Raw genomic sequence first — 288,358 nt, forward strand, 5'->3', positions numbered from 1 at the left:
CTTCACAGCCCAGGGTTGGCCTTCAGGTAGGATAGTTAGGGTTGGCTGCTGGGGAGCAGCAATCATCCATTCCAGCAGCAGCCACTACACTACCAGTCCGACTGACTTGTGAAGAGAACACAACTCCTCATGTATTCCACAAATACTAGTGCTCATACACCAAGCCACTGAATGAGACTTGTACCCATTGCAGGGAGTTATGTTACTCTTGCATCCACTCTGAATAATGTATCTCTCCATTAGCTCATTTTCTCAGGATAGAAACCCATGTTGATGAATCTCCGAGACAAGGTAGAGCCTATCACCATCAAAGATTCTTCCATTCACAGTGTATGAGCTCACATTGCCTGAGGGAATTCTATCAATTCTCCACACATCTGCTCCTGATGGTCCAAGAACAACCATAAGGTGACAGTTGAGGTCCCATCTGCATGACTACTGAAGCCTCATGACTGACCTCCCCTCCTCCCAGGAGGGCTTTGCACTGCTGTCTCTGATTCAGACACGGTGGGGGCTGGGGAAGTTGAACAAGTGCAACTGGGACCTGTGTGAAACACAAACGGAGGTAATGAGATTTAACTCTTTATATTATGAGAGCCCACTCAGATGCATGCCACTGCCTTTAACCATGATTGTGGTGCCTTTATCATGCAACCCAATCTTTTCAGTCTCTCTCATATCAACAACTTTTTCTGCTCAGTATTCTAACAAGATCACCTCCATTATTACAACCATGCTTCAAAGTGCCTCTACCACTATCTTTAGCACTACAGGCAAACATCCAATCAGCCTACAAGCCAGGACGCCCTTGCAAGCTCCTTTACTGCCCCTCAATGTTGGTCTCACCAACACTTGCCCCAATCTGAACAATCTCCCTAGCCTTGTGGGCCCTCTTGTCCTGCAGTTACAACAAACAGAGTGATGTGACCCTGTTATGTATTGCCACCAAGGACAAATCTCCTGAATCTGGCAGTGCATTGCAATGGACATTCACATTTCCACCCATTACTGGGTGCGCCTACCGCAGCAGCTTGGACAGGTTGCACTGCTACTTATAGCTGCTGGCCTAAACAGTCCTCTTCAACCAGGAACTGGAGACTGAGATCACTGAACAGGAGTGCCACTTCTCCTGATGCTTTACGACTTTCCTTTCTTTGTAACATCCTGGTATGAGAATTTAAAAATATGGGCACTGGAGGCTTTCAGCTTCAATTAGTGTCACGCAGAACGTATATTTTCTTACATAGAAAAACCGTGCTCTCTAGCTCAGGAATACCTGATGTTGGGCGATGGTGAATGGCGCTGCATGGATGCATGCTGGCCTGGCATCTGCTCCTATCACTCACAGATAGTATGTAGTGCTCCCAAATACAAACTACCCTGCTGACTGGCTTCCTCTCAGTCACATTGTTCTTACACAACAGTGTGCAGCTATGAGAGTCCTGGTCAAGGCTCAATAGCATAGCCAGACCCTGAGAGATGAATGGAGAGAGCGTAGCTGGAAGGTCAAAGGTTCCTGACATATGTTGTGTGTATCAGTCATTCCCTGAGGCATTATATTAACCTGAGTCAATGCAGAACACCATAAGCAGCTAATGCTGCCAAGATGCTGCCTTCTCCATGACTGTGTCTTGTGAAGCTTTTGCAGCATTAACTTTGTAGACTGTTCTCCTTAATTACAAGGTGAATGGTTAGCAGTAATCTCTATACTTTCCAATGTAAGGTCACTAATGGACCATTTCTTCCAGTGTCAGCAACCAGTTGGACAACTGTTACACTTACTGCTCTTCTGACTCCACTGATTGATGTGTCCTCCTATAGCCAACAACACTCTCATTAACTTTGTGCATCATAGCAGGAACTCCTTACAGCTTCTTCTTCTATACTGTGCTTATGAAGTGTTTCAATGCTGGGCTCAGCTCCAGACTGCTTCTGTTTCTGGGTTCAGTGAGCCTTCCCTCCGCAGAACGAACACCTGGCCATTTGGGGTAGTGTTTCCCCCAGTGCATTTAGCAAGCCAGAAAATTTTTCCAACTCAAAGCACCTGCCTGGGGAGTGAAAATCTGGACCTGAATCTCCCAAACTCCTAAAAATGGATTCTAGGTATCAGCTTATAAATAATAGTGTTGTAAACTGTCCATTTACATTTGAGATGAAAGATAGTTGAGGTCAAGATCAACATTTCTACCTAACACAAAGTTTTAGTTTCTCATTGCTGTGGGGAAGGAAGCCATGAGATCAGGTTACAGAGTTCCTTACAAATCAATGAATATCACGGAGAGACAGCAGTGTTTCAGTATGGTCAGTAGAGTGAAGAGGCTGTTTACCTTGTAAGCCATTAGCCGTCCCTTGTGAGCCATCCCTTGTTAGCCGTACGCAAGAAGGAGAGAGTCTTCAGTCAAAGGGACACATCCTGCAGTCATCTAATGATTCTGGCAAATTTGTCTTTGAATGGCCAGGGAGGAAGAAGAATAATTGAAACTGGCTCTACTGCTGGCTGTGGATTTAAGAATTCTTCAAAAACTGAAGAAAGCAACAGGAAACGATCACTTAAAGCTATCATCAGACAAAACGAGGATATGGAAACTCATTGGAAGTTGGGAGCAACAATAGACTGTTTGCTAGAAGGACTGTTATTCCATGGAGAGGGCAGTGTGTGGTGAATATTATAGGGAATATTCCTCTCTGTAGTTTAAAGGCTAAGTTGCCAAGGAAAAGAATATGTTTATTTAATAAAACTTTATGACATTTGTTACAATGAAGGTTATAAAACATGAAATCTTGCTGTGACATTCTTTCAGCTAGTAATAGGAAGTATGAACCTCTTTTTAGAAGTTATCAATCTCTATGTTACACTTTTTCAGGAGACCTGGTGCATTCATCCCTTTTAGCATCAAAATGAGGCAGCAGTAGGATAGAGTCATTCAGTTTCACAGGGTCATTGGTTTTTTTCAAGTTCCATGGTGCAATAGATAAGAAGTTGCTTTGAGTTCCTATAGTCAAGCTTGAGCAGCAGAAAGGATTTCCACTCCCTGAATTATACAAATGAGCCTGAGTGATTTTGGAAGTAAATGGAGAAGATTGACTATCATTCAGAAGGCATCAGAGCACAACTGATAATTAATATCTGCTCTTTCGTTTAACATAATTTCTTTCCTCCCACCTTCAAGTAATGGACTAATTCTCCAATACAGTGCCAACTGCAAACCATCAACCCTCACTGCCCCTGTGGGCGGAATGTAATGTCTTCCCCTCTGGCTAATTTGATGGGGGCAGGACATTTAATCAGGTGGGAGGGTAGCAGGAGGGGACCCGAACGCTGTCCTGCCTGTAAGAAACTATACCGGATACTTTTCAGAATAAATACAGAATTGTTATGGAGCTGGGAGGCCTGGCATAAGGTTAACTTGGCAGAGAAGCTGTTTCCTTTCTCGATCGTAAACACCGAAGCGGTCTACAGAAATGTTGAGGTCTCCTGACTCAGGCTTCCAGATTGTTACAGACAAGGGAAAGATGGTAGGATGGATTCCCCTCTTTTTCCACCTCTCTGCTGCCCACAGATAGATGTGTTTTAAAGGAGAAGTGTTTTAACCCCTTGAATGCTGTATGTCAAAAACAGGTTTTCCGGTAAGCTTTTGAAAAAAGGATAAATGTTTATTTCTCAACCAGCATGTCTTTGCAACAGCATCCAGTCATAAACGAGAAAAAGTGAATACGGAAAGAGGGAGCCTATCCCCCCTCACACACGCAGCTATCACCGGTAACACCCAGCCCCGCCAAATGCTATCACTGAAAACCCTCTCCCAAACGGCCATCACCGTATCCCCATCTTCTTCCCTGCTGCCATCAGACTTAATGGACCTGCCTTATATTTCTCTACAGCCTATCTATGACTGTAACACTACATTCGGCACCCTCTCCTTTTTTTCTCCATGTACCGTAAGCTTTGTCTGTATAGCGCGTAAGTAACAATATCTTTCACTGTATATTAGTACATGTGACAATAATAATTCAAATCAAATCAAACCGAAATCATTTATTGGCGAAACTAACAGTGTAATAGCAGGTGATTCTAAACAGTGTTTTTTGTTCTAAACCTAACTAGTGCATTCTTCACCAGTGTCCTCCTGATGACCCTACAACCTCATAACTTATGAGGCCTACCGCTATGCCTCTCCAGGATGTACATCGGAGATGGAGGCAGTCAGTTCCACACCTTATGGCCTGTGATACCCTTGGCGGGTGTCCCCTGGAGGGCCGAGACCTGGAGTACCCCAGCTAACATTCTGGTGTCACAAATGTATCCTTGCCACCCTGTTCAGCCCACTGCCCATGAGATATACCAATGTCAGGAAAGTGGGTATTGAAAGGCCTTATGACATCTGGGCAACCTTTGGTCCCTGGGTCACTCCATGGCTTGGCAGAGCAGTTGGGCTGAGCTCCCGATGTGCTCCCCAGCATCACCTGGCTCTGCCAGCCCTGGAGGCCCAACTGAATTTGTCCCATGATGTGTGAGGCCTCAGCGATGGGCCACTGAGTCTAGGCCAATCTCTCAATGCCTGCAGCAAATACACTCTGGGACCGGTCCAAGCTCTGGCACCCCTCAGAGATGACCTGCTGAGACTAGTCCATGCCTTTGAAGCCTGCAGCTATGACCCGCTGTGACTCAGCCCTGCCTTGGACCCTGCCACCATGGCAACCATTTCCAACCCAAGCTTTCCGCTGTGGACGCCACACTAGCAGTATTGGCTTCTGTACTATATGATGCTGGTAAAATTTCCTGCACCTGCAGTTCGTGGGACTTCTCCCAATAACTTCACAGTTCCTGCAGTGTTACTGACAGGCCCTCCTGCATTCCCCGGTTCTGTTGCTGCATCTCCAGCAGCTGAGGGTGAACTAATCCCAGCAGCCTGGCAGCCGGCTTGGACTAGTTCTTCGAGGTGCCATCTTCCTAACATGGCTGCTTGTTTGTCCATTGTTAGATCATTTATGCAGATCTCTGTTGTTAACACTGTACAGCTGCCGTCACTTTGGAAAAATCATGCACCCGGAGGGTCTATGGTGGTGATAATTGTATCAAGGCTCCTTTATCACAATAAGTGTTGTAAGCTTGCGACTCACAGCTCGCGGAAAAAAACAATGCTTTTCACTCCGGTTTTCTCGCCCTTTCTGCACTTAGAATTTTTTTCCTTATGACGGTGCCTACGGATGTTTTCTTGTGCATTCAGCTGTGCAGGGTTAGGCACTGAATCAGCTCTAAGTGACGCACAGTCCATCACTCTGTATGTTGCCGGTGCATGTACAACACACCTTCACAAGCATCTTTCCGAGGCTGGAACGCTGCCTGCACCATGCTGGAAGTAGCCGGAAGCAGATGAAGCAACAATTCTTGGACTCCTGGCTCTCATTATGCTGATAGCAGCAACACCACTGAGTCCAATTTTCCAGCTTTAATGTCCAATATGCAATTTTGCATAATTCCACTTCTTTGTGTTCTGGGGAAAGCTAAGATCGCTGAAAGAATATCAGTACAATCTGAACGCCTGCCCTTTTTCCCCGACAAACAAGCTGTGATTAACCACAGGTAAACTGGTTAATGCAGGTTCTTTCACCCCAGTGACCCATTGAATGGCTGATCACTCAATACTCCATAAACCATAAGGCTTGTCTATTGATGAGGTGTAGCTCTCTTTCACCCTTTCCAACTTATTGTTTGTATTGTGGTTCTTCACTGAAACCCCTCCATCATGGGCTAGTGTGGCTGTGACAGCTCTGGCAGTCACAGGTGCTGCTCACAGACTGGCATCAAGAGCAGGAAGCGTAGAGAGGGAAATGGTAATCAAACTGATGAATCCAACATCATTTAAGTACATTGATTGCTTAATTGAGCTACATTTCCAAATTACCACTTAAATTACTGTCATATAGTTTTAATTTGAGCAGGCCATCTGTTTTTTTTTATTTCTAATGGTGCTGTCAGTTTGGGGGAGCAGCAGTGTTTGGAATTGTTCTGCTATCTCTTTATTCAGCTGCAGTTCAGCAGGATACTGTGTGTAAATCCTCCTTACATCCACATGTTGATCTCCTGATTGGGGCGGCATGTGGCACAGTGGTTAGCGCTGCTGCCTCAAAGCACCAGGGACCTGGGTTCAATTCCCAGCTTGGGTCACTAGCTGTGTGGCGTTTACACATTGTCCCTGTGGGTTTCCTCCGGGTGCTCCAGTTTCCTCCCACAGTCCAAAGATGTGTGGGTTAGGTGGATTGGCCATGCTAAATTGCCCCTTAGTGTCAGGGGAACTAGCTAGAGTAAATGCAAGGGGTTATGGGGATAGGACTTGGGTGGGATTGTGGTCAGTGCAGCCTCGATGGGCTGAATGGCCTCCTGCACTCTAGGATTCTGTGATTCTCTGCATTGACACTAGGTGCTTCGATTTGCTTTGACACACTTGTTGGTCTGTTAATATTTATTACTGGTACAGTCGAGTACTTTTATTCCTGAGCCTTGTGCAACATCATTGATTTTCCGACTTCTGCTTTTTTGTCAGTGTTTGTTGTTTCCCTCAACCAAGAGTTTGGTCTATAACGCTCCTTACCCCTCATCCCAAATCACACATCACCAAATTTGCCCCATAACCAGAGGCTGTGATCAAATGTCATCTGATAAACCACGATCAAACCTCCTGGCAGCCATTTAAACAAAGTTGCCAAACCAGCCATGTGTGGCACAGTGACACAGTGGTTAGCACTGTTGTCTCACAGTGCCAGGAACCCGGGTTCAATTCTTGACTTCGATCACTATCTGTGTGGTGTCCTCATGTTCTCTTTGCGTCTGCGTGGATTTCTTCCGGATCTCGAAAGATGCACTGGTTAGGTGCATTGGCCATACTAAATTTTCCATCAGGTACCAGAGTGCGACGACTAGGGTATTTTCCCAGTAACTTCATTGCAGTGTTAATGTAAGGCTACTTGTGACACTAATGAGAACAACTAATCTAATGAACTTTGATACCGTAATTATCACATTCTCTTCCGCTCATACTCAAGCACCAAGTAAAGCGAAGTTTTATACAGGCGAAGAGGGGAAACAATGTAAATGTTACCAAGATTATCATCTAGTCATACTTGGATGCCCAGAGGCTATTGATGACAATTGAAAGCCCACAGGCTAGAAATAATGGTAGAAGATTTTCTCTGTGCGCTATATGATGAACCTGTTCTTAATACATGAGTTTTATTACATATAGTACATGGGGGAAATCTTTCCCACAAGCGTGCTTGGCTGGAAACCACATCTTTTTTAAAATTACTTTTCCTGTGAGCACAATAGGTTTCTTTCATGAACCACTCTCCTAGGCATCATATATCAAACATATTAACATCATATCTCTAAATACTTCCTCTGAACTCAAGTTCCGAAATTAATATTTTGTAGTTCCCAAGTTAAAAATGTATTTAAAATGTAGAATTTTTTGCACTTTTAAATAGACAATATTTCGTATTTTATTTTTCCAGAAGTAAGCAACTGTCAATCAAAATTATAGATAGGACAATATTTCTCTAGCTGTGCTGATTAAAAAAACAGATTGTGAGAAATATTAGATAAACAGTCAGTGCACTTACTTAAGTCACGGGTAGATAGATTTTTGATAGACAGGGGAATTAAGGGTTATGGGGAGAAAGCGGGATAGTGGAACTGATCCACTTCAGATCAGCCATGATCTTATTAAATGGCGGGGCAGGCTCGAAGGGCTAGATGGCCGACTCCTGCTCCTATTTCTTATGTTCTTATGTACTGGTGATTTCCCTTTGATTAAATGTGGAAAATCTGCATTTTGCTCTTCAACGTGAAACATGGCAATAATGCATTGCCGACTTTGCATCTCACTTTGCTAAACCACCACAAACTCCAGCAATGCCTTTGGTATTATCCTTATTTCAATACTTGCAGCAAGCTTCAACAAGGATTCCAACCTACGCTTACCACTTTGGGGGGATGGCAAGGTGAGTGGGTGATAAGAGGACCCAGGGGCAGCTAACGATGAAATTACTTTTCCCTTGGCAACAAGGAATTTGTAAAATCTACTGAAGTAGATTTGCCAATCCACTGATGTAGATTTGCCCATCCATCGTGGATTTACTTGTAGCACAGGTAAAGGAGAACCGGTGGATGTGGTATATTTGAATTTTCAGATGGCATGGGATTGGGAAGATCCATGCTGGTATGGATTAAAACATTGAATGTATTCAAGAGATAACTGGATATCGCACTTGAGTGAATGGGAACAAAGGTTATGGGGAAAAAGCAGGATTAGGCTATGAGTTGGATGATCAGCCATGATTGTAATGAATGGTGGAGCAGGCTCGAAGGGTCAGCTAGCCTTTGCCTATCTTCTATGTTTTTATGAAAATTGGTTAACAGACAGAAAACAAAGACTAAGAATAAATGGATCATTCTTAAAATGGCATTGTTATTAATGAGGTATCTCTAGGATCAGTGTTTGGCCCACAAACGTTCACAATCTATATAAATGATTTGGATATAGGGACGAGTTGTAATATTTCCAGATTTTCTAATTACCCAAAATTGGTTGGGGATGTAAGGAAGTTTCAAGGGGTCTTGGATAGGATAATTAATTTGAACATGGGTGCAAGTTGAATATAACGTGAACACATGTAAAGTTATTCACTTTAGTAGAAGAAAACAAGAAGGTAGAATATTTCTAAATGGTGTGAGGTTGGGAAGTGTATGTGTCCAAAGGTACCTGGATTTCCTTGTTCATGAGTCACTAAAAGCTAGCATGCAGATGCAATAAACAATTGGGAAGGTAAATTATATGTTGGCCTTCATCTCAGGGGGATTTGAGTACAGGAGGAAAGATGTCTTTCTGCAGTTACATAGAGCTTTGGTGAGGTTCACCTGGAATGTTATGCACAGTTTTGGTCCTGTTATCTAAGTAAAGGAGGATATACTGCCATAGAAGGAGTGCTGACAAAGGGGCAGCCAGCGCTCCGTAAGCTAGTGGCGTTTGCTACCAAATAAACCTGTTAGACTTTAACCTGGTGTTGTGAGACTTCTTACTGTGTTTACCCCAGCCTAATGCTGGCACCTCCACATGGTGAGTCTCGAAGCAGGGGACGTAATCTCAGAATAAGGGGCAGAGCATTTAAGAGTCAGATATGGAGGTATTTCTTCACTCAGAGGGTGGTGAATCTTTGAAATGTTCTACCCTAGAAGGCTGTGGAAATTGATAGATTTCTGGAGACTAATGGCATAGAGGGATACGAGGATAGTGCAAGAAAGTGGCTTTGTGACAGATGATCAGCCGTGATATAATTGAATGGCAGAGCAGGCTCAATGGACTGAATGGCCTACTCTTGTTCCTACATTCCATCATGTTCCTCTGCCTTAAAATCAAGTTGCAACTTGATTTTACCAACATTGGGTTAATCATAAATATAACCAGATTTAGCATTCAATGTTACAGAGGCAATAATGACAGAATATGTGATGTATGATGCCACTCTGCCATTATGTGACCATGATAAACTATCTCTCTTCATCCTTCTCAACCTGTCTTTCATGTGGTTGGCCACATCTTCTTTTCTCAAAATCTTCCAACATCGTCCAGTTGGGTGGGACTACACCAGCCTGGTCCCATTGTTACGTATCTAGTCATAGACCGGAGTCAGGGAGCCCAGACAGCTCAGTCGGTAGAGTATCAGACTTTTAATTTGAGGGTCCAGTGTTTAAGTCCCTGTTCAGGCAATGCATTTATGGGTGGCCCAGTGGCACAGTGGTTAGCACTGCTGCCTCACAGCGCCAGGGCATGGGTTCGATTTCCTGCTTGTGTCACTGTCTATGCGGAGTCTGCACGTTCTCTCTTTGTCTACGTGGGTTTCCTCCAGCTGCTCCGGTTTCTTCCTACAGTTTGAAAGACGTGCTGTTTAGGTGCATTGGCCATGCTAAATTCTCCCTTACTGTACCCGAACAGGTACAGGAGTGTGGTGACTAGGGGATCTTCACAATAACTTCATTGCAGTGTTAACATAAGCCTACTTGTGACACTAATAAATAAACTTGAAAACAGAGACAGAGTCTCGTCCGCCTGAGGCTTGTAAAATCCCACCCGAGGCCAGGAGAGAATGCCATTCTGCAAGTCTTGCCTGCCTGGATTCTGGGGCAGGCAAGGCAGTAAAATTCCAGTAAGAGTGTCACCTGCAAAGACTTGTCATCCTGTTCCTGCACTATTACCTGTGGATACCCAAGGATCGATCCTTGGCCCTCTTCTGTTCTTTTATCTACAAGTTGACAGTGTTGGAAAACTCATCAGGTTCCATATATACATTGACAACACCTTAGCACCATCTCTCTTTTTCTTAGACTGTCTCTTGCTTGTCATACTGCTTGTCTAAAATCCAGTACCATGTGAACTGAAATTTTGCCCAACTAAATATTGGGAAGATGAAACCATTCCACTCATGAATTTTGCTCCCAGCTGTTCCCTGGTAATTGTCTGAAGCTGAAACAGACTTTTGGCAAGCTAGTTCTCATATCTGAGCCCAACGTGGGCTTTCAAGCACATATCCATTCAATTACCAAAGAAACCTTTATTTGCCTTCACAATGTTATCCAGTGTGACCCTTTAGTACCGTCAAAAGCCGGAGCTTTGAGGTTCTTAACATGGATTTTGGTTAGTTAAAAAACAGTCTGCAAAAATTCCTGCCCACTGCCAATCATTGCCTTGTGAGAGGCGGCAAGAAAAGCTGACATGAGTATATAGGACCAGGAATGGAGCATTCAGCCCTTTGAACCTGTTCTGCAATTCTGCTAGATGGTGAGCGCTGTGTGCCTCAACTCCATGTACCTGCCTTTGAACAGTTGCTATTCTTACTTAATAAAAATCTGTTGAGCTCATTCTTGAATATTTCACTTAATGGAGCATCTACAGTCTTTTGGGGAGGTGAATGAGTGTGCCCCCAATTCCTTGCTTTTTCCATCAATCTCCTAGCCACAGGTAAGGCAGGAGGCTCCTGCAACCTTTGGAAGTTTTATGCCTTTGAGGTGAATTCTTCAATATTTTGGGTGAATTTCTGGCACATAATTGTGGCAGAAAAATCAGGAGTGTGACATTTCCAGAGACCTCAAAATTTCCTCGTGGGTATCATAGAACAGAATCATAGAATCCCTACAGTGCAGAAGGAAGCCATTTAGCCCATTGAATCTGCAATGACCATGATCCCACCCACGCTCTATTCCTGTAACCCCACATATTTATCCTGCTAATCCCCCTGACACTAGGGTCAATTTAGCCTGGCCAATCCACATAATCTACACATTTTTGGACTGTGGGAGGATAACAGGTAGAAGTTTTGAAATTTGCCTTTTGCAGTCCAATTTGGCCTGCTGCAAGGGCCCCAAAGCCATGGCAATTGTCTTAAAGTAATTTCCAGTACAAGATCAATGCCAGCTTTATGGTGTGCCCTTTCATCTGGATGCTATATGGCTTCTGCAACAGGAAACAGAGCTGTGGTGGTCAGGGTTTCCCCTTTCTGTCCTTGTTGCATACCTTGGTGTTGCATCCACTGAGGACAAATCGTACATGGCTAATCAATAGCCACAAGTACTATTGATTTAGTAGTATCAATTATATTTGGGAAATAGAGTAATTGACTGCTGAAATAGCTACCCTGTAAAATTGCAAAGAAAAAGTTTTGTTGAAATTTTAAATGTATGGATTAAACATGCAGCTTTAAAATTTGTAATAGCTCCTAAATGAAGCCTAAGTATTCTAGGCCAAAACAAAAACAATGCTGAAGTATAAATGCCACAATTCTAATGTTGGAAACACTTATATTTTGCATTTTAATCAAAAGAAGATTCACAAGAAATTTATGCCGCAATATAATTGAAAAATGAAGATCCCCATTAAAAATGCAAACTTGACTATTGTTAGCTCAGTTCATTATTCTTCACACAATGCATGGGAAATTATAGAGTGCCAAACTGAACTCCATTTTCTATTAGAAACACTTTAATAGTTTACAGTGTCACTTACATTTATTTGCTCCTTTATTGTATGAATTGTTCCCTTAAGGTTATTACAGACCTTTGCACTAAACATGTTAATTTTCCTGCATTTACAAGCTTATGCCTAAAATAATGTGTAATTATAAATAAACAGTTCAAATATATTCTCTGAAAATATATGACATGGAACCCAAAATTTTAAACATACTTCTAAATAAACATACTCTAGGGGGCACCAGAGATCAGCAAAACCATTGCCCATTTGTTAACTGGAGTAGAGATTCGCGCAAAATGCTAGAACGATTAACACAATGGTATAATACTGCAGCCCTTGGTGCCTGGATTATCCATTTACTTTATCATCACCATAAACACTTTCCCCCCGCACTTCCCCTCCCTCAACAACCGGCAAACACCATTAAACAAATACTTGCAATTTATTGCAACCACAAGTGCCAAATACAAATATGGCTTGGTAAAAATTCAATTAACTGCTCATCAAAAGAAGGAGCAAGAATGGATTCAATCGGAAATGGAAACGATGGAACATTGTCATTTACCACTGAAGGAAATTGGAATTGGCTCTTGCAAACCACAATATGCCAGAACATAAAATGGTAGCAAGAAGAGAGAAAAAGAGACTCGCGTTAAAACCGTGCCTTCCAAATTCTCAGTGAGTCCCAGAATGTTTTTGAAACTAGTGAAATATCTTTGAAGTGTAATCACTGTTGTAATATAGGAAACATAACAACTGATTAGCGCAGAGCAAGCTTTCACAAAGAGCAAGGTAAAAATAACCAGATAATCCATTTTAGTTGATTAAGAGATAAATTTTTGCCAGTACGCAGAAGCCAGCATGGATTTGCAAAGATCAGGTCATGTCTGATGAACCTGACTGAAATTTTTGAAGAGGTGATTTAAGTAGTGCACAGGGGGATGTCTATGTGTGTTATTTATATAGTCTTTCAGAAGAGTCTTGAGTCCTCATAAGAAACAGTACACAGTGGTTAGCACTGCTGCCTCACAGCGCCAGGGACCCATGTTCGAGTCCAGCCTTGGGTGACTGTCTCCTTGGAGTTTGCACGTTCTCTCTGTGTCTGTGTGGTTTTGAGAGGTTTTAAGTATAGGAGCAGGGATGTGTTGTTGCAATTATACAGAGCCTTGGTGAGGCCACACCTAGAATATTGTGTTCAGTTTTGGTCTCCTTTTCTGAGGAAGGATATTCTTACTTGCAAGGGAGTGCAGTGAAGGTTTACCAGGCTGATTCCAGCAATGGCGCGATAGATTTATGAGGAGAGATTGACTAGGTTAGGATTGTTTTTGCTGGAGTTCAGACAAATGAACGGAGATCTGATAAAAACACTTAAAAAATTCTAACAGGATTAGATGGGATAGGTGCAGGGAGGATGTTCCCAGTGGTGGGGGAGTCCAGAACCAGGGGTCACAGCCTGAGGATTCAGGTTAGACCATTTAGGACAGAAGTGAGGTGACATTTCTTCACCCAAAGAGTGGTGAAACTGTGGGATTCATTACCATTGGAAGTAGTTGATGTCAAACATTGAATGTATTCAAGAGGCAGCTGGATATAGCACTTGGGGCAAAAAGAAACAAAGGTTGTGGGGAGAAAGGAGGATTAAGCTATTGAGTTGGACGATCAGCTATGATCGTAATGAATGGTAGAGCAGGTTCGAAGGGCCAAATGGCCTCCTCCTGCTTTTATCTTCAATGTTTCTATGTTTCCTCAGGGTGCTCCGGTTTCCCCCCACACTCCTAAGATGTGCGGGTTAGGTTGATTGTCCACGCTAAGTTGCCCCTTAGTTTCGGGGGGGTTAGCAGTGTAAATATGTGGGATTGCAGGAGTGGGGCTTTGGTGGGATTGTTGTCAGTGCAGGCTCAACTGGCCAAATGGCCTTCTGCACTATAGACACTCGATTATTCTATGATTCTATAAAGTTAAAGTTCATGGAAATTAAGGAATATTGTTAAAAAGATTTAACAATTGGCTAAATATCAGTCGACAAATGTGAAGCCATTCACTTTGAATCAAAAAAAAGAACAGGGCATTTCCTAAATGGTAATAAACTAGAGACCATGGAGATTTAGAGAAACTTGGCAGTCCAGGTGTGCAAATCATTAAAATGCTGTGAACTTTCACAGAAAATAATCTAAAAACTCATGAAATGCTGGTCTTTCTAACTAGAAGGCTACAGTTCAAGGAGTAGAACCCTTGCATTGGTTACTGAAACCTCTGCCTGGACCACATTAGGAGTATAGTAAGCAGTTCTGGACTGCTTTAGGAAGGATATATTGAGCTTTGAGGGAGTGCAGAGATTTACCAGAATGATCTTTGGGCTACAAATGTTAAATTAAGAGGAGAGATTAGATAAACTGGGTTTGCTTCCCTAGAATTTAAAGGGTTAAGGGATTAGCCATAGATGCATATTCATAGAGCTTTACAACACAGAAAGAGGCCCTTTGGCCTATTGTGTCTATAGTGGCCATCTAGCACCTATTATTTCTAACCCCATTTTCCAGCATTTGGTCCATAGAATTGTATGCTATGGCATTTCATATGCTCATCTAAATACTTCTCAAATGTTGTGAGGGTTTTCAGAAGTGAAAGTAAGATACTTTTACATACATAACGTGATTGAGGTTTGGAACTGTCTTCCGCAAATTACGATTGATACGAGATTGATTATTAATTTTAAATCTGAGATCACAGTTTTTTTTGTTGACTATAGGTACTAAGAGATAGGGGACAAAGACAGATATATGGAGTTAGATCTCAGATTAACCATGATCATATGTATAGCAGAGATTTGATAGGTTAAATGGTCTGCTCTTGTTCTGAGGCTGTTCTTCTTCAAAATAGTACCATGGGATCTTATGTGTCTAACCAAGAGGGCAGACAGAGCTTTGTTGTAATGTTTCATCTGAACACAGCACTTCCCTACTGCTATGCTAAAGTGTCAGTGAAGTTTTGGTGCTTACACCTCAAGTGGGACTTGAACCCACAGCCTATTGACTCAGATGTAAGGCAGCTCCTAACTGCAGCACAGCTGACCTATCCAACTGGGGGATAAAAGGAATGCAAGGAAACACTTTTTGTTTTATCCAACTCCCTTATTCAGGGCAGAATTCTGCCAAAAACATTCTAAGTGTTGAATTTGTGTGAAAGCTGGAGTAAATCACATTAGTTTTTTCATTGGGAGTTCAGAGAAGAATGTCCCACATTCTGCATTGTTGAGTGCACTAGTGTAAATCACATAAAACTTCAATGGGTGGGGCCTATTCTCACTGGAGAGGCCCGCAGCATAGTGCTGAGTGGGTCACTGTGCATGCGCCAATCTGTCAGCGCCAAGATCGGCGCATACACAGTGGCCCCAACTGCCAGCCTCCCAATCACTGGCCAGCTCGATTGCTGGCTAGCCCCACAATCCCCGCAATGTTGGCCCTCCGCATCCCTCCATGGCCTGATCGTTGGTCCCCCAAGCATGCCTGGGCCTAGCCCCTCCCCTTCTGCAACCCCAGTCTCCCCACCCCCTGCAGTTCCAACACCTCCCCCAGTCCTGACCGCTTCCCCACCCCCCAAGCAGGCTGCCACCTCCCCCCACGCAGATGGCCAGCCCTGATCCCTCCCCCACCAATCCTCTCGAGTCACAATGGAACCCCCCAACCCCACTGACTTCCCTATTAGGCCCATCCACTCAGGCCTCACCCCCAATAGGCCCTGCCCCTGCCCCTTGGCACCACCCTATGCCTGATGGGCAGTGCCAGGGGACACAGGCTGGCACTGCCAACGTGCCACTGACCAGGGGGCACCACCCCCCACCACCCAAACCTCTGGGGGGCCCCTGATTGCTCCTCTTCACTCTAGTGGGGTTGGGCTGCTAGTGCCCCGAGAGTGGGGAGCTATAATAAACCCTGCTGGAGGGAAACACTCTGGCAGGGGATGGAAGACTAGCGGACTTCTGACTGTATTTAAAATATATTTAAGTTATGATTTAAATAAATCATCCTGCCCCATGCCAATTTTCAATGCAATTGGAGCATTTCTTTTCAACGCGGAGCTGATGCTACTGGAAGTCCGCGCGGGGAGAAGCTATCAGGGCAGGAAGCCCAGCGCAGATCCCACGGATTGGGCACCACTGGCATCTCCCAGCCATCTGCACTAAAAAATTAGTGCAATGGGATGGGAGAATCATCCCATTAGACTGTAATTTTCTGTGGTTTCTATTTCCATATACAAAATGCAATATATTGTATCCTCTAGCATATCAAAATTTAATTTTATGTGCATTACGTCTAAAAGAAATGCTCCAATTGCAGTAGTTAAAATGTCAAGCTGTGTGACTTGATGGAAGCATGTGGTAGCAAACAGAATTAAAGGCAGCATTCAAATATCTTTCATTTTGTAGACCAATACATATTGGCAGCAGAATCATATAACTACAGCTATGGATTTCTGGCTTTCTGAATATCCATGGCAAAATGCTACATTTCATGTAATCCAGCATATGATGTTAAAATATAAATTTCACGGCATTTAATTCCATGGACCAACTTTGAACACAACTAAAATATTGCAGGAGAAGAATACAGAAAACAAGTGGAACAGGAACATTTAAGTAGCTGTCATACTAGCAACTTAAGCGCCTGCATATTGCAATGGAATCAAGCAGAGAACAGGTTATTTTAGAGTTGATAATGTATAATGAGAAAGGATTAATTAATGATTTCATAGTAAAAGAACCTTGAGTGAAGTCATCATAACTGTTAAATTTTCACTTCAATGTAAACACATCAATCATACAACACAGATTGGTAAAACAGCAATGTGTGTTCTTTATTTGAGATTAAGATCATATTCTGTCGAGGTGGTTGTGATTGACAGCAGTTTAAGATATGTCTTCTTAAAAGTACATATATACTATGGGCAGGATTTCATCGACTCGCTCGTCCCAAAACCGTAAAATCTCAGCCAAGGTCAACAGATCTTCCCATTGTCTGCCCCTCTCCCACTCCGATTCCCATGATGGACGCAGTAAAATTCCAGCACATATCACAACATTCCCTTTTTTGTAAATTAAAGGTTTATCTTTAAAGTATTAAACACCAAAAGAAAATAGAATTGTGTCTAAATAAAGCATGAAACAAAGCAATAAACAACAATTAAAGTCCATGAAATGTATTTGCAGTTTACTTATTCATCCAGACTTCGTTTTGCTGATCTTTGCTTTGTTGTTTGTTCTTAGATGGCTGGTTAGGGGTGCTCAGTTAGCACTGCAATCTATTCTATTCTCGATATTCTCAGTGCATTTTGTCACACTGTCATGCCATTTCGTGTTCATATATAAGAAATAGGAGCAGGAGTAGGCCATCTAGCCCTTCGAGCCTGCCCCGCCATTCAATAAGATCATGGCTGATCTGTCGTGGCTCAGTTCCACTTTCCCGCCCTCTCCCCATAACCCTTAATCCCCTCTTTTATCAAGAACCCATCAACCCGCTTCTTAAAAATATTTAGCGAGGCAGCCTCCACCACTTCAACGGGCAGAGAATTCCAGAGATTCACCACCCTTTGAGTGAAGAAGTTCCTCCTCAACTCCGTTCTAAACCGCCTCCCCTTTATCTTGAGGCTGTGCCCCCTAGTCCTACTGTCTTTTTTGAGCGGGAAGAGTCTCTCCACCTCTATCCTATCCATCCCATTCATCATCTTATACGTCTCAATGAGATCTCCCCTCATTCTTCTAAACTCTAACGAGTACAAGCCTAGTTTATTCAGCCTCTCCTCATAGCTCAACCCCCTCAACTCCGGTATCATCCTAGTAAACCTCCTCTGCACTCCCTCCAGGGCCAAAATATCCTTGTGCAGGTGCGGCGCCCAAAACTGCACACAGTACTCCAGCTGCGGCCTCACCAATGCCCTATACAGCTGCAGCAAGACCTCCCTACTTTTATATTCAATCCCCCTCGCTATGAAGGCCAGCATCCCATTCGCCTTCCTGACCACCTGCTGCACCTGCAAGCTGGGTTTTTGCGACTCATGCACAAGGACCCCGAGGTCCCTCTGCACCGTCGCCTGCTGCAGTTTTTCGCCACGTAAGTAATAGTCCTTCCTACCATTCTTCCTACCAAAGTGGACCACCTCACACTTGCCAACATTAAATTCCATTTGCCATTTCCTGGCCCATTCGCCCAGCCTATCTAGATCCTTCTGCAGACTCTCCACACCCTCCGCACAATTTGCCTTTCCCCCAATCTTGGTGTCATCAGCAAATTTCGACACCCTGCACTCGGTTCCCTCCTCCAGATCATCTATATAAATGGTAAATAGCTGAGGCCCCAGCACCGACCCCTGGGGCACCCCACTAGTCACCAACCGCCAATCCGAATAGCACCCATTGACCCCCACTCTCTGCCTCCTATTTGACAACCAATCCTCTATCCACGCTAACACCCTACCCCCAACTCCATGTCCCCTGACCTTCTGCAATAACCTCTTGTGAGGTACCTTGTCAAACGCCTTCTGAAAATCCAGAAAGACCACATCCACCGGCTCTCCTCTATCCACTGCCCTAGACACATCCTCATAGAACTCCAGTAAATTTGTCAGACACGACTTCCCTTTAATGAAACCGTGTTGCGTCTGCCCTATCAAGCAATTCCCTTCAAGATGCCTCGCAATTTCCTCCTTAATGACGGATTCCAACATTTTACCTACCACAGACGTTAAACTAACCGGCCTATAATTCCCCGCCTTTTGCCTGGCACCCTTCTTAAACAACGGCGTAACATTAGCCGTTTTCCAATCTTCCGGCACTTCCCCGGAATCCAGCGACGTCTGGAAAATAACCACCAAGGCATCCACTATAACCTCCGCCATTTCTTTGATACAATTCTGGTCATATGGTTTTTGCTGGAATCCACGTGCTGTCAGTTGGGAGTTGTACGTGAACTTGCTGTCCAATTATTCAAGCAATCAGCATCTTCAGTGGATGCTGGTTTGTGATGGAATGGTTGGAAGTAGGGGAGCTTGAACTCAGCAAATCCAATTATTGCTGAAAAAAAAGAGACATGCTATTGAAGATTTTCATCTTGCATTTCTCAGGACAGATTCGCAAGAATGCCGGTTGTAAAGGGTCCAACAATTGATGCTGCATGGGAAGAAAGTGTTAATTGTTTGGTAAGTGGATTCTGTTCTTGTGCACAGCTCCAATTTTGGTTTGCCTTCATCCTACTCAAACAGGACGAGGTATTTGCTGAGTTCAAGCTCCCCCTCTTCTAATCATTCCATCACACACCAGCATCCACTAAAGATGCTGATTGCTTGAAAGCATGCCTAGCTGATCTAGTATTGCGGAACACCAAATGACTTGGCCAATTTTTACTTAATACATGTAATGTATCAACAATATGCACAACATTTTTAATGATGAGTTCAAATTTATTTCCATTGCCCTTACTGTTAAGCACAACTGGACAGCCCTATTGGAAAGCAAGTTAAAAATGCTGTTTGGACTTGTACAAGAGTGACAAGCCGCAGGGAGGTGTATGTGAAAGGAATCATCCTCACTGTGTCCGGATATATGTGGGCTTCACAAAGCACACAAAAGTGATGTCCATATCTATAACTGGTTCTGCACAACATGAATTGGTCAAATGGCTGGGTGAGTTGCTATAACCAGTTCTGAGCAGGTTTTCCACATACAAACTGAAGGATTACTTTGAATTAAAAAGAGCATACAGGACTTGCATATTGAAAGCAATGCCATGTCCATCTGCTCGTTTGATGTTGCTAGCCCATGTACCGATCAAGGAAGCCACAGACATTTACACCATATCACTGTGTCAGGGCAACTTACATGTGCCCTAATGTCTGAATCTGTATTAAGTGAAATTACACACTAGCAACTCTTGTAGTCAAGTTCAGTTTTAACAATACCATGTATATCCAAATATATGATGTTGCCATGGATCCCCTTTAGGCCCAGGTCTCGCAAACATCTGGAGTATTCATGTTAGTTTTCTCAGTGGGAGTTCAGAGAAGAATCTTCCACACTCTGTGCGCTGCAGAGGCCACCAGTGTTAATATCATTAAATTTCAGGGGATGGGGCCTATTCCTGCTGGAGAGGCTGAAATCAGTACGCTGAACGAGCTACTGTGCACACATTGATCTGTCAGTGCCGTGATTGGTGCATATGCAGTGGCCCTACACTGATGGCCTCCTTCCTGATTGCTGGGCAGCTCAATCACTGGCCAGTCCCATGACCCCCGCATCGCAGGCTCTCCGCACCGTCCCCCCCACAGCCCAATTTCTGGCCCCCCGACCATTCCTGGGCCTAGCCTCATCCCCCCCTCTTCGAATGAAACCCCTGATAGTGACCCCCTGCAGTTCTGACCACCCCAAACAGTGCTGATCCCCCCAATAGGCTGACGGCTCTAGTCCACCCTGATTGTTAGATTCCCTGCTTCCCCGCCAGTCCTGTCTGCAGATGGCAGTGGGACCCCCTACTCCCATTGATTGGTCCCTAGGCTGTGCCTCATCACGCCCCACCCCTGGGCCCTGCCCCCATTTGCCCCGCCCTCTTGACATTGCCCAAAGTCTGACAGCCAGTGCCAAGGTGCCCCACCGGCATTGGCACTTTGCCGCTTGGGCAGTACTAGGGGACACAGGGTGGTACTGCCAGGGTGCCAGTGCCCAGGGGGAACTTCCTCCACCCAACCTTCTGGCGGGCTCCTGAATGCCCTCCCTTCACTCCAGTGGGGTCAGGTCACTAACTCCCCACAAGTGGAGCTACTGTATTCCCCGCTGTAGTGAAATACTCGTATTTAAATTGTATTAAAATGATCAGGTAAATGATCTCTGAGCCTCCCCATTGATTTCCAGTGCAGAGCAGACACCGCCAGATATCCAGTGCTGGGTGATGCAGGTGTGGCGCAAAGGTACAAACCCCATGAATCAGCCGACTCGAGAATCTCCTGGCCCGCTGCACTAAAATATTAGTGCAGTGGAATGCGAGTATCATGGCTGATATGTTTACTACATTTGAATCTGCAGCTGTCTCTGAGAATTTCCTTTCACAGTTTAATGGGCTCTATCTTGCGCTCAAATTCACCTTTAAAATAGAGCTGTCAAATGAGCCTCCTTCCCTTGACAGGTTAGTTGAGAAATCTGCATTTGGAGTCTCTACTGCTGTCTACCACAAGCCTACCTTCACTGACCAATATATATGTTGGGATTCCTACAGTTCTACACACTACAAGATTGATCTTTTTGGCAATTTGTACATTGGGCTCAAGTCATTTGCTCACCATGCAAGCTTGACACTGAAAGAGGACTCATCAAAGGCTCCTGCAGGGTGATGGCTACCCTGATCAGATCATTTCTTGCTGCATATTGAACAACTCACTTTCAGTCCTGGAAAGGACCCTGTCTAATCAAATTACCCAAAGTACAAGGCACTAGCATCACAAGTAGTAATCTCCGCTAACAGGATGCTCCTGTCAAGCCAAAAGAACGTTTTGCCTATCATACACATGAGTAATGTGGTCTATAAATTTCAGTGCAGGTGTGATGTCAGGTTTGTAATTTGTGTGTCCCGCTGACTGGTGGATCATATCAAACAGCACATCCCTTCGACTGTTCACAACAAGCAAAATACTGGCCATACCCAACTAGCCCGTATTTGCAAGACTCAAAACATTTTTCATTTGAACAAAAGCTTGGGGGAACAGCCATTCTCTGGTTCATTCCCCATGGCAATGCCTTGACCAATCAGAATCAAAGTGCCTGGCTTGAAGTTAAGCAACAGTCTGGCAATTAATTGTTTACAGGTGCATTCTCCATGGTGACCTCAACCAGAGCCCACTTGCCAACCCATGTAGTATAAGTTGTAGTTCCGTTTACACCTGGTATTCTAGTGAATCTGGCCTGTTGAGTGCGAGAAGAAAGGCATGTCTATTTCTTCAGCAATACTCAAGTTCTATGCTACTGAACCATTATTTCTGTCCAAAGTTCAGGTTTGGTTTTTTGTCTCTTGCATTTTCTTTCATTATTCATTCACTTGACCTACAGTGGCATTTATTGTCCATTACTAATTGCCTTTTGAGACTACTGCAGTCCAGGTGGTGTAAGTATACCAACAATGTTGCAGGGACGGAATTCCAAAATTTCAACCCAATGACACTGAAGCTATAGGGACACTGTTTCAAGTCAGGATGTTGTGTGGCTTGGAGGGGATTATGCAGATTGTAGTGTTCCCATGCATCTACTGACCTTGATGAGTTTGGAAGATATTATTGAAGGAAGCTTGGTGAGTTGCTGCAGTGCACACTGCTGTCATTGTGCGTTGGTGGTGGTGGAACTGAATGTTTAATGTGATAGAAGGGATGCCAATCAAGTGGGTTGCTGTATCCTGGATGGTGTCGGGTTTATTCAGTACTTTTGCATCTGCATTCATCCGGGCATTTAATGAGCCTTCCATCATACTCCTGACTTGTGTCTTGTGGATGGTGTACAGGCCTTGGGAAGTCAGGAAGTGATTTACCTTCTCCAGAATTCCCAGCCCCTGACCTGCTCTTATTGTTACCATCTTTTTATGGCTGATCCAAGTTCAATGTTAACTTCCAAGGTTTGATAGTGGGGGATTCAGTGATGCTAATGCCATTGAACGTCAGGAGGAGATGGTTAGATTATCTCTTTTCAGAGATTGTCATTGCCTGACACTTGCATGACATGAATGTTATTTGCCACTTATCAATTAAGCCTGAATATTGTGCAGGTCTTGCTGCATGTGGACATAGACTACTGCAGTATCTGAGGAATCAGAAATGTTACAAAATATTGTGCAATCAGCAGTGAACATCCCCACTTCTGATCTTATGATGGAGGGAAGGTCATAGCTGAAGAGGCTGTAAATGGTTGGACAGGGAGCGCACCCCTGAGGAACTTCTGCAGTGATGTCTGGGATGGCGATGATTGACCTCTAATGGTCACACCCATCTTCCTTTATGCTAAGTATGATTCCAACCATTGAAGAGTTTTCCCACTGATTCCCATTGACACCAGTTTTTCCATCCTCTTTGATATCTAATTCGATCAAACACTGGCTTGATGTCAAAGAATCTCATATCCACCTCACCTCACCTCAAGTTCAGCTCTTTTGTCCATGTTAAGGTCAGGAGCTGAGTGGTCCTGGCAGAACCCAACCTAATTGGCCTAATGGGCAGTGCGGTAGCACAGTGGTTAGCACTGCTGCTTCACAGCTCCAGGGACCTGGGTTTGATTCCTGGCCTAGGTCACTGTCTGTGTGGAGTTTGTATATTCCCCTCGTGTCTGCATGGGTTTTCTCCGGGTGCTCCGGTTTCCTCCCACAGTCCAAAGCTGTGCAGGTTAGGTTGATTGGCCATGCTAAAATTGCCCCTTAGTGTCTTGAGATGTGTAGGTTAGAGGGATTAGCGGGTAAAAAGGGATATGGGGATAGGACCTGGGTGGGATTGTGGTCGGTGCTGACTCGATGGGCCGAAGGGCCTCTGTCTGCACTGTAGGGTTCTACGATTCTAAGTGTCAGTGAGCCTATTATTGCTGAGTAAGTGCTGCTTGCTAGCACTGTTGACGACAACTTCCATCACTTTAATGAATATCGAGAATGGACTGATGTGGCAGTAATTAGCCAAGTTGGATTTGTCCTGCTTTTTGTGTTCAGGACATACCTCGGCAATTTTCCACATTGTTGGATAGATGCCAGTGTTGTAGCTGTATTGAAACAGATTGGCTAAGTGTGGGGCCATTTCTGGAGGACAAGTCTTCAGTACTGTTGCCGGAATGCTTCTGGGCCCATAATCTTTGCAGTGTCTGATGCCTTCAGCTGTTTCTTGATATCATGTAGAGTGAATCAAATTGGCTCAAGACTGGCATCTATAATACTGGGGACCTCAGGATGAGGCCGAGTAGAATCACCCACTTGGCAGCTCTGGCTGAAGATGGTTTCAGATGCTTCATTTTTGTCTTTTGCACTGATGTGCTGGGCTCCTCCATTATTGAGGATGGGGATATCTGTGGAGCCTCCTCCTCCAGTGAGTTGCTTAATTGTCCACCATCACTGGGACTTTTTCTCTGGAGCTTAGAAGGCTGAGGGGTGATCTTATAGAGGTCTATAAAATAATGAGGGGCATAGATCAGCTATATAGTCAATATCTTCTCTCAAAGGTAGGGGAGCCTAAAACTAGAGAGCATGGTTTAAGGTGAGAGGGGAGAGATACAAAAGTGTCCAGAGGTGCAATATTTTCATGCAGAGGGTGGTGAATGTCTGGAACAAGTTGCCAGAGGTAGTAGTAGAGGTGGGTACAGTTTTGTATTTTAAAAAGCATTTAGTTACATGGGTAAGATGGGTGTAGAGGAATATGGGCCAAATGCGTGCAATTGGGACTAGCTTTGCTGTGTAAAAAAAGGGCAGCATGGACAAGTTGAACTGAAGGGCCTGTTTCCATGCTGTAACCCTCTATGACTCTATGACTGGATGTGAGAGCTTATGTCTGATCCTTTGGTTTTCGGGCCATTTAGTTCAGTCTATTACTTGTTGCTTCCCCTGTTTGGCACAAAAGTAGTTCTGTATTGTGACTTCATCAGGTTGGCAGTTCATTTTGAGGTATGATTGGTGCTACTCCTGGCTTGCCCTCCTGCATACGCCAGTGAACCAGGGGTGATTCCCACCTTGATGGTAATGTTGAGTGGAGTTAATGCAGGCCATGAGGTTACAGATTATGGTTGTACTCAATTTTGCTGCTGCTGGTGGCCCACAGTGCCTTGTGGATGCCCAGTTTTGAGTTAGATCTGTTCAAAATCTACCCCATTTAGCACGATGATGGTGCTACACAACACACTTGAAGATATCCACTGTGAAGAGGGGAAATTAGTCTTAACAAGAATGGATAGTTGCATCTGCACCAGATAGATTGGTGAGGACAGGGCCAAATATGTTTTTGCCCTCTTGTTGGTTCCTTCACCACCTGCAGCAGCCCCAGTCTAGCAGATATGTCCTTTATGACTTGGCTAGCTCTTGAACTTTGTTAAAACAAATCTCATGTCAACCCAGATCTGGTCAGCCAAGTATCTTTTATATTAAAGAAGGGAACTGAGCACCTCCCGTATCTCAGTAGCCACCTTTCTCATAAGACCACCATTGACAAGAAGACCCAACACTGGATTAGTTGTGCTAGCACAGCCTTCTATGAACTACAGCAGCAAGTGTTTAGCAGCAAAGACCTCTGCAAGTCAATGAAAATCCGAGTGTACAGAGCAGCTGTCATCACTAAACCCCTGTTATGCAGTGTGACCTGGCCTGTGTATCAATGATACATAAGAGTGCTAGAGAAATTCAATTAGAAATGCCACATACTCCAGATTTAACAGGAGGACCATTGAACGAACATTAGTGTCTTCTTGGAGCCAGCTTCACTATCTCCTTCTCCAGAGACACCAGCATCACATGTGCCAGTCTTCAGCCAATTCAATTCTTCCCACGTGATATCAAACGGCTGAAGGCACTGGACACTGCAAAGACAATGGGCCCTAACAATATTGTGGCAATAATATTGAAGACTTGTCCTCCAAAACTTGCCATGCTCCTAGCCAAGCTGTTCCAGCACAGCTACAACACTGGTTTCTAGCCAGCAATATGGAAAATTGGCCAGGTGAGGTTCGAGTGACTGCCCTTGACATCAATGCTTAGGCATCAAGGAACCCTAGTCTATGGCTGGAGTTAGACCTAGCACGAAGGAAGATGGTGGTGGTTGTTGGATATCAATCATCTCAGTTCCAGAAATCTCTGCAGGAGTTCCTCAGGGTAGTGTCCAAGGACCAACCATTATCAGCTGCTTCATCAAAGACCTTCCTTCCATCATAAGGTCAGAAATGTGGATTTTTACTAATGATTGTGCAATGTTCAGCACCATTCACAACTTCTCAGATTCTGAAGCAGCCCATGTTCAAATGCAGCAAAGCCTTGCCAATATCTAGGCTGGGCTGACGTGACAGTAACATTTGCATCACACACGAGCCAGGCTATGACCATCTTCAACAAAAGAGAATGCAACTATCATCCCTTGACATTCAGTGGCATTAATATCATTGAATCCCTGACTATCAACTTCCTGGGGGTTACCATTGACCAGAAACCGGACTGGACTAGCCACTTAAATGCTGCAGCTACAAGAGCAGACCAAAGCCAGGAATCATGTGGTGAGTAACTCACCTCCTGACTCCCCAAAATCTGCCCACCATCTCGAAGGCACAACTCAGGAGTGTAATGAAATACTCTCTACTTGCCTGGATGACTCAAGAAGACTCAAGAAGTTCAATACCATCCAGGGCAAAGCAGCCCGCTTGATTGGTATTCCTTTCACTAATATTCACTCCCTCCATCAATGTGTAACAGTGGCAGTTCTGGGTACCATCTGCAAGATGCACTGCAGGAACTCACCAATGTGCCTAAGGGAGCATCTTCCAAACCTACAACTGCTACCATCTCAAAGGACAAGGGTAGCAGGTATATGGGAACACCACCACCTGGAGGTTCCCCTCCATGTCACACACCATCCTGACTTTGGAATATATCACTGTTCTTTCACTGTCACTGGGTCAAAATCATGGAATTCCCTCCCCAACAGCACTATGGGTGGACTTACACCATATGGACATACAGCAGTTGAAGGAAGCAGCTCATCATCACCTTCTCAGGGCCAATTAAGAATGGGAAATAAATGCTGGCCTAGCCAGATCACCCAGATCATTCTCCATGTGTCCGCATGGGTTTCCTTTGGGTGCTCCAATTTCATTCCACACTCCAAAGATGTGCAGATTAGGTGGATCAGCAATGCTAAATTGCTGCCTAGTGTCCAAAGATTTGTGGGTTAGAGTGATAAGTAGGGTAAATATGTGGGGTTAGGGAGATAGGGCCTGGGTAGGATGCTGTCGAAGAGGCAGTGCAGACTCAATGGGCCGAATTGCCTCTTTCTGCACTGTAGGGATTTTCTAAATGAATTTTAAAAAGCTTCAAACCATTCAAGCAAAGCTCCTGCAAGTTTAAGTACAATGGTCAGGCTTGTTTATGGATGGCAAAAAGCATCTCCCCTCCAAAGGCCAAATTCCAAGGGAGGATGAAGGGAATGCTTGAAAGGCACTCTGAAGCTCCCCCTGGAGTGCAGCAGCACTGACATTAATGACTTGGAGGAGCTTGGTACCAATCATTCAAAATGGTGACAACTTGTCCATTAAGCTTGATCATGCTGCATCAGTCCTAATGATGAGGCTGAGTGGCAGCAGATTAAGGAAGAAATGGAAGCAAATCCTGCACTCCAAATCCAACTAAATCATGAAACATCCATGTGCCAAACACCTGCAGGTTGGCAATTGGTCTGTTCAGTTACATGAAGGCCCATGGCAAGTGCTTACAACCCCGAGTAGATGTTATTCTCATTTTGAGGGACAGCTAATGACAACAACATATGGAATCACTTTTTTTAATTAAACCCCTCGTTATAAATTTACGCACAATAAACAACACTCCAGGAAAAATCTTTCTGAGCAGTTACTGCACATGTCTGAGTTACTCTTCCTATATAACATACATCACTCCTTCCATGGTGACATATGTTATGGGAGGAACAAATCATTTTGAAAGAGTTGGCGCTGGCTCCTTACTATGATTATGACTTCTATTCACATAAAGTGGAACATCTGTCATATTTTATGTGCAACTCTTAGATATCCATTTTCTAAAATAAGCAAGTAGTGCTTTTAAATTTTATTCGAATGTACATAAAAACAATCTGTTAGTAAATTCTTCACATTAACTAGTTAATGCAAATTTCAGTCAGTCCCTAGTCAATAAATTAGTGACATATACATCACTCTGAGATGTGAATTCTTACTTTTACCAATTCTCATCCCTACCCAAACTGATTCTACATCTAGGTCTCCAGAACTAAGGTAATGTCTCTCTGTTGTACAAATGTCATTCTTATTTAACAGAGCTAACCCTCCTACTTTTCTTAGCTTCCTGTTCTTTCTAAATGTCAAGTATTCTTGAATATTCAGATCTGAGTCTTTGTCATCTTGCAGCCAAGCTTCCCTAATGGCTATCGTATCAAACATATTTGTTTCCATTTGCTCTGTCAATTCATCTGTTTTATTATGAATGCTATGTGGATTCAGATACAAAGCCTTTTGTTCTTTGTTCTGTTTTTGTAACATCTAGCCTTATCCTGAGATTTGTATAATTTGTCCTTTCTTGCCACACTCATCATTTCCTTTTTGCTACTTAGCTCTCTTGCCTTCTTGTTCTATTTATCACATCTTCTCAAACTTGATCACTTGCCCTGCTATTTAGTTTTAAATCCTTCCCTACTACCCTAATTATACAACTTGTTGGAACACTTGTCTCAACTCGGTTCAGGTGAAGACTGCCCCAATGCTACAACTCCCTCTTTCCTTAGTACTGATGCCAGCGCGCCATGAATTGAAACCCATTTCTTCCGCACCAATCTTTCACCTGCACATTTCACTCTCTAATCTGATTTACTCTATGCCAATCTGCTTGTGGCTCAGGTTCTGCTTTTTAAATTGGCCCCTTGCTGCTTCTATTCCCTCAACAGAACCTGTTTCCAAATTCTACCAATGTCATTGGTACCTATGTGGACCATAACCACTAGACCCTGGCCAGTACACTCCAAGTTGCTCTCTATCCTTGAGTAGATATCCAAGACCCAAACACTGGGCAGCACTAAAGCTCCTCAAGCCTCAGATACTTGGAGCAGATGTGTTTGCCCTGGATCGCACCAGTGAGCAGCAGACCACATGTTCTACAGTCACCTGCCCTGACATCTTTATTAGCTGTTAAATGGTTTCTTATTATTTTCTTAATTTATTTATAATTAGTAAATGCTTCTCCTCCAAATTGGCTTTATTTTTTTTATTCATTCATGGGATGTGGGCGTCACTGGCTAGGCCAGCATTTATTGCATTTCCCTAATTGCCTCTCAGAAGGTGTTGGTAAGCTACTACAAATAAAGTTTACTAATAATAATGAGAACTTACAATTACTAATAAATAACATGAATTTTGAAAGTTAAATGAACAAAATATTCACAAAACAACTACTTTCCTGCTTTTCTGTGATGCCATACTTAGATATTTTTACCAAGTTGTTATCTTCTTTATGCAATCTCTGCTGTTCTCACGTTGTTTTACGCAGTCTCTGCCATTCTCACACTTTTTTACAGTTTCTGCTGTTCTCATGCTATTTTATGCAGTCTCTGCCACTCTCACACTGTTTTACACAGTCTCTGATGTTCTCACGCTGTTTGACACAGTCTCCATCGCCCTCATGCTGTTTAATGCAGTCTCTGCTTTTCTCACATTTTTTTACGCAGTCTCTGCTGTTCTCACGCTATTTTATGCAGTCTCTGCCATGCTCATGCTGTTTTACACAGTCTCTGCTGTTCTCACATTGTTTTACAGTCTCTGCCATTCTCACACTGTTTTATGCAGTCTCTGCTGTTCCCATGCTATTTTGTGCAGTCTCTGGTGTTCTCACACTGTTTTACACAGTCTCTGGTGTTCTCACGCTGTTGTACACAGTCTTTGCTGTTCTCTCATTGTTTTACATATTCTCTGCCACTCTTGTGCTGTTTTACACAGTCTCTGTTGCTCTCACACTATTTTACATACCCTCTGGTGTTCTCATGCCGTTTTACACAGTCTTTGGTGTTCTCATGCTGCTTTACACAGTCTCTGCTGTTCTCACACTGTTTTAAATTCAAATGTAGTGTATCAAAATTCGCAGATGACACTAAGATGGGTGGCAGAGCAAAGTGTGCAGCGGACGCTGAAAGCCTGCAAAGGGATATAGATAGTCTAAATGAGTGGGGGAGGGTCTGGCAGATGGAGTACAGTGTTGGTAAATGCAAGGTCACCCATTTTGGTAGGAATAACAGCAAAATGGACTATTATTTAAATTGCAGTATGCTGCTGTGCAGAGGGACCTGGGTGTCTTTATGCCATTCTTATGCTGTTTTACACAGTCTCTGCCATTCTCATGCTGTTTTACACAGTTTTTGCTGTTCTCACGCTGTTTTATGCAGTCTCTGCTGTTCTCACACTGTTTTACACAATCTCTGCCAATCTCACACTGTTTTACACAGTCTCTGGTGTTCTCACGCTGTTTTACGCCATCTCTGCCATTCTTATGTTGTTTTACCCAGTCTCTGCAATTCTCATGCTGTTTTACACAGTCTCTGCTGTTCTTGCACTGTTTTGCACAGTCTCTGCCATTCTCACAGTGTTTTACACAGTCTCTGCTGTTCTCATGCTGCTTTGCACAGTCTTCTGTGTTTTCACGCTGTTTTACACAGTCTCTGCTGTTCTCACGCTGTTTTACACAGTCTCTGCTGTTCTCACGCTGTTTTACACAGTCGTTGCTGTTTTCATGTTGTTTTACACAGTCCCCACCACCCTCATGCTGTTTTATGCAATCACTACTGTTCTCACACTGTTTTACACATTCTCTGGTGCTCTCATGCTTTTTTACGCTGTCTCTGCTGTTCTCACGCTGTTTTACACAGTCTCTGCTCTTCTCCCACTGTTTCACACAGTCTCTGCCATTCTCATGCTGTTTTATGCAGTCTCTGCTGTTCTCATGCTGTTTTACACAGTCTCTGCCGCTCTGACCCTTTTTCACGCAGTCTCCACCACCCTCACACTGTTTTACCAAGTCTCTGCCATTCTCATGCTGCTTCACAGAGTCTGCTGTTCTCAAACTGTTTTATGCAGTCTCTGCCGCTCTCACACTGTTCCACGCATTCACTGCCACTCTCATGCTGTTTTACACAGTCTCTGCTTCTCTCACACTGTTTACTCAGTGACTAGTGGTGTGCCTCAGGGATCAGTGTTGGGACCACAATTGTTTACAATCTACATAGATGATTTGGAGTTGGGGACCAAATGTAGTGTATCAAAATTCGCAGATGACACTAAGATGGGTGGCAGAGCAAAGTGTGCAGCGGACGCTGAAAATCTGCAAAGGGATATAGATAATCTAAATGAGTGGGGGAGGGTCTGGCAGATGGAGTACAGTGTTGGTAAATGCAAGGTCACCCATTTTGGTAGGAATAACAGCAAAATGGACTATTATTTAAATTGCAGTATGCTGCTGTGCAGAGGGACCTGGGTGTCCTTATGCAGGAATCTCAAGGAGTTGGTTCGCAGATGCAGCAGGTAATTAAGAAGGCAAATAGAATTTTGTCCTTCATTGCTAGGGGAATGGAGTTTAAAAACAGTGAGATTATGTTGCAGCTATATAAGGTGCTGATGAGACCATACCTGGAGTATGTGTACAGTTTTGGTCTCCTTACTTGAGAAAGGGTATACTGGCACTGGAGGGGGTGCAGAGGAGATTACTCCATTAATTCCAGAGTCGAGAGGGTTGGCATATGAGGTCAGACTGAGTAGACTGGGGCTATACTCATTGGAATTCAGAAGAATGAGGGGAGATCTTATAGAAACATTTAAGATAATGAAGGGAATAGATAAGATAGAAGCAGGGAAGTTGTTTCCACTGGTGGGTGAAACCAGAACTAGGGGGCATAGCCTCAAAATAAGGGGAAGCAGATTTAGGACTCAGTTGAGGAGGAACTTCTTCACACAAAGGGTTATGAATCTGTGGAATTCCCTGCCCAGTGAAGCAGTTGAGACTATCCCATTGAATGTTTTTAAGACAAGGATGGATAAATTTTTGAACAGTAAAGGAATTAAGGGTTATGGTAAGCGGGCAGGTAAGTGGAGCTGAATCCATGAAAAGATCAGCCATGATCTTATTGAATAGCGGAGCAGGCTCGAGGGGCCAGATGGCCTTCTCCTGCTTCTAGTCCTTATGTTCTTACACAATCTGCCACTCTCAGGTAGTTTTATGCAGTCTCTGCCACTCTGGGGCAGGTTTACGCAGTCACCGTTGCTCTTTGGCAGTATTATGCAGTTAATGCCACTCTCGGGCAGTTTTATGCAGTCTCGCTTCTCTCGGACAGTTTTGTACTATCTCTATCACTGTGAAGACAGAACATGCGATAAATTTCAAAAAGACTGAATGTTTGGAATGGCTTATCGAAGAAGTAGATCGAGGTTGACAGTGTTGTGAACAAAGCCCAGTTCATCACTCAAACCAGCCTCCCAACAATTGAATCTGTCAACACTTTCCATTGCCTTGGAAAAGCAGTCAGTATAATCAAGGACCACAAATACCTCGGACATACTCTCTTCCATCTTCTTCCTTCGAGAAAAAGGTACAAAAGTCTGAGGTCATGTACCAACCAACTCAAAAACAGCTTCTTCCCTGCTGCCATCAGACTTTTGAATAGACCTACTTCGCATTAAGTTGATCTTTCTCTACACGCTAATTATAACACTACATTCTGCGCTCTCTTCTTTCCTTCTCTATGAATGGTATACTCTGCCTGTATAGTGCGCAAGTAACAATACTTTTCACTATATACTAATGCATGTAACAATAATCAGTGAAATCAAAATCAATGATTTTAAGTGTTATCTAGACAATATTTTAGGGAGAAAATCAATTGAGGGAGTAAAGGAAGGACAGAATTTATATACCGCCTTACAGCCAATGGAGTACTTTTTGAAATGTATTCAGTGTTTCAACATGGGAAATATGGCAGCCAATTTGTATACAGCAAACTTCCAAAAACAGCATTGTGATAATGACCTGATAATCTAATTATCGAGGCACAAATATTAGCCAGGTCACTGGGGATAAGTCTCTTGCTCTTCTTTCAAATAATGAGATGGGGTCCTTAACATCCACCCGAGCAGATAGATGAGGCCTTATTTTAACATCTCATCCAAAAGACAACACTTTCAACTCAGCAATGCTCGCTCAGTACTGCAGCAGAGTGTCAGCCTTGATTTTTTTTGGATTTGAACCACCTCTGGGGCCATCCTGACCTGAGATGTGACATTTCTATGTTGTGAGAATATATCCAAGGAGGTTTACACCTCAAAATATACCAGGACTTTATAATAGAGTGTGGATGTTGTTACCCTCATGACAGACAAAGCTGGGGAGGCAATGGCTTAGTAGTGTTATCACTAGACTATTTAAGACAGAAGCTCAGCCAATGTTCTAGGAACCTGGGTTCAAGTCCTGCCACAGCAGATGGTGGAATTTGAATTCAATAAAAAATCTCTGGTCTGAAGAACATAAGAACATAAGAAATAGGAGCAGGAGTAGGCCATCTAGCCCTTCGAGCCTGCCCCGCCATTCAATAAGATCATGGCTGATCTGTCGTGGCTCAGTTCCACATTCCCGCCCTCTCCCCATAACCCTTAATCCCCTCTCTTATCAAAAACCCATCAACCCGCGTCTTAAAAATATTTAGCGAGGTAGCCTCCACCACTTCAACGGGCAGAGAATTCCACAGATTCACCACCCTTTGAGTGAAGAAGTTCCTCCTCAACTCCGTTCTAAACCGCCCCCCCTTTATCTTGAGGCTGTGCCCCCTAGTCCTATTATCCTTTCTGAGCGGGAAGAGTCTCTCCACCTCTATCCTATCTATCCCATTCATCATCTTATACGTCTCAATGAGATCTCCCCTCATTCTTCTAAACTCTAATGAGTACAAGCCCAGTTTATTCAGCCTCTCCTCATAGCTTAAGAATCTACTAATGACCATGAAACTATTGTTGATTGTTGGAAAAACCCATCTGGCTCTTTAATGCCCTGTAGGGAAGGAAACCTACCTGGCCTGGCCTACATGTGACTCCAGATCCACAGCAATGTGATTGACTCTCAACTGTTCTTAGGCAACTAGGGATGGGCAATAAATTTTGGCCAGCCAGCGATGCCCATGTCCCATGAGTGAATAGAAGAAGAAAAAGCTGACGTTATTTGGAGATGGCGCATGCAATTGCAGAAATGACTGAGCGGATCATCGATCATTCTGTATGAAGCCCACAATATGGTTGCAGGGGCCTCTGCACAACACCATGGATGACAAACCCACACTTTCCAACTAGTGAAGCCACTCAGTGACAGCAAATAGACCAAACTCAAGAACCAGATGGGATCCTTGCAGAGATTTAGCTTTAGGGCTCTCGCTGATGAGATGAACGCTGCATCTGGAGATGTGCCACCACTCGACAAGACCTGAATGATGCAACAATTATACCATCTTCAAGGAGAAAGGAGTGAAGAACAATTGCAGTAACTGAAGTCAAACAATGCTGATTTTGATATGTTGCAAAATACCTGAGGCTGTGGATGGAATTTTCCATTCAGGAGAGGGACAGGAAAGTCGTGATGATTCCTGCTGGGTGCTGGAATGGATTTTCATGCCCGATTTTCAGCTCATAAATTATATATCAGCTTTGAATCTCGTGGCGGGCTGGGCAGTAATTCATCCGGCCCACCCTTAATGCTACGTGGAAGCAGTGTCTACGTCACTTGAAGTTGTTGATGAACTGAAACTCGTCAGTTGCATATCACTTATACGTTTTGGAAAACAGACCTTTCTAATTATCCACTGATGGGGCGTTGACTTTGGTGGGGTAATGTGATTCCAGTGAATTAACCTTTTAATAAGCATTAATGAGATGCATGTGAATGCAAATATGGACCACGATTTTCCCAAAAGCGCTGGATTGGCAGGAAAACTGTTCTAGATCCCGACTGTTTTGTCAGTTCAGCTTCTTGCTTGAATCGCCCCTCTCTGTGCACTGAAGAGGTGCAATGAATCTCATTAAACATTCAGGGAAGGGGGCGGGGCGGGGGGAGCTATTCGCACAGGTGTTTGACAGTTCTGGAACACTGGGCATGCACAGTGGCCCCGATCTCCCCGTTTGCTGGCCAGAGCTACCCCTCCAGCCCTCTCCACAGCCAGATCGCAGCCCCCTCAATAATTCCCGGGCCAGCCCTGACCCACCCGTCCCGGAGAGCCCTGATTTCCAGCAACCCCCGCCCCCCCCACCGACCCCCGCCGTTGAATCCCCCAGGGTCATACCCACTCCGGGAGGCACGTTCCCCCCGCCCCCCCCCCCCGACGAGACTGCCCCAACCGCTGCCCTCCTTCCATCTTTCCCTTTCCCTTGAGAGGCGTCGGCTGAGGGGGGATCTAATAGAGGTTTATAAGATTATGAAGGGGATAGATAGAGTAAATGGTGGTAAGCTTTTTCCGCTATTAGAAATGGATAGAACGAGGGGTCACGGGCTTAGGGTGAGGGGGGCTAGGTATAAGACAAATATTAGAGGGCAGTTTTTCACGCAAAGGGTAGTGGGGGTGTGGAATGCACTGCCGAGTAAGGTGGTGGAAGCAGGCATGCTAGGGTTGTTTAAGAGTCACTTAGACAGCCACATGAGCGGTCTACATATAGGGGGATATAGTAGGCCTTACTAAACATTGTAGGCTTGGGATTCCGTTTTTGCCTCAGGGATGTTACAGTCTTTGCCTGTTTAATAATGAATTTTTTGTCTCCACAGGCATTTAAGTCCACCTTGTTGATCAGCAAGGGGCATGCATGCGGCAGGTTGTAGTGGGCTGCTCTTGGATGTTGCTTCGGGAGTTGCCTATTGCTTCATGTCGTTAGTGTGCTTAAACTGGACCATCTCGAGGGCAACATGACAGCTCAGAGACTATCTCTGTTGCTGTGCGGACACATGGATTTGGGCCTGTGTCTGTGGGAGTTCTCCCCGTGGTTGCGTGGGTTTCCTCCGGGTGCTCCGGTTTCCTCCCACATCCCAAAGATGTGCTTTTAGGCTGATTGATTGGGTAACAAATTGTCCCTATATTGGACCTCCCTGATCCTCGCACATTAGGCGTAGACTAAAATCATGAATAGGTCACTGAGACAATGGGACGGCGGTGCGGGCTCGTTGGGCCGAAGGGCCTGTTTCCCGTGCTGTGTTGTTCTTTGTTCTTTGTTCTTTGTTCATCCCAGACTGATCCTCTCTGCAAAGTGGCAGTGGGACCCCCGAACCCACTGATCATCCAGCCCACAATAGGCCCCACCCTTTTGGCACTACCTGATGCACAGTGGGTAGTGCCAAGGTGCCCCCTGGGCATGGGCACTTTGCCCCTTGGGCAGTGCCAAGATATCCATGTCCAGGAGGCACCATCCCCCACCACCCGACCACTTAGGGGACCCCAATTGCCTCCTCTTCATCCCAGCGGGATTTCCCGCTAGTTCCCCAAATGTGGGGGGGCTAGTCTGAACCCGCCGGAGTGAAGTACTCCTGCCGGGATGGAAGATTGAATTGGAACTGGTAAATTCCTGATAACTACATTGAAACCATATTTAAAAACATTTTAAAATGATTCAAATGACTTACCCGCCTTCCCACTGGCTTCCAGCATGGCCTGACCGGCAACTGTTCGCTGGCTGTGGGAGATGCGGATGCATTCCCGACACAAGTGCAATTCCCGGTTCAAGGCTGGCGATGTGCATCTCCCACCCCAACCTCCAGAAAATTTGCGGGTCGCAATGGGAAAATCGTGGCCACGATTCCCGGAGGTAGCAGGGAACTTGACCCCGTCTTGACCCCATCCGATGGTTAAAAAGGACCGTAGGAGGAGAGGTAATAAGCCGTGGATAACGAAGGAGGTGAAGGAAAGTGTTAAATTAAAAGCGGAGGCGTTTAGAGTAGCTAAGAGTAGTGGGCGAGAAGAGGATTGGGAGAGGTTTAAATGTCAACAAAGATTGACAAAGAAGTTGATGAAGAAGGGTAGGAGAAACTATGAAGCTGGGCTAGCGCTTAATATAAAAAAGGATAGCAAGAGTTTTTATAAATACATAAAAAGGAAGAGGCTGGCTAGGGTGAACGTTGGACCCTTAGAGGATGAGAGGGGGGACTTAGTCGTAGGAGATGGGGAAATGGCTGAGGCCTTGAATAACTTTTTTGTTTCGGTCTTCATGGAGGAGGACGTGAATGATTTGCCGGGTGTTAGTGACGGAAAGGTGGTAGGACTGGAGGGTCTCAATGACATTATTGTTACTAGAGAGGCGGTGCTCGACAGACTGGAGGGACTGATTGTGGACAAGTTCCCAGGACCGGATGGAATGCATCCGAGGGTTCTGAAAGAAATGGCGGAGGTGATAGTGGATGCCTTGGTGGTTATTTTCCAAACGTCGCTGGATTCCGGGGAAGTGCCGGAAGATTGGAAAACGGCTAATGTTACGCCGTTGTTTAAGAAGGGTGCCAGGCAAAAGGCAGGGAATTATAGGCCGGTTAGTTTAACGTCTGTTGTAGGTAAAATGTTAGAATCCGTCATCAAGGAGGAAATAGCGAGGCATCTTGAGGGGAATTGCTTGATAGAGCAGACGCAGCACGGTTTTGTTAAGGGGAAGTCGTGTCTGACAAATTTATTGGAGTTCTATGAGGATGTGTCTAGGGCGGTGGATAGAGGAGAGCCGGTGGATGTGGTCTTTCTTGATTTTCAGAAGGCGTTTGACAAGGTACCTCACAAGAAGTTATTGCAGAAGGTAAGGGGGCATGGAGTTGGGGGTAGGGTGTTAGCGTGGATAGAGGATTGGTTGTCAAATAGGAGGCAGAGAGTGGGGGTTAATGGGTGCTATTCGGATTGGCGGTTGGTGACTAGTGGACTGCCCCAGGGGTCGGTGCTGGGGCCTCAGCTATTTACCATTTATATAGATGATCTGGAGGAGGGAACCGAGTGTATGGTGTCGAAATTTGCTGATGACACCAAGATTGGTGGAATGACAAATTGTGCGGAGGGTGTGGAAAGTCTGCAGAAGGATCTAGATAGGCTGGGCGAATGGGCCAGGAACTGGCAAATGGAATTTAATGTTGGCAAGTGCGAGGTGGTCCACTTTGGTAGGAATAATGGTAGGAAGGACTATTACTTACGTGGTGAAAAACTGCAGCAGGCGACGGTGCAGAGGGACCTCGGGGTCCTTGTGCATGAGTCGCAAAAACCCAGCCTGCAGGTGCAGCAGGTGGTCAGGAAGGCTAATGGGATGCTGGCCTTCATAGCGAGGGGGATTGAATATAAAAGTAGGGAGGTCTTGCTGCAGCTGTATAGGGCATTGGTGAGGCCGCAGCTGGAGTACTGTGTGCAGTTTTGGTCGCCGCACTTACGCAAGGATATTTTGGCCTTGGAGGGAGTGCAGAGGAGGTTTACTAGGCTGATACCGGAGTTGAGGGGGTTGAGCTATGAGGAGAGGCTGAATAAACTGGGCTTGTACTCGTTAGCGTTTAGAAGAATGAGGGGAGATCTCATTGAGACGTATAAGATGACGAATGGGATGGATAGGATAGAGGTGGAGAGACTCTTCCCGCTCAAAAAAGACAGTAGGACTAGGGGGCACAGCCTCAAGATAAAAGGGGGGCGGTTTAGAACGGAGTTGAGGAGGAACTTCTTCACTCAAAGGGTGGTGAATCTCTGGAATTCTCTGCCCGTTGAAGTGGTGGAGGCTGCCTCGCTAAATATTTTTAAGACGCGGGTTGATGGGTTTTTGATAAGAGAGGGGATTAAGGGTTATGGGGAGAAAGCGGGAAAGTGGAACTGAGCCACGACAGATCAGCCATGATCTTACTGAATGGCGGGGCAGGCTCGAAGGGCTAGATGGCCTACTCCTGCTCCTATTTCTTATGTTCTTATGTTCTTTAACCTGCCATCAAAGTCAGGGGGCCTGTACTCCGAGCTAATTTCCTGCTGCGGGAAATGGCTTTGCGATCACACCAAATTGAATGCCCCCGCCTTGTCACGATTCCCACTATTGGCTGGAGTGAAACATTCCCCCAGTTTCTCAATGATCTCTAGTGTTCCACCCACCTGGCTCCTTCTCCATCAATTAAAACGTCTTCAACGTCTAGTTTGTCAACTTCCCTTTTGTCATTTGCTATTTTGTTATATTTGAGGGTGGAACAGTGACATGATGATTAGCGTTGCTGCCTCACAATGCCAGGGGCCTGGGTTTGATTCCCAGCTTGGATCACTGTCTCCGGTTTCCTCCCACAATCCAGAGATGTGCGGGTTAGCTAATTGGCCATGCTAAATTGCCCTTAGTGTCCAGGGTTGCATAGGTTAAAGGGATTAGCAGGGTAAATATGTGGGTTGCAGGTTTAAGGCCTGGGTGAGATTGTTGCAGTAGACAGAGGGGAACCGGTGGATGTGGTGTTTCTCGATGTTCAGAAGGTGTTTGATAAGGTGCCGCACAAAAGGTTGCTTCAGAAGGTTAGGGGGCATGGAGTCGGGGGGTAAGATGTTAGCGTGGATAGAGGATTGGTTGTCTAATAGGAGGCAGAGAGTTGGTATCAATGGGTGCTATTCTGATTGGCGGTTGGTGACTAGTGGAGTGCCGCAGGGATTGGTGCTGGGGCCTCAACTATTTACCATTTATATAGATGATCTGGAGGAGGGGGCTGAGTGTAGGGTGTCGAAATTTGCTGACGACACGAAGATAAGTGGAAAAGCAAATTGTGCGGAGGGTGTGGAAAGTCTGCAGAGGGATCTAGATAGGCTGAGCGAGTGGGTGAGGACCTGGCAGATGGAGTACGATGTTAGCAAGTGTGAGGTTATCCACTTTGGCAGAAATAATAGTAGGAGGGATTACTATTTAAAGGGCGAAAAGCTGCAGCATGCTATGGTGCAGAGGGACCTGGGAGTCCTCGTGCATGAGTTGCAAAAACCCAGTCTGCAGGTGCAGCAGGTTGTCAGGAAGGCAAATGGGATGCTGGCCTTTATAGCGAGAGGGATAGAATATAAAAGTAGGGAGGTCTTGCTGCAGCTGTATAGGGCACTGGTGAGGCCACAGCTGGAGTACTGTGTGCAGTTTTGGTCACCGCACTTGCGCAAGGATATTTTGGCCTTGGAAGGAGTGCAGAGGAGGTTCACTAGGCTGATACTGGAGATGAGGGGGTTGGACTATGAAGAGAGGCTGAATAGACTGGGTCTGTACTCGTTGGAGTTTAGAAGGATGAGGGGGGATCTTATGGAGACGTATAAGATAATGAAAGGGATGGATAGGGTAGAGGTAGAGAGATTCTTCCCACTCAGAAATGACTAGAGGGCACAGCCTCAAGATAAGGGGGGGGGGCAGTTTAGATCAGAGTTGAGGAGGAACTTCTTCACTCAAAGGGTGGTGAATCTCTGGAATTCTCTGCCCGTTGATGTGGTGGAGGCTACCTCGCTAAATATATTTAAGACATGGGTAGATAGGTTTTTGGTAGGCAAGGGAATTAAGGGTTATGGGGAGAAAGCGGGAAAGTGGAACTGAGCCACTACAGATCAGCCATGATCTTATTGAATGGCGGGGCAGGCTCGAAGGGCTAGATGGCCTACTCCTGCTCCTATTTCTTATGTTCTTATGTTGTCAGTGCAGACTCGATGGGCTAAATGGTCTCCTTCTGCACTGTAGGGATTCTATGATTTCTGCTATTTTTTCCACTTTTGCTTAATGTCTTATTCTCTTCAGTGAAACCTTGGAATGGTCTCAGTTAAAGCTGTTTACATAAATGTACATGAATTAATGATACACTTTAATGTTATAAAACAATGCATTCCTCAACTTAGCTTGATTATTGTTATGCAAGATGTGTTCTGAAGTTCTTTTATGAAATATAACGCAGTGAGTAATCATCTTTTTCAAGAATCAAAATACACTCCTGCAACTCATAACTCTGAAACATTGGTTTAAATAAAACATGCAACATAAAGAGTTCACTGGTAGATCAATGCTATTTTCATGCACGCCACTTCTTTCTGCAAAGATGTTTCATCACAGCCTACGCAGACCCAAGGTTTACCTGAGAAGCCCTTTGTGAATAGAGTATTGAATACAATCGTTGTTGTGACATATCTTTAAGGGATAACAACATACTATCACTCAGAGAGATGTGTATCATGTAATCCCTAGTTTTTGTTTCACTTTGGCCTCAGAGCAGGACACAGCTAATGTTACTAATGTCTGCAAGTTTTCGACCTTTGTGTAAAAGTATATATGTGCCTAGTCTTAATAAATGCGCCCACATGATGTTTACACAGTTCAATATAAGTGATCAGTACATTTAAACTTCATTAAAACTCAATACTTGTTGGAATGAAAGCAATTCTTGATGATTGCACCACTGGCCATTAGTGTGAATCTGAGAGGTACACACACTTCTCTACATATCACTGACTCAAACTGTAGAAAATAGTGCTTTTGTTTATGTTTGTAGTGTTGTCATTTCTCTTTCAGAAGCCCTATAACCTCATGATTACACAGGCTGTTACCACTGTAACAGACAGTCATAGGACCTGATTTTACCATTTTCATTCTGAGTGCTGGATCTGGGCGCAATTCAGATCCGACTTGGAAATCTGCTTGCCGACGCCCCATATGCGCTCAGACTGAAAAAAACATTGCGGGTCCCATTCACGTTGTGGACGGGGCTTACTGCGCCCGAAATGATTGGAGCTCTGAACTGCGCAGTTAGAAAAAAATTTGAAAAAGCGCGTCCATGTCAGGTCGCTCTCGAGCTGCGGAAAGCGGATAAAGCGGCTTGGGAGCAAAAAGCAGGAGCCATGACCCCCACAGGCATCACTGTCCCCCTTATCCACCCACCCTCCCCAATACCCAGACCGATCACGAACCCCCCCACCCCCCCCCACCACTATTCGCCCGCAGAGTGGCAGCGGACCACCGTCCCCTCCACCAGTGAGTGACCAGGCCTCCCTCCCTCCACCAGAGATACATCTTACCCGGTCCCCCCTCCCAAACCAGAGAACGATCTGGCCTCACCCCCCCCATCTCCCAAGAGGACAATCTGACCTCACTCAACATACCCCGCACGCAGAGAATGATCTGATCTCACTATCCCCTCTGCCAGAGAAAGATCTGATCTCACTTCTCTCCCCGCCTCCCTACTCCATCCTCCCTCCTCATGAGAGAAGATCTGCCCTTCTCCCCCCCACAACCAGTCTTTGGCAAAAGATGTTGACTATCCAGATGGTCTATGCCTCTCATTATCTTATTGGCCTCTATAAGATCACCATTAAGCCTCCTACAATCCAGGGAAAAAGGTCCTTGTCTATCCAGTCTCTCCTTATAACTCAAACCATCAAGTCCCGATAGCATCCTAGTAAATCTTTTTATCACTCTCTCTAAATTAATAATGTACTTTCTCTAATAGGGTGACCAGAACTGTATACAGTATTCCAAGTTTGGCTTTACCAATGTCTTGTACAATTTCAACAAGACATTCCAACTCTTGTATTCAATGTTCTGACCAATGAAACCAACCATACGGAATGCCTTCTTCACCACTCTGTCCACCTGTGACTCCACTTTGAAGAAGCTATGAATTTGTGCCCCTAGGTCTCTTTTTTCTATAACTCTTCCTAATGCCCTACCATAAACTGAGCAAGTCCTGCCCTGGTTTGATCTACCAAAGTGCATCACCTCTCCTTTATCTAAATTAAATTCCATCTGTCATTTGCCAGCCCCCTGGCCCAATTGATCAAGATCCTCTGGCTATCCTAGATAATCTTCTCTGTCCACTATGCCATCAGTCTTGGTGTCATGTGCAAACTTACTAAACATGCCTTCTAAATTCTCATCAAATTATTAATACAAATAACAAATAACAAATAACAGTGGACCTAGCACCGATCCCTGAGGTACACCATTGGTCACAGGTCTCCAGTTGGAAAAACCCTCTACAACCACCATTTGTCCTCTGTCGGCAAACCAATTTTGTATCCAATTGGCTACCTCTGCTGGATTCCGTGAGATTTAACCTTATCCAACAACATACCATATGATATCTTGTCAAAGGCCTTGCTAAAGTCCACATAGACAACATCTACCTTTTTGGCTACCCCTTCAAAAAACTCCATCAAATTCATGAGACATGGTATTCCACTCACAGAACCATGCTGATTGTCCCCTAATCAGTCTTTGCCTCTCTAAACGCCTATAGATCCTGTCTCTCAGAATACATTCTAACAACTTACTCACTACAGATGTTAGGCTCACCGGCCTGCAGTTTACCCTGCAGCCCTTCTTACTGCTCTCAATTTCTATGAGTAGTGAAAGGTTTTCCCAGATGGTGATATTCATATTACATTACCTGAGCTTTTGCTTGAGTACGTCATATCTCTTTTGCTTCACACCTTTCTTCTGTTTGCACTGTTACAGCTCATTGGACACAATTCTCTTTGATATTTTTGATTCCTCCATGTGGCCATGTCCAGAGGAGTGTAGCAATTCTCATATGGTAACTGAGCCTTAATGCTGTTCATCTTGACACAGTTGAGGAGCATGCAGTTGGTAATTTCTTTTTGTTACTTGATGTGCATCATAAGCTGTTGGAGGTGGAATTTGTCAAGCTGTTGAATGTAATGACAGAAATACATTGAACACTCATATCCACCCACATAGGAGGGTGGCAATGACTACATCCTTGTATACTTTCAAAGTTGTTGTGAGCTTGATCCCCTGCTGCTTGCAGGCATGCTTTTTCAATCTTTTGAAAGTAGAGCTGCCGTTCTTGATATGACAGGGGAATTCACTCTTTATTAGTACATCATTGACAACTTGCTATCCAAGTAAGTTAACCAGTTGGTAACGTTCAGTTTAATATCTATAATAATGTTATGTTTTCTTGAGAAGTGATGATACATGACTTCTATTTTCTTCAAGTTTGATAATGGTGTAGATCCTTGCTGCTCTGCCAAGCCTGTCAGTAATGAACTGCAGTTCCTCCTGAGTGCAAACCTCTAGGGTACAGTTATCTGCAAACTAAGAGTTACTGATAAATTTCTCTGCAAACATTTTAAGGTTGAAAAGCTTTCCAAATGTATGGATGTATGTGTGAACGGTCTAAACTAAGAGGACCAAGTACAAACACACATCTTTGCTTAATTCCAACAGTAATGAAAAATAACTCATGCCATAAAAGATGGCGTCAAAAAGCTCATGTGCAATCTGGACTACACTTTCTTTACAAACCTGAGCTGCAGCCGCTATGGGTCTGGCTATGAACAAACAAGGACTATATTGTTGCTACAATTATTTCCCCTAAACCTGCCAACCATGGGAAACCATCAGTCAGACTGAGATCTCTGAAAGTCCTACCACTGATGATAAAGATTTTAGGTAAGGGGTTGCATAGCAGCCCAGAATGGGAGATTGAAGGACATAAAGTAGGACGCAACACTGGAGGCCTTTGAAAAAGTGGGTTTGGGTGAAGGTAAGAAGGAATTTGCAAGCGTGCATGATAAATTTGAATGAATGCATTTGGGTTGGTGCAGGAAATGGGGTCAGGGAATCTGAAGTGATTGGCAAAAGTGGGCAGTGTGAGTTATAGCAACTTGCAGAATATAGAGACAGAGACTCAGGATAATAAGAACATAAGAACATAAGAAATAGGAGCAGGAGTAGGCCATCTAGCCCCTCAAGCCTGCCCCGCCATTCAATAAGATCATGGCTGATCTGAAGTGGCTCAGTTCCACTTTCCTGCTTTCTCCCCATAACCCTTAATCCCCTTGCCTACCAAAAACCTATCTACCCGTGTCTTAAATATATTTAGCGAGGTAGCCTCCACCACTTCAATGGGCAGAGAATTCCAGAGATTCACCACCCTTTGAGTGAAGAAGTTCCTCCTCAACTCCGTTCTAAACTGCTCCCCCCTTATCTTGAGGCTGTGCGCTCTAATCCTGCTGTCCTTTCTGAGCAGGAAGAACCTCTCCACCTCTACCCTATCCATCCCCTTCATCATCTTATATGTCTCAATAAGATCCCCCCTCATCCTTCTAAACTCCGACGAGTACAAGCCCAGTCTATTCAGCCTCTCTTCATAGTTCAACCCCTCAACTCCGGTATCAGCCTAGTGAACCTCCTCTGCACTCCCTCCAAGGCCAAAATATCCTTGCGCAAGTGCGGTGACCAAAACTGCACACAGTACTCCAGCTGCGGCCTCACCAGTGCCCTGTACAGTTGCAGCAAGACCTCCCTACTTTTATATTCTATCCCCCTCGCTATGAAGGCCAGCATCCCATTTGCCTTCCTGATCACCTGCTGCACCTGTAGGCTGGATTTTTACGACTCACGCACAAGGACCCCCAGGTCCCTCTGCACCGTAGCATGCTGCAGCTTTTCGCCCTTTAAATAGTAGTCCCTCCTACTATTATTCCTGCCAAAATGGATAACCTCACACTTGCCAACATTGTATTCCATCTGCCAGGTCCTCGCCCACTCGCTCAGCCTATCTAGATCCCTCTGCAGACTTTCCACACCTTCTGCACAATTTGCTTTTCCACTCATCTTTGTGTCATCAGCAAAATGGCTGAAATGGAGCTGAAGTTGGCAAGTCTACAATTACAAAAAGTGTGAATATAAGTTTGGTGATGGTGGGAGTGAGGTCAAAGTGGAATGGGAGATACTGCAGAGGCAGAAGTCTTCATAATAAATAGCATGTGGGGTTTCCAATTCAGCCTGGGTTGAACAGAATACCATCTGCTTTAACCTGAATGAGCAATCAGGGACAGACCGATTTCAAAATATTCTGTGACATTTGGCGTACAACAATAATTGAGTAGCAAAGTAATATTTTGCTCCCTGGTGAGTACTTCAAAAAATAACTATTAATGAATCCAAATATTTTCCTGCCATCTCCAATTACTCTTGCACAATTATCTTTTAAAGTTGTATGGGAGAATACAAGGGCCCATCAGGCATAGTTTTAGAAAATCATGCAAAATGGGTCATATTATCGGAGCCCAATTACAATTTCAAGGTCTAAATGCGTGGATGGGCTGAAAGAGCAAAATGCTGCAGGGAACATTTAATTCATTTTGATGGGGCAAAGAAGAGCAGGCGTATTGGGGAATCATGAGTCTGCAGCCCATGATTTACTCTCTATAAGTGAGAGGATTTACCTACACTACTACCTGACAGAAGATCCCACTAGGTTTCATGCATTCAGGAATGTCAGCATACTGATTTTTCCATAGTGTTTCCTCAAAATGCCAACCAAGATTTTCAAAGGCAGATGGGGGTAGGACAGGGGGTGGGGTGGGCATGCTGGTTTGCTGGCATCTTCCCACCTGCTGGCCATTTTCAAAGAGGCTGCTTGGGAGGCACGATGGCTACTTGTCTTCAAGTGGCAGGCATCCCAATTAAGGCCATTAATGGCCCTATTAAAGTGTCTGCTGCATTCACTGGAATGCTCCTGTCTGCTTGCCGACAATGACTGAAACATATTAATGAAAAAAAGGCACCTCCTAGTTACAGAGCATAGGAGCCAGCACCCCCATTTCACTTTTTTAACACCCCAACAACCCTCCCCATGCCATAGCTGACTGACAAATGGATACAACTCTGTCTTCTTTTAACTTCATTTGAACTTCTATCTAAATCTGATTGCACTAAGCTGCCTGACAATTTAGATTAAAAGTGAAGGATATTAGTGTTTTTAACTTCCTAGTTTGGTGTGAGCAGATATTTCAACATGTTTGGCTGCTTACTCTGATTGCTGATGACACTGTTGATGTATGCCAATACATTCCTTTGGTTGCTCCAGATTTAAACTGCCATTAGAAATGGATAAGGAAACCCACGCCACAGAGATCACCATGAACAGAAAATGTCTAAGGGCCATAATGCCAAGAAAACAGAAGCAATCTGCGCTGGACTGAACAACAATCATCCCACACTTAGTCATTTTTTTGGGAGATGGTGAGCTGCATGATATTTCTGGGAGGGGCCACGGTGAATCTGGCTGCAAAGTACTTGGATGCCATTTTGAAAAGGTACCCCGATCTCACAGTGGAATGGGAGATCCAATCTCTTCCTCCACAGACATCAGGACAACCCCCTTCCCAACTACCATTGGTGGCATGTTTCCCCATTCCGCCCAGACATGGATCACGGGCATTCAGGCATTGGGGCCTTCCCCCTTCATGACTCTCGACACACCCCTCCCCCCTTCATGCCTCGCTCTTCACAACACTGCCCCCCCCTTCTGAATCCCCTTCAGAACCCCCCAGTCATATTCCCCTGCATCATAGTCTCCCCTCATCACCCCCCTTTCAGATCCCACCCCCCACCCAGGCCCTACCCATTTTGGCTCCACCACCTTGGCGCTACTACTGGGACATTGGCAGTTCTTAATTGGCAGTGACAGAGTGCAAGGTTGGCATTGCTAAATGGGCACTGCCCAGCCACATCCCCAGTTTCCAGGGACTTCAATGGCCTCCAAGTCCCCTGTCATGATCAGCACATCTGGTCTCCGATAGTAAGAACATAAGAAATAGGCGCAGGAGTAGGCCATCTAGCCCTTCGAGCCTGCCCCGCCATTCAATGAGATCATGGCTGATCTGAAGTGGATCAGCTCCACTTTCCTGCTTTCTCCCCAAAACCCTTAATTCCCCTGTCTATCAGAAACCTATCTACCTGTGACTTGAATATATTAAGCGAGGTAGCCTCCACCACTTCAACAGGCAGCGAATTCCAGAGATTCACCACCCTTTGAGTGAAGAAGTTCCTCCTCAACTCCGATCTAAACTGCCCCCCCCCTTATCTTGAGGCTGTGCTCTCTAGTCCTGCTGTCCTTTCTAAGCAGTAAGAATCTCTCTACCTCTACCCTATCCATCCCTTTCATTATCTTATACGTCTCTATAAGATCCCCCCTCAGCCTTCTAAACTCTAACGAGTACAGACCCAGTCTATTCAGTCTGTCTTCATAGTCTAGCCCCCTCATCTCTGGTATCAGCCTAGTGAACCTTGTCTGCACCCCCTCCAAGGCCAATATATCCTTCCGCAAGTGCTGCGACCAAAACTGCACACAGTACTCCAGATGCAGCCAAATCAGTATGCCGCACAGTTGCAGCAAGACCTCCCTGCTTTTATATTCTATCCCCCTCGCTATAAAGGCCAAACAACACCAGGTTAAAGTCCAACAGGTTTATTTGATCGCAAAAGCCATTAGCTTTCGCAGCACTGCCCCTTCGTCAGGTGAGTGAGAGTTCTATTCACAAACAGGGCATATAAAGACAAAACTCATTTCTTACTGTGTTTACCCAACGCTGGCATCTCCACATCATGACTGCCATCGACAGCACAAACTGCCGGCTCGAAGTGGAGAGGATCTCCAAGGAGATCACGCATACCGACACAGACATCAAGTTTCTACAAAGAATCAAGAAAGCAGACTCATGTTCCAATCACTATTTTGTAAATTAAGAACATGAGAAATAGGAGCAGGAGTAGGCCATCTAGCCCTTCGAGCCTGCCCCGCCATTCAATAAGATCATGGCTGATCTGACATGGCTCAGTTCCACTTTCCTGCCTTCTCCCCATAACCCTTAATCCCCTTGCCTATCAAAAACCTATCTACCCGCGTCTTAAATATATTTAGTGAGGCAGCCTCCACCACTTCAATGGGCAGAGAATTCCAGAGATTCACCACCCTTTGAGTGAAGAAGTTCCTCCTCAACTCCGTTATAAACCACGCCCCCCCCCCCCTTTATCTTGAGGCTGTGCCCTCTAGTCCCACCGTCCTTTCTGAGCGGGAAGAGCCTCTCCACCTCTATCCTATCCATCCCATTCATCATCTTATACATCTCAATGAGATCTCCCCTCATTCTTCTAAACTCTAACGAGTACAAGCCTAGTTTATTCAGCCTCTCCTCATAGCTCAGCCCCCTCAACTCCGGTATCAGCCTAGTGAACCTCCTCTGCACTCCCTCCAAGGCCAAAATATCCTTGCATAAGTACGGCGACCAAAACTGCACACAGTACTCCAGCTGCGGCCTCACCAGTGCCCTGTACAGTTGCAGCAAGACCTCCCTACTTTTATATTCAATCCCCTCGCTATGAAGGCCAGCATCCCATTCGCCTTCCTGACCACCTGCTGCACCTGCAGGCTGGGTCTTTGCGACTCATGCACAAGGACCCCGAGGTCCCTCTGCACCGTAGCATGCTGCAGTTTTTCACCATGTAAGTAGTAGTCCTTCCTACCATTATTCCTACCAAAGTGGACAACTTCACACTTGCCAACATTAAATTCCATTTGCCAGTTGCTGGCCCATTCGCCCAGCCTATCTAGATCCCTCTGCAGACTTTCCACACCCTCCACACAATTTGCCATTCCTCCAATCTTGGTGTCATCAGCAAATTTCGACACCATACACTCGGTTCCCTCCTCCAGATCATCTATATAAATGGTAAATAGCTGAGGCCCCAGCACTAATTCCTGGGGCACTCCACTAGTCACCAACCGCCAATCCGAATAGCACCCATTGACATCCACTCTCTGCCTCCTATTTGACAGCCAATCCCTTATCCACGCTAACACCCTACCCCCAACTCCATGCCCCCTAACCTTCTGTAACAACCTCTTGTGCGGCACCTTATCAAATGCCTTCTGAAAATCAAGAAACACCACATCCACCGGTTCTCCTCTATCCACCGCACTAGACACATCCTCATAGAATTCCAATAAATTCGTCAGACACGACTTCCCCTTAACGAAACCGTGCTGCGTCTGCTCTATCAAACAATTCTCCTCAAGATGCCTCGCTATTTTCTCCTTGATTACTGATTCAAGCATTTTACCTACAACAGACGTTAAACTAACCGGCCTATAATTCCCTGCCTTTTGCCTGCTACCCTTCTTAAACAACGGCGTAACATTAGCCGTTTTCCAATCTTCCGGCACTTCCCTGGAATCCAGCAAGGTTTGGAAAATAATCATCAAGGCATCCACTATCACCTCCGCCATTTCTTTCAGAACCCTTGGATGCATTCCATCCGGTCCTGGGGACTTGTCCACAGTCAGTCCCTCCAGTCTGTTGAGCACCGCCTCTCTAGTAACAATAATGTCATTCAGGCCCTCCACTCCTACCATCTTTCCATCGCTAACACCCGGCAAACTATTCACGTCCTCCTCCGTGAAGACCGAAGCAAAAATGTTATTCAAGGCCTCAGCCATTTCCTCATCCCCCACCACTAAGTCCCCCCTCTCATCCTCTAAGGGTCCAACGTTCACCCTAGCCAGCCTCTTCCTTTTTATATATTTATAAAAACTCTTACTATCCTTTTTTATATTTAGCGCTAGCCCAGCTTCATAGTTTATCCATCTTTTCTTTGTCAACTTCTTCGTTATTCTTTGTTGATATTTAAACCACTCCCAATCCTCTTCTCGCCCACTACTCTTAGCCACTCTAAACGCATCCGCTTTTAATTTAATGCTCTCCTTTACCTCCTTCGTTATCCACTGCTGATTATCTCTCCTCCTACGGTCCTTTTTAACCATCGGAATAAATTTCTGCTGAGCACCAAGAAAGATCTCCTTAAAGATCCCCCACTGTTCCTCAGCAGACCTACCTTCCAATGTGCTCCCCCAATCAACATTTGCCAATTCCTCTCTCATCCTATTGTACTCCCCTCTGTTTAAACAAAGGACACAGGTCCGGGAACCCACTTTCTCCTCCTCCATCTGCATCAGAAACTCCACCGTACAATGATCACACTTCCCAAGAGGATCCTTCACCACAAGGTCCCTAATTCTACCTGCCTCGTTACATAACACCAGATCCAAGATAGCTCGCTCCCTCGTCGGCTCCAACACACACTGTTCAAGGAAACTATCCTGGCAGCATTCCAAGAACTCTTGCTCAAGCCCACCAAGTCCAACATGGGTCGACCAATCAATATGTGGATTGAAATCCCCCATAATTATCGCCGTTCCATTCCTGCACGCTATATTTATTTGCGCGTTAATAGCCCGCCCCACCTCCAGATCGTTATTTGGGGGCCTATAGACGACACCCACCAGCGTCTTCCTCCCTTTGCTGTTCCTAATCTCCACCCACAACGATTCCACCTTCTGCTCAATGGCTCCTATATCTTCCCTTACTACCACCCTGATGCTATCCTTAATCAGCAGAGCTACGCTCCCCCCTTTTCCCTCCCGCCTATCCTTCCTAAACACTTGATACCCCTGGACATTCAGCTCCCAGTCCCTGTCACCTTGCAGCCACGTCTCTGTAATGGCCACCAGATCATATCCATTTGTGCTGATCTGCGCCACCAGCTCATTCACTTTATTCCGAATGCTTCGTGCATTCAGGTAAAGTGCCTTCATACCAGCCTTCACCTGTACCCTATTTGCAGGAACGCCACCAACCTTACTCACACACCCTACTCCTTTTATTATTGGGACCTCCTTGGCCTCTTCCCATACCTGTACCCTCTCCTTTGCTTTAGACCCTGTAATTTCACCTACCCTCGCACCCTCACCCCCCAAATTGAGTTTGTGTCTTTAAATCCCTGTTTGTGAACGGAACTCCCACTCACCTGATGAAGGGGCAGTGCTCTGAAAGCTTTTGCTACCAAATAAACCCTGTTGGACTTTAACCTGGTGTTGTGAGACTTCTTATTGTGTTTACCCCAGTCCAATGTTGGCATCTCCACATCATGACTCTGATAGTGGACCAGAGGATCCTGGAAGCTGGGAGAATCCGGTGTCAAACTTTATATATGTTAATCAGCCTCACGCCCTTTCTGGCCGCGATCTGGTTTGCGCCATTAGAAAGGGACTGGAACGTCATTTGGCGCCAAGCACACACACAATTGTCCAGGAGTGGCGTGGTGTACACTGGGTGTGGCGAGGCTGGGAAATCACCTCCCTTGTCTTTGTGGGAAAGCTTTTTTTGAGGTTAACAGTGAGAGATGATGCTTTGTTGCTGAACACAAAATTCAGGACAAACTAAATGCATTCAGGTAAGAGCAATGGCTGGGTTATTGACACAGCGGTGAAATGCACATAACATTGAGATGTGGATTGTGCTGAAAGAAATGTTGCAATGTCAATATACTGACTGAACTGTTCTGTTTGTGAAGATTACGCTGTAATGTGTGAGCTGAACTCAGCCTTTTAAAAATGCATTTAACATTTCCTGCAAAATATAGATGCAAAGTCAGAGCTTTGCAGGGGTTTCATCGGAAGCCAGTAATGCTTAATGTGATTATAACCTTAAAATGAGAGGTATGTTAGAAAATATGGGTTGCACAGGAAACAGCTGTAAAAAGATGAACATGGGATCCATAATGGTTGAAAACATGAAGCTCTGGGACACCATTAAATCAGTAGCAATGTTCTAAATGGATTTGTCAAGATGCTGTATCCGAATCAATATAAGGACCATTGCTCTCAATGTTCTTGTTAAACAGTGAAGCATTTTTATGCTGAGGATGAAATGGACTCGGCAATAAGTCAATAAAAATTATGCCTCAGATGGTTTTCATTTATTTTCATTCCACATGGATGTTGCTGGTTCACCTGACTCATTTTGCATCATTCTGTATTAAAATTAAACTTCTTTAGGGATTTGCCTTACTCTTGGAACAATTTCGAGCCACTTTTGCCAGCAACGTTTTTTTCCATGTGGGTTCAATTTAGTTTCTCTCATCAAGGAGAAGGATGTCAATAACGAGAACATACACGAGGGATGTCAACACTGGAACATTTTTCCATTTCTGGCACTCGTTGTGTACTCCCAGGTTAGATTAAATTGCAAGCTGGATTCTCAACAAACTTTCCTGCATTTGCATCAAAAATGCTTTTGTTTTTGCCTCAGCTTTTTCAGATGTGTGTCCTATTATTTCAAACTTGTTTGTTTCCTATACCAATCATTATTGTGTTCTTTTTAATGCCATGGGAGTCTCTGGGCTTATGGGGGCATGCAGAGGCACAGGCAGTACTCAGAGATCTTCTCTATGCTGACAACGACATCCAGACTATAGCAAACAAATCTGATTGCTGCCAAAATCTTTTGAGTCCAAGTCAGTGTCTTCAATACTGCGACTATGTTCCAGCCAGCACCAGGCATACGCAATGAACCACCAGACATAATCATTAATGGCACCAGTCTCAAGGCTGTAGAAATATTCTCACACCTTGGCGCCAAGCTCTCAAAAGATGGTATTGTCAATGATAATACCCATTTGGGCATCCGGAAAGCAAGCTTACAGCTGACTCCATTATCGTTTTTCTGGAGGCTGAACTGAAAACTAAAATCAGACCCTACCAGACCATTGTCCTTGTCGCCAGCCTGCATGGTGCAGAGTTCTGCGTTTAATACAGGGCCACAACAAAGCTTTAGAATGCATCCAGCAAAGTCACACGAGGCCCAGCATGAGAATTCAATAGCAGAATAAATAACACAAAAAACAAGATCGTTCTGATCGTCTCTGCCACCTGCCAGTGATTTAACAGGAATCTTGACGTTCAACATTGGGATCTGGGTTCAGCAGCATGGAGAGCACCCTGCAGAAATTCAGCCTTGGATGGCCAAGAGTCCCACATGAATTACAACAGAATCCCTAAGTAAATCTTCCACAGGAACTGTCGCAGGGCAATCAACATCAATGTGTTCAGTATAAATGATAGGAGGGCACCCTAAAAAAAAACCTAAAATCCTTCTGTGCTGTAGAGCACCAATCTAAGGTAAATACTGCAGCTGACTGGCCCATTAGTATGCTTAACTAAGTTGCTTGAATTTTTTGATGAGGTAAGAGAGAGGGTTGATGAAGGCAGTGTTGTTGATGTGATGCATATGGACCAACAAAAGGCATTTGTGAAGGTGCCTCACAACAGACTTGTGAGCAAGATTCGAGTCCATGGAATAACAGGGACACAAGCAGCACACATAATTGGCTGATTGACTGAAAACAAGGAAATGGTGAATGGTTGTTTTTGGATTGGAGGAAGGTTTAAATTGGAGTTCCTCAGGGGCTGGTATTAGAACCTCTGCATTTCCTGATACATATTAATGGTCAGGAGGGATTTTGCCCTCCTGTAATTGGGAGAGGATATTGGCAGTAGGAATGGGAAGTCACATCATAGTCCCAAAGCACCGTTTATTGCAGTGGGATTTTCTGTTCTTCAGTTCCGATTGTCTCTGCCATCTGCCAGTGACTTAACAGGAATCTTGACGTTCAACATTGGGATCCCTCTTTAAGTACATCTCAATGTAATCATCAGGCCTTTACACCTGATAGTGCCCCCCTATCACCCTGATATGACTGCTCATTCATTCCAGTGTACCTTAATCATGATAAGTCCCCCATGAAGTGCACCTGGCCTGCAGAACTTGGAGACACTGAGGTGAGTACATCCCCCGGGGGAAGAGGGTCATGCCCAGGTAGTACCCTGGCACTGCCCTTTGGTTTTGGTCCTGACACTGTCCCCTGGCATCAGTGGTCTGGTAGTGTCTGGGGGCGGTGGCCAGACTGTGCCAGGAGAAGTGTCCGAGGGCACTGCCAGGGGTTATGCCATGTGGGAGGAGGTTCCATGGAAGCTTGTTTTGTGGTAAGGAGGATCCTGTGAGGGGCCAGGGGACGTTCCATATGGTGGGGGTGGTATTCCATTGAGGTGGGGGGGGGAACGGTTTCTGTGGGCGGTGCATGTTCAGGCAAGGAACGGTTCTATTTTTTAATTTTTTGTATCAGGCTGCCCTTTAAACTCAGAGCTGTCCCTGCTAGCGTGACACTGTGGGACCAACTCTTCATTTTATTCGGTTATGTGCTGAACAATATGACAGGGAAAGTCGCCTCTGGGGTTGGTAGCATTCCTGACATTTTTCCCACCCGTTGTGTTATTCTGCCTATTTTTGAGGAAATTCTGTCCCAAGGCTTTGATGTACAGCGCACAATTTCAACATCTGATGGTGACAAAAAACTTGGAAATATTGTGAGGAGGATTGTGTTAAACTTCAAAGGACCACAGGCATGTTGGTGGAATTGTCAGATCTTCCCTCAGCCTCCATTTTTCCAGTGAAAACAATCCTAGTTTATTCAACCTGTCCTCATAGTCAACACACTCGAGACCAGACAACATCCTGGTGAACATTCTTTGCACCCTCTCCAAATTTTCCACATCCTTCTGATAGTGTGGTGACCAGAACTGCATGAAATACTCTAAACGCAGTCTAACCAAGGTTTTATATAGCTGCAGCATGATTGTCCAACTATCGCACTCAATAAAGCATAGGTTCAATCTCATGATATGACAGTTCAGGACAAAATTAGTAGTCATTTGGGCAAATGCAGATTAAATTAGGAAAGCAACAAGGATTTGTTATAGGTAAATCATGTTCAACTAACTTGCTTAACTTTTTTGATGAGTAACAGAGAAGATTGATGAGGTTTGTTGATGTGCTGTACATGGACTTCCAAAAGCCATTTGATAAAGTGTCCCACTACTGGCTTGTGAGCAAAGTTATAGCTTATAGAATAAAAGGGACAATAGAAATACGGTACAAAATTGGCTGAGTGACAAGAAACAGCAGGAGTGGTTAATGGATGTTTTTAGGGGTGGACTAATGTTTGTAATGGAGTTCCCCAGGCGTCTGTGTTAGGATCCTTGCTGTTCTTGATAATTACTAATGACCTAGGCCTTGATGTAGAGGACACAATGTAAATGTTGGTGGATAGGAAACTTGGAAGTATTATGAATTGTGAGGGGGATCCTGTAGAACTTCAAAAGAACATAGACAAGTTGGGAGAATTTTTGGAAAAATGCAAATGGAATTAAATGCAAATAAGTGTGATATAATGCATTTTGGTAGAGAGAATGCTAATAGATAACATAAACTAAAGGGTACATTTCTAAAGGATGTTCAGGAGCGAAGGAACCTAGGTCTATATGTACATAAGTCATGGAGGCAGCAGGACAGAAAATTGTTAATTAAACCTATAGTATCCTAGGCTTTATTAATAGAAACATAAGTACAAGAGCAAAAAGGTATTGTTGAATGTGTATAAGATACTAGTTCAGCCTCAGTTGGAATATTGCACACAGTTCTGTGCACCGCACTTCAGGAAAGATGTGAAGGTTTATGAGAGAGTGCTCTCTACAGACCCATAACAGATGTAGCTTCCAGCTAAAAACACATTTCCCTCCACTACCTTTTGGTAATCTGTCCTATTACACATGGCATCTATTCATTCTTCAGTTGTGCTCAATTCCATTACCAGGTCTGCAATGTTTCAAAGCAATTTGTGTCAGCACAAGCTTTCAAATCAACTAAGAAGTTCTTCAGCACAATCCAGGCCTGTTGACTATTCACACTTTGGGTAAAGAAAGGAAAGCTTCAAAAATATACATGAGCTCCTGGGAAAAAAAAATAACCCAGCAACTAACATGTAAGTAGATCATGATCCCTTTAGCCAGCACTTAATAATACTTAATATGTTCAGTTGTGTGAGGTTAAAACAAAGTATTGGCTGGCGCATGGTACTCAAAAATGGCTGATTAGCATCAAACTGGCATTGCAAACTGATTGACATCAATACCTGCCTGTTGTGCAGCTGCCTGTGTTCACTAGGTTCTTGCACCTCGAGGTAATAGGCACTCTGGAGTTAAATTTCTCCCCCATTATTTACCGACCCTATTCTGATTCCTGTAGTTGAGGATCTTCTTGAGTTAGTAATACATCTCCTGTCATGCCAAGCGGCAACCTTTCCAGGCAGTGCTGTTAAAGAGACAGAGGGAGTGATTTTATCATTGTGTTGTGCTGTTTTAGGGTGCGACGCGATCGTAAAGTGGGGCGTAAAGCAGTTAGCACGATTGGCACTGGTTTTCATGACCGACGCCATTTTACAAGCACCAGATTTCCGCTGTGGTCAGCTTCTTGCTGGAAATGGGTGAAAGGCACGTTAGTGCATTGAAATGTATTTAAAGAAGCATTTACATGTTATTAGTGAGCCCAGCGCTCAATCATCTGGGCTCACCTGCCTTTATGAACTCACCAGGAAAGGTTCTTGCTAGCGTGGAATAGACATGGTCCCCATGAATGGGGAGCAGTCGACTTGGCCTCGCCGGTGGAACCAGAGGCCATTGAGGTCCCCTGGGTAAGCTGTGGGCAAGTGGGGTATCTCTTGGACAGTGTCACCCTGGCACCTGAACAATGCCCACCAGGCACCTGGGCAATGCCCACTGGGTAGTGCCAGGGGTGGGGCTAATGGGGACGGTCCTTCTTTGTAAAACTAAACCAGCCTTTCTTCAAGAAAAACAACCCAAGCCTATCCAATCTTTTCTCATAGTTGCCATTTCACGCCCTGGCAATATCCTTGTGAATCTTTTGGGTACTCTCTTCAAAGCAATTATGTCCTTCTTATAATGCAGGCCAGAACTGTATACCAAATTTCAGCTGTGGCCTAACTAGCATTTTATACAGTTCCATCTTTACATCTTCTGGCTAGGCACTTTGCAGCCTTCCGGTCTCAACATCGAATTCAACAATTTCAGATAATTAGCTCTACCCCTTTGTTTTCATTTCATTCCATTTTTAACTGTTCTCTACCTTTTTCTTCTTTATTATCTTTCTTTAATTTTCTTGCCCCCCCACTCTTCCCCCTATTTTATCCCCCCTTTCCTTACTTTTTCTCTTCCTTTGCTTCCCCCTTTTTCTCCATTTCATCTCTCTCCCACTTATCTCCCCCCTCCCCCCACATCTTCATCTGTCACAGTTTACCCTCTGATTTCAGCTTCTCTGCCGTTTGGCCATTCACACCTTTTATTCTCTCTGTGACTGCCATTAGCAGTCTTTTCCCTCGCTTTTGTGGCAATGACTCATCTTTCATTCCTTCCTCTTGCAGTGTAAATATCTTCCACTTTCTATACCTTTTAGCTTTGACAAAGGGTCATCTGGACTCAAAACATCAGCTCTTTTCCCTCCTTACAGATGCTGCCAGACCTGCTGAGATTTTCCAGCATTTTCTCTTTCGGTTTCAGATTCCAACATCCACAATAATTTGCTTTTATCCATCATTAAATCCCTGGGTTTGTATGCTGTATGTAGTCCAGTAAAAGAAAACATTCCATATAGAAACTTGGTGGGATAGATCTGAAACTGGGTTAATGATGGGAATCAAGGAGTGATGGTAGAAAACTGTCTGAGTGACTAGAGGACGGTAGCCAGTGGCATAAGACAAGGTTCGGTACTTGGTCCCTTATTGCTTGTTAAATATATAAATGATACCGATGAGAACGTGGAGGAAATGATTAGTGAGTTTGCAGATGATACCAAGATTGATAGTGTGGTTAATAGTGAAGAAGAAGGTTGTAGGTTACAGGAAGATATAGATAATTTGGTCAGGTGGGCAGAACAGTGGCAGAGGGTCTATAACGCTGAGGTGCGAGATGATAATTTGGAAGAATTAACAGGTCAACTGAATACTCTCACCAACTTTTACAGATGCACCATTGAAAGCATTTTTTCTGGATGTATCACGACTTGGTATGGATCCTGCTCTGCCCAAGACCACAACGAACTACAAAAAGTTGTGAATGTAGCCCAAACCATCATGCAAACCAGCCTTCCATCCATTGACTCTGTCTGCCTTGAAAAAGTAGCCAGCATAATTAAGGACTCCCACACGCATCCTGGATATACTCTCTTCCACCTTCTTCCATCAGGAAAAAGATGCAAAAGTCTGAGGTCACTTACCAACTACTCAAGAACAGCTTCTTCCCTGCTGCTGTCAGACTTTTGAATGGACCTACCTCATATTAATTTGATCTTTCTCTTCACTCATTATAGGAAGGATGTGATTGAGGTAGATGGTTACAGAATAGATTCACCCGGAAGTTGCCTGGATGGAGCAGTTTAGCTATAAGGAGAGACTCGTAGGCTTGGATTGTTTTCCCTAGAGCAGAGAAGACTGAGAGAGACATGACTGAAGTGTATAACGTTGCGAGAGATATGGACAGGGTGAATAGGAAGCTCCTTGGTTGAGGGGTCGATCATGAGGGGGCATAGTATTAGGGTGAGGGGCAGGAGATTCAGAGAGGATTTGAGAAAAACCACTCAAAAGTGAGAATCTAGAATGCACTGCCTGGGAAACTAGTGGAGACTGGAAACCTTACAATCTGTAAAAAATATTTGGATGAGCATTTGAAATATCATACCATCCAAGGAAATGGGACAAGTGCTGGAAAATGGGATCCACGAGACTTGAATGGCTGTTATTGCCACTGGAGACTCGATAGGCCAAAAGCCCTTTTCTGCCCTGCATGGCTCTAGAGTTTTGAGCTTATCCACCTGTCCAGCCGCCGTCAAGGGCCTGTGGAGATACACGCCAAGCTCTCTCATTTCCTCTATCCCTCCTAATATCCTCCTATTTATTGTGTATTCCCTAGGTTTGTTTTCCTCCCCAAATGTATTACCTGACAATTCTCTGGGTCGTATTCCATTTGCCACATTTTCACCCACTCAACAAAACCATTGATATTCTGGAGACAACAGCTATCCACTTCACTATCAACTACACAGACAATTTTTGTGTCATCTGCAATCATGCCACCTACGCTTAAGTCCAGATCAGTAACATATACAATAAAAACAAAGGCCCCAGCACTGAGCCCCATGGTGGAGGCTGCCTCGCTAAATATTTTTAAGACGCGGGTTGATGGGTTTTTGATAAGAGAGGGGATTAAGGGTTATGGGGAGAGGGCAGGAAAGTGGAACTGAGCCACGACAGATCAGCCATGATCTTATTGAATGGCGGGGCAGGCTCGAAGGGCTAGATGGCCTACTCCTGCTCCTATTTCTTATGTTCTTATGTTCTTAAAACCGAAGGAAGCTGCTTTCCATTCGCAAAAACATCCATCAACTAGTACCCTTTGTTTTCTGGCACTGAGCCAATTTTGAGTTCAGCTCTCCATATTCTCCTGTATCCCATGAGCTTTTACTTTTCTGACCAGTCTGTCATGTGGGACCTTGTCAAATGCTTTACTAAAATCCATGTAGCTCATGCATTGCCCTCATCTATCCTCCTTGTTACTTCCTCCGAAGAATTGATTAAGTTCATAAGACACGATCTTCCCCTAACAAAACAATGCTGAATAATCTGGATTAATCTGTTTCTTTCTAAGTAACAGGTTATCCTGTCTCAGAATTGATTCCAATAACTTGTCCACCATTAAAGTCAGACTTACCAACCTATTTTGTTTTTATCATTGACCTATTATTTTTGCACTGAGAAATTTGCCCTTCTATCTCCCTCCCTATTTGGGGGTCTATAGTATACTCCCTGTACTGTGGCAGTCCTTTTTTTATTCCTTTCTCAGAGTTACGAAGCCCATGCACAGAGTGGCTGGGACAAGCACCTAACCCATCTCGGTTTAAAGCCAAATAGAATCCAATTCATGGTGCCTGAAAAAGAGACATACTAGATCCAAGCTGCCAAGACCAGACATTATACCTGATCTTATAGTTGATCCTATGCTTAATCTTAACCAAAAGGTTCTTACCTCAACTCATATAGCCTCATTTGCTGATTCATTTACTATATCAGTCCTCTTTACAGATGCAATTGACTCTTTGACCAATAATGCTACGCTTCCACTTGTTTTTAACGCCCTCTCTATCCTCCCTGAAAACTCTGTATCCAGGGATGTTGAGCTGCCATTTTTGCCCCTCATTAAGTCAACTTTCCATTATAGCAATTATATCATGCTGCCATGTGTTTCATCTGTGCCCTTAACTCAGTGGCTTCATTTGCTATATTCCTTGCATTTAAAAAAATACTTTTTTCACATTGCTAAAATTCTGAGCTGTAAACATCTTAAATTTTGCTTTTAGAGTCTTTCAGGGTCACTTGCTAATTTTCAATCTCCTGCTTCCTACTCTGAATTTGTCCAATATGAATCTGCCCTCAGGTTCCCATTCCCCTGCCAATCTAGTTTAAACCCTCCCAACAACTTTGGGCAGCATGGTGGCACAATGGTTAGCACTGCTGCCTCACAGTGCTAGGGACTCTGGTTCAATTCCAGCCTTGGGTGAAGATTTATTTGGAGTTTGCACATTCTCCCTGTGTCTGCATGGGTTTCCTCCAAACACTCTGGTCTCCTCCCACACTCCAAAGATGTGTGGGTTAGGTTGGTTGACTATAATAAATTGCCCCTTAGTGTCAGGGGGATTAGCAGGGTAAATACATGGGGTTATGGGGAGAGGGCCTGGGTGGAATAGTTGTCCATGCAAGCTTGATGGGCAGAATGCCATCCTCCTGCACTGTAGTGATTTTATTAGCAAGTCTCCCTGTAAAGACAATCTTCAATTATGGCACTGGGATATGTCTTGTCACCCAGTAGTCATTCATTTGTTTGTTTATTTTCCCTTGAAAAAATGTGAGAATGTTGGCCACCAGATTGTAGAGTGTCTATTGTGCTGTTGGCTAAAAAATACTGGCCTTCTCTGGGGGTTCATTGGGCAGAATGTGGGAGAGGAAATGTAGATTGAAGAATCTCACAGGAAGCAGATAGGGAGTGCATAAACAGCAGAAACAACTACCGCCCATGTTCCCCTTGCTTGAAAGTCATTCTTTGCCATTCCAGCGCTATAAGTAATTAAGAAAGGAGGAGGAAATGTATCCCCTTGCTTTTGTTTGGTTACTAGTTCTGGGGTTGGTTTAGCTCAGTTGGGTGGACAGCTGGCTAGTGATGCAGAACAACACCATCCCATACTGGCTGAGGTTACTCATGAAGGCACCATCTTCTTAACCTTGCCCTCAACTAAGGTGCGATCGTCAGGTTAAATCACCACCAATCCGTTCTCCCCTCAAACAGGAGAGAAGCTTATGGTCATCTGGGACTATGGCCACTCTATACATTTGTTTAGCCCTTCATAGGGAGAGATGGGAAACTGAACACTTTTTTACTCTTTTATAAACCTAATATTGGTACCAGACCAAGGATCGCATTCCACTTTTCAGCACTGATATCCTTAAGCTTAATAGCAAAAAACAAATCACAAGAAAAAACTATGCTACTCTCAGAACTGCTGGAAAGTGTTGTAAAAATGATATAAATCTCCCAAGAACGTTAAATTTAATACAATATCCAGTCATCATTCTCAGCACTGCAGCCAGCCGTTACAAATTAATCCAGTTCCGAGAATTTCAAAGCTGCTTGTGGATGCTTGACTTTTAGATAATTTGTAAACATAAAGTAAAATAGGAAGTGTGTGAGAGCAGCTTAAACAGCGCTCCTATCATTAAATAACACACAATGGAGATCTGCGAGCGATTACAAAACAGCAATCTTGGCGACATTATAAATTATAGGTGATGCTACAGTGGCTCATTCTCTTTTCCTCAGCCCTAAGGTAAGGGTAAAATCGTGAAATCACTTAGGTAATATAGATTGTAAGATGTGCTGTTAATGCATGATGGCATCCAACAGGAATGAGCAACGGTAGTGAGGTAATCACTTCAAAAAAGCGATGTCTTTCTAATCTCCTTCTGTCACAAACTTTTTCATTTTTTAATACTGTTATAGTCAGCATTCCTCTGAACTTTTCAATCTTATTCCTTCTCAGCTCCAAATGCATCATCATGAATTCCCTCCCTATATTCCTGTGAACATTGAAATCAAGAATAACTTCCTTCTCTAACTTCTTGTTTCCCCAGAGCTCAAGACTGCGGAGTTTCTTTGCATCTCTCAATGTTTTTATTTCATCCCACAATTCTATGCTTTTAGATGTTGGTTTTTGTCATTGCAAGGCTTTTTCCTGATTTGCCTTTTATTGTTGATATTGTCCTGCAATATGGATTATAGCACACACTGTTGTTTCCCAATAACAAAAGAAATCTTGAGTGGCAAATAACAGTCGGAAAGAATATGTTACGAAATGACAATTCATACACTTTGTACACAAGCGCTCAGGCCAGTATTATAGAGCAATCACTGAGAAATCTGTGGAGTTGACAAGTGCAAGATTGCTATAGATAAACTGAAAAAAGTTCGGAACCACTAAGTTGAATAACCAAATATAAACTTAACCTTCAGACAGAGAAGGTCGTTTCTCACATGGAGTTTTACGTATGAATCAGCAGGGGGTGTAAAATGAAATTATAGGTTTTGGTTTCAAGAATAGTCACATGTTCTTTGCTGCTGTTTAGACAGTAGATTATCCAAAGTGCTTGATAATTTAGGCATGGCAGCTTAATTATTAGGAAAATCAGATAGATAAAAAGACTTGCCATATGCAACCTCCCCATTATTAAGTAGTATTTATAACACAGCTGCAAAATGTGCTGTTTTTGTTGTAACTGCTTCTGACTCATTTAGTTGGTAATCATGAAATTTTAATCTGCTTAATGGGAAGGAAAAGCTTTATACAAGTCGAGGCCCTTTCGCTGACGTAATTAATTCTCCGCGATTGTGCAGATATCTGATGGTAAAGGGGGTCTTGCAATTCAAGTGAGCTGAAGAGAATTCTAATGTTGCAGCAGCCCATATCTTCGCAAATGAGGGATGTTTTGAATAAGACATCAAAATAACTCTTCTTTGTGCCTGAAAATGGAACACCATTCCATTAAAATGAGACATAATTGAGTTTAAGTTGCAGATCTGTTTTGTAGCTCTATACAAACAGTATACAGGCATCATTGTTATTGTGTGGGAGTGGGGAGGAAATATAGAGGAGCATTGATGATTGGTTCGCACATGCGTGCCAATTTAGAAAATTTGATTAAACTGGCCAACAGATTAATAAAAAAGCTGACATATCACAAAGAAATGTTTGGTGACTTGGATGGCTGACAGATTTAGAAATTCATCACTATGTTTAAGTGTCTCCATGGAAACAACTAATCCCCACAACATTACCCACCCTCCCCTGCCCCCGCACACTCCTAACGCCACATGGGTGCAAGCACACAAACATATATTCACACCCACTGCTTGTTTACTTCAGGCTACCCTATCTTTCATGCATTAGCTTGCAGCATTATCTGGAGAAAGGTGGGAAGAATCCACCCCAACAGGACAAGCCCATCCAAGTTCTTTTAGCAAATCAGGATGACTGGTTGATTATGAATGGTGTCTTGAAGTAGTATGCATCTGCCTGGTGTGAGTGCTAAATTTTAGAGTTTGCCACAGAGATTAGGCTTGGCTAGTTCATATTGAAAAAAGAACAACAAATGCTGGAAAATCTCAACAAATCAGGCAGGATCTGAGAGAAAAAAACAGAATTAATTTTTTGGGGCAATGATATTTTATCAGAACTGGAAAATGTCCGATATGTAGGTGGTTTTCAAGTAAATACAGTAACATGGAAAAGGAAAACTGAGGAATGAAGGAAAGGGAAGGTCTGTGACAGATAGGAGAGATTCAATGACAACAAGGATGATGATGTGAGACGAAGTGGGATGGCAATGCAACCCGGAACAAAAGATTGTATCGAGAGGAGATGTAAACAGCCACATCAGAATCTTCAACAAATGCTGTCAGTACGGGAGCTGTGGTTGTGATCTGAAACTGTTGAATTCAGTGTTGAGTTGGGAGGCTGTTGAGATTCTGTTTTTCAAGCTCACGTTAAGCTTCATTTAATAATGTAGGAGGCTGAGGACAAAGTTTGGAGAGAGAGTATGATGGAAAATTAAAATGACAAAGAACTATAAGCTCAGAGGTCATGCTTGTTGTCTGCATGGAGGTGTTCTGCAAAGCAATCACCCAAACCAGCATTTGGTGGCTGCCCCATTATATAGGAGACCTCATCATGTGCAGCAAATACTGCACTAAAGAGGTACATGTGGGAGTGGAGAGGTTGGGGGTGGGGAGGAACAATACTACTTCCCATATCAAGGCTTCCAACATATTTTCCATTTCCCTCAACCAAGAGCACCCATCAGCCATGGTACATACGAATATGTAAATATACAAATTAATAGCAGGAGTAGGCCATTTGGCTGCTTGAGCCTGCTCCGCCACTTGATAAGATTGTGACTGATTTGATTATGGTCGCAACTGCTTTCTTAACTTCTCTCTTTGACTCCCAAGATCATATTCTGAGGATCTTCACTTTAAAACCTTAAAACTCAATGCTCAAAATGATTGTTATCACTGCAAATTAACCTTCTTAGCACATAGGCACAGCATTCTTTTATCACCTATCTTATGAGAGAAAATGTCCTGCTAGCTGCTCATTTAAATGAATATAGTATGTAGCTAATGCTGCTGAGTGGCTGTATACCTGAACAATAGGTACAAAATCATGACAGGTTAGCACATATTTAACTCCAGCCAGCATTATTCACGGCCAGAATCCTGCCAGTGCAGATGGTGGAATTTAAATTCAGTAAACATCTGGAATTAAGAATCTACTCATGACCATGAAACCATTGTTGATTGTTGGAAAAACCCATCTGTTTCACTGATGTCCTTTAGGGAAGGAAATTTGCCATCCTTACCTGGTCTGGCCTACATGTGACTCCAGTCTGCAGCAATGTGATTGACTCTCAACTGACCTCTAAAATAGTCTAGTAATCCATTCAGTTCAATGGCAACTAGGGATGGGCATTAAGTTCTGGCCAGCCAGCAGCGCCCATATCCTACAAATTAATATTTAAAAAATCATAGACAGCACAGCCAGAAAGTAGCTGTATTGGTTGCCTTGTCCCTTCCTCCTCCTTTTATTCTCCCTCCTCCCTCTCAGCTGCCCTCCATATAACTGGTGACAAGGGCTGATTCTCATGATGGTGAGGTTGTGCAGCAGACAGCATATAGCAGACAATGACAAATAAATGATCTGTTGAGTGCTGTAGGGCTCATCCAGAGCAGCCCAAGCAACAGAAGGATTGTTTAAACTTCCCAATGCTATGCTTAGTCACAATGTTATATGCATGGTTCATGATTGTTTGCTAGTGTCATTTTTTTCTTTATTCTTTCAGGGGATGTAGGCATTATTGACAAGGCCAGCATTTGTTGCCTATACCTCATTGCCTTTGAATTGAGAGGCTTACTCAGCCATTGCAGAGGGCATTTAAGGGCTAATCACATTGCTGTGGTTCTGGAGTTGCATGTAGGCCAGACTAGATAGGGACTGCAGATTTCCTTCCCAAGAGGATATTTGTGAATCAGAGGGTTTTTACAATTATTTCATGGTCAACATTCCTGAGAATAGTTTTCAATTCCAGATTTATTAATTGAATTCAAATTCTATCTACTGGCATGGTGGGATCCAAACACATATCCCTGAAACATTAGCCTAGACGTCTGGATTTCTAGTCCAGTGACATTACCACTATTTCCCCATTCAGCAGATGGCCCTTGTCATCCAATAGTCAGCCTTTGCATTGTCATGATGGCAAAATGCGGATGGTATAGTGGACTAATAGCATTGTGATCATTGCCTGACTACCATGCATTGACCTGTAAAATGTGTTGCACCTCATCACACACACTGGGGGAGTGGAATCCATTCTGCTGGTGAGAGGTGACTTACAGTGCCTACAAAGCAACATGTGTGCAGTTAGTGGTCTCTTGCATCACAGGAAGGCCTGCAATCTGCATGAAGCCATGTACTTGCCCTGCTTGTTTCTTATTGGAAAGAAAGCAAATTGCGAGAGGCTGCAACAATTGCCTGCTCCCATCTGGAAGGAGCAAGATGCATGAAAATCCATGACCATGGCCATGGTGACCTTTACAGCCACTGGCAAAAGTATCCTTGTCCTTTTCTGATGCCACACTTTTGTCTGCCGGGGGTGATATGGAATGCATCCGAGGGTTCTGAAAGAAATGGCGGAGGTGATAATGGATGCCTTGGTGGTTATTTTCCAGACGTCGCTGGATTCCGGGGAAGTGCCGGATGGTTGGAAAATGGCTAATGTTATGCCGTTGTTTAAGAAGGGTGCCAGGCAAAAGGCGGGGAATTATAGGCCGGTTAGTTTAACGTCTGTGGTAGGTAAAATGTTAGAATCCATCATTAAGGGGGAAATTGCGAGGCATCTTGAAGGGAATTGCTTGATAGAGCAGACGCAGCACGGTTTCATTAAAGGGAAGTCGTGTCTGACAAATTTACTGGAGTTCTATGAGGATGTGTCTAGGGCGGTGGATAGAGGAGAGCCGGTGGATGTGGTCTTTCTAGATTTTCAGAAGGCGTTTGACAAAGTACCTCACAAGAGGTTATTGCAGAAGGTCGAGGGACATGGAGTTGGGGGTAGGGTGTTAGCGTGGATAGAGGATTGGTTGTCAAATAGGAGGCAGAGAGTAGGGGTCAACAGGTGCTATTCGGATTGGCGGATGGTGACTAGTGGAGTGCCCCAGGGGTCGGTGCTGGGACCTCAGCTTTTTACCATTTATGTAGATGATCTGGAGGAGGGAACCGAGTGTAGGGTGTTGAAATTTGCTGATGACACCAAGATTGGGGGAACGGCAAATTGTGCGGAGGGTGTGGAGAGTCTGCAGAAGGATCTAGATAGGCTGGGCGAATGGGCCAGGAACTGGCAAATGGAATTTAATGTTGGCAAGTGTGAGGTGGTCCACTTTGGTAGGAAGAATGGTAGGAAGGACTATTACTTACGGGGTGAAAAACTGCAGCAGACGACAGTGCAGAGGGACCTCGGGGTCCTTGTGCATGAGTCGCAAAAACCCAGCTTGCAGGTGCAGCAGGTGGTCAGGAAGGCGAATGGGATGCTGGCCTTCATCGCGAGGGGGATTGAATATAAAAGTAGGGAGGTCTTGCTGCAGCTGTATAGGGCATTGGTGAGGCCGCAGCTGGAGTGCTGTGTGCAGTTTTGGGCGCCGCACCTGCGCAAAGATATTTTGGCCTTGGAGGGAGTGCAGAGGAGGTTTACTAGGCTGATACCGGAGTTGAGGGGGTTGAGCTATGAGGAGAGGCTGAATAAACTGGACTTGTACTCGTTAGAGTTTAGAAGAATGAGGGGAGATCTCATTGAGACGTATAAGATGATGAATGGGATGGATAGGATAGAAGTGGAGAGACTCTTCCCGCTCAGAAAGGACAGTAGGACTAGGGGGCACAGCCTCAAGATAAAGGGGGGGGCGGTTTAGAACAGGGTTGAGGAGGAACTTCTTCACTCAAAGGGTGGTGAATCTCTGGAATTCTCTGCCCGTTGAAGTGGTGGAGGCTGCCTCGCTAAATATTTTTAAGACGCGGGTTGATGGGTTTTTGATAAGAGAGGGGATTAAGGGTTATGGGGAGAGGGCGGGAAAGTGGAACTGAGCAGCGACAGATCAGCCACGATCTTATTGAATGGCGGGGCAGGCTCGAAGGGCTAGATGGCCTACTCCTGCTCCTATTTCTTATGTTCTTATGTTCTTATGATACATTTCAGTGAGGAATTCCTTAGTAAAGAAAAGACATATGACATACAGTTCGTCACTGTGATTCAGGAAGGACAATTGCTCCCCGACCACCTTGGCAGGATAGCTCCTGTTGCTAAGAGTCCATCTCCTCTTTATCTTCTATCTTCAAGTATCTCGTTCTGCTCTGTGTCAACTGTTCTCATTCGCCCTGTCATGCTGCAGTCCAAAGTAAATACAAACTACTGCAGCCATGTCTGGAAGCAACGCCTTTCACAGAATCCTTGAAATCAGCACAAAGTCCTACATACATACCACCACACTCCTTTTAGATTTCAGCAACTTTAAACAACTCTGGAAACCACCAAATATTTTACAATTGCAGTAAAAATCAGTCAACAGTCAACCTGCAAGTAACTGATGGTTCCATTAAATCACTCCAGTGGGGTCTCCTTTCTGCTGAACACATGCTGTGCATGGTTTCTTAATGGAGGGTTAAGCTCCAAAATGGCAATATCAGCCTGTTAAAAAGTCTGTTTTAACAAAAAAGTGGGTGGCACAATGGGACAGTGGTTAGCACTGTTGCCTCACAGTGCCAGAGACATGAGTTCAATTCTGGCCTCGGGTCACTGCCTGTGTGGAATTTGCACATTCTCCCCATGTCTGCATCGGTTTTCTGTGTATTCCAGTTTCCTCCCACAGTCTAAAGATGTGAGGGTTAGGTTGATTAGCCATGCTAAATTAATCCTAGTGTCAGGGAGATTAGCAGGGTAAATATGAGGGGTTACAGGAATCAGGCCTGGATGGGATTCTGATCGGTGTAGACTCAATGGGCCGAATGGCCCCCTGCTGCACTGTAGGGATTCTATTCTATGACTCAGTGTCAAGCCTGAATGTAGCCATAGTCTGTCTATTCTGCATATTTCCAGTAAATGCTCTTTGTATGCACATTAATACTCTCACCAAAATGGCATCTGGCACATCGAGCTTTGCACATTAGTGCCACCAGCACCATCTTGGTGACCAAAACAGCACCCACTGCTTCAGCCAGATTTATGAAGCCAAATTCTATTGTCGTTCACTCTTTTAAAGTAAGTGTGAACTTCTGTTGTTGTCAGCATTAATTTCCAGCCGGCATTATTCCTTTGGCCCCGTTAAAAATAATTCCTCACTGCAATCATTAATGTGGTTTGCAGGATAATGTGTGTCTGGGGTTTTGAGTGATTCCCCGCAGTCTGTGGCTTTTAACCTATTATATCTTTAATGAGTATTAATGTCACCTCTCACATTACCCCACAGATAGTATCCAATTTAAAATGGTGGAGGCTCTGTCCCTTTTTAATGTCTTGTTATAAAGGGATCTCCAATAACAGCAGATGAAGAAACAGAAACAGCTTTTACAATTACAGAACATTCTGGGTAGCAAAATTCAGGCTCAAAAGGCCAACAGATTTGTTGTATCAAACACTATGGGAGTAAAATCTAGATGTATGAATATCAATGTAATTTTTCAATGACCTAGAATACCATCAATCCAATCTGATCCATACAACTGTCATTTTCTCTTGCACTCCACCCGATTCTACAAATGCAGTGACAGTAACAAAGCCTGATTATGCATTACACAGGATTGAATGAACTCGCATTCATTCAGTACCTTTCATGGCCACCATTTGACTCTCCAATGAGATAAATGACCAACTAATCTGTTTTAGCGATGTTGGTTGAAGGATAAGTATTGACTAGAGTGTTAGGCAAATTCCCTTGTTGTTCTTCAAGTAGTGCTACAGGAGCATTTATACACACCTGACAGTGGATAGTTCAACAACTCATCTCAACCACTCAAACAATGGTACACTCCCTCAATAGTCTGACAGCCTAGATTATGTACTCAAGCTGAATAGGGCTTGAATCCATATCATTCTGACAGAGCTAAGTACTGACCTAAAGTACACAAAAAAACATTCTCTTTAGCTCAGACATTTGGTGTAACCAATCTGGTAGAAAATAACCCTTCACAAAGGATAACAGCCTAAACCTGCCCAAGGAAGTGCCTTATTGGAAAATAAAGAAGTTTTACAAATGAATTACCATTTATAATTTGTTAAGTATAATTTATTGAAAGATAAACACAAAATAATACTCCTGATTTTAAAACTGTTTCTGAATCTTATGTGTAATCCATACAAAGTGAAGTCCTATTGATTGATTGGTTTGATAGACTCCAGGGGCAATTTTGAGCCTGCAGTCTCCACCTGCAGGAATGGTGGCACACGCTCAAAATCTGCAATGCATGATTCGCAACGATGTGTTTCTGAGTTCCGATCTTCCTGAGTCCTTGCCAGAACAGTGACATGAAACAGGCCACATGACCCCGGAAAGCTTATTTTAACACATTCGCATGTAATGAACAAATACTCTCTTTGGGACGACAACCACCGCCCCACCCCCCCCCCACCCAACGGATATTCAGCAGACGTTATGTCACTCTGGTGCCATTTACAACAGGTTCATCCAGATGTGAACCAGTCACATCTTCTGGGGCAATAAAGGTAATATAACCCCAGGGGAAGGGACGTGGCTGGGCAAGTGCTGCCTCCGATCAGGGATCAGGAGGGGTGGGGAGGGGAACCTCCGAGAACTCTGTGGTGGGCTATAGGGGGAGCTTTATACATGTTCTGATTGGAGTGTTCCTTAAAGATAGCATCCCGATCTCAGGGCAGTTGGATTTTGCTGGCATGTTGAGGACCCACCTCATACATGATGGTGTGAAACACGCCTCCTTGAGTATTTTAGACAGAATGTCATAAGATCTGGAGAGAAAACAGAGAAACTTGCCAGTTTTCTCATGAGAAACAACACCGCTATTTTCTGGTGAGTTACCCCCACTAATCTTATTTGTAAGCCTATCCAACTTGCTTTGTGGGACAAAGTCCCTCCTTAAAACCTGATTGATTGGTTCTGATAAAGATGCTGACAAGCCCTCTAACTTGATTGGTTCGTATAGTTAACCTCCAATCCCAGTCATATAAAACATTTTTACCTTGAGTAATGCTAACAACTTGACGGATGGATAAAACACTCACCGAAATCTTGCTGCCATTCACTCTGGTGGATCTTATAGCCCCACCAATAGCATACCCCACTGTGGGTGCATTCAATGGGAAACCTCATCGACAAAGGCAGACCATAAGATCTTGCCACCAGCAAGTGCACACCACCTCCTGCCACCGCGAAACATGCCATGGTGAGGTGGGGGATGGGGGGGGGGGGGGGTGGAGTCCTGCCCACTGGCAATTTAGGAATCTAACAGTTGGCAAGTATATTGACAACTGCAAGTGAATGACTAATAGGAAAATCAATATCTCCACCAAACATTTCAAACAGAAGAAAAAAATCACTCATTAAAAGAATTGTGCCTTTGCCCAAGAGATTTAATTTTCCATCAAAGGATATGAGAAATGGAATTGTGAGCAGGTTGTTCCATTGGTTCCGTTGTGTCTAACAGCTTGAAGTAGTCAACTCCTACATTCTTGATGGGTAACTTGTGAAATTTCTCCTTTCTCCATGTTCAGTTAATGTGCTACCAGTAACATATTTATACGCTGGATATGCCACTAGTACCAATGTGGGAAAATGTTAGGAAAGTATAGGAAAGGATAGTAATTATTTGGGAATTCTAATTACCAGATTTGATTAAGTTGAAAATATAAATGGAGTTCAAAATGGAAGAAACACATTAATACGCTATCCAGAGGCTAACATTTGTAGTAGGGAATAGACCTGTGAAGTGTTCTAATTTTACTGCATAATTGAATATGCCTTCCAATTCTAAATACAGACTGGCATTTCTGATTAAGCTGATCTGTTTTGATGCCATGTTGTAAAAATAAAATATTTTCAACATTGATTGCATGTGGGTCTATCTGAAAGTTGATGTTTAATGTCAGACCAGCCAGCATGAAGCTTGAGAATTCCTTCGTTTAAGTCCAAAACTCACAGGTACAAGACAAAATATGAAAGGTCTGAGCAGTACCAAATAAGGGAGGGAGCTGTAATGGTCAACTGCAGGAGGGATTCATAAAAGAATAGTGAAAAGCATTATACCCAATCCATGCACAGTGAGGGGGGCCTGTCTGATCCCTTTGCAAATCAACGAATCTAATGAAGCAGATACTAAACTGGAAGGAATATATTGACGAGATATAACTGCTCTCAGATCAGGTCCTGCAATTTGCTGTGGTCTGACACCACACCACACCAACCTGGCCTCAGCCAGAACAGCAACGCAGCCTCTCAAAGAATCAACATCTCTCACACACCCACACAACTGCAAAGGAGTGAATTTAGGAATGATAAATGGTTCCTTCAAAAAGAATCAATTAGTCAATCTATAGTAAATGATTGTGCCACACCACCTACTGTGCCAGCTATCGACAAGCTATAGCAGTAACTTTATTTGCTTAAGAGTTCCTCATTATTTATTTCGATTATATTCTCATGTAAAAGGTTAGTAATCATTGAGATCAGAAACCAATATATTTTGCAGCTTCAGTTAGTTATTTAGTAGTTTTGCTATTTATTTTAGTATATGAATAATAGCCTCAAAACAGTACAAGCATACTTGTTTTATTCATCTACGTGAAATCATAATTTTTGAACTGATGAATTCTTATTAATGGTTATTAGTGAGAATTTACTTATTCAATATGTTGACAGTACACAGTAACAATTTTTTTTATCAATAGCCAACAAATAGTCATTTTGCTGTAGCTGTGCATTAGCACAATGCATGTTTTGATATATTACCATTATTACTTAGGGTTTGAATTGTCACCATGAGACTATACTGAATGGGCACTTGCTAGATTGGTAGTTATAGTAACCCATTTGAAATAAAATAGCAGGAAGATGAATTTCAGACAAACACATTACAGGCAAACATGGTATCCCATGGTGGTATTTTCAGGATCCGGGGGCGATCTGAAGTTTTATCAATGAATCTACTAAGTCAATTGAAACAGAAATATTCCTACTGAGGCATCACCGGCCTGAGATGAGATGTGACATTACAATGTAGTTATAGATCTGAGTTAAATCAGGGTAAGGACTGTAATCCTGAGACAGAATTTAGACACTAGACATTCAAAAATTAGAAAACCAAAAGAACATTTAAAGAACCAGTGCCAGAGCTTCTCGTTCATGGAGTTGTCAAGGCCAAAGTTACTTTCAGGAACACTAATTTATTGGAAGCTGAAGAAAGACGTGAGCACAATATGTACTCACAGGACACATCATGTTAAAGTAAAATATATTTGCATTTTTCAATGATTTTGGGGCATAAGTACCACTTGTGGCATTTTCTAATGTTCATTTTTGGCGTAGGATCCAAGTTGTTGCCACTGGCAAGTCATTTTATGATATAGAAATAGAACTACCAATACCAGTAACTCATAGTCAATGCACAAAGGGGAGTTTAGGGTTTAGAATGAAAAGAGCCATACCTGTTTTCAGCAGCTTAGGCACTTGCAGATGACTTTGAAGTTTGTAACTTACATAAGCTTTGAAAAATGATTGAATCACACAGAAATTTTGCAACATTTTGTTTGAAAAGAAATTGCTGGACCTCTTTGATTGAAACTTTGCTCCTGGTTTGCTGACTCAAATGGTGCAATCTTTTCTCTGAGAAGGGGAGCAAGGAGCTCTGTGGGTTGGTCTGCTACCTCCGACCACAGATTGAAGAGGGCCCCAGGGTGCCAAGTACCGAGGTGGGCTGTTTAGAACGCCTGCCTTAGTTCTCTGAGGTTTCATCCACTTGTTTTGTCAAATGTTAACTCTTATAGCCCTCTCCCCTCACACTCCCACCCATCCTCCATCCCATACATGTCAGCTCAGGCAACCCATAATTCTTACATGCCACCAGTAGTCCCTCATAACCTACATACCAACCCATGCCTCCACCAACACCAATGGTCCCTTATAGCCTCAATGCCAACTTTGTTCCGACTCATGCCAATTCTTCATTCATTTCCATGACCCCACATAGCCATCTTACTGCTGATCCATGCCAATGCATGCCCCCACCCACCCACTATCTTTTGCACTTTTATCCTCCATGCCAACTTACCCAGTGTCCACCATAGGCAGAACTGAGGAACTTTGCTGAGATTAAATAAAATAAAGTTCTCTCTATTACAAGGTTCCCTGTATTAAAAAGACTCCTTTCCATGCAAGCCCATTTAATACATTTAAATCATTTCAGGCACTTAATCCCTTATAATATTTGTGTTCATAACCTCATATCAAACACAGCTAAACATGTAATAACCAAAATTACTTGTCAGTCTGTGAGCTTACAACTCCCCCATTGTAATAGGTTGTAGAAAGCAGCCATGCATTATTTTCCAATCCTGCTCCTATGACAATCAGTTTAGCCGGAAAATCCTCATTTGGTTTCACGCTTATTTTCCAGATCAGATTCCAAAACATTGCTAGCACTGGCTTGTCTTTTTTTAAGTTTATTTATTAGTGTCACAAGTAGGCATACATTAACAGTGCAATGAGGTTATTTTGAAAACCCTCTAGTTGCCACACTCTGGCGCCTGTTTGGGTACACTGAGGGAGAATTCAGCATGGCCAATGCACCTAACCAGTACATCTTTTGGACTGTGGGTAGAAACTGGAGCATCCGGAGGAAACCCATGCAGTCATGGGGAGAATGCGCGGACTCCGCACAGGCAGTGACTCAAACTGGGAATTGAATCTGGGTCCCTGGAACTGTGGGGCAGCAGTGCTAACTACTGTATCACCTTTCCCCATCGCCACACTATCATCTCCATATCTAACATAGACTGTTATATTCTCCTCAACGCAATTGTGACCTTTTCCTACATAATCTATTGGCATGAGATAATTTTCCACATGCATACAGTTAGCATCCAGTTTTGTGTGGCAGCTGAGACAATTTTTGAGGTTATCTCTCTCAGAGCCTTTCGTTTCTTTCACCCATTTGCTCTATTTCATGCACGAGTGGTTGCAGGTTGACCTCATTAACATTTTGATGGTTTCTTCTCTGCCTCCATCCTAAAAGTGGCACAAAATTTCATATGAGTAATCTGTTTCAATGTATTTACCCCAATAAATTGAGTTTTGCACAAGGCTCACTGGTTACCTGCAGCTGCCTCAGCCTGCCTCAGAAATCTTCAGCCATTCTCAATTGTTGAAAGGATCCACCTTCAATTTCCAACCCCTTCTGTTGCCATGTTTCAGAACTTTTTGATAATTGTGTTCAATCAACAACAATGGGCTGGCAGATAAACTCCTCCTTCAGTCAGTGTTGAACTGAGAGCTTCATCAGGGTAAAATGTTCCACAGAATTTTAGAACCTAATGACAATTCACTTTACAAGTCAAGTAAAAATAGCATTAAAACTTGCACTGAATTCAGTAAAAATACATAAACAGTACAGTAAATGACTGTTTTGTAATTTGAATAGTCATGTTGCAACATGTAATTTTCCTGTTGAAAGGTGTTATGGGAAAGTGATAGCACACATTCTATAGATCATTGTTTGGTAGGACAGAATTTGAATATTGGTGAAAAATGAGCTTTTTATCAAAATTTTTCATCTTGTACTCATCAGGACATCCACAAGAATACAATGCAAGGGAAAGCAACTAATTTATATTGCCTAGGATGAGAGTGCAGATTGGTTGGCAAGTGGACTCTATTGGTAGAGGCATTGTCATGGAGAATGCACCAGTTAGTGGTGACTGACAGTTAACTCCCAAGCATTGATTGGATTTAAACCAAACTCTGGTCAAAGCATTGCCCTGAGGAATGAATCAGCAAATGGCTGTCATTTATTTCATTTAGCTAAAACAGGTGTAACATGTGTACATGTTCTTTCTGACTGTAAAGAATTGGAACCTGTGTATTAATATATTTAGTATCCAGTACACACATAGGCACCACACTGGGAGCCCAACAGACAATCTTAAATTGGTTATCAGTTTAATTTTTAGCATACTGTGAATTATTTACTAAGTGTTGTCTAATCATGAAATCAAATCTAATGTCGGACACTGGGTTTTGAGTTTTGAAAATGCAGATTGGCTGGGTGTGGTCTGTATCTTTCCTATTGCGAACAGTGGAAGGAACAGGCTGTGTGATACATTCCACTAGTCCTTGTAATGTGTGGCCTACATACCTAGCTTTACAATGTCACTGAAATTCATGAACCACATTACTCTTTGGCTGATAGGCTGAACATCTTTTTGACTTCATGGCAGCATCCTGTCAGTGGTGAATACACTCATGTTGTTGCTATATATAACAGCAGTGGGGAACAGTTAGTTCACTTGTTGCTCAAAGTTTGGGCTACCCCTCCCTTCCAGGGTAACCTCAGATAGACTGGTCACTTTTCAGGGCTGAGTAAGTGTAATATACAATGTAAAATGTATTGATTTCCCTTAAAATGTCTTCTTGTGAATGTCCTGATGAGTGCAAGATGAAAATCTTCAACAAAAAAATCTCTTTTTTCAGCAATTATACAGATCGATAAGTACCAGCCTTCAATCTGCTGCAATTCTTTGGATTATTGTAAAATCAAGTAAGTGGATTGCACAATGTCTTGAAATAGGAGGAAGAAGGTAGTTATCAAGAAGCTTCAATTGGGGGAACAGATAGCATTCTGTGACGGTCCAGTCTTAACTCTCTGCTGTTCACCATATTCATAAGATGATCCCAATCTATGTGGGCAGGTGCCAGATGTAAGGGCGATAAACAGCATTCAGAAAGATCTGCACCAATTAAGCAGATGAGCCAATTTGAAAATTGATTTGCAGCTGGCAACACTTGATTTACACTGCCTGTCTAAAATTGCACTTACAGCTGGAAGTGAGCTATAAGCAGTTATATGTTTCGCCATGTCTCTGCTTCTGACTAATAAATTGTGAATGTATGGGAACTCGGGCAGGGAGCATCAACTTTCTCAAAACATTGGAGAGAAAAAAAACTCTGCCTCAGTTTATGAAGTGCCTACGAATTCAATGGCCACCTGACAACGTTTTAAATCCAGCTTCACAACGTAGCCCACACTGTATCAAGCTCAAGCAACGTCAGATGCCTTTGCTATGATGCTCTCACACTTTTCTATTTTAGAGTCAAGATCATTGTAGTGTTACACAAATACACGAATTAGAAGCAGGAATAGACAATTCAGCCCCTCGAGTCTGCACAGCCATGTGATATGAACATGGCTGATGCGTTTGTGTTTTGAATTCCACAGTCCTGACTACTTTCAATAACCTTTGATTTCCTTGCCCAACCAGGGTCTATCTACCTCCAGCTCCACAACCTCCTGAGGCAGAAAGTTACAAAGTCGCATAACCCTTTGAGGAAAGAAAATTCTCCTAATTTCTGTCCTAAAAGAGTAACCTCTAATTTTAAAACACTGCTTCTTAATTCTGGAGCCACCCTCAAGAAGGCACATCCTTTACACATCCACATTGTCAAGGCCATTCAGGATATTATATACTTCAATCAAGTTGGCCCCTGACTCTTCTAAATTCTAATGGAAACAAGCCCAACCTGTCCAGCCTATCTTTATAAGACCACACACTCATTCCAGATATCAATCTAATAAACCTCCTTTGAACCACCTCAATGTAGTTACATTCTTTCTTTAATAAGGAGACCAAAACTGCACGCCGTATTCAAGATGTGATCCCACCAATACCTTACTTTTATGTTCAATTCCTCTCATAAAAAGGATAGTATTCCATTAGCCTTCCATTATGGCACAGGAAATGGCAAGCACCAGGCTAACTAAATCCCAAAGAGAAACTTGGAACAAGCTGCCACAACTGTTTGCAATTTGTTTGTTTTGTGGAATTATCAGAAGTCAAGATAAATAAAATTCAGGCCAATTGTAATGATTTTAAATATTAAAGTTAAACATTTATTAAAAATAAAGAATAAAGAAAATAACAGACGCAAGAACACTTTTGTACAGTTAACAGTGCTTTACAAACATTTCCTAAAGAATATTGGGTTACATAAACTCAGAGCTAAAACCTGCTTTGAGGGTGATGGCAAAACCGGTGTTCATGGCTTCAACACACACTGTCTAGTTCAAGAACATACAGCAGCCTTGAGTCTCACATTAACTATATTTTTGCCCTTGACTGTGTACTCTTGTACCTAGACAACCACCATATAATATGGGTGGTTGCTGGGACATCAAATCTCACTAGGGAAGTGAGTAAGTGGTGAGGTGAGCAGGACCTCGGCATTCTGACTTTGGACTTTGGAGTGGAGCCAGCCCAATGTGAGGCATTTCCTGTGGGGCACTAGGACCCTGCCTGAAAAAAACTGCCAATTCGGGGGACACACACAGAACTTTGGAATGATTCAGTCCTATGGGCGCCCCCTTGGGACAAGAGGTTATAGGTGGACTAAAGAAGGAGGGAGGAGATTGTGGGGAGAAACGAGGGAGAACAGGGCAACAACAAACAGCTGGAGCAGAAATTTGACATTGGTGAGTCACAGTGTTGAGGAGCCAAGGCCACGAATTGGTCAGATTGAGGTCTATGAGGATGGTGAGGGAACCAGTAAGCAGCAGCAGAGCAATCAAACAACTATTGAAGATGCTGGTATGCACTCTTTTTTTTGAGAGGCTATGAGAGGGAGGAGATCCCTTCGTGTCTGGGAGAAAAGTAATCTGGTTCACTTGGTCATGGGAAATTAGCAGTCAAAGCTCCACCAACTGAAGACTGCTGCCTGGTGGGTGAAAGATCAGGAGTTAAGCCCTTGATGGTATCCTGGTGGATCTGGAGCGTCAGCCATTGTAAGTAGTTTGTTGCTCTGAGCTAAGCTTTTCCTTTAATGTGTATAAAGATCTGATGCCAGTGGAATAAAGAACCTATGTCTTATAATCTTGCAGTTCATGTACTTGAATCTCATGTTTGCCAATAAGACATCATACATAGAAAGACAGTCCTTTAAAATTTATGCTATATCAGAGATATCTATTGAAAATATGTTAAAAAACCTGCATAAAGGATTTATGTAAAGTGATGTTGTGCCCTCAGTATTCAATAGCACAAAGTCAAAAAGAGTTGTTAGCCTGATTTGTGCCATTACATCGGTTCTAATCAGGTGCTATGACTATCTCGCATCTGGCATTGAGCGAATAAGGCCTATATGACTAATCTCAGAACATATTTATTATGTGCCTTTATTACAAGAAATGTTCATTGACTGGTAAAGTTAATAAGTCCCAGAGAATAAATGTTCCCTCATTGCAGATGCGATAAACAATTTGGAAACATTTACCTTGAGATAAGCATAACAAACATGACCTGATGGTTTATTTTCAGATAACTATCGTTTCAAGGTTTTAAAAATTCTTTCATGGGAGGCCAACTTTTGTTGCGCATCCTGAATTGCCCATGAACTGAGTGGTTTGTTAGGCCTATTCAGAGGGCAGTTAAGAGTAAAGCACATTGCTGTTGGCCTGGAGTCACATATAGGCCAGATCAGTTAAGGATGGCAGATATCCTTCCCTAAAGGACGTTAATGAACCAGATGGGTTTTTTATAACAATTGGTGATGGTTTCATGGACACAATTACTGAAACTAGCTGTTAATTCCAGATTTTTTATTAATTGAATTTAAATTCCATTAGCTGCTGTATTGGAATTTGAACCTGTGTCCCCAGAGCATTCATTGGGTCTCTGGATTACAAGCCTCATGACATTATCACTACACCGCTGCCTCTCCCAAATTAGACAAGATTACTGGGGAGGTGATGGTGCAGTGGTACTGTCACTGGACTGGTAACGCAGAAGCATGGGGTAATGCTCTGGGGTCAAATTCCAAACGGTGGAAGTTGAATTCTGGAATTTAAAAAGTCTAGGGGGGGAGGGATCCTGAGTAGAGGGGTTGAAAGTGAGGGGGGCATAGATGGGGACTGCAATGCACGGCATCGCAGGGGTGGGGTGGAGCAGGGTTTGAAATGTGTATACTTCAATGCGAGGAGTATTCGCAATAAAGTGGGTGAACTTGCAGCGTGGATCAGTACCTGGGACTTCGATGTTGTGGCCATTTCAGAGACATGGATAGAGCAGGGGCAGGAATGGATGCTGCAGGTCCCGGGGTTTAAATGTTTTAGTCGAAGTAGAGAAGGAGGTAGAAGGGGGGGAGGGGTAGCATTATTGGTCAGGGATTGTATCACAGTGTCAGAGAGGAGGTTTGATGAGGACTTGTCTGTTGAGGTAGTATGGGCGGAGATTAGAAATAGGAGAGGAGAGGTCACCCTGTTGGGAGTCTTTTATAGACCTCCTAAAAGTTCTAGAGAGGTTGAGGAAAGGATTGCGGAGACGATCCTGGTTAGGAGTGAAAGTAATAGGGTAATTGTTATGGGGGACTTTAACTTTACTCATGTTGATTGGAATTGTTATAGCTCTAGCTCGTTAGAGGGGTCAGTTTTTGTGCAAAGTGTGCAGGAAGGTTTTTTGACTCAGTATGTAGATAGGCCAACTAGAGGTGAGGCTATATTGGATTTGGTGCTGGGAAATGAGCCAGATCAGGTGTTGGATTTGGAAGTTGGTGTGCATTTTGGTGATAGTGACCACAATTCGGTTACGTTCACCTTAGTGATGGAAAGGGAAAGGCATGAACCTCGGGCCAGTGGTTTTAGCTGGGGGAAGGGTAATTATGAGGCTATTAGGAGAGAATTAGGAAACATAGGGTGGACTAGGAGATTACAGGGATTGGGAACGTCCGAAATGTGGAGTTTTTTCAAGGAGCAGCTACTGCGAGTCTGTGATAGGTATGTCCCTGTCAGGCAAGGTGGAATTGGTAAGGCTAGGGAACCGTGGTGCACCAAAAAAGTTGATTCGTTGGTTAAAAAGAAAAAGGAGGCTTATGTTCGGATGAGACGTGAGCACTCGGATAGTGCACTAGAGAGCTTTAGATTGGCTAGGAGGGAGTTGAAGAGCGAGCTAAGAAGGGCTAAAAGAGGACATGAGAAGACTTTGGCTGATAGGGTTAAGGAGAATCCTAAGGCGTTCTATAGGTATGTCAAGAACAGAAGGTTGGTTAGGGCAAGGTTAGGGCCAGTTATAGACGGCAGAGGGAAGTTATGTGTGGAACCGGAGGAGATTGGTGAAGCATTGAACCAATATTTCTCTTCGGTGTTCACGCAGGGGGACATGGATATAGCTGAGGAGGACACTGGGTTGCAGGGGAGTAGAATTGACAGTGTTACAGTTGATGAGGAGGATGTGCTGGATATTCTGGAGGGTCTGAAAATAGATAAGTCCCCTGGTCCGGATGGGATTTACCCCAGGATTCTCTGGGAGGCAAGAGAAGTGATTGCAGAGCCTCTGGCTCTGATCTTCATAGAACATAGAACATAGAACATTACAGCGCGGAACAGGCCCTTCGGCCCACAATGTTGCGCCAACCAGTCTTATTTTTAAAAAAAAACATTGACCCACTAATCTAAACCAATCCCTTTTCGTCCATAAACCTATCCACCAATCTCTTAAACGCCCCCAAACTAGGCGCATTTACAACTGCAGCAGGCAGGGCATTCCAGTCCCTCACCACCCTCTGGGTAAAGAACCTGCCCCTGACATCCGTCCTATAACTACCCCCCCTTAATTTAAAGCCATGCCCCCTCGTGCTAGCTTTCTCCATCCGAGGAAACAGGCTATCACCATCCACCCTATCTAAACCTCTAATCATCTTATATGTTTCTATAAGATCCCCTCTTAGCCGCCTTCTTTCCAGTGAAAACAACCCCAAATCCCTCAGTCTCTCCTCATAGGACCTCCCCTGCATACCAGGCAACATCCTGGTAAACCTCCTCTGCACCCTCTCCAAAGCCTCCACATCCTTCCTGTAATGTGGGGACCAGAACTGCACACAGTACTCCAAGTGCGGCCGCACCAGAGTTGTGTACAGTTGCAACATGACGCTGCGACTCCTAAATTCAATCCCCCTACCAATAAACGCCAAGACACCGTACGCCTTCTTAACAACCTTATCTACTTGATTCCCAACTTTCAGGGATCTATGTACACATACACCTAGATCCCTCTGCTCCTCCACTCTATTCAAAGTCCTCCCGTTAGCCCTATACTCAACACATCTGTTATTCCTACCGAAATGGATTACCTCACACTTCTCCGCATTAAACTCCATCCGCCACCTCGCGGCCCAGCTCTGCAACCTGTCCAAGTCACCCTGCAAACTTCGACACCCTTCCTCACAATCTACCACACCTCCGACTTTGGTGTCATCAGCAAACTTACTAATCCACCCAACTATACCCTCATCCAGATCATTAATAAAGATTACAAACAGCAGTGGCCCCAAAACAGATCCCTGAGGCACACCACTTGTAACCGAACTCCATGATGAATAATTATCATCAACCACCACCCTCTGTCTCCTATCTGCTAACCAATTCCTGATCCAAGTACCTAAATTACCGCCAATCCAATACATCTGCATTTTCTGCAGAAGCATACCATGGTGAACCTTATCAAACGCCTTACTAAAATCCATATATACCACGTCTACTGCCTTACCCCTATCCACCTCTTTGGTCACCTTCTCAAAGAACTCAATAAGGTTAGTAAGGCACGACCTTCCCGCTACAAAACCATGCTGACTATCTCTAATCAATTCATTACTCTCCAAATAACTATAAATCCTATCCCTAATAATTCTTTCTAAAACCTTGCCCACTACAGGTCGTCGTTGGCCTCTGGTATAGTACCAGATGATTGGAGGTTAGCGAATGTTGTCCCATTGTTTAAGAAGGGGAACAGAGACTTCCCCGGGAATTATAGACCGGTGAGTCTCACTTCTGTTGTGGGCAAGGTTTTGGAAAAAATTATTAGGGATAGGATTTATAGTTATTTGGAGAGTAATGAGTTGATTGGAGATAGTCAGCATGGTTTTGTGGCGGGTAGGTCGTGCCTTACTAACCTTATTGAGTTTTTTGAGAAAGTGACCAAAGAGGTGGATGGGGGTAAGGCAGTGGACGTGGTGTATATGGATTTTAGTAAGGCGTTTGATAAGGTTCACCATGGTAGGCTTCTGCACAAAATGCAGATGTATGGGATTGGGGGTGATCTAGGGAACTGGATTAGGAATTGGCTAGTGGATAGGAGACAGAGGGTAGTGGTTGACGGTAAATATTCATCATGGAGTTCGGTTACAAGTGGTGTGCCTCAGGGATCTGTGTTGGGGCCACTGCTGTTTGTGATTTTTATTAATGATCTGGATGAGGGTATAGTTGGGTGGATCAGTAAATTTGCTGATGACACCAAAGTCGGAGGTGTGGTAGATAGTGAGGAAGGGTGTCATAGTTTGCAGGAAGACTTAGACAGGTTGCAGAGCTGGGCCGAGAGGTGGCGGATGGAGTTTAATGCAGAGAAATGTGAGGTAATTCACTTTGGTAGGAATAACAGATGTGTTGAGTATAGGGCTAACGGGAAGACTTTGAATAGTGTGGAGGAGCAGAGGGATCTAGGTGTATGTGTACATAGATCCCTGAAAGTTGGGAATCAAGTAGATAAGGTTGTTAAGAAGGCATACAGTGTCTTGGCGTTTATTGGTAGGGGGATTGAATTTAGGAGTCGTAGCGTTATGTTGCAACTGTACACAACTCTGGTGCGGCCGCGCTTTGAGTATTGTGTGCAGTTCTGGTCCCCACATTACAGGAAGGATGTGGAGGCTTTGGAGAGGGTGCAGAGGAGGTTTACCAGGATGTTGCCTGGTATGGAGGGGAGATCCTATGAGGAGAGGCTGAGGGATTTGGGGTTGTTTTCGCTGGAAAGAAGGCGGCTAAGAGGGGATCTTATTGAAACATATAAGATGATTAGAGGTTTAGATAGGGTGGATAGTGATAGCCTTTTTCCTCTGATGGAAAAATCTAGCCTGAGGGGGCATGGCTTTAAACTAAGGGGGGGTAGTTATAGGACAGATGTCAGGGGTAGGTTCTTTACCCAGAGGGTGGTGAGGGATTGGAATGCCCTGCCTGCTGCAGTTGTAAATGCGCCTAGTTTGGGGGCGTTTAAGAGGTCTGTGGATAGGTTTATGGACGAAAAGGGATTGGTTTAGGTTAGTGGGTCATTGTTGTTGTTGTTTTTTTTTAACTGGTCGGCGCAACATCGTGGGCCGAAGGGCCTGTTCTGCGCTGTAATGTTCTATGTTCTATGTTCTAGTGCTGGCCATGAAATCACTGTTGATTGTCAGAAAAACCCATCTGGTTCACTAATGTCCTTTAGGGAAGGAAATCTGCTGTCCTTACCTGGTCTGGCCTATGTAGAACTCTAGAGCCAGAGAAATGTGGTTGACTCTCAACTGCTCTCTGAAATGGCCTGGCAAGCCATTCAGTTGTATGAACATCTCAAGAAGGCAGTTCACCATTATCTTCTCAAGGGCAAGTAGGGATGGGCAATAATTGCTGACCAGCCAGCGAGGCCTGTGTTACACAAATAAAAAAAAGCCTACATGTGACTCTAGTGACTCCAGATCCACAGCAATGTGGTTGACTCTTAAATGTCCTACAAGATGGGCAATAAATGCTGACCCAGCCAGCGAGGCCCACCTCCCATAAATGAATAAAATACGAAACCAATCCATAATGTACAAACAAATCACTAGAAAACTACTTGCAGCAATTATGCCACGAGGAGTTCCCTGTCATAACTGCAATTATCCAGAACAATGGCATTTAAATTTTCAATTCATTTCCCTTCCTCATCTCTAAATGTTTGTAACATTTTCCTGCTAGCGAGGGACGATCAACACCGACCATTAATTGAATCCTCAGCACTCCTAGTTTGGATGACTCAGTTCCATGCAATCATGTGAACCTTTAGGTTTTATTACCATTGTACATTTACTGACTTGCAAATAGGATGTGACATTTTATTTGCCAGAAATAACTTTCACATCCACTATTAAATTAAACAGACTAAAAATTGATCTTTAGTTGGGAAATGTCAGTGGCTGAAATGTCTGCACTCTGTGAACAGGACACAGCGTATGATGAAGAACTCAGCCCCATTGAATTATAAATAAAATGTCTCATACACCTGATGAAGTCATTCTTGCCGGGAAAATAATCCTTTGATAAATTATCATGCTAATGATGACCTTCTATGTTACGGTTGTGGAGAATTGGATCTGAATGTCTCTGAATTTGAATCCCAAGTCTAATTAACATTGAAATTTGTTTATTCACTAATTATCAACTTCACTGGTTCACAGTATAGCCATTAAATCATGGATGAGATTTCCTTCTGCAGTTCTATTTTATTTCCAGCATAATCATGAGGGAAATGGAACCAGAACTGGACAGTCAGGCCCAATGTTGCATTCTGCTTAAAATAAATTTCCCTGTCCTTGCCATCCCACTGACTGTGCCTCCTTCACCCACCTGTCACAGTGAAATACTATAGAAGGGGGTGTTGCCTGAGCTTTCAGCCCATCTCCCTCTGGTCCACCACTCTTGTTGTCACTCTCTGGGATTGCCTGAAGAATGCTGTCAATAGGCTTGGTATAATGGCACTGCTGGACTAACATGGAAGGAAACAGCCTAGAGCTGATATAAAAAAACAGAATGTGCTAAAATATTCAGCAGGTCTGGTAGCATTTGTGGAGGGGCAAACCAACTTAACAGAGTCATCAGTTCTGAGGAAAGGTCACAACCTGAAATGTTAACTCTGTTTCTTTCTTCACAGTGCAGTCAGACCTGTTGATTACTTCCAGCACTTTCTATTTTTATTTCAGATTCCCAATGTCTGCACTATTTTCCTTTCGACCTGGTAAGCGACCTCCCTCCATACCTCACAGTCAGAGCGTTGGTTTTACCTGAAGCTTAAAAAGGAATTTTCCTGTCTTCTATGTGGGGAAACACCCAGCGGAAACCCACATAGACACAGGAAGAATGTACAAACTCCATACAGACAGTGACCTGAGGCTAGAATCGAACTGGGCTCCTGCTGTTGTGAGGCAGTGGTGCTAACCATTGTGCCACTGTGCTGCTCTATGTGGGGCTTTTATGTTCCTCTAAATTCCCAGCTGCCTCCTCTGCTGTTGCAGTCATGCCAGGATTGGCAGCAAAAACTCCTCTGGGAACCTTGTGCATGACAAACGATCCCTCACCCCAGAAAATGTGGGATCTAGACAAAAGTTCCACCCCACTGCAAAAATGAAAGCACAGCAACATGTTTCATGATGATAATAATACACTCTATATAAGGTGTGGGGTGTGGGCAGCACAGTGGCACAATGGTTAGCACCACTGCCTCACAACACAAGGGGCCCAGGTTCGATTCTGACCTCGGGTCACTGTCTGTGTGGAGTTTGCACATTCTCCCCGTGTCTGTGTGGTTTCCTCCAGATGCTCTGGTTTTCTCCCACAGTCCAAAGATGTGCGGATTAGATTGATTGGCCATGCTAAATTAACGTAGGATATTTTGGCCTTGGAGGGAGTGCAGAGGAGGTTTACTAGGCTGATGCTGGAGTTGAAGAGGTTGAGCTATGAGGAGAGGCTGAATAAACTAGGCTTGTACTCGTTAGAGTTTAGAAGAATGAGGGGAGATCTCATTGAGACATATAAGATGATGAATGGGATGGATAGGATAGAGGTGGAGAGACTCTTCCCACTCAGAAAGGACAGTAGGACTAGGGGGCACAGCCTCAAGATAAAGGGGGGGCGGTTTAGAACAGAGTTGAGGAAGAACTTCTTCACTCAAAGGGTGGTGAATCTCTGGAATTCTCTGCCCCTTGAAGTGGTGGAGGCTACCTCGCTAAATATTTTTAAGATGCGGGTTGATGGGTTTTTGATAAGAGAGGGGATTAAGGGTTATGGGGAGAGGGCGGGAATGTGGAACTGAGCCATGACAGATCAGCCATGATCTTATTGAATGGCGGGGCAGGCTCGAAGGGCTAGATGGCCTACTCCTGCTCCTATTTCTTATGTTCTTAAGATTAGTAGGATATATGTATCCAGTTCAGTAAGTGATTGGTAACACAATCAGTTGTTCTGTGGCTTAAATTCACCAGCTCTACACTCCCACTGGGGAATCATACTCAAAGAGAGTGTGGATCAAAGAAAGGATTACAATATTTTAGCCCTGATTCAGCCCATTTCATCGTCTCAAAGTCCCCTCTTTGATGCATTCAAATGGTTCCCTGTTAAGTCCAGCGTCTTCCCTCCACTAGTCTGCAAGAGTCTATTCTGAGTCAATGTGTAGAACTTCCTGACATCAGTTCTAAATTTCCCTTTTGCAAATTTAAGCCTATACCCCTTTGGTTTTCTCTCACAGTCTAGTTTAAAATAAGCTTCCAGGGTTCCTGTTTGCTTGAATATCTATCTTCAAGATCAAATCTTAGATGTCTCTTTAAGGGTTTCGAAACCCTGATTTTGATCTAACTAGTTCAGTGGAAATAGAGTGGGTTTGGGTTGGACACCTGTTTTCCACTCACTTAATTTTACACTCTATTCTAGTTAATGGAGCATTAAATTGAGCAGGCTGTAAAACAGATGTCAGATCCAAATCCATCACTTTTCTGCTGGGCCAATTTGGTTAAAATTGGGGCTCAGGTTTCTCTAGTCTTTCCTCATAATTGAGCTCGTTAAGATCAGGGATCAGCTCATGGCTCTCCTTTGTTGCACTTCCAGTGTTCAAGGAAGAAATAAAGAAATGTTCAGAAATAGCTCAGATCCCAAGGTATGGTCTGACCAAATATGTCTTGAATCTTGACAAATGTTTTATTTTATCATTCAAGCTTGAATATTAATAAAGCCTTAAAACAAGTTCAATATAAGAACTATATTGTGATAACATATGAATCTGCTTTGGATATTCAAGTGCCATATTGATGTAGCACTCCATGCCAGAAAGCCAGGTCTGAGGTCAGACCTAAAAAATGGCACTGTCGGGCCATTGTATTTATTACTGTGCATGACCATTGACCATCAACGTAACTAGGTTTATGGCTGTTATCAGATTTTTAAAGCACTGTGAGACAGTTGGCTGTTTCCCAGCTCCCAGGTTTTAAAAGTCATTTTATAGGCTGTGGAATCATCTGTCCGTTACAGTAACCAGGGCAGTAATGTGTGTCTTGTGAGTCACCAACAGAGTTTGGCCATCTCTGAGGTCGGGATAGTTTTTTGCAGATTCCAATACAGATGCCACAGTTTCCACTGATTCTTGCAACAGGAAAGGAAAAAACACCTATTTGATGTTACTGTGAAAGAGATCTGCAGACGCCAGATTCACAACTATCAGTTCCTGCATAACCTGTCAATCTTGGCTCAGTGGCAGTTCCATCACTTCTGAGTCAGAAGGTCATGGGTTCATGTCCAAGACTTGAATGCACAATCAAAGCTGACAGTTCAGTGCAGGGACGAGCTGTGCTGTTTCTCAGATGAGATGTTAAACCAAACTCCATCTGCTTTCCCACATGAATGGAAAAGATCCTGTGGCACTGTTCAAAGAAGGGCACGGGGAGATCTTTTATTGCTCTGGGTCATATTAATCAATCAATAGCACAAAAAGAACGTTAAGTGATTATTATTACCTCATTAGTAATAAAAACAGAAAATGCTGGAAATACTCAGCAGACCAGGATTGAAAAACAGAGTTTGTGTTTCAAGTCCATAGATAGTCATCAATATGAAATGCTAACCATATCTTCTCCACAATTGCTGCCAGACCTACTGAATGTTTCCAGCAATTTTACTTTCTTCAGTGTCCACAGTACGTTGTTTTTATTATCATTACATCATTGTTTCTGTTTTCTACTCAGACCCTGTTTTACAAATTGACTACTATATTTTCTAATGACAAAGCGGCAATAAAATGTCATGTGTTGACTATGAAGGGCTTTGGGACAGATGAGAATCTGGAAGATGTGATATAAATTAAAATTCTTTTATTTACAGTTGAAGACTGATCTTGCTGCAGGCACATAAATGTGCTGGTGTTCAAATATCTGCTCTTTCAGGTGAGTACTTATGATATGTAGGGTCACATTGAATCAAAAATGATGTGAAGTGTACTGCTTTATCTTTATTGGGAAGGTGGTGCATTGCACCTGTTCCTCACTATTCCCAGCTTCCTTGTGCGCAGTGAATCACCTATTACTGCATCCTCAGTGACACCATCTCATTCTCTCGGGTCAAAGTTTCTGACCTAGTAACTGGGAATGAGAAAGAAAGGTATGGCATCAATGGCTTTAAGGCAGAAGGACACCTTGTTCCAGAGATGGTGGCCAAGTGTGACCCAGTCCTCATTACCCTCCCTTTACTCATGATCCTTTTTGTCACCATTGCAGTCTACAAAAACAAATGTTCCTCTCTCCTGACCCCTGTCTTTCTTATCATTTTCCTCCCATTGAACTTCCTTTGCCTCCCCTTACTTTCTGGCCTCTTTAAAATCGTGCCACTTGCTTTCGATCCAGGCCAATATTTTTTGCTTTACATGGGTGAATATGCTCAAACACCGCCATGGTATGATCTAACTGCAGAAGTGAGGCCAGCACTGGAGCAGATCATTGAGTGGGCGTACCACCTCCTGGAATCGACATTGGACTAAATGGCCCAATCAATCTTTGAAGCCAATGTGTTTTATTCTCGACCATTCAGCAGTCAGGATACACTGCAAAATCAACAATTGCTTTCTAAAATGATCTATCTGCCAGCAAAGCAACCTAACTAAAGTTTTATTAACTCAAACAATCACTGTACTGCTCACCATCAGCACTTCTCAGCAGGAAACCTAGCTTCTCAGCAATTTCCTAAATTGTGGTTATTTTTAAATGTTGAGAAGTGAAGATATAAGTTTCTGCAGAACATTGTTAAATGCATGATAGGAAGAGAACAGGGTAGATGGATTAATTTTGAAAACATCTAGCAAGGAGCCAAAACAATCATGATGGATCAAATGGTCCCCAAATGATATGCTTTAAAATGTTATGAATGTATGGAGAGCCTCATCACCATGCGTTCTTATTCTGTCTGGCAGCTCCAGGAACGTTGGGAATTAAGAAGATCAGTAGAACTTGCCTTTTGGAAAGTACTGCAGGTAAAAATATATAAAATATATGATGTACGTTGGAAGTTTTGCACAAGGAAATGAACAGTGATTGTGAGGGCAATTTCAATTCCCATTTTCAAGCAGGTAGTGAAGGGTTGAAAGTTGTGATTAGCAAAAATGAAGGAAACTGTGAGCCATTAACTGATTGTCATTTGAGAAGAAAGAGATAGAGAGGAGGGATAAAGGAATACACACTAATCGGCTGAATGCGATGAGTGGTGTTCCCAGATCTGTAATGGGACCTCAGGTTTTCATCAATTTCACCAAAAGGAATGGAGAGTTGTATAGTCACATCTGGAAATGACACTAAGATTATGAATGTAGCCCAGTCTATCATGCAAACCAACCTCCTATCCACTGAGTCTGTCTACACTTCTGCTGCCTTTGAAAAACAGCCAGCATAATTAAGGACCCCACACACCTTGGATGTTCTCTCTTCCACCTTCTTCTGTTCGGAAAAAGATGCAAAAGTCTGAGGTCACATACCAACCAGCTCAAAAACAGCTTTTTCTCTGCTGCCGTCAGACTTTTGAATGGATCTACCTCATATTAAGTTGATCTTTCTCTACACCTGACTATAACACTACATTCTACACCCTCTTCTTTCCTTCTCCCTGATGAACTCTATGAATGGTATGCTTTGTCTTCCAGGTATTCCAGTTTCCTCCCACATGCAAGAAACGACACTTGTCACTGTATACTAGTACATGTGACGGTAATAAATCAAATCAAATCAGTAACTTGTCTAAATTGGGAGCAGGAATTTGTAAAGGGGCACAGACTGATTTAGAGTTGGATTTTAATTATTCTATACGCTAGCACTGGGGGAGCCCGGCTGCATATGGAAAGAGCAGACATTTCAGCAGCACAGGATCTTTGGCTTTCTAAACAAGTTATTGCATTAGCACCTGACTTCTAACTTTCCTGACCATTTACTGCCATGGGCATGATGACAACTGATGAGCTGAAGTATTTGAAGGGATCTTATGAGGCTGTAAGTTGGAGGATTGCCAAATGTTTGAACAGAAAAAAAAACATGCAGCAATGTATTCACAAATTGCAAAGCAGCAACTCCTTCACTCATGCCACTGACTCAAGCTGATATTGTGATCTATGAGCCTCTGCAGGCAGGTTCCCTTTCTTGTCAATAGGAGAAAGAGGCCTGCTTTTATAGGAAAGTTGCAGGTAGTTCACAGCAGGATGTAGTGTTATGCTCCTGGATATTGGGCCAGAAGAAGTTTAATGGCCTAATCAGGTTAGGAGGGATGAGTGCAAGTACAACCCCATTCCCTTCGCTCTGCCTTCCTTAGCTTTTCCTTTAACATTGTGCTGATTTAGCTTGCAGGTGTACCTATTCCTCTTTGTCCATGTAACTCTTCACATCCCTTTGGGCAACACAATGGCACAGATGGATGGCATGATGGCACAGTGGTTGGCACTGCTGCCTCACAGCAGTGAGCCAGGTTCGATTCCTGGCTTGGGTCACTGTCTGTGTGGAGTTTGCACATTCTCCCTGTGTTTGCGTGGGTTTCTTCCAGGTATTCCAGTTTCCTCCCACAGTCCAAAGATGTGTGGGTTAGGTTGATTGGCCATGCTAACTTGCCCCTTAGTGTCGGGGGGGATTGGCTAGGGTAAATGCATGGCATTATGGGATAGAGTCTGGGTGGGATTATGGTCAGTGCTGACTTGATGGGCCGAATGGTCTCCTTCTGCTCTATAGGATTCTACGATTTTACCTGAATCACTTGACACTCTCATCTCAATGCATTATCATACCTATCCCTCACAGTCACCCCGAACAAATGATGTCCACCTATTCACTCAGCATATTCTTACTCATGGATCCCTTCTTTCTGCCTTGCAGAGGAAGAGAGCACAGAACACAGTTGAGAGAAGGGCAACTGCAGCTGGCCCTCCAGCCATCTCCATACTGATAGCAGCCAAGGAAGAGGTGCTGGAGATAAGCAAAGTGTTTGTATGCCTGACCATTGAAGATGGAGAAATGGAGGCCGCTAAGCGACCAGGTGCCAGAATTAAAATATCAAATAGAGGCATGGTATATGACACTCACTTACACTGACTTTATTGAAATATGTTTATGCTGCTGTGAAAATGTTTAATTTGCTGATTTGTGTGTTTTGAGAGTATATTGGGGACTGAATTATGGAATGTAAGATGAATGGAAACCCCTGGTGAAAGGCTGATAAACAGATCTGCAGTAATTACCAGTCAAGGGTGGCCTTTGTTTATTAGCTCAGAGTTAGAAGTCGGAAAATATTAAACAATGGATGGTTCTTTTCTGAGTTTTTTGCTCGAGACAAGATAACTGCAGTTGTCTTATTAAGGGGTGTACATTATTTATTTGGTTTCCCAGAACAAAGGGATGGCTTGGGAATTTGGGAGACAATTAATTTGAATCTTTATCTGGGAAATCCCATGTGTGCAAAGTTGCCATGGGGATAGGTTGCAAGGAGGGACCTTTTTTTGTGTTGGGTTTATATGTAGTTTGTCTCAACAAAACTGTTAGTCAGCTCAGTGGCAGCATTGAAAGAAGCCGTTTATATTTGGAGCTGGCAAAGCTTGGAAACAGGCAGGGAGAGAAAGCTGTCAGCAGTTGCAGTTAGAGCCTGGCAATAGCTTTGAAAAGCAGAGAGAGAATTTGCCAGAAGCTGTAAGCAAGAGCCCAGTGAGGCTAATGCTAATCTGCAGTGTCCGCAATCATGAGTTACTTATAGAGACTCGGGGGTGGGAGAGGGGAGGGAGGTGTCGCCTAGCCAGATGTTAGGTGACAGTCCCTAAGAAGTCAAATACCTCAAGGAATGTCAGTGTCAATTTCAAAATGCAGGTCTCTTTTAGAGTAAACCAGGATTAGTTTCACAGTGAATTGAGAGCAGGTGATAGTCATTGAAGCTTGTATTTAAAAATTGGGAATTTGCCAGTGGGTGGGTTGCTTTTGGATGGGAAGAGGATCCAGAAGGGTAGAGTGGAAACCAGTGTGTGTACGCTGAACTATAGCATCACAATAAAATAGTTGTGAATTATCAGGATGTTTTCTGTTGCCTAATCAACTCCATAATTATTACATATTCACCTATGTAACAAGCAGAAAAACCTGGAATAATTAAAATGGTTTTGAGAGCTGTGGCATATTTTGATATGCGGTGGGGGGATGTGTTGGGGAGAGGAGGGATGTGTTGGGGAGGGGGGGGATGTGTTGGGGGTGTGGAAAGTTGGGGGGGGTTGCTGAGGGTGTGGAAAGTGGGGGGGAATGAGGGTGTGGAGAGTGGGGGGGGATGGGAGAGTGGGGGGGGGGATGAGAGTGTGGAGAGGTTGGGGGGGAGGAGGGTGCAGAGAGTGGGGGCTGGAGGTGTGGGGGAGATGGGTGGGTGGATTTGGGGGTGTGCATGTGGTGGGGATAGAGATGCAGATGGGAGGATGTGGTGGGGGATGGGGGCAGGGAGTTTTGGGATGTGGTGGGGGGATGGAGGTGGTGAGGTGGCAAAGGGGCTGGGGTGAAGGAGCCTCAGGGTGAGGGGGTGTGAGCCAGTGAAGGGTGAATTGAGCTAGCAAAGGACCTTGGGGTGATGGAGGATAAACTGGGAAAGGGGGGTGGGGGGGGATGGAGAACATTCTTACTGACAAAGCCTGTGTCATGGGGAGGGGGAAGGAACACTCTCACTGATAAAGCCTGTGTCATGGGGGAAAGGGGAGGGGGTGGAGGTGGGGTTTGCTGGGGAGAACACTCACTGATAAAGCCTGTGTCATGGGGGAAAGGGGAGGGGGTGGAGGTGGGGTTTGCTGGGGAGAACACTCACTGATAAAGCCTGTGTCATGGGGAGAGGGAGAGGGAGGGGGAGAGGGGTGGGGGTGGGTTTGGGGGGAGAACACTCTCACTGATAAAGCCTGTGTCATGGGGAGAGGGGAGAGGGGTGGGGATGGGTTTGGGGGGAGAACACTCACTGATAAAGCCTGTGTCATGGGGAGGGGGAGAGGGGTGGGGGTGGGTTTGGGGGGAGAACACTCACTGATAAAGCCTGTGTCATGGGGAAGGGTGGTTGCCCTTTGTCCTCACATTGCGGGAGGATGATTACAGCTGGCAGTTGGTATAGTGTATTATTCCTTAAACTAGGAACAAGAGTAGGCAAGTCAGCCTCTCAAGCTTGCTCTGCTGTTCAATAGGACTGTGTCTGATCTCATCTCAGTCTCATCTCCATCTTCCTGCCCACTCCCTATGACCTTTCATCCTGCTACTGTGGCACTCCACTTAGTGCCTGCTTGCCAACCAGAAGAAGACCCATTTATTCCCACTATCTGCTGTCTATTAGTTACCCAATCCTTTGTCTAAGCTAATATGTTACCCAATCCTGTGGGATTTTATCTTGTGTATTAACCTTTTGTGGAGGGCTGAGGTCTGGAGGGCGCTAGCCTGCTTTCGGGGTGCTTCTGAATGGCAATGCCCACCTTGGCCTGTACAGCTGGAACTGAAGCAGTCATAGGAAGAGGGGACTGGGTTCGAACCCTGCCATAACAGATAGTGAAATTTGAATTCAATAAAAACCTCAAATTAAAAGGTTGTTGTAAAAAAAACCCTTCTGGTTCACTAATGTCCTTCAGGGAAGGGAAATTTACTGTCTTTACCCAGTATGGCCGATATGTGATTCCAGATCTACAGAAAAGTAGTTGACTTTTTTAAGTGCCCTCTTAAATGGTCTAGCAAGCCACAGTTCAAGGGCAATTGGGGATGGGCAATAAATGCTGCCCCAGCCAGTGATGCCTACATCCAATGAATAAAAAAGCAATCATACTGTAGTACTGCATCAGATCTGTTTAGGCATATGAATCATTGTATTAGGAAGCCCGCTGTGTACTCAAGATTCAAGTGAATGTGCCTTGTTGTATTTCCTATCAGGTGTGTTCTTGAGTCAAAAGGTCATGACCTTTTAAATAATGGTGACAGTGTATTACCCCATTTTGAGTGGTTTCTTCAATCAGGAATGTACCTCGGACACATAGAATGGTCATGAGAGTTGCAGTCTTTGCATATAGGTGTCTTCAGACTTTCTAAATGCAATCATCTGCTTCTAATGAAGCGTTATTCTGAAAACATTTGTTTATCTGATATAGAGTCATAGAGTCCCTATAGTGCTGAAGGAGGCCATTTGGCCCATCGAATCTACACCGACAACAATCCCAACTGGGCCCCATCACTATGACTCCACATATTCACCCTGCTAATCCTTCTAACCTATGCATCCCAGGACACTAAGGGGCAATTTAGCGTGGCCATTCCACCTAACCAGCACATTTTTGGACTGTGGGAGAAAACCAGAGCACCTGACGGAAACCCACACAGACACTGGGAGAATGTGCAAACTCTGCACAGGCAGTCACTCAAGCCGGGAATCAAACCCAGGTCCCCGGAGCTGTGAGGCAGCAGTGCTAACAACTGTGCCACCATGCCACCCAATTAGATTTGGTGATTGACCTGCTGAGTCTTTCCAGTATTTTCTATATTGTACTGTCCATGCAACAGAGCCAATGATGTAAGATTGGTACTCATTTAATGCCTAAGTTGCAAAACTACATATAATACATTCTCCAAAAGGTCATCCTCCATTTTAATTCTCCTCCAAATAGAGCAAGGTGCACTTAGAAATACCCATAGCTCTGATCAAGGTAGAGCACAGAGATAATTCATTGAGGAAACAGTCACAAATGACAGGTATTAAAGGCAATTTTCCAAGTGTGCTTTGTGCTGAGGCACTCACTGTGCATCAAATAATTAGATGGCCTCTAAACTCAGCAGCCTATCATCATTCAGAATATTGACGCTCAATTTACAGCACCAATGTATCACTGTGAAGCTTTATGGAGTAAAATGCCAATCTTTTGTTGAATCTCAGCATAAAATCGGCAGAAATGCAGAGGCATCACCAACAGATGTTTACACTGTTTCTCTGGGGTTTCTGCCAAAGTTACAGAAAAGGGTTGGAACAACTTCTGCTGAAATCCAACCTCGATACAAACAACGTACTCATTCACCAATTGGATTCTCCCAGTGGAGAGCCAAGCTCAAAAGAGCCGCAGGTTAGAGAAGCAAGTATTGCTTCCAACTGGCAGCGTGGGATCAATGAATTTACCTTTCAATGTCAGCAAAGTGTACATAGTAATTGTCACTTGTGATGTCAGGGTCAGCATCAGGTGCAAACCTTATTGTGGTTTAATTTACCGAGTTCTGCATTACTGTAGTGTATTCTTACCATGTACACTTCAAAGAAAAATAAATTTTAAAGAGAATTGTGTAAATCAGCTTAAACAAATATACTAAGTGCAGAGGCTTAAAAGCAGGCTTGTCCTCCGTTATACTAGTTCATTAACCACAGTCTGTGTTCTCAGGAGATATTCTTAGATCAGCCACGCAAAGGCCAAGTCTGCTCTTGCAGTCACCCGAGACAGTTTTCACTTGAAGGACAAATCATTTTTCAAATGCTTTTAATTGCACTGGTTACTATGGTCACTTCCCACGCATCCTCAGCTGAAAGCCTTTGTGCTGGATCAAAGCACGGTGCTATATTTTTGGAACAGTTTGTTCCCATTGATAGAGAACACATTGGCTCAATTTCCCCTTGCGTGTCATGCATGATGAGAGATAAGGGCTCTGTAATTGCAGCTCAGATACTTTTAAGGAAATGAATCCATGCTAGAATCCAACAGTATTAGCATATCAGTGACTTAATGCAAGTGCTGACTAAGTACCGTGGGAGATGAGCTTAAAAAGGCGTTTCAACTCTAAGGTGATCCAAGTTAGTCCAAATCTGATGTACTTTGTGAAATTGCAAATTTGATCACAATGCAGATAAAGTTGCATCTACTTCAAACCAAAGGCAGAAGGTGAGCGAGGTACTGCCCCAGTGACTACTGCATGACTGCTTTCACCAGAGGTGCAGGGGCACCCTGAACACATTGGTCCATATTTAGGATGGCATATTTAAATTAAAGGTTATTGATGGCAAAATAAAACTTGATGGATATCATGTCATAACAAAGAACAAAGAACAACCCAGCACGGGAAATAGGCCCTTCGGCCCAATGAGCCCGCGCCGCCGCATCACCCTACACCTATTCTACCCAGCATATCTACGAATGGAACCCCTAACTTAGCCAGATTCAGGGACTGTTAGCTGGAAAGTCCACGGTTGGCAAGTGGGAGGCTTTTAAGGGCAAACTGAAATGGTTGCAGGGGAGGTATGTTCCGGTTAAGCGGAAGGATGGGAAAGGTAGGATTAGAGAGCCGTGGATTACAGGGGGTTACATTAGCACCTTAATTCCAGACATCAAGAGTATCTTTTGGTTCTAATTGCATCAGCACCAAGGCTGATGGTGGGATTGAAATTTAAAAGTCGCCTTGTGACATTCACTCTGTGGTCGGCTGCACTAAACAAGTTAGGGGATTAAAAATAAACAAATTAAGGATCTGGGAGGGGGTTGGAGAAATGATGGCAAATCAAATACTGCCAGCAGCCAAATATGAAGATCTCCTATGGTCAGTGCTCACCAGGACAGATGGTTCCAAAACCCTTCCCCCTAATGATTTAATCCCCCAATGTCCATAATCATGGATCTCATCCCCAGCAGTTTTTTATGTAGAATGAAGTCCTTTTACATAACCCCTACAATGTTACCTGAAAACCATTATCAGAGAAAGACCTCCTTAAGCACCAACATTACATTTCCCCCAATTCCAAATTCGTTCTGTTTCAGAGAAATTAAAGTGAAATTAGTGAGTTTAAAATGTCACCCTCAATTAAAGCCCACTAAAGATGTCAAACAACCAACTGCCCACATGCATTGTGAAGTAATTAGATTTTTCTTCTGGGATTAGTACTTACCTGAAAATTACACATTTTAATTATATCAATCACCATTTTGTTAGATTGTCCTCCTCTTATCGCTTACTTTTTGGATCAAGGCCGACAGGCAAGGCAGGATTCTCTAACACCGATGCCCATTCTTTTCTCCACTTACCTATGTTTTGGCAGCAGCAGCTTCCACATTTAAATATGGCTGTAATAATATGGTGACACTATCCTAGCCTCCATCATTCCACCACCTCATTTATGCAGATTGTCAGTCAGGCTCTTCTTCAGAAATGTCCAGTGTTGTCTGGCAGCCATTGAGTTAAAGATGTTGTAAAAATCTGTGAAAATCCTTATTTTTATAACAGTTTCCAGTGTTTTTGTTTCATGGAGTGATGACATTTCCCAGCACACAGGCAGACTATTCAACCCATTCATCAATGCTGCCTCCCTAAAAGAGCTATCTATTCAGTCCCATTCTCAAAAACTTTGCCAATGGTTTGTTTTCTAATTATTGACTCAGCTTCAATATTTATTTGTGTGCTGTCTGCTATGTGGCTTCCATTTCTCTTCCTTCCCCATTCGAATAAGTTGCAGTGAGTTTACGATTGGAAATATACTCATATTGTTTATTTTTAGGGAGAATGATTTTTTTTAGGGAGAAAGATGCTAGTCAGTTGAATTTTTGTCTTTGCACTATGTTTTCAGTCCCCTCCACCCCCCACATGTGCAATGCGAGTATTGTAGCCTTATTTAGAAAACTCTAGGCCAAGTTACTTGACTTCTAGCTGAAATGGGCACAAGATTCATGGAATGCCCTCCCTATTACCAATGCCAGGATAAACTCCAAATTAAATTCATGACCTGAATTTTTTGGAGTACCCACTGCCAAAGAGTGTTAAATGGCTGCAACCAACACTTGAGACTCTTCCCGCTCAAAAAAGACAGTAGGACTAGGGGGCACAGCCTCAAGATAAAAGGGGGGCGGTTTAGAACGGAGTTGAGGAGGAACTTCTTCACTCAAAGGGTGGTGAATCTCTGGAATTCTCTGCCCGTTGAAGTGGTGGAGGCTGCCTCGCTAAATATTTTTAAGACGCGGGTTGATGGGTTTTTGATAAAAGAGGGGATTAAGGGTTATGGGGAGAAAGCGGGAAAGTGGAACTGAGCCACGACAGATCAGCCATGATCTTATTGAATGGCGGGGCAGGCTCGAGGGGCTGGATGGCCTACTCCTGCTGCTATTTCTTATGTTCTTATGTTCTCTCTGAAATCCCACCTCAGACAGTTGCCAGTCAATCAGATTGGCTGCCAGCTCTCTAGCCCTTGCAGTGACAGTACCACAGTGAGCAAAAGTAAAAATGCAGGTGGACATTGGAGCTGGTAGGGAAGGCCTGGGGGGGGCGGGGGTTGTCCAAAGGGGGTCATCAGGGTCTTGGAGGAGAGGCTAGGAGGGGAGGAAGCTCCAGAAGACATCAGATATTAAGTGCAGAGGGGTTGTGGGGACACTCAAATTTAGGCTTCTGATGCACCCAGCCCTCTCCCCACCCAAAATGTAATTCTTTTGATTTTTCACCTTTTCCCCATGTAAGTTCAACCCTCCTGTCAGCCTAAAAAATGAGGCAGGCTGGGAAATGACCTTTAAGTAGCCAATAATTGGCCAAAAAAAGAGCCTCCATTGGGGCAAGAGTAAAATCACTGCATGGTCAAAGCAGGGAGGAACCCAGAGGGAATCCCATCCCTGCAACTTCATGCTCCCCACCTAAAATCGATAGGGGAATTTAGTGTTAAATCCTGGTCCACATTTTGGTCTTCTGCAAATGCCACTGAGATTAAAAGGGATTAATTATGAGGGTTGTTGTATCAATTAGGCTTAATTCCCTCGACTATATAGCATTGGGATTGATCTAATGGAGGTGTTTAAGCTAATTGAAGCTATTGATAGTGTCAATGGAGACAAAATGTGATTCTGACATATTAGGAGCATGCCAGAGCCAATTAGTGAGAAATAGACTCAGCAGCAACTCTGAAATATTCTCCCTTAGACACGGGCGTATTATCGTAACATTAGAGTTGAGTCATTCAGGGGTGAAGTCAGAAAGAACTTCTTCACACATAAGCACTGTAAATCAGATACTCCCTCCCCAAAAAGCTGTTGGGTGAATTGAAAATTTCAAAACTAGAATTGATAGATTTTTATTAGGCACCATATTCAGGATATAAAGCCAACGCAGGTGGATGGAATTAAGATATGTTCATTATCTAATTGGATGGGAAAGTAATATTGAGAGGCTGAATTGCTTACCTTGTTCCAATATTATGTTTCCTTAAAGCACTCGTAAGGCCTAATAAAAACTGATGACGAAGTTGCATCTGATCTTAAGACATTGAGAAAGTATGAAATTTCACAACAGAGGATTCTTAAGTGGTCAAACTGTCCGTCGTGACCAGGTGGCCAAATGACTATGCAGTATTGCCAAGTTGCCAACTGGGGATTCTTTGATAGACACCTCAAAATTACACAGCCTCGTGGGAACACTTTCAAACGGCTTCATACCCAAAAATACTGAGCTTTAAAAATTGTATGGAGGCTGTGGGATTTTTGAATATGTTGGTTCAGCATGCATTGGAGACCTTGAGGTGACTCTCTAGCTAGCAAGTTGCATCTCTTGTAAATCAACTGTAGCCATATTTGTTCCTCACTGTACTTTCTGCTATGGCAGTGACAGTGTAGCAGCCTCTCCACATTTCTTGTTAGGTATGTACACCAGCCACTTACCTCACATAAAGGTACACACTCCTTCTAAGAGAACAAAAAATATTCTTGTCTTCAGCAAAGTAAGTTGACCTTGATTGAAGAAATGCTGATGTAGTTGTAACAGATTCAACTAAAGATTGCTTAAGGCTTTTTAAATAAATCGCTTTGCAGATAGTAAACTAACAGCAAGAAAATAGGAATTTAAACAAATCCTTTAAGTTAATTTTGAAAAGTAATAATAGACTGCACTGTCATGTCTATAATAGCAGTTTCTTTAATATAAAAAGAAGCATGTATCAGATGCAGCAGGAGGTTTTATGTTCAGCTAACTGTTCCCTTCCAGTTGTTCTGGTTCATCACAGAAAATTTTATTCAAAGCACTACCACGCCTTCAATGAACAGCCTACCTTATTTAGTTTTCACTTTTTATTGTTTTGTTTGGCAGAACACAGCCATGTAATTTTAGAGAACTGCATTGTTATAAATATTTTAGATGACATAGAACAAAAATTTGACTTTTGCAAAGCTATTTGGACAGAGCTCAGAAACCAATCCTTAAAATGTCAGCATTTTCCCTTGTGTTGTGCTAATGTGTTTCCTCATCCAGATAATGAGTTACACATGTCACCCGGGAGTTCAACATGTTCACTCAAAATCACATTTTTCATCTATTATGCATTGCAAGCCTATACATTGAATGGCACCCAAAATGGGTCTTGTCGTAATAAATTAAGTATCTTAAAACCTGGGGGTCGATTTTAAGTCCCAGCAGGGAATTCAGGCCACCGAGAGATACCACATCCAGTTGTGGCAGTGAGGAGACCCAACTGATTTTTATAACTCAGCCCGGGTTGCTGGAGAATGGGGTTGCTCAGGTATTCCTGGAGGTTTGATCAAGTGATATGTGATCACGAGGCATTTAGTCATATGACATTCTATCACATTATTTGCACATTACCGTACAACACAGTCTATCTGTTACAGTTGGCCTGTCCTGCACACATTGTTTCAGAGTTCTGGGACTGTTAAGTATATTTATTAGTCACAAGTAGGCTTATATTCACACTGTAATGAAGTTACTGTGAAAATTCCCTAGTCACCACACTCCAGTGCCTGTTCAGGTACACTGAGGGAGAATTTAACATGGTCAATGCATCTAAGTCTTTTGGGCTGTTGTCATGATCCAAAACTCTTTCAGAATATGTACAGCCTATAACAAAGGAGATGCACAGGTGACTTCAGCCCAACCACTGACAGCATCTTAGTTTGGGCCGTAAAGGAGAGAAGATACCAAACTGCGTTTCTGACCCATGGAAAGTGCTTTGGAGGAACACTGAGGTCAGCCCTCAACACAAGCGGCTCATGCATCATCACTCCAACTTCAGCATCTTCCAAACTATGGCCTGAATTCTGCCTACACTCTCACTTGTGTGCAGCAACATATGAGCACCTTGGGTCTCTCTTTCTTCATTCATGCATTGTTTTTCTTAACTTTCTACACTTCCACCTGCTGCCAAGGATGTTGTTAGATTGTGATAATTTTAAAACTTTGCCTGAAGCATATTGGTTCCCCCGTATCTGCCCCATTTTGATGTTCCCTGTAAATGTCTCCCTCCATGTTTTTCAGTGCTAAAATTAACATTTTCTTTTCCTACTACTGTAGATCCATCTGAGTTTTCACCATTCAGACTAGATTTATACCACTGTCTATAAGCTTGGCCTGTTTTCTTTGAATCGTGAAAAAAACCAGAAGTACTTTGATCGCAATGCTGTGGCTATCTAGTCAGAGCCTTTACATTCACACAATATATAAACTGAATGAAGTTCCGCCTTTATCAGCACTAGGTTTCATTAGGATTTTTTGCATGAATCTCCTTAACTGGTCAATGTGACAAGGAATTCAAGTGTAAGTTGCAACTTGAATGTGTGCACTACTACAGTATGACATTCATGTTAAGTCTTTGGTTGTGTATAATGATTCAGCAGACTTAGACTAAGGCATTATTGCATGTACCAAAATCCTTATCTGTTATTGAGAAGAGGAGGGTATCCTTGGCTTTTCTCAGATCTGCTTCCTTCTTGATCATTTATTTCCAAGTCCTTTCAGCACTAGAGACAGCATTCACTCTGGTCTTTACTCGTTCCAGACGTTATGGGGCACATTTTCCCATTCTGCTCACTTTGGGAATCATTGCAGGCAAGGGGTGGACCATGGAAAGGTGGGTGGACCTCAGACAGAATTTTCCAGTCTCAGGCAATTATTGTGCTATGGAGTTTTCTAACTTTCCTGTGATCTCAAATTGCGTCCACAGAAAATTTTGCAGAAAGAGCTGTGTTCACACTTAGATGGCTCCTGGAGTCAATTAATATTAGCAGAGTTCATACGTTCTTTCTCCCTGTGTGCAAGTTCCCAGAAGCAGTGCAGTGTGTATATGGCAATTTGCCATTCATATGAGATTATCTTTAGGAGGAGACAGTAAACCAAGGTCTCTGCCCTCTCAGGTAAAAGATTTCTTGGCATTAGTCAAAGACGAGTTCCGGAATTCTCTCCAATATCCAAGTCAATATCAATCTCTCAGACAGCATCACAAAAGAAGATTATCTGATTATTATCACATATTTATTGGAACTTGTGTGCAAAGTGGCTGCTGAATTTCCTACAATAAAACTGGCTGCACTTGGCTGTAAAAAGCACTCAGACAGAGAATTCCTACAATGCAGAAGAAGGCCCATTGAGTCAGCACCAACAACAATCCCACCCAGACCCTACTAATCTCCCTGACATGAAGGGAAAATTGAGCATGGCTAATCAATCTAACCTCCATATCACTGGACTGTGGGAGAAAACTGGAGCATCCAGAGGAAACCATGCAGATACAGGGAGAATGTCTAAACTCCACACATGCAGTCACCCGAGGTGGGAATTGAACCCAAGTCTGTGGTGCCATGAGGCAGCAGTGATAACTACTGCGCTACCGTGCCGGCCCTTTAGTTTGCTGGCCCATCAAGACTGCACCAGCAACAATCCTACCTAGACCCTTTCCAATAACCCCACATTTTTACCTTGCCAATTCCCCTGACACCCCAGGTCAATTTTGCAATCAACCTCAACCACATTTCTTCATGGGAGGAAAGTGGAGCATCTGGAGGAAACCCTTGGAGGCATAGGGAGAACATCTAACCTCCACACAGATGGTCACCTGAGGCCAAAATTGAACTCGAGTCCATGGCGCTGTGAGGCAGCAGTGCTAACTACTGTGCCACCATGCCGCTCATGAAGAATATTATATAAATGCAATTTTTTTTTCTCTTTATGTAACAATTAGGAACTTCAGACAAGTGGTTGTAGATAGGTGCTGGTCCTGCTACCATGGTGGCATGGTGGTGCAATGGTTAGCACTGCTGCCTCACAACACCAGTATTTCTGTGATAGTGAATTCTACAACTTACCACTCACTCTCTGGATAAAGACGTTTCTCCTCATCTCAATCCTAAACAGTTTATCCCGTGTCTGAGGATACTCAGACTATAACCCTTCCTTCTGGATTCCCCCATCATCAGAAACAGCATCCCTGCATGCACCCTGTCTATCCCTGTTAGAATTTCATAGGTTTCTATGAGATCTCCTCTCATACTTCTAAACTCCAGTGAATATAATCCTGACTGATTCAATCACTCTTCATACATCAGTCCTGCCAACCCAGGTATCAGCCTTGCAAACCTTAGTTCCACTCTAGTAGCAAGAACATCCTTCCTCAGATAAGGAGACCAAAACTGCACACAATGGGGGTGATTCTCCGATCACAACCTACAACTTTTCTGGCAGGTCAGGATGGGAGACCGCATCGCTGACCTTGTTCCGGGATTTTTACATGCGCCAGGAACACGTGCATCATCCAGAGCCGGAGAACAATCGCCCATCAGACCATACTGGAAACTGGCAGGAAGAGAGGTAAGTCATTTGAATTTTTTTTTAATGTAGGTTAAATGTGTTTTACATTTCATTGTCAGGAACTTACCAGTCCTGATTGAATCTCCCACCCCGCCAGAAGTGCTTCATTCTGGACAGGTTTAGACTAGCTCCCCATGTTCGGGGAACTAGCAGGAGACCCCCCCAGAGGGGGAGCAATCAGAACCCCACAGGGGGTTGAGTGAGGAGGGGGTTGCCAGCCTGTGCCCCAGGAGGCAAAGTGCCCATGCCCAGGGGGACCTTGGCACTGCCTATTGGGCAGTGTCAAAGGGGCAGGGCCTATTGTGGGCAGGGCCTAGGGATGATCGGTGGGGTTGGGAGTCCTGCTGCCACTCCGCATGGTGATTGGTCTGGGATAGAGGGAGGGCAGTGATTGGGCAGGCTTGGGGGGGGGGAGTGTTGACGGGAGGGGCCTGCCTCCCGGCTGGGGTCTGACCCCAGGGGGGAGGGTGTCAGTAGGGGAGGGGTTCTGCTGGGTAAGGGGAGTGGGGGAATCACCACCGCTTGGAGAGGGTGGCGGGGTGGGGTGGGCTGGACATCCGGGCGCTGCGGGGTGGGAGGGATCAGGGAATTGTTGGGGGGGCCATGGTGGGGGGGGAGGGGTGGTTGGAGGAGCAGCACTGCAGGAGTCTTGGGTGGGCCAGCAATCAACCTGGCCAGCAAACAGGGAGACTAACAAATCAGGACCACTGCACATGTGCAGAGTTCCAGGACTGTCAGACTCTGGCACAAATAGGCACCTGCCTGGCATGGTGAACAAGCGGCTGATGGTGTGACTTCTTTCTTGCCAAGCCCATTCCATTTCTCTCACCATGACTCTCCCTCTGAGTTTCTGCTTTCAGAAACCAAAAGGTGCCCCCTTGCCCAGCCAGATTTTTAATGATTTTCATGATTGTGACCTTTCCAGTGCACAGAGTGGGGAGATTTGAGCGTGAAGTTGAACTGACAAAACAGTTATCTAGAACAGTTTTCCCACCAATTCAGCACTTTAGGGAGAATTGCCCCTAATATTCTAGGTGTGGTCTCACCAAGGCTTTGTATAATTGCAGCAAGACATCCCTGCTCCTGTACTCAAATCCTCACACCATGAAGGCCAGCATACCACTGCCTTCTTTACTGCTGCTGCACCTGCATGCTTACTTCCAGTGACTGATGTACAAGGACACCAAGATCTCATTGCATATTTCCCTCTTTCAATCTATTGCCAGATAACAAACTGCCTGTTTTTGCTACCAAAGTTGATAACATCACATTTATCCACATTATATTGCATCAGGCATGCATTTGCTCACTTACTCAGCCTGTCCAAACCACAGTGAAGCACCTCTGCATTCTCCTCAGAGCTCATCCTGCCAACCAGCTTTGTGTCATCCGCACATTTGGAGATATTACAATTAGTTCCCTCATCTAAATCAGTAATATATATTGTGAATAGTTGAGGTCCTAGCACTAAACCCTGCGATATCCCACTAGTCACTGCCTACCATTTAGAGAAAGAAATGTTTTTGTGAGGTTGAACCGGCCAGGCTCGCTCGAGTGGGTAAAAATCTTGGTCTTGGGCCTTTGCTGAGTTTGGAACTCAGGGTCCTCCATGTGGCAAAAGTTGGTCTCGGGTCTTTGCCAACTCGTCATTGGATCTTTGCTGTATCTCTACTGCCGACATCGAGTTTTCACTGGGGGTGGCCCCCGGATGTTTCTTCTCATCCCTGTCTTCACGCCCTTTTGGAAGGCTCTCTGGCTTCCAGCCAAAGAAGTTACTGGGCAGGAGTCACAGAATTGCTGATTCCATATATGGAAGATGCCAGGGCAACCTAGTGTCTATCCCCAGGTGCATAGGGTGTGTATAGACACTTTCAATTCTACTGCTTCAGTCCTCCTCAGTCATTGCTCACCCTTAGTTTCATAATGTACAGTGATGGTCTCCCTGTTAATGACACTGTTCCTATCACACACCCTCTCTGTTAATATCCTCACTGTTCCTCTCATACTCTCTCAGCCAAGGCTGGCATTGAACTTAGGTCTCTGGCACTGTGAAGCAGCAGTGCTAGCCACTGTGTCACCGTGCCCCATAACTGCAGTTCACGTGTCCGGTGACTCATCACGTGTTGATCTCAGCTCAGTAGTAACCTCCAAGCTGCATGCAGTGCCAGTGACAGTTTAATTGATGATGATGTGCTGCTCTTCCCTTTCCTTCTCCAGTGGTTCCTGTGGCTGGGCAGGTGGCTGAAAGCAGAAACCCAGAGGGAGGGTTGTGGTGAGAGAAATGGGATAGGCTTAGCAAGAAAGAAGTCCATTGTCACACCATCAACTGCTTGTTCACCATGCCAGACAGCAGGATGAGAGTGAACTGGAACTTGAGAAGTGGCATGATACCATCAGCCTCAATTTCCCAGTGTCATCGGATCCTAGGGACTCCATACAGCTGACACCATGGTGTAGAAAAACATCACTTTTGATAGATCTAGGAAATTCAGGCATCGTTCATTCTACCAGATCTATTCTACTTTCATTTATTTTGTACCACCTTGTCCTGCAAGAAAGAAGACAAGAATTTTGGTGCTGTACCTGCCATTGTTGAAGCTATGTCAACAGTGGGAAGTATGCAAGGCTGGCAACAGTGATAGATGGGCAAGGGTGAAGTGGAGAATTTTGATGTTAGACGCGAGACCTGAGTGCCAAGTAGTTCTGCTCAGTGAATAAGGGTTAGTGCATTGTGCAGTGAGAAAAACTGGTATTGTATTGGGCAGGAGATGTCATTTGAAGACGCATTCATCCACATGACTATTTGCATGAAGTCATTAGACCTCTTGTCGTGCTGCTGCCAGGTGCTAAGGTCCAGGGTCTGGGAGTTGACCAGTCAGGCCAGTTGTTGCCTCTCCTTTCTGAGGGTGGTCCTTAAAGGCATTTTTGTCCTCGTGGATCAGGGCTTCATTCCTCAAGTCCACCAGCACCACATCTGTTGGTATTACTCTCGCTGTCTGCCCTGGTGTTCACTTAGCAATAATTTACATCACCACAATATTTCTATGCAACTTCCTTTAAGATGCAGCCTAATTTAACAAGAATGGATTGGCTGTACATGGTGTGCAAACGACCATACACAGCCACAGACGGCATTCAGCAATGGAAAGCAGCCTGGGAGTCTCTTGGGCCAAAACTACAATTATTCAGGTGAAGCAGGTACACCAAGTATCTCGATCCGAACGAGTTTGGCAGTTCATGAACTATGACCCCTGTGTCCAAAATCTGAGCCGAACCAATTTCTAGCCCAATATATCACTGGAAAGGAAAAATGCTGAAAACATATCCAACTTTTATTGACTATGCTAGCAATCCTTCTTACTCTATAGCTCTACATCACAATCTTCCACAGGCAGAGACAGTTAACAGTGTGTGAATATTTTAGCTGTACCTACATTCGCTCCAGGGAGGTACAAGTCAGGGAGATTAAGTTGGAACTACTGCATTTAATGCTAGACATAAAGCAGACAAATCGGTAGGCAGATGTCGAACACGTCTGGAAGGAAATTTTTAATAGCCTAGTCAATTTTCTTAAGGCTTACAAGAAATAATATTTGTTTGTCTACCCAGTCGTGAATGGAATCTAATTATATGCTGCAATGTCCAACGATGGTAATCTGATTTTCGGTGGCATTTGAGTCTAAGTTTGGCTTAAAAGGTGAAAAATATTGGTTTTCATGAAAGCATTTATTTATCAGCATTCCAAGTTGTGTTCCATTGATCATACAAATGAAGCTCGACCATGAAGGCACCTGCTGACATTCTCATTAGACAGCCAGAAATCAATTGATTCAATGCCACCAAGAGACCGGCTTATCATTTTTCACCACATGCTGACAGTATTCAGACCGATGGACAACTACCACAAAGAAACATAACTCCTACCACCAGAACAGTGCCAGAGATTGGTAATAAATAAATCCGACTAGGCTCAGCTATTGCGATTTTATATACTGGCAACTGAGTGATGTCAGTGAAAGATTTCTTCTGTCGTTTACTATATGTCATAAGTTGGATGATATTTGCAGTGGAATGCATAGAATAAACTGAGATAAGATGGGAAGGGAGGGGATTCTCCCACCTCGCCATGCCGTTTTTGGATCATGTTGATCTCAGAGAATAGCGTAAAATATGTATTGTGCCCAGCACAAAACAGTTTGCAATTCTCCCAATCCCTTTTTAATGGTGCGAACCGGTTCAAGCCCATTGTTACCCAGAAAGGGTGGAAGGCTGATTAGCATGAGACTGACTACATTTCAATCTCATTAGGGAGTTCGGCATGTGACCCAACCACTCCCAGAATGCACCCACCTCCCCAGTGTGACGTCACACTGGCACGTATCACCTGTAAAGTGTGCTTCTGATGACACAGTGCGAGGGAGAGCGAGGAGGTGAGGAACGCTTAGCACCAACCTCCAGGGTGCAAAAGGGTGGTTCATTTGCTGCCATGGTGAAGTGTGGGTATCCCCATGGGCACAGGGGCTGTATGGGGAGGGTGGGGTTGAAGGGGGGGCTTGGGCTGGCCTGAGAGTTCTCAGGTCAAGGGCCGCTGTTAGTTTAGGGTCATGTGGTGAGCATTCTCCCTGCCTGCTGAACCCTGGGGGGTTCCAGAGGTCGAGATCAAATCTCAGTAATGTTGCACATTCCACCCTCCACCCAGGGGATTTTCACAGTAACTTCATTGCAGTGTTAATGTAAATCTATTTGCGACACTAATAAATAAATAAACTTTAATATCTAAACCTTTCAATTGAGAAGGCTCTGTGTTTTATTGCGAACGTCCAATCCCAGGCTCCACTAACAGTCACAAGCATCTGACTGCTGTCGCCCCAGTCAAGAGAGCTTGGCAGGTGTGAACACAACTCTGAAAATGCATGAACTCTGCGCTGCTCCCATCAGTGGCCAACCCATCACATCGAAATCAGGAGGGTGCCTCCCTATCATTTGTCTGACCTGGACACCTGGTCTGGAAGCCATACAGTAATTCCAACATCCAGCTGTGTATACATAGGTGTATATTGCAAGGGTTGCTCATTTCCACAACTGCAGTTATGCTTAATGTGAGCATCAGAGTGCTTAGCTCGGTCTGCCTCATGCTGCACCACTGGCCTGTTCCATCAGGGATCCATATTCAGGGGAGAATGGGGACAACCATCAGTGGGGACAGCTCTGCACAAGAAGCCAGCAAGCAGGCAATTGCATTGGCCGTGTGGAAGGCATTGTGTCACATCATGTGTAGGAAGCAGCTGTGTGAGACTCCATTGGTGACCATGAGGGGGCAGTGTTCATGGCCACTGAGGCAATGAGGTGCTAATGATCAGCAGCATGGCATCAGGGATAGTACTGGGGACATATGGGGACATGGAATGGTGGGAGAGATCAAGAAGCCTGGGATGGAGAACTTTATGGAGTCTCTCTCACTCTGTCCTTCTCAACCAGCCCCCCTGGATGGTGACTGATGCCCTGTATGCCTGGGCAAGGCACTACATATATTTGCCAGGCCCAACAAGAAGCCTGGGTTAAAGGCTTCATCGACATTGCCGGGGTGTCGCATGTGCATGGGCTTTAAATGGCATGCACCTCTCCCAGCGGACCCCACGAAATCAGAGTGTGCTTTTTATAAATAGGAAAGGGTTCCACTACTTGAATGTGCAGATCATTTGCAATCACGTCACCAACATTCTAGAAGTGCATGCACGCTTCCCGATAGCTATATCCGGGGCACTCAGACATCTCTGGGGTCTTGTAGGACCTCCTTGGACTGCTGGGATGGCTGGTGCAGGACAAGGGCTGCCTCCCCCCCAGGAGATCTTCGATCCCCCCTCCTGGCCCCTCATCCAAACTTCCCAACATTGTGGATAGCTTTTCCCACCATATTTGTAAACTGATGGACAAAAAAAAATTAAGAGGTGGGTCCCAAGATGTAACACTAGTGGCGTGGCCTCTGATTGAGTGCAGCAGGTGGCTGGCATTCTGATGCCCAGGGAGCAGCCCATAGGGTTATTTTGGGTTTATTGGCAGTAAAGGAGAGGGGAGAGGAAGTGAAGAGAAGAGATACGGATGATGTACAGAAAGTTGATGGAAATCTCTAGTATGGTTCAAACCAGGACACGTGAGCCATTTTGAGCAATTTGTTGAGACACTTAGGTATATAATGAGAAGCCTGACTCTGTCCTAGCAAAAAAAGGTCTGGTCACTTTGGGTTTCAACTTGGTTCTCTTACTGCCTACACTCCAACCCTCTGTAACTGGGACAACCCAGATCACCATCAGAGGAGATCCATTCTTGGTGAGCAGGCCATACCAAACCACTACCTGACCATATATATTTGACTGGGTCGCCTGGATAACCACCTGATTAAATCTCTTCCACAAATTACGGCACCCCTTCTCGGCCACCATTAAATAAGCCCCACAACTCAAAATACACAGACTATCCATGGTAAGCCCCCCCCCCGACTCTGCCAGCCTTCATGATCTCTTTCAATCTCCCAATATACCTTCTGGCTTTTGTAGAGCTAGGCCCTGTGAAACAGGCTCCTTACTCACAGGATCCAGCCTGTTAATCAGACTGTTTGTAGGAATTCCACTTAAAGTAGATCTACAGTTCAATTCTGCAGAACATCTGACAAAACCTTTCTTCTGGATTCCCCAATCTCACAACAGAAACACCACACTATCAACCAATCATTCCTCCCAACTCCTTTCACCATACCCAGCACAAAAGTCACCTTGGTTTAAAACCTAGACCTATATTTATGCATGTGCTGTGAACGAGAACTCATCCATGATTCAAAATTATCCTTTCATTCTCTTATCAGAACTAGAAAATCTTATCAGTTGGTCTTCCTGTCCTTCAATAACTGCTAAATATCATCTTGTAAGACCAGTGATGAGCAACCTAGGCTTGTGACTGGGTCACAGGAGTGGCCCTCCTTCATCTCAGCAGGCTGCAAGATTGAAATTAGACTTGTTCACTAACCATGACCATATAAGATTAAACGCATTTATATGCATATCGAAGGGTGGTTCTCCAAGATCCTGGGGATGTTAGAGTGCCCCAGGATATAGCTATCGGGAAACATGCATGCACTTCCAGATAAAGAACATAAGAACTAGGAGCAGGAGTAGGTCATCTTGCCCCTCCAGCCTGCTCTGCCATTCAATAAGCTCATGGCTGATCTTTTCGTGGACTCAGTTCCACTTACCCGCCCACTCATCATGAAACTAATCCCTTTATTTTTCAAAAATTTATCTATCTTAGCCTTAAAAATATTCAGTGAGGTAGCCTCAACTGCTTCACTGGGGCAGGGAATTCCACAGATTCATAACCCTTTGGGTGAAGGAGTTCCTCCTCAACTCAGTCCTAAATCTACTCCCCCTTGTTTTGAAGTTATGCCTCCTAATTCTAGTTTTACTTACCAGTGGAAACAACTTCCCTGCTTCTATCTTATCTATTTTCTTCATCATCTTATATGTTTCTATAAGATCTCTCCTCATTCTTTTGAATTCCAATGAGTATAGCCCCGGTCTACTCAGTCTGTCCTCATAAGCCAAGCTTCTCAACTCCGGAATCAACTTAGTGAATCTCCTCTGCATCCTCTCCAGTGCCAGTGTATCCTTTCTCAAGTAAGGAGACCAAAACTGTACACAGTACTCCAGGTGTGGCCTCATCAGCACCTTACACAGCTGCAACATATTCTCACTGTTTTTAAACTCCATCTCTCTAGCAATGAAGGACAAAATTCCATTTGCCTTCTTAATTACCCGCTGCATTAAACCGACTTCTTGTGATTCTTGCACAAGGACACCCAGGTGCCTCTGCACAGCAGCATGCTGTAATTTTTTACCATTTAAATAATAGTCCATTTTACTGTTATTCCTACCAAAATGGATGACCTCACATTTACCAACATTATACTCCATCTGCCAGCCCCTTGCCACTTAGACTATCTATATTCCTTTGCAGACTTTCAATGTCCTCTGCACACTTTGGTCTGTCATTCATCTTAGTGTCATCTACAAATTTTGACACACTACACTTGGTCTCCAACTCCAAATCATCTGTGTAAATCATAAACAATTGTGGTCCCAACTCTGATCCCTGAGGCACACCACCAGCCACTGAACGCCAGCCAGAAAAACACCCATTTACCTCCACTCTTTGCTTTCTGTTAGTTAATCCTCTATCCATGCTAATACATTACCTGTAACGCTGTGCATCTTTATCTTATGTAACGGTCTTTGGTGCAGCACTTTGTCAAATGCTTTCTGGAAATCCAGATACACCACATCCATAGGTTCCCCATTGTCCACTGCGCATGTAATGTTCTCAAAGAATTCCACTAAATTAGTCAAGCATGATCTACTCTTCATGAATCCCTGCTGCGTCTTACCAACGGGACAATTTATATCTAGAAATCTTGTTATTTCCTCCTGAATGATAGATTCAAACATTTTCCCTAGTACAGAAGTTAAGCTAACTGGCCTATAGTTACCCATGTTTTGTCTACCTCCTTTTTTAAACAGTGCCATCACATTTGCTGTTTTCCAATCTGTGAGAACCACTCCAGAGTCCAGTGAATTTTGATAAATTACCACTAGTCCATTTGCTATTTCCCCCTCCATCTCTTTTAGTTTCTTGGGATGCATTCCATCAGGGCCAGGAGACTTGTCTACCTTTAGCCCCATTAGTTTGCCCAACTCTATCTCTTTCATGATAATGATAGTTTCTCGCTTCTGCCATAGCCTTCCTATCATCAATTTTTGGCATGTTATTTGTGTCTTCCATTGTGAAGGGCTGACACAAAATACCTGTTCAATGCCTCAGCCATTTTCTCATTTCCAGTTATTACATCTTCCTTCTCATCCTCTAAAGGACCAATGTTTACTTTTAGCCACTCTTATATAGTTGTAGAAACTTTTGCTATCTGTTTTTATATTCTGAGCAAGTTTACTGTCATAATCCATCTTACTTTGTAGCTTTTTTCATGGCTTTCTGTTGGTCTTTAAAGATTTCCAAATCCTCTAGTTTCTCACTAATCTTTGCCACTTTGTATGCATTCTTTTTCAATTTGATATCCTCCTTTATTGCCTTAGATATCCAAGGCTGATTATCTCTTTTTCTACAATCCTTCCTTATCACCAGTTTATACTTTTGCTGAGCACAGTGAAAGATTGCTTTGAAAGTCCTCCACTGTTCCTCAATTGTCCCACTATTAAGTTTTTGCTCCTAGGCTAACTTAGCGAACTCCTCCCTCATCCCCTTGTAGTCTTCTTTGTTTAAGCACAAGACACTGGTATTGGATTTTAGCTTCTCATTCTCCATCTGTATTTTAGATTCAACCATACTGCGGTCGCTTTTTCTGAGAGCATCCCTAAGAATATTGGTGAGGGGGTTGCCAACGATCTGAACATTCAGGTAGTGGAACCCCTTCCTGGTTAGCACTGCTGCCTCACAGCGTCAGGGACCCAGGTTCGATTCCCGCTTGGGTCACTGTCTGTGTGAAGTTTGCACATTCTCTCCATGTCTGCGTGAGTTTCCTCTGAGGTGCTCCGGTTTCCTCCCATAGTCCAAAGATGAGCGTGTTATGCTAAATTGGACTAGCCATGCTAAATTGCCCCTTAGTATCAGGGGGACTAGTTAGGGTAAATGCATGGGGTTATGAGGATAGGGCCTAGATGGGATTGTGGTCTGTGCAGAATCGATGGGCCGAATGGCCTCCTTCTGCACTGTAGGATTCTATGAATATTTCACAACGACTTATAGAAATGTTTACTCATTTCTAAATTAATAGAACTGTCATCAATTTCAAATGGTAAAAAATATAAATATTTACACTTTGGATGCAGAGGGAGTGCATGGCTCTCACAGTCCATGTTGTGTGCAATCAGCATGCACCTGACTTCATGAAGTTGCTTTATGTACATATCATTTCAGTCACACCGATAGGAAAAGAAAACAATGCTGTCAGAATCAGAAATCAGTGGAATGTGACAACCCTGCACATGGGCAACAAGATGTCTTGTGGGCCGCGTTCAGAACCCAGGTGAGTTGTATGTAGCCCCTGGGCAACAGGTTGCCCACCACTGGCATAAAGGCTAAAGCTAATATGTGTATTTGCAAGCAAGATAACACATAGGAGCAATAATATAGAAAAAGTAAAAAATATAAAAGTTGAACCAGTAAAAGTAGAATGAAGCTAAGATATGCTTTTTAAGGGGATATAGAGTTTGATATTTACAAGAACGTTTGCAGGATGAAACAATCATTGAGTTTCATGATGTAATATTGTAATATGTCCTGTGATTTTACATCAAGCACATGGATCGGATGCACTTTTGTCACTCAGGAATAATGAGATGATCAGAGGGTCAAGAATTCCCTATATCTCAATACCATGATAGCTGCTTGTCTATATCGTTCCCTCTCAACATGTCCAGGCAATCCTTCACCAATATAGAGAGGTTAGCAACCTGGTGTTGTTACGTTAGACACTCTTCAGTTCACCAATAAGTAAAACAAGTGAAAGAAGGCTGGTTTACCAGATGAAACAATTTCACCTCTTTTCCATCGAAAGGAGGAGACAACATGAGATAACACAGCACCTTCGCTATTTTAATGAGTGCAGAATTTCTCCATTCATTTCGGCATAGATGATGACTGATTCGAGGAAGAAATATTTTGAGATGGAAAACGTTTGTCTTTGACACATGTTGGATAATATGACCCCCTGCTGCAGTGAGATTGCTGGTCAGCATCAGTAGTGCAGCAGTTTCCCCTTATTCCAAAAAATCCAATAATGAGATACCTTAAAAACAGATGATGTTGGAAAGACAGAGAAGTATTTGATAATATTGATTAACATGAGAGAGTTTAATTTTCACAGATTAATGATTATTCCAAATAATGAGTAGAAGGCATTTTGAAAAAGTTGATCTCCAGCAAAGACGGGCAATTGAAAAGATGCCTCAGTACTTTACCAAGAGCCCTGACATTTCAAATTTGAGAACATATCAAGTTTACCAATCAACTAACTCCTGAGATTGCTCAAACTGCAAACAAAATAAATCTCCCAGACCTTCTCAATAAGAAGCCTTCCCTTTATTAATTGTATTATTTTTCGAGGATCAATTACACTAGGAATGCATTGAATGTAAAAGTAAGTTGATTAATAGGCTCGTAAAAGCTTTCACTGGCAATGGCACAAAAAATATCAACTTGTTCCAGCTACTTTGGGGAAAAGAGCTATATGTTGAAGCAGACCAAAATTCCAAGGCCCCTATTATTATCTCTTCAGTATTTCTGAAAAAAAGAAAAAGAAATATGCTATCAAAACTTTACATCTTGCACTCACCATGACATATGTAAAATTTCAAATTTCGAAGGCAGCAACAATCGTCTTTCTGAAATTCTGAGAGATTGAGGGGGAAAGACAGGAAAAGAACAACCACTATGATTTATTGGATTTTGGTTTGCACTGTCATTATTGCCAGCGATCTGGAACAATATTACCTACATCTAAGGGGTGGGGTAGTCCCTCATCATGACTTTACAGAAACCCTAACTTTAGAAATCATTACGCTGTGTGAGAAGGGGGGAGTATGTCTCTTGGAGGTTGTTGGGTGGGTGCACCTCAGGTTGGTTACTGGAGATGCAACCATTATAGAATAACTATCCACCAGCTTCATGTTAATTAGATGCCCTCCCCCGACCTTACATACTCCAATGACATCAGTGCTGGAAAACATTGGTGGGCATGAGCCTCAAAGGGATTGTGTCTGCAGAACTTCTAATAATATTCCTCCTCACCAGACAATAGCACATTGAGCAATTGTTGGATTCTCTTCTGTCTACTTTACCTTCCACCACCCCATCTCCACAAGCAGGACATCCCTGTTGCTGTCAACAGTTGATCAAAATTTCAGTCAGCAGACTTGGTCCAATCCATATGAAGCCTGGGTTCAGAATAGCATCTTCATTGGAATATTTGTGACCAGCCAGCACGTCCAGTTGCCAAAAGTCAACATCAAAACCAGTGTGATATTTCCTACTTTGTTTATTTTTAAAGAATTCAGATACGTTCTGCATAACTTATTTTTCTGTCTTAAAATATCCTGACATAGGTCATTACTTTCATTATTCATAAGCAATAGGTAATTTGCACTAATTATGGCTTGAGTTATTTGTAGGTTATTGAGCTGAATATTAACATCCAAAATCAGGTGACTGGGGTCATGATGATATTTATAATGAACTCATGGAGTGATTTAACTATTTCAATATTATAATAATGTTACAAATCTTGACTCTACTTTTAAACACAGGCAGCTTGGAAGTAGGACAGTTTGAAGAAAGTGAGGACGCCTGAATCACCAACATCGCCCCCCCCACCTCCCCCCCCCCCCCCACCCCCTAACCCCTTAGCCACCATCAGATCACCCAGTAATCCTTTGGAACAATCATCAGCCTACCTGGTAACTGGTTTGATTAGTAAGTTTTTGGACGATACAGAGGTTGGTGGATTTGCATAGCGATGAGGACCATCAGAGAATACAGCATGATATAGGTTGGTTGGAAACTTGGGCAGAGAGACAGCAAATGGAGTTTAATCTGAACTAATATGAGGTAATGCATTTTGGAAGATCTAGCACAGATAAGAAATATGCAATAAATGGCAGAACCCTTAAGAACATTGATAGGCAAAGGAATCTGGGTGTACATGTACACAGATCACTGAAAGTGACATTGCAGGTGGAGAAGATAGTCATGAAGGCATACGGCATGTTTGCCTTCATCAGCTGGGGTAGTGAGTTTAAAAATTGGCAAGTCATGTTGCAGCTTTATAGAATCTTAGTTAGGCCGCACTTGGAATATAGTGTTCAATTCTGGTCACCGCACTACCAGGAGCATGTGGAAGCTTTGGAAAGGGTACAGAAAAGATTTATCAGGATGTTTCCTGGTATGGAGGGCATTAGCTATGAGGAGAGATTGGAGAAACTTGGTTTGTTCTCACTGGAACGACAGAGGTTGAGGAGGACCTGATAGAAGTCTACAAGATTATGAGAGACATGGAAAGAGTGAATAGTCAGAAGCTTTTTCCCAGGGTGGAAGAGTTAATTACTAGGGGACACAGGTTTAAGGTGTGAGGGGCAAGGTTTAAAGATGATGTACAAGACAGAATTTTTACACAAAGGGTTGTGGGTGCCAGGCTCTCAATGCCAGGGGAGATAGTGAAAGTGGATACGGTTGTGACTTTTAAGGGGCTTCTTGACAAATGCATGAATAGAATGGGAATAGAGCGTATTAACCCCGGAATAGTAGGGGGTTTTAGTTAAATTGGTCAGCATGGTCAGTGCAGGCTTGGCGGGCTGAAGGGCCTGTTCCTGTGCTGTAATTTTTTTTGTTCCTTATACCTGTAGGTGTTAACCCCAATTAAAGAAAACAGAAGTTAAATTTTGTAGGATATTCAGGAAAACCATTCTTCTGAGGTTCCTGGCCTCACAACTTTTCTACTCTTCCCCATCCCCAGCTGCCAGGCACAGCTTGTATCCTGGCTAAAAATCAGGCCATTGCCTCAGTGAGGTCAGCACAATGCTGATGGTAACCCTTATCATCCCCATGAAACATGAAAAAAATCAAAACTGTGCACTTCAATCTTTACTCCTTTTTGCTGTATTTAAAATTGACTTTTGCTGGACCACAAGAGGGCTGTGACAGACCATAAGATTTACCACCATTTTTGGAAAGTTAGAGCAGCAGATACAAATCAAAATAATTCCTCTCTTATCCTGTGGAATCTCCCACCTCATTGAATAAATTTCCTGTAATCAACAAAAGCAGAGGAAGTGCTGATAAATTAGCTCCCAACTGAACAATTACAAAAGAAATAAATTGAAACTCGTTATAACAGAATATATGTTGATATACCCCAGTCTTTGCTCCTAAGGGTGAATAATGGATTCTGGCCAGATGCTCAGAAACTATCTCTGTTGGAAGATTTTCTACTATCGCCTACAGAACACACCCAATCTCTGTGTTAATTTAATCTTGCTGTATCAACACTGACTCTAAACAGAACTCCACAACTACCATCTTCAGCCAGCTGAACTTGAGCTCCCACATGAAATAAATCTTCACTGGACTCCGACTCTGATGACCCTGATGATCACATGAGCTAATAATCATTTCTGTGAGTATTTCTCTGTTACTTTCCATTGTTGTGAGACTTTTTTTCTATATTCCCCCTTACTATCTATGTGTGTGTGCTGGAGTGGGATACTCAGTCCTCCCAGGGTTTGAATGTGTGACTAAATTAACTTAATAATTTAATCATAGCGATGTTTTCTTTGGATTACTTTAAAAATAAATCACATAAGCTGAAGGTTTAGGAAACACACCACAGCCTACATAAAACAATTCAAAAACGCCTTCTGTTTTTGGACAGCTGGCAAGAGGATAAATAAGTTTAATTTGCCTCTTCCTCTTGTCTGTAACACCCTGATCATTTAACAACAAATGTTTCATTTCCTGCCTTGGCTGATAAAAGTAAGATGTAGAATGAGTTTGGGTGGAGAAATAGCAAAGAAAAGAAGTCAATTGTAGGAATAGTTTATAGCCTTCCTAATTGGCGGTACACTGTAGGATGCCATAAAGCCATAAGACATAGGAGCAGAATTAGACCACTCGGCCCATAGGGTCTGCTCCACCATTCAATCATGGCTGATATTTATCTCATCTCCATTCTTCTGCCTTTTCCCCATAACGCCTGACCCCCTTACTAATCAAGAATCTATTTATCTCTCTCTGAAAGACACTCAATGATCTGGCCCCCACAGTCTTCTGAGGTAAAGAGTTCCAAAGATTCACCACTCTCTGGCTGAAGAAATTCCTCCTCATCTCTGTTTTAAAGGATCATCCCTTTAAGAACATAAGAACATGTCCCCGGTTCTATTTTTTCCTACTAGTGGAAACATTCTCTCCACATCCACTCTATCCAGGCCTCACACTATCCTGTAAGTTTCAATCAGATGCCTCCTCTTCTTCTAAACTCCAATGAGTACTGAGTCAGAGTCCTCAGCCATTCCTCATACGACAAGCTCTTCATTCCAGGAATCATTCTTGTGAATCTCCTCTGGACCCTTTCCAAGGCCAGCACATCCTTCCTTAGATATGGGGCCCAAAATTGCTCACAATACTCCAAATGAAGTCTGGCCAGAGACTTAGACAGCCTCAGAAGTACATACCTGCTGTTTATTCTAGCCGTCTCAATATGAATATTAACATTGCATTTGTCTTCCTAACTGCTGACTGAACCTACACGTTAACCTTAAGAGAATCTTGAACAATGACTCCCAAGTCCCTTTGTGTTTCTGATTTCCTAAGCATTTCCCCACTTAGAAAATAGTCTACACCTTCATTTCTCCTTCCAAAATGCATAACCTCACACTTTTCCACATTGTATTCCATCTGCCACTTCTTTGTCCACTCTCCTAACCTGTCCAAGTCCCTCTGCAGTCCCCCTGTTTCCTAATGCTACCTGTCCCTCTGCATATCTTTGTATCATCTGCAAACTTAGCAACAGTGCCTTCAGTGCCTTCTTCCAAATCATAAATGTATAGTGTGAAAAGTGTTCCCAGCACTGACCCCTGAGGCACACCACTGATCACTGGCTGCCATCCTGAAAAAGACCCTTTATCCCCATTCTCTGCCTTCTGCCAGTCAGCCAACCCTCTATCCATGCCAGAATCTTACCCTTAACACCATGGGCACTTAACTTATTTAACAGTCTCCTTTGTGCCACCTTGGCAAAGGCCTTCTGGAAATCTAAATAAATCAGGTCCACTGGTTCTCCTTTATCTAACTTCCTTGTTACCTCCTCAAAGAACTCTAATGGATTTGTCAGAGATGACCTGCCCTTGACAAAGCCGTGCTGACTCAGTCCTACTTTATCATGCACTTCCAAGCGCGATCTCATCTTTAATAATGGACTCTAAAATCCTGCCAATGACTGAAGTCAGGCTAACCAGGCTATAATTTCCTGTCTGCTGCCTCCTTCCCTTCTTAAACAGTGGCATTACATTAACTACTTTGCAGTCCTCTGGTAGCCTCCCTGTCTCCAGTGATTCCTAAAAGATCACCACTAATGCCTCCACAATTTCCTCAGCTATCTCTTTTAGAAACCTGGGGTGCAGTTCATCCGGTCCAGGTGATTAATCCATCTTCAGACCTTTCAGTTTCCCCAGAACCTTCACCTTAGTGATGGCCACTACACTCACCTAACTTTCCTGGAGCTCTGGCATCCCACCGCTCTCTTCCACCGTGAAGACTGATGCAAAGTAACTATTCAGTTCCTCTGCCATTGTTTGGTTTTGTTGCTTTATACAGATGAAGAAACATGCCACCTTGAACTGTAAGATTCCTAGCTTTTGACATTCAATGCCATACCATTACTGAATCTCCCACTAACCTTTGAAATATATCACCATACCTTCACTATCCTCTACTATCACTGGGTCAAAATCCTGGAATTCCTTCCCTAACTGCACTATGGGTGGACCTACACCTTTGGGACTGGAGCAGTTCATGATAGCAGCTCACCACTACCTTCTGAAGGGTAACTAGGGATGGCCAATAAGTGCTGGTCTCGCTAGCAAGCACCCACATCCTGTAAAATGAATTTTAAAAACCGAAAGGAAGAGGCTGGCTAGGGTGAACGTTGGTCCCTTAGAGGATGAGAAGGGGGACTTAGTGGTAGGGGATGGGGATATGGCGGAGGTCTTGAATAACTTTTTTGTTTCGGTCTTCACGGAGGAGGACGTGAATAATTTGCCGGATGTTAGAGATGGAAAGGTGGTAGGACTGGAGGGTCTCGATGACATTACTGTTACTAGAGAGGTGGTGCTTGACAGACTGGAGGGGCTGATTGTGGACAAGTCCCCAGGACCGGATGGAATGCATCCGAGGGTCCTGAAAGAAATGGCGGAGGTGATAGTGGATGCCTTGGTGGTTATTTTCCAGACGTCGCTGGATTCCAGGGAAGTGCCGGAAGATTGGAAAACAGCTAATGTTACGCCGTTGTTTAAGAAGGGTGCCAGGCAAAAGGCGGGGAATTATAGGCCTGTTAGTTTAACGTCTGTTGTAGGTAAAATGTTAGAATCCGTCATCAAGGAGGAAATAGCGAGGCATCTTGAGGGGAACTGCTTGATAGAGCAGACGCAGCACGGTTTCCTTAAAGGGAAGTCGTGTCTGACAAATTTACTGGAGTTCTATGAGGATGTGTCTAGGGCGATGGATAGAGGAGAGCTGGTGGATGTGGTCTTTCTGGATTTTCAGAAGGCATTTGACAAGGTACCTCACAAGAGGTTATTACAGAAGGTCAGGGGGCATGGAGTTGGGGGTGGGGTGTTAGCGTGGATAGAGGACTGGTTGTCAAATAGGAGGCAGAGAGTGGGGGTCAATGGGTGCTATTTGGATTGGCAGATGGTGACTAGTGGAGTGCCCCAGGGGTCGGTGCTGGGGCCTCAGCTTTTTACCATTTATATAGATGATCTGGAGGAGGGAACCGAGTGCAGGGTGTCGAAATTTGCTGATGACACCAAAATTGGTGGAAAGACAAATTGTGCGGAGGGTGGGGAGAGTCTGCAGAAGGATCTAGATAGGCTGGGCGAATGGGCCAGGAAATGGCAAATGGAATTTAATGTTGGCAAGTGCGAGGTGGTCCACTTTGGTAAGAATAATGGTAGGAAGGATTATTACTTACGTGGAGAAAAACTGCAGCAGGCGACAGTGCAGAGGGACCTCGGGGTCCTTGTGCATGAGTCGCAAAAACCCAGCTTGCAGGTGCAGCAGGTGGTCAGGAAGGCGAATGGGATGCTGGCCTTCATCGCGAGGGGGATTGAATATAAAAGTAGGGAGGTCTTGCTGCGGCTGTATAGGGCGTTGGTGAGGCCACAGCTGGAGTACTGTGTGCAGTTTTGGGCGCCGTACTTATGCAAGGATATTTTAGCCTTGGAGGGAGTGCAGAGGAGGTTTACTAGGCTGATGCCGGAGTTGAGGGGGTTGAGCTATGAGGAGAGGCTGAATAGATTAGGCTTGTACTTGTTAGAGTTTAGAAGAATGAGGGGAGATCTCATTGAGACGTATAAGATGATGAATGGGATGGATAGGATAGAGGTGAAGAGACTCTTCCCGCTCAGAAAGGAGAGTAGGACTAGGGGGCACAGCCTCAAGATAAAGGGGGGGCGGTTTAGAACAGAGTTGAGGAGGAACTTCTTCACTCAAAGGGTGGTGAATCTCTGGAATTCTCTGCCCGTTGAAGTGGTGGAGGCTGCCTCGCTAAATATTTTTAAGACGCGGGTTGATGGGTTTTTGATGAGAGAGGGGATTAAGGGTTATGGGGAGAGGGCGGGAATGTGGAACTGAGCCACGACAGATCAGCCATGATCTTATTGAATGGCAGGGCAGGCTCGAGGGCTAGTTGGCCTACTCCTGCTCCTATTTCTTATGTTCTTATGTTCTTATGACTGAAATGATTGTCCCCTAACAATGATAATTATCTTCTATCTGCTGGGTATGACAACAACGAATGAAGAGTTTTCTCCCTGATTCCCAATCACTTCAGTTTTGCTCCTTGATGCCACAGTCAGTCAAACGTTGCCTTGATGTTAAGGACAGTCACTCTTACACCTCACCTCTGGAGTTCAGCTCTCTGCACACATTTGGATTAGGGCTGTAATGACGTCAGGAGCTGGGTGGTTTTGGTGGAACCCAGATGAAGCCTCAGTGAGCAGGTTATTACTGAGTAAGTGTCACTTGATAACACTATCAATAACCCGTTCCATCAATATAATGAAATTCAGAAAGGAATTTCTGTTGCCTTTATTTCATAGAAGCTTTCTAAATGGTGCAGCAATCATGAGCCATAAGGTAAAATATTTGCAAAGACCATCCCCCAACAATTTTGCAAAACTGGGAGATTTCCCAAGAAAATAATCTAATTCTGGACAAATTCCTGGCTGATGCTGATAATACCACGAAGAAACGGTAACTAAGGTTTCATATGGTCACAGTAATCTCCTGGAACTCAGTTCTATTACCTTCAGGAGTTGAGATGAGTTTCTCTGAATTATTTTATCCCTGAACTGGCCGATTTTTTTGAGCATGGTTTTCATTGATGTTGTTTTCTGACTGAAAGATCAATTGCAACTTCTGTGCTGAATAAAAGTTCTATTTTTTGCTCTCTTGTCTATTATTCATCCAAGCCATCAGAGTTTTTGATTTTTTTAATGTTTATTTTTCAATATGTATAAAATGCAGAGTGTCAAATATGCATGTGCCTTATCACAATTGATCCATTGCTTCCTCCTGTTTATGCTGTTGTGTATGGAGTTTTACACACCACAAAGTTTAGCAAATTTGTTTTGGAGGAGGATTACAAGGGTTGGAGGTTATCACTGGCTTAGTACCAGATGTTCTCCAGCTGCCCTCAAGGTAATGAGCATTGATTCCTTTGTGGGCCTTATCCTCATGAGCCGGGGAGATGTACGGTGATTCTGTCAATTGCAGGTAGAGCCTGCCCTACAGGGTGAAATTGTACAATGCATAACACACTTGCACAATCATTGCCATTTCATCAGGATGAACTATAGAGCGCCAGCAATCCTTCCATCAAAAACCCCCTCATCCCCTATCACAGCCCTCATTCCCCAATCTTTTAAGGCACTGGAGCAAGATTTCAGCACCCTGTGGTATCCAAGCTCTCTTCACCTAACACAACCAAGCTCAATATCCAATATCGATTGGGCCTCTGACGTACCAACATCACTTCCTGCATTCAGCTTGTTCTGGCTGACTGCACTGAATCGGCACTATAATTTCAAATTCATACAAACCAGACCAATTGATGGGTTAAAGCTGGGGTGGCACAGTGGCATGGGGGCAGCATGGTGGCACAGTGGTTAGCACTGCTGCCTCACAGTGCCAGGGACCTGGATTCAATTCCGACCTCGGGTCACTGTCTGTGTGGAATTTGCACATTTTCCCCATGTCTGTGTGGGTTTCATCCAGGTGCTCCAGTTTCCTCCCACAGTCCAAAGATGTGTGGGTTAGGTTGACTGGCCATGCTAAATTGACCCTAGTGTCAGAGGATTAACAGGATAATTATATGGGGTTATGGGAATAGGGCCTGGGTGGGATTATGGTTGGTGCGTCCTTCTGCACTGTTGGGATTCTTTGATCCTTTAGTGGATGGTTGGAGAGGGAAAATGGTTCTTTATATTCTAACTGTTAGATGATAGTTAATTTCTGTGTTTTTGGCTGCAGTTCACTTCAACAAACACACAATAAGATTCCTGATCATGAGAAAGCTGATCATAATAATCCCAAAGGAGAATGCAATCTTCTCCCATCTCTGCTGGCTCTCTGTATGCACCAGCGAAAGGAGAAAAGGTGGTTCTTACAAGACAGCACTGCAATGCCGTTAATGAACTCAAGGTCAGTCCATTAAAAGGAAATTGCATGTAAACCAAGAATCACATTCACTGATATATTTTGTTGAGTTCATAGGCATATGTTAAGTAAAACAGAAAATAAAATTTAAAATATTTTATACTTAGAAAAGAAGCTGACAACAAAATAGTAAATCATTAAAATTATTTTTCAGTGAAACTGTTCTTGGTAAATGTTGATTTTTTTGTTTTGCTATATATGCTACTTCTCAGCCCTTTCAACATATTTTACACATAAGCTTGTTTTAGTTTGTTTACATTTCTTTAGGTACCAAATGCACTATTCCTGACCTGTTCCCAGCTGTGACCAATGCCAATCTGTAAGAAGTGGTGTGGAAGTTTATGAATGTCGACCAGTGATTCTCATTGACTTTGCTTTCCCATCCACTGGGGAGTGCTCTGTTCAATGCATCATGTAAACATTGCAAAGCCAGAAATTCATTCAGGAGCAGATTCCCCTCAGTGCCCGAATGCATCCACACTGTGGATCCAGTGCACACTGGTGCACAGGAGCAGCATTCTTAATTCAAAAATCATCCATTTCTCAAATATTGGAGGTGATTCTCCCATCCGCTGCGCTGCTTTTGTAATGCAGTGGGCCGGGAAACACGAGCAGAGGTCGTTTTGCGGACTCTCCGCTGGGCATCACAGCCTCTGTGAGTCTCCAGCACCATCAGCTCTGCGCCAGAATCAGCATAGAGCTGAATAAATTATTCAAATATGAATTTCAATCTATTTAACATATCATTAGCAGGCCTGGAACTGAAATCTCCAGGCCCACTAGTGTCTCCCCTCCCCCCTTGTCAGGAGTGGCTCACACCAGTGGAGTTTAGTATAGCTCCTTACTTTCAGGGAGCTGGTAGCCCAACCCCACTGGAGTGGAGGGGAGGCTACAGAGGCCCCCCCCCCCAGTGGTTTGGGTGCCAGGGGGGTGCCCCTGGACATTGCCACCTTGTCAGTGACAGCTTGTGCCCTGCCGGCACTGCCCATCGGGCAATCAGTGTGGATGGGTGGGTCCCTTTGCCACTCCACACACAGATTGCAAGCAAAGGCAGGGACAGCAACGACCGAGGCTGGCCATTGGTATGAGGGATGGGGTCAGCCTGATGGCTGAGGGCATTGGAGTCACAGGGGTGGGTGGGTTGGAGCTGCTATTGGGAGGGAGGGGGGCATTGGGAGATTGGGGCTGTGGGGGGGGAGGTGTTGGGGACAACACTGAGGTGGGCTGGGGGGGGTTCGTAGCTGGCCCGGGCATGTTCAGGGTACAAGTGGCTGGGCTGTGGAAGGGGTGGACTGTCCAGAGATGTGGAGACGCAGGGCTGACCGCTGTTTGAGCTGGCCAGTGATTGGGAGGCCAGCAGTGGGGGGGGGCACTGCACATGCGTCGATCGGCACTGACAGATCAGTTAATGCGCAGTGGCCATGTCAGCATTATGCTCCGATCTCTCCAGTGGGAATAGGCCCTGCTCACTGATCTGCAGTGTGATTCACGCTGAGGCACTCCATAGTGCACAGAGTGTGGGAGATTTATTTTAAAACACCCGCTGAAAAAAACAACTGGATTTACTTAGGAATAGATTCTAACATTTTCCACTGACAAATGTCAGACTAATTGCCCGATCCTGCATTCTGCCTCCCACCTTTCTAAAATAGGGATGTGACACTTGTGGTTTTCTAATTTATTTGGATGTTATTCAGAATGTACTGGATTTTGGAATATCACAATCAATGCATCCATTATCTCTGCAGTCATTTTTTTTAAGATCCTGGGATGCTGCTATCAGGTCCAAGGGACTTGTCCAATTAGTCCCACGACCACCTCCCCCCCCAATACTTGCTCCTTGATTCTCTACTATCCTTGGGATGCTCTTTATACCTTTGTCTGGAAAGACAGAGGTATTTGTTCAAAATCTCCGCTATTTCCTTGATACATGTTATTATTAATTCCCCAGTTTCACCCTTTAAGGGACTGATCCTCATTTTCGCTGTTCTCTTCCTTTGACAATATTTTACTATCAGATTTTATATTCCTCACCACTTTTCTCTCACTCACCAATTTCTGTTTATTGCTTTTTAATTGCCCATTGTTGTTTTCTAAAGTTATCCCATTCTTCTATCCTTCCACTACTCTTTGCAGATTTGTACATCTCACCATTCTGAACTTTCTTACTTAACCATGGTTGATACATCTTCTTGTCGAGCCTTTCTTTCTCAATGCTTAATGCATGTGCAGTGGCTGCGATTATCTGATCAAGTGATGATTTTTTCTTCATCAGTGTTTGCTTGCTGCTCGCACCCTTCAGGGTGAGGCTGTGTTGATTGGTTAGGTGACAAATCTTGGGCATCTGAAAGCAAAATTACAGAAGGTTAACGTTGGGGTGTCAGAAGTGGGGAGCGATGGAGAACAAGATGTCCACAATCATACCATCTGCAGCTTGCACTTCATGCCAATAGCAGAATGAGTGTGAAGTGGCATTTGAGAGAGTGCATAAGGCAGGAACATATCGTCATCCTGAGTGTTCTTGGCAATGTCAGATGCAATGGCCTATGTGACTACTGATCCTGTAACATGCAGCACTTTCTCCATCAAAGGACTGGGAGATGCAGGCGTGCCTGTTTCCCATCAATAACTGCTTCCTACAATTATGTGCAGACTTATCTTGTGAGAGAGAGAGAGATGACAATCAGTGAAATAATTATCAGTAAATGTGCTGCATTGTGTTGGGTGTTGTACCTGTCTTAGCTGAACAACTGAATACCTGTCCTTCTCAAGGGCAATTAGGGATAGGCAACTTCCCCCTGAATGAATTAAAACAAAAGTGGAGCTTTATGGAAAGTGTCAGTTGTTTGTAAGGCCGGTAGGATTGATGTATGTGTGAAGGTGAGATGGAGCATTGGACTGATTGATGCTGTGGTTCACTGAAGAGGACGGCAAGATGATGGTGAAGTGTACAAGAGATGCCATTCAAAGATGCACTCACCAACTTTGACCCCATGTCTTGTGTTGGCCATTGAACTTCTCTGACACTGCAATAGGGGCAGTGCCCGGGGCAATGCTGGCAGGCATACAGGTGGAATGCATGATGGTGGGTTTTCTGATTAACGTTTGTGCATCTTTAAAATTGCATCCCAATCTTCAAAAAACTAAGTTGCTAACAGAGCGGCCTCAATCAGAGCCTATCCACCAGGTGACCTTGTGGGACTTGCCCCTTGCTCTTTTTACTAAGTCCGGGATGATACAATGGGGAAATTTGCCTCTGGTGCCGAAGGTTTCAATGCTGCTTTTCCTGGTCTCTCTCAGCCTTTGCTGATATTCGGGAAAAGTCTGCCCAAGGTCCTTATATGTTGTTATCTCCCTCTACACTGGCTTTAGCTCTAGGTCATGTGCCTTCTTACATCACCATGTGGCAATACTGTACTCAGTCCTATGTTAACCCTTCAGATACCAGATCCTTCTCATTTATTGGAGTGGATTCTGTGTGCAAGGCATATCAGATGTAGGGACTGGAAGTACAGAGGACATCAGGATGAAGAGAGATGAATCCTGACCAAAGATATCTACAGTGGGGCTCATATATTGGACATTTTATTAATAGAAATGACTAAGGATACAAGAGTACATACACAATGACATGCCAGGACATGTCATTAATCATAGGAATCCTACAGTGCAGAAGGAGGCAATTGGGCCCATTGAGTCTGCACCAAATCATAATACCACACAGGCCCTATCGCCACAACCCCTTGCATTTATCCTAGCTAGCCCCTGACGCTAAGAGGTAATTTAGCATGGCCAATCCACTTAACCCATAGGTGGCCCAGACTGATTACACCAGCAAGGCCAATCCTCCCACAAGCTGCCTGCAAAAACCCTGAAAGGCAATTACCTTCCAATAAAGTGTAAACGATTTTCTTCCTGCTTTATCCTGAACAAAGGACATCCATTACTGGCGTGGACCTGGAGCAATGACCTCGCCCTCTGTTGTGAATAGAAAATGGCTACTTTCAAATGGTCATGAAGGGAGCAGTGAGGTGCTGGAGGTGAATCACCAAATTTCTGAAGCCCAATCGGATACACCGTTTCAGGATTTTACCTTACATACCAAAGGGGGAAGGATCAGAGTCAGAAAAGGGTTTCAAAGTCAGAACTCAAGAAGACATTGGCATTGCAGTCGGGGCTAGGGCCTGGAAAGTCAGTGGAAGACATGTGGAGCCATTGTCCGGTGGGCTAATCACCTGAAGGGAGGATGTAGGATCACCAAGCATCTGGTACTGAGTGAATAAATAAAGGTTTTCAATGTCAACTGCAAATTGCATGCAAGACTGGTTTATATCCAGGGGACAGATTTCGAACCTAATAAGGCAGTGAGACCCTTGATTCAAGTGTCTTACAAGTGATCCAGGTTCAATTCCAGTCTCATGTCATTGTGTGGAGTTTGCACATTCTCCCTGTGTCTGCATGGGTTTCCTCTGGGTTCTCCGGTTTCCTCCTAAAGTTCAAAGATCAGAGAATCTTAGAATCCCTACAGTGCAGAAGGAGGGCATTCAGCCCATCGAGTCTGCACTGAAGCAATCCCACCTCGGCCCTATTCCTATAACCCACATATTTACGCTACTAATTCCCTGATAGTTGGGTCAATTTAGCATGGCCAATCAACCTAACTCACACATCTTTGGACTGTGGGAGGAAACTGGAGCACCCAGAGGAAATCCATGCAGACATGGGGAGAATATGCAAACTACACACAGAGAGTGATCCAAGGCCGGAATTGAACCCTGGCACTGTGAGGCAGCAGTGCTAACCATGGTGCCATCATGCTGCTTCCCAAGGATGGAATGGGGAGATGTGCAGTTTAGGAGGATTGGCCATGCTAAGTTGTTCTTAGTATCCCAAGATGTGTAAGCCAGGGGAATAGTGGTGTAAATGTGCAAGGGATAAGGTGGGGACTTGGATAAGACACTGGGCCTTATTTTACCATTTTGATTTTAAGTGCTGGGCAGACTTGAATCTGGGAGTGTTTCAGATCTGACTTTTAGCCCCGTTCTCCAATGGTCCCATACGCACTCTGCCTGAAAAAAAAATCACAATTCTGAATCGTGCTGCAACAGCCTGTGGGCAGGGCTTATCATGCCCAAAACACTGCTGCTCTGATTAGTGCCTCCAACTGTGCGTGTGCAAAAAAAATAGAATAACACTCCCCTTCCATTTCGCTCCCGGGCTGGATAATGCCTCCCCCGGTCCCCACAACATTTCTAACCGCCAATTCCCCCCATACACCTGCCACCCAGAATGATCCCAGGCCCCTCCCATCCTTCCTCGCACCCTTCCTCCCACCGACCTCAGGCAGAATGGCAGTGGACCCCCCTTCACCCCTAATGATCTCAGGCAGAGAGATTCACCCTCCCCCCTCCACCATATAGATATCAGGCAGGATGATCCGCCTCACCCGCACCCCAGACCTTCCTGCAGATCTTCTCTGGACACTAATGGCAGTGTGACACCTCCCTCTTTCTCCCCTATCCTCAATCATTGAGCCACTCATCCACCACATCCCCCTCTCCATCAGTACACCTGCAAGTACTCGCTTGCCTTCCCCTCAATACTAACAAGTGAATGGCATGGAACTTGCTGGAATGCTCTGCCAAACTGCCTGCAGCTGATCTGCCCTAACAAGGGGCAACTCCGTTAAAAACTCAAGAATGGACAGGCAGGCAGACATTCCTGCACAAAATGTGCACACGACCAGCCTCCCAATTTTGTGAGGGCGAATGGGGAGGCTGCTGGATGCAGTAGAGGCGAAGCGAGGCATCCTCCTCCCCCCAGGAGGATGCAAATCAAGGGGGTGCTGATGGAAATGTGGCCTGGGAGCAAGTCACTACCTCAGTCAGTGCCAGGGCACTGGCCCCAAAACCATGAAGCAGTGCCAGAAAAAAGTCAACGACCTTATCTGTGCAGCAAGGGTGAGTGCTGAACCCCACCTTGCACCTTCCCCCAAATTTCCCCCAGCACTCTGCATGCTTCCAGCTCCTGACCCCAAGCACCTCCTTCCTATTCCCCCAAGAGCCCCACTGTGCTTGCCCTCAAAGTGCCACCACCTGACACTCTGCAGGAGCCACACCAGCATTTCTTTCATGGCTCCTTCTGTCTCCACAGGAGAAGAACAACCATAACACCCGTGAGAGAGCGAAGACAGGATGGTGAGCGAGACCTCCGGTCCTCACCTCTTTGAGGAGCGGGTGCAGGAGCTCTCCAGGGAAAAGGAGATGTGGGTTGTCAGTGACATCATGGTTGGGCTGCCATCAAGATGTGAGCACCTGTCATTCCTCCACTCACTCTGAAGCAACTTCTCAGGAGCATGAATTTCGGCTGCGAGGGGCAAGGTTTAAAGGAGACGTATGAGGCACGTTTATTTGTACAGAGAGGTTAGAGGGTGCCTGGAACTTGCTGCCATGGAGAGTTTGCAGATGCAGATACGATAAAAACCTTTAAGGGGCATCTCTCCAGCTATGTGAATGGGATGAGAATAGTGGCATATGGTCCCTGGAAGGGTAGGGGGTAACAAATCAGATGGGCAGCCTGGTCACTACAGGCTTGGAGGGCTGAAGGGCCTGTTCCTGTGATATAATTTTTTTGGTGCTTTGTTCTATGTTTAGTGGAGAAATGTATATCACGTGTTTGGCATCCCAGATTTCTCTCCCTCCCTTGCTCTTAACCTTGTGTCCTGTGTTGCAGGGGCAGATCCAGATGCCCCAGGGCCTCTGGGCTCCAGGCCCCTACTGCAGCTCCTGTCCGTCCTGGTCCAACAGCTCAGATAAGTCCTCAGAAGATATGGGTGAAGGGACCTCTGAAGGTGTCAGAGTACTGGCATTAGCTTCTACCTCACATCTCACCATCCTAAATACTGACACGTCGGTGGTTCAGTTAGTGACGAGGCTTTTGGGTCACTCTCTGGTGAGCATGACACATCTGATAATGTAGATCAGGTGGAGGAGGGAAAGTCCAAGGCCTCTGGCATGCGGGGGCCTGCTGGAGGTGAGGACTCAGCTGGCCCCAGGCTACATGCTGGGTCTCTGAGATCACTTCTCCCTCAGCTGCAGGAGAAGCAGCAACAAAGCCAACGAATGCAGGAGGGGCTGACGGCCACTTTAAACCAACTGTGAGGCTGTTGGGAAGAGTCCCAAAGCTTTCAGGCAGACCAGCTATTGCCTGTCTTACGTGGTTGCCAGGCCAACACTGCAAGGGTGGCGTCTGCAGTGGAAAGCATAGGGCAGGGAATCCTCACCATGAGTGGCAGACTCCAAGCGATGGCCGAGGCACAGCGGGCCACAACGGAGGAACTGAGCAGACCTTGAGGTTCTGCGGCCTATGGCTGAGAGTCTCGAGAGCTTGCAGGAGACCCAATGGGACAGCACTGAGACACAGCAGACAGCAACCCTCGAGATAGTGGCCCAGTCTCAGAGGGTCAAGGCTGAGGGCTTGCAGAGCACAGCCCAGTCTCAGAGGGTACTTGCTGCAGCCATTGGGAGATGGCCCCTGACTTAAATAGCCGTCGCAGAGGTGTCAACCACCATGGGTAGGATGGATGTGTTCCTCCAGGACTGGCAGTGCCAGGTGACGCCTGAGCTTCTGGAGCTCACTGCAGAAGAACCGCTGACCCATGGAATGACCCAGGGGCCAACAGGAACCCCAAGGAAGGAGGAAGGGTTCGAGCTCACGCTGGGGTCTTCCAGACAGGAGACTGTGGCTGTGGTTTGCTCCTTCTGACTCCCCCCTTCCTGACACCAAGGCAACTCAGGGGCAGTGGACTGAAAAGGGTATCATGGAAACATCCTAGACACCTGGAAGCCTGCCAGGGCCCACCAGCTCCAGCACTCCAGAGGACACCTGCCACGTGCATTACAGGCCACAGGTCATGGTAGGCAACTGCCTCCCTCCACCTCCGATGTATATTCTGGGGAATCACTGAGACATAGCGGTAGGCTACGTAAGGTTAGGCAATTATAGTTGCACCAAGATGGCACAGGTGAAGGGCTGCAGTAGTCAGAAAGATATTTAAGCACCTTAATGTTTTCTGTTCACAAATTTTTGTGTTAGAATGTCTTATTTAAACAGCTATATTGCAATTTAAATCAATGGAAGAGGACTCCTATTTGAGACAAATCTGAGGCAAATTAAGTCACAAGTGGGTGGTGAAAAAACAGTTAACAGCTATATTGCAATTAACTGTTTTTTCACCACCCACTTGTGACTTAATTTGCCTCAGATTTGTCTCAAATAGGAGTCCTCTTCCATTGATGATTGCCGGAGGGGTGTTTCATGTTGAGGTCAGTTTGGGAGGCCCCTGGATGCTGTATCACTGAGAAAAGGAAGGCATTCATTCCCCAGACTGCATAAGTGATTTCTTCCCGTCCCCCGCAGCCTGGGCTCCTCCTCAAATGCCTCCAGGATGTCCGAGCTCCTGATAGTGAAACTACCTGGATGTCTTGTGCAGACATGCATAATGTTCATGTAATGGTCACACAGGAGTTGAACATTCAGGGAGTGGAACCCCTTTTTGTTGATGAATCTCCGCGGATTCTGAGGGGGGCCCTGAGGGCGACGTGCGTGCAGTCAATGGCCCCCTGAACATTAGGCATCCCTGCAATGACTGCAAACTCTGCAGCCCGTGATTCCTGATAGGCCGAGTCCAGGTTAAATTTGACGTACTGCCCAGCCCGAACATAGAGGGCGTCTGTGGCCTGCTGAACACAGGTGTGCACAGGCATCTCTGCGAGGGGTCTGGAAGGAGCCAGTTGCATTAAAGTTCAGAGCGGCCATCAATTTGACAGCTACCAAGAGTGGGTGTTGTTGTCCCTCCCCCTCCACCCCTATGTGCCAGGTCTTGAAATAGGTTGCACAGGTGTTGCTCTGCCTCCTTTCAAAGGTGGAGACATCGACGGCACAAGGTGTCCGACATCTGTTCAAATCACATTCATGCGTGGAACTGCCATGGTCTCAGCTCCCTCCTTCTCTTGTGCAACGCCTCCTCCCCCGACTCTGGGTGAATGGCAGCCACCTCCTGCCTCTAGTGGTTGTCTCCGTTTACTCCTATAAGTGGTAAAACCTGGGCCACCTGTGGCCACAATTCTTCCTTCAGCTCCTCCTCCTCAGCTCCAGCAGCAACCAAAAGAAGAGCAAGCACAATTGGTTGCATTGCAAATGCCGTCTTGTCACTCTGAAAGTGGGCAGAGTAGAGATGGAGAGGAACACATGTAGAGGTTAAGGAATGCTACTTGCCCCTAGCCACAGTCACAATATTCCCCCCTCCCCAATTCCAGTCACATGCTCCCCACAATCACAGTTCCTTGCAAAGTTGAGGCTGCAGCAGTGCTATTTGCAAGGTCTTTGTGCATATCCTTCAGCTGGAAGTGAGCTGAATGCACTAGGACCCAACAGTACTGCCAGACCTGAGGTCAGTTCTGAGACCAGGATCCATGCTGCAAGTCGGACTTCAGAGACCCTGCTAAGCAACAGCCTCCCCCCCCATTCCCCCAAACACTTGCAGAGCCACCACCGTCCTGAGACCGAAAATGGCTGCAACAAAAGGACACCAGTGAGCAGCAGAGGGCCGTCAGACGCTATGCACTTACCTCCTCACTGATGGAGCACCCAAATTGGACTTTTATGGAGCATGTCAGTTTCATGCCGATTCCAGATTGGCGAACACAGTGATAAAAGGGGAAGTGCTGGTAAAGTTGGGCCTGCAGCCCATTAATTCAAGTTAATTGCATTCAAATGCATTTAAATGGCTGTTGCGTCCATTTTGGGCATATTCCTGATTGCAGCCATTTTCAGGCCTCGGTAAAGGGGAACTAGTGCAGAGGCAGGCGCTGTTCGCGCTACTCTCCTCATGTCCGACTTTACCAAGTTTTTGCGCCTGGAAACAGGAGCAACTTGAAGGTAAAATTGGGCTCACTGTGTCAGGAAGTCAGAGCAGACTCAATGGGCTGAATGGCCTTCTTCTGCACAGTAGAGTTTCTATGATTCTATGAAGGCTCACTTTCAGAAATGCAGGCTAGATGTATATTCCATGCAGGCCACTCATATTCTTGGGTTTGAGCTGAGTGTGCAGCCAGTCATGCTGATGAGAAGGCAGAACAAAGTTTGTGCGCTGTCTGCTTCAATTTTCTAGGCACAAGGGTAATGAGCAAAGTAATCCCCAAAAATGGGGTGAATATAATTGTTAGAAATAAATATTTTACAAAATCCATATTCTATCTTCTAAAAAATCCCAAGTATTTTAAATACTGAGGATAGAATTCACACAGGAATTCTAATCTAATTTTCTCATATGAAAGTTTCAAATAAAACATCAAATTTATGTAACAGTCCATCACTCAAAAAGCTGCCTAATGATTGCAAATGTTTCTCATGCAGGGGCTACAATATGGGCAGAAATGGAACTAAACCCCATGCCTTGCAGTCATGGGTTGACTCCTGTTTTTATTTTTGCACTGGATTCTTCCAAAGTATTTTTGAATCCTTTGAGTAAAGTGGGTGTTCGTTTGTGAACAAATTTTGATCCTAACCTTCAATTCATCAATTGCTCCTTGGTGACTTACTGCATTATGGTGAATCCTCGTAAGTCAGAAGATACTTGTGCACTTCTTGACCACCTTATTTTATTTTCTTGAATAAGTTTTGATTTCAATGACTTATCCACTGAGGAACTAACAGGACTTGACCAATGATGGTCCATCAAGTTTGATTTCTTAATTCCCAAGATACATGTAATTAATCACAAATTTTTGCATTAGCAAACTGAACTGTGATTTTTACAAGCATTGATAGCATAAACTCTTCCTATGTTAGGCTAGATTTAAACTGTTGTGTTTCCAGGACCAAAAACTACAGCTATTGTGTGCAGCCTATCAACTTTGCTGCAATCTCTTGACTCTAAGACTTAGCTGGATAATTATCCATTATAAGCGTATGTAAACCCAGTGAGGTTCTTGATCAAATTTGTTGATTTTATTCATCTCTTCTATTTGTATACATTTAATTTTCAATTTATTTCTTAGTGAAATGGGCTGAATGGCCTCTTCCTGCACTGTAGGGATTCTACGAAAGAAGAGTCAATGTATGAGGAAGTTAAAAGGACATGAAGGGACAATGCACAATGAACAAACTTTAATTTTTAACCAAGGCAGTCTGAGCACAGTGATAAAAATTGGATGAAATTATGTAGCTGAGAGGCATCGCCATGTATAAAACTATTGACAAGCAAGGAGAACTGGGAGGTGAGATTAAAACTGAAGGGATTTTTTTGAGGCAAAGGGTGTGATGCAGTGTTGAAAGGCGAATGACACTTCAGCAACGAAATCCATTAATATAGTCAGCTGGCATGGAGGTCAATCAGTAAAGTTGAATTCTGAGAAGATGAGTGGGTTGGACTTCAACCAAGCAAGAGATAGATTTTTTGAAAGAGAAAAGGTTGGAGGAGGAAGAGACACCTGGGATGAAAACTGCAGAATGCCAAAGATGCAAATTAGAAAGGGTGCTAGACTGAGGACTGGAGGGACGAGGTGGATAGGACAGGAAGTAAAAAAGACAGCAGCATAATTGGTCTTAACCTTGGAGCTTTTTGCATGCACTCCAGGATATGGTAAACATTTTTGATTATGAATTTGAGGTCGTGATAGTCCCAATAAACACAAGTTTGTATCCCACTGATCTGAGGAAGACAAGATTTAAATCCAGAGGAGGAAATGAGGAACAGAGGTTAGAAACTCTTGCTGAGGGATAGAATGCTCTTATCATTTTCAATAGGCAAAGTGTCATGATAATTCTGTTATCCCATTTGCTGACAATCGAATCAGAAGGAAGAGAAATTCCACACACAAAGCTTCCCTATCCAACTGCTCCATCCCCATGCAAAAATTGTAAAATAGTTTGGTTTAGGGCGGCATGATGGCACAGTGCTGCCCATAGTACCAGGGCCCCGGGTTAAATCCCAGCCTTGGATGACTGCCCATGTGTAGTTTGTGCTTTCTCCCTGTGTCTGTTTGGGTTTCTTCCAAGTGATCCAGTTTCCTCCCACAGTCCAAAGATGTGTTGTTTTGGTGGATTGGCCATGCTAAATTGCCTCTTAATGTTCAAAAGTATGTGGGTTAGGTGGATTAGTCATGGAAAATATGTGGGGTTTCAGGGGTAGAGTAGGGTGGGAAATGGGGGGCAGGGGTTTTGGGTGGGAGAGGGTGATGGTGGGCCTGGGTAAGATGCTCTTTTGGAGAGTTGGTGCAGACTCAATAGGCCAAATGGCTTCCTTCTGCACTTTAGGGATTCTATGGGTTTCTATAAAAGTAAATTGCTGCAGATGCTGAACTCTGAAACAAAAAGAGAAAAATGCTCGAAAATCTCAACAGATCTGGCAGCATCCGTAAAGAGAGAAAAGAGCTGGTGTTTCAAATCCAGATGACCCTTTGTCAAAGCTTTAACAAAGGACTATTTGGACTTGAAACGTCAGCTCTTTTCTGTCCTTAAAGATTCTGCCAGACCTGCTGAGATTTTCCAGCATTTTGTCTTTTGATTGTGGAATTCTGTGATTACCATGCTATGCAGTAAAATCTAAGGCATAGCATTTCTGTTGGTGTTCCCCTTGCAAGTGTCAACAAGAAGACCATAATAAGGTGAGATCAAGTGCAGATAAAAAGCAATTATATATATTGTGAAGCTATTAATGGTTGAATGCATAAAATGCTGAGTTAATGAAGACTTCCACTGAAGAATTGGGAATAAAAAGGGCATTGTGTGACCACCCATCAATAGAAAGGAATTTAAGCACTTTATCAGGAGAAATGACTGCAAATGCTGGACATGATTGGTGGAATGCGTTATTGGGAAGTATTATTGTATCTTATTTTGACTGACTGGCTGAGATAATTAAAGGAAATTCCAGAACTGTTTCGGGGATTGCCTCTATTGCAGTCACCATGCTGGTTTCCTATTAACATTGCTACTGTGCTATCAATTTCTTTGGGGACTGTGCAACTTCTTATGTCTAATTTGTGATAGGAGACACTTTTACAACATCGGACCAGCAAATTAGTGTGCCTTTAAACTGCTGCAGCACACACAATCTTGTCTATTGTTTATTTTAATTTTATTTGTTAGTCGGATTACAGTAGGATTACATTAACACTGCAATGAAGTTACTGTGAAAATCCCCTACTCTGGCCACTGTTTGGGTACACGGAGGAAGAATTTACATAGCCAACGCACCAAAACAGCAATTTTTTGCACTGTGGGAGGAAACTGGTGCATCAGCAGAAAACCCACACAGACATAGGGAGAACGTGCAGACTCCCCACAGCCACTGACCCAAGCTAAGAATCAAATCTGGGTCCCCGGCAGTAGTGCTAACCACTGTGCTGCCCTGAATGGACAGCTTACAAACAGGGGTATCATTACAACTAGTAGCTACTAAATTAGACAGCCTCACAAACTGTAGCAGGTTGACTTGACTTGGGCAAACATGAATGGTGTGTGCCATTATTTGCCTTGGGGTTTTCAACCAAGCAGAAACTGCAGTCCCTGCTGTCAGATTTGCCAATAAATATATACGATGCTTTGAAATAGATAAATGTGACCTTAAACTGTCAATTTGAATTTAATGCCCACTATATGGTTTTTAACACAACATTCAGACTAAACGGAATGTCAATCAGAAACATCAATGAATGTAGATTTTCAATTTACTTAGCCATTCTTAGAAAGCTAAAGTGCACATATTTTTGCTGATGGATTAAATGTTCAATGAACAATAACTTCACAGGTAAAAGCTGATTTTTTTAATGATAGCAGTGCTATTTTTTCCTTCAGGATTTCAGTAAAATCAGCAAAGTACTGAATACAGATGACATTGTAAGTTAATGTAAGCTCAGAATAAAAAATGTAGACAGTAAGTTTAAAGCAATCAAGGATGTATGTATGTTGCATGTGACAGCGTAAAAGACAGGAGTTTGAATCCACATTCAGTAAAGGAAATGAAACTAGTTTCTGACTGCTGCCTATTAATCAACGTTTCATTTATCTTTGGCTTATCAAAGTAATGGCAGGCATCAGTGAGAGATTATCTGCTACTTTACTTAACTGTAGAAAAAGAAAGCAGATTTTTCTAAATGTGATTTAAGGTGAGCCACCATCAGTTTCCATCTCTGACATCTTGTTGCCACCATTAGTGAGAAAAAGACCAGTTATAAACTTGTTGCTGCCCATCCATTGTATGAGAGATCAGAATCAAAATTTTCCATTTCACAAAAAGAAGCAATACAATCAGACTGAATTGCACTCCTTCTGTATAGCTGGGTACTTGCTAAATATCTCAGATATTTGCAGATGCCAATGAGTAATTTAAGATAATTTTGTACTCGTCTTGATCTAAATGTATCAGGCATCTTCAGAAGTGCCAAGTATACATTTCTCTGTATGCATCCATAAAAGTTAAGCCAGAATCTTGGGCTCCTTTTCTCCACGAATACAGGATGAAGAAAACATGTTAACCTTTGCAGAGCATTCATCTAGGCAGCAGAAGGCACTGGGCACAGGTACAGTGACCAGTTTAACTGAACATGCGCAAGTTTTTCTCCATCGTAGATAAGTGTTTAAGATGTTAATAGTGTTGCAAACATCTTTTTCTTGTCTTGGTAATTCAAAAATACTTCATACCAATCATATTGATGTTTGATCCATTTTGTTAGTTTCAAACCAAGAGATAAGGTTTTGAGACAGAGGCTGGCAGAAGGGCTTTTTGCAATAGTATACTGTGTTAGATATTCAGGTTTTTAATGAATGATCTGCAAGGTCAAATTGGCCACAACCATTGGAGAAACAGTTAAATGATACTTTTTTCAGTTTGATTCATATAAAGCCTCATCTCACCAAATACTTGGTTGGTCTGTCTCCAGAGGGATTGAAGAAGCATTTGTGTAAAAGACTCAAATCATCAGTTCAAATCCCAAAGGATTATTATTATACTCCTGGGTTGCACCATTATGCAACTAAATGCAATCAATTCCCACAGCACCACTAGAAAGCAAGTGATACCAAGGAAGTATCTAACTAGTGTGACACCCTTTGACTCAGAAGTGGTAGCAGTAAGAAAAAAATGGTAATTGCTTTAAACTGTTTGGGGAATCAGTAATTTAAAAAGAAAATTTGAACAGGATTTTAATAGCTTGTACTCTTGTAAAGGGATCAATGTCTGGATAATGTTTGTATGAGAAGAAATACTGATTCATGTGACCTGGCAACCCTTGAGATGGAGGCCAGACCAACAGGAAGGAAGTTAAAACATGGACGTTGCTTGACAGACAGACAAAGAGGGAGAAAGGCAAGAGCTCGGAACAAGATGTGCCCAGGAAACCAAGTCAGAGAGTTGAATTCTGGAGTAGCTGGGAAGCACGTTTAGGATTGCTGTTGCTGTGCCTTTCACTTCTGAGTACCTAAAATTGACCATACCCTGAGAAAATAAAGGAAGTTCTGGTAGATTCATGCTACCAAGACTGACAAGAGTTGAGTTTTGAGAAGGTTCTGGAAAGAAGTGCACAGTTGTGTGGAAGATTACATGGGTAGAACTCTACTTACATGGAACAAGTTGTCTGAAGAGAATTGGCTAAGTCTTTGAAGGAAAGGGACTGGAATTCTTCCCAAAGACGATCTGAGCTTGGAGAAATGGAGTGCAGGAAACTGGTGCAACACAGGCACAGTAAAAGGCCTATAAGATCCTTGAAATCTATCTTTGTTGTATTTGTTATTCCATGGCCAGAATTTTATGCTCTGGGGTCAGGCACACACTTGTCCCCACCGCATATAAAACATTGTCTAATTACATGAATGTGCTTACCGACAGCATTGCACATAGATTAAATTTCGAGGTCAGTGCGTGAATTGGAAGTACACCCACCAGCAGCACAGTGGTAGAATGGTTAGCACTGTATTGCCTCACAGTGCCAGGGACATGGGTTCAATTCCTGGCTTGGATCACTGTCTGTGTGGAGTTTGCACATTCTCCCTATGCCTGTGTGGGTTTCGTCCGAGTGCTCCGGTTTCCTCCCACAGTCCAAAAGACTGGTTAGGTGTATTGACTATGCTAAATTTTCCCTCAGAGTACCTAACAGACACTGGAGATGTCTAGAGGATTTTAATAGTAACATCATTGCAATGTTAATGTAAGCCTACTTAGAACTTTGGCTTAGAATCCCTACAGTACAGAAAGAGGCCATTCGGCCCATCGAGTCCGCACCAACCACAATCCCACCCAGGCCCTACCCCCACATCCCCACGTATTTACCCACTAATTCCTCTCACCTATACATATCAGGACACTAAGGGCAATTTTAGCATGGCCAATCAACCTAACCCGCACGTTTTTGGACTGTGGGAGGAAACCAGAGCACCCGGAGGAAACCCACGCAGACATGAGGAAAATGTGCAAGCTCCACACAGTGGGTGACTCAAGCCGGGAATCGAACCCAGGTCCCTGGAGCTGTGAAGCAGCAGTGCTAACCACTGTGATATTGTGCCGCCCATTTGTGACATTAATAAACTAACTTTAAACAGCAGTTACAGGTAACAACCCAGTAGACAGCAATTTTACACTGCCCATATGATTTTTATCTCATATACCGGCACGGGAAGATGGAAACCACATTTTAATCATTTTCTCATTGAAGAGAAGCACTTCTTCTGTCTTTGTCAGTCCATCGCTATGTGAGCACAGAGTTTCCGAGTCTCTTTGCATCTTGTTTGCCTGCCTTTCAGCATTTCAGGTCCTCATCTTCCCTGGAAGATTCCCCTGAGGATTGCAGCGCTGTGCTCTTTCATTGGCAAAGCACAAGTATGATGATATTGTGCCTTTAATAAATGTATTTTAATCATGTTTCACTGTAGGAGGTTTTGTCAGCACCATGTTTTCTCTGAAGTTTGGCTGTTTTGAGGTTACATGTTTCTCTGAAAATTGCTGGCTTTGATTTCTGTCCATAGGTGTTACAAAGCTGAAAATCCAGCAACACATAGAGTCATGGAGTCATAAAGGTTTACAGCATGGAAACAGGCCCTTTGGCCCAACTTGTCCATGCCACCCTTTGTTTTAAACCACTAAGCTAGCCCCAGTTGCCTGTGTTTGGCCCACATCCCTCTATACTCATCCACGCAACTGTCTAAACGCTTTTTAAAAGACAAAATTGTACCTGCCTCTATTACTATCTCCGGCAGCTTGTTCCAAACACTCATGACCCTCTGTGTGACAAATTGCTTCTTTGGACCCTTTTGTCTCTCTCCCCTCTCATATTAAATCTATGCCCTCTCATTTTAGTCTAGTTTTAGACTTCCCCAGCTTTGGGAAAAGATGTTGACTGCCTAGCTGATCTATGCCCCTCATTATTTCATAGACCTCTATGATATCATGCCTAAGCCTCCTACGCTTCAGGGAAAAGAGTCCCAGTCAATCCAGCCTCTTCTTTTAACTCAAGCCATCAATTCTCAGTAGCATCCTAGCATTCTAAATTTTTTCTACACTCTTTCTAGTTCAATAATATCCTTTCTATAATAAGATGTCCAGAACTGTACACAGAATTCCAAGTGTGGTCTTACTAATGTCTTATACATTTTCAACAGCATGTCCCAACTCCTGTATTCAGTGCTCTAATGAAATCAAGCATGCCGAATGTCTTCACCATTTTGTCCACCTGTGACTCCACTTTCAAGATGCTATGAACATGTACCTCTAGATCTCTTTGTTCTACAACTGTCCCTAACTTCCTACCATTAACTGAGTAAGCCCTCCTGGTTCGATCTATGAAATGCATCACTTCACATTTATCTGAGTTAAACTCCATCTGCTATTCATCAGTCCACTGGCCCAATTGATCAAGATTCTTTCCCAGGGCAGAAGATTATTAGGACGCATAGGTTTAAGGTGCGAGGGGCAAGGTTTAAAGGAGATGTACGAGGCAGATTTTTTACACAGAGAGTAGTGGATGCCTGGAACTCATTGCAGGGGGAGGTAGTGGAAGCGGATACAGTAGTGACATTGAAGGGTCTTGACAAGTACATGAATAGGATAGGAATAGAGGGATATGGTGCCCAGATGGGTAGGGTTTTAGTTAAGTCAGCGTGGTCGGTGCAGGCTTGGAGGGCCGAAGGGCCTGTTCCTGTGCTGTAATTTTCTTTGTTTTTTCTTCTTTGTTATCCTAGATAACCTTCTTCACTGTCCACTATGCCAACAATCTTGGCGTCATCTGCAAACCTACTAACCCTGCCTCCTAAATTCTCAGTCAAATCATTAATATAATTGACAATTAACAGTGGACCCAGCACCAATCCCTGAGGCACACTGCTGGCCACAGGCCTCCTGTTTGAAAAATAACCCTCTGCAACCACCCTCTATCTTCTGTTATCAAGCCAATTTTGTATCCATCTAGCTATCTCACCCTGGATCCTATGAGAGTTAACCTTATGCAATAACCTACCATGCAGTATACCTTGTCAAAGGCCTTGCTAAAGTCCATGTAGACAACATCAACTGCACTGCCTTCTTAGTTACCCCTTCAAAAAACTCAATTAAATTCGTGAGACATGATTTTCCACTCACAAAGCCATGCTGACTGTCCCTAATCAGTCCTTGCCTCTCGAAATGCCTGTGGATCCTATCTCTCAGAATACCTTCCAACAACATATCCACAACAGCCATTCAGCTTGCCAATTTATATTTCCCAGGCTTTTCTCTGCAGCCCTTCTTAAATAAAGGCATAACATTTGCCACCCTCCAATCTTCAGGCACCTCAATGTGGTTGTCAATGATTCAAATATCTCTGCTAAGGAACCCACAATTTCCTCCCTGGCATCCCACAATGTCAGATCTCAGGGATTTACCTACCTTGATGTGCTTTAAGTTTTCTAGCACCTCTTTTTATAGAGACATCACTATTTATTTCCCCAGGTTCCTTAACATCCATGCCTTTCTCAACAGTAAATGCCGATGAAAAATAGTCACTTAGGATCTCACCCATCTCTTGTGTCTCTGCACATGAGCATACTTGTTTTTGTGCTAAGTCTGAACAAGGGTGTATGTCTGTGGTTTGTGCTTTATATTGGAACAACAGAGCTGATAGGAGTTATGCTGTGTCATGTTTCAATTTTGTAATTGGTAAAAGTTATGTTAATTCTTTTTGTTATATTCTAATTGTATTCTTAAATAAAGACAAAGAACAACCCAGCACGGGAAACAGGCCCTTCGGCCCAACGAGCCCGCGCCGCCGCATCGCCCTACACCTATTCTACCCTGCATGTCTACGAATGGGACCCTACTCAGTCAGATTCAGGGAAGAAATAGTGTCAATTTGGTGGAAACCAATTAGCCTAAGAGCACATCTTTGGGGTGTGGGAGGAAACCGGAGCGCCCGGAGGAAACCCACGCAACCACAGGGAGAATGCGCAAACTCCCACAGACACAGGCCCAAATCCATGTATCTGCACAGCTAGCAGTGCTAGTCACTGAGCTGTTGCGGTGCCCGTCTATCGGTCCAGGATCAAGCACACACACCGACATGAAGTACTAGGCCACTCCTGGACTTCCAAGAGCAGCCCACGCACAACCTGCCGTGTGCATGCCCCTCGCTTGACACGAGGTGGACCTCCACCTGTGGAATAAAGACAAAACATATTAGTTATACAGCCTGCCCTTCCGGTGTCTCCCGAGGTTTACCCTATTTAATAGCCCCTACCATATCCCTCCATTCCCGTTTCACTCATATGCCTATCTAACTGCATCTTAAACGAGTCCAACGTGCCTGCCTCCACCACCCTACTCGGTAGCGCATTCCAGACCCCCACAACTCTCTGTGTAAAGAACCTTCCTCTTACCTCCAAATTATACCTCCCCCCCCTCACCCTTAATTGATGACCTCTTGTGTTCGTACCCAGTCTAGGGAGCAGTCTCTCACTATTAACTCTATCTATTCCCTTCAGTATCTTATATACCTCTATCATGTCCCCTCTCAATCTCCTTCTTTCCAAGGAGAATAGCCCCAGTCTCTTCAGTCTCTCCTCGTAACCCAGTCCCCCCATGCCAGGCAACATCCTGGTAAACCTCCTCTGCACCCTTTCCAGAGACTCCACGTCCTTCCGGTAATAAGGTGACCAGAACTGGACGCAGTACTCCAAATGCGGTCTAACCAACGTTCTGTATAACTGAAGCATTAGACGGCAGCTTTTATACTCTAAGCCCCTTCCTATAAAGGCTAACATCCCATAAGCCTTCCTAACAACGTTCTCCACTTGTGACACAACCTTCATAGATTTGTGGACCTGCACTCCCAGGTCTCTCTGTACATCTATACTCCTAATCGGCCTACCTTTTATCACATAACTCCTCTCTGCATTATTCCTTCCAAAATGCATCACCTCGCATTTGTCAGGATTAAATGCCATCTGCCACCTATCTGCCCACTGCACCAACCTATCTATATCCTGTTGTATCACCTGACAATCCAGCTCTGTACCCGCCAACCCTGCCATCTTGGTGTCATCAGCAAACTTGCTGATCACACCACCTACTCCCTCTTCTAAGTCATTTATGTAGACTACAAAGAGGAGAGGTCCCAGTACCGAGCCCTGCGGCACACCACTGGTCACTGGCCTCCAGCCCGACAAGGTACCCTCCACAACTACCCTCTGTCTCCTATTTCCCAACCAGTTCTCAATCCACCTAACTACCTGGCCTCGTATCCCATGCGCCTTAACCTTTTCTACCAGCCTACCGTGAGGGACTTTGTCAAACGCCTTACTGAAATCCATGTAGATGACATCAACGGCTCTCCCATCGTCAACCGTTTTTGTCACCTCCTCAAAGAATTCCACCAGATTCGTAAGGCAAGACCTCCCTCTAACAAAGCCATGTTGCGTATCCCTAATCAGATCGCAACGCTCCAAATGCTCATACATCCTACCCCTAAGTATTTTTTCCATTAACTTCCCTACCACCGACGTCAAACTCACTGGCCTATAATTCCCAGGGTTATCCCTACTACCTTTTTTGAACAACGGGACCACATTTGCTACCCTCCAGTCTTCTGGGACCTCACCTGTGTCCAAAGAATAAAATTCATTTGATAAAAGCTTCCCAGGGGGCTCACCAATGCCAAGATCAAATGTAGAATTTAGGATCTAGGCTAACTTCACAAAATATCTTAGAGTTTCTGGCCTGGGTTTTAACACAGGTCCTCCGCATCCCATTGGGTGGGATTTTCTAGCTGCACTTGCCCCAAGGCCAGAGAATCCCACCCAAGGTCAACAGATCTTTGCATGGTCCATGTCCCGCCCACTATGATTCCCGGGGTGGGTGAGACAGGAAAATTCTACCCTCAGTGTTTCCACTGGTGGGACCTTCTCTGAAGAGGAAAAGGGGGGCAGGAGGGAGAGGAGGCCATTGAGTGTGGGCAATGTCCCAGAGACAGAGCTTTAAGAGAAGGGGCATGGGTTTAGTTGGTGCAGGGCCAGCAGGGAGGCCAAAGCAAGGGGTCCACTGGAGACCCCACTACTCCAGGGGTGGTGGGTGTGACTCCAGCGAGCACCCATGGCTCCCCACCCTCACTCTAGAACAAAAATATTGCCTTTGCAGGCAATCTCTCATGAAGAGTGCACATTGAGCTGGAAAAGTCAGTAACTTCTGCTTCCCTCCTGTTGGATGAAAATCCAGCTTAATGACACAGTGACTGGTCTATAAGCCTCTATAAATAGTTCACTTCTATACGGGTAATACAAGGACAGAACAATATTACACTGACTATGAGTATGCAATTGCAGCTATCACGTTTTATTTTCCTCAGGGAAAATTGAATGCTTTTAGTTACATTTGATTTAGCCTTACATCTCTTCAATGGGCACAATGAGCAATAGCCTATCTGTCATAGGTTTCTGCTCACTAGGATCTCCACCTGTGCTACTGTTCATTCTTCAATTATGTCACCTTAATTGAGAAAAAATGCTGCACCCTTAAAGGTTACATTTAGTTATATTCAAAAATAATGATGGTGACCCACTTCACATTGTGGAAACTTTTATGACTATAGCCTCAGGGTTTTGTATCCGAAATCTTGCATTGATGCAATTTCTGATTGCTACTTGCTTCCTGAGTTTTATTGCAGGTTGACTCCCAGTCAGAAGAAAGAAAGTTCTTTGTCTTGAGTATATTATCCACAAAGACATCCAGATCACAGCTGCTGACCTTAGCTTTCCATAAAGTATGGTTAGACATACGGGCTTACTGAAAGATTTTGTAAGTGATGAGCACAATATGAGGGTGACAGATTGCAGTCGTTGAACATTATTTGCACTCTATATTTGGATTTCAAACACAAATTTTCATGAAAGAGGAAAACAAGGGTTTAAACAACCAATTACATAATTGTCTGCTCTAATAACCATGTCAATTAAGCAAATTGGATTGTGAAATTCAGTAAGCAGGCCTCAGACCTGTTGCTCACCTCATTTACAGGTGCAGAGTCAGCCTTACATTGTAGACAGGAGGGGTACTGTCATTAAACTCTGAAAAAATGTTAATTAGTTGGACATCATTTCCCCATCTTTTTATCAAAAATGCACTAAAGGTTTTGAGAATGTGGTCAAAATGAGTGCTGCAGTAACAGCACTTTAATCTATTTTGAAGTCTTGAAATGGAATGCTATTGTTAGTTTTACAATGCTCTTTGCTACAGAATTTCCGTTCCCTTATATTTTTCTCATCCTATTTGCTGCTTGCTTCATCGGTTCAATACTTATCTTAACCTTGGCATTACTTTGAAATTCTTTGTTAACTGCAACTTAATTTGCCTCAAGCATAATGCTGAAGAGGAGATATTCTTCTGAATATTATCTAATTATTACAGAGTAGGAAAGAATCTGGCTAGGCATGAAAGAAAGATGTTCTTTCACTTGACAGCTTCGTACTTAACCTTTACCCAACTTTGTTTAACAACAAGGTTCTCCCACCTTTGTAGAATTTAAGAAAACCACCCTTAATACATGAGGGAAATATGGGGGAATATTCTGTCTCCATGCAACAGAATTTCAGCTAAATTTCAAAACACAAATCAGGAGTGTGACGGAATCTACTTGTAGCTGCAATAGTATTCAAAAACTCAACACCATCCTGAACAAAGCAGCCTGCTGGATCAGCAGTTTACCACCACAATAACCATTCACTCCCTTCACTATTGATGTAGTGGCAGCAGATGCTACAAGATGCTCCAAGGCCCCTTCATCAGCAACTGATGAAACCCATGACTGTTACCAGTTAGAGGGCAAGGACACCAGGAGCATGGGAACACCATGGCGATGTAGGGGCAGCATGGTGGCACAGTGGTTAGCACAGCTGCCTCACAAAGATCTGGGTTTGATTCCCAGCTTGGGTCACTGTCTGTGCAGATTCTGCGCATTCTCCTAGTGTCTGCATGGGTTTCCTGTGTGTGTTCGGTTTCCTTCTGCAATTTGAAAGATATGCTGGTTAGGTGCATTGGCCATGCTAAATTCTCCCTCAGTGCATCCGAATCGGCACTGGAGTGTGGTGACTAGGGGTTTTCACTGTAACTTCATTGCAGTGTTAATGTAAGCCTACTCGTGGCACAAATAAACTTTAAAATTTTAAACCATCAGCAAGTTCCCCTTCAAATCACACATCATGCAGACTTGTAATCATATTGCCTTACCCTTCCTACCCCATCAATGGGACAAAATCCTGGAACCTCTTTCCCAAACAGCACTGTAGATGTTACTAATACTCACTATACTGCAGAAATTCTAAAGTTTCATCCCCACCATTTTTTCAAGCATAATTAGGGATTAACATCAAATGCTTACCTTGCCAGCAAAGCTCATATTTTATTCACAGAGCGTGTGGAAAAGGTCGTGAATGTAACCCAATCTAACATGCAAACCAGCATCCCACCCATTGACATTGTCTACACTCCCCGCTGCCTCAGAAAAGCAGCCAGCATAATTAAGGACCCCATGCAGCCCGGGCATTCTCTCTTCCACCTTCTTCCATCGAGACAAAGATACAAAAGTCTGAGGTCACGTACCAACCGACTCAAAGAACAAAGAACAAAAACAGCCCAGGAAACAGGCCCTTCGGCCCAACGAGCCCGCGCCACCATCTTAACACCACCAGTTCCCCCCTCCACCCATGACCCTTGTCTAATGTTTTATGGCCATCCACATTGAGGGAAACTGATTTAGGGACAATTTATTCCTGCCAATCAGCCTAACAGCACATCTTTGGGGTGTGGGAGGAAACCGGAGCACCCAGAGAAAACCCACGCAAGCACGGGGAGAATGCGCAAACTCCCACAGACACTGGCCCAAATCCGTGTCTCTGCACAGCAATCAGCGATAGTCACTGAGCTGTCGTCTTGCCCAGTATCTGGTCCAGTTTAGGCACACACTAACAACATGAAGCACTAGGCCAATCTCAAACAACCAAGAGCAGCCCAAGTACGACCCATCGCGCGTATGCCCCTTGTTAGGCACAAGGCGGACCGACTTAAAACCTGTGAATGAAAAGGAAAAAAAAACATTATTGTTGTACCATATCCATTTGCCTTACCAGGGACACCCCAATGCTAATGACCCTTATTTAAAACAATCTCCTATATCCACCCATCTCCAATCCAGTCATGTGCCTGTCTAAATTACTATTAAATGACTCTAGCGTGTTTGCCTCCACCACCTTACTTGGCAGAGCATTCCATACCCCCACTACCCTCTGTGTGAAAAACCTCCCTCTAATATCTGTGTTGTACCTCTCCCCCCTCACCTTAAGCCCATGGCCCCTTGTCCTATGTGTCTCTATCATAGGAAATAGCTTACCTCTGTTTACTCTATCTATACCCTTCATAATCTTATATACCTCTATTAGATCCTCCCTCCGTCGGCGTCTTTCAAGGGAAAAGAGCCCCAATTTATTCAATCTTTCCTCATACCCCAGTCCTTCCATACCAGGCAACATCCTGGTAAACCTCCTCTGCACTCTCTCCAGAGTCTCCACGTCCTTCCGGTAGTAAGGCGACCAGAACTGGACGCAGTACTCTAAATACGGCCTAACCAACGTTCTGTACAACTGCAACATTAGACTCCAGCTCTTATATTCTATACCCCTTCCTATAAAGGCTAACATACCATAGGCTTTCTTCACCACACTCTCCACTTGCACTGCCACCTTCAAAGACTTGTGCACTTGCACCCCCAGGTCTTGCTGCGATTCTATACTCCTTATGGGCTTACCCTTTATCACGTAACTCCCCCTTACATTATTCTGGCCAAAATGCATCACCTCACATTTATCCAGATTAAACTCCATTTGCCATGTATCTGCCCAATACACCAGCCTATCAATATCCCGTTGTATTGCCAGACACTGCGCTTCACTGCCCGCCAATCCAGCCATCTTGGTGTCATCAGCAAATTTGCTGATCACACCACCTACTCCCTCTTCCAAATCATTTATATACACTACAAAGAGAAGAGGTCCCAGCACTGAGCCCTGCGGCACACCACTAGTGGCAGACCTCCAGCTAGAAAAGGACCCCTCCACTACTACTCTCTGACTCCTCTTTGCAAGCCAGTTCTCTACCCACCTAGATACCTGACCACATATCCCATGAGCTTTAATCTTCTTTACCAACCTACCATGAGGGACTTTGTCAAATGCCTTACTGAAATCCATATAGATGACATCAACGGCTTGTCCTTCGTCGACCGTTTTTGTCACCTCCTCAAAGAATTCTACCAGATTCGTAAGGCAAGACTTCCCCTTGACAAAGCCATGCTGCGTATCCTTAATCAGATCACAACGCTCTAAGTGCTCATACATCCTATCCCTAAGAATCCTCTCCATCAACTTGCCTACCACTGACGTTAAACTCACTGGCCTTTAGTTACCCGGGCTATCCCTCCTACCCTTTTTAAACAACGATACCACAAACAGCTTCTTCCCTGCTGCTGTCAGACTTTTGAATGGACTTACCTTACATTAAGCTGATCTTTCTCTACACCCTAGCTATGACTGTAATACCATATTCTGCACCTTCTCATTTCCTTCCCTATGAACGGTATGCTTTGTCTGTATAGCACAAGAAACAACACTTTTCGCTGTATGTTAATAAGTATGACAATAATAAATCAAATTAAATCAAATCAAATAAATAAAGGGATACCACTGTTGAGGTAGCCGTGAGCACTGCCTTGAACATTGATACAGCAGATGCTTTTAAAGCAAGTCAGTTAAGTTCATTTTCTTGGATAGAGCTGCAGTAGAAGCAATCTCAGTAAAATGGCCTTACCCCAATGGGAGAGACCCCTGCTGTCTTCTGTCTGAATATCTACTGATCCTCACCTACTCCACTAATGCCATTGTTAGCACTACACAGCCAACTGGGTTAGACTGCCCTGGCCTATGAGCTGAGATTCTGTAGTCTACAGCTGAGTCCTCAATGATCACAGCCACTTGAGGTCACCCACCACAGCTATTGAAAATATTTCTGATGGAAACTCAGCAACTTTTTTAGCACCCAACTATAGCACTGGGATATGTAAACCTAAACACAAGACAGACACTAACATCTTGCATGAGGGTGATTCAATGTTTCTATTAATTATTCAAGATATTGTGCTGAATTTTCTTTGTTGGGCCACAATCCTGATATCAGCCTCAAGTTCTGGATCAGGAATCTGAAAGTGGCCATGGAGGGTTGTTGATCATGATCTTCCCAGACGTGACTAATTATGAAGCTGCATCCAGCAGTTTTGTCCAATTGAGGCTAACAGGCAGATGGGGAAACAGGGAGGCCCAACAGGAGGGCCAGAGGCAAGCAAGGGACTACAAGGATGCCTCAAGATGGAGGCATTGTCTGCAATGTTGGGGCAAACTAAAGACTCTGTATGCAGGGAAAATTCAGGCCATAATGTTCTTCATAAATGAATTTTTTAGCCTGGATTTAGTGTTGATTTAATTTGTAATGAAGAGTGAGGAAAACCTGTAAAGTAATGTTGGACTTCAGGATGGTTATCAGACGATATTAGTTATGTGGTGGTGGTAAGAATTGTTCCTATTCCTGTTTTACTTATTGTTGCCCAAGTCGTGGTAAAGGTTGGTTCAGCATGATGGTAAGTGTAAGCAATATGCTGTAGACATCCAGAAATCTGGGAAGCTATTCAACAACGTATTGCAGAGCCCCTCACGAATGGTCTATAGTGGAAGTGTTGTGTGTATGCACATGGATTGTATGTTTGTCCAATTCCTTGTGGTAACTTGGTTGTTGTTGGACATTTTCTCATCAACTGTGTCCAGGTTTCCATTAGAAATGTGCCACACCTGGGGAGGATAATCATCTTTGCTCACTAGCCAACTCATATCTTGATAGTCTGACTGGGATAAAGGAGACACAGAGGATTGGCATAAGGTGAATAAGCCATAAATGTTGCCAGGAGCTCAGGCACATACCTGCTGGATACCTCTGGTTACATACCAGTTGTGCATTGAGAGAGTGGAATCTCTTTTCATTGCTAAAGTTTCTAGGCTGGTGATTTGGAGTGCAAAAGGAATTGTGGCCCCAGCCTTTGGCACCCTGCACACTAGGGTAGACTGCAACATGGGTATTCTCATTTTGTTTTGCTGTGTCATGGTGCATGAGATGTAGATGTTCCTCCTGGTGTAGAGACTCTAACCTTTCTAATACTGAGGTGGACATTGTGAGTTGTTGCCATTGTCATCAGATGACATGAAGTTGAAAGGCCACAATGACCTTATAAGCCGTAGAAATATTGCCCATGCGCTGGTGCAAGATTCACGTCACGATTGCAGCAAATGACGTTGCCTCACATAAGAAGCTGTCACTGAGCTAAGGCACTTCATATATTGCTACTCTGAGTAGTTCATGTCGGGGAAGTTCTCCCTGAATAGCCGCTGTGAGTCTGACTCCTGTACAGTGCCTTTCTCCTCTTCCCTCTTGTTGCATCTGCTTCTTTTCTCACCAGCCTGATTTGCTGTTTCCTCTCATCCTCCAGCCTAATCTACAACCCTACTAGACTACATATAACTACAGTCAAACTGCTTAAGGTGCAGCCAAAAATAGCACCAACAATGCCAAAATGTTCTTTTCACCAGCCAAATATTCCAGGGTCAGAAAAGAGACCCCCAAATCAACCAGAAGTTAATCAGCAGCCTAAAACTATAGACTCAGAAACTACCCCTGTAACTCCTGTATGATTTGTTAAAAAAAGTACTAGCGAAGGATCATCCTGCCATGAGTTGATGTGTAAAATTAACATATAACAAATCAAAAGAGGATCCTACACTTGTGTTATTACATAAGTTGTTCATTATATAAAATTATGTTGAAGAGAGAGCACAGAAACAGCCCAATCTGCCAATGCTGGGAGTCCGTTTCACACATTTCGTTTTTCCTCATTTAACTGTCATCAGCCATTCTATTCCCTTTTCCTTTAGAGCTTACCTAGCTTCTCTTTAAATACATCTACATTTCTCTTTAAGTGTATCACCTGGTTTGCTAACATCCATTAGGGAAGGAAATCTGCCAGCTGTACCTGGTCTGGCCTACATGTGACTCCAGGACCACAGCAATGTGATTTTTCAACTTCATTTCAGCTGATGACTCTCAACTGTCCTCCAAGGGCAACTAGGGACGGGCAATAAATGCTGGCCAGCCAGTGAGGACCACATCCCATGAATGAATTAAAAAAATACCTTGACCAGCCCTTGTATGAACAATGGGTACCCACGGAGGAACATGATCCATTATGGCGGGCATGCCATAATGGATGCCCTTCCAGCTCAAAATGAGCACACACCTCCGAGCCATCATATTGGAAGTCTGTATGTCCGTTTAGTAACCAAGATACAGGGAAAGAAAGAATCAACACACTTGTAGCACAGTAATAAGTGCTTATACATGTAAAATAGTTATGGGTAAACTATACAGTGGTACTCAGAGATTTTGCATGTCTCTGTTGTGTTGTTTACATTTAAATCTTGAAAACGTTTGACAATAAATCAGTACAACACCCTCAGGTTATTATGCTGTTTCTTCAGGCAGGTTTATTCTTGTTTGACCCAATACTTTGTGGATTGTTTATCACTATTTATGAGGCTGAGAGCAATTTAAAATTCAAATTTGAGAAATAAATGACACAATTAAATTGCACTTCTGAAATGAATGACAAACACTGCCATAGGAAAACAAGTGGAGATGAAGTGAATGAGAAGCTAATTTACATGCACAAAGCAAAATGCAATGAATATACCAGATCTTTTCAATTCATGAGAATAACACATCTGAGATTTCTCGTCATGGACTATTTAGTTTAGCACAGAATTTCTTTCTTGCTTTATGATTTATTCATCAAGATTAAATTGAACAGTGTCCCTGTATTTTTGGCTGCTATACTTGATGGCATTGCTTGCATTTGAAAAATTGCGATGTTTATGATGATTTCGTAAACATAAATTATTCACCAATAAAAGGCAAGCAGAAATTTAAATGCGCTTTAGGTAAATTGTCATAATGTCCAATGTATGAAAACAAACAAAGCTATTACTTGGTCTAAGCAGCCTAAAGACTTAAATCAAAATAGTGATGAAGTGAAAATCTAATGAATGGTGAATGTGTTTTCTTCTTAAACCGGACAGAAGGGATAAGAACATAATGAGGTCAATCATGTATTAGAACATTCTGTTCATTGGTGGAATCAGATCTTATGTTTGACTTTGCTTTATTGCGCATTCTACTTTTAAATAATTACAATGTGGTCATATATGCCTTGACTTAAATTGAAAAGGTGAGTTTTAATTATACAGAACACTTTTAAGTGAAGTGAGTTATTGAGTGAATTTTCCACCGAGCCGCCTTTTTAAATTAAAAATGCTTAGATCATTTTGCAATTTTAGCAGGAAATGGATAATCGTTGAAAGTTTGGGTTCGGGGTCATACATTCAGCATGCACACATGATTCTTTAAGTTCTGTTCATTTCCTCTGCACTTCGGAGCCAGCACGCATGCTAATTCTACATTAAAGATATTACAATTTTGTGCTTTTGCATTAATTGGACACGTGTTAATATTAACAGTTCTTTTTAAATTGCTCCATTATAGATTTCTTTTGTTTTATTAAGTGTTCGCTATGCAGCAATTAACGTGCACATTTACAATAGGGTTATTTGATTTACATATTGTGTTAAATTTACATTATTAAAATGGGCATGAAAGCGCAAGATTGAGTGACAGGGGTTAAAGGGCGAGATGAGCAGAAGAAAATCTATGGATATTATCAAAGAGGCATCCTTTGGCAAAAACAGTTTGATGGGATTAATGTCAAGTGTCTCTTTGCTAAAGAATTTTGAAGAAGGAGAATAGCAGGAAGAACATGACTCTGAAGTTTCAAGAATATGGGAGATAATTTTTCACATCTCACCAAACCCCAACAGGTTGTGTGGTTAAGGATTTTCTAATTAGACCTCCCTATGATTGCCAATCCGTACTGGGTGGTCCTGACAGGAACTCAGCTGAAAGACATTATGGTGCTATAGCTTGCTGAGAACATGGGAGTTGGGGAGAAAATTCATTTGCATTGTGCCACGTCAAGCAATACAATGCAGGCTACGCAAATCCTGGGAGACACTGTATTGTAGGGTGCTACCAATACAGCATGCATAGTGTTCTTCAATGATATTATGATGAATGCCTACAGAAAATAGATAACACACATGTGGCACTGCATTCCTGCATTATAGGGGTATTTGGCATATTAAGGGTTAATGTGAGACTGGGAAACAGTGCCAAACACAGTGTGATGTAAACAAACACAAGACTTGAGAATACAGTTAGATGTGGACAGTACAAGACCTGTGCAAAAGCAATAGCTTGGATATTTGACTGACTGTGGCATCAAGGAATCCTAGCAAAACTGGAATCAATGGGAATTAGGAGGAAAACTTTCCACTGGTTGCAGTCATACCTGGCACAAGGGGAGATGTGCTTGTTGGACCTCAATCATTTCAATCCCAGGACATCATTGTAAGTGTTCCTCAGGGTTGTACCCTAGGCCCAGCCAGCTTCAGATGCTTCATCAATGACCTTTTCTCCATCATAAGGTCAGAAGTGGGATCGTTGCTGATGATTGCACAATGGTCAGCACAATTCATGACTCCTCAGATACTGCAGCAGCCCCTTTGCAGCAAAAGCTGGACAACATTCAGATAGGGGCTCATAAGTGGCAAGTAAAATGTGCACCACTCAAGTGCCCAGTCAATGACCATCCCTAACAAGACAGAATCCAACCATTTGCCCATACCATCATTGAATCCTCCACTATCAACATTCTGGCGTTTTTCTTTGACCAGAAACTAAACTGGACAATCCATTTTAATAATATGGTTATGAGAATAGGTCAGGGGCTGGGAATTCTGCAGAGAGTAATTCATCTCCTGGCTCCCCAAAGTCTGTACACCATCTACAAGGCACAGGTTAGGAGTGTGATGAACACTCTCCACTTCCCTGGAAGAGTGCAGCTCCAACAGCTCAAGAAACTTTACACCATCTAGGACAAGGCACCCCACCTGATTAGCATGCTATCCATCATTTCCAGCATCCACTGCCTCCACCACAGTTAACTGAGACCCTTGTTCCAGTTAATTGATAGACACAAAACCTTTATCTTTAAATCAATCAGCTCTTTATTAGGAAAACATTAAAAAAATTAAGTATTTATGACTGTTACAAGACTGATTCTCTTGCACTGTATCACAAGTCAGTGTTTCTATTTCCTTATAAATCTGCTATAATCAGTTTATAGACATAGATGTGAACAATTTACACTTATCTAATGGACCTGTAAGGGTTTCTCTATCCACTCATGCTAGGCAGTCATGGAAAGGGATCAGACTTCATTTGGCTTATGGATAGAGGTTCCTTCCTTCTTTTGTAGTTCTCTCTTCTTTTCTACAAGAGATTCTGTTCTTCAAAACTTTAATATCTATTCTTTTGAGACTGGTTAAAACACGTATGCACCTCTGCATGTAAGCATTGACCATTGACACATCATCCACATTGGTTTATTGCAGGCTGCCTGACCTTACGGCAATGTTAGCTGGAGAAACATATTCAGTGGAGCAACTTTGAGCCGTGCAGATGCCACGGAGGGGCTCAAGATCCAGAAATCACAGTTCTTGTCAGCGAGAACACAATTTCAGATCTTCCCCACCCTTCACCGACAATGTCATCAGATTCACACCTATAACAGGTGTGAGCCTGCTTTGAATCGATTTGAATGTTTTTAAATATTAATAACCCGCCTCCTCGCCAGATATTGCCCACCCCCACTATATATTGAATCGTTTTACAACAGGTTCACCCAGATGCCAAAAGTTGGAGAAAAGCCCACCATTTTTTAGTAAGGTTTAGCCCAGTGTTTTGAATTAAGTATGTATTCCCAGAAACAAAGGTGCCATTGATTGTGCTTATAGCTCACAGACACCTATTGGTCTTGCCATGTACTTTATCAAGTGATACAGTTACTGCTGAATGTTACTAACAGCAAAGCATATCAAAGTGAATGATCCTGTTCCAACAGCTGTCATGAAAGCCCTGTGTTGATGAACAGTTTCCCGTCTGTTTGAATGGAAAAACAGAAAGCTAAGATAGATCTTGAGAAACATTAATTGTCTGATCAAAATCTGACATGATATCTGCACAGAACACAAAAGCAGAATTATCATTAAATGTCAAGGTAACTCTGGAAGAAGATCCTCTGACTGTGGTTTTCTTTCGAAATTAATTAAAATGAATGACTGCAATCTTTATCAGATTGACCATTTGCTTCAATGATGTTAGAGTAGATGTTATATGCCATCAGCCTGATTAAATAGTACACTATTGTGCTGTATCCCTGTGCTATTTGAACAAGCCATTAGTGTACTGATGATTATCTAATGGAAGAAAAAGATGCGTAGGTTTCCAGAAAGATCTCCTGAGAACCAGCTATTAATGCTGCTTGCCATGTACGTCTATCTATTGCAGATACAAATATTCTGGTCTGTGACCAGGAATAATCTATTCATTTCTGTCTGTGAGGCTTGCATATGTAAGTGTGTTTCTCCTGACACTTGACTGAGGCAGATGCTGCCAAAGGACTGCAGGGACTTGAGAACCACTGACTTGTTTCTGTGTTTTGAACATTTGTTGTTTTTAGAGGTCAAGCCTAATGGCAACTAATAATCTCTGCAGAGCCTGATGCAATGCTGCAAGGTTCCTACATCCTTCCTTTTTGTTTATCCCAAGCGTACCAAAATTGGTTAACATTACATCACAGAATTGAATTGCAAGCCTCACCATCATTAACGGGAGCATTCCTGAGGGGTGCTCCAGTTGGTCTGTCTGTGTCCTGTTGCAGGTACAATTAATTTGTTTACCACTTATTGGTAATCTGTAGCACAGTCTAACTGGGTAGTAAATTTGATGATGTTAGTCAGGCCAGTTTTCATTTGTTACAAAATAAACAAATTACTAATTCACTAGTTATGGGCAATACCCTGCTTCAGCCATGGCAGAATCAGAATACGATTCAAAGGGTTGGTGGACATTCGAAAACTCTACTTGGAGCACCAACACACCTTCAATGACCAATTCTGGCCTTGCTTACCTGTGATCAGTGATTCAACATTTTTTTCCTTTGCATACTCACTGAAACATCCCAAATTAATGTTATTTGTTTCCACTCTCACCAATATCATCAGCCTTTTAAAATAGGTGAAGCCAACCCCAGTACTACCTTCCTCCTTACTGACTTTCTGCGAGGAAGAGAAACATGATAAGCATCTAGATTTTTTAATGCATGTGGATACTGCACAGGATCTCAAAGACATTGTCAATCAATACATGGCATTTTCATTGACCAAATAGTTAAATATTCATCTCATTTAATTCAGAAAGTAGTCCCAGGACAGTTATAAAATTTAGCATCACATCAGTTGTTGTACAATTTGTGTAAGTGTTGCTTTGATGCATTATGAACTCAGTCAGTGACGGGATAACCAAGAAGGTAGATGAGAGCAGTGCAGTTGATGTTGTCTACATACACTTTAGCAAGGCCTTTGACAAGGTACTGCATGGTAGATTGTTGCATGAGGTTAAATCTCACAGCATCCAGGGTGAAATAGCCAAATAGATTCAAAATTGGCTTGAAGACAGAAGACAGAGGGTGGTTATAAAAGGCTGTTTTTCAAACTGAAGGCCTGTGACTAGCTGTGTGCCTCAGGGATTAGTGCTAGGCTGACTGTTATTTGTCATTTATATTAATGATTTGGATGAGAATTTAGGAGACATGATTAGCAAGTTTTCAGATGATACCAAGATTGGTGGCATAGTGGACAGTGAAGAAGGTTATCTAGGATTGCAACGGGATCTTGATCAATTGGGCTAGTGGGCTGACAAATGGCAGATGGAGTTTAATTTAGATGAATGCGAGGGGATGCATTTTTGTTGAAGAAACCAGGGCAGGACTTACTCAGTTAATGGTAGGCATTGGGGAGAGTTATAGAACAAAGACATGTAGGAGTACAGGTTCATCGCTCCTTGAAAATGCAGTCACACGTGGATAGAGTGGTGAAGAAGGCACTTGGCATGCTTGGTTTCATTAGTCAGAACATTGAATGCAGGAATTGGGACACCTTGTTGAAGTTGTACAAGACATTGGTAAGGCCACACTTGGAATATTGTGTATAGTTCTGGTCACCCTATTTTAGAAAGGATATTATTAAATTAGAAAGTGTGCAGAAAAGATTTACTACAAGGAGAGGCAGGATGGAATGGAACTTTTGTCTCTGGAGTGTAGAAGGCTGAGGGGTGATCTTATAGAGTTCTATAAATAATGAAGGGCCATAGATCAACTAGATAGTCAATATCTTTTCCCAAAACTGGGAGAGTCTAAAATTAGAAGGCATAGGTTTAAGGTGAGGGGGGAGATACAGAAGGGTCCAGAGGGGCAATTTTTTCACACAGAGGGTGGTGAATGTTTGGAACAATCTGCCAGAGGTAGTAGTAGAAGCGAGTATAATTTTGTCTTTTAAAAGGCATTTAGACAGTTACATAGGTATGATGGTTATTGAGGGATATGGGCCAACCATGGGCAATTGGGACTAGCTTAATTGACAAAAAAAAGGTTGGTATGGACAAGTTGGGCCAAATGGCCTGTTTCTGTGCTGTAAACCTCTATGACTATGACTCTAAGTGTTGTTTTGATGGAACTATGTTCTGAGACCATTGCAAAAGTAAGTCCTTGGAGTCCCGGGTCAGAAGGGTAAGGATGCCTGGGGAAGGAAACGATTGTGGCATCAGGGGGTAGACAGGGGTAAATGGTGAGGGGCTTCCGGAGCTATGCCTCTCCCCTCATTTGGAAATTTACAGCCAGTTGGTGTGGCTTGTGAGGTCAGGCACTGATTCCCGTGAATCAGTGAACTAACCTCAAAGTAAGGAGTGAAGTGTAGGTCCCCAGCTGCATGACACCTATATCCTAATTAATTCTAATTTCATGACAATGTGCGCAGATGATTCTAGCATGGAGACCTCATAATAAGCTGCAAAAATATTGAAACAAATGTTCCCAACATGCTGGTGCAGGAAATGTGACCTGCCATTTACTGCTGGAGTACACAATGATGACTTGGTTTTATGATACGGATGCTTTTGGCCTCCTCACGATATTTTACCATCATGTCCGCCATGAACCCCATCACGAATGGATGCAGAAAATCCGAGCCAATATCTCCTTATGCGATTCTGTGTTAAAATTTGCTTTAACATACTCCTGTGTAGTGCCATAGGATGTTACAGTTTTTTAAAGGTGCTGTATAAATATAAATTGTTGATGTTACAGTCAACAGTCTTTCTCAGTTACAACTGCTCATGCTCTCATTATGTGCTTTTTAATAATATTATCAAGGCATCTATAATTCCTATTTTTATGCCCTTTGTATTTACTGCTGGATAAAAATTATTTTAACTATACTACTCTTTGAAATTTGTATTTGCAGTATCATAATAGTTATATTGCCAGCTTAGTAATACTGAGGTAGGGATAAAAGATAGGGTGGCATGATCGTACAGTGGTTAGCACTGTTGCCTCACAGGGACCTGGGTTCGATTCCCGGCTTGGGTTACTGTCTATGCGGAGTCTTCATGTTCTCCCTGTGTCTGCAATTGTTTCCTCCGGGTGCTCCGGCTTCCTCCCTGAAAGACGTGCTTCTGAGGTTCATTGGCCATGCTAAATTCTCCCTCAGTGTACCTGAACAGGTGGCGACTGAGGGTTTTTCACAGTAACTTCATTGCAGTGTTAATGTGAGCCTACTTGTGACAATAAATAAATAAACTTAAAGTAAACAATGGACAAGATTGGACGTGCTGCAGCAGTTTAAAGGTGAGCTGATCCATTGTATGATGTTGTAAAAGTGTTTCATATCACAAGTTAGACACAGAGAAGTGGCATAGTCCCCAAAGAACTTGATAACACAGCAGCAATGTTAATAGGCAACCAGCACGGTGACTGCAACTGAGGCAATCCCTGACACAACTCTGGAATTTCCTTTAATTATCTCAGCCAGTCAATCAAAACAAGATGCACTAATACTTTCCAAGTGTGCATTCCATCAAACATGTCCACCCAACTTGCATGATCTGGGAGTAGATCACTAAAAACTATATGGAAATGCTGAAACTACTAAGATACCAGACTCCCTTTATAGACTTGACCATCTTTTTTTCAATCCCTAGGGGCCCAGATCCAACAAAGGACTAGGTGGGGGAAGGACATAGTCTAATATTCCTGGAATAAAAGCAAAATGCTGTGGATATTTGAAATCTGAAATAAAAACAGAAAATGCTGGAAAAACAGAGCAAATCAGGCAACATCTGTGGAGAAAGAAACTTGGTTAATGTTTCAAGTCTGTATGACTCTTTTTCAGAGCTGCATAGGGGAGAAATGTGATTAATTTTACACTGTCAAGGAGGAGGAACAAAATAGGGATAGGCTGGAGTTCAGGACAGATTTGACAAAAATGCCATGGACACAAGACCAAGGAAATATTAATGATAGTAATCTAAAGGTCAAATGCAGAATGGGTTAATAGCAGAAAAATTGTCAGTATTCTCAAAAAGCAGAACACAAAAATTGGCCTGTGGGGAGCGGGCTTGGGAAAAAAAGGGGCAAAAAAGATCAAAATGGAAGACATGCTTCATTATCTGAAGTTGTTGAACTTAATGTCGGATCCAGAAGGCTGGAACGTGCATAATTGGAAGATGAGGTGCTGTTCCTTTAGATTTTCTAGCCTATGGGCGGTTTTATGGCCTCGTTCATCCCAAGACCATAAAATCCCACCAACGTCAATAGACCATTCCATGGTCTGCTCCTCGCCTGCTCTGATTCCCTCAGCGGGCAGAATGGTAAAATTCCAGCCCTTATGTTTCATTCACCCAGACTTTTGTTCCAGTGATTTTGCAACTCAAGATGATAACCCCATGCCCATTTATAGTGAGACAAGCTCACCACAGGAGGTTGTTGGCAGCCATTCTTAGCATTTATGCCAGGACGCATGGTCCAAGGATTTGCAGCCCCTCCAATTCTTCTCTTCTCCAGGTAGCATCCTCGTTTATTTGAGGGTCGCTGAATCATAGCTTATGCTACAGGCAGAGTCCAGGGGCAGACCCTAAGTCTACCTCAGCCAGAACAGGGATTGAACTCTTCGCTGTTGGCGTTACTCTGAAACGCATGCTAACCATCTAGCCAGCTGAGCTAACTGCCCTCTGCCTCTACTCATTGCAATAAATATTGCAACTTTACATTATCACAAGTCTCCGATGGAAAATGATCATTGATGCATTGTGACTGGTCTTTTTCACAGGAGTCTTAGGGATTTAAAGATTTTGGTAGCGTGCATTTCCTCCATTGTATTACTGGATCTTTAATGCAGACAGTTAACCCATTATTGGAGAAAACATTGAAAAATGTGGATACATGGTCTTTCTGCTCTTGGAAGATGTATTAAATTGAAGATCTAAATTACATACCTATATTAACTACAAGACTTTCACTGGAGCACATAAATGGAATACAATCTCCAGTGATTCTCATACAAGCAAATTGGTTAAGTTATATATTTCATTTTGGGAAGACAATTTTACTGTCTAGTTGGTACATATTAAGCTTTAATATTGCACAAATAAAACATTCTATGAAATTAATTTCCATATTTGCAACATTTAAGTATTTACGGCACACTAGCACTGATGATCCTGATGTATCTGACACGTCACAGAGATGCAAGCAATAGGAAATTAGTCAGAGTGAAACTTTTTCACCCAAAGGGTAATTAAGCTGTGGAGAAAGTTGGCAGAGAAGGTCACTGAGGTGAAGTATTAAAATGCGTTCAGAAAAACATTAGATTTTTTTCCTAAAAGAAAAGGGTTAAAGGCTATTGTGAGAAACTGGGTGGGTGAGGAAGCAATTAACCTTTGAATAAGGAGAGGGAGGATTGCTAGTCACATTAGTGATTTTGTATTCCAAATAATTATTTCCTCTATGTTTTGGGTGATAACCCAGAATTTCCCTGCCCAGCCTAATAATGCTGGAAAAAGGTCTTGCTCCTCTATCCAGATTCAGAAGAAGAATGAACTTGAAACACGTGTAAATCTATTAGTGTCCTATGAGTACAAGATTTGATTTCACAATTAGAAGGACAGACTGTTAGTGGACAGAACTTTATCAAATTTAAAAGTAATCACAGGATCAAGACCATTTCTGTGTCCTCATGTGCACTTGCCAGCAGTGCACTGCTCAGTGCAATTTTTAAAAATTCTTTCATGGGATGTGTGTACCGCTAGCAAAGCCATCATTTATTCCCCACCGCTAATTGCCCTTGAGAAGGTAGTGGTGATCTATCTTCTCGAACTGTTGCAGTCCCTGAGGTGCAGGTACACCCAGAATGTTGTTTGGGAGGAAGTTCTAGGATTTTCACCCAGCGATAGTGAAGGAATGATGATATATTGCCAAGTCAGGATGGCGAGTGACTTGGAGCGGAATTTCCAGGCAGTGGTGTTCCCATACATCTGTTGTCTTTGTCCTTCTGGGTTGTAGAAGTTGTAGAGATACTGTCGGAGGAGCATGAGTGAATTGCTGCAGTGCATCTTATGTATGGGTACACACTACCATCACTGTGCATTGCAGCAGAGGAGGGAATGTTTAAGGTGGTGAATGGTATGGATCAAGAGGACTGATTTGTCATGGGTGACATTGAGCTTCTTGAATGTTGTTGGAGCTGCACCCATCCAGGTAAGTGGAGAGTGTTCTGTCAGACTCCTGACTTGTGTCGTAGATGGTAGACAGGAGGTGGTGGATTGGGGAGTCAGGACGACAATTACTAGCCTCAAAATTTCTAACCTCTGACCTGCTCTTGTATTTATATGGCTGGTCCAGCTCAGTTTCTAATCAATTGCAAAACCCAGGATTTTGAGCTTCTGGGACATGATTCTCTAATTGGTTATTTCCACGTCTGCCATTCAATTAAATGCACTGGGCAATTTCAGAACTTTGGAAAGAGGGCAGCCCCACAAACTGAGGTGAGTACTACCAATGTAGGTTGGGGATTATGAGCCCACCTTTATCTTGTGGCATCCTCTGAACAGGTTTCAATGATTTAAAATACATTCTGGTCACAGATAGCATGCCACCCTGTAGAGGGGTAAGCCTCTCCACAGAATGTCTGCAGCCATAACTCTGGGCTGCTTGCTGATCCTTGCAACTCAGTATGTGGAGTAAGAACAGGAGGCCACACAGGCCTCATTGGGAGCCATTGGTACTTCACCTCCTGGCACCTGACAGACTTTGGCCTCAGCAGGAGGCCTGTCCATTCCCTGTACTGGAAATCTGTCTGCATAGAGGCATTTAATTATTCAGATTGGTTGCCTGCTGCTGCTGGGTTGATGGCCATTGCTAGTTCTGCTGTGCCTCTGGAAAATCAATCAGGTTTATTTGGTAGCAACAACCACTAGCTTTCACCTGATGAAGGAGCAGCGCTCCAAAAGCTAGTGGCTTTTGCTTCCAAATAAACATGTTGGACTTTAACCTGGTGTTGTGAGACTTCTTACTGTGTTTACCCCAGTCCAACGCCAGTATCTCCACATCAAATCAGTCAGGAGCAAGTACACCCTCCTTTCTAACTTTCCTCCCTGTGTCTCCTACAAGCCTTCTTCCATCGTATCAGGGTGATTCTGCCTGGTGTATCTTGATGTTCCACTCAGCATTCTTTCATCACTTAGAACCAGCACACTGATGCGGATTAGTTACTCTTTCAGACACTTGATTGTGGAAACCTGATGTGTCCAAATTACCTGCTATGTTAGCCTAAATTACAGTGACTGCACCACACAATTATCCAATGGTTGTGAAGAGCTTTAGGACATCCTGAAGAAAGGATAAAGCTCTATAGAAAGACAAGATATTTGTCCACTAACTTCCACATTCTATGGAAATGGAAATCTAATAGGATCTTTTATCAAGCAGACACCAATGGGTCTGGAAATAATTAAAAATAAAAGAATATGGCCACTGATGCTGACTCAGGAATCACAAATTCTAATATTGATAAAAGGAAAGAGAAGAATCAGCAACAGTCTGAACAGATGGACAAGTATTGAGATATTGCTCTAGGGTGCAGCTGCTGATTCTACTGAAATGACGGTTGCTCCAAAAATAAATTACATTCTGGGCAAAATTCCATTCTGCCAGGTTTATCAAAGAAGAATCAAGGACATTGAATTCGACAGGAAATAAAAACCTCCTTTTAGAAGCTGGAGTATCCCAAAGCAAAGATTAGAAAGTGAAGACTCAGCCTTTGGATATTTTGACTGACATCATTTACAGCTCAGCAACATGGCTGGAGTGAATCCTGCAAAAATAATTGCTTCAGTTTATAAACATTGGATCCATGACTTCAAAAGACAGTTAAGACACAGACAACCTATGACTCTGATTCTCATAGATAAGAGAATCAGGCAAATTTCATGCCCTTCGATCATGGTCATTTTAATACTCACAGTACTATAGCTTAGTTTACATAGAGAGTTGCACTATTGTGCTCAATGGGCACAACTGCCCAGTAACAGTGTCTTTTTGTTTTGGGTTTATCCTGTTTATAATTGCTGATCAAGAATCTGGAGCATTGAAAAGAGCAGCTTCTGGAACCGCTTCTTTACAATCAGACCCCAGTTTGTTCGAATGGTTCTATAAAGTAAAGGGTGATGACAAAAAAATAAATGCTTGGTTTTAAGTTGGGAAAGGCCTGGCAAAGATAAATAGGATAAATACGGTAGTGTAACGGTTACATTACTGAAGTAATAATCCATTAGAATCTGAGATCAAATCCCATCTTGAGAATTTGGGCATCTGAATCTGAAAGATTGGAAGTAAAAGAGCTGGACTCTGTAAAAGGGGTCCTGATTTTGTTAGGGGAGGCAGTGGTGTAGTAGTATTATCACTAGACTAATAATTCAGAGACCTAGGGTAATACTCTGGGGACCCAGGTTCAAATCATAGAATCCCTACAGTGCAGAAGGAGGCCATTCAGCCCATCGAGTCTGCACCAACCACAGTCCCACCCACACCCTATTCCTGTAACCTCACATATTTACCCTGCTAATCCCCTGACACTAGTTCAATTTAGCATGGCCAGTCACCCTAACCCACACATCTTTGGACTGCGGGGGGAAACCGGAGCATCCAGAGGAATCCCATGCAGACACAGGGAGAATGGGCAAACCCGACACAGACAATGACCTGAGGCTGGAATTGAACTCGGGTTCCTGTCCTGTGAGGCAGCAGTGCGAGCCATTGCGCCACCATGCCACCCCAACAAAAACCAAGCAGCATTACTTAACGACAATCAGCCGTATTTCTGACATGAATCATTATGAAGTGCTTCGGGAGTTTAGTCACGGCACAAAATAATTCTAGCCTTCTGGACGACGTGGATCCATTAAAGTTTGCCTACCGCCACAACAGATCCACAGCAGACACCATTTCCCTGGCCCTGCACTCAACCCTGGAACACCTAGATAACAAGGACACCTATGTCAGACTCCTATTTATTGACCACAGCTCAGCTTTTGACATTATAAGAACATAACATAAGAAATAGGAGTAGGTATAGGCCATCTAGCCCTGCCATTCAATAAGATCATGGCTGATCTGAAGTGAATCAGTTCCACTTTCCTGTTTTCTCCCCATAACCCTTAATTCCCTTGTCTATCAGAAATTTACCTACCCATGACTTAAATATATTCAACGAGGTAGCCTCCACCACTTCAATGGGCAGAGAATTCCAGAGACTCACCACCCTTTGAGTGAAGAAGTTCTTCCTCAACTCCGTTCTAAACTGCCCTCCCCTTATTTTGAGACTTTGCCCTCTAGCTCTGCTATCCTTTCTGAGCGGGAAGAATCTCTCTACCTCTACCCTATCTAGCCCCTTCATTATCTTGAACGTCTCTATAAGATCCCCCCTCAGCCTTCTAAACTCGAACAAGTACAGACCCAATCTATTCAGTCTCTCTTCATAAGCTAATCCCCTCATCTCTGGTATTAGCCAGGTGAACCTTCTCTGTACTCCCTCCAAGGCCAATATATCCTTTCACAAATACGGAGACCAAAACTTCACACAGTACTCCAAAACTCACCTCCAATCTCCATGGCCTAGGCCTCAGCACCTCCTTCTGCGACCGGATCCTGAACTTCCTCACTCACAGACCACAATCAGTAAGGATAGGCAACAACACCTCCTCCATGATCACCCTCAACACCAGTACCCACAAAAGTGTGTTCTCAGTCCCATACTATATTCCTTATACACCAATGACTGTGCGGCCAAATTCCCCTCCAATTTGATTTTCAAGTTTGCTGACAACACCACCATAGTGGGTCAGATCTCAAACAATGACAAGACAGAGTACAGGAATGAGATAGAGAATCTGGTGAACTACTGCGGCAACAATAATCTCTCCCTCAATGTCAACAAAACGAAGGAGATTGTCATCAACTTCAGGAAGTGTAAAGGAGAAAATGCCTTCTCTACCTCAATGAGAACAAAGTAGAAAGGATCAAGAGGTTCAAGGTAGCACAGTGGTTAGCACTGCTGCTTCATAGCTCCAGGGACCTGGGTTCGATTCCCAGTTTAAGTCACTGTCTGTGTGGAGTTTGCACATTCTCCTCGTGTCTGTGTGGGTTTCCTCCGGATGCTCCAGTTTCCTCCCACGGTCCAAAGATGTGCAGGTTAGGTTGATTGGCCATGCTAAAAAAATTGCCCCTTAGTGTCCTGAGATGTGTAGGTTAGAGAGATTAGTGGGTAAATATGTAGGGATATGGGGGTGGGGCCTGGGTGGGATTGTGGTCAGTGCAGACTTGATGGGCCGAATGGCCTCTTCTGTACGCACTGTATGATTTCTATGAGGTTCAAGTTTTTAGGTGTCCAGATCACCAACAACCTGTCCTGGTCCCCCCATGCCGACATTATACTTAAGACAGCCACCAACGTCTCTACTTTCTCAGAAGACTAAGGAAATTTGGCATGTCAGCCAATACTCTCACCAACTTTTACAGATGCACAATAGAAAGCATTCTTTTGGTTGTATCATGCTTGGAATGACTCCTGCTCTGCCCAAGAGCACAAGAAACTACAAAAGGTCGTGAATGTAGCCCAAGCCATCACACAAACCAGCCTCCCATCCAATTGATTCTGTTTACACTTTCTGCTGCCTCGGCAAAGCAGCCAGCAAATTAAAGACCCCACCCCATTCTCTCTTCCATCTTCTTCCTTCAGGAAAAACATACAAAAGTCTGAGGTCATGTACTAGAAGAACAGCTTCTTCCCTGCTGCTGTCAGAATTTTGAATGGACTTACCTTGCATTAGGTTGATCTTTCTCTACACCCTAGCTATGACTGTAACACTACGTTCTGCACTCTCCCATTTCCTTCTCTATGAACCTGTATGTTTTGTCTATATAGCGCGCAAGAAACAATACTTTTCACTGTATGTTAATACATGTGACAATAATAAATCAAATCAAAAAGATGGTGAAATCTGAATTGAATAAAAATCTGGAATTAAAGTTTATTAGTGGCACAAGTGGGCTTACATTAAAATTGCAATGAAGTTACTCTGAAAATTCCCTAGTTGCCACACTCTGAGCCTTTTTGGGTACATTAAGGAAGAATTTAGCATGGCCAATGCACCTAACCAGCACATCTTTTGGAGCGTAGGAGGAAACCGGAGCACTCGGAAGAAACCCATGCAAACATGAGGCGATTGTGTGGATTCCACACAGACAGTGACCCAAGCCGGGAATATGAACCCGGGTGCCTGGCGCTTTGTGACAGCAATGGAAAAAGAACAAAGAACAAAGAAAATTACAGCACAGGAACAGGCCCTCTGCCCTCCAAGTCTGCACCAATTATGCTGCCCGACTTAACTAAAACCCCCTAAACTTCCGGGGACCATATCCCCTCCATTTCCATCCTATTCATGTACTTGTCAAGATGCTCCTTAAAAGCCACTATCATATCTTCTTCCACTACCTCCCTCAGCAATGAGTTCCGGGCACCCACCACCCTCGGTGTAAAAAACTTGCCCCATACATCTCCTTTAAACCTTGCCCTCCAGGCCTTAAACCTATGTCCCCTACTAATTGACCCTTCCATTGTGGGAAAAAGCTTCTGACTATCCACTCTGTCCATGTCCCTCAAAATCAAAAGACATCTATCAGGTCGCTCCTCAACCTTTAAAATTCCAGTGAGAACAAACCAAGTTTCTCCAACCTCTCTTCATAGCTAATGCCCTCCATACCAGGCAACATCCCGGTAAATCTTTTCTCTATTCTCTCCAAAGCCTCCACATCCTTCTGGTAGTGTGGCGACCAGAATTGAACACTATATTCCAAGTGCAGCCTAACTAAGGTTCTATAAAGCTACAACATGACTTGCCAATTTTTAAACTCAATGTCCCGGCCAATGAAGGCATTCATGCCATATGCCTTCTTGACTACCTTCCCTACCTGCGTTGCTACTTTCAGTGACCTGTGTATGTATATACTCAGATCTCTCTGCCTATCAATACTCTTAAAGGTTCTGTCATTTACTGTATATTTCCTATCTTTATTAGACCTTCCAAAATGCATTACCTCACATTTGTCCGGATTAAACTCCATCTGCCATCTCTCCGCCCAAGTCTCCAGCTGATCTATATCCTGCTGTATCCTCTGATGGTCCTCATCGCTGTCTGCAAATCCACCAACCTTTGTGTCGTCCACAAATTTACTCATCAAACCAGTTACATTTTCCTCAAAATCATTTAAATGTATTGCAAACAGCAAAGATCCCAGCACTGATCCCTGAGGAATGACATTTGTCACAGTCCTTCATTTAGAAATGCAACCTTCCACTGCTACCTTCTGACTTCTATGACTGAGCCAGTTCTGCAGCCATCTTGCCAGCTCACCTCTGATCCCATGTGACTTCACCTTCTACACCAGTCTGCCATGAGGGACTTTGTCAGAAGTCCACGTAGACAACATCCACTGCCCTACCCTCATCGATCAACTTCGTCGCTTCCTTGAAAAGTTCGAACAAGTTAGTGAGACACGACCTTCCTTCTGCAAAACCATGCTGCCTCTCACTAACACATCCATTATTTCCAAGTGTGAGTAAATCCCGTTCATAGAGAAGGAAACAAGAGAATGCAGAATGTAGTGTTACAGTCATAGCTAGGGTGTAGAGAAAGGTCAACTTGATGCCAGATAAGTCCATTCAAAAAGTCTGACAGCAGCAGGGAAGAAGCTGTTCTTGAGTTGGTTGGTACGTAACTTTTGTATTTTTTTCCTGACAGAAAAAGGTGGAAGAGAGAATGTCTGGGGTGCGTGTGGTCCTCAATCATGCTGGCTGCTTTGCCGAGGCAGCAGTAAGTATAGTCAGAGTCAATGGATGGGAGGCTGTTCGATTGATGGATTGGGCTACATTCACAACCTTTTGCGAGGGGCAAGGTTTAAAGGAGGTGTACGAGGCAAGTTTTTTACACAGAAGGTGGTGGGTGCCTGGAACCCGCTGCTGGGGGAGGTAGTGGAAACAGATACAATAGTGACTTTTAAGGTGCATCTGGATAAATACATAAATAGGATGGGAATAGAGAAATATGGTCCCCAGATGGGCAGGGGATTTTAGTTCAGGCAGGCAGCATGGCCTTGTGCAGACTTGGAGGGCCGAAGGGCCTCTTCCTGTGCTGTAATTTTCTTTGTTCTTTGTTCTAGGGATGAGCAACAAATGCTGGCCCAACCAATGACACTCATATTCTGTAAATGAATGAATTTAAAAATAAATGTCCTTTATGGAAGTAAACATGCTATCTTATCCTGTTTGGCCTACATTTGACCCCAATTCCAGCCTCTTAGTGCCTTCTGAAGTGGTCCAACCGGCTAATCAGAAACATCAAACCACTGCAGAGAATCAGGCCTGGAAGGGGTACCTCCCTCAGAAGGCTGGAGCACTCCACTCAGAGTATGAGGCCTGACATCCACAGAATATGTGAGTAGCTATGTACCTTTAACAGGATGATCGCACCGTTGACAGAATATTTGCTGGAATGGATGACTGCTGCGCACCAGCTGCCTGCCCCAACAACCCCAGCTGAAGGCCGACCTGCGGCTTGTGAAAGTAGCTGAGGAGGATGAATATACTGAGAGCCTCTCAACACCCTCATTCTCTTCCAGCTGCCTAGCCCCACCACCAGAACCCTTGTCTGATCCACATGTACCAGTGACCAAGGCTACCCACACAGAGATCCAGAGGCCACAGTCCAAAGGAGCTCCTTAATGGGCACCTGCTAGACAGGGCTGGCCACCATGCTCCCCATTACCTTATGGACTAAGAGGTAAGCAGCCTCCCTCAGCTTCTCTGAGGCAACACAGGAGCCTGTCACAGGAGCGTGATGAGCACAGGGTGCTGTCTCACCTATAGCACTAATAGGTTCACCGTGGTTACACATTCCACATTTTATATAGCACATTTGAGTGCTTTTTGAATATATTTACATAAATGCACAGATGACTCAGTGTGTGCTTGTACACTAGGGAACTCCAAAAGAATGGTAACATTATAAAGGGCTTTCTTATCAGTGGGAATGAAGGTGGCATGCTGAGGCCTCTCTGAAGGCAAAGTCATCAAGAGCAACATTGATGCTTGATTCATGAAACATTGGAGGGCTTTTTTTCCTCAGGTTTATCACTTCAGAATCCAATGTTCAAAGGCCCAAGCACTGAGGTGATCCTTGTATCAATCGTTATCTATCCAAACTTGACTTTAAGGAAGTTCAATGATCAGACTACACAAACAGATGCTGGGCAGCAGGTGCATCTCAAGCATGAGAGTTGGGCGCAGATTCACCCACATTGCAGTGTCCTGCATTGTCTTAATAGGGGATATTGCTGATCTGCTGTCTCTACTACTTTGGCAGCATTTGCATTCCAAGTGGCAATAGATTTGCTTTGTGAGAGAGTCAAGGTTTATAGAAGCCTGAACCATTGCACATGGTGCTCACCTCAGAAACTAAACCATTGGCCAGAATGGATAGTATGCAGATTCTTTCAAAGGGTGGTTGTCCACAGCTATGTGTTCATCCTATGCTATATGCCTTATCTGCCCATTTGTTGGCCCATCCAATTCAATCAGCATGTAATATGTAAGAGTTTTTATAAATATATAAAAAGGAAGAGGCTGACTAGGGTGAATGTTGGACCCTTAGAGGATGAGAGGGGGGACTTAGTGGTAGGGAATGGGGAAATGGCTGAGGCCTTGAATAACTTTTTTGTTTCGGTCTTCACGGAGGAGGACGTGAATAGTTTGCCGGGTGTTAGCGATGGAAAGATGGTAGGAGTGGAGGGCCTGAAGGACATTATTGTTACTAGAGAGGCAGTGCTAGACAGACTGGGGGGAACTGATTGTGGACAAGTCCCCAGGACCGGATGGAATGCATCCAAGGGTTCTGAAAGAAATGGCGGAGGTGATAGTGGATGCTTTGATGATTATTTTCCAAACCTCGCTGGATTCCAGGGAAGTGCCGGAAGATTGGAAAACGGCTAATGTTACGCCGTTGTTTAAGAAGGGTGGCAGGCAAAAGGCAGGGAATTATAGGCCGGTTAGTTTAACGTCTGTTGTAGGTAAAATGCTAGAATCCGTGATCAAGGAGAAAATAGTGAGGCATCTTGAGGAGAATTGTTTGATAGAGCAGACGCAGTACGGTTTTGTTAAGGGGAAGTCGTGTCTGACGAATTTATTGGAGTTCTATGAGGATGTGTCTAGAGCGGTGGATAGAGGCGAGCCGGTAGATGTGGTGTTTCTTGATTTTCAGAAGGCGTTTGACAAGGTACCTCACAAGAGGTTATTGCAGAAGGTTAGGGGGCATGGAGTTGGGGGTAGGGTGTTAGCGTGGATAGGGGATTGGCTGTCAAATAGGAGGCAGAGAGTGGGTGTCAAGGGGTGCTATTCGGATTGGCGGTTGGTGACTAGTGGAGTGCCCCAGGGATCGGTGCTGGGGCCTCAGCTATTTACCATTTATATAGATGATCTGGAGGAGGGAACCGAGTGCATGGTGTCGAAGTTTGCTGATGATACCCAGATTGGTGGAACGGCAAATTGTGCGGAGGGTGTGGAAAGTCTGCAGAAGGATCTAGATAGGCTGGGCGAATGGGCCAGCAACTGGCAAATGGAATTTAATGTTGGCAAGTGTGAGGTGGTCCACTTTGGTAGGAATAATGGTAGGAAGGACTATTACTTACATGGCGAAAAACTGCAGCATGCAATGGTGCAGAGGGACCTCGGGGTCCTTGTGCATGAGTCGCAAAAACCCAGCCTGCAGGTGCAACAGGTGGTCAGGAAGGCAAATGGGACGCTGGCCTTCATAGCGAGGGGGATTGAATATAAAAGTAGGGAGGTCTTGCTGTAACTGTACAGGGCACTGGTGAGGCCGCATCTGGAGTACTGTGTGCAGTTTTGGTCGCCGCACTTACGCAAGGATATTTTGGCCTTGGAGGGAGTGCAGAGGAGGTTTACTAGGCTGATACCGGAGTTGAGGGGGTTGAACTATGAGGAGAGGCTGAATAAACTAGGCTTGTATTCGTTAGAGTTTAGAAGAATGAGGGGAGATCTCATTGAGACATATAAGATGTTGAATGGGATGGATAGGATAGAGGTGGAGAAGCTCTTCCCGCTCAGAAAGGACAGTAGGACTAGAGGGCACAGCCTCAAGATAAAGGGGGGGCAGTTTAGAACGGAGTTGAGGAGGAACTTCTTCACTCAAAGGGTGGTGAATCTCTGGAATTCTCTGCCCGTTGAAGTGGTGGAGGCTGCCTTGCTCAATATATTTAAGACGCGGGTTGATGGGTTTTTGATAGGCAAGGGGATTAAGGGTTATGGGGAGAGGGCGGGAAAGTGGAACTGAGCCACGACAGATCAGCCATAATCTTATTGAATGGCAGGGCAGGCTCGAAGGGCTAGATGGCCTACTCCTGCTCCTATTTCTTATGTTCTTATGTTCTTAATATGTGCCAAAGTCTTAAATCATAATGCCGCTCTCAGCATTGTGGCATGGTTAGATTATAGACAAGGTGGCGGCTTTGGCACCTCATTTATAGGCACTGTTGTTTGTGTGAGGGGGCATAGAAACATAGAAGACAGAGGTAGGAGGAGGCCATTCGGCCCTTCGAACTTGTTCTGCCATTCATCACGATCGTGGTTGATCGTCTAATACAATAGCCTAATCCCGCTTTCTCCCCAGGGACCAGGTTGTGAAGGACTTCTCACCATGTGCATTTGCAATATATTGAGATCTATGGTCATGATGGTGAAGGTTCCACCCATTTTTATATAACCAAGGCAGTATCATGAATATGAAACCCAACTGAGCAAACAGAGCTAGTTATAGCTTTGATACAACAGTCTGCTGTTGACTAGGATGTACCAGACAGGTCTCCTGCTGAATCCTGGAAAGAGCCTGATTCAAGAATAGTGTTACCATCAGAGCCATTGGCAGCTCATGGGGTGAATAGAATGTAACTCAAGTTGTTGCTGGACCTGTGACACATATAGCTCATCATCTCACAACTTAACCTCAGTTTGCCTTTGGCACTGGTTCTCTGTCATATTAAAGTCTGATGTCCTAGGTCTCTACATCCTTCCCACCAAGTACTACATGCTTGTTCTGTCTCTTCTCCTCCTTCCTGCCTAGTAGATGTGACATTACCTCTTCCTCCTGACATCTGCCTTCCTCTGGTGTCCAGCTGTTCACACTGACTGGGTTTTATAGAATGCCTACAGTGCAAAAGGAGGCTATTCAGCCCATTGAGACTGCACTGACAACATTCCCACCCAGGCCTAATTCCCCATAACCGCAAGTAATTACCCTGCTAATCCCCTGGCACTAAGGAGCAATTTAGAATGGCCAGTTCACCGAACCCGAACATCTTTGGAGTTTGGGGGAGAGACCGGAGCACCTGGAGGAAACCCACGCAGGGAGAATGTGCAAACTCCACATAGACAGTTATCTGAGACTGGAGTTGAACTTGACGCCGTGAAGCAGCAATGCTAATTACTGTGCCACCGTGCTGGCTTCTGTGGCATCTATGTGCAAGGGTGTAATACCCACCTTGAGCATAAAGAATAATGTGCCCTTCTTCAGCACAATGTCCTTCCTGGCACTCATGCGTGTCATGTCAGTATGAGCAAAAGGAATTGCATTATAAATCCAGCAGACCTATCCTCCTACACCCTTGGTTCAAAGCAAGGCAGTTTGAGTTGAGTTTTTTTGCCAATTCTGGGGTAGTTAAGGCAAGTTTAAAACTAATTTCATAGGGGTATCTACTTCTTTCCAAAGGGGTACCCTGATCATCCAAAGACATGAATGAAGCTCAGACCTGTTTCCCCAGGTGTACACTGCACACCTCATGTTTCAGACACCTATCAGACCAAAATTCAACTTGAGTGGATACTGATTGCTGTGTGCTGTCACCTCCTTGAAAAACGCAGGCAAGAATTAAGAAATGCCCCCTTCCAACTCTTGCAAAGATGGATGGTACCATGTTCGGGGGGATGGGGCTTGTGATTTCCAGGCATATCTGACAGTCTCACAATAACAGAGAGGCTTTCCATCATTGCAAAATTTCAGACCTTACTTTCAGCACCCCCAACTGGCTTCTTCCAAAATTGCCCCAAGATTGGAACATATCCAAAAACAAACAGGCCAGCCAGTGGGAGTTATTGCAGGCTGGCCATCTTCATCATCCCGGCCATTTGAAGATTCAGCACGTTATGTCTGTTTTCTTTGCACAAAAAGAGATTTAAGTTTTCATCTTTACAAAAAGAAAGTAACAAAACAGGTCCAAATAAATCCTTCACAAAAGTCACATCTCAGCATCTGTTCACACTCTTCCCACAAGGTAATTTTTTCAGGGTTTTAACATCTGTAACACATTCGTGAGGGAAAATTATCAATTAATCCAGCTGATTGAATATGACAGAAATTTGTGACTTAATAATAAAAGGTCCAAAACGCAGATGAACACTAAAAAATCCATGTTCTCATTTGTGGCTAGGATTTTCTAGTGCTGCTGAATGTGAATGGAGTTTTGGCTGGAATGCCAAATTCTCACTTGCAGCAGGGCGGGAACAGACGAGCTTGGAGAATCCCAGCCGAACAGTCAAAACATAAGAGCCAAGAGTAGAGTTCTGCTGACTTAGTGATGTTGCTGAATCTTAGTTCTTAGCAGAAAATGTTAAATATTAGTTGAAGTGGTTATCGTTATTACATTACATTCTTCTCTGTGAATTAGCTGCAGGTATTATTTTCTGCCAACCATGGAAGTATGCCGGTGCACAGACCTTTAGAGTGTCCAGCCACAGTTGGAGCCTCCTGTCAGTCCACCTGTTACAAGCCAAGGAGTTCAACTGCCCCACCTCCATCTCAGTAGAAGCTGCCCCCCAATGCCTTTGACTCCTAGTGCCACAGAACCACAGGCTAACTTTCAGTGTCAGACTAAGTCATAATGAATGGCTGAAGATGGGTCCGGAATTTTAATTCTGCTCTGAGCATCTGAACAGCCAGGTAGAAAATCTCCAATTAAACCAATAATTAGAAACGGGACAGACTACAATAATTCCAGTAATGACTTTACATAATATTCTGAATGCTAAATAAGTGTGAAATTAAAACACGTTTGAACCAGGAATTAATTGCTCCCCTCTATAATTTGACCTGTTCAATCACAGATTTGTCAGATATTTACTGTCATGTCTGAACTAGTTATTATTTGTGAATTATTGCAATATGTTAACAGTGATTATTTCTTGATTAAAAAGCACTTTTTATACTTTTTAGCCATATATGATTTTTTAATGTATGTACATACTCGTTTGACTCATTTGATAATATTCTAGCCCTGAATCAACGGATAGGGAGAGAGATTCCTATTTTCGGGCACCTCAGTTCTCATTTGAAAAATGGTGACTGGGAACTGAAATTTGGTCAGCACTTCAACCACCTCATTGCAGGTGTAGTTCCGACATGGGGAGCAGTGATTTCCCATTCTAAAACTGGACACAGCCATTCTAAAAATACAAACTAAATTCTAATGTAATTGGCCAGTGCCCATCCTGAAAGTAGTGCATACAAAAATAATGAATGAAAAAAACTACTGTTCCAGAATTCCTAACATTTATCTCAGAATTACACCTGATTTAAGATAATCATGTCTATTTGTCAATTCAGGTGTAGTTGAGTTCGCAAGCTTTGGCTGTCCACTAATTTACAGTAGAGCCTCAACTGATACGAGTGACTAACACATCCAGTTACTTAATCACATATTAGTTAGGATGCAGGGTAGGCACTTGCCCCTCACTCTTTTTATAAAATTATTGAATCGTAGAATCCATACAGTGCAGAAAGAAGCCTTTTGGCCCATCGGGCCTAAACCAACAGCAATCCCATTCAGCCCTACCCCTTAATCAATATAGTTACCCTACTAGTCCCCCCTGACACTAAGAGGCAATTTAGCATGGCTAATCAACTTAACCTGCTCAATTTGGAGTTTGGAAGGAAACTGGAGCAACCGGAGGAAACCCACGCAGACACAGGGAGAATGTGCAAACTCCACACAGACAGTCAACCCAAGGCCGGAATTAAACCTGGGTCCTTGGCTCTGTGAGGCAGCAGTGCTAACCATTGTGCCAATGTGTCGCCCTTAGTTTTGGGTGGAGGAGGACCTCTCTAGGCAGTGACGATCATGCAAAGCGTAGTGTGCAGGTTGTGGTCAGTCACCTAAGAAACCAGGTTCTGAGGGTTAGAGTCCTGGCACTGTGAGACAGAAGGCACTGTAAGATTTGGGAGGCATCTCTATCCTATAAGTCACTCACTGAAAAATCATGGAGGGGATTGGATAATCTCACCGGGGCATTGCAGGAAATAAGAGTACATGGAACCTCAAGAAGGGGAGGTATTAGGTTACCAAAAGACATCAACATCACAAGATTTGGAGAAGAACAGGAATATCCACATGGATAATGATGGGTGGAAGGGTAACAGGAAAAGGCTGGATAGTGACAGGAGAAAGGCGAATTAGGAGGTGGAAAGGAGTTTGAGTCCATAGTTATTATAAAGGCCACAGGAAGGTAACCAACATAGGGCTGACTGCGGCTCCTCAGAAATGGGTCTTTTGACCCAAATTAAGACCCTTATTCACCTTCATGTGAGTGCGTCTGAGGACAGATACAATGCTGTGCATTCATCCAGAAAATCCATAATAGAACGGGCTACTGACCTCTTAAAGATGTGTTTCAAATGATTAGATCAATCAGGTGGGACTCTGTAATACAGAGAGTGTCCAACATTATCATTGTTCGCTGCACCCTGCACAACCTTACATTGCAAAGGGGAGATGTTTTGCCACAAGGAGACAATGAGGAACTGAATATCTCCTCGGCCAAAGAGAATGTCGAACGGGATGAACCTGAAGAAGGTGGGAATTCAAACGAACAACATACGGATGTTATTGGACAGGCACGATGTGGAAGTACCTATGACAACCTCATTGCTACAAGAGTCCAGGGAGGAAGAAAGTGAGGTCAAGTTGTTACCAGTGCTGTTCCCTTCATACTTCAATGTAAGGAACATAGTAACATCTTCACTGCCACCTTCAACATGTCTCAGAATATCAACGATCTCCCAATTATCACTGAAGAAATATGTCACCTTCAATCCTAGTGATGGGGTCATCCTTGAAAGGCACAGGCCTAGGGAATGTGCTTAACAGTCCACAAGCACACATCCTCAAGTAATGGCACATAGTGCAGCACTTGAACTTTAATGTCAACCAGTCAGTGGCCATGGCAACTTTCACGAGACTGAAACTATTACGTACGTAGATGTATCTGTGCCTGCATGGCAGCAGCATAGCAAGGCAACTCTAAGACAAAAAAAATTGTCAATGGTTCACCCTCAACTGTCTCAGGAAGGCCCTACATCCAGACAGCCCTGTCTCTCTAAACTCCAGTTCTCACGCATGTTCAGTGCAGAGGCTGCATTTTGATACTGAATCACCAGGTGCCTATGGAATCAATCATAGAATCCCTACAGTACAAAAAGAGTCCATTCAGCCCATTGAGTCTGCACTGACCACAATCCCACTCAGGCCCTGCCCCCATATATTTTACCCACTAATCCCTCTAACCTACACATCTCAGGACACTAAGGGGCAATTTTAGCGTGGCCAATCAACCTAACCCCCCACATCTTTGGACTGTGGGAGGAAACCGGAGCAGCCGGAGAAAACCCACGCAGACACGAGGAGAATGTGCAAACTCCACACAGACAGTGACCCAAACCGGGATTGAACCCAGGTCCCTGGAGCTGTGAAGCATCGGTGCTAACTGCTGTGCTACCGTGCCACCCATTGGACATCAGGACACAGTGACCTGTAATGCAATAGCATGCACCCAAAGCTGGGAGTTAACATTGTTCTCTCAGAGGATGGTTCAGCTAGAACATCATGTGACTATTGACAAACACTCAGAACCCTACATTCATCACAAGTTGGCCAAGTTTACATCCTGAATTGTCTTGGCATTTGGGAGAGACATGGTACAGTCAGGTTTGGCACAGAAATCAGTTGCAACTTATTCCATTCATAGATCCTGCTGAGCACTCAGGAAATGTGCTAGAGTATCACTTTCATACCATTACATGCTTCAATATTGTACATTGCACAAAGACCAAACATTTCTAGGAACCCTGAGTCAATGAGTGCATAGTCATATCATGAGCTATAATTCAATTTGTATTCTGTTATTGCAGAGGCATCCATGAAGCACTGCTGGGTGACACTCAGGAACAAACTATGATCCTCACAAGTAAGTATACGGATTCATCAGAATGAGCACACACTCTGGCAGTACAAACGTTACCAAGTGGTACTGATGGGGAGAGTGAGAACTTATTAAGAAATAATGTTCAGCCTTACACACAGAGACAAATTCACACTGCAGAGAAGTATAAAAAGCTATGATATTTGATGATGAATGCAATTTTAACAAAAACCTCACAGGTCACAAGATACAGCCACAAAACGCAGACTTCACTGTGGCAGCATCAGGATAATCACTAACCTTGATGAACAATTCTCATGAGGTCACATAATGTCTGGCGAAGTCATAAGGATTTCATGTGTATTGTCCAGCCATTATTTTCAATTTGGAAGTGCCTTTGCTCATGTCACTGATGTGGAACTAAAGGTGATTCACTGTGATAAGATTAAGTGGGACTTCTTCAAACTGAGGGACAAGATGGTGATAAAAGAATTTGTATATATTTGAATTTGCTGATGACACCAAAATTGGTGGAAAGGCAAATTGTGTGGAGGGTGGGGAGAAGGATCTAGATAGGTTGGGCGAATGGGCCAGGAAATGGCAAATGGAATTTAATGTTGGCAAGTGCGAGGTGGTCCACTTTGGTAAGAATAATGGTAGGATGGATTATTACTTACGTGGAGAAAAACTGCAGCAGGTGACGGTGCAGAGGGACCTCGGAGTCCTTGTGCATGAGTCGCAAAAACCCAGCTTGCAGGTGCAGCAGGTGGTCAGGAAGGCGAATGGGATGCTGGCCTTCATAGCGAGGGGGATTGAATATAAAAGTAGGGAGGTCTTGCTGCAGCTGTATAGGGCATTGGTGAGGCCGCAGCTGGAGTATTGTGTGCAGTTTTGGGCGCCGTACTTACGCAAGGATATTTTGGCCTTGGAGGGAGTGCAGAGGAGGTTTACTAGGCTGATGCCGGAGTTGAGGGGGTTGAGCTATGAGGAGAGGCTGAATAAATTAGGCTTGTACTCGTTAGAGTTTAGAAGAATGAGGGGAGATCTCATTGAGACGTATAAGATGATGAATGGGATGGATAGGATAGAGGTGGAGAGACTCTTCCCGCTCAGAAAGGATAGTAGGACTAGGGGGCACAGCCTCAAGGTAAAGGGGGGGCGGTTTAGAACGGAGTTGAGGAGGAACTTCTTTACTCAAAGGGTGGTGAATCTCTGGAATTCTCTGCCCGTTGAAGTGGTGGAGGCTACCTCGCTAAATATTTTTAAGACGCGGGTTGATGGGTTTTTGATAAGAGAGGGGATTAAGGGTTATGGGGAGAGGGCGGGAATGTGGAACTGAGCCAAGACAGATCAGCCATGATCTTATTGAATGGCGGGGCAGGCTCGAAGGGCTTGTTGGCCTACTCCTGCTCCTATTTCTTATGTTCTTATTATGTTCTTATGTATGAAGAATAAACGTGGGATTTTGCATCGCATCAATTAGCCATTCAATACATAAAGCTTGGAGAGGGATAATTGTGAAATATATTTACAGTCATGTAGATTATATACAGTGAATTAATACCCAAACCTCCGTTATGCATTCAGAGTTCTTAATTTTTCTAACTTTACTGCTATGTCTTTGTGCAGCTGTGGCATTTGCAGCAGAGGTTGAGGCAGCCTGTATACTGCCATGCCCTGTTGTCTGAGAGAATTTTGGCAAAGGTTCTCTGGAGGCCTAAGGCCCAGAGAGCCCTGGCCTTCTCAGGGCTTCCTGTTCTGGGACAGGTGCACTCTCCTTGGACTGACCTGCTGGAGTTGATGGGGGTCACAGAAAAGAGGATTTGAAGTGGCAGAACATTCACGTATTTTCTTGAATGGATGATGCTGGAGTGAATGGCTGATGCTTCTTCTCACTTTGGGTGCCCCAAGGCCTCTCCCTGATTACTTGAGGAGAAAGGCTATCTGGATGGAGGTCAAAGTGCCTCATTCCCTTCTCACTTATCCTTTGCTAGCTGCACTCATGTCTACTGATGACAGGTCTGAGCACAAATCCAGTTTGGTTAAATGGACCTGGTCTCCAAGGTGACTGCCACCCTTTCCATGGAAACTTTGGTGCACTTATATGCCAGAGTCATGACATCAGATCGAACATGTGTGAATTCGTCCATCCCTCATTCCAGTCTGGTGTTGGCCTCTGACAACTCTGCCTGCTATTCCCCTATCTATCCCTGTAACCCCAACATTTCCTTCAGGGCTGATTGCACAGGCTCGTCGCTGGACCCAGGTTCAGCTTGGCCCCGGTCTCCAGCAATCCTCTGTCAGAGACCTCAGCTGTCACTGCCTTCACCTGCTGTGGACACAAGTCCATGAGATGGTCACCAGCTTGTGACCCCGAGCCTACTTGGAAGTAAAATCATCAAGATGCATATATCTGTGCTCGTGGACAGTGCAGGTGAACGCAGTTATAAGTCTTCATCTGATGCTTTCTCTGCCTCCTCACCTAAGATGATCTTGGGGCTGGGGTTGAGGTGCTTGCTGGAGCTGGATGGAACCTTGCTGCCTTTTTGGGGTAGGTTGATCTCACCTGCATGTTGAAGTCATCTCCCACCTCACCAGCGAGCTCCATTGCTTGTTCCTCATGGGAGAGAGTTTAGGCTCTCTTCCAACAATTGTGGGTGATCTTGTCCTGCAGAAAGGCAGATGGAGTGAATATGAGAACAATGATGGAAGCACATTTCAGAAGCATTTGTGCCTGTTCTGTATGCTGAGCCTTCCCCAGTAAGGGATTAAATGTTGTTTGTTTAGATTCTCACCTATGAGATGGTGACCTTAAAGTGGCTGGCAGATTTGCAGTGCTTATGTCCCATTTGCTGGTTATAGAATCCCTACAGTACAGGAGGAGGCCATTCAGCCCATTGAGTCTGTATTGACTGCAATCCCACCCAGGCTCCATTCCCATAACTCCACATATTTAACCTGCTAATCTCCCTGATACTAGGGTCAATTTAACATAGCTATTCAACTTAACCCACACACCTTTGGACTGTGGGAGGAAACTGGAAAATTCTCCCCTTGTCTGTGAAACTGGAGCATTCTCGGAGAGTGTGCAAACTCCATACAGACAGTGACCCAAGTTTGGAATTGAACCCCGGGTCCCTGGCACTCTGAGGCAGCAGTGTTAATGACTGTGCCACCACGCAGCACATCACGTGTGACATCCCTGAGAACTCTAACCCTTAGATTGCCCGATGCCCTTATGAGAGTGTGACTTTTGAATGAGCAGATGTTTCACTTACCCTGGCAGAACACCTTAGTCCCTAGAAACTCCCTCCTAGGTTGGCCTGCTCTAATGATTAGCATGTTAAATATGCCTGCTCTAATGAGAGCATCTCCAGCTCCCATCCCTGGAAAAGAGAATCTGCTGCCTTCCCTGGACAGTGTCGAGGAGAACTCACAGGCTCAGCAGTGAGTGAATGTCTGTGCGGGTGCTGTTTAAATATAGTGGAAGGACTTTTTACCCCATAAGGTAATGACAGGTAGACAAATCCCCGCCTGCCAAGCCACCAGATTCAACAAACTCCAAATTAATGCATAAGTAATGAGTTGCAAAGTTGAAACTCATGTGCAAATATCCACTCCACCAACCAGTGGGAAACACAATGATTTTCCTGCCTGAGACCATGCTTAGTCTCCAGAATGGAAACTCTGCCCATTGTGTAGTGGCTCATTAGGTTAACATTGGGGTGATACGGGCATGATGTCTTTGCTTCACTGCTATTTTTGGGTTTCTCACAAGAATCTTGAAACAGTTGATGAGTGTAGTTTATATCATCTAGAATCCAGCTTTGCATTCTGCATTCTTCTTTAAAAACCCAAGGCACAGAGGATTAGCTAAATACATACAGTACATGGGAAGTGAGCAATCACCTGTAAAATTCTGTCTTATATCTAATTGTCCACTTGCCTATTGATAAAGTGGAACACATGTTTTGTGAGGGATAAAATGCTCAGGGTCTGAGATTGACACATGGGTGCTATCAATAATGTCCTGAATTTAGGGAATAGATTTCAGATCCTTCTCATTCTGCTACCTAGTTTGAAAGAACAAAATACTGAGGTTGTAAACATTGGCAAGCAAACATTGCTGACCTCCTTGATTTTGACGGCATCCAGTTGTCTCAGGAGATGAAGGACTGCACCCAAGGTCACACGGGATTGAACATTTACTGTGTTAGCTGAAGATTTCTGAGTGGCAGTCCCTTCAGCAGCTGCCACAAATTAATAGCATGGCCCAAAGTCTGCTGATGTTTTTCCTTCCGATAGGCTCTCTATTCCGTCATCTGTTCATTTCTTTTGTCCTCTGCTTTTGCCATGGCCTTTCTGACTGTTTATCTCCAGGCAATCAAGCCCCATGCATCGACTCCAATCCCAATCAACTTGAGTTCCACTTACAGACGTCCTTGTTTTGCAAATGCAGATGACATGTTGGCTTTATGCCAATAGCAAGCTTACCATAGATATGTCTTTGGGGATGTGGTCATCATCCATTCGGGTCCCATGACCCAATCAACAATATTGCCACTGACTTAAGAGAACATTTGCATTGGGGGATCCCTGCACATTGGTGAACCTCTATATTTGGCACTCTATCCTGAATGGAGATGCCCAATAGTCACTTGAAGCAACGGAGGTTGAAGCTGTCAGCTATTTTTCTTGGCTTGCATAAGTTGTGCAAGCCACATTACTGAAAAGGAGGGAACTTTGCATTTTCAGTTAGTTTACTGTTAGTTCAGACTTGACTTCTTAACTTTGACATGACAGCTGTAGCCTTGATGATTGAGATGCTGGTGATTGTTGATGCAAGGTAAATGAAGGTTTCGATAACCTCCCGAGTGAGGCTGTCACTATTGATAGAAGGTAGAGTCTCTACATCCTGGACTATAACTTTAGCCTTTCTGCCACTGATTGCAGTCAATCTCTTGCAGGCCTGATGGAACTGATCTACAAGCTGTTGCGAATGAATTTCAGTATGGCATGCTACAGCAGTGTCATCAGCAAACAGCAAGTCACCGACTAAGGCATTACACACTTTGGTCTTGACACACGTTCTTGCCAGATTGAACAGCTTGCCATTGACTCTGGCATGCAGGTAGACACCCTCATTTAATTTGCCAAAAGCATACAATAGCAGCTTGGAGAGAAATATGTCAAAGAGAATTGGCACCAGGATACATCCCAGCTTTACCCTACTGCTGATCTTGAACGTGTGTGATTGATACTACATTGTAGCTAAAGAAACTGCAAGTTCTTGTGGAAAGAAGAAATGGCAATAGTCCAGGTGGGCAGCCAATTCTCTGCAGCATTTTGAAGAGTCCATCTCTTTTGGTCAGGGTGAAGACCTTGATTAGCTGTATGAAAGCAATATAGAGTGTGCTGGTCACAGAATTTCTCCTGTGACTACTGAAAAAGAAAATAAGTTTACCTGCTGATCTGCTAGCTCTGAATCTGCACGATACTCAGGGCCTACAACTGGTGAACAGCATGAACAAATACATAACATGGAGATGCCTCAGTAATTGTTACCATCACTGCGAACCCCTTTGTTTTTATACGAGGTGTCTATATTTGCATCATGCGTATCTTGAGGCACAAATCTTTTCTTCCAGCAGAGACACAAATTTCATGAAGATGCTGCTGTAGTTTGGTTTTCCATTTAGGATGGAATGCCATTGTTTCCCAGGGATTTACCACTGGTAAGACAATCAATGGTCTTGATGAGCTCTACTATGATCCAGCTTCTTCACAACAAAGAGGAACGGCGCTTGGAGCTTTGGTGACGACATTCTCAGCTGTGTACTTTGAGATAATGCTCCACCCACCCACCCATCTGCTTACTGGATTCAAAGATGATCACCCCTGAGTTTGTTTTCAAGGGAGCTGATTAGGTTACTGCAGGGCTATCACTTCATACATCCCTCCAGCATCCCAGATTCAGCAACAGATTGTAAGCTGTTGCAAAGTTTTCAACCAGTGTTGATTGGCACAGTGCTAAACAGTCTGCTGCAACTTGATTCTGGCTGTTCAAAAGCATTTAAGTTTTGTTTGCTGGGGACTTGCTTGTGGTTCATTAAGGCTCTCTACTTCACTGCAGTAAGTGATTCCATTTCAGTCCAATAAGCCTCAAGCCAGCCAGCATTCCACTGATCATTTTCCCCAAGCTATACATGGTGTTGCATAAACAATCCCAGTTTTTTACCCCGCTTTCCTTGTGAATTGTTGTTTTAAACAGCCTGATCAAGGATGTTGAGGAACTCCCAGGTTCTTTCTGGATCAGTGGTACAGCAAGTATTGACCCAAGCATAACCTTTCTTCTTGGATTTGTGTACATTCCTATGCTGAAGACTGATCTCACTCCATACCAGGAAGTAGTAAGTGTCACAGTGTTGTGATGGCTACAAGTGCTGAGGATGTGGTTGAGGGTGGTATGCCTGGTGATGATGAGACCTAGCTGGCACCAGTAGCGTGATCTCAGATGTCTCTAAGACACCTTTTATGTGCATTTCTTTGTTTGGAAGTTGCTGTTCATCTTACAGAGTCCATGGTAACAGCATAGCTCCAACAACCTCTGTCTACTTTTGATCCTCTTGCCAATTGCCTGGTGCCCTATGCACATTGGCCAAGCTATGAAGTTGGTATCCACTTTTTCATTGAAGTAGAATCCTTATGTGCCTGGAATTCTGTTAATGGCAATGTCAAGTGTCTCATTGAATTGATCCTTAACATGTGAGGTGGAAGTGGATGTAGGGATTATACATGCATATAAGAAAAAATGGACCCACACTTGTTGACAAATGAAACATAAAACATAAAAACACAGAAGTTAGGGGCAGGAATAGACCATTCATCCCTTTGAGCCATTCTACCTTACATTATGATCATGGTTGGTATCCAACTCAATAGCCTCATTCTTTCTTCCCCCCATGTCCTTTGATCTCTTTTGCCCCAAGAGCTATGTCTAACTCCTTCTTGAAAACATACCATGTGGCTTACCACTCTCTGGGTGAAGAAATTTCTCCTAATCTCAGTGCTAAAGGGTTTATCCTTTATCTTTAGACTATGACCCCTGGTGCTATTCACCTCACCATCAGGAATATCCTTTTTACATCTATCCTGTTTACTCCTGTCAGAATTTTATATGTTTCTATGAGATCGCCCCATAAAGTTTAAAAAGTCTTTCTGAGCCTTCTGTAGGACATTCAGTCATCATGAGTAGAGTGTTTTATTACTGTGAAACCTACTCCATGCTCATGTGTTGCCCCTTGGAAAGATTTTGTTTTTCTTATTTTTCAACATGCTTGTAATATTGAGGGATTTTGGGACGGTGTTTGCTGCAGAACATGCCTGTTAAAGAGGACTTCATGATCTTCAATATCTTGGAATCATAGAATCCCTACAATGCAGAAGTAGGCCATTTGGCCCATCGAGTTTATATCGACCACAATCCCAGCCAGGCCCTATCCCCTTAACCCCACACATTTACCCTGCTAATTGCCCTGACATTAGTGTCAATTTAGCATGACCAATCAACCTTACATATCTTTGGACCAAGTTTTTATTAACTATTTATAGCTCTGTACATACAGTGAAGGGTACAGCTGCCTCCATGATTACGTCTTGACATATCTTTGGCCAATACCACACTAAAGCTGGGTCATGTGCTTTTTACATCACTGTGCATATAGCAGACTCTTATACTACAACCAGAAACTTTGGGTTCATGGGCCAATTAAAGGACTTGATGGTCATGGAAGCTGCAATCATAACATGGTCAAAAAGATTGATTATTAACCTGAAAATCCTTCCAATAGACTTGATTACAGGTGGGAAGAGCAGAAGAGTTGCCTTTGCTTCCAGCAGAAACAAAAGCAAGCCACTGCAATACTTTGCCAAGCATAATTATGGACCAAACCAACAGAAATCCATGGTCACCAATGCTGCCTTAGGGTATAGTGCCTGAAGAGGACAGTCGCTATAAGAGTCATTGTTTCTGTAGAGTGTATAGTACATCAATGGGCATGCAAGTATCATAGTTTGGCAAGAGCCGTATGATAGAGTGAAAAATGAGCCATCCAGTCATATCCTGCTTTTCCAGCATTAGGCCTGTAGCCCCGCAAGCTATGGCACATGAGATCTTATGCCTTTTAAAAGATACCTTTTAATTGAGTGTACCTATGTTTGAAGCCTGGATGTTGAGTTCCAAGAGCTGCCAAGTTACTGCCTTCCTCATGAAGCTTAGGTTAAGTGAGCTCCATATTTAGTACCAGTACTCAGGTATTCAGAAGCAGCTCCTAGGGAAAGGACAAAAGAGGGCTGCACTCTCGATGTTATTTGTACCTGCAAAAGATCCATCCTCAGAGGCTCCACTTCCCACTTCAAATCTCTAAGTACAAGGGAATTATCCCAAGGAGTTCCCACCATATTAAAATTGGAGTTGCAGCAAAATTGAGGTGGGAAAACCAAGGGGAAGAGAGAGTTAAAAATGAGACAAAATGAAGAGTCCATAAAAATTGTTGAGTAATGCCATAATAAAAATACATCAAAAGAAACAAGTCCAATTACACCTTCAAGAATTTCAGCTCCCGAAGCCAGAACATGTCTTCCTTCCAGTGCCATTTAATTTGGGCAATGCAAGGTGTCAGCATATTCTCAGCAAGAAGCACAGGAAATTGAGGCTGAATTATTTACATACATTTACATCTAATTCACAACTTTAATGTTTAGGGCACTTGGTGACCATTAGTATTCGCTGCCAAAAAATTACATGCTGCACAAATTGGATGAGAAATTGGCCTGTGGCTTATTCACCTCATTTTCTGACCATCATCCATTTGATACATCTGATCATCTCTACTATTCTGTGATACAGGGGTCACTTTGCAACACTATATCCATGGATTTTTGAAGTTTTATTCATAAAAGATAACCAATTTGGTATTAAAATAAACAGCCAAGATGCAGGAGTTACGAACAATGACAGTTTACTTATTTTTATCTTGCACAATAGATGAATAAACTTTGGAGAGGGTTGAACTGTTGCCAGAATTCTGCCATTTATATGCAGTCGCAGACCTCCTGAAACTGCAGTAAGATGGGTGCCACTGACAATTTTTTCTGGCCTTCTGGCTTATGTGAAGGATAAACCCCACAGAAAATGATCCCTAATATTCTTGTATATTTGGATTTTTTTTAAATAGTCATAAAAGTTTATTTATTAGTGTCACAAATAGGCTTACATTAATGCTGCAATGAAGTTACTATGAAAGTCCCTCAGTCGCCACACTCCAGCGCCTGCTCAGATACACTGAGGCAGAATTTAGCGTGGCCAATACAATCTACCCAGCACGTCCGTCGAAGTGTGAAAGAAAACCAGAGCACCTAGAGGAAACACACGCAGACACGGGGAGAACATGCAAATTCCACACAGACAGTGACCCAAGCCAGGAAGCGAATCCTTGTCCCTGGTGCTGTGAGGCAGCACTGTTAACCACTGTGCCACTGTACAACCCTTATGATGCTCTTAAGTTAGATTTGGCCAACAGAGCAGACTAAATGGGATTTTTCTTTTCCACAGGTTCCTATTATCTTTCAGTTGGTAAAAAAGGTTTGTAATTAACTTCACTGATTAAACCAGTAAGGAAACCCCTTTCCTGGATTTCAGTGAAGAGAGGCACTACATTGTTACTCATGGTTTCCCAGTTCAATCTATGGAGTTCACCAACTGAAGAGCCACACTGGAACGTTTTGGAATGCAAAAGAAAATGGCACATGAATATTATCATTTCATTTAGGTGAATATGATAATGTACCTATTGATCCATATAATGTTAACATAAACAAGGTGTATGTACACCACAAAATTACTAGCAGTATAAGGGTGTGCCTTAGACCACCCTAAAGTTTACAGATGCACCATTAACTTTTACAGATGCACCATAAAAAGCATTCTTTCTCGTTGTATCACAGCTTGCTATGGCTCCTGCTCTGCTCAAGACCACAAGGAATTACAAAAGGTCATGAATGTAGCCCAAACCAGCCTTCCATCCATTGACTCTATCTACCCTTCCCGCTGTCTTGGCAAAGCAACCAGCACAATTAAGGACCCCACGCACCCCAGACATACTCTCTTTCACCTTCTTCCATCGGGAAAAAGATACAAAAGTCTGAGGTACCAACCAACTCAAGGATAGCTTCTTCCCTGCTGCTGTCAGACTATTGAATGGACTTACCTTGCATTGTTGATCTTTCTCTACACCTTTATTATGACTGTAACATTACATTCTGCACTCTCTTGTTTCCTTCTCTATGAACGGTATGTTTTGTCCATATAGCACACAAGAAACAATACTGTATGTAAATACATGTGACAATAATAAATCAAATCAAAATAAAGCACCGGGCATTAACACCACTGACTGGGAAGAGAAGGCTGTGGGTCGCCTGGCATGGCGCCACAATGTGCAAAATGCTTCAAGGCTCAGCGACTCAACAGAGTGGAAGAGCAGCAAAAACAGAGGAAGGAGAAAGAAGCCAAACCGGGACTGTGAATTCCCCAATAACATCCATATATTACAATACTCTCATGATCCCCTGATTCATCTGACCATGCCCCTTGGCCCTAGCTACTACCTGATCCCGTGACCTCCTAACTACCCCCTTGACCCCCTTATCTATGTCCCCGAACCCTGAGTGCCTCTCGACCTATGTGCCCTCCAACTCCTCAACCATCCAACCTCCTGACCCTACCAGATTACCCATTCTGACCATGTTACCCTGGACCATCCAACAACCCCTTCTGACCCAATCCAACCTGATTACCCTAACCCTTGATTACCCCACAACCAACTTGACTAGCCCTGCCCACTTATCCACACACAGACATAGCACCTTATCCCCTTCACAACATTACACACCTATCACCCTAACTTACCCCTCCCCCTAACCCTATACAACCACCACTCTATTAACCTGCCACCTCACCTACCTGCCACCCTACACTTCCCCACCTACCTTCCCTACCTGCTCAATTACCTCACTCAGTTGTCCACCCAATCCATTCGCCCATTCACTAACATTCATATTGGACATTTGAACTTATCTTAATGCATCTAGCGCCATAACAATGAGGCATGTCCACACTTCCCCATCTCCTGACGTTAATCCACTGTGACTGAGTTCACCGATGGGCAGTGCACTCCACATTTCTGGAAAGTATACACTCGGAAGACCCAGCCAGGAACACAGAGCTGAGTCGGGGCACAGAAAAGTAATCAGAGTGCCATTCCAGACCATTGTATTTTCATCCTTTAAATTAATGAGGGTGAAATTTATCTCGGGTGAGAATGGAAAACAGATGATAGTGAATCTGTAAGCAATCTGTTTTACACTCTGTCTGATTTTGTTTACTATTGAAGACCGTATTCTATTCCTGCTCAAGACTCAAATTTCACTACCCAAAATTTCTCATGATGGTTAAAACTGAAACAAAATAGAAATTCAAGATAAAGAAACAACACTGAAATTACTTTGAGGACAATATGGTGGTCAGTAAGCCATAATGTTTGAGACACATGTTGAAAACTGAAATGGTTTCAGTCATCAGTAAAATGCAAGACTATAGTTTTTCAATGATTCTTACGGTTTTGTGAATTGTCAAAACAAAACTATTCAATACTTTTTTCTACCACAATTTTAGAAAATAAACTTTCCTGATGCATAGAGCAGCACAGTGGGCACTGCTGCCTCACAGCACCAGGGAGCCGGATTCAATTCCGGCCTTGGCCACTGTCCATCAATGGAGATTGGACGTTCTCTCTCTATATTCCCTTTGGGTTTTCTGGTTTCGTCCCACTCTCCAAAGATCATAGATTCATAGAATTCCTGCAGTACAAAAGAAGGCCATTTGGCCCATCAAGCCTGCACCAACAACTCAGGCCCTATCCCGTGCATCTACCCTGATAATCCCCATGACACTAAGGGGCAATTCACAATGGCCAAATCAACCAAACATCACATCTTTGGACTGTGCGGGTTCGGTTAATTGGCCATGGAAAATTGCTCCTGAGTGTCAGGGGGACTAATGGGGTAGATATGTGGGGTTACGGGGATAGGTTCTGGATGGGATTGTAGTTGGCGCAGACTCGATGGGCCAAATGGCATCCTCCTGTATTATCAGGATTCTGCAATTCTAAGTAGAGAATAAGAACAATAGAGTTAAAACTAAATGATTGACCAAAACAGAAACATGACTAAAACTTGAAAAAAAGACTAGACTAAAAGGATGATTTACAAACTTACACTGTGGGCAGGGAATATCACTGTGCGAAAGCTCATAATTGACATTTGTGCAGTACTGTTCATGATTTTCTGTTTATTGATTTTACTGGTGAGCAACGCACAGCCAAATTTCCAAATCTGCACTGCTGACTAACAAGCATCCCCACCAGCACCACAGATATGTAGATTCAACTCTTAAAACTACAACTACATTGATCTAAGAAAGCTTGAGCCAAAGTTAAGACTTAAGACATAGGAGCAGAAGAAGGCCATTCAGTCCATTGACTCTGCTCTACCATTCAATGAAACCATGACTAATCTGATATGTTAATCCTCAACTCCACTTTCCTGCCTTATCTCCATAACTATTCATTCCTTTACTGATTAAAAGTGTCCATCTCAGCCTTGAAAATACCTAACAACCCAGCCTCTACAGGCCTCCACAGAACAGAATTCCTCAAATTCACTCCCCCCAGAAGAAATTTTTCCTCATCTCAGTCTTAAATAGGCAACTTAAATGGGTGGCATTGTGGCACAATGGTTAGCACTACTATCTCACAGATCCAGGACCTGGGTTTGATTCCCGGCTTGAGTCACGGTCTGTGAGTGTGCACATTCTCCCCGTAGCTGCGTGGTTTTCCTCCAGGTGCTCCGGTTTCCTCCCACAGTCCTGAAATGTGTGTGTTAGGTGCATTGGCTATGTTAAATTGCCACTAAGTGTCCTGGAATGTATAGGTTAGTGGGATTAATAGGGTAAATATGTGGAGTTATGGGGATAGGGCCTAGGTGGGATTGTTTTGCGTGCAGACTCTTTTAGCCAAATGGCCTCCTTCTGCACTGTAGGGATTCTATGGACTCCTTACTCTAATATTATGCCCTTTGGTCTGAGACTGTCCCACAAGGGGAAACAACCTCTCAGCTTCTATCCTGTCAAAGCCCCTGAGAACCCTATATTGTTCACTAAGGTTGCCTCTTATTTTGCTAAACTCCAAAAAGTGCAGGCCCAGCCTACTCAACCTCTCCTCATAAGAAAATGCCTCCATTCTCCTGAACAACCTTGTGAATCTTCTCTGGATTTAGCATGGTTGTCGTGATGAGGAGAAGAAATAGGAACAGAAATATATGCAATAGATCAGATCTCGTGGAGAACCCTGACACTGGGGGAAGTGTCCTTGAGGGAAAAGGAAGATATAGCAGGAGCACCAGTATGCAATGAGACAGAGAAATAGAGAGAATGAACGGATTTCTTACAGGAAGAAGAGTGTGAGAAAATGTAGGGGGCAGTGACTGTCAGCAAGCTTGGATTGAATTATAGTTGATATCCGATCTTCAGAAATTGAGACAGAGAAATCGAGGAAGGAAAGGGAAGAATCAAAGGTGGACTAGGTGAAGGTGAGAAAAAGATGGAGATTGGAAACTAAGTCAATGAAATTTTCCAGTTCAGGGCAAAAGCAAGAAGCAGCAACAATATAATCATCAATATATGGACAGAAGACATGAGGGAATGGAGCTTGTGTTGAACTGCAACAAATAATGTACCACAAAGCCCACAAAAGAAAGGGACTCAAATGGGCATCAATATCAACACCTTTTATTTGGAGGAAGTGAGTGGAGTGAAGAAAAAGTTGTTTAAGTTCAAGAGTCATAGAGTCATAGACTCATAGAGATTTACAGCATGGAAACCGGCCTTTCAGCCCAACTTGTCCATTCTGTCCTTATTTTTTAAAACTCCTAAGTTAATCCCAATTGCCCATGTTTGGCCCATATCCCTGTATACCCATTGTACCCATGTAACTATCTAAATGGTTTTAAAAGATAAAATTGTACCCGCCTCTACTACTACCTCTGGCAGCTTGTTCCAGACACTCATCACCCTCTATGTGAAAACATTGCCCCTCTGGACACTTTTGTATCTCTGCCCTCTCACCTTAAAACTATGCTCTCTAGCTTTAAATTTCCCTACCTTTGGGAAAAGACATTGACTATCTACCCTGTCTATGCCCCTTATTATTATACAGATCTCTATAAGATCACCCCTTAGCCCCCTGCGTTCCAAAGGAAAAAGTCCCAGTCTATTCAGTCTCTCCTTATAACTCAATCCATCAAGTCCCAGTAGCATCCTTCTAAATCTTTTCTGCACTCTTTCTAGTTTAATAATATCCTTTCTATAATAGGGTGACCAGAATTGCACACAGTATTCCAAGGGTGACCTTACCAATGTCTTGTACAACTTCTACAAGATGTCCCAACTCCTGTATTCAATGTTCTGACCAAAGAAACCAAGCAGGCCGAATGCCTTCTACACCATTCTGTCCACCTGTGACTCCACTTTCAAGGAGCTATGAACATGATCCCTAAATCTCTTTGTTCTGTAACTCTTTCCAACGCCCTACCATTAACTGAGTAGGTCCTGCCCTAGTTCAATCTACCAAAATGTATTACCTCGCATTTGTCTAAATTAAACTCCATCTGCCATTCGTCAGCCCACTGGCCCAATTGATCAAGACCCTGCTGCAATTGGAGATAACCTTCCTCACTGTCTGCCATACCACCAATCTTGGTGTCACCTGTAAACTTACTAACCATGCCCCCTATATTCTCATTCAAATCATTAATATAAATGACACGTAACAGTGGGCCCAGCACTGATCCCTGAGGCACACCGCTGGTCACAGGCCTCCAGTTTGAAAAACAATTCTATACAACCACCCTCTGGCTTCTGTCAAGAAGTCAATTTTGCATCCATTTAGATACCTCGCCCTGGATCTCGTGAGATTTAAATTTATGCAACAACCTACCATGCAGTACCTTTTCAAAGGCCTTGCTAAAATCCACGTAGACAACATCAACTACACTGCCCTCATCTACTTCTTGGTCACCCCTTCAAAAAACTCAGTGAAATTTGTGAGACATGATTTTCTACTCACAAAGCCATGCTGACTGTCCTTAATCAGCCCTTGCATCTCTAAATGCCTGTAGATCCTGTCTCTCAAAATACCTTCCAACAATTTACCCACCACAGATGTGAAGCTCATTGGCCTGTAGTTCCCAGGCTTTTCCCTGCAGCCCTTTTTAAACAAAGGCACAACATTTGCCACTCTCCAATCTTCAGACACCTCACCCGTGGCTATCGATGATTCAAATATCTTGGCTAGGGGACCCACAATTTCCTCCCTAGCCTCCCACAACGTCCTGGGATATACCTCATCAGGTCCCGCAGATTTATCTACCTTGATGCACTTTAAGACTTCCAGCACCTCTTTCTCTGTAATATGTACACTCCTCAATACATAAATATTTAATTCCCCAAGTCCCCTAACATCCATGCTTTTCTCAACAGTAAATACTGTTGAGAAATATTCATTTAGGATCTCACCCATCTCTTGTGGATCCGCACATAGATTACCTTGTTGATCCTTAAGAGGCCCTATTCCCTCCCTTGTTACTCTTTTGCCTTTTATGTATTTGTAGAAGTTTATTCAAGTTATTGAAGTTATTCAATATTCAATACATGTTCAGTGAGACAGAGGAGGATGGTGGCGCTGGGTGGGGACTGGTTGCTCCTCTATTTAAGGAAGAAATGAAGAACTCTCTGCCCCCATGCTGGTGGGGGATAGAGGTGTACAGGTTTTGAATATGCATGATGAAAAGTAGACAATCAGGGCCAGGATACTGACACCGGTTTAAGCGACCAAGCTCATCGGAAGATGGATGTTGGCGGGAAGTGACTAAACAAAGGGGAGAGAAAAATAAAGTTGAGATTGGAATAAATAAGTTCAGTAAGCCAGGAACAGGCTGGAATGATAGGTCAACAGGGACAGTTCTGCTGTGGATTTTGGGAAAGAGGGGGAAATTGGGACGTACGGCTATGAAGTTGGTGAGAACATCTTCAGAGGCGATGAGTTCCATGAGAGTCTTGGATACAATGGTTTGATGTTTGGTAGTGGGGTCAGAATCTGGGGGAGGTAGGAGGAAGTAGCAGAAGCTTTTGGCTTCAGTTAAGTACAGCAACATTACCCTTGTCAGCTAGTGTTGGGTCTGAGAGAAGGAGTACTGCACATTCAGAGAGAGTGCAGTTAATGTGAGTGAGGGGAGCAGAGAAATTGAGATAACCAATAACATTCCAACAGTTCTTCCCCCTCCCCTCATTGCCTCCCCCCCCTCACTGCCTTCCCCTCCCCCTCACTGCCTTCCCCCTCACTGCTTTCCTCTCCCCCTCACTGCTTTCCCCCCCTCGTTGCTTTCCCTCCACTTGCTGCTCTCCTCTCCCTCTCATTGCTTCCCCTGTCACTGCTTTCCCCTCCCCCGACTGCTTTCCCCTCCACCTCACTGTTTCCCACCCCTCGCTGCTTCCCCCCCTCACTGCTTCCCCCCTCGCTGCTTTCCTCTCCCTCTCACTGCTTTTCCCCCCTCACTGCTTTCACCTTCTCCCTGACTGCTTTCCCCTGCCCCCTCACTGTTTTCCCCTCCCCCTGTCACTGCTATTCCCTCCCCCCCACCACCTCACTACTTTCCCCTCACTCACCACTTCCCTCCCACCCACACTCCCACACCATAACATTGGTTGAAGATCCACAGGAACCACAGGTAAATGGCTTCTCCAGGATTCCTGTGGACATTCCATTGGAGTTACAGTTAATGATTTAGAGAAAGTACTAGAAATACTCTTCAAATGCTTCAAACTCCCTCATACCTTTTAATGTGGCACCATACTCGTGGAGTGGGCAGCTGCTGAAATTGGTTGTGCTTTTTGTGTCTGTGGTGATGTCAGTTGGGAGGAGGTGGGAGATCGCAGGCAGTGGAACGTGATCTGGTAACAGATGGGAGGTGAGCAACTGCTGATCTGACCATGAGGAAATCCAGGATGACGTGGATCAGAATACTCTCAAAGCAAAAGTTCTGTTAACAAGGTCCTAAAGTCTATTAAAGATGGTTGCGATGCTTAGGGGGGAGGACTTACTTTTTCATTAACTATTTTCAATTCAGAATTTAGATTCTTTCAACAGAGCCCTCCTTCATATGTTACAGCACAACTATCATTAAATAACCCAATCATTCAGACCAGAATTTCACAGCTGGGATTTTCTGACAGATGTGAGAGTAACTGACCAATCTTGCTCATGAATATAGATTGCAAGGTTTTGTCTGATATTTCAGTTAATAGACTGGAGATTATTCTGCCTCATTCCTTACATTCCCAGGTAGAATTTGTTAGAAACAGGCATTCTGACAGTTTCTGTAACATCCGCTTTGATTTTGTTGCTATTTTTGGCTGTCAGTTGTCATAGCTGTTTCTGTCTCAATCATTGCAGAAAAAAATGGAGTGGATTTCTCATTTATGTTTACTTATGGATCATAGAGTTTTACAGCACGAAAAAGGACCCTTCAGCCCATCATACCTGCACTGGCCATCAAGCACCTCTTTTCCAGCACTTGGTCCATAGCCTTGTATGCTATGGCATTTCAAGTGCACATCTAAATGCTTTATGTTGTAGAGTGTTTCCAAACGTGTGAGGATCATTCAGCCTTACAGGTCATGACTGAACTCAGTCATTTACAGTCAAAGGTTTGGGCTTCCATTTCTAAACCCCGCTGAAGGATGACAAATAATGCAGGCTTCGATTTTTGGATAATCAGAATATGTTCATCATGTTCAGTGAATCTAAATATGGCGCAACCAATACTAAACATTCTTATGTGGCTATTAACAAAACAGTTTACTTCCCCTTGGATTTCACTGAACTAAATCCCTCGAAGTTCCCTTACTTATGGTTGTTAAACCCCCAAAATTACCTAAGGTTTTGTCAGAGGATGTGAGGTGATTGAGCTGCGACACATCATTGGGATGAGTATTCCACAAGCTCCAGATGAAACATTCACCTCATCATGTCCTTTCTGGTCGAGGTCCTCAGAGACTGTGTCTCTTCATTGGAGTGTGCGACTTCTTCAATTCTGGCTGTAGAGAGAGAGAAAGGGAGAGCCAGGTATTGCTCTGATATACCAAAGTTTTCAAACTGTATGTCTCTTGTTCCTCCCTTTCATTTGACCCTATTGTTCTCCGCCCTCCTCCTAGAGGTTGCCGCAATTATACAGGTGATTTGTCAGCTCACAGAAATGATGTGGAGATGCTTGTGCTGGACTAGGGTGGACATAGTATGAAGTCTCACAACACCATATTAAAGTCCAACAGGCTTATTTGGAATCACAAGCTTTTGGAGCATGACTCCTTCATCAGGTGAGTCTTTTGAGAAGGAGCTCCAAAAGCTCGTGATTCCAAACAAACCTGTTGGACTTTTACCTGAAAAACATACCAGAAATTGAATTGATTTGTTCCCTGGACAGAAAACTTTGTTTGAATGTGTGTTGTTTTCCTGCCCCTCATCAAGGTGGTATTGTAGGACAATGGAAATGCCTGAGTTTGAATATAATGCAATGTGTGAACTGTCTTCCAATGAACTCTATCATCTCCTTGATCACACCAGACCAGTGGATGTTATTACCTCCTGGTTAGGGTTATTTTCACTGGAGTTTAGAAGTCCGAGAGGGGATCCTTATAGAAACTTATAAAATTCTAACAGGGTTAGACAGGATAGATTCAGAAATGAAGATGTTTCCATCGGTGGGGTGGTCTAGAACTAGGGATTATAGTTTAAGGATAAGGGGTAAATCGTTTAGAACTAAGGTGAGATGAAATTTTTTCACCCAGAGGGTGGTGAATGTGTGGAATTTAGTTGTAGTTGAGGCCAAAGTGTTGTCTGATTTCAAGAAGAAATTAGATATAGCTCTTGGGGTGAAAGGGACTAAGGGATATGATGAGAAGCAGGGGATCGGGATATTGAATTTGATGATCAACTATGATCAAAATGAATGGCAGTCTAAGCCCAACAGGTCGAGTGGCCTACTCAGGCTTCTAGTTTCTATGTTTCGGCGGTTAGGCGATCAGAATCACCGTTGGATAGGGGGTTGGTTATATTTTAACATTTGATAAGTTTTGTCGTTTCTGGTCTTAGCACCAATAGCCTGTGTTTTAAATAGGATCCCTTTCCCCAAAACCAGGATATTACCAGGCAGAACTTGAATTAAAAATGATGACCCTTCAATGTATAAAAGAACAGAATTTTCTAGATATGCGGTAGCAGTAATGAACTTTCCATTAGTCATTATTTTGCTTCTATGAGAAAGATTGTCCATTATTACTTTTTTGCTTGGTAAAGGCTTTGGAACATTTGCCATAAAATATAGATGTTTTAGTCGTAAAAGTGGCTGCTTAGGTACATGAAAGCACAATGTGTCCTTTTATGAGGGTGTCAGTTTTTTATATTGAATTGACTAAAAATTTATTTTCTGCAGTATATCTTGTGCAAATTGGAATAAATGCAGTGGGGACCATTTTCCACTCTTGCTAAAAATGGTTCTGAAGCTGAAGGAGTATTCACTCAGCTTCATGATGCTTGAATCAAATTGAGCTCTGTAAATTATTTCCACAGGGAGAATGAGATGTCAGTATCACCTGAACCTGGTGGATGAGGTTGAGGACAACAAGGTGGTGGCAAATTTGACAGGGTTCTGCAATTTTGATGACAGCCCGCACTCTGTACATGGAAGGTGAAATTGGTTACTACTGCCTGAAATGCTGCACTTATTAAAATATTACTGCTGCCGTGCTCCCTTGTTTCCCATATGGTGCTGGCAAGGTCCAGGTGAAAGAGGTAACCTACACAAAGGAGGCCTTTAGCCTGTAAACATTTCTTGGCATCCTGGTAAAATAGCTCACAACAGTGGTCATTAGTCTATGCAGAACAAACCAATCGCAGGAGAATTACTGTTAACATCTCGCAATAATGTCAGAAGAAACTAAATTGCCGAACCAGAGATGTTCTTTTACTTCGCAAAAACATGCACCACTCTACTGTATATGCCTAGAATCAAAATTCATCTCTTCCTGTTGTTTTTTGCTGAATAAGAACAATGCTCTCTCTGCACCTTCTTCTGTCTACCTGTATCTGTGTTCCTGTTCTCACAATTACTATTGCCTCTTACCCATGCTGCTGCTTTGTTCTCTGAAAACTGCACATCTGCCAATCTGATGCTGGCATTTTTGAGTCTCTTCAATAGATCACACACAAACACACTCCAACACTCTCACAGGTCAAGCAGGTGCACAAAAAGGGCAACATGGCAAGATCCGAAGAAAACAACAAGCTATACAAGTCCTCTGATTATTGGGGGAGGCAGCTATTGAAGTCATTGGAAGGAAGGGCACAAAGTGTGACTGATAGTAATGTCGGAGAGAATAGACCTCAGTGTGTTTATCCAGCCCGCTTTCTGTTCCCTTGAGACTGAATTCTCTCCTTCACACGCTCTACATGACAACTTTGCAGCACAAAATACTGCTGCACATCTGTTTTCTTGACAGTCACTCAACTCCCATCTTTTCAGTTTCATCATAAGCCTCAAACTTAGCTGCAGCAAAGGAAGAAGATAACCATCAGGAGAAAGACAATTATTCTCTCTCTGACCATTCAACACACCGGCTTAGATGTGACGCCCCATGTATAGTAAAAGACGAGTTACAGGAATTTGTATTGAGTGATTGACTGAGTATATCCAGGTAAGGTGGAGCAAGGGCAGGGGAAAAAAGACATGAGACACAATTCTCCAGGGGGAAAGCTTACAATGTGGTTCTACTACAGAGGACACAGACAAGGACTCCCAGAGCCCAACCTTCATAGGAAAATTAATAACTGAACTCCAGCAGTTGTTCAATATATTGGACTGCTGGGGTGCCTGAAGCATTGAATCTTATCACACACCAGCTGTACATTCAACTAATAAGTGGAAGCCACTTTCTGTTCATGCATACTCTGAATACACAAACTATGTATGTGTGTGCAGAGACCATAGTGCCCTCCCTGGAGAAATTCGACAAGCCTAGTGAAGCCCAGAGCCCTATCCTTACTATACTGAACAGTATTGACTGGAAAATCCAGGCAACTAGGGTTTGGGGGCATGGTGTTTAGTTGAGTCCAATACCAGTTCATCTGTCTGCACGTGCAACACTCAGTCAATTGCTGGCACAGTCAATGACATAATCAGCCCTTTTATCCCTTGTGTATTAAGCCAGGGAACTAAGCTGAAAAGAAGTTGGTACATTTGCCTGCAGCTATGTTTTGGCTTTGGAATGCTGATTAAAGATTTATGTATCTGGCTCAGGGAATTCTCCTCCATGGGGAGTCCCATTCTGTGAGTGTTAATCAAACCTCCTGCTTTCAGTTTTGGAGGAAGGCAGGAACACACAGAATCAGGGATTTTATTTAAAGGGAAAATGAATAAATGTTCATTGGAAGATTAGGTTGGCCAACACCCAATTACTTCCTGATATTTTGAGGCAAACATTTGCAGCTCGGGCGGGGAGCAAGACATACCAGTATAAGTGATGATACACCTAGGAGTCCTGGTTTGGGTTGCATTTCAATGTTTTTGTGGTTTTTTTTGAAAATTGAAATAAGTAGATGCTCACTGGGCCTGAGAAACAATTTGAAGGTTCATTACCTATCAGTGTCAAACATAGATCATTCATAAGGTTACCACAGCCCTGAATTTCTATAGGGTTGCTCCAGGCTACAATTGGTGTCATCACTTATTCTGCCACTGAGACTATCTGATCCAGAAGGAATGCCTTATCTGATTCCCCAAGTGAAGTGGATGCAAGAGCTAAGGGCTTTGTAGGGATTACAGGCTTTCCATGAATGCAATTGACTGCGCTCCCATTACCTTGCATTCTTCACACCAGACTTGGGCATATATCAACAGGTACTTCTGCAATGCACATGTGTGTTTGTGTGCAAGCAATACGTCACGTAGTTCTGTGCCTAATTGCTTAGCGCCACTCATGCAATCTTCTCTCCAGCCCTAGGGGAGTCAAGGGATATGGGGAGCAGGCAGGAAAGCGAAGTTGAGGCCAAAGATCAGTCATGACCGTGATGAATGGTAGGGTAAGCTGGATAAGCCATCTAGTCTACTCCTCTTATTTCTTATGATCGTATTTTCTATGCAGTTTTCAAGGTCTTGTCTACTCCAGCCAGACCATCAAATATCACTGTCTGCTGCAGACAAGCATTGAACTGATATCTTCTGACTCCCTTAGGAACTTGAGCATAGGCTTGAGGAACGCTATAATTGGAGCCATTTGTCCATCAGTGCTGTAAATGAACAGACCACCTGTCTTCTCAAGTAAAGATTCTATTGCCCCAACTGTTCAGGGTGAATTCTGCAGAGCAACCCAACACAGATCTCCAAATACATGGTCATCTGTTGCATTAACTTTGTCATCCAAATGAGTCAACCCTTACCACAACAATCAAAGGAGGAAGAAGTGCAGGGGCCTGAAGCTGATGAGGAAGATGAGAATAGCATGACAGTGAAGGAAAGACCAATACTCCCTGCTGTCAAAACCAACAGGCACAAATTTATAGAGGAAAGGTTCAAACATGTGATCCTTCTCTTTCTCCCCTTGCCCAGAGTGGGTACAGATTCTGGACAAGAAATGGAAGAGAAAGCAAATGGCACCATGGGTAAGCAGGAAAAGGTGAATTTCTGATTAAAGCAGTCGGATTTGGTTATGTCAAGTCTATTGGACAATTTAGGATTTAGAAAAAGAGGGTATAACATAAGAACATAAGAACATAAGAAATAGGAGCAGGAGTAGGCCATCTCATTCGAGCCTGCCCCGCCATTCAATAAGATCATGGCTGATCTGAAGTGGATCAGTTCCACTTTCCCGCTTTCTCCCCATAACCCTTAATTCCCTTGTCTGTCAAAAACCTATCACCCGTGACTTAAACATATTTAGCAAGGTAGCCTCCACCACTTCAACGGGCAGAGAATTCCAGAGATTCACCACCCTTTGAGTGAAAAAGTTCCTCCTCAACTCCAATCTAAACTGCCCCCCCTTATCTTGAGGCTGTGCCCTCTAGTCCTGCTATCCTTTCTAAGCGGGAAGAATCTCTCTACCTCTACCCTATCTATCCCCTTCATTACCTTATACGTCTCTACAAGATCCCCCCTCATCCTTCTAAACTCTAGCGAGTACAGACCCAGTCTATTTAGTCTCTGTTCATAGGCTAACCCTCTCATCTCCGGTATCAGCCCACTGAACCCTCTCTGCACTCCCTCCAAGGCCAATATATCCTTCCTCAAGTGCGGCGACCAAAACTGCACACAGTACTCCAGCTGCGGCCTCACCAGTGCCCTGTACAGTTGTAGCAAGACCTCCCTGCTTTTATATTCTATCCTCCTCGCTACAAAGGCCAGCATTCCATTCACCTTCTTGATCACCTGCTGCACCTGCAGACTGGGTTTTTGATACTCGTGCACAAGGACCCCCAGATCCCTCTGCACCGTAGCATGCTGCATCTTTTCGCCTTTTAAGTAATAATCCCTCCTACTATTATTTCTGCCAAAGTGGATAACCTCACGCTTGCTAACATTATACTCCATCTGCCAGGTCCTTGCCCAATCGCTCAGCCTATCCAGATCTCTCTGCAGACTTTCCACACCCTCCATGCAATTTGCTTTTCCACTCATCTTCATGTCATCAGCAAATTTCATCACCTTACACTCAGCCCCCTCCTCCAGATCATCTATATAAATGGTAAACAGTTGAGGCCCCAGCACCGATCCCTGTGGCACTCTACTAGTCACCAACTGCCAACCAGAATAGCACCCATTGATACCAACTCTCTGCTTCCTATTAGATAGCCAATCCTCTATCCATGCTAACACCCACAAACACGACAGGATGTGTCACTGCTGACTCACTCATCCACTGTCCAGTATCTCCTTCTTCAGACAGAGGTATAGGCTGGTCCTCCTCCATGCTGCAGCCGCTCCCTTGTATAATTATGTCTGCTTGTTGTGCAAGAAAGAAATGGTAGCTTTCTGAGCTGTTTTGGGGAAGTGCGTGGCATTGTTGAATAGTATGGTTGCTGTGTAAAATGAGTGCAAATTGAGAAAACTATTAGTGAGAAAAAGCAACAAGTGTGTTGATAAACTCTGGGTTGCTGAGCTAAAGTCCAAGTGATATTGTGATGTTTCAGCAAGGGAGAAGTTACTTGGACACTTTGTTCCAGGAGGTAGTTACATCCATTGCGCTAGTTTTTCACATATGGTCCATGGTCAGGGATAGGAGGGTAAGATTTCAAGTGAGGCAGGATATCTTCTATCCAGACAGTAGCAATGGAGAAGCCTCAGCTTTTGCAACTGTCCAATAAGTTTGTGGTTCTGACAAATTGCTGAGGGTGAGAGCAGAATCCAGTTGACATTATCCACGTGGGTGCCAACAACATTGGTAAGACTAAGAGTTGCTGCTGAGGGAGTATAAGCAACTAGGGACTAAATTATAAAGCAGAACAACAAAGATAAACCTTTGGATTACTACCTGATCCACAAGCAAATTGGCATTGGGTAAATACCATCAGAGTTGAATGCATGGCTCAAACATCAGTGTGGGAGAAATCAATTTTGATTCATGGGACACAGCACCAGTACTGAGGAAAGAGGGAGTTGTACCATGGTGCAGCCTTTACCTGAACTGTGCTTGAATCAGTGCACTGGCAAAGTGTATAACTGGATCAGCAGAAAGGGCTTTAAATTAAATAGTATGAAGAGGGTTCATGGAATGAGGGATTTGGAAAGTTAAAGAGAAACCACAATGCAGAGTAGTGGTGCTGGTAATAAAAACCAGAGTATGATCGGAAAAGACAGTGCGTACAAACATAGTAGTGCACCAAAAAATATGTCTGAGTAGAGAAAAATGGTAAAAAGACAAAACTAAAGTCTCTTTATCTGAATTCACATAGCAGACAGACAGCAGTGAAGGCTGAGTCATTTAATATATTCTAAGTTGAATTAGCAAAGGAATCACGGGTTATGGGGCAGGCAGGAAAATGATGTTAAGATCATAATCAGATCAGCTATGACCTTATTGAAAGGCATTATCACGTTTTTAATCCCTGAATCTATCCTTTCAACCCAAAGGACCAGTTATCCTCTTCTTTTCACATAACCTATGAAACTGCTACAATTACTTTGAACCCAGAAAAAACTCCATTACTTATATCCCTCAATTTCTGTTCTCATAACTTTAAGAGGCCTCATCCCTCAAAAGTATCATATTTTTAAGTGCTCGGAGTTCAGTGATAGCCCCTTCACTATTCTGCTTGTATAAAACTCAAGTGTAAAAGTCAACCTAATGAAGCGAAGGGAAATGGAAATCTTAATTGAGAGATGGTTAATAAACAACTAAATCGATATTACCTTGTTGTCCAAAATCAAAATTACCACCAAGGAGAGCAGGGCACACTCGTAAATTATTAAAATTCAGAATCAGCTCTCCAGTTATACAAGTGTGCTCATGTGCAACATTCCCAGAATTGCAAAGAGTGTCCTTTCGAATGTGCAAAGCTGTGTTTTAGTCTGATACAAATTTTATATTGAGTATATTTGATGCTGACCAGACAAATAAAAATGAGTTTCTATCTTAAGGACACCTTGCTCAAAGTTCATGGAAGATGGGACATCTTGTACAACAGAGTATTGTACTAAAAGAAACCCTTTTTATTCTTTAAATATTTGGCTAGATTACAACAGGGGCCACATTTCAAAAGAACATTCTTAATTTGTTTTCAGTTGCTTTGAGATGTCTGAAGGGAGTGAAAGGGATGCAAGTTCTCTCTTAAAATAATAATGTATGTAGTTATAATAATTTAATTTTTAAATGATCTGTCTGGCTCTGACTGACATCTATTTGTCAAAGTGGAAGATAATCTATGCACAAAAAAGGATAAATCTAATTCAGCTAATTGAAATTCATTCAGAAAATTACCAAACTTCTTCAAAGAAGTAAGGATTTCCCTGAAAACCCATACCCCGATAATCTGATGGCGACCTCTGGCATCTTGAAACCCCCATTCAGTAATTACACTTCCATCACAATCCAACTCCCCAAAGCTGACTTTCCTCGCAATCCAACACCTGCAATCTAAAAAACTGAGGTCTAACTCTTCACAGCCTGATACCCACCATGATTACAGCCTTAACTGGCCAGCATTTATTGCCCATTCCTAGTTGCCTTTGGAGGGCAATTGAGAGTCAACCACATTACTGTGGGTCCAGAGTCACTTGTAGGCCAGGCCAGGTAAGGATGACAAATTTTCTTCCTTAAAGGGACATTAGCAAACCAGACAGGCTGTTCCGACAATCGACAATGGTTTCATTGTCATCATTAGACTTTTAATTCCAGGTATTCTTTATTGAGTTCAAATTCCATCATCTGCCTTGGCGGGATTCAAACCAGGTCTCTAGAACATTAGCTGAGTTCTGTGATCCAACCTCCTGAGAACTGACCCCTGCAATTCGAGCTCTGTGATATGAACACCAGCTATACCACCTCCCTCACAATCTGATTTCCCTCTCGTCCGACTCCCCTTGTGATCCTACAATCTGATCTGATTCTCACTTCCCACAACCTAATTCAATCACCCACATTTCAAATCCTATCTGGATCTGATTCTCCCATCTGATAACTGCATCCAAAGTTATGCAGCAAACAGAAAACCAACACAATATATGGTACTCTTTCTGGGCTTTGAGACCTGTCCAGCCAGTAGATGCTATGCAAAAAGACCCCAACGATCTGCTTTGTGAGAGTCCTAATTAAGCCATGGATCTGAGAAGAGTACAGGTTAGTTGGCAAGGTCAACAAGTGGTCACAAGCCAATAGGGAGGAGGTAAACCCTGTCCCAAGCAGTTCACTTGCTGGCAGGACCAAAGAGCAGGGTAATGGAAGATTGGCACAAGATAAAAATGTCATAGCATTTTCCTGCCAGACATATCACTTGATCATCACACAATTACAGCGCATTAATGGAGTGGAAGCCTAGGTGACATGTATGTAATCACTAAGACCTGGAATTTAGAGGAAAGCTTTCAATCTCTGTGAATCTCAAAGTCCTATCTTACTGTTTTCAGATGCTTGGAGGAAACATGATGAAAGTGCGTACTCTTTCAAGCAGAGCATCAATCATCTACCTAAATCAGTCTACTTTAGGCAGATGATTGATGCTGAGGTAAGGATGATAAATTTTCTTCCTTAAAGGGACATTAGCAAACCAGACAGGCTGTTCCGACAATTGACAATAGTTTCATTGTCATCATTAGACTTTTAATTCCAGGTATAGGTTGGGTGGGGGGACTGAGAGGGCTCAATTATTGGGAGGCCTGGGTTAGCTGGGGGAGTCCAGTTTGGTCAGGAGGTTGGGTTGGGAGGGTATCTAATAATCACAGATGTAACAACATTACTTGTTGCAATCAAGGTCTGTTGACCCCTGGATCTCTTTATCTCTGGTTTCTTCCAGGTTCTCACAGGGGACATCAATCAGTCTACTTGATGTCCCCTGTGAGAACCTGGAAGAAACCAGAGAGAAAGAGATCCAAAGGTCAACAGACTTTGATTGCAACAAGTAACGTTGTTATATCCGTGATTATTAGATACCCTCCCAACCCAACCTCCTGACCAAACTGGACTCCCCCAGCTAACCCAGACCCCCCAATGTTTGAGCCCTCTCAGTCCCCCCACCCAACCTATGTTTGACACCCTTCCTGATGCCCAGCCCCCAATGTCCGACTTCCCCATCCCAAAACAATGTCCGACCCGCCCCGATGTTTGAAACCCTGATGTCCAAATCCCCAATGTCCAACCCATCACACCCTTCCCCACACTCCAATGTCCAACCTTCCCACCCCTTCAGATGTCTGATCCAAGGCTGATTGTTCTCCATTGAAGTTACAGCATTGCGTGCAAAATCAGGGAAGTTAAGCTGAAACTTTATAAAGCTGTGTTTAGGCCAGAACCAGAATATCCAATCACCAAATTTAGGAAGATGTGAAGGTCCTTGAGAGGGTAGAGAAGAGATTTACCGTAATGGTCTTGAGGATGGGGGAGTTTAGCTCAAGATTAGGTTGGACTCGTTGGAGGAAATAAAGGTTGAGACAAGAGCTTGAGAACTGGATGAGATTGTGACAGTTTTAGATAAGGTAAACAAAGAAAAGCTGTTCCCACAGATAGGTGGAATGGACTCCTATGGTACCATATGACTCTATGGGTGAATTTTTCCCATTCCACTTACTACAGGAATCCTGGCGGGTGAGAGTGAACCGTGGAAAGGTCCGTTGACCTCAACCTTGGAATTTCCGGCCTTGGAGTAAGCGTAGCTGGGAAGCCCCAACTTATGACTCCATGACTGGTGCTTAGGTCTAGTTTATTTCCTATTGTATATATCATTTCTTGCAGGTGTAGGAATCCATTACAAAGATTCAAATCTTCCAGTTTCTGAATCATCAGAGATGGGGAATATATTGGAAAATGTGTGGTGAGATTGTTGTTAATTTTTCCTTCATAGGATGTGGGCATTGCTGGCTGGATCAGCATTTGTTGCCCATCCCTAATTACATTTGAATTGAATGGTTTGCTAGGCCATTTAAGAACACAGTTAAGAAACAACTACCACCCCATCGGCCTGCTCTTGACCATTAGTAAAGGAGTCATCTACACAATGCTATCAAGGCTAGGAAATGATGCACAGTTTAATATGTAGTCCATCAGCTGTGTAACTCAACTGAGCATCACAGTCCCTGCCATGCCCACCATCCTCGACCATCCAACTTCTCCTGACCACCCAAAAATTCCCCACATCAGACAACCTTCCTGACCCAGCTACCTCCAAACATCCTTGACCACCTGACTACACCCGACTATTCAAAAGCCTGATGATGGCAGGGAAGAAGCTGTTCTTGAGTCAGTTGGTACATGTTCTCAGACTTCTTCTCCTGTGAGTGCATTCCATGGAATTTACAAAGCTGCACTAACACCTCTAATTACTAGCACAATTCCAATTATTTCAAAAATATCTAAGTAAACTGAATTGGCAGTGCCTCTGGGCTTCTCTGAATTCCAGCTTTCCAGTTGCAATGAGTTATAAATAGGTGCCAGAACAGCTACTGAGCCTTAACCCTTTCCAGATGGAACCAGTGACCATCTGCCATCTTCCCAGCTCCCCAGGACTTCACCTGAGCTGAGTATTTGGAACCTACAAATAACAGCAGGAATAGAAGGATATGGTGCCTGGAAGGGTAGGGGGTTTTAGTTCAGTCAGGCACATGGTCGGTGCAGGCTTGGAGGGCCAAATGACATGTTCCTGGGCTATTTTTTTTTGTTCATAAGAACATAAGAAATAGGATCAGGAGTAGGCCATCTAGCCCCTCGAGCCTGCCCCGCCACTCAGTAAGATCATGGCTGATCTGAATGTGGTTCAGTTCCACATACCCCCTGCTCCACATAACCCTTAATTCCCTTATCGATCAGAAATCTATCTACCCGTGACTTAAGCACATTTAACGAGGTAGCCTCCACCGCTCCAATGGGCAGAGAATTCCAGAGATTCACTACCCTCTGAGAGAAGAAGTTCTTCCTCAACTCTGTTCTAAACTGACTCCCTCTTATTTTGAGTCTGTGTCCTCTAGTTCTTGTTTCCTTTCTAAGTGGAAAGAATCTCTCTGCCTCTACCCTATCTAGCCTCTTCATTGTCTTATATGTCTCTATAAGATCACCCTTCAGTCTTCTAAACTCCAACGTGTACAGGCCCAATCTATTCAATCTCTCCTCATAAGCTAACACCCTCATCTCCGGTATCAAACTGGGGAACCTTCTCTGCACTCCCTCCAAGGCCAATATATCCTTGGCCTATATATTGTTCTATGTTCTATCTCCTTTAAACCTTGCCCCTTGCACCTTAGACATATACCGCCCTAGTAATTGACTCTTCCATCCTGGGAAAAAGCCTTGACTATCCATGCCCCTCATAATCTTGTGGACTTCTATCAGGTCGCCCCTCAACATCCATCGCTCTAGTGAGAACAAACCAAGTTTCTCCAACCTCTCCTCATAGTTGATGCCCTCCATACCAGGCAACATCCGGGTAAAGTTTTTGGTCAGGAATATAATGAGGCTTGCAGGATATCTGGTGTACTCACTCTTGGAGTTTCAGGGCTATTGATCAATTCAGTTGGTTTGTTCTCGTCTCAGGATCCTGTTCTCACTTCCAGCACGATGGCTGGGGAGTAAGGCAACAGCGACATACAGGAATTCTCTGTTCAGTAACTTCATGTTTGGGAATGAGACTACAACACTCAGTTCTAGAAGGGCCGCTGCCAGACGTAAATCGTAAAATTCCGAATAGCTGTGAGAGGAGGGTTATCTGCAACCCAAGTTGTGCGCTATAATGTTCAGCAGCCTTTCATAAAGCAGGCTGAAGCTTTTTGTTGGCACTAGGAAGTGTAAGAATAGGACATAAGTAAAGTTGAAATGGTTAGACATAATGATATATCTAAATTATTTCTTAATGTACCAGCACATTACCGGTATGCTGCAAACAATAACGTGTTCATGTCAGGCCTGAGTAAAAGATAAATTGACACTCATTCTGTGAATTTTATTTTTCTGGCTTAGGTTTTTCCAGTAATTGATGTGTATAAATATGATTAGTATGACTTGAGTGAATAAATGGAGGTTGTATATAGATTATCATGGTGATTGTGGAAGTGCTCTAAGAATATTTGGAGCATACATCACTGAAGATGTCACAAATGAGTCCGCTTTACTGCTGCTGACTGTGATCCTGTTGTATCCTCCTCATCTCCTTGATCTTCTGCCTCAGGGGGTTCAGCTTCTGTCTCTTCTCCTCCCCTGAAATGTCATTCTGTAGGCCTTTCTCGAGTGTTCAAATTGTGGAGGACACAGCAGGCTTCCAGCACAATGTTAACAGTGTTACTGCCACTTCTGCCTGACCCATCCAAATACCAGAACCTTCCTTTAAGCATACATGAATTTTTCTCAATTCTGATGAACGGACAATATGAATGTCATTTACATGAAATAGCTGTATTGCAAATGCTTTTTGTTCTCATAATTACACCACTGTGTACTTCTGTGAAACCCTGCTTGACTTTCTAATGTTGCTATAACCACTGGACCTCAGAAGAAAATTAAGTCAAGCTTGTTCAGGATGAAAAGTTATCTGACAAGATAACTGAGAAGCCAATTTGGTGTGAAATGGAAGAAAATCTCCCAGATGAAAAGGAGCCTTCAGCTATGACAGGGTGACTTAGACAGCTTGCACTGAAAGAAAAAAATATAAAGAGCAACATAGAGAGGAAGAGCAGAAACAACAAGAACTAAATCAATAGCTGAGTTGTCAAATTTGTACAACTCGCGTACAAATAAATAGCAAAGCTGTGGATGCTGGAAATTGCCAGAAAACGCTGGAAAGACTCAGTCAATCAGACAGTATCTGTGAAGACAAAAACAGGCAATGTAATTTTGATGGATGGGTGATTGCCGCAGAAAATGATAAAGTAGGAAGGAAATATCATGCATAATACATTACAGTGAAGCATGAACCAGAAGATTAGAGATTGTGGACAAATTGTGAAGGGAAAGGAGCCATTAGTGACCAAAATGTGAGGATTAATATCTTGTCAACTTTGACTTGATAGCTCTTGGTGCAACAATAGGCAATTAATCTTGCCGCACTGTTGACAACGTGTCTCAAGTTGCTTTTGTAAGAATAGCTTCAAATGGACTTTCATGAATTTAAGAATTTGATCCTTAAACATTATGACATTTGTAGAGTGACATTTTCAAGCTTCAGGTAAGAAACTAAATGGCAGACAGTTTACTGCGGAACTAAAAGACTTCCAAGTAATTGGGAAAAAATTGCTACAGCACTCATTGTGGAAAAGTTCAACAAAACATTGTGACTTGAAATCCTAAGACACATCACTGAAACTTTCAGCTTCAAGGGAAGTGTAAAATTGGCAGCATTGAATCAGTGATCAAGTATCTAACCTTCCACAATGCCCCTGCATGTTTGAAAGCAACTTACTCAGAAATAAAGTGAAAAGTCCAATTCAGTCAATCCATGAAATCTGGTTTAGAAGTTAATAATGGAGGACTTAGTTACGCAGACATTGCATATTAAAGTGTAGTCTTTCACCCAAGAAACTCTGGAAAATTGGTGGCTCAAACCCTTTCTCATCTTAGACATGTGGAGGTGACTTTAAAAGATTTTCACTCATCCAAAACTCATTCACTTACAGAGTTAAAATCAGGTTCAAATGGTATTTCTTTCTCCAAAACAGCAAGTGATCTGCCTTCTCACAACAATAGCATGAAGCTATCTGTGGTTTAAGGATGTGGACCAGCTTAGCTGCAGAGGTTCAGCTGGAAAAAGGTGAGCTCATGTTTGTGGAGTTAGCGAGTTATCTAGTTTTCACACATTGAAGGGGGGATTTTGTCAACATCATGCCGTTCCCAATGAGGTAACCGCAACTGGAAAAGTGTGCCATTTCGGTGCTCTTCCCATGTGATTATAATTGAAATTTAAAGTTACGATGGCACGCTTGGGAAACACAGTAGTGGGAGGATTGCTTTTCACTGGGGAAACACACTGTTAACTTTGGGAATTTGAAAATTCTGAGGGGAGGTAGTGAAGTGGTACTGCACTGGACTAGTAATCCAGGGACCCAGGTTCAAATCACCCTGGCAACTGGCGAAACTTGAATTCAATTTTTTAAAAACTGTAATTAAAAAAGGGTGGCACAGTGGCTAGCGTTGCTGCCTCACAGCACCAGGGACCTGGGTTTGATTCCTGGCTTGGGTCACCGTCTGTCGGCTTGGGTCACCATCTGTGTGGAGTTTGCACATTCTCCTCGTGTCTACGTGGGTTTCCTCCAGATGCTCTGGTTTTCCTCCCACAGTCCAAAGATATCCAGGTTAGGTTGATTGGCCACACTAAGTTGCCCCTTAATGTCAGAGGGATTAAGAGGGTAAGTATGAGGGGTTAGGGGGATAGGAGATGGGTGGGATTGTGGTTGGTGCAGGCTCAATGGGCCAATGGCCACCTTCTGCACTGTAGATTCTATGATTCTATGAACTGGCAGTGCTGTAGCTATGAGTAGACAAATAAAGAGCCTTCCTCGCCAAACAGGGAGCTGTGCATCATTGCCAGGATTCATTTTCAATAAATGTAAATACAATTAAATATCCACCTCACCAGATCTGTCTTCCTCACAAGATTTTACACCTCACCGACTTGGCATTACATTGGTGGTGTTTACAACATGTTCAGCCAGATGTGAACCTATTGTGAGTGGATCCCCCTGGGTGTGTAAAGGTCACTTTGGCCCCTGGAAGAGGGGGACATGGGCAGGCATTGTCCTGGCACTGCCCCTTGGCACAGGTTGGCAGTGCTAATGTGGCAGTACCAACCTGTGCTGGGGGCACAGCTGGGATGGGTCCAAGGGAATGGGGACTCATTTATTGATGATGGAAGGCAGGGGGTGGACACTGCAAGTGATGGGGATGTCGGTGATGAATTGAGGGGGGGGGGGGTGTGGGGGTTTGCCAGGGTGATCGGGGCCGGGGGCAAGGAGACTGGGTGAAGCCACATATACCTCTGTGGTGGGGGTGGCTGGGCGGAGATTTCTTTTTTTTTTCTGATCTCAGTGGAGTTGGTTTCCAGCTTAATAGCCCTCATCTCACTAGGCTGACAGCGCAAACCCTACCCAATCCTTTTTCTGGCAGTTAAAGGAGTAAGATCTAGAGAGGAAACTGGCCAGTGGAGCTGTCACTAGATCTGAAACTTTACCAAATTCTTGTAAGATTCTGCCTGTTATTCATGAATGAGATATGTTGCATTTTGGGCATTCCTTACTGAATGTTCATGTGAATTGTCACTTCTGTGATGGTCATTCTGTGGACCATGCTTTAAAACGAAGACACATTTTCCCCCCATGCCCCCTTTAATGCACTCACAAGGATATAAGCCTATCTTACTCTCAACGGGTTTCAACGGGACAGGCACAGTTGCAATCAAAATACTTTAAAAAGATGCTGGATCATAATAATTGGACAAGGCAGGCTGTTACATAGATATCCATGCATCTCTAAGATGTCCTTTGTGCCAGCACTCACTTACAAGGGTGTGTAAACTCCCATCCACATTCTAAGTGGTCGAGTTTACAATTTTACAGTTAACTCAACAAAGGAGTATGGCAGGGCTTTGTCTACAAACTAGGAAAGCTATGGAGGTATGCCAAGGGCATGGTGGTCATGCAGATGTGTTATTGTTGAGTGAACAATGTCAGGTTGTCTTTGGCATCTCTTGCATATCCATGCCTCCTCATGGTCCAGGCATCCATGAAATACTGATTTGGATTCATGGCCTCCACATGCTCTGACTAACCCTCATCATCTGAGGAGGGCTGATATTACTCATGCACAACCAAACATCCTTTATGTATCAATGCATGGTAGCCTATGAAATGCCATGTAGATCTTTTATTGTGTCCTGGAAGCTATGGCTGACATAGAAATTGAGCATGGTATAATTTTGAGGGCCACTGGCACTGGGTTCCTGCCAGATCAACAAGACTACATGTATTGGTGAACAATCTAACATATCTGGGTGTCCATTACCTGGGACATCTTCAAACACATCTGACATTGCCTCTCAGCCCTCTGGAGGTAGGGTTGTTCTTGCCCTCTGGACATGCCAGTACCTATCTCCATTGATGCCTTCCCAGGATGTATGGATTTGGACCAGCCTCCCCTTCTGGTGCTGCCTGCTTTGGCCTTGTCATCTCGTTGCTGGACAGCTAGTGCAGTGCTCTCTTTCATGTCTCCTCCCCGCTCCCGCATTTACAAGAATATTGGGTGAATGAGACTCTTGGTTTTGGCAGTAATTGCACTATGTGAACTGGGCAGACATGGCATATGACAGCATGTTGATCCATGGCTCTTATCCATTTAACTAAAGGTTAATGAGTCCCTTTGGTGAGTAAAGCAGCTGAAGAACAGTGGAGAATATTTGAATAAACATTTAATGTGATACAGAGCCAATTTATACCCCTGAGAACAAAAAGCTCCACTTCACAAACAAAACAGCCCTAGACAACTGAAGAAACAAGGACAACATTAAGCTAAAAGAAGGGGCTTAGTAAATTGCAAAAAAAAGCACAAATCTTACCAAATGGGAAAGACACAAAGACCAACAAAGGGCCACAAGATGGCTTATACAAGCTACTAAAGGAGATTATGAAAGGAAACTTGCAAGTGACTTCAAGATCAATATGAAGAAATTTTAGTTACATAAAGGGAGATGTGGACGGTCAGAAGCAGTGTTGGCCCATTCTTTTGTTCTTTATTAAAGACTGAAAGTGGAGATATTGTAAATGGCTATGGGAAATGACAGATGTGTTAAATAATTAGTTTGCCTCATTATTTACAGCAGAAAAAGAAGATAGCTTGCCAAAAGTCCCAAGGAAATTAATAGTGGATTGGGCACAAGGATTAAGTTCAATTCATGTAAGTAAAACATCGATAATGAGGAAATTAATGGAACTAAAGAGTGACAAATTCCCAGGACCTGACGAATCCATCTGAGGGTGTTAAAGGAAGTAGGGGAGCACATTGTAGATGCCCTGACTATAATCTTTCAGAATTCCTTAGATTCATTCCCCCAATTGAAAAATGTCACTTTGCTTTTTAAGAAGAGCAAAAAAGGAAAACCAGGTAATCACAGACCAGTTAATCTAACATATGTGGTGTGGAACTTGTTGGAGTCTATAATCAAGGACAGGGTAACTGAACATCCCCAATGTTTTCAGTTAGTCAAACAGAGCCAGCATTGATTCATGACAGGTAGGTCATGCCTGACAAACTGCACTGAATATTTTGAAGAGGTGAATAAGGTAGTGGACAGGGGAATGTCAATGAATGTTGTTTATATGGACTTCGAGAAGGCCTTTGCTAAAGTCCCACATAAGAGACTGCTAACTGAGGTAGAAGCCTGCGGAATTGAGGGCAAATTACTGATGGCTGGGAAATTTGTTGAGTGGCAGGTGACAGAAGGCAGGGATAATATGCAGGTATTCAAATTGGCAGGATGTGACGAGTGGTGTCTCACAAAGATCTGTGTTAGGATCTCAATTATTCACATTATTTATTAACAACTTGGATAATGGCATAGAAAGTCATACATCTAAATTTGCTAATGACACGAAGTTAGGTGGCGTTGCAGACAGTGGAGATTATAGCTTAAAATTACAAAGGGATATTGATAGACTAGGTGAATGGACAGAACTGTGGCAGATAGCTTTCAACCTAAACAAGTGTGAAGGGATTCATTTTGGACTGGAAAAGGATAGATCAAAGTGCTTCCTAGATGGTATGAAGTTAAATACAGTAGATGTCCAAAGAGACTTGGGGGCTCAGGTGCATAGATCTTTAAAATTCCATGAACAGGTGCAGAAAATAATCAAGAAGGCTAATAGAAAGCTGGTCTTTATATCTAGAGGACTATATGCTGCAACTATACAAAACCCTGGTTGGACACCATTTGAAATAATGTGAGCCGATCTGGGCACCACCACGCAGGAAGGATATATTGGCCTTGGAGGAAGGGTGAACAAGAATGATACCAGGACTTCAGGAATTTAATTATGAGGAGAAATTATACAAATTAGGCCGGTTTTCTCTAGACTTTAGAAGGGTGACAGGTGATCTGATCAAAGTCTTCAAGCTATTAACAAATAAAGACAGGATAGGTAAAGATAAACAATTTTCACTGGTTGGAGATTCTTGAATTAGGGGACGTAGATTAAGAATTAAGGCCAGACCATTCAGGAGAGATGTTAGGAAGCATTTCTAAACTCAAAGGATGGTAGCTATTTGGAACCCTCTTCCACAAATAGCAATTGATGCTAGATCAGTTGCTCCCTTTAAATCTGAGATAGATAAGCTTTTGGTATCAGCCATGATCTTATTGAATGGCGGGGCAGGCTCGAAGGGCTAGATGGCCTACTCCTGCTCCTATTTCTTATGTTCTTATGTTCTTATGTATGTAAAAATATTGAGCGACATGGGTCAAGACAGGTCACAGGTCAGCCATGATCTCAGTGAATGGCAGAACAGGCCCGGTATTCCTACGTTCCTATGATATAGATCGAGTGGAAGAAGTGCTTCAATAATTTTATGAATTCTGGAAAGGTGAGTATAAGGTTAGCTGTGAATTTCTCACAGGAATGGTACACCTCTGAGCAGGAGGACCTCAAGGAGGAGTGAAGATGTGACTGCCCAAAGCCAGCCTCACATGAAGGAAGTGTGCAAAACAATGTAAGCTTTGGAGGATGGGAATGTAAACCCTGAACTAATGCAATAACAGAAGCGTCACTTCTGAAACTGGAACTAACTTGTCCATCCTCACTATAGAAGCAAAGATCACACAGTGTCCACCAGAGCAGTCAGTGAAGGAGTGGTAATATTGGCTACTTCTAATCCTGGCAGGGGGCCGTAGGCAGTGGGCAGTGGTGGGATTTGTGTCCAGCAGAGAGGGTGATTTATTGAATGCTCTCCGATTTTGTGGAATCAGATTCAGAAGAACACATTTGATGTGCTGCCAGGTAAAGCCGCTGTTGAGATGAAAGAGGGTAAGTAAATGATGCTTTCTTCCTTAAACAGAGCTGATGCCAGAGTCCAAGACTTTTCCCAGTCCTGACAAACTTTGGATTCAGACCTGAGAATTAAAAAAATAATAAGACCATAATAATAGTCAAATTCTTCAGTTAACCATCAAAAGACTTTACTTCTCCTTTGAATGCAGGTACATCCAAAGCCCTGTTAGCCAAGTGTTAATATGCACAGATATATGAAATAACAAGCTGTTTTTTGTATCTACAGACCACCGTGAGGGGGAAACAGTTTATTTTTTCATAGACTCGGCTGAGCTGTGGAGGATGCATGAATTCCAGGTTGTGTACTCTGCTGCATCCTCTGCAAGAATCAAATGGGACAAATGTTCCGGGCTTCTGGTAGATCAGTGATAGATGGACTCCCTACCAAAGTTGCCCAGGCCTTTCACTGGAGCAGGACCAGAAGAGGCTGTGGTATGTGGTGGACTCCTGTCTGGGTGCACCCCTGTTCAGACAGAATTTCACACTGATCTCAAGCCCTCCCTTGAGTGCTGGTGCCCCCCACACTGAGTAACATCCCCTTTGGCATGGCAAGGTGGTCTTTCCTGTATGGGTTCCTGCTGCACACCTTTCACCTCCTTGCCCCTGCTTGCCATCCAGACATACCCTAGCATGTCTTGCTGCCATGTGGTGGTGAAGGTCCATGGTGGTGGTTTCCCTCAGCAGATGTCCTCCCCCTTACCATCAGGGACAGTAGAGAGACAGTGTTGTACACAGCAATCCCATACAACCATAGGTCGCCTTGGTCCTAGATGCTTGCATCTTTCATGGCTTTGTGGAGTTCATGGAGCACACATATCTAAATTTTCTTTGGCTGCACACCCTTTTTGGGTTTTCTGAAAAATCTGTTATTTTGTTTTTGATTGAACACAGGGTGGGATTTTCCAGTTACAGCCAGTTTTTACACCACAATCTCAATCAGAGCAAAAAAAATGGCTACTGTTCCAAGCAGAGAGTGAGAGAGTTTGTGTGCTACCCACCAAGTGGAAAGCTAGTGAGAACAAGATATATATGGAACTACACAATGACTGCAGCAGTTAAGTTGTTGAAGGGCGGGCGAATCAGAGGGAGCATGCCACCAGTGTGGCATGATTCTCGCATGCATAAAAATGTTCATTAATAAGGCATAAGATTCCTTATTCAGTCTGAAACAACACCAATGCTGTTGGTGGGAATCATTCAGATTTTTGTACTGGAACCAATACTCTGTCTGTGTGTCAGTCACTGCAATATTCATATCACTTTTTAAAAAAGTTATCAGACTCTATGGGAATCATAACAAAGTATACAGAGTGATCATCCTCTGCACCTTCTAATGGACACTCTTTACTGCTATTGCTGTCTTTAGCATCTGCTGCTGCTCATGTGAGATGTATTCCTCACCGTGCGACAGCCCATCAGTATTGATTGTAGGAACTGTTGGAGTGTGTGTATTCATGCTGCTGGAGGTTGCACAGGAGTCATATGACAGTGCATCCTCAGATTGCTCCCCATCCTCTGAGGATCCCTTAACCTGGTCCCTCATCTCCTCTGTTACCTTGAAGAACCTGTGGGCAATGAAATACATCAGTTAGCACTGACATTGAAAAAATGTCCAAACTCAACAGACTGCACATTATGAAAGTTCCGTTATCATTGAATTCAGTTCAACATGAGGGACAGTTAAATGGTCAAGTGGTAACATTTTGTTTAATGCGGTCACCAGCAGCTAAATATTCCTGACCCTGTGGGATCAGGTTTGGAGAAAGAAAGGGACAGGAAAGCAGTTTGAAATTCCATCAGGATGATTCCTTGACACTGTCCTGCCTCTGGCCAACATTCCCTGAGGTGGGCATCAGCAGCAAATTCCACCAAGGCATGCATTCCAATTGGCGCAGCAGTGAAGAGCCATTCACTTTCCTGGCATTAGACATGCCCCTCTGCTAACACTAGAGTCTGTAAGCCACAGGAAAGTAGCCTTCCAACAGGAGGTTAAAGGGCATTTAGAGTCTCATCTCAATCCATTGACAGAGCCTCAAAGCCTAAACAGCTGCAAACACAGCCAGAACTATCCCTGTTTTGGGTTTTCTCCTCCATACTGATGGTCCTCTACGTCTCCTTTTCAAATCTGCAGGCATTTAAGAATGTCTCCAATTTTGAGGCACTGTCAGGCTCTCCTACCTCTTTCAGTAGCATCTACCCAACCTGGTGGGTCTAATTAGGGGACAGCATTATACAAAGCTGCTGTGGTGGACAGGCTGAGGCTGTAAACATGTTTAAAACTTACATATGGTCCTGACACTCACAGAAGGATTCAAAGCCAGATCTCTGGACTCTTCTATCTCTCCACCACCAGCAGACAGTTGACCTCCAAGGCATCCTCCTCCATTGCAGTCAGGATGGCTATAGCTGTAAGTCTACTCCAATTCTCTGTCCTTCTCTGGATTTTGCGTTGTCTTCTTCTGCAGAGAAAGAAAGCAGATAATATTGAATGTGAGAAGAGGGAGGTACATTGAGAACATTTGGCTACCAGATGAGAATTATATCACACTCACCTTGCCCGACTTATTCAGGTCCTTAAACCTTTTGCAGCGCTGGATTCCAGTCCTGATAACCACAGTCTTGCTGCCAGCTATCTCTAGCTTTCTGTTTGACTGGCTGACCTTTCCCTCTGGTCCTTGAAAAATAAGAAGAAGACTTTTCTCCTGACTCCCACTGGTCCTTAATTATCTCCAAGCTAAAGGGCAGGGGGTGAGGGGGTGGTGGGGGCAATCTTTACAAGTCTGCACCTTTCTCAAAAGTTCAGAATTAAGGTCTCCTGTGACCATTAAAGCCCTGGCAACACACTTTCAATAGAGTTTCCACTGACTGATTTAGCATGTGATTCCACATACCTTCCCTGCTTGGCTGGGGAACCTGGAAGTAAAGCCTTGATTTCATGGCTGAGTTAAACTACAGTAGCAGTGCTGCTCCGTTAGTGCTCAGTTCCCAACTCGATACAGGCCCCTCTTTTACGATAGGAACAAAGTCTTGAAAATTCCAACCTTAATCAACCGTTTAATGTGCACCAACAGGTGCAGCATGATGGAGCAACTAGCCACAAAGATCCAAAGTCCTTGTTCCTCATGAGCATGCTACAATTAACATTTGTTATAGTTCAAATCACTCATATTATTTTCTGCAGTCACCAGCTGAATCCAGTTCCAAAAGGTGATATGTAGATATTAGTTTCTGAATTTCATTACAAGATATGGGAGCCAAACCTTGAGGAAGAATACGTTGCATTTCACATTACAACATGGAAGAAACTATTATGACTGTGAAGAAGAAATGTCTATAAATATAGTGAAGAGCTCCAACTGAACATCTTATCCATTCAAGAAAAATCACATTGATTCTGGGCAATTCCAAAGATAAATGAACAATATATTAGGATGGAAGTTGATACTGGTGCTGCTGTAACTTTAATTCTTGAGATGATACACCAATAAAAGCTGAAGCATCTTCCTTTGATATCAACCGATGTGATTTTAAGGAAAAGACGGAAGAGATTGTGTTGTTAAATGTTACATCATGGTAAATATACAGTTGAGTTGACAAACAGCAGAGTTGGCTCTCCATGTGGTCAATGCTAATTTTCTAGCTGTGTTTGGGAGATCTTGGTTGGAGATAAAGCTTAACTGGAGTATTGTCAACAAATTGGTCACTGCCCAAACAGACCTACAGCCGCTTCTGGATAAATGCAAGAGTATTTTTGAAGAGACGGCTCAATGGACAGAGTTCAAGTGAAACTCAAGATAAATTCTAACAGTCAACCAAAATGTCTCAAAGTAAGAGCCGGGCCATACACAATTCCTTCCCAAGTCAAAGAAAAATTAGTGCAATTTGTTAATACAAAATCATAGGATCACAGAGTCCTACAGTGCAGGAGAGTCTGCATTGATGCATGTAAGGCCCTGACCTGCCTACCAACACTGGTGTATTAGAGCTGGTTACAATGAGTGACTGGGCTACCCCTCATCGTACCTGTCATGAAACCAGGTGGTTCAGTTCATATTTGTGCTGATTTCAAAACTACAATAAATCCAGTGTTCTGTGCTGATCAATATCCACATCCTCTAATTGAAGATTTGTTTGTTGCGTTATCAAGTGGGCAGAGATTCAGGAAGATTTATCTTTCAGAAGCATATTTACAGATGAACGTGGCCATTGAATCACAATTATTGCTTATCATCCTTACTTATAAAAGATTGCCTTTTGGAAAAATAGCCCTATTCCAAAGATAAATGGATCATATTTTGTACAGTCTCTCAGGTGTACAATGTCACTTGGATGGTATTCTAATTAGGGGTCCAATGAACAGGGGCACTTGAATAATTCAGAAACAACATGGAAAACATTCAAGCATGTGGTTTGCGTATCAAAAAAGAAAGTTGTGACTTTTTCCAGACATCAGTCTAGTATTTGGGTGACGTTATTAAGAGTAAAGCTCCACATAAAGCACCTAAAAAGATGGGTACTACTTTAGAAGCACCACGTTCAACGAATGTGACACAACTGAGGTCCTTTCTAGGATTAGTAAATTATTATGGCAAATTTATTGCTAACTTATCTACATTATTGAAGCCATTGCAAAGTTTACTATGTGTGAAACAGTCATGGGACTGGACAACAAAATGTGAGAAAGCATGGAATCCTAGAATCATAGAGCTCCTACAGTACAGAAGGAGACCATTCGACCCTCCAAGCCTTCAGTGACAACAATCTCACTCAGGCCCTATCCCTACAACCACATGTATTTACCCTGCTATTCTCCCTGACACTAAGGGGCAATTTTTTTAGCATGGCCAATCCTCTTAACCCGCACATCTTTAACCTGCACTTCTGTGAGATGAAACCGGAGCACTCGAAGGAAATCCATGCTGACACAGAGAGAACATGCAAACTCCACGCAGACCATGGCCTGAGGCCAGAATTGAATCTGGGTCCTTGGTGCTGTGAGGCGGCAGTGCGAACCATTATGCCATCTTATACATTGTGCTCCCCAAACCTATAAGGATGTCAAAGATGATTTGCATAAGTCTGAAGTATGGGTTCATTTTAATCCAAAATTACCATTACTACTTCTTTGCAATACTTCTCCCTACATAAGAACATAAGAAATAGGAGCAGGAGCAGGCCATCTAGCCCTTCGAGCCTGCCCCTCCATTCAATAAGATCATGGCTGATCTGTCGTGGCTCAGTTCCACATTCCCGCCCTCTCCCCATAACCCTTAATCCCCTTGCCTATCAAAAACCTAGCAACCCGCGTCTTAAAAATATTTAGCGAGGCAGCCTCCACCACTTCAACGGGCAGAGAATTCCAGAGATTCACCACCCTTTGAGTGAAGAAGTTCCTCCTCAACTCCGTTCTAAACTGCCCCCCCTTTATCTTGAGGCTGTGCCCCCTAGTCCTACTGTCCTTCCTGAGCGGGAAGAGTCTCTCCACCTCTATCCTATCCATCCCATTCATCATCTTATACGTCTCAATGAGATCTCCCCTCATTCTTCTAAACTCTAACGAGTACAAGCCTAGTTTATTCAGCCTCTCCTCATAGCTCAACCCCCTCAACTCCGGTATCAGCCTCCTTATAGAGGAGGAGCAGTTGTTTCACGTATTATGCCTTTGGGAGAAGAACAAACGGTAGGCTTTGCTTCATGTACTCTGACTAGAGCTGAATCTAAATATGCTCAACTAGAAAAAGAAATATTAAGTACACTATTTGGAGCACAATGGTTTCACCAGTACTTATATGGTCATCATTTCACAAAATTGACTGATCATTGAACCTTAGCTACTGTTTTTAGGTCGTATAAAGACATACATATATTCATTGAGGTTCTGCTGCCACTTTGCAGACAAAATCAGTGGGATAAGCAAGGAGGTCAGCGATCAGGGTAGGCTGGGGACGGGGACTCAGCTGGGCAGGTGGTCAGCCTACTGGGGATGCTGGCACTGTGTGGGAATGGGGGTTGGCACTGCGTGGTGGGGGGGAATTACTGTCACTGGGGGTGTTGGTGGGGGGAAGTGTCTAGAGAACACGGTGGGCCTGGAGGTGGGGAGAATCGTGGCTGGGCCTGGGAATGGTCGGGGGGGGCCAGCGATAAGGCCGTGGGAAGTGGCAGAAGGTTGGCAATATGGGGGTCACAGAGCTGGCCAGCAATTAAGCTGGCCAGAAATTGGGAGGCCATCAGTACAGGACAACTGCGCATGCACCAATCCTGACACTGACAGATTAGCGCACGCTCAGTAGCCCACTCAGCGCACTAATTTCAGCCTCTCCAGTGGGAATAGGCCGTATCCCCTGAAATTTAATGATATTCATGCTGGTGGCCTCTGCAATGCACAAAGTGCAGGAGATTCTTCTCTGAACTCCCACTGAGAAAACCAGCATGAATTACAGTTTTCTCACAAGTTTGACACTTAGAATTTTTTTGGAAGAATCCCAGTCCATGTGTCAAGAAATCTTGAGTTGACCATTCAAGGTGGGTGTTTATTGTAAGGAGTCTGAGTGATCATTCCTCCTAGGCTGCATGGAAGAATTCTTGAACAATTACATTACTGCTCTTCAGGAGAAAGTTGAGAACTACGTTTGATTTGTTATTACCTTCAGAAATTCCAGAGATGGTAGAGCATCAACAACAATTTCAAGTTGCTGGACAAGAAGTGAGGGCAAACAACACCTATTTCAACAAGGAATGTTAATATGTAATTATGCCATGAGCGAGAAATGGGTAGCAACCATTGTTTGGCAAAAACAGGTCTAATTTCTTACATGGTTCAAGCCAAAGATTAACTAGTTTGGTAACGCCATGCTAACCAATTGTCATCTGTAAAAAACTTGCCTCTCACGTCTCCTTTAAAGTTTCTCCTTTTTACCTTAAACCTATGTCCCCTAGAAATTGACATTTCTACCCTGGGCAAAAAGACTCCAATTATTCATTCAATCCATGTCCCATAATTTTGTAAACTTCTATCAGATCACTCTCAGTCTCCAAAGTTCACTTGAAAACAAACCAAGTTTGCCCAATTTCTCCTCATAGCTAATACCTTCCAAACCAGGCAACATCCTGGTAAAATTTTCTATCTGCTCTTCAAAGCCTCCACATCATTCTGGTAGAATGGTGACCAGAACTATATTCCAAATGTTGCCTAACTAAAATTCTATACTGCTGCCATATGACTTGCCAATTTTTATACACTATGCCCTGACTGATGAAAGGCAAGCATGCCATATGCCTTCTTGACCACCTTACCCACCTTTGTTGTCACTTTCAGGGAACTGTGGACCTGTACACTTAGATCCCTCTGTATGTTAACACTTATAGGGTTTTTCCATTTACTGCATACTTCCCTCCTGCATTAGACCTTCCAAAATGTATCACCTCACATTTGTCCAGATTAAATTCCATCTGCCATTTCTCCTCCCAAGTCTCCAGCCTATCTATATCCTGCTATATCCTCTGGCAATCCTTCTCACTATCCACAGCTCCCCCATCTTTGTGTCATCTGTAAATTTATTAATCATACCATCTACATTCACCTCTGAATCATTTATACATATTACATACAACAGGGGTCCCAGCTCTGATCCCTACAGAACACTACAGGTTACAGATTCCCAATCAGAAAAACACCCTTCCACAGCTACACTCTGTCTTCTGTGACCAAGTTAGTTCTGTATTCATCTTACTAGCACACCAGGGATCCCACATGACTTGATCTTCTGTATCAAGCTGACATGAGGGATCTTTCCAAAGGCTTTGCTAAAGCCCATGTAGACAACATCCACCACCCTGCTCTCATCAATCATCTTTGTCACTTCCTCAAAAAAACTTAGCCAAGTTTGTGAGACACAACCTCCCCCGCACAAAGCCATGCTGCCTATTGAGACACAACCTTCCCTATCCATGCTGCCCATAGACAAGTTCCTGTACATCGTATGCAACCAAAGAGGAAAAGACATCCTCTTGATTGACTTTCTTATTGATTGTTCATAATGATTAATGATACACAGTACAATGTCTAAATTATTACTGATGTTGTGTGTAACATTGCCATAATTGGTTGTCATGACCACCAGAGTAAAGGGGGAGGGGTATTATATATTTAAGTCGCTCTATGATTACTTTAAGAACAGGTCACATAATTTAATGGTGATGTCACTGGGGCATTTCAAAGGCTCCTGTTTTTAGTTTCAGCTTGTAATCTGTTCAGGCGACAGCTCCTTCAATAAATCTGTTTTAGCTTCAATCTACATGTACAAGCCACACCTTTTCTTTTTGTTTAAAACCCACAACCTCTGACATAGTGAGGACATTACACTTCCAGAGGACAGTTAAACATCAGCCACACTGCAGTGGAACTAGAGTTGTATGTAAGCCAGACCAGGTAAGGAGGGCAGATTTCAATTCCCTAAAGAACATTAGTGAACCAGGTGGATTTTTACAGCAATCAATGATAATTTCAGACTCACCATTAATAAAATTAACTTGTAGTTCCAGATTTTTTTTATTAATTGAATTTGCACTCCACCAGCTGCCATGGTATAAATTGAAGCCATCTCCCCAGAGCATTAGCCTGGGGCCTCTAGATTTTTAGTCCAGTGACATTACCACTATGCCACATTCTCTCCCATGGGTGCTGTCTCTAGTGTGCAAATAAATGGACAACCCTTTGTCCCTGCCAAATTTGGCAGAATCAGTGGTGCAGTTTACCAGTGGGTTAATTGCCTATTTCACTTTACATACCCTTTACATTTTAGAGCATTTCCCCTTTTAACCACAATTGCAGTTTATCTTTCAGTTCTTAGTAATTGATCCTGAGCTTTCCATTACACTTTAAATCTACACCTACACACTCCTGGAATCATGTCAAAATCGAGGAGAATCACTCAGCTTATAATATCGTAATTTGCATTTCACATCAGAATCCATATTTAAAACTGCAGCGAGTTACCTCAAAGTGACAGCCATTCTGTCCATACTTCTCCATTCCCACTATGTTAAAGTTTGACAACAATTCAAACAGCCTTCAAAAAGCACTTAAAGATTATTCTCTCCCTTAAAATTTGGCATGAGATTCGATTTGATAAATTTCCTCAGCACTGAGTTCTCGCTGAATCAGCAAAACTGCTCCAGTCATCTCATCGCTGACCTTCTTTTGTTTTGGTTGAGTAAACATTTGCAGCATTTCTCCTCTTCTCTGATTGAGCATTGTACTTGCTTTACTGACACTGTTAATATTTCCTTTCTCTTTTATGGGGCCCTGAATTACTCCCCCCTCCTCCTCATGCTTAATCTGTTCCTTTTCCTACTCTATTGATATTACAAGAAAGAGAGAGAATCTGGTGAATTGGTGCAACGACAATAATCTCTCCCTAGGGACAGGAATGGTTGTTGCAGGTTCCAGGGTTCAAATGCTTCAGTCGGAGTAGAGAAGGAGGTAGAAGGGGGGGAGGGGTAGCTTTATCAGTCAAGGATTGTATCACAGTGTCAGAGAGGAAGTTTGATGAGGACTTGTCTGTTGAGGTAGTATGGGCTGAGATTAGAAATAGGAGTGGAGAGGTCACCCTGTTGGGAGTCTTTTATAGACCTCCTAAAAGTTCTAGAGAGGTTGAGGAGAGGATTGCGGAGACGATCCTGGATAGGAGTGTAAGTAATAGGGGAATTGTTATGGGGGACTTTAACTTTACTAATATTGATTGGAATAGCTATAGCCCTAGCTCATTAGAGGGGTCAGTTTTTGCACAAAGCGTACAGGAGGGTTTTTTGACTCAGTATGTAGATAGGCCAACTAGAGGTGAGGCTATATTGGATTTGGTGCTGGGAAATGAGCCAGACCAGGTGTTAGACTTGGAAGTTGGTGTGCATTTTGGTGATAGTGACCACAATTCAGTTACGTTCACCTTAGTGATGGAAAGGGATAGGCATGAACCTCGGGTCAGTAGTTTTAGCTGGGGGAAGGGTAATTATGAGGCTATTAGGAGAGAATTAGGAAGCATAGGTTGGACTAGGAGATTACAGGGTCTGGGAACGTCCGAAATGTGGAGTTTTTTCAAGGAGCAGCTACTGCGAGTCCTTGATATGTATGTCCCTGTCAGGCAAGGAGGAAATCGTCGAGCTAGGGAACCGTGGTGCACTAAAAAAGTTGATTCGCTGGTTAAAAGGAAAAAGGAGGCTTATGTCAGGATGATACTTGAGGGCTCAGGTAGTGCACTGGAAAGCTTTAGATTGGCTAGGAGGGAGTTAAAGAGTGAGTTAAGAAGGGCTAAAAGAGGACATGAGAAGACTTTGGCTGATAGGATTAAGGAGAATCCTAAGGCGTTCTATAGATATGTTAAGAACAGAAGGTTGGTTAGGGCAAGATTAGGGCCAGTTAGAGACAGCAGTGGGAAGTTATGTGTGGAACCAGAAGAGATTGGAGAGGCATTGAACCAATATTTCTCTTCGGTATTCACGCAGGGAGACATAAATGTAGCTGTGGAGAACACTGGGTTACAGGGTTGTAAACTGGATGTGCTAGATATTCTTGAGGATTTGAAAATAGATAAGTCCCCTGGGCCGGACGGGATTTACCCTAGGATTCTCTGGGAGGCAAGAGAGGCAATTGCGCAGCCTCTGGCTCTGATCTTCAGGTCGTCGTTGGTCACAGGTATAGTGCCAGAAGATTGGAGGATAGCGAATGTTGTCCCATTGTTTAAGAAGGGGAACAGAGACTTCCCTGGGAATTATAGACCGGTGAGTCTGACTTCTGTTGTGGGCAGGGTTTTAGAAAAAATTATTAGGGATAGGATTTATAGTTATTTAGAGAGTAATGAATTGATTGGAGATAGTCAGCACGGTTTTGTGGAGGGTAGGTCGTGTCTTACTAACCTTATTGAGTTTTTTGAGAAAGTAACCAAAGAGGTGGATGGGGGTAGGGCAGTTGACGTGGTATATATGGACTTTAGTAAGGCGTTTGATAAGGTTCACCATGGTAGGCTTCTGCAGAAATTGTAGATGTATGGGATTGAGGGTGATTTAGTTAATTGGATCAGGAATTGGCTAGCAGATAGGAGACAGAGGGTGGTGGTTGATGGTAAGTATTCGTCATGGAGTTCGGTTACAAGTGGAGTGCCTCAGGGATCTGTTTTGGGGCCACTGCTGTTTGTAATTTTTATAAATGATCTGGATGAGGGTATAGTTGGGTGGATTAGTAAATTTGCTCATGACACCAAAGTCGGAGGTGTAGTAGATAGTGAGGAGGGGTGTCATAGTTTACAGAGAGACTTGGACAAGTTGCAGAGCTGGGCCGAGAGGTGATGGATGGAGTTCAATGCGGAAAAGTGTGAGGTAATTCACTTTGACAGGAATAACAGATGTGTAGAGTATAGGGCTAACGGTAGGACCCTGAATAGTGTTGATGAGCAGAGGGATCTAGGTGTATGTGTACATAGATCCCTGAAAGTTGGGAATCAAGTAGATAAGGTTGTTAGGAAGGCATACGGTGTCTTGGCGTTTATTGGTAGGGGGATTGAGTTTAGGAGCCGCAGCGTCATGTTGCAACTGTACAAAACTCTGGTGCGGCCGCACTTGGAGTATTGTGTGCAGTTCTGGTCCCCACATTATAGGAAGGATGTGGAGGCATTGGAGAGGGTGCAGAGGAGGTTTACCAGGATGGTGCCTGGTATGGAGGGGAGGTCCTATGAGGAGAGACTGAGGGATTTGAGGTTGTTTTCATTAGAAAGAAGGCGACTAAGAGGGGACCTTATTGAAACATATAAGATGATTAGAGGTTTAGATAGGATGGACAGTGATAGCCTTTTTCCTCGGATGGAGAAAGCTAGCACGAGGGGGCATTGCTTTAAATTAAGGGATGGTAGTTATAGGATGGATGTCAGAGGTAGGTTCTTTATCCAGAGGGTGGTGAGGGATTGGAATGCCCTGCCTGCTGCAGTTGTAAATGCGCCTAGTTTGGGGGCGTTTAAAAGATCCGTGGATAGGTTTATGGATGGAAAGGGATTGGTTTAGGTTAGAGGGTCATTGCTTCTTTAATTGGTTGGCGCAACATCGTGGGCCGAAGGGCCTGTTCTGCGCTGTAATGTTCTATGTTCAATGTCAACAAAATGAAGGAGACAGTCATAGACTTCAGGAAGCATGGTGTGGAGGGCATGCCCCTGTCTACATCAACAGGAATGAAGTAGAAATGGTCAACAGCTTCAAGTTTTTAACTGTCCAGATCATCAATGAACTGTCCTGGTCCCTCCACGCAAATGCTGTAGTTAAGAAAAACCTCCAATGCTTCTACTTTCTCAGGAGACTAAGGAACTTTGGCATGTCCGCTACAACTTTCACCAACTTCTACAAATGCACGATAGAGAGCATTCTCTCTGGTTGTATCACAGCTTGGTATGGCTCCTGCTCTGACTAAGGCTGCAAGAAACTACAAAGGGCTGTAAACGAAGCCAGCCCATCACTCAAACCAGCCTCCTATCCTTTGACATTGTCTACACTGCCCGCTGCCTCAGAAAAGCAGCCAGAATAATCAAGGACCCCTCGCAGTTCGGACATATTCTCTTCCACCTTCTTCTGTTGGGAAAAAGACACAAAAGTTTGAGGGCACATACCAACTGATTCAAAACAAATGTCTTCCCTGCTGCCACCAAATTTTTGAATGGACCTACCTTACATTAAGTCAATCTTTCTCTACACCCTAACTTTAACAGTAACACTACATTCTGCGCTCTCTCCTTTCCTTCCCTATGAACGGTATGTTTTGTCTATATATCACGCAAGAAACAATTCTTTTCACTGTATACAATACACGTGACAATAATAAATCAAAGTCATTATTGACTCTATTCCAGGTAGTTCTGGCTTTCAATTTCTTCTGCTTTCAGTTGAGCTCATTCTAATTCACAGACCATAGATCTTGAACTAGAGGGCACAGGTTTAAGGTGAGAGGGGTCACAAAAGGGTCCAGAGGGGCAATTTTTCCACACAGACGATGGTGAGTGCCTGGAACAAGCTGCCAGAGGTAGTTGTAGAGACGGGTACAATTTTGTCTTTTAAAAACATTGAGACAGTTACACGGGTAAGACAGTTACAGAGGGATGTGGGCCAAACGTGGGCAATTGGGGCTAGCTCAGGGGCTAGAAAAAGGGGCGACATGGACAAGTTGGGCTGTAAACCTCTATGACTCTATGACTTGCTGAGTTGATACACGGAGTGAAGAAAAAAGAGGAAGAATAATTCAGCCTGCTCCAATTGCAAATCATAATTTAATTTCTTCACAATTATTGCAGTTCTAAACATTTCCTTGAGTTTCAATCCAAGTGCTGCATTAATATAATGTAACGCTAATAGCTTTGTTACATATTGGAAGAAGAAGTGATGTCTGAAGAAATAATTTGTACTGCTTCATGAAGAATCACAATGCATCATTAAAATTTAGACACATTTTACATTGCAAATTCTGTCATGCATTAAAATAATTAATTAAACTTATTATTGACTTAAGACTGTTCATGATCATAAAACCTGGTTCAAATTTCACTATTCAGTTCATAGTATTATTTAGATTTGCTTTCTAATTGTCATCTGAATTGATAATTTCATGCTGTTTTAAACCTGCATTGTGGATGTAGCATTTCAAATGTAAGGTCTAAGCTCTTCTTATAAAAGATAATCCTCACAATCAAATGCTCAAGAAATTAAACCAAACGTAACGAGAATTACATAAATTAATCAAACATTCCCAAGATTCGGCATGAGAAACATGAATGTTTTAACACAAATTCACACTGAGGATGCCCTCCATCATATTGTGTGGCACTACCATTGTGTTAAACAGACCTGGAAGCTCAAAACTGGGCATCCATGACACCCTGTGGACTATCACCTAGAACAGAATATTACCTCATGTCTGGCCCATCCCTCACTCTACCACTATTTCAAGCCAAGGAGCCAACTTGGATTCAGCAGAAAGTGTTGGGGAGCAAGACTGAAGCAGCACAAGGCTCATCAGATTGTGAGGGACTACAAGCATGCTAAACAGCAGAAGACAAGAGTTAAGTGATCAAACAAACAGTGGATTCAATCTAAGCTCTGCAGTTCAGTCCCAGTCAGTTGTGAATGGTAGTGCACAATTAAACAGTTAATGAGTAGAGGAGGTTTCAGAATATCAATGGTGAAATAGCCCAGCACATCCGTTGAAAGGGCAAGACTCAAGTGTCTGCAACTATCTTTGGTCAAATGAATGATCCATCTCAGCGTCCTCCTGAGATTCCCAACATCACAGATGTCATTCTTTAGCCAAGTTGATTCACTCTGTGTGATATTAAGAAATGGCTACATGTGTTGGATACAGTAAATGCTAGTGGCTCTGATAACATCACTACCATAATGCTGAAAATTTACTGTCCAGACCTGGGCATCTAATCAAACTGTCCCTGGTACCAACCCAACAATGTGAAAAAATGCCCAGGCATGTTATTTCCACAAAAAGCAGGACTATTCCAACTCAGCCAAATGCAGCACACCAGTTTACTCTCAGTCACAAGCAAACAATGTGGAAGATCATTGGCAGCGCTATGAAGTGACACTTACTCAGCAACCACTTGTTCACAATGCTCAGTTGAGGTTGCACCAGGGCCTTTTGGCTCCAAACCTCAACACAGTATTGGTCCAAACATGGATATAAGAGCTCGACTCTAGAGATGAGGGAGAGTGTCTTTTTCTTCAAGCAGCATCTAACCTGAGAGCATCAAAGAACATTGAAGTCAATGGGAACAAGAGGGAAAAGCCTCCATTGGCTTCAGTTATACCTTTAATTTGATTTGATTTATTTTGTCCCATGTGTTAGTATGCAGTGAAAAGTTTTATTTCTTGCGCGCTATACAGACAAAGCATAGAGAAGGGAATGAGAGAGTGCAGAATGTAGTGTTACAGTCATAGGCAGCAGTGTTAACCACTAGGGTGTAGGGCTAACCAGTGCTAACACTACGGTGTAGAGAAAAATCAACTTAATGCAAAGTAAGTCCATTCAAAAGTCTAACGGCAGCAGGGAAGAAACTGTTCTTGAGTCGATTGGCATGTGACCTCAGACTTTTGTCTCTTTTTCCCAATAGAAGAAGTGGAAAAGAGAATGTCTGGTGTACGTGGGGGTCCTTAATTATGCTGGCTGCTTTGCTGAGGCAGCGGGAAGTGTAGACAGGATCAATGTACGGGAGTCCCGTTTGCATGATGGATTCAGTTACATTCACAACATTCTGTAGTTTCTTGCAGTCTTGGGCAGAACAGGAGCTGCATCAAGCTGTGATACAACTAGAAAGAATGCTTCCTATGGTGCATCTGTAAAAGTTGATGAGAGTTGTAGCTGACATGCCAAATTTCTTTTGTCTTCTGAGAAAGTAGAGGCGTTGGTGGGCTTTCTTAACTATCATATCGGCATGGCAGGACAACAAGACAGATTATTGGTTATCTGAACATCTTAAAAACTTGAAGCTCTTGACCATTCCTACTTCATCCCCGCTGATGTAGATCAGGGCATGTTCTATTTTACACTTCCTGAAGTCAATGACAATCTTATTCATTTGTTGACATTGAGGGAGAGATTATTGCTGAATCAGTTCACTGATTCTCTATCTCATTCCTGTACTCTGTCTCATCACTGTTTGAGATCTGATTCACTATGGTGGTGTCGTCAGCAAACATGAGGGGGAATTTGGCCACACATACTTACCCAAAGGAAGATGACTGTAGTTATCATAGGCCAATCGTCTCAAACCTAGAACATCAATACAGGTGTTACTAGGCTCAACCACCTTTTGGTGCTTCATTAATAATCTTCCCTTCATCATTAGGTCAGAAGTAGAGGTGTTCTTTGATGATTGCACATCATGTAGTCCCATTTGTAGCTCTTTAGGTAATGGAGCAGTCCAGGTCCTCATATGACAAGACTTGGAAGATATTCATACTTGCTTAGTGGCAAGTAATGTTGGTACGACATAAGTGCCAGACAATGATCATTTCCAAAAAAAGAATCTAATCATCTCCCCTTGACATTCATTGGTATTACCATTGCTGAATTCCACATCATCACCATTCCAGGGATTACCTGATAACCAGAGACTTAACTAGACCAGCCACATAAATACCAAGAACAGGTAAGAGGCTGGGCATCCTACAGTCAATAAACCACCTGATGACTCCCCAGAAACTATCTACCATTTTCAAGGGACAAGCATGGAGTGTGATTGAATGCACGTACTTTCCTGGATCAGTGCAGCTTCTTCAGCACACAAGAAGCTTGACACCTTCTAGAGACAGAGCAGCCAACTTGGCTAACATTCCATTCATGACTTTAAAAATCCCTTCCCTCCACCTCTGACTCACGGTGGTTGCAGTGTGCAACCATATACAAGGCACACTGCAGCAACTTGCCAAGGCTCCTTTTCACAGCATCTTGCAAGCTTGTATCTTCCACCTCTGAGAAGAACAAGATCTGTGGATACACGGGCACATCAAATCCAAGCCATATACCATTGTCATTCAGTCAAAATCCTGGAACTTATTTCCTCACAGCACATGGCTGTAGCTGCATCACATGTTTTTCAATTAATTTACAAGGTGTCGATGTCGCTAGCTGACTCTGCATTTATTGCCCATTACTAACTGCCTTGCATTTCAGAGTGCATTTGATAGTCAATCACATTGTGTGGCTCAGGATTCACATATAGACCAGACCGGGTAGGAATGGCAGAATTCCTTCCCTAAAGGACATTAATGAATCAGATGGGTTTTACAACAATCAACAATGGTTTCATGGTCACCGCTAGACTTTTAATTCCAGCTTTCTTTTATCTAATTCAAATTTCACCATCTGCCAGATATTTCCCTTGATTACCAGTCCAGTGATAAAACTACTATGCCAGTGACAATATCGCTACACCAGTGATAATACCACTACATTAGTGACAATATCACCACACCAGTGATAATACCACAACACCAGTGACAATATCACAACACCAGTGATAACACCCACTAAATTAGTGACAATACCATTACATTAGAAACAATATCACTACACCTGCAACAATAGTACTACACCAATGATAACACAGCTACACCAGTGACAATACCACTACACCAATGACAATACCACTACACCAGTGATAATACCACTACACCAGTGTTAATACCACCACACCAGTAATAATACCACCACACCAATGATAATACAACCACACCAGTGTTAATACCACCACACCAGTGATAATGCCACCACACCAGCGATAATACCACTACATTAGTGACAATACCACTACACCAGTGACAAAATTACTACACTAGTGACATAACAACTACACCTGTGACAATACCACTACACCAGTGACAATATCACTACACCAGTGACAATATCACTACACCAGTGACAAAGTGACAATACCACTACACCCATGATAATACCACTACAGCAGTAACAATATCACTACACCAGTGAGATACCACTACATCAGTGATAATATCACTACAGCAGTAACAATAGCACTGCATCAGTGACAATATCACTACATTACTGATAATACCACTACACCTGTGACAATACCACTACAACCACCTCAACAGTGGTAATACCACTACAACAGTGGTAATACCACTACAACAGTGACAGTATCACTACATGAGCGACAACATTGTGAAACCAGTTACAATACCACTAAACCGCTATTACTTAAGGGAATAAATTCCAATCTGATTAGCAGTACACCATGATCCCACCCAATCAATCCTGATTAAAACAGTGGCACAGCGGTTAGCACTGCTGCCTCACAGCACCAGGGGTATGGTTTGATTCCTGGCTTGGTTCACTATCTGTGCAGAGTCTGCACATTCTTCCCCAGTCTGTGTGGGTTTTCTCTGGGTGCTTTGGTTTCCTCCCACAGTCTGAAAGATGTGTAGGTTTGATGCACTGGCCATGCTAAATTCTCCCTTAGGGTACCAAAACAGGTGTCAGAGTGTGTCACCTTGGGGATTTTCACAGTAACTTCATTGCATTGTTAACGTAAGCCTGCTTGTGACAATAATAAACAAAGTAATCTATCTTTGGTTTTCTAACTTTATCTTTCTTGGTTTGTCAATTAGCCATTGCTTAAAATGTTTAAAATCATGAAGGGTTTAGATAAAGTATTTAAAAAAAAACAATTTCCAATGCTTAATGTGGCAGTAACAAGAGGGCAAAGATTTATGATGATTGACAAAAGAACCAGAGGTAGCATAGCAGGGCGATGGAAACAGATTGAATAGCAGCTTTCAGAAGCAAATTAAATAAATACTTGAAAGTGGGGAATGGGAAGTGGATTGATCTTTCTCAGAGCACATGCAGGCATGACTGAATAAATGTCTCCCTTCTGTGATGTATTAATCAATAATTCTATTATTCTATGGTGCGCCAGTGCTGTCAATCCACGCCATCTCTGATCACCTCCCCAGTTGCTCGTAGTACCAGCCAGGTGTTCCAGCCTCAATTCAAGGAGCTTCCTGGAAAATCCAGGAGGGTTGGCAACTCTAGCAATGCCATGGGTATGTGCTGATGTCATTAATAACTATGAAATTGTGTGAATTATGACAATTTAGATATATTTGTAGATATATTATTGAACGCTTTCATGATTTGCTGAGTTCCTGTGAAAAGTAGAGACAGAGGATGAAATTTTGTAAAAGTTGCACCGAGTGCTGGATCAAGTGTGAAAGGTGCATGAAACTTATTGGTTTCACAGCTGCCTTTTCTAGCCTGGTCAAACAGCACTCCCAGCACTCTGTGCAATCATAAAATGCTGGCAAGGATTACACAGCCAATTGTGGGGTGGGGAGTGGGCAGGCTGCTGGTGTTGGCTGGACTCACCAGCAACCCTGGGAGTCAGTGACTGGGCATCCTGATTTGAAAATAAAGTAAAATGCCCCCCTCTCCACCCACTAACACCACCACCCCCCAGACATTGAGCCCCCAGCAGGCAAGGGGAATATCCCTAATGCTCCAACACAGAAAGTCAACCTATCCCCAGCACTCAATGGTCTGGCCTACCCTCCACCTCTCCTGGTCACTGCCCCAAACCCCACCACACCAGGCAACACCCAAATCAACCTTTCTATCCCCACATCTATCCCAGGATTGGGGCGCCTACTCCGCATTCTGAGTGTCCATCTCACCCTGCCCCAACACCATGCAGGCATAAACTTTTCTACCATTGTCCCCCCCCGCCCCAGCATAATGGGAACCATCCCAAATGTGGTGGTATAGAAGCCATGCCCCAGGCCCTGTCCCTTGGCACTGCTAAGTTGCCATTTCCAGGGACAGTGCCAGGACACTGCCCAGCTATGTTCCTCATCACTCGGTGCTAGACTCATTTCTAAGCCCCTAGCATGGTCGTTATGATGCTGGAAGGGAACATTCAACTCTCCCGGAAGGGATGGCGTTAAGTGTGATCAGATGGCGTGAACCTGATTATGTCACTGGCGGAGTCAGGGAAGATCTCAATTAGAGATAGCACCGTCGCAAATCCCATCACAGCTCTCTCAAGAGTTAGCAGTTATTTGGAGTTATTTAGTGGGATTTAGCGGAATTGGCAACCACGGCAAACAGGTCCTGAGGATTGCATCCAGAACAACCAAGAACTGATCATGGAAGAACTCCACTACTTCTCCAGTCATTGTAAACACATGCATTGACTGTCTCCAGTTCTTAACGTGACAAACTGATCCTTGTACAAAAACAGAAAATGCTGGAAAATCTCAGCAGCTCTGACTGCAGCTATGGAAAGAATTGATCAAACATTTTGAGTCAGAATGACCCTTCGCCAGGGCTGAAGACAATAGATTAAAGGGTGACATCAATACTATGGGCCTGTTGCAATGTTCCAGTGAAACCCAACACAAACTGGAAGAACAGCACCTTATTATTCAATTGGGCTCTTTACTATCTTCCAGACTTAACATTTAGCTGACCGACTACAGAGCATGAACTCTCTCAATTTCACCCCATTTCCATTGATTTGATCCAATCCTATTTATTTATTATTTTCATTTCTTCCATCATTTCATTTTGTCCATAAATTTCACTTGATGGGATGTAAAGGGTATGAGCTCTGACCTCTGTATGACCTCTGGTGGGGGAACATGTCGCATCCTTTTCAGGGCAGTTTGTCCATCCTTTATCCCCACCTAGAACTCAGCTCTCAGCTGTGGCTCCCCATAGCTGTTTGCATGCAACAGTGGCTACACCCCAGGCAACAGCTTCGACTAGCCAGCTAAACCAGGTGAGAGTAGCCAACAGATCTCAACCCTCGGTGAAGTCAGACTCTGGCGGATTGAGCAGATGAGACCAATGGAAGGTCCAACAGTCAAGAAGGTGGTTTCTGCTAGCAATGTGGAATACGAAGTTCAGAACAAGATACAGAAGATGTCCTGGTCATCTACTGCGCCTAGTCCCATCTCCAGCCATCTTGACTATTGTCTTGCCACTGAATCCAGATGGGAATTGGGAAGAGAGAGTGAGACTGACGCTGCACAACTCTCCCTCACTTTAATCCAAATCAAGCGCCAGTCTTAACTCCATCATCATCATCATCCTGTTCAACCTTTGAAGTCCTGTGGCGATGGGCGAGTGACAAAGCAGCAGGTGTGGATACACTAGGAGCTGTAGTCATGGACCTGCACACAGGCGGCTCAGGTCTAATGGTCATTTTTTGCTGACCGAAGCTGCAGTGAAACTCAGCATCTACCTGGGCAACTGAGCAATCCTCTTCAGGAACACACTGCTCACCTCCATAGAATGAGGAAGGCGCTAGAAAAGGTGCCCTAAACATTGCCTGCTTCACTACACCCTGGCCAGTTTACCGCAACTGGCGGGCATCCCCTCTTGCGGTTGAACAAACAAAATAAAACACAAGGTGACACCGCTCACCATTGGCGCTTGGAACGTGCACACGCTTTTGGACAACCCTACAGCAGACAGACCAGAGAGAAAAATACCCTTAGTTGCCAGAGAGCTTGCAAAATACAACATTGACATTGCAGCCCTGAGTGAATCACGTTTTGCCAACATAGGTCAGTTGACTGAAACTGGAGGTGGATACACATTTTTCTGGGGCAATCGTGGCAGAGATGAGCGTCGTGATGCTGGAGTTGGATTCACCTTCAGGGGTCACCTTGCTCAGAAACTTCATAGTCTACCCAAGGGTGTGAACGACCGGCTTATGACATTACAGCTTCTGCTACAGAACAGAAGTCAAGCCACCCTGATCAGCACCTATGCCCCCAAAATGAACAATCTGGACGAGTTGAAAGACAAGTTCTACGAAGAATTAGACACCCTACTATCAGCAGTGAGCAGTACCGACAAGCTGATCTTGCTTGGCGATTTCAATGCAAGAGTACGGTGTGACTTTGCAATCTGGCACAGAGTCACTGGGAGGCATGGAGTGGGCAAGTGTAACAGTAACAGCTTACTCTTAATGAAGGCCTGTGCAGCACACAACCTCCTCATCACCAACACAACCTTCCGTCTGCCTACCCATAACAAGACCTCCTGGATGCACCCCCACTCTAAGCATTGGCATCTTAACAGCTATGTCATTGTCAGGAGAAAAGACAGGCAGGATGTCAGAGTGACCAAGGCCATGTGTGGTGCTAACTGCTGGACGGAGCACAGGCTCATTGTCTCCAAAATGAGGCTCCGCATTATACCCAAGAGGCGACCACAAGGAAGCAAGGTTATGAAAAGAATCAATGCGACCAAGCTAAAGAACCTCAGCATAGCTTCAGCACTGGCTGAAGACTTAGAAATCAAGCTTGCTGACCTACATCTCGCAGGCAGCGCTGAGGGTGACTGGGAATGCTTCTGGGTTGCTGTCCATTCATCTGCACTGAAGATGCTCAGGCCCTGGTGGTACACGGTATATACTCTTGCAACTCGGCCAACGTTGTCTACCTGATATGCTGCAGGAAAGGATGTCCTGAGGCTTGGTACATTGGGGAGACCATGCAGACGTTACGACAACGGATGAATGAACACCATTCGACAATCACCAGGCAAGACTGTTCTCTTCTTGTTGGGGAACACTTTAGCAGTCATGAGCATTCGGCCTCTGATCTTCGGGTGGGCATTCTCCAAGGTGGCCTTCAGGACACACGACAGCGCAGAGTGCTGAGCAGAAACTGATAGCCAAGTTCCGCACACATGAGAACGGCCTCAACCAGGATCTTGGGTTCATGTCGCACTATCTGTAACCCTCACGACTTGCCTGGACTTGCAAAATCTCACTAACTGTCCTGCCTGGAAACAATACACATCTCTTTAACCTGTGCTTAAAGCTCTTTCCACTCACATTGTCTATACCTTTAAGAATTGATTAGCTGTAAAGACTCACATTTCAATCATTATGCATGTAAATTGAGTTTGTGTCTTTGTGTCCTTTTTACAGATCAGAACTCCCAGCCACCTGATGAAGGGACAGGCTGTCCCGAAAGCTTGCGGCTTTTGCTACAAATGAACCTATTTGGACTTTAAACTGGTGTTGTGGGATTTCTTTCTGTTTTACCCAAGTCCAACGCCAGCATCTCCACATCATGACTTCTACTGGCTCAGAGCCAGAGATGCAAGTCAGTATGGACAAATTTTCCACGGCTTGTGACAACTTTGGACGCACCATCAACATTAAAAAAACCAAAGTCATGCACCAGCCTGTTCCTCATGCACTGTGCACACAACCCAAAATCACAATCAAAGGACAGAAGCTACAGGCAGTGGACCAGTTCACTTATCTTGGCAGCACCCTCTCTCAAGCAATGACTATTGATACAGAAGTTAACTGCAGAATAACAAAGGCAGGTTCTGCTTTCAGTTGACTGTGCTCCACTGTATGGGAACGTCGAGGAATCAGCCCCGCAACAAAACTGAAGGTCTACAGCGCCGTCTATCCTCCTATATGCCTGTGAAACGTGGACTGTTTATCAAAGACATGCGAGACAGCTCAATCATTTCCATATGACTTGTCTTCAGAATATTATGCATCAGATGGCAAGACAAAGTACCAGATGCTGAAGTTCTCTCTAGAGCAAGTCTACCATCAGTCCACACATCGCTGATGAGAGCGCAGACCCGGTGGGCAGGTCATCTCATCCATATGCCAGATGAGCGCATACCCAAGCAGCTCCTTTTTGGGGAACACTCTGCTGGAAGATGCTCGCATGGAGGGCAGAAGAAACATTTCAAAGACACACTCAAGGCCTCCCTGAAGTCGCTTGACATTGACACAACCACCTGGGAAACGCTGGCACAAAACCGCCCTACCTGGTGCTGCCTCATCCACAAGGGCTATCAAGCTTATGAAGCACGGTGCATTGCTGAAACACAACTTAACTGCGAGCTGCGCAAGCCCAGAGCCACCAGTACAACAACTACAGTGCCTACTTAGGTCTGTCAAATATGTGCCAGGACATTCTGTGCCCGAATTGGTCTGATCAGTCATCTTCAGGCACATCACATCCAGCCTCAAAATGACTAATGGTATCGAGGTCCTCATCAACGACAACAAATCTTGCTTTCCACCCTTTTCCCTGTGCCACTATCTCCCCTCCCCCACTCCACTAAGGGCACCTGCTACATGTCTCAGGTTGCCCTTTGACATCCTGCTTACCTTCATTCTGCTGTTTACACATTATGATGGCTTAATGAGCTGCTGTCAGCACTCTTCTTAGCCCTGATCACCATTATTTATATTCCCTTTACCTTTTAGTCTTGACATCTTGATCAGTTACACCCTCCTCCTCACCTACTCCCACCCCTTCACCTTAACAGTATAAATCTCATCATATGTTCCACTGTCATCAACTCTGACGAACAGTCAACCAGCCTCAAAATGTTAGCCTTATTCTATCGCCACAGTTGTTGTCAGAACTGCTGAGGTTTTCCAACATTTTCTATTTTTGTTTCAGTTTCCAGCATCCGCAGTCATTTGCTTTGTTTTTTTTTACACGATTACTGATGTTTTTCATCTGTACTGCTTGCTGATGGTCTCCTTCATTTCAGGATTACTATGGTTCAACATTTCATGTTAGCATCCCTCCCGCTATCAGGTTGCAACCTGCAGTTCTAGGCAGTGCTGGTTTTGGGCCACGTCATTGGGCCGACTGATGATAATCATGGGTTTGGAATGGAAAGCAGAATTTCCACCGAGAGAGGACAGGCATGAACCATGGCACAGCACGGAGCTGGCACCTATCTGCTGGCAGCCTAGGAGCTACATCATATTGGCTCAGGCACAACTAGGGCGATATGGAGGCACAGTTGTTAACACTGCTGCCTCACAGCACCCGGAACCCGGGTTCAATTCTGGCCTTGTGTCTGTGTGTTCTTCCTGTGTCTGAGTGGTTTCCTCTGGGTGTTCCGTTTTCCCCCTAACAGGTTAGGTGGATTGACTAAGCTAAATTGTGCCTTGGTTTCTCAAGATGCATAGGTTAGGGTGATTAGTGGGGAAAATATGTGGGTTACGGGGATAGGGCCTGGGTAAGATGCTTTGTCGAGAATTGGTGCAGACTTGATGGGCTGAATGGTCCTCTTCTGCACTGTAGAGATTCTATGATTCGATTTGGGTGAAATGAATACAGTAGGCTTGCACTAGAGTTCTAACTCTACAAGGCTACTCATGTCCGCTCTGGGAGCACTATTGTTTCCTGAACATAAAATCAACCTTTCCAACTCGTCTTCAGTTCCTTGTTCTGCTTTTGATGAGCATGCCGTTTGTTTCTTTACCTGCAATGTGGATATTCAAGTACTGACCTTTAAAATGCATCGTCCTTTAGTATAAATAACTGTCCCCTACCATTCTCCTCCATCCCCCACCCCCCACCTCCACCTCTGGAAACCAAAAGCTTTGAAGTAAAGTCTTTGATAAATGTAGGAATACAGTGGCTCCGCATCCTCATGCATAAAATCATTCCACTCAGGTTGAGAAAGTGCAATTTTCACAACAATAAGCAGCTGTCATCGTTACATTCCAATTATGTAAAGAGGCCAGATTTCCCTTCACTCACTATATGCCAGAGATCACAGTTAAAACCTTAAAAACAGATCTTACCAGTGTCTCGCAAAGCACGTATTCATTATTTGTATTCCTGTTTTCCAGGATTGACAAATTGATTGCAACTTTATTTTACCAAGTCATAGATCAATGCTATTTTTAGAATAATGGTTTTGATCCTGAGTTAACACCAAGCACACTTTAGATGCACCACGCATGTAGGTTCAGAACCGTATATTAAAAAGAGGGAAAAAAAAGATTCAATCTTCCTTTATGCCAACAAGGCATAAATACTTGTTGTTTTGAATTTATCAAGGCACTGAGCTCTCCCCATGTCAAACATCACAACAGCTTAGTTCACATCAAAGGACACAGCAATAACTCATTATTGCACATTTACATATGTTATCTCCAGAGGAAAACAGCAGGCTCTGAAGAACAACATTCTCAACAGATGTCTATTTCCTGAACTTCATCCAAGAGATGACAGCTGTGGAGACATTTAGTTTATTTCACAGAATTATGAAATATATTTTAACGTTAGACCACACAGTATCAAAAGTCAGGAATATTTTTAAAAGCACAGATAAAGAAATAGAGCATGAGGATATTTTCATCTCAGACTGGATTTTTCAATTGGAAATATTTTAATCTCACTTTTCCACCAGTGTTAAAATAGCATCAATCAGAGAATCTATTGCATGGCCAAATTCAGAAAATAAACACAAAAAAAAGACCGGGGCCGTTTATTTGATGATGTAAGTTATCTCATTTTTGGTAAATAGTTTTGCTTTGCATTTCAAAGAATGCTACTGTTCATGAATGGGATTTTTTGGGGTAGTTTTAATTGTAGATTAGGGACAGGTGAAAGGTTGATCTCATCTTCAACCCACTTCCAACATGCCCACATCCAGTTTAGCAGAGGGGATAGACTGCCAACCCTCTCCCAGGGGTTGGTTTCACGATTTCATTAGTATAATGAGGGGAGCCTCACATTCAACCTGCTCTGCATGTTTAAGATTGACCTGCTGGATTTCCCAGGACTTGAGAAATTCAGCTGTTCTAAGAAGGTGAGGATGCTTTCATGGTCAACCTTAGTGCTTTACAACACTGCTTGAGGGCCAGGTGGATCAGGGGTACTTCCCCCACATCCCAGCTATTACATTTAACTCCTTCCTTGGGATTGGACCCTGCCCTCAGACATACCCCCAATCCAAAGATCCATCCACCCCAACCACTCAGGGTTCTGGAGTCTCACCAACAATTATGGGCTACTTAAGTGTAGCTTTGCTGCTCTGGAGAGCTCCCGGCCTTAGGAGGAACCTGTCAATCAAGCAAAGATTCCATCAAACGGAGACACGTGATGTCAGCTTTAGTTGCAGTCATCCACTATACCAGTGTGACATTCTTCTTTCTTATACCAGCCATTCTTATAGCTTTTCTGAGCAGAGCTGCCAATTAAATTTAAGTCCATGCCATGAGTTTGTACTGGGCTGGGGTGGTTCAAACTTCCCTGTAAAAATCCCTATCTTCTACAGTCACCTCCCTTCCCCATCATCAAATTTCCCCAATCATTGACCCTCACAAGATTATTGACCCATCCCAATGATCAATGACCCCCAGCAAGAGATTAATCTTTCAAACATCATACTGAATCTTTACAGATCAAGAGAGAAGGTTGACCTTATTTATCTCGTCTAGTTTCAAACTCAAGCCCCAGAAGTACAAGAATGATGTGCTAACCCAGTGTGCCAACAAGTACTGAAAAAATGCCAAGTGTCAGGATGAGATGTTCAACCCAGTGAACAAAGAAGCTCCCATCACAGTATTTCAAGGAAGAGCCAGAGATTTAAATTGGTGTCCTGGCCAGCATTTAACCCTCAACAATATTATTCAAATATATTATTATTCAAAATGTTTAAGATGTTTTGAGACAGACATGTTTTTAGTCTTTTGGAAATCAAAGGATCTAGGGAACTGGGAGGAAAGTAGAGTTGAATCCAAAAATCAGCCATGATGGTATTAAATGACTGAGCAGGTTTAAGGAGTCATATGGTCTTCTCCTGCTCCTATTTCTAATGTTCTTATATTATCTGATCATTTTTACTTCATAGTTTGTGGGATCTCATTGCGTAAATCAGCCACAGTGTTCCTGACAACACTTCAAATGTTTTTCTATGTCAAAGCCCTACTATTTATTGAGATCATGTTCTGTAGCAGGAGTGGTAGGTGGGAAGGAGGACTTATGGTCAGTTCCCTGAACACTGTGGCAATGAGTTTTCAGTTTATGGCATGTATGTTTCTTTTCAAATGTCCCCCTCCGGAAATTCAGCCTGATTGATAGGATTGACTTCCTTTTGTGTTACAGATTTTAATGTAGGTAAAAGATGGCTAGAGGTTCAAGAGATGAAAGTGGGGCAGGAAATGGGGTCATTGATCATTGGGGTGGGTCAATAATCTTGTGCAGGTCAACGATTGGGGAAATTTGGTGGAGGGGAGGGAGGCGACTGTGGAAGATAGGGATTGTTTACAGGTAAGTTTGTTGAAATTGGAGTTGGCTGGCTGCACCAACAATAAGATCGGGATCAGTCCACGTACAGTCCTGACAGTTGCTCTGCAGCAATTTGATGCTGGCAGTGGTATTAATTACATTAAGGCAAAATTTCAGTCTCTCTCTCTCAGTAAGCAACTCAGTAAGAGCTGCCAGCCAGTCATATAGCCAACTAAAGGGGAAAAGCCCCAAAAATTAGTGGTGTTTGCTATCAAATAAACCTGTTGGACTTTAACCTGATGTTGTGAGACTTCTTACTGTGTTTACCCAGCAGCAACACAGAGACCAGTCAACACTATTGGAAATACAGGAAGTATTTTCACCATGCCAAGAAGCACAGCTAAATCTGCGGTCAAGAGGCTAACCAGGGCTTGCCAACTTGGCCTCAATGAGAAGAAGTGGGGGACTGTGTTCAAGAGATCAGGGCCAGGGTTAAAGAGAGGGCTGACCATGGGGCCCAGAGAGATGGCTCCTTCTTCCCCTTGCCCAAAACAAACCTTTGTATCTGAAGCTGCCAGGCTTTCTGTATGCTACAGGTTGGCCCTACAGTGGATATGATATCAGTAACAACCAGAAAAGGCTCCAAAGTTGAGGGCAGCTGGTGGTCTTTGTATCCCTTCAGCAAGGGACTGTAAAACCAGCCCTTAATTTCAGCTTTATAATGGCTGACAGCTGATACCATTTTGACACCCATTATATCGCATTGGGAATACAGATGCATAATGATCCATCAATCTACCAATTTGAATCAGGTAATTGGAATTGTTAGGACACTGTGTTGCAAGTAGCAGTGATTTGATTCATGATTAGTGGAATGATTGGCATGGGCTTTGGAACTGCTATACAAGCTTCACAAGTTAGGAAAATGAATTCTATATAGGAATCTTGCTCTTAATGTGTTTCCTGAGGGAAGGAAATTGATGGGTGTTCAGCAGTTGAGTTTACATCAGAGAAACATAGCACTCACCTGCCACTTCTTTACAAACCATATTTATAGGCAGATACCACCAAACTTGTCAGATAATTATTGTGTGCAAAGGCTAAGATTAACAAGGGTGCTGTTATACAATGGCATCAATCTGACACTTATAGGTTTGATGTGAACTCATACACTCAATGATTCTGATTCCACCTCTTTCTGGTGTATTAGAAATATCTTCTTCTTCTTCTTGGGAGTCCCTCGGGATTGTTTCCACTCCGGGAGGTGGGTTCTGCAGTGGCAGGATCCTAGAGCCACAGACTCTGCCACAGATTTGGTGGCTGGTGTTTGATGAGGTGGGTGGGACGCTCTGGATTCTGCACTCTCTTTCCACTGTTTATGCTTGGCCTCCGAGTGCTCCACCCGGTGACGCTCAAAGTGATTGGCACCTTTGAGGAAGCTTCTTCTCCAGTTTGTGCATTCTAAGGCAAGCGATTGCCACATGTCGATGGGGATGTGGCATTAATTTACAAAGGTTTTCCGAGTGTCCTTGTGATACTTTCACTGAGTGATCACTTACCATTGCAGAGCTTGGAATAGAGCACATGTTTCATGGGTCTTGCATTGACAAGGTGGCTCACCCTTCACAGCTGGTCGAGCATGACCAGTGCCTCGATACTGGAGATATCAGGCTGGGAGAGGACGCTCATATTAGTTTGCCTATCCAGCCAGAGAATATGTAATATTTTATGGAGGCAATGTTGGTGATATCTCTCCAGGGATTTGAGATGTCTGCAGTACATTATTCATGTTTCTGATACATACAAGAGAACAGGGACATGGCTGCTCTGTAGACCATGAACTTGGTACTGGATTTGAGGTCTCGGTCTTTGAATGCTTTGGCGGTGATTTTCCCATCCCGCTTCGCTAACTTTTTAGTGCAGCGGGCCAGGAAAATCGCACTGCAGATTCCCACGAGCGTTCGTGCCTGCGACCATCTCCCAGCACTGGATTTCCAACACGATCTGCTCCGCGCTAGAAATTGGCAGGGAAGCGGGGCTGGAATTTAAATGATTTGTAAGTATTATTTAAATGTTATTAGTGGGCCTGGGACTGAACTCTCCGGGCTTGCGAGCCTCTTCCCACCCAACCCAAGTGTTTCACTCCAGCGGGGTTTACAATAGCTTGCCACTAGTAGGGAGTTAGAGGCCTGACCCCATTGGAGTGAGGGGGAGCACAATTGGATCAGACAGCAGGGGCTTGGTGCCTTTGGGCATGGGCACCCTGACAGTGCCAGCCTGCATCTGCTGGCACTGCCCAAGGGGCAAAGGGCCAATGCCCAAGGGCACCATGGCACTGCCCTATAGGCATGGGGCAATGGTAATGGGATGGGGCATGGCTTCGGGGTGGGATCTGTGGGGCAAAGCCTACAGGTGATCAGTTGGGGTCGGGGTCCCACTGCCACTCTGCCTAGGCATCAGTGGGGGCAGAAGGGAGGCAAGTGATCGGGGCAAGCTGGAAAGAGCATCTGCCAGGGGGTCTGCTGGGAGGGGGGGGGGGGGGGGGGGGGGGGAGCGGGGGGGGGGGGGGGGGGGGGAGCGGGGGGGGGGGGGGGGGGGGTGAAAGGGGTCTGCCAGGGGTGGGGAATGGTTTGACAGAGGTGGAGTGTCTGCATTGTGGGGGTGGGGCAGATTGAGGTGACTTGGGATGAGTGGGGAGCTGGGAAAGGTCAGGGGCTGCAGTCGGGCCATGGGGAGGTTGGGGGTGTCTGCATTGTGGGGGTCACGGGCTGGCCAGTGATCGAGCTGGCCAGCAAATGGGAAAACTAACAGTTCAGAGCCACTGCACGTGTGCAGAAGCCCGCTGGTTTCAGCCTCCCAGGCAGGAATAGGTCCTGCCCCCTGAAATCTAATGATATTTACACTGGCAGCCTCTGCAGTAAAAAGTCTGACAACACCAGGTTTTAGTCCAACCGATTTATTTGATAGTAAACGCACAAGCTTTCGGGGTTAGTCCCTTCGTCAGGTGAATGGAGAGTTCTGGCCTCAGACAGAGCATATAAAGCGCAGACAGTTTAGAGATTACTGATTAGAATGCGAATCCTTACACCTAACCTGCTGTTCAAGACCTGAAGTGGCTGATAATGTAAGTGGAAGGAGCACTGATCACAGGTTACAGAGATGTGTATTGTCTCCAGACAGTACAGTAAGTGAGGTTTTGCAAACCCAGGCAAGTCACGGGGGTTACAGATAGTGCGACATGAACCCAAGATCCCTGTTGAGACCGTCCTCATGTGTGCGGAACTTGGCTACCGTCCTCATGTGAGCGGAACTTTGCTATCTGCCAAGTTCCGCACACATGAGGACGGTCTCAACAGGGATCTTGGGTTCATGTCGCACTATCTGTAACCCCCGTGACTTGCCTGGGTTTGCAAAACCTCACTTACTGTACTGTCTGGAGACAATACACATCTCTGTAACCTGTGATCAGTGCTCCTTCCACTCACATTGTCAGCCACTTCAGGTCTTGAACAGCAGGTTAGGTGTAAGGATTCGCATTCTAATCAGTAATCTCTAAACAGTCTGTGCTTTATATGCTCTGTCTGAGGCCAGAACTCTCCATTCACCTGACGAAGGGACTAACCCCGAAAGCTTGTGCGTTTACTATCAAATAAATCGGTTGGACTAAAACCTGGTGTTGTCAGACTTTTTACTGTGTTTACGCCAGTCCAACGCCGGCATACCCACATCAAGCCTCTGCAGTGCACAGAATGTGGGAGATTCTTCTCTGAACTCTCATTAAAAGAACAGCGTGAATTATTTCAGTTTTCCCACAAATTCAGCACTTAGAATTCTTTGGTGGGAATTTTATCCCCTGTTCCTCAGGCGTCCTAAGACTGTACTGGAGCATTGAAGTAAAATGTTGGATTCCATCGTCGATATCTGCTTCTGTCAAGAGGAGGTTCCCAAGGTGTGGGAAATGATCCACATTATCCCAGAGTTCACTGTGGATCTTGATAGTCAGATGACAGTTTTGTGTGACAGGAATAAGCTGGCAGAGAACCTTTGTTTCCAGATGTTAGGTCTAGGGCCCATTCTCTCATATGCCTCAGTGAATGCATCAACGATGTAGCTCAGCCTTTGAGCGCGCGCACACATAAGCATCATCTGCGTACTGCAGCTCAATGACAGAAGTTATGGTGGTCTTCGTTCTGGCATGGAGGTGTCAGAGGTTGAACAGTTTCCTGCTTGTCCAGTAGGTTAGTTCCATTCCAGCAGGGAGTTTCAGTATGATGGGGTGGAGTGTTGCTGTGAGGAAGATGGAGAAGAGCTTTGGTGTGATAACGCAGCCCTGTTTGATCCAAGTTTGCACTCATATTGGGTCTGTGATGGTTCTGTTGGTGGGGATCACGGCTTGTAAGTCACCGTGGAGCAGGCAGAAGAGAATGGTGATGAATTTCTGCAGACAGCCGAATTTGAGGAGAATGTTCCACAATCCCTTACTGTTGACAGATCAAAGGCCTTTGCGAGACTGAAGAAGACCAAATAAAGAGGTTGATGCTGTTCCCTGCATTTTTCCTGGATTTGTCCCGCACTAAAGATTGTGTCCATTGTGCCTGTTGGTGAGCAGAAGCTGCACTGAGACTCCGGGAGGAGCTCTTCAGCCACTGGGAGGAGGCAGCCGAGGGGGATTCTCATGTTGACTTTTCATGTCAGGGTACAGAAATTCTTCTGTAGTTTTCAGATCTGTCTCATTTCTTGAAAATGTTCATAATTAAGATATCTCTGAGATCTCCCTGCATGCTCTCTTCCTTCCAGACAAGGGTGATGAAGTTGTGGATTATTCTTAAGAATGCCTCTCCGCCGCATTTTAAGATTTCAGTAGAGATTCCATCTGCATTAGAGGCCTTGTTTTTTTCAGCTGTCAGATGGCTTTACGTCCTTACGACGAGCTGGGTTGCACTGAGATGGTGGCAGGTTGCTTGTTGCTGGATGATGTCAAGGGCACTTGACGCTATCCAACATCCACTTGATGAAGGCTGTGTCTCGGTTGAGGAGGTCCTCAAAATGCATCACCAGCAGGCATTGACTGCCTCTCTGTCTTTGATGAGCATTGCTCTGTTTATGGCTCTCAGTGGGGTACTTGGACAGTAGATGGTTACTGGATACTTGTACAGTAGATGGTTCTAGTTGCAATGAGGAAGCTGCGCACATTGTAGTTGCCTGCAAGTTGCTGAGTCTCCAGTATGCTTTCCACCCACGATCTGTTCTTTAGATTGTGGGTTTTTTGTTGAACCTCGGTCTTCAGTTGCCTATAGGCTTGTTTCTTCTCATTCAAGTTCCAGTGGAGCTGCCACTTCAGGAACTCCTTGTGCTTGTGGTCAAGGAGATCCTGGATTTCCTGATCATTCTCATCAAACCCGTCTTGGTGTTTCCTGAAGAGTATGAGCACCTCCTCGCAGGTGCTGATTGTGGTGGCTTTTCAGGTGCACCAGACATTGTGGGCTCTCTGCAGCTCTGGCTCGTTGGTCATTGCCAGATTAGCTGTGAGGCACCGACTGAGTAAATCTCTCCTTTCAGGGTCCTTGAGTTCAGTGACATTGAGTTTTCTGTGGCAGAGATTTTTCTGCCTCTACTGGTTTGGGGCCAAGGTGTTGGAGATGGTAAAGCAGATTAGTTGGCGGTCAGCCCAGCAGTCATCAGCTAGGGTCATGGCACAGGTAGATGTGCGAACATCTTTGCCATCCCTCATTTAGACAGTGATCTAGTCTATTAGGTGCCAGTGTTTTGAGCAGAGGTGTTGACACAAGGTCTCCTGCTTGTCCCTCTGGTGGAACAAGGTGCTTGTAACGACTAGGTAATATTCTAGACATTTTGTCAGGAAGAGGACTCCATTGGCGTTGGTTTTCCTCACACCTTCCCTACCTAACACGCCTTTCCAAATGTTTTCACCCATCCAAACTCTAGCACTGAAGTCACCAAGAGAATCAACTTGTCAGCCTTTGGAATGTAGGAAGCAAATAGTCGTGGCTGGAGTAGAATGCCTCTTTTGTCTCATCCATTGCATCTCGGGTTGGGATGTAGGCATTGATGGATGTGATTATGCTGCTTCTGTGGAGGGTGAGCCATAGCGTCAAGAGGCACTCAGTCACTCAGAGGGGTTCACTGAGACTTCCGACCAATTTGTTTTTTACGGTGAAGCCAACCCTAGTAAAACAAGGATGTGCCTTTCCAGAGGAAGGTGTATCCATGCCTTGTTCTTTAAGCTGCCTTCTCCTGCCAGTTGTGTCTTGGTCATAATGACGATGTCAGCTCTGTGGTGCTGGAGTTCCTTGGCCATGATGACAGTGTGACGTTCTGGTCTGTTGCTTTTGGGGTTGTCCGTAAGGGCCCTGATGTTCCAGCTCCCAAAATTCATTTGGGTGTGTGAGGTGGGCTTGGGGTGAAAGATGTCTGTGCGTGGATTCTTCAGCATCTCTCAACAAGGCCTAATCCTGCTCCTATTTCTTATGTTCTAAGAATTTCAGCTGGTCTCAAGTCAAATTTAAAGGGCAAGACAGAAGAACTGTAAAAGAGGAAACAATCAAAAAAGTAACAACTCCTACAGACTGGATTCACAGCATCATTGCTTTGATACTGTATGTATGCTTAGAACCCAAAGGATCTAAATAAAGTGCTGAAGAGATCTCACTACCCTATGCCAAACATAGAAGGAATTTTATCACAACTTGCCAAGGCAATGTTATGCACTACCCTTGAAGCAAAGTATGGTAACTGGCAGTGAATCTGGAAATGAAAGCAGCAGCTTTCTAACGACATTCTGGATGCTGTTCGGGAGGTACAGATGGTTACACTTGTCAATTGGCATTTCCACAACTCCAGAGGAATATCAACACAGGCAACATAAGGTAGGCAATGAAAATCGCCAAAGGACCTGTTAAGAAATCGAGTAAATCTAGCACAGACATATACAAGGTAATCCTTGAGTGGAGAAGACACCTACTGAAGGATTGGAAAGTAATCCTGTCCAAAGACTGATGTCATGTTGCACACAAACTATTCTTCCAACAGCAAAAAAGCTACTGAAACCAGTAGTCACCAGCACGGAGGAAAAGATCAAAGTGAAATGACAGAAAGCCAAATTTCACTTTAACAAGATTGCCATATCATTAACATAGAACCATAGAACCATAGGACATTACAGCACAGAAACAGGCCTTTTGGCCCTTCTTGGCTGTGCCGAACCATTTTTCTGCCTAGTCCCACTGATCTGCACCTGGACCATATCCCTCCACACTCCTGTCATCCATGTACCTGTCCAAGTTTTTCTTAAATGTTAAAAGTGAACCTTCATCTGGCAGCTCATTCCACGCTCCCACCACTTGCTGTGTGAAGAAGCCACCCCCCCAAATAGTCCCTTTAAACTTTTCCCCCTTCACCCTTAACCCACGTCCTCTGGTTTTTTTCTCCCCTAGCCTCAGTGGAAAAAGCCTTCTTGCATTCATTCTATCTATACCCATCGTAATTTTATACACGTCTATTAAATCTCCCCTCATTCTTCTACGCTCCAGGGAATAAAGTCCTAACCTATTCAACCTTTCTCTGTAACTCAGTTTCTCAAGTCCCGGCAACTTCCTTGTAAACCTTCTCTGCACTCTTTGAACCTTATTAATATCCTTCCTGTAACTAAATGAACAAAACTGCACACAATACTCTAAATTCGGCCTCACCAATGTCTTATACAAACTCGCCATAACATTCCAACTTTTATACTCAATACTTTGATTTATAAAGGCCAATGTACCAAAAGCACTCTTTACAACTCTATCTACCTGTGACGCCATTGCTGAGCATTGGCAAACCAGTCAGGGTTCAACGCTCTCCACTGGAATTAGCCCACGTCCTTTCACAGCAATCAGTCAGTACATGAGAAAGGATATCACCAGCAGTACTGAGTATTGAACTACCATCGATCCCACAAATCTTTGAGTCCCCCACCACTGAAATGGAACAACAACAGTCACCCAGGCAACATGGGAACGGCACACTTTCCGGGCAAAGAACATCATCCAGAAGGACAGCCAATGTCAATGCCTACATGTGCTCCATGAAGAAACCAGCACAATTTGTAGTATACATAAACGACTTGGAAGAGACCGTACGTGGTGTGATCAGCAAGTTTGCAGATCACACCAAGGTGGCAGGATTGGCGGATACCGAGGTAGAATGTCAGGTGATACAGCAGGATATAGATAGGTTGGTACATTGGGCAGATAGGTGGCAGATGGAATTTAATCCTGACAAATGCGAGGTGATGCATTTTGGAAGGAATAATGCAGAGAGGAGCTACGTGATAAAAGGTAGACCGATTAGGAGTATAGAAATACAGAGGGACCTGGGAGTGCAGGTTCACAAGTCTATGAAGGTTGCGACACAAGTAGAGAAGGTTGTGAGGAAAGCTTATGGAATGCTAGCCTTTATAGGAAGGGGTATAGAGTATAGGAGCTGCCATCTAATGCTTCAGTTGTACAGAACGCTGGTTAGACCGCATTTGGAATACTGCGTCCAGTTCTGGTCGCCTTACTACCAGAAGGACGTGGAGACTCTGGAGAGGGTGCAGAGGAGGTTTACCAGGATGTTGCCTGGCATGGAAGGACTGAGTTACGAGGAAAGGTTGGAGAAACTGGGACTTTTCTCCTTGGAAAGACGGAGATTAAGGGGAGACATGATAGAGGTATATAAAATACTGAAGGGAATAGATAGAGTAAATAGTGATAGGCTGCTCCCTAGATTGGGGACAATTACGAGAGGTCATGATCTAAGGGTGAGGGGGGAGAAGTATAATTTGGATATGAGAGGAAGGTTCTTCAAGCAGAGGGTCGTGGGGGTATGGAACGCGCTACCGAGTAGGGTGGTGGAGGCAGGCACATTGGACTTGTTTAAGGTTTACTTAGATAGACACATGAGCGAAACAAGGATGGAGGGTTATAGTAGGGGGTATTAAATAGGGTCAGAGCCTCGGGAGACACCGGAAATGCAGACTTACATGTTAACGTTTTTGTCTTTTTATTCCGCAGGTGGCGGTCCACCTTGTTGTCAAACAAGGGGCATGCACACGGTGGGTCGTGCGTGGGCTGCTCTTGGAGGTTCCGGGAGTGGCCTAGTACTTCGTGTCAGTGTGTGTGCTTGATCCTGGACCAGTAGACGGGCGCCGCAACAGCTCAGTGACTATCACTGCTAGCTGTGCAGATACATGGATTTGGGCCTGTGTCTGTGGGAGTTTGTGCATTCTCCCTGTGGTTGCGTGGGTTTCCTCCGACACCCCAAAGATGTGCTCTTAGGCTGATTGGTATACCAAATTGACACTATTCTCCCCTGAATCTGGCTAAGTTAGGGGTTCCACTCGCATACACGCAGGGTAGGTGTAGGAGGATGCGGCGGAGCGGGCTCGTTGGGCCGAAGGGCCTGTTTCCCGTGCTAGGTTGTTCTTTGTTCTTTGTTGATTTAAAGACTATGCTATATGCAATGCATGTGCAGGGACTGACTCATAGAGCTAACGCTTGTCAATACATGAGAACTGTGGATATGTAATAGGTGACTTGGGCAACTCACAGTCACATAGGATCATGCATGCAAATATGTCTTTTGTTCACTGGATAAAAGAGATGTATGTATCTTTTTTATATGAAAAAGGAGATGTTTGGTTCTTGGAAATGCACTACTGCACTCACCACTCAGCCTCTGGAAGCAGAAATCTTCAGATCAATTTTAAAAAAAGGCCTCTCACAGAAACAGACTGAAGAAGTACAACTGTCTTTATATTTACAACACCGTAGGCTTACTGTTCTTGCTTGCCAAGGTTGAGAAGGAGGAGGGAGGGCTATGAATTGGAATTATACACAGGCCCAAGAGTACTACTGGTAGGCTGCTATCCCAGACCTGAAGCAGTCCTGAGTTATAGAATGTGTATTCCTTAGTATTTTAATGGAATTGAAAGGGGCACCAGATAGAGGAGAGCAGATTAAAATAACATAAGGTGGACTTATGCCTCAAAGTGTTAATCAATCATACGGTTTTTATTAAGATCTTAGTGAAGAACTCTGTAAGACAAGTGTGCTTCACCAAAGAAGTGACTGGAGAACTCAGTCAGCTTTCTTTTGGATAAATCAATTGAACTATATCAAACAAATAAGGGACAAAGCAAGAAGGGCACCGCCCAAATCAAAAAAACAAAGCCGAAAGGAAACTTAGAATATAAAATCAAAATGTGATTAAAAGGGTTGATAATTACATCCCAGTCCCTGCGATGCCCAATAAGCATGGAAGGCCTTGATGGCGCCCTCGGATACTGCATGCTCCCTCTCCAAGGGCACCCGGCAGCAAATAAAGACAGGGTAGAGCGGCAGGCAGTCAGGCTGGATGATTCCCTTGGTCACCTGCTGCCTGGACCTCTTTATGGAACTTTTGACTTGGCCCAGGAACTGGTTCACGAGGAAGTCCTCCACATTCCCTATCCATTCCACACCAGGTGCCCATAAATCAGCAGCATGGGGCTGAAGTGCAAAAACAACATAAATAAAAGATTTTTTAAATAGCTAAAAAGGGAGTATAGCCTATAACAGTGGACATAGATATGGTCTACAGATTCCACAAGATCACAAAAGGTGCAAGTTTCTTGGGAGCCCATGAACCGGTGCAATTTATGGTTGTGTGGTACCGTTGCATGTACTAGCTTCCATCCCAGATCCCCAAGTACTAAAGGAGGATCCCTCCATAGAGCCGAGAACCCAATCAGCTTTTGCATGAGTTCTTGGAGCCTCAACCATTCGGCTGAAGAGCTCTGCTTTTCACAATGAAAGTTATCAGGGCACTCAGTTTGAATGTTAACAATTCTTTAAACAATCACAGTGCACCTGTGTGATGCCAGTCAGGGTGTCAGCTAAGTTTGCACTGATCAGATGTGGATGGGAAATCACTCAGTTTCATAAGGAGGCAGTAGTGTGAAAACGGTACAGTTTCATAAATTTGCTGAGATTCACAATGTGCAAGGTGCAAATGGATAGTTCTCACACAGCATTGCTGTTAAACAGGCCTCAATGTCTGCCTAACTGTTCAAGTGAATGTAAACTTCTCCATAATGCCACATAGATAAAAACAGAAACTTCTCCTATCCTCAGCAATATCTGTCTCCCAACCAACACCACAAGAACAGATTCATTGGTCATTTACAGTTTGTGAGGCCTTCTTATGTGAAATGCTGCCAAATTTATGAACAAGAGTTACCATATTTTTACAAAAAGCCATGGCTTTGTGATTTGCTGAGGTCATGTAATACCATACATAAATTTAAATATTCTCTTTTTAGCAAGCCAGCCTTCTGAAATGCAGTCGAGAACTTGAAGTTCAGGTTTATTTTCTTGTATTAAGAGTCAGCATGCTGTGAAAGCAAGGTAATCTTGATATATTAGGCACAAGAATGGTGACAAAATATGTCCTCAAATTTCAACCCATTGTGGGTATTGTTAAGTGACCATTAGTCAGCTAAATTGCATCATGGTGCTTTTATGTATGAACCCTCCACTTGAACATTTTCAACATCCTCCTTCTTTCAGACCTTCCTTGAACCCTGCTTCTTCAAACAAATCTTAAGTCATTCTTCATACTATCTCCTTCCTTGGAACATATTTTCTCCATTAACAGCACTGCATGAATACAACATATTGCTTTTGCTGAATTCCATTAAAGATGTGAGGGTCCCACCTATTAAACTCTAAATCACATCCGCACCATATCACCTAAGCATGGCCAGAAATGAAAGAGTATAATGTTACAAGAGGGACAATAAATATGGAGCAGGTTTCCTTGTAACACCTTGTTACATGGATGTATGGGCCATGAGCATGATAAATAGAACGTATACTTTCATAACTATTTAAAATATGCCACCTTCTTCCCCAATTGTTATAAGTTTCAATGTTAATAATCTCAGCATTGGCCAAAGTCAGCCTTCCCTGAGGACACAAGAAAGCTTTGAAGAAAGTGAAGGCATTTCAGTGAAGCAGTAAAGGAGCCTTGATGGTATTCTTGTGAAGGATCACCTATTTCCAAGCAGGTTGGAATGATGTTACCTGGGAAGGTGCACCTTTGTGGCAAGCCTCCTCGCACACATTATTAAAACTGGAAAAATTCAGCACATCTGGCAGCATCTGCAGAGAGCTAAAATAGAGTTAACTTTTTGAGTCGGCGTTCATTCTTCAGAGCATCCTATGTCAGCCATTTGTTTTGCTTTAAGCAGCATTTTGGAAGGCTAAAATAGGCATTAAAGCAGTTACAGTCTTTGTAAAATCCCACATGTAGTTAATCAGCTTTAGTGGCTGCATCCTTGGAAAGATTTCCATCATCTCTAATGCTTATTTCCAACACCTGGCACAACATAAGTTGCAAGCTCAATTGACTGTGCAGTCCTGGCCAGTTCAGCAATCATCCATTCAGATAGGTCTCTGCATCTGCAAATTGACACCCCTAAATCAAAACAGTTGAATTAGAATAATGCAAACAGTTGGAAGAGAGGGTCACTTTAATGAAAAACTCCTTTCACATAAGGTAATGGAGCTGACACTCAAGTGATGTCGATTGAACTAAGCCGGGAGCATCAGAATATTTATAAATCCTGCTTTTGAAATTCAGAACACATCGCTCCCAAAACCTGGATTTAAAAATAGCATGTTCTTACTTAAAATAGCCAAGATATTGAACGCAGTCACCTTATCCACTGCTGTGATGGATGGTGAACTGCTTTGGTTGATTGCTTATCAGCTCTCCTAGCACTGGAAATTCACTTGGGCGATAAAGCTAGCTGACATTATGCATCGCTTTTGCTGCAACAGCATCAGTTATCAGAAGTAATTAAATCTGAAAATTATCAAAATGTACGCCAGACTTTCCGTAAATGCAGCAGTTCTCTGATAGAGATCTCCCTCACTGAATAAGCAACCATTTGAAAATTATTACATTTTTTCTCTGTGCCCTGCAACAAAAAAAATCTGTGTAATATCTGTAAAATTCTATTAGCATTTGATGGTTGTTACTGCTGGAAAAATTCCAGTAATCCACTTATTTTTGGCCTGCTACAATACAACTATAGAAATAAGCTGGTCCTGCTTTATAGTGCCAATTTTTTCTTGGCTTTCAATGGGTTCAGAGACTCACTGATGACAAACACAAAATCAAGTTTGCGACATTTGGTGGGACAGAACAATGGGGCCTCGAAAGATTTACACACTATAAGTCACGTGTGAAACTGTGCTTCCAATTCATCATGAACCATATCATGCAAGGAGCAATATTGGTGGTGTAATGAGACTGTGCTTTGAGAAAATGTCTTGCTTTTACAACAAATTATCATTCAGATCAGATCTCACAGTAAATTCCATTACTTTCACCAAAACTCTGTCCCATCACATATCCCACCTATAGAAAATTGACATGTAACAGACCTTTGCGCTCAAAGCTATGGCTGTATTCTCTCTCCACGGATGCTGTCAGACATGTTGAGATGTTCCAGCATTTTCCGTTTTTGTTTCAGACCTTTGAGCTAATTCAATACTATAATTAAAGCATTATTTCAGTCGATAATGAACGGTATGGTTTCTAGTAGTGAAGACTTACCTGCAGCATTTAGACCAACGAGTGCAAATATCTTCAGCAGCTGCATGTAGAAAGCTATGTTACCATGAAACCATCTTCACCAATGGCTGCCAGTCATACAGTCATGTGACATACAAATTAGAACATTAGAACCACAACAGGTCCGCACAGATGCCATCTCCTTGGCCCTACACTCAACCCTGGAACACCTGGATAACAAAGACACCTATGTCAGATTCCTATTTATTGAATACAGCTCAGCCTTCAACACCATCATTCCTACAAAACTCATCTCCAACCTCCGTTGCTGGGGCTCAGATCCTCCCTCTGCAACTGGATCCTAGACTTCCTAATCATAGACTGCAATCAGTAAGGATAGGCAACAACACCTCCTCCACAATCATCCTCAGCACCGGTGATATGCACGGCTGTGTCCTCAGCCCCCTACTATACTCCTTATACACCTCTGACTGTGTGGCCAAATTCCCCTCCAACTCGATTTTCAAGTTTGCTGATGACACCACTGTGGTGGGTCAGATCTCAAACAATGATAAGATGGAATAGAGGAAAGAAATAGAGAATCTGGTGAACTGGTGCGACGATAATAATCTCTCGCTCAATGTCTACAAAACATAGGAGATAGTCATCGACTTCAGGAAGCGCAGTGCAGGATATGCCCCTGTCTGCATCCACAATGATGCTTTAGTTAAGAAAGCCCACTAATGCTTCTACTTTCTCAGGAAACTAAGAAAATTTGGCATTTCCGCTACAAACCTCACCAACTTTTACAGATGCACCATAGAAAGCACTTTTTTTGATTGTTTCACAGCTTGGTATATCTCCTGCTTTGTCCAAGACTGCAAGAAACTATGAAGGGTCATGAATGAAGTCCAGTCCATCACTCAAACCAGCCTCCCAACCATTGACACTTCCCACTGCTTCGGAAAAGCAGCCAGCATAATAAAAGACTACATGCACTCCAGACGTTCTCTCTTCCACCTTCTTCCATTGGGACAAAGATACAAAAGTCTGAGATCATGTACGGATCGACTCAAGAACTACTTTTCCCTGCTGCCATCAAACTTTTGGATGGACCTATTTTGCATTAAGTTAATCTTTCTCTACACCCTAGCTATGACCGTAATATTACATTCTGCAATCTCTTCTTTCCTTCTCAATGTACACTTCGGTTTGTCTGTATAGCACTCATGAAACAATACTTTTCACTGTATGTTAATACATGTGACAATAATAAATCAAAGCAAATCATATTTACATCTTTACATAGATAAGGAGACCAATACTATGCACAATACTCCAGATGTGGGGTGGAACTTCCCCTCCAAAAAAAAAATCAAAACAACGTGAATAACATAGAGTCCATGCCAGTCTCTCAGGCACCCTCCATACTGAAATTGTCCCCCTCTGTCTCTTTTTTGGAGAGTGGTAAGTTGTGTGCCGATATTTGGGGAGGGAGCGCATAAACACACCTGTGAGCCTGGCTTCAGAGCGCTCAGGTGCCATTCCCACAAGTGTTCCTCAATCCCACAGTGCACTAGGAGACCCCCTCCCTCCCTCCATGATGACATGTTACCCCATCCCCTACCCGACATGGGTTGCTGGCATCAGGGGTTTGAGGCCCTCCCACCTGACCCTCAACATGCCCCCCATCATGACCCCCTTCATGCTCCCTCCCCGCATTTCATCCCCATCATAGCCCCCATTCAGGCCCCATCCCCTTGACACTGCCCCAGCACACTGGCAGTGCACAACCAGCAGTACCAGATGCTTGTGGCCACTGTCTGGTGCCTGGTGGCCACTGCCATTGTTTCCAACGACCTCTGCCTCGCTATGCCCTTGGCCATTGGGAGCTTCAATGGCCTCTAAGCACCCCAGTGTGGCCATCGTGCCAGTTCTCCGCTAGTGAAGACGAGACGTGATTCTCGACATTCTCGTACCGCATCTGAAGATTGGAAGATTCTGTGTGCTGCGAGTTGAATGGGCAATACATATTTAAATACTACTTTAAATATGCTAATTGGCCTCATGGTCTTTCCAAGTGCAATCTGGTTTATGCCATTGGAAAGGGACTGGGATGATTGCAAACTGTTTGAAGCTGATTTTTAAGCTTGCACGCTATTTTCTGGAATTGGTGTAATCTTCACCAGGCGTGGCAAGATCAGAAAATTGCCCCCTCTCCCATTTAGTTTCTCATTGAAATCTAAGTGCTATACATTCATCAGTTCCCCTTTATCCACAGAACATGCAACCCCTTCAAAGCTCTTCAATAAATTGAAGTGCCATTTGATTTTGCTTTCACAAAATCTTGTTGAAGTGCCTGATGGCTTTGAATGTTTCCAAGTGCCCTGCTAAAACATCTTTAATAATGGCTTCCAACGTCCCCAACTTCCCAAGATGTGCAGATTGGCCATGCTCAATTGTCTCTTGGTGTCCAAGATGTGCAGATTGGGCGGGTTATCCATGATCGATGCACAGGGTTATGGGGTTAGGATGGGGGATTGGGCCTAAGCAGGGTTTTCTTTCAGAGGGTCAGTGTATACTCAATGGACCAAATGACCTCTTCTGCACTATAGGGATTCTATGATTCTATGAGTTTCCCTATGACAAATGTTAGGCTAATTGACCTGTTGTTTCCTGCTTTCTTTTTCCTTTCTTTTTGAATAAAGGGGTTACATTTGCTATCTTCCAAACTAATGGAAACTTCCACGAATCTAGGGAATTTTGGAAAATTAAAACCTATGCATCAACTATCCCATTAGCTACTTCTTTCAAAACTTCAGGGTAAAGTCCATCCGGACCTGCGGATTTGTCTGCCCACAGACCAACAATTTGCCTAATACCACTTCCCTGGTGATTTTCCTGAGTTTCACCCCACTCTTTCAGTTCCTGATTATAGCTATTTCTGGGGTGTTACTTGTGTTCTCTGTAGTGAAGACCGATGCAAAATACTTGTTCAATTCACCTGCCATTGTCCTGCTTTCCATCCTCCTTGTGCTTTCCAGAACTTTCTGAATCATTTGAGGAACTTGGGTGGAGTGGATAAATGTGAGAATACTCTAAAATTAAGCTACTTCTTTTGTTCAACCTACATGGAAGGCTCACATTCTGCACAAGAGCTGTCTACATCATGTTCCTCAAGTGCACAAAGACCACTTTCATTGCCCTTAACACTTCCATCAAATGTAACAGCAACAAATTTGTGAAGGTGGATACCCAAGGTCTCAGTAGTGCCGGTAACTGCATACATGACAGTGTGTTGATCTATGCTTTGAGGCTCCTGGACAGATGGCTGTGAAAATGCTATTTGCTCTGCGGTAGTCTGCATTTGGTTAATCCTTCATGCCTGATGGGAGATGTGCAGTGAAGCACATTCTCCATCAGCAGCTACATTGCTACTTAGAGAGAATGTTAAGGATGCTTCAGCGACCTCCTGTTCCCTAATTAATTCCTGTTTGAAGGCAAGCCTAATGGAGGACCAACCCTCATCCACTAAGGAGTGGAAAGTCATAGGCTATCAACCTTAGTTTGCTCTGTGCTATCCTGTCTATACCAAATGGTGAATCACTTGGATATGATTCTTCAAGTCACCAGCTTTTTTTTCCTGAGTATTTCAATTCAAAACCTTAAGACATTTTCTACATAATCTGTGCTGGTGTTTGAAGTAGATAGTGTTGCTAAACCAATCTGCTGTGACTTGCCGCTTGCATCTTGAAAATAATCTACTGGAGGATGAATTACAAGGCATCACCATTACAATGGTCTCCAAAAAGAGGTTTGATTTTAAGGCATTTTCAGCATCAGTCACCTGCTGAGCAAAGTTTGTCCCTGCAGTGATGACTAAGAAAGTGAGTCAGTGTAGGGTGGATAATAACAAATAGAATATGCTTGCTGGATGGTTGCACAGTACCACAAACTCAAATACATCTGTATATTCACAATGAAGATTGGCTAAGAATACTCCACAAATAATAACAGTTGTTTCAACATGGTTCTTCCACTGCCTGTTCCCTGTTTCCTTCTCTGTGATTGTGTGCTGCCTTGGCCTGGATGAACATTAGAATGATGAAACTATTATAATCAGCCTGAACGCTTGTGCTCAATTCTTGTGTGAGGGCATTGCAAAGGCGCTTGCACACTAATTGTTATGGCAATACTCCTTTAGGGCACAATTTTAAATGCTTATGTGGAAAATTTTTTGTGTTACCCCCAAGTTGATTGCTTTTATTCAAGCAAAAAGACAAAGGTAATCTCTTATTCTTTGCATGCTATCACTTAGAATGGGGCAGCTCATTATTTAGATTAGTTTCATGCCTTCTAAAGCCTATTATTAAACATGATGACAAATGAGCATTTCTCCTTGAGCCTAACGGATCCAGGAATTAGCAGCAACAATTTTTACTTATATAGTGCCTTCAACAGAGCTCACTGTCCCAAGACATGTCATAGGATCATTATCAGACAAATTTTGATGATAATAACTTGCTCTGCAACTCCGACCCATGGAACTTGGGCCAATTATTTCAATGAATGATGGCCTTTAGAGGGCTTATCTTATTTTGTCACGTGTCTTGCTTCAAACTGTCCAATAACTAATTCATCAAGAAGGTAACCTTTCCTTTTGCCCTCTTTCCACAAACCTTCTAAGCAAATAACAATCAATAACACATCCCAAAGCGTGCTATTACTTCATTATAAATAACAAAACCAGTTTTCTCACATTTCATGGAAGATAGAAACTCTTTAAGCTGTTTTGCAAATTTTCATCAGTAACCGCACTGCAGACTTGCTTTCTTGCATAGTTTCTTCAGAAACAAGGAACATGTGGAAGTTGGGAGGAAAGGGCTAGATCACATACTTCAGCAGCTTCAGCCCTTGCAGCCACATCTATATCAGAAGACAGCCCAGCCTCAATGGAGCCATTCTTATAAAATTACTTTGTGCATTACGGTTCCATCTTTACTTCACTAAGCTCCTACCTGAACCTGAACCTATTAACATGGTCAGTGGCTGATGTCTTTGATCCATGTGATCTGCTAATCCACTAAACTTGGCATGGATCTCTGTTGTCTAGAAATCCTTGATAAAAAGGTAATATATTCTGTGAGTCTGCTGAAAGCATTATCTTTTGTTTGATGTAGTTATGACAGAGTTTGAATGGCATAAGTGATATAAACATCAGAATGTGTTTCATTCAAATTGTGCATCTTATTAATTTAATTTACATCACTGGTCCTTTGATCACACAAAACTGGATAATGAAGATTTTTACTTTTGATGCAGACCTGCAAAATGTTCATGTTGTTACTATAGCACTTGTTATATCTGTCCTCTTCTCCAAATGGTTAGCACTGCTGCCTCACAGCACCAGGCACCCGGGTCCAATTCCAGCCTCGTGTCACTATGTGGAGCTTCTCCCTGTAGCTGCGTGGGTTTCCTCCGGCTGCTCCAGTCTCCTCCCTCACTCCAAAGATGTGCAGGTTGAGTTGATTTCCATGCTAAATTGACCCTTAGAGCCCAATTTTACTCTTAAGTTGCACCCATTTTCGGGCACAAAAACTTGGTAAAGTCAGGCGTGAGGCGAGTAGCGCAATCCATGCCCGCCTTCGTGCCCTTCCCCCTTTACCAATGGCCAAAAATGACCACTGTCGGGACCACACCTGAAATGGGCGCAACTTCATTAAAATACATTTAAATTGACTTAACGGGGTGTACGCCCAAACTTACCAGCACTTGCCCACCGTGTTCACCCGTCCAGATTCTGTGCCAAACAGACATGGTCCGCAAAAGTCAGGCACTCCAGCTTCTGAGGAGGTAAGTTCAGAGCTTCTGGTGGCTCTCTGACTCAGATCAGTGGCGGGGGGGGAAGGGGGAGTCGGGTTGGATGGCTCTCTGGTGAGACAGAGAGGAGGGAGAGGGGGCAGGGGCGGGGGATTTCCACTGTCACTCTGAGTGCAATTGGTGGTGGAGAAGGGGGGGGTTCACTGCCACTCTGTGAGCTATCAGGTGGGGAAAAGGGGACAGGGAGCCACAATTGGTCTGGGTAGTGTAGGTGTGGTGGGGGGGGTGGTGGGGGGTAAGGGGGACAGTGATTTTCTGGGGTTGGAGCAATGTCTATGAGGTCCAGGAGGAGACAATATCCAGCCCAGGAGTGATGTGGTAGGAGAGCGTTTTTCTATTTTCTTTACTGTGCATGCGCAGTTGGAGGCTCTAGTCGAAGCAGCGGTGTTTCGGGTATGATAAGCCCCGCCCACAGGCTTCTGCAGCGCAATTCAGAATCACTGCTATCTTTTTAGGCAGAGTGTACACAGGGGCACCTGAGAATGGGTTTAAAAGTCGGATCTGAAACACTCCCAATTTCAAATCTGCCCAGCACTTAGAATTAAAATGGTAAAATAGGGCCTTTAGTGTCAGGGAGATTAGCAGGATAAATGTGTGGGGTTACGGGGATAGTGCATAGGTGGGATTGTTGATTGTGCAGGCTCGATGATCTGAATGGCCTCCTTTTGCAATGTAGGGATTCTATTCTATACTAATAAATAGTGTATATGGATAAGCTGCAGGGGTAAGAAATTCCTGCCCTCTAGCAATGTAAAATAGCAGGTGTTTGCATTGACAGGGAGGAGTTTGGGGCAAGGCAATCACAGCCAATCTCTTCACCTCTACTTCAGTTTTGAGGTGTTGTGGCAGTGCATGGGTATAATCGGGCACTTCAGGTATCTGTCTCTCCAGCTCTGCACCTCCCCACAGTCCTCACATCAGAAGAAGTGGGGCTACTGGCAAGAAGATCTCATCCACCAGAAATCCTACCACCTCATTTGGTTCCAGTGTTATGTATGTCTAATTGATACAAGCTTGTGTTACTTGTCTGTCAGACCTGAGGCTCATATAATAACAAAGAACAAAGAAAACAGCACAGGAACAGGTCCTTTGGCTCTCCAAGCCTGCACCAACCATACTGCCCAATTTAACTAAAACACCCTTTCAGGTATCATACCCCTCTATTCCCATCCTATTCATGTACTTGTCAAGATACCCCTTAAAATTCACTACCATACCCACTTCCACTACCTTCTCCGGTAATGAGCTCCAGGCATCCACTACTCTCTGTGTAAAAAATCTGCCTCGTACATCTCCTTTAAACCTTGGCCCTTGTACCTTAAATTAATGCCCTCTAGTAATTGACTCTTCCACCCTGGGAAAAAGCTTCTGACTATCCATTCTGTCCATACCTCTCATAATCTTGTAGACATCTATCAGGTCTCCCCTCAACCTCTGTTTCTCGAGTGAGAACAAACCAAGTTTCTCCAACCTTTCCTTATAGCTAATGCCCTCCATACCAGGCAACATCCTGGTAAATCCTTTCTGTACCCTCTCCAAAGCCTCCACACCCTTCTGGTAGTGTGGCGAGCAGAATTGAACACTATATTCCAAATGCGGCCTAACTAAGGTTCTATAAATTTGTAACATGACTTGCCAATTTTTAAACTCAGTACCCCAGCCAATGAAGGCAAGCATGCCGTATGCCTTCTTGACTACCTTCTCCACCTGCATTACCACTTTCAGTAACCTATGTACCTGTACACCCAGATCCCTTTGCCTATCAATACTCTTAAGAGTTCTGCCATTTACTGTATATTTCTTATCTGTATTAGATCTTGCAAAATGCATTACGTCACATTTGTCCAGATTAAACTCTATCTGCCATCTCTCCGCCCAAGTCTCCAACTGATCTATATCCGGCTGTATCCTCTGATGGTCCTCATCGCTATCCGCAAATTCACCCACCTTTGTGTCGTCCACAAACTTACTAATCAATCCAGTTATATTTTCCTCCAAGTCATTTATATATATTACAAACAGCAAAGATCCCAGCACTGATCCCTGAGGAACACCACTTGTCACAGCCCTCTATTCAGAAACATACCCTTCCACCGCTATTCTCTGTCTTCTTTGACCGAGCCACTTTTGTAGCCACCCTGCCAACTCACCTCTGGTCCCATGCAACTTCACCTTCTGCACCAGTCTGCCATGAGTGACCTTGTCAAAGGCCTTACTGAAGTCCATGTGCACAACATTCACTGCCCTACCCTCATCAATCACCTTCGTCACTTCCTCCAAAAACTTGATCAAGTTCGTGAGACATGAACAATATTGTTTGTTTCTGAATCACAAATAAACAGAGGGTGATTGATGACTGTGAATAGCAGCAATTGCCATATCTCAGGTCTTTTAGAAACAACATGATATCACAGCCAGAAAAACTTCCTCACTCGTTACCACTTCCACCACTCAAACCAGCATCTCCTCTGCAGCCCACACCCACCTCTGTGATTGGAACTAGGACACATGCTTGAGTGATTGCAAGTCCCATCCCACCGTACCTCCTGCAGCTCAGCAGTCCAATTGACATTTCCAGGTTTTAATTATTTTCCTCTTTCTCTTAATTCACAAAAAACAGCGACCATATTAACTGCCAGCAACTACATGCCTTCCCACATCCAAAGAAAACAAGGTGCTCCCAATGCCAAGCAGAAAACACAACTGCTTGCCTCCCACTATAATTACAATATGTCAATATTGATGTTTCTTGCTTTTACCATGAATTTGGAATTTAACTTTCAAATTATTCAGTTTAATCATGCTTAATAAAAAATCTGAAGATTTGTATATGAAATATTATTAAGTTTGACTAGGAGTTAACAGAAATGTCTCACTTGGCAATCTTCTGACTTGACAACAACTGAGTCAGAAGATTGTGGTTTTAAGTCCCACTTCTGGGATTTGAGCAGAAAAATTTAGGCTGTTGCTACAGTGCAATACTGAGGGGGTGTTATACTGTCAGAAGTGTTGGTTTTCAGATGAGATGTTAAAATCAATGCTTCATCTATTTCTCGGATGAAAGTAATTCCTATAATCGAATGTTACCACCGTTCAGGCCGATGGGATTTTTCCATCCCATTGCAGTGAATGGAGATGTTGCTGGGCACCAGATTCTCCAACCTCGCTGCAGCGGGCGTGTGGCATGAACGGCTGGTAATATCACACTCGATGGCATTCTATCGAAGCAGAGCAAGGGATTTACTTTCCGATCAATCAACATCACTGAAACCTAGTCGCTAATATGGGGGGAATCTTCCCCTTCTGCCTGCAGCAGATTTTGTGGCAGACCATTTGAAAATGAGTGGTATACATTCGTCAGCCTTCACCTTCTGTGTGATTTGAAGAGAGTGCAACATTCAATGCCTACCTGCAAAAGTTCCAGGTTCTGAGTGTTGGCAGTGGAATGCCACGCTGGTGGAAGCGTAAAACCGGTATGCTCACAGTGGGTGCCTCTATGCAGCAGCCCTCAGGGAGGGCTGCACACCCAAAGGAACCAGCACAGCACCCAGGGCTTGGGGTGTGAGGGAGATGATTGACACATGGGGCAATGGGGTATGGAGGGATTGGAAAGGGTTTTGGAGAGATGGTGAACATTGGGAGGCAATGGGATATAGAGGGATTGGAAGTGGAGAGGGTGGAGGAATGATGCTAGGCAGAAGGGAGACCAAGGGTGATGTAATAGGAGCCTGACATGGAAGACTAAAAAAAATCCAGGCACAAAAGCTGATGGATGAGAACCTACTGTATGGACAGGAGAAGAATTGCACAGACTCCAGACTGGGAAGTGGGGTTGTGTTATGTGGTACAAGAGGAATGAGCTGCACAGAGAGTCATGGAATGGGGGAGTTGGGGGTATGGGACTGGGAAGGAAGACTGTGTTGTGATTAGTCATAAGGAAACATTGAACATAGGAACATAAGAGCAGGAATAGGACATTCAACTCATTGAGCCTGTGCCACATTCAATATGATCATGGCTGATCATCCACTCAAAGCCTTGTTCACACATTACCCCTGCATTCTTTTACGTCACTAGTAACTAAAAATCTATCAATCTCTACTTTGAACATACTCAATGACTGAGTTTCCACAGTCCTCGGGGATAGGGAATTCAAAATATCCACAACATTCTGAATAAATAAATTCTCATTATCTCAGTCCTAAGTGCCTTGCTCCTTATTTTGAAATTCTGTCTCTGTGCAGGTTTAGACCCCCCAACAGGGAAAACACTTTAAATTTAAGAATTTTGCAGGTTTTCAATAAGATTACCTCTCATTCTTCGAAACACTCGTGAATAGAGGCACAGTTTCCCCCATCTCGCTTCATAGGACAGTCCTGCCAACCCAGGAACAAGTCTGGTGAATCTGTCTTGCACTTCCTCAATGGCAATAATATCCTTCCTAAAGTAAAGGGACCTAAACTGCACAAGTACTCCAGGTGTACTGGTCTATACAATGGTCTATACAATCGAAGCAAGACTTCACTACTCCTATACTCAAATCCTCTTGCAGTAAAAGCTAACATTCCATTAGCTTACTGCACCCGCACGTTAGCCTTCAGTGTCTTACTGACAAGGACATCCAAGTCCCTTTGTACATCTACATATTCTAGTAATCTTTTACCATTTAGGAAATACTCTGTGCATCTGTTCCTCTCACCAAAGTGGATAACTTTACATTTTTCACATTATATTCCATCTGCCATGTTCTTGTTCACACACCAAGTCTGTCCAAATCCCCTTGAAACTGCTTCACAGCTTCCTCACAACACATTTTGCCACTTAGCTTTGTGTCATCTGTAAAATTGGTTCACACATACGATTCATTGATACATATTGTGAACAACTGGGACCCGGGTACTGATCCCTGTGGTACCCCACTAGCCACAGCCTGCCGACATGAGAATGACCTGTTTATTATCACTTCCTGTTTTCTATCTGTTAACCAAACCTTAATCCATGCCAGTATATTACCTCCTATCTTCTGTGTGGTGATGTCCTCCTCTGGTGGGGAGAGAGGAGGTGTAGTTATCAAAAGTTACACGACCCATTGGGCCAATCACAGAGAGACATTTGTTTGACAGTTGGAGTCTGGGAGTCTGGGAGTCAGGGAGTCGTGGAATTCACAAGTATTCTTATCTCTGTCCTGTATATAATTGTCCTTCCAATAAACCCCTTGTAAACCTCTTGTTAGTTTATCAACTAAATTGGTCACCTTAACCTCCCAGCAATTATACCATGTGCTTAAAATTTTGCTAATCAGCCTCCTGTGGAGAGCTTTATCAAAAGCTTTCTTAACTTCTTGAGTGTACAACACCCACCCACTCCCCTTTATCAATTCTGTTCGCAATACCCTCAAAAATTCCAAAGGTTCGTCAGTGAATTTTTCTCGTTCATAAATCCATATTGACTATGCCCAATCAGATTATTACTGTCCAGGTGTCCATTTATCACGTCCTTTATAATAGATTCTAACATTTACTCTCCTAATAATGTAAGGCTAACGGGCCTGTAGTTCCCTGTTTTCTCCCTCCCTCTCTTCTTAAATAATGGAGTGATGCTTACTACATTCCTGCAGAAACCATTCCAGAATCTATAGAATTGCAGTTCAGTCATAGTCTCTGGTCTGCGCAACAGGTCAGAGTGAATGATCAAAGGCAGTTCAGGGCCTTTGTGGGCCATTCCACAGGGCTATACATGGCATGCACGTTGTAGTGTCAGTCCAGGGAGGGGCAAAGTCTGTATGCTTAACTGGGGATAAGGTGCAGGTTTTGTTCATGGCCAGTGGTCTTTCTGGCTTGCTACTGGGCTGCAGAAGGGATGTCATGGTCAGGGGAGACAATTTCAGCCTATAAATGTGGAAAAGGCAATAAAATTGGGGGGAATTGGGGGAAGTACTCACAGTTCTCTGGGTAGGCTCTCCCTATCAGTGACTATGCACACAGCTTCGAGATGGGGAGGGGTGAGATTCAGATGAGGCATGATGATACCAACACTGATGGGTTCAAAGGGGAGGGCTGGAATGCCTAGCACAAAGAGAATGGAATCCTGGATTTCTGGGGGATGCTGAAGAATAACCGGAGGGGAATCTACCTGCATATCATGGAATTCCAGAATGATTAGAGGAATCTGAAGGGGAGGGTTGAAGTTGGTCTCAAAATAAAAACGTGGCACCACCAGATTGGCAGCATTTCAAATCAAAACGGGAAATAAATCTACGTGGGAAGGGTCCAATGCAGTATGGGAGTCTGATGCAGTGTGCTGCCTGGTTGGACCAAGGAGCATCTTCAAATCTCTCCGAGTCTCAGCATTGAAACAGAATCAGAGCTGCAAGAAAAGAGGAAAACTTCCTTGAGATTTGGAACTCATATATTGGGTGGCTTTAATGAGTGACTGAAGAAATTATTGGTTTCACAGCATAGTCGCTCCATTTGAGAATTAAGAGATAGAAATGTGATCATGGAGAATGCGGGCATGAATTCTCAGCGTTCTGACCAGCAAGAAACGCATTGCAGAACTCTCCAGCCATGTCACTTAGGTTCAAAAATGGAACGTACCCCCTAACATTGCTGTGGGAAAACTGAATGCTGCAGATTCCTACATGACAACGATGATTGCACTTCAGAAGTACTCCCTAACTTAAGTCTTTTTAAAAATTCATGGGAATTTAGATTTTGTAACAGGGTACCTTCTGCCCGGTTAGAGACATAACTGGCCAGTATCAGGCCTCACAAATAATCAAGGCACCAGTTGGAGGAAATCCTACCCAAAAAAACTGCCAGCCAATCAAAGGTCACAACACTGTAGAGTGATAGCTGCTGCCGGTAATGCACTGATGCCTTCACCAGGGATCATCGCTGGATCCCTGGAGACAGGTGACTGGGGCAGGATGGCAGTTGCAGGGTGTGGGCCGCTGACAATGTGGAGTAAGGGGATTGAATGCAAGGGTAGGTGCATGACTCTCAGCACCCCACTTCCCAATGTCAGATCCCTTGATCGGGGACTGAGTGCCTGTCAATGACGGATCCTCCAGTAGCCTGCAGGCAATTTAAAGGGTAGCATTCATGAGGCAAGGCAGATCCATTTGAGCCCCATTAAATCGCATTAATTTCACTCACATTAATTCCAAATGAGCTCAGGGATAATTGACATTAAATGACAATTGACTTTAAGTGACTCATCACCAGGATTGTCAGATCCGTCCTGTTTCCCAGTAAATTATGGTCAGTTTTCCCAATTTTGGGATCAGATGCAACTTTTCACCACCGCCCCCCCGCCCCCCCCTCAACATCCTACCCTCCCACCCCTATCTTATCATCATCACCACCATACCACAACCACCCCCCAGTTCTCCCATGGTGGCAGGCTCTATTAAATTCCATGTTAAGTCTGCATAAGATTTCCAGAAGGAATAAACCCAAACACTGGTTAAATAAAGAGTCAAGCAACAAAAAAAAGTACATTTGTTTATTATGTAGCAGGCACTTTTAAATTCAAGTAGAAATCAGTTTTACATATGTTCAAAACCTTTTGCCAAAAATAAAAATAGCAGACGCTTGAAATCTGAAATAAAAACAGAAAATGCTGGAAATACTCAGCAGATCAAATCAGGCAACATTACTGATGAGAGAAACAGTGTTAATGTTTCAGGTTGTTGTCCTTTCGCCAGAAATGGGAAATGTTCGAGATGTAGTAGCTTTGAAGACGTGAAAGGGGGGAGAGTGGGAAAATGTACAGAAGTGAAGTTATGAGAACAGGATAGAAGGCAGAAGAGATTAAGTGACAAACGACCATAGGAAGTAGTAATGAGACAAGTAAAGAAACAAAAGATGCCTCTGGAGGAGGTGTGAATGGCAGAATGATAAACAGCTGTCACGCCAAAAGCAAAAAAAAGAAAAAAAGTAAGAGAGCAAAATCACAAGTAACAATGAAAAATAAAACAAAGTGGGAGCAGAAATTACAGTCTTGAATTGTTGAACTCAGTGTTGAGTCTGGAAGGCCATAACATGCCACATCAAAAGATGAGATGCTGTTCCTCAAACTTGCATTGAGCTTTATTGGAATATTATCAGAGATTGAGCGCAGAGAGGGCAGTGTGAGAACAAGGTGGAAAATTAAAATGACAGACAGCCAGAAGTTCAGAGTCACACACGTAGACTAAATGCATGTGTTCCACAAAGCAATCAGCCAATATGCATTTGATATTCCCCAGTGTGGAACAGAATACCTGGTGATGAGTGGACCAGAGTGTCACAACATGAACAGTCCCTTCACAATGTTGAAGTGGGAAGGCAGAGGATAATGTGTTGTGCGGTGATAGAAATGATGGAGGATGAACGTTGAACACCAAGGCTGCTAGAGCAGAAGGCGAGGACAAGGAGAAGCTTATTTTGATTCTGAGAAGGAGGGCAAGAATCAGAGTTAAAGCACCAAAAATGTCAAGGGCCCCATCAAACGTCTTCAGTTGACGACAAAGGAAGACATATTCAGAAGTACTGGAATGGATGGTTGCAGAACACAGGTGAACACGTGTAAAAGCAGAAAAACTGGAAGAATGGAATGGAGTCCTTACAGGAAGCAGATTGTGAGGAAATATTGTCAGGTAGCTGTAGGAGTCAGTGGGCTTATCATAAATATTTGTTGATAGCCTATCCACAGAAATGAAGACAGAGAAGTGTAGGAAGGAAAAAGGTGAGTTGAATAAACCATGTGAAGTTGAGCAGGTGGAAATTGGAAGCAAAGTTGGTGAAATTTTCCAATCCAGGGGAAGAGCAGGAAGTGGCACTGATACAGTACTGGTAAAAGAGGTGAGGGAGGAGGCCTCAAATAGGACTGGAACAAAAAATGTTTCTCAGATCCCATAAAAAGGGGTGGAAGGTGACAAAGTGGTTAGTGCTGCTGTCTCACAGCATCAAGGACCTGGGTTCAATTCCAGCCTTGAGTCACTGTTTGTGTGAAGTTTGCACGTTCTCCCCGCATCTGTTGGGTTTTCTCCGGGTGCTCCGGTTTCCTCCCTGGGTGGGACTATTGTCATTGCAGGCTTGATGGGCCAAATGACTTTCTTCTGCACTTGTATGGATTCTATTCTATGATCCTTTAATTATTGCTGCCCAAAGCACCACCTGGAGGAAGTGAACAGAGTATACGGAGAAGCTGTTAAATGTGAGAAGTTCAGTGAGGCAGAAACAGTTGTGGTGGATTGATACTGGTTGGACGTATGTTCAAGGAAGAAATGAAGAGCTCTCAGGCCACCCTGGCAGGGGATAGAGCTGTAGAGAGATTGGACATCTATGATGAAGAGAAGACGGTTAAAACCGTTAAGAAATTGTTAAAGTGCTGGAGGGCATGGTCCATAGATAGAAGATTTCCAGAGGAGATGAGATAGATGACAGTCCAGGAAAATGACTTAATGTTTGGTGATGGGATTATGGAAGAAGAAAGTGTCAGAGAGTTGACACTGGGCCTCTGTTGGTTAGAGGTTGCTTCTTTAGACAATGACAGTGCCGCCTTTGTCAGGAGGTTTGATGACAGTGTAGGACCTAAGAAATCAATGCAGCAAGTTCAAAGGGAGGCGAGTGCTTTTGACTGTCTTTCCATGGTATTGGTCTGAAAAATCCAAATATTTCAAAGTATGACACATTCCCACAATTTTAAAAAAGTGACCTGAATAAATAGATAGTTAACCTACCGATGACCTAGATTTGACATTGATTCCTCATGGAGCATATAATAATTAATTCAGTACCTTTTCTCTGTAATTAATAAAAACCTCCCACCTATTTTGTTGGAAAATTTTAGGTTTTTTTCTCCAAACTGTGAACAGTCAGGAAGGTAGCAGGGTTACAATCAGCAAATTATCATTTGAACAGTAAAGTTGCTGAGATAAAAGACCCCAGAAAAATTCAAAATATAATGACTGAAGTGGGGCAGCATAGCATGTTCATTATTTTTACGTTATATGCATTGTTACAAGTGAATTAAATGAATCTGTTCGTAACTATTACTTAGTACAATCACTTTATTGTGGAATGAAATAGCGCAATAATCTGAATCAAACCTTTCTTCATTAATTGGCTAGGTTGATAGGCCTTGATAAATTGACCCTTGTGTCAGGGGTAAATATGTGGGGTTACAGGAATAGGGCCTGGGTGGGATTATGGTCAGTGCCGACTTGATGGGCCGAATGGCCTCCTTCTGCATGGTAGGATTTTATAAGTCTCAGTGTTCATTGCCTTCAGGGAGATTTAGAATTGCAGATGTGAAAGGTTTCAGGACCTGATCCACATCACAGGGAAATGCTATTGCAAAGCAAACCAGTAAGCCGTCATACAAATAGATGTGCAGTGCCAGTGCATGTCCATAAGTGTTCCGCCTTTTAAAGGAAGCAACTGATACCATTGAATCTGGGAAGGTATCTAAGGCAACTTAAGTTTGCTTTGACCACCTAGTGATCTCTATCCCCCAAATTACTATTTATTTGTAAACAAAAATACTAGTTGTTTTAGTCCATAATATTTTTTATAAGCCTTTTGTTAAAAATAATGTCTTAAGTTTCAATGTGCTTCCTCCTTTCATTTATGTATTAAAATTAATTGCATGACTAGGTCTTTATTTCTGAGAATCAGGCATTTTTACTCAGCCAATATACTCAACAAAGGTAATGAATGTTGCTTATTGCTTTTCCCATATTTAGGGTTAATGAACATGACAATTAATGGCCCTGATACTTATTGGAAGGTAGGTAGGTGACCAGTAGCTGCCAAGAAATACAGTAATAGGGGAAAGGTATTACATTTGGCAGGACTGCATTTGAATTTTGTACTCATTATCCCTCTTGGCAGCCAGCCAGATTGAGAGTTCAAACCTGATGACGAATTCAAGTTTACCCGTGAAAAGTAGGTTCCATTATTTTGCATGGAATGAAGTAAGATAATGACTATTTTGCCATCCCTTCTAAATTCAGACATCATATTCACCAATTTCCATGCTGCTGATGCCTGCCCAGTCTCCATTGTCATTGTGACTATTCAAATATAACTGCTTTTTTTTTACTTCTTCTATTACAACACAAATAACTCCGAAATGAACTGCATCGAGCAGGAGGTTTTGCTCTCCCTTTCTGTCTGAATAAGCTGATAAGATTGAGAGTTTTTCTCTCTCTAATGGCTCAGTGCGCCACATGGTGTGATATTGAGCTATGGGATCAGGAAAGCGACTGGTTTAATTTGCTTTGTGCACTGATTTAGCTGAGCTCAGCCAGAGCAGCAGTAGGGACATTGCTCAGGAGAGCAAAAAGAAAATCAGTCGCAATTCCCACCCGTGATTATTATCTGATGACCCTTGCTGTAAAGTTCACATGTGAATGTCAGGTGAAGGCAGGAGCCACTTCCAATTTAGAAAAGCCTGCTATCACTCGCAGGCCAGACTAACACAGGACTAATGGTTAGTTAGTCAAGATACCAGGGGACGAATAGCTTCTCTTGCACAAGATACCAAAGCAAGAATAAAGGAGAAAGTTTTGCGCACGAGCAAAATGAATATTGTAATTATTTGATGATAGAATCTTTCTCTTTCATAAAATTGACCATTTATATACCAATTTGTGTAAATGTAATTCACCTGAATTATTATTGGTCCAAGGGTGTTTGACATAAACAGCTTCTTGCACAGGAATTCATTTTTAAAAAATCCACACTTTGGTAGCGACTGTTGCTTAGGACACAGTGACTACTGAAGAATTCTGAGCCGAGAAGATACAGAATTAATTTTCATAAAATTTCTGAAACAGGCACTGGGCCTTGGTTATCTATGGGCCCAAAAACCTGATTTAGATGGTAACCAAGGTGCCTTCAAATGTAGCGCACAGTGAGTCACAATTGGGGTGCAGGAAATTAATCCCCAAATTAAACCTTGTTGCTTTCAGAAAGAATGTTCCCAATGGTGGGGGAGTCCAGCACTAGGTGTCATAGTTTGAAGACAAGGGGTAAACCTTTTAGGATTGTGGCAAGAAGAAATTTCTTCATCCAGAGAGTGGTCAATCTGTGGAATGTACTACCACCAAAAGTTGTTGAAGCCAAAATATTGCGTGATTTCAAAAAGAAATTAGATATACCTCTTGGGTTGAAAGGGATCAAGGAATATGAGGGGAAGGGGGGTGTCAGAATATTGAATTTGATGATCAACCATGATCAAAATGAATGGCAGAGCAGGCTCAAAGGGCTGAGTGGCCTACTCCTGCTTCTAGTTTCTATGTTTCTATGTCTCCGTGAATACAAAATCGGCACATTGGAGTTCTGGTCCACTAGAATTTCCAATAATGGAAAGCACACAGAACAGCTCACAATTCAACATAGACAAAAAAGCAAGGCCAACAATTACACAAGGTGCAAACAACAATGACCAGATTCAGCATTGATTCAGGAAATGACATAACAAGGCTTTCTGGTCACAGCCGCATCATTGTATTTAATCTGTTTAGATCTGTTTAATGTTTCACAGGCCTCCCTCTTCTGCTTTGGTAAATCAATCATATTAAAATGATTTAGCTAATTTGTATTTTCCTTTTGGAGATTAAATTTGCATCTGCTTTTAAGGGAACACAGGGAAAACTGACTTAAATTACACCTGCTTATAAACAAGCCTTCATCTATATCCATAACCAGGAAAGATAGTTTGTCTAAAAGATGCCTTAGAATCATAGAAAACAGGATCAAAAACAAAGTCCAATAGCCAAGAAAGTTCTAATTTTTATTCATTTCACACATTCACAAAGAAATGTGATTAATATTTAAGTCTAAGCTAATTTTGTTGCTCTCTACGGTAATGGTACAACTGCTCTTGCTGAGCTCAGCGAATTTAGATCATAGAATCCTTACCATGCAGAAAGAAGCCATTTGGCTCATCAATCCTACACTGGCTCTCCATCACACCCAGGCCCTATCCTCATAGCCCCACATATTTGCTTTGCTAATCCACCTGACTTACGCATCTTGCAACATGAAGGGGCAATTTAACATGGTCATTCCACCTTACTTGCGCATCTTTGGACTGTGGGAGGAAACCAGCCAACCCGGAGGAAATCCACACAGACACAATGAGAATATGCAAACTCCACACACACAGTCACCTAAGGCTGGAATTGAACCTGGATCCCTCGTGCTGTGAGGCAGCAGTGGTAACCATTGTGCTACCGTGCCCATCCATACAGTGAATAAAACCTGTAACATTCTTGATCTTTTCTCTTAGACAGTCCTTCAGATTTGAGGACTACTCGCTTCCCCTTCAAATCGATGGGCTTGGCAGCCATTTCAGAACTCGATGTGCCAGTTGTGGAACATGCCTCATGCAGGGCAGGTGGGGTTTGAAGTGTTGTGTAGATGGGGGGTGTTTGGAAGGTTTGTTTGATCCCTCCTACTTCACCTCTGCGAGTTCCTGACAAAGTTAATGTGTTTGCTGCCTTCCGAATGAACTGTCTCCATTTTGGTTGGTCATAAAGTAAGGCCTCCCATGAGTCATCAATTAGGTATAACCAGCTTGAGGACATCCCAAAGCATTTTTGCTGTCCTCCTGGGAGTCTCCTGCCACAACCTAGTTCTATATAGAGCAGCCATTTCAGGAATCTGGTGTCAGACATACAAACAGCATATCCTTTTCATTGGAATTGGTTTTGACTGATTAATGCCTCAATGCTGGGCAAGTTGGACCGTCTTTCTTTCCACTAGATGTTCTTGTGAAGGCAGCGCTTGTGTTACTTTGGTGCTGGGACCTCAGCTATTTAACATTTATATAGATGATCTGGAGGAGGGGGCTGAGTGTAGGGTGACAAAATTTGCGGATGACACGAAGATGAATGGAAAAGCAAATTGTGCAGAGGGTGTAGAAAGTCTGCAGAGGGACCTGGATAGGCTGAGCGAGTGGGCGAGAACCTGGCAGATGGAGTATAATGTTAGCAAGTGTGAGGTTATCCACTTTGGCAGAAACAATAGTAGAAGGGATTACTATTTAAAGGGCGAAAAGCTGCAGCATGCTACGGTGCAGAGGGACCTGGGGGTCCTTGTGCATGAGTCGCAAAAACCCAGTCTGCAGGTGCAGCAGGTGATCAAGAAGGCGAATGGGATGCTGGCCTTTATGGCGAGGGGGATAAAATATAAAAGCAGGGAGGTCTTGCTGCAACTGTACAGGGCACTGGTGAGGCCGCAGCTGGAGTACTGTGTGCAGTTTTGGTCGCCGCACTTGCGCAAGGATATTTTGGCCTTGGAGGGAGTGCAGAGGAGGTTCACTAGGCTGATACCGGAGATGAGGGGGTTGGACTATGAAGAGAGACTAAATAGACTGGGTCTGTACTCATTGGAGTTTAGAAGGATGACAGGGGATCTTATAGATATGTATAAGGTAATGACAGGGATGGATAGGGTAGAGGTAGAGAGATTCTTCCTGCTTAGAAAGGATAGCAGGACTAGAGGGCTCAGCCTCAAGATAAGGGGGGGGAGGGCAGTTTAGATCGGAGTTGAGGAAGAACTTCTTCATTCAAAGGGTGGTGAATCTCTGGAATTCTCTGCCCGTTGATGTGGTGGAGGCTACCTCGCTAAATATATTTAAGTCACGGGTAGATAGGTTTTTGACAGACAAGGGAATTAAGGGTTATGGGGAGAGAGCGGGAAAGTGGAACTGATCCACTTCAGATCAGCCATGATCTTATTGAATGGCGGGGCAGGCTCGAAGGGCTAGATGGCCTCCTCCTGCTCCTATTTCTTATGTTCTTACTTATCCAGTGCTCTGAGCCTGCTGTAGGCTTTCCACATCTCTGAAGCATACGGGAATGCAAGGATTACTTTGGTCCAATAAACCGTGACAGCGGGTGGAATCTTATCAAAAATGTGTCAGTATCTGACTGAAAACTGGTGTATTTCTCTCCAGAGAAACAGGCTAGTTTTCTCTCCAGCACTTTATTGAGAAGGAGCCGCGTTTTATTGTGGGAACTGGTTGGAAGAGGACCTTGATTTTCCAGGTGTTTAGTGAAAAACCTAATGGCTGGAATTTTACCGCCCCGTCCACCATGATAAGCAGAGCGGGTGAGGGCAGACAATGGAAAATTCTGTTGATCTTCAGGACAGGCGAGGCTGTAAAATCCCACCCAATTTCTCAAATGCCTCTGAGAAGGAGTCAGTTTCTTAGTGACTGCACACAAAGGTTATCTGCATTCTGAAAATCTTTGACTGAAGTCGGAGTGGTTTTGGTTTTGGATTGAAGGCAGTAGATATTGAAAAGTTTCCCTTCTGTTCTGTAGATTATCTTCATGCCTGTGGGTAATTTGCTGGAGGTGAGTTGCAGTGTTGCAATGAGGAAAATGGAAAAGGGTTTGTGCATGGCGTAATCCTGTTTGACACCAATTTTCACTGAGATAGGGTTTGTGATGATCCATTGGCAAGGATCACAGCATGCATGTTACCATGGATAAGCGGAGGATGGGTTCTGAAATCATAGATATGTCCAATGAACATGTTAATATGAATTAGGAGCAGGAGTAGGCCTCTTGGCCTCTCAAACTTGCACCATCGTTCAATTAGATCATGGCTGATTTGATTGTAACCACAATCCCACATACCTTCCCATTCCCGATCACCTTTTACCCCCTTACTAATCAAGAATCTATCTAACTCTGTCTTAAAAATATTCAAAGGCTCTTCTTCCACTGCCTTTTGAGGAAGAGATTTCCAAAGACTCATGATTTGAGAGAGAAAAACTCCACATCTCTGTCTTAAATGAGCGACCCCTTATTTTTAAACAATGACCTCTAGTTCTAGATTCTCCCACAAGAGGAAATATCCACTCCACAATCACCCTGTCAAAACCCTTTAGTATGTAAAGGTTTCGATCAAGTCACCCTTTACTTTTCTAAACTCTATGTGCAACCTGAAGACCATGCGTCATGAAGAGCAGGTAGTTTTTCCTGAGGTCAGTCAAATTTTGGGAGGACATTCCATAAATTTTCATAGCTGACAGAGTCCACTGGTTTTTGTGAGGTTGGCAAAGGCAATGTACAGTATTTAATGCTATTCATTCCACTTTTCTTAGTGGTGCCTCTCAATGGGCAAAAACCACATTGTGACTTTGGAAGGGGTTCCTCGGCCATTGAGAGAAATATACGGACAGGATCCTTACCATGGTCTTTCCTGTGACAGCAGGGAGATTCGTCAGTTGCCAACCCAAGCGGACTAATCTCCCTTCTTGAAAATAGCGACGATCACCGTGACCCTGAGGTACCCCTATCATGCATGCATCTTTCCAGATGAGGGATATGAGGTGGTGTACCCAAACCAGGAGTGTAACTTCACCATGTTTCAGAATTTAGCAGAGGTTAGAGCTCAATATCACACAATGTGATGCATTAAAACAAAGACTGTCAATTTTATCAGCTCAGTCACACAGATAGGTGCAAAACCTCCAGATGTATGTAATTCATTTTTGACTTATTAGTTTTTTAATATTAGAATAAGAAAAGAAAGCAATATTTAGTTGTGCTCCCTCTGGGTTGCACATATCTTTATACTCAAACATGTTCTTAATCCTTGGAATATTTAACTTGCTTTCTTCAAAGCCTCCAGGTCCCTTTTATTTCATCTTTTTTCCTCTAGTGTTAATATCTTTTTAAGCTTAATGGACATTTGATACATTTATACCTTCAGGATATTCATGGCTATTCAGTAATTCTTTTGTTAAATAAAAGGTTTTATTTCCAAAAGTATGTGAAACTATTTTAAAGACATTAAAATTTTTGAAGAATTTGGCTTTTCTCATAGATTATTCGGAGACGTACCTGGTCCAGATGAATTGCTTATGTGCATATTAAAAGAAGTTAGGGAAAAGATAGGAGAGGCACTGAATCATGAATTGTAAAATATCACTAAAAAGGGAATAGTGCCAAGAGATTGGGGACAGCTAATGAGATTTCTGCATTTAAAAAGGGAGATAGAATAAGTCCACAGAACTATATGGACAATGCATTAGTTTAATTTTGTTGATGGGAAGGATAATGAAATTCACTCTAAAAGTTGTCCTAGGAAACATTTAGAACCTGAGGTATAATAGAGTAACCATTGTCAACCTTATTGATTTCTTTGGAAAACTAACATAAATGGTTGATAAGGGCAATGTGGTTGAAATAATATATTTGGACTTACAAAAGCCCTTCAAGAAGATATGAAATAGTAGACTCATAACTAAGTTTCGGACACATGGGCTGGAATTTTACTGCCTCACCCACCACGTGAATCGGAGTGAATGAGGGGCAGGAAATGGAGCAGTCCATTGATCTTGGGTGGGATTTTACAGTTTTTGGACGAGTGAGGCCATAAAATCCCACATGGGGAGTCAGGGAGCAAGTGGAAGAATAGGTAGCAATGTTTACAAAGCAGCAAAAGGAGAGCAGAACTACAATAGCAACAACAACTTATATTTACATAGCACTTTTAACATACAAACTATCACAAAACATTGCACAGGAGTATTATAAAACCAAATATGACACCTAGCAACATAAGGAGATACTTGAGCAGATAACCTAAAGCATGGCCAAAGAGCTAGGTTTCAAGAAGTGGCTTAAATTTGGAAATCAAGGTAAAGAAGCTGAGAAGTTTAGGAACAGAATTCAAGACCGTTATGCTTAGGCAGCTGATGGCACTGTCACCTGTGGTGGAGGAAGAAAAAGTCAGAATAAGATGAGCATGGATATCTCAAAAGGTTTAGTTTCTTTCAAAGTTTATTTATTAGTGTCACAAGTAAGCTTGTATTAACACTGCAGTGAAGTTACTGTGAAAATCCTCTAGTCGCCACACTCGTTGCCTGTCTGGGTACACCAAGGGAGAATTTAGCATGGCCAATGCACCTAACTAGCATTTCTTTCATACTGTGGGGGGAAACCAGAGCAAACCCACGGAGAAATGGAGAGAATATGCAGACTCTGCACAGACAACGACCCAAGCTGGGAATCGAACCCGGGTCCTTGGAGCTGTGGGACAGCAGAGCCAACTATTATGCCACCATGGGTTGAAGGACAGGAGGTGACTACATAGCTAGGGAGGTTCAGAATTTTCAAAAATGAGGTATTTCTTAATCAGGAGCCAATAATACAGGACCGCAGATACTGGGGTGATGGATAAACAGGGCAATGCAAATTAGGACATGGGTAGCAGTCCCTTGTACAGTATCAAGTTTAGATCAGAGTCATTGAGCCCAGAGATAACAAAGGCATGAATGAGGATTTCAGCAGTAAATCAGCTGTGCTGGGGTGGAGTTGGGTGATGTTTACTGTGGCAGAAATAGATGATCAATTATGACACGGGGCAGGAGGGTGACACAGTGGTTCGCACTGTTGCCTCACAGCACCAGGGATATGGGTTCAATTCCCAGCTTGAGTCACTGTCTGGGCGTAGTATGCACGTTCTCCCTGTGTCTGCATGAGTTTCCTCTGGGTGCTCTGCTTTCTCCCATGGTCCGAAAGACATGCTGGTTAGTTGCATTGGCCATGCTAAATTGTCCTTCAGTGTACCTGAACAGGCACCGGAATATGGCGACTAGGGGATTTTCATAGTAACTTCATTGTATGTTAATGCCTGGTTCAACCTCAGACATTTGCAGGACCATAGAACTGTGTGCCACCCACTTCCCCTGAAGTTACCCCTCCACCTAGCATAAAATCCCAGCCATGGTTATCATTGCTAATATTGGCTTTAGCAAGTTAATTGAACTTAAATGCTTCTGCTGCTGTGTTGGGTTTTGAACTCATATCTTCAGATCATTTGTCAAGGCTCTGGATTACCAGTTCAATAACATTACAACAATGCAAACATAGACCCTTTGTTACATTCCACTCCGTGTGTGACCATGTCCAAAAGATCCTGTTGGTGAATTCTGCCACCCTGACATCAACTAATCCTGTGCCAGTCAGCCTTATCCATCATCTTCAACCCACCACAAGGAACCCACCAGCTGGCTGCTAGGTAATAAGGCATACCTCATATACGCCTGGTTTATGACTGTCATCTGCCAAGTCATGCATGGACTGCCTACCTACCAGTAGAACTATGGAGGCACTGGGAATAACACAAAGAAATTCCACAACACCAGTTTAAAGTCCAAACAGATTTATTTGTAGCAAACGCCACAAGCTTTCAGGACAGCCTGTCGCTTTGTCAGGTTTTACCTCAGTCCAACGCCAGCATCTCCACATCATGGCACTGGGAATGTCATGGGACCAAACATAAACTTCCTGAAACAACAGTTCTGCTGCATGGACTGCTCAGATGAAACCTCACAATAATCACTGGAATGTTTCTTCACATATGGAGCGGTCAGAAAAACACAAGAGCACAAGATTCCTCAATCATCAGACTGAACCATATAGGAACTTTTTTAAAGCATGCAAATCACATAGGAACCTGATTGCAAATTTTTGATACAAAGATGCAAATAATTCTCATCATTTGCATTGCATGGTAAGTGTTCGAATCAAAAGAACTGCAAGAGGCCAGTCACAAAGCAGTCTAGGATTTATCTATAATTTTTGAAGTTGCTGTTGTGGGAATGGTTGTCCTGCATCTACAAAATAACCCTAGGCCTCTGCTAGCACATGTGAGGGGAACATCCTTAAGATCACCTCACTTTCCCAGGCTCCAACTTGACTAACTCAATGTGGGAGTCAGCTAATTTCATACCCTTCCAGAACTAAGGAATTGCAATGGGCAACCATTTGGCACCCTCAATCATCAGTGGAATGGAAATGAGACATGAACCTCTAAATGATATGAGCTTCCTGCTCCTAAGGGCATGCCTCTTTCCCTTCTCCACCAGTAATTCAAATTGGTCTTACTGTACCACCAGCCAGGTTCTAATTCACCATCCCAGAGAAAGCATGTGCTGCCTAGATTTAATATTCCATAAGAATAATTTACTTTAACAGGTCGATCATCATGTCAATTAATCTGAAATCTCTCAAAGGTCAAAGAATTGAAAGTCCCGATTTACCATTTCCTGTTGAATGCTGAATTCAATATTAAGATAATTTACAGGAGCAATGTGATGATAATGACAGGACATGAAGTTTTGCCTTCAATTAACCTGATTTTCCATACTAAGAGCAATGAGTGCCTGAGTTCAAGCCTCTAAGATTAGGAATAAACAACTTACTCCCACCTCTTGCTGTTCAAGAATGGTGCATTGCTCAGGGAGATATTAATAGATGAAAGAATTTTTTGAATGTCAAATGCACTGTGTTTTACTTTGCTGAAACTTAAAAATCTAAATTATTCAATTACCTTCTATGTTATATGAACATCTCAATCAGTTCATTTATCATAGAGAGTTGTAATGCATAATACATAATACAAATTAAATTCACAGCTATTAGCTTTGTCTTGTGAAAATTTCCAGGATTCTTTTGACGTCGGCGACTTACACATTTAACAATAAAATTAAAATGAAATATCTAATTCATCAAAGCCTTGGTTTTATCATCTATTATTACTGTCTGCTATAGTTTCCTCTTTAGCTCGCATTACATTACCTTATATTTGACAATCCAGTGGCAATGACGTTTTTCACCACCTCCGCTGCTGGAATGTCGTGATCCCCACAAGGAATTTTGGAAGGAAATATTTTAGTGACCAAGTGCCTTTAAGGGGCTTTCCCTGAGTTTCTTCATGATCCTGAAACTACTCAGTGATTCACTAACATTATTCACATACTGCTGTCTGTTACCCAATAGCACTCTAATGGGAGTTGTCTGACTTACCCTTCAGTGCACTCAAGTAAATTACACTTGTTTCCATTAGGTGAAAATGCCGGTGTTGGACTGAGGTGGGCACAATAAGAAGTCTCACAACACCAGGTTAAAGTCCAACAGGTTTATTTGGAATCACCAGCTTTCAGAGCGCTGCTCTTTCATCAGGTGAGTCACCTGATGAAAAAGCAGCGCTCCAAAAGCTTGTGATTCTAAATAAAATTGTTGGACTTTAACCTAGTATTGTGAGACTTCTTACTGTTTCTACTAAGCAGAGCAGCTGCTAGGATCAACTGTTTATGGCTGAAGTGAGGAGTTCTTGACAGGAGAACCTGCAGTTCCATTATTGAAGATTTCTGAGGGTAGAGAAAATACTTTCTAAGAATGTAATTTTGCATTTTTCTTACAGCCATCACTAAATACTGCCCTTCACATCCCATGATTGAATAAGTTGAAAAGAAACTTTGATTCTGAATGCTTCTCAGAAGAGTTTTGTATAACCCAACACCAACAACCCAAGATCAGGGGCATTCTGGTTGAGCCATAGCATATCCATGTGGCACTGAATTATATGCTTGTTTTAGATGTTACCTTAAGGTCAGAATTTTAGTCCAAAGATGTGAAGGTTAGGTACATTTGGATTGGTCATGCTAAATTGCCCTTTATTGTTCAAAGATATGTAGGTTATGTGGATTAACCATAAAAAATGCATGCAGTTAAGGGGATAGGGCAGCAGGGGATGGCCTGGGTGGGATGATCTTTTGCAGAGTCAGTGCAAACTCGATGGGCCAAATGCATTGTACAGAATCTGTGATTCCATGGGAATGGTTCCAAGGATGAGGTTGTGAAGATAGATTGGACTGTTTTCCTTGGAGTAAATCAGGCTGTGAGGAGAATTGTTAGCGGTATTGAAAATTATGAGCAGTCTGGGCAGAACAGATAGGGAGAAAATGTTCCTACTCATGAAAGAATTGAAAGCGCGAGGGCACAAATATAAATTCACCGCCAAAAAAAGCAAACGTGAAAAGAGAAATTACGTTTTCACACAGCGAGCAGTTAAGGTTCCGAATGCATGGAGACAGTGATGGAGGCAGCATTCAAAAGGCATTTAAACTGCTTCATTCAGAGAGTTGGTGCAGACACAATGAGACAAATTACCTCCTTCTGCGCTGTAACAATTCTATGATTCTGTGACTCAGGAGACGCTTAAAAATTGGGACAGGACCAGATACAAATGTGCTGCCCCCATTTCTGCCAGATTTCATTTTTATCCCCTTCTACAGGGTATAGAGTTGCATCACACAGGCAGGAAACTCAACAGGTGCATTGAAAATCAGTCCAGATTTCAACCAGACCCCACTGTGTGGGAATCACAGATGTATGGAGTAGATGTAAGTTCTTGTGAAGGGAGGATTAGGATTACTTAAGTGTGACAATCTGAGGGATTTTAAAACTCTAGTCCTTTAAAGATTAAAAATGTAGACTGGAATTGTCTGTCTCAGGTGGACTGTTTTACTTGACAGGCCATCTAGTTTAGGTTAGAAAACAACTGTCATATCTGATCTTGCAGTTTCAATCAAGTTATT

Source organism: Carcharhinus amblyrhynchos, chromosome 8, assembly GCF_965287045.1.
Source record: "Carcharhinus amblyrhynchos chromosome 8, sCarAmb.v2.hapA, whole genome shotgun sequence".
Lineage (NCBI taxonomy): Eukaryota > Metazoa > Chordata > Chondrichthyes > Carcharhiniformes > Carcharhinidae > Carcharhinus > Carcharhinus amblyrhynchos.